General features: G+C 39.3%; 5 protein-coding genes across 7 annotated transcripts; 3 read left to right on the forward strand and 2 right to left on the reverse strand.

Annotated features, from left to right (window-relative positions):
* Positions 1-2,082: 2,082 nt before the first annotated feature.
* Positions 2,083-134,261, forward strand: syngap1b (synaptic Ras GTPase activating protein 1b). The gene is made up of 22 exons (XM_067600700.1): positions 2,083-2,487; positions 34,211-34,521; positions 51,979-52,084; positions 92,806-93,287; positions 97,189-97,310; positions 101,765-101,918; positions 102,290-102,388; positions 104,337-104,576; positions 105,547-105,882; positions 106,034-106,178; positions 107,106-107,250; positions 107,375-107,611; positions 108,606-108,807; positions 109,576-109,778; positions 110,018-110,219; positions 110,597-111,190; positions 112,053-112,493; positions 112,855-113,028; positions 113,445-113,656; positions 119,116-119,188; positions 123,014-123,075; positions 131,460-134,261. Exons 1-22 carry the CDS (start codon positions 2,466-2,468, stop codon positions 131,575-131,577), a joined length of 4,680 nt encoding a protein of 1,559 aa, XP_067456801.1. The 5' UTR covers positions 2,083-2,465; the 3' UTR covers positions 131,578-134,261.
* Positions 134,262-140,375: 6,114 nt separating this feature from the next.
* On the forward strand, positions 140,376-161,908 carry smg5 (SMG5 nonsense mediated mRNA decay factor). Its single transcript, XM_067600701.1, has 22 exons — positions 140,376-140,808; positions 142,238-142,336; positions 144,931-145,054; positions 145,809-145,965; positions 149,139-149,228; positions 149,685-149,774; positions 151,110-151,188; positions 151,279-151,404; positions 152,483-152,551; positions 152,890-153,122; positions 153,584-153,721; positions 154,111-155,028; positions 155,172-155,341; positions 155,426-155,501; positions 155,921-156,096; positions 156,475-156,633; positions 156,829-156,888; positions 157,222-157,381; positions 158,395-158,485; positions 158,574-158,648; positions 158,740-158,878; positions 160,426-161,908. Exons 1-22 carry the CDS (start codon positions 140,744-140,746, stop codon positions 160,507-160,509), a joined length of 3,378 nt encoding a protein of 1,125 aa, XP_067456802.1. The 5' UTR covers positions 140,376-140,743; the 3' UTR covers positions 160,510-161,908.
* A 985-nt stretch (positions 161,909-162,893) lies between these two features.
* On the forward strand, positions 162,894-194,555 carry paqr6 (progestin and adipoQ receptor family member VI). Of its 3 annotated transcripts, none has more exons than XM_067600704.1 (8): positions 162,894-163,114; positions 177,356-177,627; positions 180,791-180,918; positions 181,912-182,117; positions 184,816-184,942; positions 185,881-185,977; positions 186,476-186,620; positions 190,788-194,555. In XM_067600704.1, exons 1-8 carry the CDS (start codon positions 163,054-163,056, stop codon positions 191,051-191,053), a joined length of 1,302 nt encoding a protein of 433 aa, XP_067456805.1. In that variant the 5' UTR covers positions 162,894-163,053; the 3' UTR covers positions 191,054-194,555. The 3 variants fall into 3 exon arrangements, with proteins under 3 accessions (XP_067456805.1, XP_067456807.1, XP_067456806.1); XM_067600706.1 differs by lacking the exon at positions 162,894-163,114 and adding an exon at positions 163,194-163,609; XM_067600705.1 differs by lacking the exon at positions 162,894-163,114 and adding an exon at positions 167,213-167,536.
* Positions 194,556-196,380: 1,825 nt separating this feature from the next.
* ntrk1 (neurotrophic tyrosine kinase, receptor, type 1) lies at positions 196,381-235,696 on the reverse strand. The gene is made up of 17 exons (XM_067600702.1): positions 234,972-235,696; positions 226,238-226,312; positions 224,570-224,641; positions 221,493-221,561; positions 219,534-219,688; positions 218,221-218,363; positions 216,775-216,913; positions 214,378-214,710; positions 213,515-213,532; positions 213,336-213,394; positions 213,131-213,233; positions 211,356-211,511; positions 211,029-211,159; positions 210,014-210,186; positions 206,267-206,507; positions 203,989-204,147; positions 196,381-197,945 (listed from the first exon to the last, which is right to left on the reverse strand). The coding sequence occupies exons 1-17, from the start codon at positions 235,178-235,180 to the stop codon at positions 197,760-197,762; spliced, it is 2,421 nt and encodes an 806-aa protein (XP_067456803.1). The 5' UTR covers positions 235,181-235,696; the 3' UTR covers positions 196,381-197,759.
* A 33,542-nt stretch (positions 235,697-269,238) lies between these two features.
* On the reverse strand, positions 269,239-271,379 carry LOC137190565 (type-4 ice-structuring protein LS-12-like). The gene is made up of 4 exons (XM_067600112.1): positions 271,292-271,379; positions 271,015-271,089; positions 270,386-270,536; positions 269,239-269,648 (listed from the first exon to the last, which is right to left on the reverse strand). Exons 2-4 carry the CDS (start codon positions 271,064-271,066, stop codon positions 269,387-269,389), a joined length of 465 nt encoding a protein of 154 aa, XP_067456213.1. The 5' UTR covers positions 271,067-271,089; positions 271,292-271,379; the 3' UTR covers positions 269,239-269,386.
* Between the last annotated feature and the right edge of the window lie 16,979 nt (positions 271,380-288,358).

The following is a 288,358-nucleotide window of genomic DNA, read 5'->3' on the forward strand; positions in this document are numbered from 1 at the left end:
ATCATTGTATCATTTTGGCACCTGACTATTGTTTTAAGACAAACTTGAAAAATTGTGAACCCGACCTTTAAGGTCAATTTGTATTTAACAGCGAATTTGTGAATACAGTTAGACATCAAACAGGGAGAAAAAACAACTACAGATAATAGTTGCTTATATATTCTCAACAACCTAAACATTGTATAGCTTTCACCAGACGTGTTAATGATGGTTAATTACTGTAGGTGAGACTGAGTGGTTCAGGTGTAATAACTGTTCACCAAGGTGTGTTGAACAAACAGAGGAGGCAGAACTTTGCTTTACCAGTTTATTGTCAGGTAGGTGAGTGTGTGGTCTACAGGAAACAAACATATGCAATATCCACACAGAACAATCAGGTTACACATTGTACGCAATCATAATGCTACATAATGTAACTGACCATGAAAATAAGCCAGCAAATTCAAGGTAAGTAATAGACTACACATGCTCTGTTAAAGCAGGACTGATATAAACAAAATTAATAAAATAATTAATAACTAACCTTCAACATTCAATGTCATAGTCTCCATTGAAATATATTACATATTTTAGCTGTAAAGAAATACCACTCTAAGGTTGGAAAGTTTCTCATTCAAGTTCCATATTGAAAAAACACAAAATAACACTAACTTGGAAGCATTATTATTATTTTATTGTTTGATTTCATACATAATAATATAGAAATAATTATGCCAGCAAAAAGCTACTTTAGGCAGTATTTAGCTTGCAGAGAAATAAGTTCAAATGTCACAATAACATTTATGTTTGATCTTTATGGCAATGTGGATTAATTGTGACACAAAGCAACTAAACAGGTTTCTTCAAAGGCAGAATGTAACCTCCAGACAAACTTAAGCTGCTTCTAAATAATCGACTAGCATGGCGATATAATTACTCATGAAACACAAAGGCAGGCAAAATATGCATTTTCTTCTGATCCAAAGGGGAATTAACTGCTCAATGAACTGGTAAATTTAGCTGTTAGAACTGTTTCCTGCTATAGTTTTCTTTTCACCTTCCGGGTTTTTCTTCACCTGCTGGTGTACAGCAGGACTAACACTAATTGGCTGCGGCCACTCAACGAGCACCTGAGGGGGAGGTGACACGCCCATGCACATCATCCAATCACACAAATCCACTCTCACCTCCAGAGTCTCTTGAACAATAACCTTTGGTAAGTTTAACTTTTATTAGTGGTTATTTCTCCCACGTTGCAGAAACGCAGCATTCGCCAGTTAATGGCGCCATTTTGGCTCCACAGCTTCTCTTCTTTGATGCAGTTCCTGTGTTTGGTCATGTGCCGACATCCAGCATCGCATCCTTTTTAGACATCTGCTGGGGACCAAAGTGCATCATGGTACTTGTAGTGATTGAGTCCAACTTTAATGTCAGTATTTATTGTCACCTGCCCGGTAGCTACTGTAAAAGAAGCTAATAATAAGCTTTGTTTTCAACAGGTCTGCAAGTAAAAGAGTTTTAAGAACCAAAACACCAGGTATTACATATGGAAACTAACCTGTAGGCCTAATCACCTGTAGTAATTAAAACACAGTACACTGTTGCCACGGATACATACAGTCTGTCTGTGTTAACCTGAGACTTAATGTAAGAAATTCTGTATTTTAATTAGTAGTTTGCATTAAAATGAGAAGCAATGTAAGCTATAAAAGCTTTTTTCACTATAATGAGTAAATTACGATATGTAAAAGTCATAAGCTACCTTTGGGGCATTATTACATACACACATAACACACACACACACACTCACACACACTCACACACACACTGTAGCCTGAAGCAATACAGTGAATTTACACTCACTGCAATATTATTATAATATTTTTTTTCTCCAAGAGGCAAGCGCAAAATGTAAAATACATAGACTAAAGGTAGGTTATAGATAGGCTATTGGGAAATGTGCGCGCCCACACACACACACACACACACACACACACACACACACATGCGCGCGCGTGCTCAGTCCTCCACCCCCTTCTCTCTCTCTCTCTCTCTCTCTCTCTCTCTCTCTCTCTCTCTCTCTCTCTCTCTTACTCACTCACTCACACACACTCACTCGTGTTTCACCCTCACACCTCAACAGCAGCGTGCAAATAAACACACACACATACACGCACGCATACACTCACACACACACTCACACACTCACACACAAACACACACACACTCACATTTCTGCATCCTGTATTTTTTTATGCACCGGGAACCGGGCGCTTTATAAGCGGTCGTGGATTATGATGCCAGTTTTTATATCAGCGGAATATTGGCCTCTTCCTCGGCTCCAGCTGTGAATAGCAGTGTGTCGCGTGTTTTTATTTTTTTTTTATTTTTTAATGTTTTAGATTAATTTCTTATTTGGTTCCTCGTTACTTCTGAGCGCCGAGAGACCGCCGAGACGCAAAGCCTACGTTCAATGCCGTTGGAACATGTCCTATGTTCCCTTTCAAGGTAAGACAGAGCAGATATTTCATATTTTTCTGTCATCGACTGCATGTTTCTTTTCTGTCCTCTTCCCCCGTTCCTCACCATCCTCTCTCTCTCTCTCTCTCTCTCTCGCTCTCTCTCTCAGTCTCTCTCTCTCAGTCTCTCTCTCTCTCTCTCTCTGTCAGTCTCTCTCTCTCTCTATCTCTCAGGCACTATCATATGCAATAGGCATATCTAAAAGCACCATAGCCGACAGGTGCATAGAGATAGCCCTAGAGTGCCTTCTAGATAGATGCCCACACACGCACACGAGCAATGCAAGCACAAAACACACACGGATCCATCCGGCTCAGCGTGTGTCCGTATCGACCTGTGCATGCGGCAATTATAGTATCGTAATAAGGTATGCATGTGTACTGGTGTAACAGTCTACTCCTGCAAGTGTATTCCTGCGTTTGAGAGCAGCTGCACAGCCCTGTTGGAAAACGTCATAATATTCCTAAAATATTCTTATAATAATCCTGTGGTGTCATAGAGTACATATAGTACTCACAAGGAGTTTACAGCTACAAGATAGTAGTTGTTTGATGTGTTATCTCTGCTGCTCATATATTATGGAGTTTATACTGCCCTTATATGGTTTTACTATATTTGTTGGTGTAATATGCCTATAATAGTATTATAGCCACTCTCAGCGTAGTATAGGGAGTTTAGAGTGTCCTTTTAATATTCAATTATATTTTTATAGCCTATGCTATTCATGAAATACTCCTTCAGGGACTTTTTCCTGACAGAGACGTTTTCTGTGGTGTAGTATCTTATGAAATATGTTTGGGATTCTGTCAATAGCTTGAATGGACTGTATCCTGCCTCCTGTATGCAAAAACTTTGGCCCACTAAAATATGTAGATGACCAGAATGAGAGGCTACTTCATTCTTGCTGGTCTTTTATTCCCCCCATACTCGAGTGTGAGTGGGTGAAAGGCGCTTCAGTGTACGGGAAAGGCAGATTTCCCTTGGTATCATTGCACTGCAACTGTGACTAATGCTATATGTGAGCAGGCGTGCTGCAGTGAGCTGCCTCACATCTATCCAGTCGAAACGTTCAATTTGCAATGTGTGTGCGTGTATGTGTTTGTGTGTGTGTGTGTGTGTGTGTGTGTGTGTGTGTGTTTGATTTGAGGGTCTAATTTGGAAAAAAAAAAAAAAAAAAGCGAGGTCCTCAAACATGATGGCCGGAGTCAGACCGGAGTGAGACAGAGTGAGATGAAACGCCCAGCGCAAAGTTTGGAGGCATCGTGAAGGATTTGAGGGTGTCGTGGTTTGTGTGAGTATCTGTTATCAGGGGAGGGTAGACGTAAAAAATTTGGGGATGGGGAGGAACTGGATGTGTGTGAGTAGATGTATGAACAGAGAGATAAGGAGAGCGGTGTGTGTAGCCAGTGTGTGGGTTCAGGAGAGAGTGGAGGTGTGCTGCATGTGACTGCTAGGGTGAGAAAGAGGGATGGTGTATGTGTGGCTACAAGCACACACTCACAGACCTGTAAGCCCTTGTAGAACAATATGTATGCCTCCAAAATGGAGACTAATCTCGACCTGAAAAACTCAACTCTCAGCTCTTGGACTTCACCATGACCCCGGAGTCATCATCTGAGCTGCACATGAAAAGAAAGACCAAATTTAACTGTGGCATCGTGCTCGGCTCCTTTTCAATCTGTTTTTTTTTTTTTTTTTTTTTTTTTTTATCACCTCTGAGCAAAGCAGATAATGACCAAAATGCCCTCTTGTGCAAGTGTAGCTGTAGAAGTTGGTTGCATAATGATGGTGAGATGCTTTACCACTGTGTTTGTGTGTGTGTGTATGTGTGTGTGTGTGTGTGTGTGTGTGTGTGTGTGTGTGTGTGTGTGCAAGCCTACTCTGGGAATCATTGCCAGGAAATTGTGAGCACAGTGCTGCACCTTCCAACCTGCCAGCGATGGCACTGAGTACTCCTTTTCTGTGATCATACAGTGGCGTTTCATTTTAGACATTGTTTTCAGAGCTAAGCAGTGTTTAGTCTTATCCAATTTGGTACAACTGCTGAAGGTTTAGCCGTAGCTGGATTGTGAGGCGTATCAGTATTAAAATACACTAACATGTGGTGAGGTTATACAGTTTTAACTACCTTATGCAGCAGTTTTATAAAAAATTATACCCTAAATGGAGATTTTACTCATATACTTGTGTATTTTCTTGCATTATGTATTGTATATTCTTATTTATATCAGAATTTCCAAAAGTCCCCAGCTATTTATATATGTACATGTTTAAAATCAGATAAGCAAAATGCATTAATATGTATCAGTACCAAACCTATTGCTATTGGTGTCACTTAACAGAAAATGTATAAATTGAGGAAAATCATTTATCAAGTTGTAGCAGTTCTGCTTTTCTCTGTTTTATATCATTGTTAATTGAATATCTTTTAGTTTAACATTGTTCGTTGGGCAAAATAAGCAATCTCAAGACAACACCTAGGCTTTCAGAAATTTTGATGTGCACTTTTCACTCTTTACTGTTATTTTATCGACCAAATAATTAATATGAAAAATAATCAATAATGAAAATAACCATTAGTTAAAGACCCTTTTATGTTTTTGGCCAACCAGCTCAGTGCACTCTGAGATATACTCTTTCCATCTCCTCTGTCTACCTATACATTAGAAGCTCCATGGTTACTCAAAGTGATTATGTAACACTGTGTGATATTTATTGCTGCACAGTGACTCAACATCTAGAGATAAAATATGTGGTAAGACGGCTGATATTAGTGTGACATTGATTTGTGATGAGATATAGATCTACATAACGGGATTGGGGGGGGGGGGACCCTTAAACGATCTTGCAGATGTATTGGAGCCCACGTTGACGAGTGTGTTAAGCTAATGTACCAGGCAAGCCATTTGCAGTCATGCCAAGTACTGGCTCACATGAACAGGCAGTTAGTGGGAGGCAGGCAGCAGCAACAGCAGCAGCAGAGATGGGCCTTCCTATCTTGGCTAAATCTTTTTCCTCCCTCATTCGCTCTCTTAAACTCACACCTCCTTTCAGTCTATCTCTTTTCTCCTTCTTTCTCTTGCTCTCTCCTCCACTGTGGTCGACCCCCCCTCATGTTGAACCACCCACCCACACACACACGTATACTACACACACACATGCTCTTCTACCCCCTCACCGTCTCCTCTTTCTCCCTGTTTTCCCTCTCCTACAATGGCAGTATCCATGAGTACAGATGGACACTATGGAGGCAAGCAGCCGGCTGGCTGAGCTATCCCTGGCCTTGTCGATTTTACAGTAGTTTGATACAGCAGCTCCTGTCAAGCATGGCCATAGTTAAAGAGACAGCACACCACCAATGCACTGCAGCACTCCTCCTCTCCCTCCTTCTCTTTCCCTCTCTTTCTCCCATGTGACATAAGGGACTGTCTTACACCCCTCCACTACTCAGGCTGTGCCAAGAACCATCATCTGTTAGGCTATTACTGTACTGTATGCGCGAGATTCATCTAGCCCTGTGCACTAGATGATCTGTCAAAAGAGAGAGCCCATTCATTCTCCAGTGGGGCGCTGAGTGTGTTGGAGATGCATTTGCGGCGGCTTTTTCAAGTGTTGTTTCGAATTAGCGGCAGAGTCGACCAGTGATGAGCATTCAGGAGAAGTGATTTGCTTTTAATCACACATGTAGGGCTGAATTCTCCAGCTGGAGAGCTTCTCGGTTGGTGTTGACAGATCTTTAGAGATCTGATGTTTCACGAATCAAAGAACCCCCTGTCCAAGTTCAGGGACGTTTTAAATTTGCTGGCCGAATCCCCTCTAGATGTGGGAAGTCAGCACTTTTAAATGTCAACCCAGACTGTGCCTTCAGCTTTTTCAAGTATCCCCAAAGCTTTCCAGTCAAAGGGAGGCAATGATGTCAAGATATTGAGGAAATATCATTCATGTCATTATTCTGGCCCGCAGGTAAGAAGTCAATCATAGTTCAACAGGTCGTCATTTGAATGCAGTCACATAATATTTTACATATTCATCAGCGTGTACAGAGATCTAATCAATTAGCACACAGAGTAGTGCAGTCGCTTACTAAACTTGTTTAAATGCGTATTATCTGGCAGACACTTCAGGGTCTTTGATACTCTGGGGGTCAATCAATAGCAGACCTCAGCAGCATAAAATAGGGACTGTGACCATGTAGACCCATTGATAATCAACCAAGTGGAAGTACTGGTGCCATAAGTCAGATCTGCACATGATGTGACATTTTATGGGAGGTGTATCTTCGATCACCTTTGGGACCTTTTGTATTCTGGGACCCAAAAATATATTACGTCATCTGCATATTGTGTGAGGCAGGCAGATTTTATGGTCTTGCAAAGGCAAGAATTTCTTACTTCGTGGAGTATATGTGGATGGCTCCACATGGTTTATTTTTGGCAAAGAATAAATTAGCCTTCAGTCCAGATGTGTCGTCACTCTCTCTGTCTTTTTGTTCAGTATCAATAGATTAAGTCTTCCGCTGATCCTCTTTTCTCATTTTTCCTATCTGTCACCCAACACTAAACTAGCTTTAGTAAAGAATGCCCAGACCCTTTTCCTCTAAGAGCTTTCAGTGCTTTAGTGATACTGGGGGAATCTACACGGGGGCTGCTGAACCGAGTCGCTGGGAGGAGTGGCTTTTTAGATTCAGCTACACTTTGGGTGGGTGGGTAATTCAATTCTACTGCAAAGCCAGAGTAGAATGACTCAATGGGTTTGTGTGGCGAGAATACCTCGGCTTTTGATTGATCTTGTCAGGATTCACTCACAGCAAAAAGGTCAGGATGAGCTGCCTCCTCTCTCCTGAGCCAATCAGAGTTCTGCCAATCTGGGATAATGATCTCCCTCTGGAAATGGTTGGCTCATAAGGTTTGCAGGCATGATGTCATCCAATCCCATGGATGCCTGTGATTCAGAACTGTGAATTTAGCCAAATACCCTAGGCAGTGTGAGAAGTTACTGTACATATGTCAGTAGTATGAGTCATGGGGTGACCAATGGAAGGAATATTTGTTTAAAGATGAATTTATGGCGTGAAGGGATCTTATTAAGTCCTTCATATACGTTGAGGTTTACTTAAGATTATACCTGCAGTTTCCTTTTCAAATGATTTAATTGTAAGATTTTGAGCTTTTGAGTCTCTTTTTTTCTACATTTGTATTGCCCACATTTTCACTTAAACCAATTCAGAGCTACAACGATTAGCTAATGGATTTGTCGATAGACAGAAAATTAATTGGTAACTATTTTAATAATTGATTCATTCTTTCTGTCATTTTTCAAGCAAAATGCCCAATATCTTTTGGTTCCGGCTTCTCATATGTGACAATTTGCTGTTTTTCTTCATCATACCATATGACAGTGAATGTAATTTGACTGAAATTTGGACTGTAAAGGTGGTTGTATACTCCTTCAGACATGCTTGTTGGACACTGGAAATGCCCATTAAACTTCTTCCCCCCGCACCATTTCAACGACAGATAAGGGGGAGCTGTGCGCGGCTATTCTTGTAACTTTCTGAAACGGACAAGCTGACTTTCACCCCCCACAGTGATTGGCTGGCAGTGTGGAGGTGAGAAAGGAGCCAGGGTTTGACCTTCTCCCTCTTGCTCTCCTTTTTCATTCTTGACGCAAGTATTTATGACACCTGAAAGGCGACGCTTCCAGGAGACGCTGTCTGAAAAAATGCACCATTATTCCCGTATTTAAATGATATTGCGCGTCCACAGTCCACCTCCCCTCTCTGTGACGGTTGGCTTTTCTCCGCCTTTGAGTGCGGCCGTTCGGAACAACTATAAACGCATTTGATTTCCGACGAGGTCAGTCAACATGTGGCAAGAACCGGCACTGAGCAATCATATAGCAACCTCAGGGCTTCTGAATGTGAATTCCATTGTGAACGACATTTTTTTTTAAACATTTCATAGACTAAGTGATTAATTGAGAAAATAATCAGCAGATTAATCACCAATTTCTCACATGAAAGTTTTCAAAGTGAAATGATTTCACAGAGTGTGCTTTTTGCTAAGTAATAAGTAATGTAATTAAGGTAACTTACTTCAGTGGAATATATACAGCAATACACAACTGACAAAGCCCATATCAATAACATAGTGCATAATTAATATGTACAGTACACGGGGCGGTCATTTCCTTTGACATGCATGCTCATGCTTCTCCTAGTAGCTCGAGGGCCAGTAAAATAAAGGCTGCTACCACAGGCTGTAAAATAATGGCCTCTGAAATTAATAGAAAAAAAAACATCTCTGTGCACTGAAGCCTGAAGCTGGATTAAACATCAGTGTCAGGCTATCAATCTCTGAATGAGGAATTGAGTGCTTTCTGCTCAGTCTAGTATTCAGCATGCTACACCACACTGAACAAGACTATACTGCACTTTTGGGGTGTTTAATCAGGCACCTGTAGAGCAATTCCTTTCAGACATTTTTCTATTTTTACCTCATCGTGTTTGTGTGTGTGTGTTTGTCTGTATATACTTTTCTGAATTTTGTATTTTTGTGTTTTTACAATGCATGTTTGGTTGTGTGTCTGATGCTGAGATGCTGCTTCTCTCCGCTGAACTGAGAGAAACAGCCATATCAGTTCATGGAAATTATTGTACCAGCTCAATTGAACCAAGCCTCCATTCAACTCTGGAATAAGTGTGAAACATATGACCATCAACAATGGGCATGTCCATGGAACAGTACATTTTATGCCTCAAATTAGGACATTTTTGTATTTGCTCATGTTACGGCAAGTAAATAATTTCATACATCATGTTGTAAAAACACAATTAAAGTTATCAGCTCTCTGCAACATTTTCATTTTTTGTAATCAAATACATCAATGTGAAGAGCTCTGTTCTAAAATTACAGTATTTTTTTTTTAGAGAAGAGGCAATTTTGGGCACACTGCCATGGCAACACGTAAAAATTGTGGTGTGACTGGTAAAATATCAATGAATATTTTATTTGTACTCAATAATTACACAGGATGTTAGAATGAAAGCATTTCCATGACAAAACTGTCAAATATATCTGAGAATAACTTGAAAATAAAGGGATTGCCATTTTCAGGAAATGTCACTGTTGTGTGTGCTAGCAGTTCCTGTTTAGTTTCAACTTCTTGTGAGATGCTGTAGATCTGTATGGCTCGCAAGACAAAATTCATACTTGAGAGTGCACACAACAGGGAGTTCAATTAGACAATTAATCGATTGGTCGAGTGAGACAAAATCATTAAAATCTGCAATGATTTTGATAATAAATTGATGAATATGCCATCTTTTAAGCAAAAATGCCAAATAAGTCTCTTCAATGTGAGGCTTTGCTGCTTCTCTTTTAATCCATTGTAAATTGAGGTTTGGTAAATTTGGATTTTAGATTATCCAACACATTGGACATTGGACTTTTGAAGATGTCACCTTGGGTTCTTGGATATTGTGGAGGGGATTTTTCACTATTTCACTTTTTTTTATTAAACGATTAATTAAGAAAAAAGAAAATTGATAAAAATCTGTTAGTTGCAGCTTTATTCACCGCACAGAATTACTTTTACAGAGTTACTATGTGCATTTTCTGCATCCAAGTCTGTCCTGAGCCAACACATCCATAAATTTAAGTGGTGACTGTAAAGGTCTACTCATTTCCAAAAACAGTATTCCACAGCATTTGATGTGGTCATGGAAAGAACCACAACAGGTTTGGTAGTTTAGTGGTTTACACTATCGCCTCACAGCAAGAAGACCCAGGTTTGATCCCTGGCTCTTCCTGTGCAGAGTTTGCACGTTTGTGTGGGTTTTCTGTGGTTTCCTCCCACATTGCAAAGATGTGCAAGTCAGGCAGGATGGAGACTCCAAATTGCCTGTAGGTATGAATGTGAGTGTGAGTGGATGTCTGCCTATCTGTGTTCAACCTGTGAAGGACTGGCGACCTGCCCAGTGTCCTGCCATCCGCCCAGTGCATGCTGGGATAGGCTGTAGCCCCAGGTATGCCAGAAAAGGATTAGGTGGGAAGAGAAATGGAATGAATAAATGATTAACCTGATGCATCTTTATTTGCATTAAAATATCCAGTGAAGAAATAAAAAACCATTATGTGGATTTTTGAGATTATCAGCGTCCATGCTAAAGTCCTTTGCCTGAAATTGACTTTAAAGACCAGTAAACCATGTCAGTGTGTGTTATAAGAGGCAGCCAGCAGTAATCTGTGCATGCGATAAACAAAGTGCAGCAAAGCTAAAGGTGCACCTGATAAAAAAATGTAAACTAACTGCTTCTCTTCATCATCATTGCAGCTTTATGGATGCCAGTTGCTTCAGCATTAGACTAGATTCACTTTTATAGTACATTCAGGTCAATAAAATAACTGAAAAGTGTTGGGGTGAGAGCACTGATAGGAAGAAGGGGTCACCAACAGTACGGCTGCTCTGTAAAGGCAAAGCTGCATATTTTAGCTTTATTTGTAGCCGTATTCTACAGCGATTAAGTTGTTTCCCTCTGATATCCAGTATAATTATTGAAAAGTGGCGTGATTGCTAAATGAGACAAATTAATGCTATACTTGTTTTTTCTTTGGTAAAAGAAAGACATGACTATTTAAATATCATCAACATGAACAGAGAGTAACTATTATGTGTCAAACACGAACTTCAGTGACTCCCCGTCCTTTATAAAGTAACATACTTTGATTTATTTTCATCATTAATCATTTTCTAACTGAGATGTCATTTTGTCCAGCTTGTTGGATATCTGATTTGGGTATGAAACTCTTTTTATGCTTATGTTGTGCAGACCCCAACATTTCAAAGCACTGTATTACCATTTGAAAGGTTTTACAACCAGATGAGTTTTTTTCTCAAAGATTATGTAGGTTGTACCTCGATTTCAGATGTAGATTAGACCAATTTGTTATGTGAGTTTCACAAAACCGGTTGTGTTCACTATATTTGTGTGCATGCCCATGTGTGTGCCTGTGTGTTTGTGTCTGTGTGTGTGTGTATTCATGTGATTGTGTGTAATATTTGTGTAGTAGTGTTTTACCTCCACTCAAAGGACCTCATGAAGGTTAGCAGGCTCACTCAACAGCTGATGATAAATTTAGCCTCCTTTTCACACAGTCCCACACACACAATTTGAGTATTTTTCTACTGTATCAGACCACATCCAGGCATGTTACTGCATTGGAGAGATGTGCCATTATTTGAAGGTATTAATTATCAGAATGAGGGGTGTTTGTAATGACATTATTTTTGTGAAATAATTCCAATTTTGTGTGCAAGGAAGAAATGTTAATTTTAATATTTGATGTCTTGTGTAGTGGTGAGTTTTCCTGGATGGTACTGAACAACAGAATAAAAAAGACTCTGTTGCTTTTGATTAACAGCGCTGTCAAACAGGTAGGAATGGATGGTGATGAGAAGAGCTTGCAGGATGCCAAAACCACACTTTTAATTTTGTGTTCTCACTTCACTCTCACGTTTAAATTTGGAAGTTGCAAGCCCCAACTCAAGACCATCAAATATGTACGAGTGCCATTTAAGAACAGAAGAAAACAAACATTATCATCCCAAAGAGCTCTGCGTGAAAGAGGCCATTTTTGGCAAAAGTAATGATTTTTATAATCTGGAGGAGAATGTTCTGAGCTGTTAAAATTGCTATTTTTATGGCCAGAAGTGATTCTCTCACAGATAGAAATGCAGCACCTCCTGCACCTCTTTTGCAAGAGGTCTGAAGTTACATCAAAATGAGCTCCTCTGATCATTTTTTTTTTTTCTTGCAGCATTTGCACATACAGCGAATGTGCAAACCACATTACTGAAATGTTCTAACTGCTCTCAGCTCTGACACATGCTGACATTATTTGTGGGTGAGAGGTTGCCCTACAGATGTTACAATCCGAGGAGTTTGCCACCACATCATGACCCCCAGGTCCTGGAGCCTGGCTTTATGTAACATGGGCAATGGGATGGAAAATCAACATATGACAGAACTGTGTGCTACTATGGGTTGTTTTCTTTCACAGGGTATAATGTGTTTGTACTCAAGATGGTCAAAGAATACTTGAAGTGGCAGATTTTGCACATCTGCTAGTATAAAGGTGGAAAATATAATTCTGGTATAAATAAAATATAGATGGTGTACAGTGTCAAATGGTGGTAATTTCCAAACGATGTACTGCAGCGCTAACATATTGTTCAGTCAGCATTTTACAGCTGGTGTAACATTGCTACAGCTGTGTTGTCGTGTGAAGTTTAATTAATTTACTTTTAGGTCTGGGAGAAACACATAAAGGTAGTCATTTATCAGACTATGCAAAATTATGGCTGTAGTAGCCCTGTGGGAATTTAAAAAGGAATAATTTCAGAAAGAACTATGACAAAATATGGCTGTATGAGATTCTGGGTTTTGACCACAGACACCATAAAGAATGAAAAACAAAAGTTTGCATTGATCTGAGACAGAAAGTATTCTCGGGATGTCAGTTTGTGTCTAGCTCTTGTTCGCTTGTCTGTTTTCATCAGCAGTGTCTGCAGGCCACTGTCACTTTAGCTAGCCGAATATATCAGTAAAAAAAATCAGTGAAAAAAAATCATCTGATATGATAACAGGACTCTATTATCTGACTGGTTTGTGAGGAATGGGTTTGTGTCTGATCTTTCAAGTGATGTCATCACCTCACCTCTTGAGTAAAGTCACAGAGGCGAGAAGAAAGAGTTAATGGAGGATGGAGTTAATACACTGAAGGGAGACAAGAAGAGCTGACTTGCATAAACTGAATGCCAAGCTGTCCCCCAAAGACAGAGCATGCACTTTGTACAAATTCAGTAATCTTCCAGCATATGCTCATTCTTGGACTGTATTTCTGTTGTAATGCAAAAGAAAGCAGGAAATCACAAAACAATGTAAGCCAATGAATACATTTATGGAGTTCCTGATTATGCTGGGGTTTGGCTCGATAGTTTATATCTTGCAATTTATGAGTGAATTTTTTAAACCTTTATTTATCCAGGGAAAGTTTGCTGAGTGTGCCCCGCCTGCTCCTTTTAAGCAACCTCCTGCTTCTCATTCATATAGTTACACATTCAGGCATTCCTCAGGTGATTACTGAGCAGCTCTGCTGGAACTGCTCGGGTTTAGTTGCTTTGCCCAGTGGCACCTTGATGATTGTTGTGGAGGGACAGGAGAACATCTGTTATTTACGGTACTCACCAAGAATTTTCCCAGCAGGCTCACAGATTTGAACCGGAAAAACTTTTAGTCATAAGCTGACCCTCCAGGGAGGGGACACTGTTATATATTTACTTAACGTACAATGAATTTGGTGTAAAGATATGAACTGATGGCATCTGGCAGGAATGGCTGCCGCGCACTGGGAGCCTGCTGCTTATGTCTTGTTTATAGCGAAGGCGATCGTGCTTCCATTGGAGGTATATGTCCGTTCACATTAACGGCAGAGCAAAACGGTTGGAGAAGCCTGAGGTGAGCTCTCGGGGAGCTGGCGGTGACATAACTTCATAGTGTCTGACATCATCGGTAACAGTAATGGGACTGAGTGAATGGGTTCACGGTGACATGAGTCAACAACCAGGGGTAACTGATGTCTCACACTCCTGTATGCTATATATTGCTGAATTAACAGTTATTTTATTCACAGTTTATTCAAGTTCACTTTAAAGAAATGTGTATCAACTTTAAATGAATTGTGTTGTATATTATTATGATAATATGGATCACTGATTAACCATTTAAGTAATTTTATTAAGCTAAAGGAAAGCAATAAACAAAAGAAGCAACATGAAGATGTCATCTTGGAACTTGTAAATGCTGACGGTCATTTTCACCCGTTTCTTACATTTTATTGACCGAACAATTAATTGATTAATTGTGAAAACGGTGGACTCAATCAATAATGAATAATAAAAACAGTCATTAGTCACAGCCCTACAGTAGATGATATCAATCTATCAAATCAATTAAACTGTATTTGTATAGCACCTTTAGTACACGTCAATGCAGTTTAAAGTGCTTTACAAGTGACTGACAAACTAATATGACTGCAGAGTGATAAATAAATAAATAAATAGTCCAGTAATGAAGATACTAATAAAAATATATAGATATAACATTAAAATGTGAAAAAATGATGAGCTAAATAAATAAAAGCAATAAAATGGATAATAGACTATGAAAAACTATTGAAGATAAAAGCAATAAAAGATGAAACCCAAATATTGTGTCACACCCTGTCGTACAAATTGATATTATGGAGCAATTTTTTATTTTGCCGAACAGATTTGCCATATTATGATAAACTGATATTGGAAGAGTATTAACATCAATTTATTGATTTTTAACCGTATTTTATCTACTTTAACCTGGTATCAACTGAACACAAATACACAGATACACACACAAATACAAGAAACTCCTTAATCCTGGGGCTGCACACAAAAAGGCTGCTGAGAGCAACAACCGGAAATAAATAATTTGTGAGTGTGATGAAACAAACATGGGGCTCTTTTTGCATTTCATATTTCCTGAGATGATTCAAATACCCTCACACTGTTTCTCTAATTAAAAATGAAAGGTCATGAATTACAGTACTTATGTGAAGGTGGCTGCAGAGGACCTTCTTTTTTTTTCCAGCTTCAGCATTTGTTGTTAAGCTCAACATTGTGTTCTGGCAACTGATCTGCTGCTCTTTACCCATTCATGTAATTGGTAGGTGTGTGTGTGTGTGTGTGTGAGAGAGAGAGAGAGAGAGAGAGACAGAAAGAGAGAGAGAGAGAGTCTACCTGAATATCTGTGTGTTTGTAAATGTCAGAGTATCTCATATAGTTTTTTGATTGTGCGCCTGTCAATGTGTGCTCATGTGTCTACTCCCCTGGGTGTACGTGAGTGAATGTTCATTTTGTGTAGAAAATGGGAACACCTGCTCTTTCCGTGAAGTAGACAGATGAATCATTAAACCTTATTAATTTCATCTGCTACAACAAATAATCTTCAACCATGACAGAGCGTAGATGTCAACTGAAGCAGAGGAGATAGGTTAAAGAGGTTGAGGCTCAGCATCAGCAAGAGGCTCCTGATAGTTTACATCTGTGTGTGTGTGTGTGTGTGCTTCATGCACCATGTACTTGCTGAAAAGTGAGCTGTGAAGAATGAACAAATGTGTTATCCCCGCTAGGAGATGTGTGCGAGAAAACATACTCCGACGGGTCTGAAGGCCCTGTAGTTAATGAGTGAAAGTACAGTGATGGTATGCCATGTAGTCATGAATATCTAAGAACTTTGGAGTGGAAGCTGTCTAAACAGTCTGGTTAATGTCTTAGAAGACATTAAAGTTCTCCAGGTCTGAGTAGACACGGATGCCTTTTGTTGTGGATGTGCACTCAACCTCTGCTGCACCTTAAACGTGCCTCTAGGGTCTTTTCAGATTACAACGAAAGCGGGAACACCAGAAGGATCCTAAATGGACAACCCAGATGGTTCCTCCATGAATGTCTTAACATATCCAAAATATTCAAAGAACCATATATGCATTTTTTTTTTTGTTAGGAAACTCTGATCTCAAAATGACCTTTGATGAATCCTTTGATTTATAGCCTACAAAATTACCATGATGGCTGGCTGATATTGACAAAATAATAAAATTTAACTATATCCTTGATTTTTGGTGATAAATCAAAATAAATAAAAGCTCTCTGGAGTGGCTGGCCAACATCCTTAAAGAGCAATTTTAACAGCAGCTAAAAATCTTGTTTTTGCTGACCTCCAGTGGTTTAACATCTCACCTTGCTGCAGTGATGTATAAGTGTACTTCAGGGTGTGTCGGTACACTGTGACATCCCTGTAGGGTGTGGTTACAGGTGCAACTGAGCCACAACCATCAGTGATGCTGAGTGTGGTGAGAGATGCAACACACTTTCAACTGCACTTCACAATCAACAAACAAGCGATCATCAGTTCTTTATTATTTAAGTGAAATCAGTCTAACAAAAATAATATTTATGTCCAGTTTGGGTTTATAGTCACGTCTGACTTGAGCACCATTCATGTTCAATGTACATCTCACAATAATGTATTTGAATCTTCAAGAGACTACGGAATTGACATTATTACCATTTTAACAGTGGAAAGCTGGTCAAATTGATAAAAAAAAAGCACTCAGCAAGCACTCAGCACAGAAAGCCAGTCCACACATAATAATAAGTCCTGGCACACTTTATTCAGAATGCTCCCAATAGGTGAATTAAATCAAGTCCATCGACGTTTCAGCTCATGGGATCAAAATGTTAGCAGAATTAATGCAATGTACACTATCTGTCTATGAGGTGCATGCTGAACACAGTGTGCAGCTCTTATCTAAAGCATCCTGCCAGTGAAGAAATGCTGGCTGCTCACTCAGCTGAGAGAGGGGCCAGGTGGAACGAACGATGTTGGTCCTATGGTCTCTTCATCTCGCTGCTGCCAAACAAACGAGGGTTTGATAGAAATGGGCTTCTGAAAGATAATACTCATATTTTTATACTGAAGCTGCAGCAGATAGGTGATAGTTTGTAGCTGCAACAGATAGGTGATAGTTTGTACCGACATTCAGGGTTGTAACATTAGATTTTTATGCCAAACAAAAAAAGATAAGTTCTTAGAGCCAGATTTTCCTTTCATTCAATTTTTTTTTGCTCACAAGCCTGCGTCGATTTTATGTCTGATTTACTAAGACAGCAGCTAATTATGTAATCAGAGATTCAGACCGACTTATAGGCAGACTGTCAGAGTGAAGGAGAGCTTACAAAGTGCAGTTCAGACTAGATTCGAAATGTACTTTTGTTGTAATAAAAATACTTATCATTGATGAAGTGCATTTCAAAACACTGATTCAGGTTATATATAATTAAACTGAAAAGAGTATAGCACACTATGATTATAATAATTAAGTAAAATATATTTTTTAAAGCTTTGTAAAATTAATTTAATTCTCAAGGAATTACCAACAAATTCCCTGCACAGCCACAACTCTGTCTGCACTTTGTTCAGGTTTATAAAATGTAGTCAGATTTTGGTTAGAAGGTCAGATCTTGTGTCCATTTAGACATTTATTTCTGCCCTCTTTTTTTTTTATTTTTAACAAGCTGTTATTTTTTTGCTTTCGAACTAATCCAGTGCAGCCCTACTGAACACTTTTTGTATGTTCACCATTTGTGTGTGCTGTTACTGAGATTTCTACAGAGGTACAGGTTAAACTTCCAGACTGGTGCACCTGTTAAATAAATCACACGTATTTTTAGTTGCAGAATGTGTTATAAAGGAGATGCAAAAGATTTTGTAAATCAGGTCATCAGTGCAATTCTATTCTCGTCAGGTTTTTAACAGTATTTAGATTTGGGGTTAGTTAACTGTTGAATCCAGACTAATGATTTTTTTTTTTTTTTTTTTTTAGGTTGGCAGTTCCTTCAGGCAAAGTGACCCACCTAAATTTTTCAGTGAAAGTAAATACTTTGCTTACATATAATATCAGCTATGCAGAATTAAAATGAATTGAGTCATTTTACAAGACATACTGGTGAGTTAAATCAACAATTAAGATAAAAAATGTAATGTCTGTATTACACAATCTTTGGGTTGCTATAGTAAGGGAGGATCCTCAATCATAGAGGTTACTGTTATTACTTGTTGATGTTTCAGCAGAACAATTTATTGTTGTGACCCTGAAAGGCACCCAATTAAATGAATGGAAGGTGGGTCAAGATACACAGCGGCACAACTGGTTCGCTAATAAATGTGACATGGACTTATGTTGACTTTAAATGAAAGTGGATGATGTATGTATTATCTTCTTTCCCTGGAGAGCTTAATCAGTGACAATCTAAGTCTGTTTTGATAACAAAATCTTTTTGGCCTCTTTAAACTTAATGAAACATGTAATAATGTACATTCATTCTTTAATAGGAAGTTTCACAAACAACTCCTATTATTATGAGTTTATTTGAACGCCCCCAGTTTCTCTGTCTGCCAGTCAGCTGTTTGTCAGACGGTGCTGAGACAACATGAGTTAAGGTGTGTTATGAGTGAGAAGTTTCAGCGACAACCCTTTGGGTAATAAGACAATGACACAGTTCCTAGTCTATCTCTGGATTGAGGACAGATGACTATAATTGTTCTTTATCTCTTAGGGACAGCTTGGCTCGACCCGCTTTCAATCACTGTGGTGACACCAAAGAGAGAAACAAAAACACACAGGGGTCAGGGCACAAAGAGCATGACTTGCAAGTGCAATAACAGTGTTATAATTCAGACTGCCTCATTGCTTGAACTGCAGAAGAAAATATAGTATCACACATGCAGAACAGAGATTGAACATCCAATATATACAATATAGTGTGTGGATAAAGGGGTCCAACAGGTGTGAAGCAGTACCACTCGTAGCATTTGAACACACAGGTACAATACAAAAAGATAAATGAGTGTGAGGGGTAACCTAGCTAAGTAGCAAAAAAAGTTTATTCTTTTATTAAATGAAAACACTAAAAATGTGAGATTGATTTTGAATTAATCCACCATCCTAACATTTATCCGGTGAGGTCAGCGGGATAGCTATTCAGCTTCTGTTGATACCTTAAGTAGATACCATTGACTATGGCTTTGAATTTAGAAGTTCAGCTACAATAACGGCCAACTAGAGCACATCAGTATAAATAAATGGGGTCTGTTTTTCATGAATTAATGACACAAAGCATGTTGAGTGCATCAAAGTGCAGGGACACATGGCAACTTTTGTTGTTGCTACATCTGCACTGCAGTCAGTAAAACAGTGGGATTAGAAGGAAAATGTCATCACCAGTTGTGATAGGAGCTCAGTGCACCACAGCACTCTGACAATGTCATGATAGGAGGTTTAGAATATCTGGCACCATAAATTCAATTACCACGGGAGGAGATAACATATTGGCTTACTGCACCATGTTGGTCTTGTCCAAGGCGAACCCAGTGTATATAATGGCTCAATGATATTGGGTGAGAAGCCAAACAGAACCAGCGGCAGTTTGACTAGAGGACAGGGGCATCTATAAACCTCTCCCTGACATCAATAGTTATGCTCTCTCTATCTCTTCTCTGTGCTTTATGGCTCCTGCCGATTTCAGCAACAAGAAAATTGCTGCAAGTTATTTTGTCTTGCTTTAGGGACTTCTATCAAGTCAATTTATTATTTGTTGCAAACAAATCATGCATAGAAAGAGTTTGTAAGAGAGTTGGCAACCCTGGATTCGAAACAATATTTAACAGTTATATTGCCATAATAATGGCATTTCAAGGTTGGAATACGTTATGTGGTGAGTTAATGAGGTTTGGGAATGTGTCTTTGTTTCAGCACATAGTCTTCAATATGCAAATACACAAAAACACACATACCCAAGCACACACTGTCAAAAATTGTGGGTTCCCACAGGCAGAGTCCTGCCCAGGTCCAATTTATGGAACCGGCACGTTACCCGGGATTATATCTAAATCAAATCCGGAGCAGACCCAAGTACCCCGTAAGTAAAAAGATAAGCAACATAATCGTTCATTTAAGAGTGCTTTATTTTAACTTGTGCAATTTGTCAGCAGCGTAAGGTTTAATGTCTGATGGCATTGCTTAAATTAGAATATAAAAACACACACATCAGCAAATTTCACTGGTGGAGATTTGTGTTCTTGGAAAGTATCTATCGATTGACGGAGCACCTGTGCTCCTGCAGCTGCTGAAGTGCTCCCTTAGCGACGATGTGCCTAGTTTGCGGCTATCAATAGCTAATACTTTTTGGCACTTGTTACAAGCAGCAAAACCACTCACCATGTTATTCTCACAGTGTCTGATCACACCAAATTTCTCCCATACGTCCGACTTGACCTCTGATGATGTGTTGTCCGCAATTTTATATTTCAATACTGGCGTTTTGTTTTCAGCTTCTCCTTCTCTGATGTGCTAGCTGCTAGCCTACATCGCTGTTTCATCAGTGACTTTCTGTTACTTGACTGGATGTGAATTAATGGGTGAAAGGTTGTGTTTTGCGCTTTCAAAAGAAAACAATTCATGCCAACTAATTGGGCTTGATAAGATTCAGCTGGTTTAGATTTTAAAAAACAACCTGCTGCCTTATTTTCAATTCTGTTTTATTTGATTTTTTTCATTCTCCTGTCAGTTTCACATTTTGTTCATTTTTACCTGTAAGCGTGAATTAATATAAATATTATTTTTACCTGTTACACATACTTTTTGAGGGTTACCTGTCGTGCAGGACTCCGCTCGCAGGTATTTTTCCCAAGAAATGGGAGCAGATTTTGGTGAGAAATTCAGGGATCTCAATTCCCAGCATTCAACACTAATGCATGTTGGCAAGGAAAAAAACTCAAGCATAACAGATCGTATTTTTTCTGTTAGCAGCAGCTATCCCGGGCTTCATAGTACAGTAGCTCTACTGGGTGTTGTGGCCTCCAGTGCAGCTCTGCCTCTTAGAAAAGCTAATATTACTAAAACGCATAATCGTGTGTATTTCTGAACTTTGGGGTGCCAAAAAGTAGCTTTATAATATGTGTATTGTCTTTACAGTAGAAGCAGCAGCAGTATACAACTAGTTTAAATGAGCCATCAGACATTAGTACTCTTCAGTGGTTGCCGCTGAACATAAAATTGAAGAGAATTTAAAACATTATGCGGTGTTACTTGATATATTTCCATGTGAGCAGGCACACACACACACGCACACACACTCCAAGCTCACTTTGTCCCCATTCATCTCTTTTTCCCCCCTCTCAGCACATTGAATATCACCTTCACAGCCAGGTGGAGAGGCAGTACTACACTTCTGAATGAAGCAGGTGCATGGAGAGATGTCCAGCATCTCATTTCCCCCCACAGTGTTTATTTATTCACACTCTGAGTGAAGAGGGCCTTAAAGAGCAACCTGGAGAGTTTCTTTTGTAGCCCGTTAGACTGTTTAGAGCAAAATGCAAGAGAGATCGAAAGTCGGAGAGAGATAAAAAGATGGTGGACTGGGGAGTTATGGGAGTGAGGGGGCGTAAGAGTAAAAATCACAGCTACTACTACTACTATGACATGCACAAATTAATCTCGGAAAAAAATGTTTTTACTTCTTCTTGAAGACTTTTTCATGAGGAAGTTATGCGATAAAAAGTGAATAATGACTTGATTACGACATGGACTTGGCATGAACAACCCACAATGTGTTGTTCGGCGTAGGCGTGTAACGGCACAAAAGCAGCCTGGACACTGAAGTCTTTACATACCTGCTCACCATGACCTCACAGAAATATCTCATGAATGGTTGCTTATTCTGTTTTTTATGACCATTAGCTTTTATATTATAGTGTTGTATGTCATGTTGTTTTTGTCCTTTAGATGAATGCATTATATATATAGGCAACATTGGCAGAGACAAACTTTTTTTTCCTCATGGATGTGTTTATCGACAGGCAGGAAACGCTTCAACCTACATGCCTGATGGGAAATTCAAGGCTTTACTTTTGTCAAGATTTACGTGACATTTTGATGGAGACGTATCTAGAATAGGAGAGTTATAGTTAAAAGACGTCGGGTAAGTGAAAGAGAGATGCGAACAGAGAATGAGGGAGAGAGTGTGAGCGAAAGAGAGAAGCAAAGAGAGTTGTGGGAGTGAGTGTAAGCGAGTGGGAGACTGAGAGCGAGAGAGCGGTAGAGAGGGAGATTGTGTGAGAAGGCTACTGTGCAGCTAAAACAGGCAAACCCAACTTTGCTATTGGCCAAAGCCTGAATGGCCTCAAGCTGTTCCTGTCATTCATCTGTATTTATTTGCAACTTGAGTGTGACTCCGACCCATTCAGAATCTTAGGGGAAATCCTCTCCACATTGAAATGTAAAAGACAAACTCTCTTTTAACATAAGAGTTTTCAGTTCCTAAAACATTTTCATTGATTTTTACAATGAAATCCAACATTTTTGCCTTGTTTTTTTTTTTTTGCATAGTTTCAATTTAAGCCTTTGGCATGTTTTTGCCGCATGGAATATTGTCAAGGTTTGCTCAAAGGTTTTTCTTAGTTGCATTCAGATTCATTCAAGTATATGCAAATGAATGACTGGGACATCTTGAGGTCACAGTTGTCTTTCCACACAAGTGATGAACATGGATGAACAGCAATGTACCAAAGTTGAACAGATGGAGCCGTTTATATTTATTGTTTATTGTGTAGTTATTATTAGATTATTAGTTAATCCTTACATGTGTGCCTACATGTGTTTGTCTTTGTTAATGCCAAATCGAGTTTGTCTGCTTATTTAAAGAGTTTGAATATGTATTTGGCATCGAGATCAAGGCGTGTTTAGAGAAAGAAGGTAAAGGCCACATAGAAGACGAGAGAGATTAAAAATCAGGTGGATGATTTTGAATTCGGAGAGACAGAGAAAACATCACAGAGATCTAGAAGTAAAAATAGAATAAGCGAGTGTGAGAGAAGATGGAGGAGTGAGAGGGGAACAGGAGAGAGGTGAATGGTAAAAATGTGATTGTAGAACAGATAAATTTGTGTTTTAATCCCAGATAGGGGAATATCGAGGATGAAAGGATTGAAGAGTGACAGTTTGCAATGCAAAGAGGAGGGGGGTGAAAGGCACAGAGGTAGAGATAAAAGGTTTTTTTTGGGGGGGGTAAGAGGAGTATGAATGAGAAGGCTACATCTAGGAAGAAGCAGAGAGAGGGAGCCAGAGAGCGAAGGGGTGGAGGGCAGAGAAACAGATGGGCAGAAGGAGGAGGGGAGAGATAGATGGGAAAGGGGAGGGGGGGGTTGAGAAGAGGCTGCCAGGAGTTAGTGCAGAAAGTTGGACTTCATTGGGATTCATGGCGGGATGATGGCCACATCGATCCCTCCCTCCCGCTTTAGACATATTGCATTTTGGTTTTTTATCTCCGAAGTCAGCTCATGTACAGAGCTGACACCTACAGTATATCTGTAGACCCCAGGTTTCCCATTATGATAGGTCCAGATTTTTTTCCCAGTCCATCATAATACAATGTGCACATGCCATGTACATTGAATGAGTTATTGGCTGCTGTCCATACTGGCCATGAAGCAATCCTTTCGTAGTGCAATTCTAAAAGATTGGGCCCGAAACCCACTGTCCTTGTTCTGTGAAAAAAAGTTCACCTGACGCTGAAATGAGGGTTCAGCAGTCTGTGTTAGCCCAATGAATTTGGTATCCTCCGAAACAATCAAAAAGGTTTTTTTTGTGCCAAATCCCCTTTTTGTGTTTCCTCAGACAGTATTTCACATGTCCTGGTTGTTGCATATAGGATTGTTGCCTGGACAAAATACTAGACTGGCTATCTGAGACAGCTGAAATTACATATTAGCCTTGGTTGAACTTAGAGATCCCTTTGAGACGTGTACCCCCTCGAGACAAGGTTTTTCCACACACACAAAAACATCCAATTATCTAATTTAAATCCTGAAAATTACATCTCCTCCTTCTCCCTCACTGAAAAATGCAAATATGCAATTATTGTTTATTTCAAAAGATTAACTGCTAGACATGTCTCTTACTTTACTGAAAGTCCATTCTCATTGTGCGTACACTGCAGGCTTCAGGTTTCCACATCGCGCTTGTGTAAGTCGCATACTGGAACATAATAAGCTTCCAAACTAGTGGTGTGATGTCACAAATAATGCTCAAAGTCCCACCCCTTAAACTCAGATTTTTGATGAGCACAGACAAACTTTCCAACCTTCAGAAGATTAATATTTCTAGTGTCAAAGTCTGCACATACATCATTCTGCACAGTGAGGCTCAAACATCCAACTGATGTAACAATAAGCAAAACACATTTTTGAGTAGAGGGGGACTTTAGGACTTCATTTTTGCACAGAATGTGAACCGTGGATTTTGTTCCCCATTTTGTAAGGTGTCGCTATGCTTGTTAGATTATTGAATGACACCTGAAACCCCCTCATCCCACACCTTCCTGTTGTCGTAATTGAAAGGGCTGTGTCTTATAATTTCTGTTACTTTCTGAAACTGACGATACATCGATCCGTGCCCACGTCACACAGCGATTAGCCAGGTGTGTGGAGGTGAGGAAGCCTGTCGGAATCAAACTTCTCTCTCAAGCTCTCTTTTTTCCATTCTTCCCAAAGATACTGTACTATTTGGACCAGGTGTAAGCACTCCTGCTTTTAGATGTGTTTGGACTACACATTATATGAAGTAGTTGTTAACCCTTTCCAGCATACCCAGGACTTTACAGTGTAGTTGCGTTTGGGAGGCTTCATGGCCAATATGGAAGGAAGAATGATTACAGCAATCAGTGGCCTTGTCAATGTACATATGGCACGTGAATATTGTATTAAAACAGACTTGAAAAAATCTGAACCTATCCAAGATATGGCTATTGTGAATGTAAAAACACAGATTAATTCCTGTGGCACGATACATTGACGGTATATTTGGTACCTTTTGATGTGTTTGACAATGTTGCAGAGCTTGGATTACTGCATACATACTCAGTGCCAACTTACGCTCACGGTATGTGTGTATATATAGTTAGAGATGGAAAGAGAAAAGGAGAGGGGGAGGGATGGAGAGACAGAAACAGAGAGAGTAAGAGAGTGAGAGGGAGGTTCAAGTCAGTATTTCATGGATGGCTGTGTTGCTATGGGAACAAGATGTGGGCTCCCTATTCCCAAAAAAGTGTCCTCCTTCCTTCCTCCCTTCCTTCCCTTTTTCCCTCTCTCTGTCTCTCATCACTTCATTTCTCTCTCTTCTTCTATCTCGGCATCCACAGCATCTACACCTCTCTCTCCTCTTCCCTTTCCCCCCCGATCACATCCCAACACATGCCTCCTCTCTCAATCTCTCGTCCTCCCCTCAGTCATCCATCCTTTCCCCGCCCACTCATTCACCTTTCTCTCTGTCCATACCCTTCCTCTCCTCCTCCTTACTCTTCCCCCCATTTTTCTTCTCTCTCTGTCTCTCTGTCCTCCCCTCTCTGTCTCTCTTTCCATCCCTGTTTTTCCCTGTCTCTCTGATCCCTCTGTCTCTTTAACACTCACTTATATTCTATTCTTTTCTCGGTTGTCATGGCAATAGGCTGGGGGCGTGAGGGAGCGAGCGCGAGCAAGCGAGCGGGAGTGGGTGTTTCGGAAGTGACATCTCTTGGGCAGTAACCTTGTTTCCTGTGTGGTGGAGTTGGGGGCGGATTCAAGGCGCTAGCAGTGCAGCAACAGTGACGCCGTGTGGACGCTTTGGGTGAGCAATGGGGAACCCGGGACGCGCTGTGCGAGGGCTGGGTGAATGATCTGATAGGTGAGAATACTCTCTCTCCATCTCTCCCACTCGCTCTGTCACACACACATACACACATGTACCTACACGCACACACACACACACACCTTTATCCCCATCCTCCCCCCTTCTCATCTAACATTTCTCCTTCATGAGTGAAGAGGATTCATTATAGTAGGTGAAATTAAAAAGGGATCAAAGCTTTTGCCGGGATTCACACAGCAGGTTGAGTGTATGAGAAGAGCAGCTTTTTACATATCTTTTTGTCTTAGTCTAAACGGAGAACCACACACATTTCCTTACATTATAGTGGCAGCTGGTGAGTGTGCAAGACCTTTTTTGCTTAAAAGGTCATGACTAAAGTGATAAGGAACAACATTTTTATTACAGAAGCCTGATGTTTTAGCTCTGCTGTAACCTAAAGAGAATTTAAAATACCTGGAAAAGTGGTATAGTATGGAGAGGAAGTACAGTTCTGCCTGCATCCAGCAGACATGAAGGAACACTATCATCAATTTTAAATTGTGTTTCTGTATACCTGACATATTTAAGTCTCATAAATCTCTCCTTTTAGCTCTATTTTGGTTTCCACCAACTCATGGGAAAAATATCTGGTTCTTTAGCTCACTACGTGTTTGACTGTCTTTACCTGCTATTGTAGTCACTAACTTTGTCTGTCTGCCATTTGGTGCTGGGCAGGTAACATACAGACTGCTTATTTGAGATTTTCTGCCACCTGCTGCTGCTGGAAATGGGGTTAAGGAGATCAGAATTTGCAAACCGTAAACAAAAATAATGAGGCTAAAACTCGCGGAGCTGCAGAATGATCATTCTCAGTGGGTTTGTCACTACAAGCATCCACTCTCGCATTACTCATTTGATCTATTGTTTATGTAAAAAACTATTGATTGGTGGTGCATTTAACTGAAATACTTTGGTACATCTTTGATTTTGTGACTGCCCTTCAACTTGAAGTTGACAAATACACACATACAGGCACATTCAGAGTGAGTATCGTGCAGGAAATTTTTAGCTCACACAAAACTGTTTCATACATGTACATGGTAAGACAATAGTTTGTATTTTTGCCATTGTGCAGTTGCTTTGGTCTTGTGGTCATCAAAAGGCGAATTCAAGTCAGAACCAAATTCCGATAAGTTACTTGAGGTGACCAAAAGTTAATAAAAAATCTGCATATTAAGTACATTCTAATTTGTAGATGGGTCAGACCGCCTATTTGAGTGCATTATTGCTTTCTGTCCCAACTTTGGAAAAGATGTGAGGAAATTATCCTTTGTTGCAAAAATGGCAAATAGCGGTGTATTTCTGTTTCTGCATAGTATCATTCTAATGTATAGCTTGGAGGGCAATGGTCAGCTGTTGGGGACGTGTACAATCTGAAGATGGACATCCACTGAGCATTACACACTATAGTAAATTACAGATGCTAAATACAGATAAACCAAACTAAAAATAAATGTGGAACAACTCAAACAACTCAAAGTGTGTTTTAATGTGTCCTTTTAATTTAGTTCACGGTGGTATTTTTGCTGCTGTGTCAGCTAAGCAGAATGCAAACTAGAAACTTCAAATACTTAAGCGAAAATTTGTAGAAACAGGTGTTTAAACATCAACCGAATGTGTCAAAGTCCACATTATACCCAGTCTAATTACAAAAAACAAACTACCCTTTATAATGTGATCATTAAAATGACATTAAGTAGTCAGCTGTAACTGCAGCAACACAGATACAACTTATCTCCTACTCAAGTCTGACACCGCCTCCGACTCCACCAGTACCCTTGAGTGATGGTATCCTGTAATTGGCACAAATAAAGTCACATTTTCACAACAGAGGTACCTAATTAAAGCGGAGATCCAACAGAAATGTCTGGTGCAGAGGTATTTTCATGATGCAAAATGCTGTAATAGCACTGTTGCTGTCATTTTCATAGCTGAAAAATTGGTTGCTGGTTGATTGCTCGTAACACCATATAGTACTTCATCTTTGAGCTATTTGGGGAGAAGATGTGGTGGGGGGACGTGGTGAGATTGGAAGCGCCTTAAATTGCACAGGCTGGACAGTACATTTTTAAAGCCAGAGGTCTCGCCACCCTGTAAGGTAATCATTGAGTAATAGGTATTGATCAGCAGTCCTATCAAACTCCCACATATATTTTTGGGTAATTTTCTGCCATGAAGCAGAAAAATTATACTGAGTACATTTTAATGAAGTAAAGCCTGATTTCTGAATGCAGACTATCATTATTTATTGTGCCGCATGTTCAAGCCAGCCCGCTACCATAGCCAAAACTGATGTAAGTCTAATGAAGTAGAGTTTCTCCTTCGCAGCATATAGAAGAAGTTGAGGGCATGACCAATGTGCTTGTTCAGCTAGAAGACTCGTTCTTCTGGGCCTCTGTGACCCCTCTGCTGACACTTGACAGCCCTCCTTGACTCAGCACTGACAGCTGCCTACTGTACTGCACATATGCACCACTCTGACTCACGGCTTGTCAAAGTGCAGTGTTGCATCTATTCTAACTACCATCCATATATTAATTCTTGGCATCTGTATTCCATTGGTATATTTTCCAGTGATTTTTTTTTTTTGGAAGGCAGTAATATGTGACAGTGGTGCAGCTGAGGTCACAGTAACGACATGTGCACTGTGTGATGCTCTCTTGCCTAGAAAGTAAGATGCTTTGGTTTGCCATGCTTGCAGGAGTACATTATCTGCCCCGGGCGGCCCAGGGATATTGCAAGCTTTATTTTTAGCGCTGTTTTGGAGCTCAGCGATGTGTATAAATCAACATTAGGCCTGTCGGGTTCCAGTAATGACAACGTTGACTAAGGCTGACCAGTCATCCGATTGGTGCATGGCACTCTTCTTTGTAAACTGCTAAGGTTGGCAGAAAATGGAAAAGAGCCCACAGAGAGGGAAGGAGAGAGAGGAACAGAAGGCAGAGTAAGGAAAATACAGAGATCAGACCGTAGAGAGCGAATGAAAGACAGAGTGAGATAGAGGAAGATGAGCGGAGAAAAGAGGCATCTCAGCATTTCTGCTTGTGCCAAATCATTACAGTATATTCATGCAACGTAGAGCTGTGCCTGTGCACTCTGTACGTACGAATGGACAGACAGAAGAATGAGTCTGCTCATTGAAATTCTGTCCACTGCGCTTCACAGGCCCTTAATAGGCAGCCTCGGGGGTGGAGAGGTAGGCCTACAGTAGAGTAGCGCAGATTGGGCTGTGGATGATTCATGCTGCTATCCCCCAGTGAATATCTCAGCATCATGACTTTGCTCTGCACAGTTGCAAAGTTTGGATTCAAGGGGCTTAGGTGCTTTTCTGGAGAAAGAGAAAGCATGCCACAAAGTGCAGTGTTTCTGTAGATTCATATTGCACTCGCTCTGCATCTATCACATCTGCTTTTACAGTCGATCTGTTGACACTCCCATCCAGAATCAAGAACAATTCATAAAAAGAGTGGAATAAGTCAACAGTGACAGATCACCATATTTGCCTTTCCCCTCGTTATGTTAAAATATATGGGAGGTGCCAACAGCTAGAAAATGATAGTTTTGTTTGATGCAAGTCATAACATTTCATTGTTTCCCTTTGCAACAGAAATATTTTGCTATGAAGCCTTTGAAGATAAAATTTCCAGACAGCCCACTGTGCAACATAACAGCTCAGAGCATATTAATCAAATATAAAACCTTGGAATACTTTTTTCAGCTGTTAATCCAATCCATGGTTTCGGAGATGTATTGATGACACATCCATTCCAGTCATAATCTTGTCAATATTTCACACAATATTTCATAGAAATAGTATTCTGAGTATTCTGGATTGCTGTCAACAACTAGATGTAACCAACTTCGGAGAGCCACAATGGAATTGAGCCACTAAGCTTGTGTGTTTTAAACATCGAATACAATATCAATCAAATAGCTGCCAAAACCCCCTAAATTAATGGTGTTATTTGGTGCCATAAAGACTGTTGTTTTACAACACTGTACAGTCTTTCTCACTCACCCACCTCCTCCCTTTATTTCTTCTCCTCATGTCGCTTGCATTTTTGAATATGAAACAGACACAAAAGTTCATCTGAAGCTATCTTACCCTTTAATGCAGCCCAATCACAGTGGCCCATTCATGGCTTTGAGTTTCTGTTTATATTCCACGCCGTCCATATTAATTAGCTGTGGTTGTTTAGGAGCTCATCTATATTTCAGCAGCTTGATTCATAATTCAAAAAGGAACCTGAAAGATCAACTGAGTTGTTATTTTGCAACAATGAGACGGTTGCCTGTTGTGCTTTTCCACTCCGGCTTGGTAGAGAAGCATCAAGAGAGGGGGAGAATCTGAGAAGTGATGATGCAGTAAAATAATCAGATATGACATGCTGTAGTGTTGCACTTCAGGCTGCAGGTGACTGTTTCTGGCTTACTTTTCAAGAGGAGAGAGTTCAGAGCTTCAGTCTATCACCTACATGATCTATTTCCTGTGTCAAATACTTGTATGTTTAAAAAAAAAATTAAGCAAAGGGTCAGTTGTCATTGGATTTTCAGTCAACTTTGTGTATTGGGTCAAACTAACAGCAGTTTTCTCTCTCCTTGTCTGTGAGTGTGTGTGATTGTGTGAAAATGTGTGTGTGTGTGTGTGTGTGTGTTCTGGTCTTGTAGTACAGCCTGCAGATGTTGGAAGTGTGAATTTGGCTTTTCCTTGGTGAAAGAGGTGTGAGCCACTGGGGGGATGTTACTTTGACTGACTCACAGACTGCTTTCTCTCTTTTTTCTACTGCTTTCTCAACTTGTTTACCTGAAGATTTTGATTAAAATCATATTTCGCCAATTCTTTAACTTGTTTTAAGTGCAAATTAGTTTACATCTCCCTGTCTGGTCCAGCACTGTAGATATAATTTTGATGCTAGTGGAGTGGTGATCTGCCTCTGGGAGATATTGACACCTTTTCTTTTTAGCTTGGAATATCAAGCAAAGTTTTAAAACAAGTACAATTATCTCAGCCTGTTGGCAATATTTTTCCCGTTTGAAGATGGCCTATTGTAACTAACTTGTTCCCAGCGATGTTCCACTGGACCGTTTCTAAAAGAGAGGAGAGTCTTTGAATTCCAACATGAGGCGAGATAAAGTGAGAGAACTGCCTCGAGATGTTTGCTTTTGTATCCGTAGCTGAAAACTATAAAATACTCTGTGGCATAATCTCAAGCATGTGAGAGATGATGCTGTTGCCTTTTGCTTCATGGAAAAGAAATAAACACGTCCAAAGCTTAAACAGAGATAATAAATAAAGAGTCTAAGGAGGGAGAGGAAATGTAAGGTTAATATTAGAACAACAGATGCATCAAGAGAGGCCCTTCACATGCAGAAGAGAGAGTACGATGCATTGAGTGAGAAAGAGAAGGGACAAAAGTATAAAAATGGAAATAAACATCAAAAAGTGTTTGAAGACCACAAAATACAGTGAATATAAATTAAATTTGTTGGAAAAATGTAAAAAAAAAACACAGTATTATGCTGTGTCCATGGTGTATTTCCTTAAAGGGAATCTATTATGCTTATCGTGATTTTCAGTCATATATAGACTGTTACAATGTCACATGTTCATATTAAAAGTGGCCAAAGTGTCAAATAATGAGTTAAACGTATGTTAGAAGTAATCCCTGTGAGCAAAAAGCACCAGCTTCAGACTGTTCTGAACACTTGGTTTCCAACGTTTTTTTTTACTTTCAGCCCAAGCTGATGTCAGTTCATGACGGATTTCTTTATATGGTCATCTGCTCCACACACAGTGCATGAGTTTACTGCTCTGCTCCACTAACATTATGGCATTTCTCTATTGTTTTGGTGGGTAGTCACGCTGAGCCATGACTTGAGTCGAGCTGGCACGCTGTGAGTGTTTTTCCATTACACAACAGGCAAGTAAAAACTAGTTTACCTGTTGGAGGTTGTTGGTAATCTGCAGCGCTTCATCAAATATCATCACCACTGCGGCTGTTTCAGCTTGTACTATTCCTCCCTGCATTATCTCTAACTGATCCACTGAACAAAGAGCTCCAAATATTTCCATATGCTGTTGTTGTGTCGACCGGTTTTTAGCACCACTAACGAAGCTCTGCTAATTCGGTGAGGAACACATTTCATTCCCTGTAAACTTTTCACAATAAAAGTCTCTGGTTATTTAGTCATTTAGAAGCTTTTAATATGAAGCAGCAAAAGTAGAAAATGTTGGGTTTTCATCAGCAGTAACTTAACATGACTCTGAGCTTCTGGAAAGCTGGCCAATCAGAACAGGGTGGGCTCATTGGGGCTCTTTATGCAGCCTCCTATGACTGGCTGCATAAAGAGCCAGTATAAGATAAATAAGAAGTTTTCTGAACTGTGAATCATGCAAAGCTACTCTAGTGGAGTCCCAGAATAATGCTAGAAATGAGCATAATAGGCCCCCTTTAAGTTAAAGCATAAGTTAAAACACTGTAATAAGGCCAGAACATTTAGACAGCAGCAAAAGAAAATATAAAGCAAAAGAAAATACAAAGTGCCTCATTAACCAAAGGTCCTTAGCCACACATTTTTCACTGGTGATGAGGTCAAACAGCTACCTGGAAAAGATCCATTTTAATGTCTCCAATATCGTGTGATCAATTCCTTTAATTATCTGAGGCACAGAGCCTTCGGATATCATTTTAATTTTTTTCTATATCTTCATAAATGATCTTTGGAATCGAGGATAACATCAAAGATAATTCGTACCCCTGCCAAGGAGATTCTAGTTTAATTTTTCTGTCTGTCTGTCAGCAGGATATCTCAGAAACCTCAGAACAGATTTATGTTAATGTTGGTGGACAGGGCAGCCTCAGGCTAAGGAAGAGCTTATTAGATTTTGGTTGTGAGCTAGATCTAGGACTTCTTCAATTAGACAATTATCATTTTTAACAGTTTTAACAGTGATAGAGAATTTCCAATCCGAAGGGTGTGTTTGCAGAGTCACTATCGAGTGCCTTATAAATGAAACTCAATCAGTGAAGATTTTGTGTGATGGAAGCTGTACACTCTGTTTTATTTGCTTCCATACATGATTTTCTCATCCTAATACAGCTTTACATTTGTCTAAGGACTGAAATTCTTCCGATTTGTGTGAATGGGGTTGAGGTCAGGACGATTATTTCTGGATGAAGTATTTTGATGAAGTATTTTGAGGTGTTTAAGCATTATAGCTGTAGGTGATGGAAAAAATCATAATGGCTTTGAGTAGCATGAGAGCATGGCTGTAGGTCCAACCATACGTGACTCATGTCCAGTCCTTTTTGACTTGAACTGCTCCAACCGGTGTTTTTTGTTTGTTTGTTTGTTTTTGAGCCGTCCATAATCAGCTGTGTAGAAATTTTATATTCTGTGAGCCTTAAGGTCCTCTCATCTGTGCCATATGTGTGTGTGGAACAAGCAAATATTGGTCAGTTTTGTCAATGCAAGACCTATTTGTATTATTGTTTAATCATTTTTATTGTGATTTTGTTTTAAAGGAATAGTTTTCTCACTTGTAATAGTGATACTAATCTCATATGTATCCATTAAATAGAAAGTTATAGTCAGGGGATGGTTAGTTTAGCTTACCATAAAGACTAGAAATAGCTAATTTGCTCTATCCAAAGGTAAAAAAGTTAAAGCTTATAGCAAGTTTGTTACAAAAACAGAAGTGTTAAAACAACAAGTTGTGGTTTTATGGGGGCTCAAGTGAGTGGACTACTACTACATTTGGAAAGAGCAAGGCTCACTGTTTCCCCTTGATGTCAGTGTTTATGCTAAACTAAGCTAACCATTTCCTTGCTGTAGCTTCATACTGAATGGACATAGAGTGTTATTAATCTTTTCATCTAATTTTCGGAAATGAGCGTATTTCCCAAAATGTCAAACTATTCCTGTAAACCAGAGAGCCTGTTCTTTTTAAATATCTTGTGTCATTACCAGTGCTCATTGTTTTATTTATTTCATGCTGTAGTTTTTAAGGCCTCTAATATACTTTCATTGTGGTTGCCTGTGCATCTTGTTTGACAAGTGGTCTATAAATAAATGTATATTATTATCTAACACGCCAGAAGCAGGTTCTGTTTCTAGCATTCTCTGCTCGTTGTTTAAGTAACGTGTGATGACCTCATTAAGCAGACCTATCAAACACACTCTAATGACACCTGACACTGATGTTATGAGGACAGACATGTCACAGCATCACAGCCCTCCTACCGATGATCCTAACTGACCTTCTCTTTCCTCCCTCTCTCTCCTCTCCTCCCCTCCTCCCCCCGACCCGTCTCTCCTCCTCCTCTGCTGTCCAGATGCAAGGTGTGCCGTCCCCCCCTCCTATCATCATCACCATCATCGCTCTCACGCCCACTCCTTCCACGCTCCCTCCTACGACCGCCCTGCTCCCGAACGTCCCTCCTACGACCGTCCTTCCTACGACCGTCCCTCCTACGACCGTCCTTCCTACGACCGTCCTTCCTACGACCGCCCTTCCTTCGACCATCCCTTGCACGAGCGCCCCATCTACGACCGCCCCTCACACGATCGCCCACCCCGTGACCACTGGAACCCCCGTCTTCGCGTGAGCACCGGAAATCAGCTCTACATGTTGGACCAGGAAGAGGTATTGTACTCCACACACCAGGAATACACAGATACTGGTTTCACACAGAGGGGATGGAACCCAAATTTGCTAAACTTTAAAACCAAGACACATCAGTCAAATACAAATCACTACCAGTGAGCTGTGAGCTGGTAAATTTAAGATTCGATATTTTTTATTAAAGGGAGTTAGTTTCCGCCAAGTTGCCGATTGCCAGATGCCTTCTTTGTCTGAGTTTACTGGGAAAATAAAGGTTAAATACCTTTATTTAAGCCTCCCATTATGCAGTGTAGTTTAGATTGTTAAAAAGTACACCATATTATATTGTACATACTTACAGTACACATGCTAGCACATTTACACATTACATTTAATTACATATTGCAGGAGGGTTTACTCTCGTTGCAATATGTCTTGCTTTTGTAAGTAATATTCATAGTAAAAAGAAAAGAAATGTAACATGTTACTGTAAAAGTAAATCACTTTGAGCTGCATTTCATGTATGTAATAATTTATATAAATAAAGTGTATTAATAATATTATTATAACTAGGGTTGGGTTTTGATAGCTGATTTGATTTTGTATCCGGTTCCAAGTTTGTAAGAAACCCACATTTATTTATTTAAAGGTCTCCTCCAGACATTTTTAAAGATAAAATGCTATAAAATGCTCTGTTTGGAATAATAATTTGTGTTTGATATGGCTTTTCTCAAAAAAAATGTTCCTTAAAATGACATCTATTGCTTCTCACTCATTGAAAAATCCAGTGATATTTTTTAAAATTTCAAATTGATAAAAATTTCACCCACTTCACTGAAAAGTCCATTCTCAGTATATGTGAAATGGAGGCATCAAGTTTCCACATCATATTTCTGTAAGTTGCATACCAGATCACTAGTTGTAATGTCACAAATAATGCTTGTACAGTAAAGTACCGTGCTTGTCTTATACTGAGATTTTCAATGAGCACAGAGAAACTTTCCACTTTCAGTAGATGAATATGAAAACAGCCCATACATCATTCTGCACAGTGAAGCTCAAGTAACAAGTAGCAATAAGAAAAGCACATTTTTGAATGGAAGGGGGTCTTAAAGTTCTGAGTCTATAAAATCACTTAATTGATTTTTTTGGCCACTTGAGGGCAGCATAATAAGCTGTAAACACAACATTGACAGAGCATCTATCACCTTATAAACTTGGCAAACATTTTATCAAACAGTTTCTTTTTTCATCCAGCAGACACAAAGCAACATTATCATTCATTTTGAGTCAGGTCACCTGGCAAATGTAAGTTCCATTTTCAATTTCCTCCACCAAGTCCTGAGGGAAATATGTGGCTGCTTAGCTTCTAAATGCTCAGTACTGTTCACCAGCTAGTTGCTAACTTTGCCTGTCTGCTGTGTGGTGCTGGGCAGGTAGTGTACCTATTATTCATATAAAAATATTGATTAGTTCAGCTTTAATTAATATTTGTTCTCTTTGGTCTTTTTTATTACCAGTGAACATGATACAAAACATTCACAGTCATTCAACTAAACAGCTAATATGTAATCTACCCGGCAAAACCAGAGGTTTAGTTCTTTGAATAAATTTCCTTGTTCATAAGTATCAAGTAATTTGTGACGTAATTCCTGGAAGGCAAACCTAAAGAGTTTGGAAGAGGGCTTTAAAGACTGTGATTTAATAAACAGATTAAATTAAAATTTTAACTCTAGTTTCAAATATTACAGTAATTCTGAGACAGTTCTGTCTTGATCAGTATGTGATGTGAGAGAAATAATCCACAAAAAAATACTTCACTCAGACTCCTGTCTTTCTGGGTAAAACATAGGTTGACGTCATTGTCAGGATGGCCTATTAGCAGATAGTTTCACAGTCTTTGTGCTACTTAAAGAACCCTACTTTTCAGCTAATATCTGTTAAAAAGGAGGTCAGAAAGATAATATATCCAGAGTTTATCCCAGAAGCTTGAACTTCCTCGGATCGCTGTCGCCTCAGGCTCACTTTTGGGGGTTCAGTTTCAAGGGCAGTTGTTAATTCTGTGGGAATCTGACTATGACTGGAAACTTTTGGCCAGTGTTTGCATTGTTCAATTGGATCATAATTGTGTAACCAGTAACCTAAAACAAAACAAAACAAAACAAAAACATACCCTTCAACTGTGATGTGGAGTTATTTTGGACTTTTTTTGTGTTCTCACTTTATCAACCTGCCTGACCTAAAGTGACATGAACTTGGTTTTACACACAGATGATGTCATAACTTTACTAGAATAGTAAATGCAAGGCAAAAGTGGAGAAACAAGAGTTGTGCCCATATATAAAGTTTTAAATGCATACTACATTAACTGTTCTTTAAAGAATAAGAGTAGTGATATTCTATATTTTTTTATTATTTTCAACAAATCCCACAAGTATTCTGTTTGTAGCTAAAGCCTGATATATCTTATTCCTACGTGTCATGTTTCAAAACACATCAGTGAGCCACACAGATACACTGGCTTCCATTATTGCCATGAACACGGGTACTGTAGTTTATTTTTAATCAATCCCACTTACACCATCCTGCTGCCATAAGTACTCACTTCAGCACCAAATGTGTATTAATCTGAAGCCAAAAATAGAAATGTGCTATTTACTCCTGTTTGAGTAATATTTGATAAAGACTACAGCGCCCAGCATTTTAAGGAAATTACTTTTTATTTAAAAAATAAATCAATTATGTATTTGTGACCAATTTTTAAAAAGTTACATTTTCAATAGGAGTCAATAGGCTTGGGAGGCACAGACAGGTTATGGAAAAAAGTATTGACAGAAGGACTTGGTTTTGTTCATTAAATGGGATTTGTTACAATTAGACAAACACAGAATAATGCCAAACTTATCCTTTAATGGTTATTTGGATTCCTACTGTTTATTTGTTGAATCAGCCATTGCAACACTTGGTCCGTCTATAAAGTGTGATACTACAGGGTAGGAATGCCTAGTAAAGTCTGCTTAAAAAGACGTCATTGGCATTGTCAGCCAGAACCAGTGCGGCCCACTTCTTAATAGCAGTGTACAGAAAGCATCTCCAAACAGGGTAAATATGTTGTTTCAATGCTTTATGATGACGGATATGTTAATTAATTTAAAAAACAACCTTATGGATAACAAGTTTAAAGTGCTTAAGGATATATTTTTCCCTCAATAGTTTTATTTAAATATAACTTACTGCTTACTTGTTTACTTACTGGAAAGAAAATTAAAGTGCCAGTTTAAATCTGACATATGCAGTAAGTAGCTGGAAATATTTTTAATGAAAGCTCTACTCTTTGGGGGAATGATTTAGCAGGCCTTCTGTTTTCAGCTGTTTTAACACATGCACAGCTGGGAAGCTTCATAGTGACACTGCTATCTTCTGCTGTTAAACCAGCATTATATTCTGTAACCTCAGCTGACTTCCAGATTACTTAAAAAGGACACGGCAGTATATTAGTGTCGATGGACGTGACTGTTTTTGCTCCAAAGTTTGCATATTGATGTACCAAACACAGATGCACAGTGCATGACTGAACCTGCTGCTGATTGTGAGTAAAATCTCATCTTGCTCTTCAGGCCAGTAGAGGGTGCTGTCCCCCAGCTTTTTCTACCTCGGCTTTGCAACAAAACTATTTTTACACACAAATAACACAGTTTTGTCAAAGACAGAATGACACCATTATAATTATAACACCATCATCAAATCTATAGGTCACCTCCCCAAATTTAGAAAGTCTGTTAATAGACCACAATATATGCTGACATAATTTTTAAATTAAGCTTTCAACTCTGACAAGTCAGCACTTTATAGGAGTTCATCTGAGTAGCTGCATGCCTGGACATGTGACAATACAGTTGCTCTGGTGTTTTGGTATTTTTATTGTGTTTTAACTTACTTTTATTGTATTTTTATTGATATCTGCCTCGCTTTTTGTTATGATGTGTTCTACAGTATGTATTTGTGTATGGCGTTTGGCACTGAGGCGAATTCCTATGTTCAGCTATGTTGGCAAGGCGATAAAGTAATGAATCTTCATGTGGCCAGTCAAAGCGTACGGGTGGCGACTCTTGCTGTAGTGTGAGTGCACGGCTGCCAATAGTATTTCAAATTGTCATCACTCAGAGGAATAGAGCGCGCTGTGATCCCGATAAGAGATCTGTGCTGCTCTGGAGGGATTGAAAGGAGAGCCCAGTTCAATTAATCAGAGCCCTATCCCTGTCTAATTGTGCCAATAAGGCAGCAGCTGTGAATGGATCGGAGGCAGGACTGACGTGCTGATAGCCGTCACCTCGGCGACAACGAGAGGCGTTAAATATTCATGCCTGTCACTCACCTCATGCCGAGCTGGTGTCTCTCTCTTCCTCTCTTTTTTGGACACACATACACACACACACACTCACCCTTCAATTTATTTCTATTCGTTTTAGATGGCTTCAGTGGCTCGGCAAAAAAGCAATCATACTGTACGTTTCCATAGCAGAGATATGGAGGATCAGTGGACAACTTTGCTCTTTTTTTTTTTTTTTTTTTTTCCTTACCAGTGTTGCTGTTTCCTGCACATTTTGATATCAGCCCATCTTAAATATACAGCTTTCACCTCTCTGATTTTCTGTTTGCTTATATGCTTAGCATCTCAGCTCAGCATCACCCGTCCAATCCCCTGCTCTCTCTCTTCTATCTCTGCCGCCTTCAGGCTCAATTCTCGTTTTAATGCCATCCATCGATCCATCACTCTTACCTTTTCTCCTCTTCTCTCCATCTGTTCCCTCCTATCTCTCTCCTTACTTCATCTAATCCTTCTGTTGTTCCATCTCTTCTCTCTCCCCTCCTACTCTGCCCGATCTCTCACTCTCTGCTTTTCTCCCTCCCCCCTCCTTCTGTCTCCATATTCATTGGTACCATACTTTCTCTCCCTCTCCATCTTTCCTCCCCTCCATCTCTCCCTCTCTCTGGGGTGACTGGCAGGAGTCTTTGGCTCTCCCACAGGCCACCTGTCTCTGTGCTCCTTGTAGCGCCATTCAGTTGCCGCACTGTTTTTTTTATTTTTTTTTATTGTTGTTTGTTTTGTGAATGACGGCCATCAGAAAGACGCAGGAGGGGCGTCCTCCCGGAGAGCTGAGGTGTCGCTTCGGGGAACAAGACTGCTCTGTTGTGTCTAAAATGTGTCACTTTGGAAATTTGTGTTAATCGTGTGCCTGTGTGTCTCCTGACACCTGGTGTGTTGAGTTCATTGAATTGTTTCCTCATGATGGAGTGCAGACACTTCATAGGGCTTGAATGGGATTACACCCTCGCTGAGATGTCAACACCCTTGGCTCATTTTAATTGCCAAAGATAATAGATATGCTGACAACATGTGTTGTCTGAGTGGCACATTTTGACACTGAGCATGAGGGTAGAATACCAACCAAAGTTTAAAGAAGACTAAGTCAAAACCTAGTAGACCTAAACTGCCTAACCTAGAGGGCTATTAATTCGTACATCATCTGGTTACCATCTCACATGGACATTGTCAGCATTTTTAAGATGTTTGCTTTTGTGTTAAGTTTAAGTTTATTTGTATAGCAGTTTTCATACAGTAGTTGTAACTCAAGGTGCTGTACATATAAGAAAAAAAAAATACTGAAAATACATTGCTCCAGATCTTTGTGTAGATTATATGGTGCTGTTGTAAGAAGGGTTGAGTTAAGATTTAGGCTATTTTTTTAATATGTTTTATATATTATATCACTTACCCACAACCCGAAAATAGTTTTAATGCAGAAACTATCAAGTTGATCATAAATGCTGAGTGTAAATGACCCCAATACAGTGTGTTTCATGAGTGTAAAGTTTGCATTTGTAAATGTAATGTTGTTATATTGCTTTTTATTTTATTTACCATGAACACAGAAGTGCTTGGTTGGTACAAAATGCATCATGGGATACTTAGTTTCGGTTGACCGATTGTGTAACTTCATTACTCAGTCAGTGACAGACATTCGCGGCTGTAGGGCTGGCTCTGCTGTTGCAGTCTAGCCAAAAACTCTTGTGAAATAAAAAATAACATAAAACATGCTGCGTATAATTACAGTTCCCTCTTTTGCTATTTTTTTTTTAAACTGTCATTCAGTTGTCGCAACCAAATGGGACTTCTATGCTGTCTCCCTTGGACTACTGTGTGTGATCGGTAGAAATTATTTCCAGTGCAGTCTGAGCAAGAAACATGGAGCTGTATTACCTAGAAAATAAGTGAGCATGGAGCCTGAAGCACCAAAAAATGACACTTAGTGTATTGAATAGTCAACCAATTCTCTTCTGGATTAATCATAATGGTCCACAAAATGTCAGCAAGCTGTGGAAAATGCCCATCACAGCTTCCCAAACCCGAAGAAGTTTACTGTCATAAAAAAGTAAGAAAAACAGAAAGTATTTGTATTTCAGAAGCTGAAACCAGTGATTTATTCGCCATGTTTGCTTAAAAACTACCACCATTAATTGATTATCACAGTTGTTGCCGATTCATAGCTCGACTAATTGATTAATCGACCAATCGTCGCAGCTCTCATATGATTGCATATTTACATTTTGCAGTTAGCACTCTTTTGCTTTATGTGTTTGAGCACTAATGCATGCATTGTGGTTGCAGCAGAAACAAGACAGAGAAGATTTAAGCATTGTGTGAGCAGCTGTGCGTTAACCCAGTCATCATGTGAATTTTAAACAGATTCATAGACTGATTGATGATTGATAATAGTTTGACTTTGGACCTCTAATGTAGTAACTGGATCATATTCCACTTCTTTTGATACTGAACACATTTAAAGACATTTGCAGTTGTTTAAGAATTAGAATTTTGTTAATGAAGTAGACAGTTATAGAGCACTTGGGAAAAACTGGGCTGGAAATTTCTATGCAGGCAATGATGAAAAAATGAATTTCTTTGACTTTTTTGATAATCTGTGAGATCTTGATCTGTGAGTTTTCATTCCCCTAACTCCCATTTTCCTCCATCTCTTGGTAGGCTGCTCTGCCTCTTTCTGTCCTGTAGGGGGAGTGAGAGGGCTGGCAGCGATGGCTGCTTGCCATCCTCCCCTCTTCCTCCTCCTCTCATCTAACATTAATCTGAGATGACAGAGTTTCATACTCCGCCGCCACGCACCAGTGCCCTGTCCCCCAAGTCATGTGTCCGGGCTGCACTCCCCCAACTGTGCCAGTGTCACGCAAGAAAAGATTACGGGCGGCACAAGCCTTGTTTAGCCTGCAAATGTTAGAAGGAGCTGTGAAATAACAGAGAAGTAGATGTTGTACTTCAGCAATTTGAGATAACTATGATTGTTGAGTACATTTTCCTCTCTGTTAAAAGTGTTCCTTTGTACTACGTTGGGGGTCCCATTTGCAGCTTTGATACTGAATTTGAAAGCATTAGTGCATGAGCCGGTCTGCAAACAAGCCAAAGCACCTTGGTGGCTTTAGCCTGTAGCTGTTGTCACAGTGCATGAAGAGTGGCTCGGAGGTGGATAGTGTGTTTGCTTATGACCCTGGAGAGCACATTTCGGTGGCTTTTGTGTGGGAGTTGGAAGGATTAATTATGTAATAAATGCAGGTGGGCAGTGACACTCAGAAGAAAAGGTTGATTGTTTTAGTAAAATGGCTGACCTGAACCCTTCAGGTGATTTTAACAAAAGAAGTCTTAGTATTTGAGTAACTATTACATGCCATATAGGTAAAAATTGTCACTCATTCAGAAATAAACCCTTTTTCAAAAGGTCATCCTGTACATACAAGGGTTGAAATGGCTTTTATCTCAGCATTCTGATTAATTCGCCTCTCCCTGTGGATAGTGTACCGTTTTTTTTTCTTTAATACCTTGGAGGCACCGAGAGAAAGAGGAAAACTAGGCCTACAGTAATTTGTCTCCTGCCAACTTACCAAGAGCAACTGCCAGATCTCAATGACCTTAAAAGCAATCCTCTGCCATTTATCATTTTTATTAAGAAGAATTGTACTTTGCCAGGTCTGTCTCTCTGGGATGTGGACACTTAGGGGTAATATGAACTTTTCTATGAACTTAACATGTACGAGTTAAGGCAATGAACCACTGTAACTATAATTTACATCCAAAGTATTATTAATTTTCACTACATTTACAATTGTAGAAAAGCAAAAATACTTTACTTTGCAAGCAACTAGCTAGGCGGTTGTTTCTGTCGTTTTCCTCTCAGCCCTCACTATTATACTTTTTTCAAGCTGTAACTGTAAGTGACACTTAATATTGCTCACTACGCATTTTGTGCACACTGAGGCAGGTCACAGTTTATAATGTGAGTTCCCTGCTTATTTACATCAAATTATGGTGTTTGCATGTTACCTTTTACTCTGTTTTTTAGCATTTTTACGTTTTCACATCAGTTGAAGACAATACAGTATTCCATGAGTTAAAAAAAAAAAAAGATTAAATTCCTTTGGGGTTACATGGAACATTAAGTCAAATTTCCCTGCACTATAGCCAACATCCTACAGTATATATAGTAGCCTACATCTGCAGTACTGTATATCACACCAACAATGAACAGATCTACTTACAAGTATTGTGTGTGTATCCAAAACCTGATATATCTTATTCCTCTGTGCCGTAGACCTCTGTTGTTGTCAAAGTACTATTAAAAATATGTCAGTGAGCCACACTGTTGCACTGAGTGACATGTTCTTTCATCACAAAGATAATGGGCATGGTAGTTTGTTTAAAAATGGCTCCAAAGACTAATAACAGCAATCACATTTTTAGTCTCCAGAGAGTAGTTCCATGTAGATGACAGATGCTACTGTGCTTACGTGGTTCACAATGTACAATGTAGTGCATTGTAAATAACTTTAATACAAAGTCAAGAGGTTGTGATATGTAGCACAACAAGCCAGTGAAGCTCTGTAAATAGGCAGTCAGGCTTTGGATACACACACAATCCTTGTAAGTACATTAATTTATTGTTGGTTTTGCTCTGCACATAAGATTAGTTCTGTGTCTGAAAGGCCGAACATGCTCAAAATGTCAGCCCTATTGGCTTTAGCATTGTATATTTGTTTGTGTATATATGTATTTCTGAGAGTAGGATCACTGTGTGTTTTATGAACTCTGTAGCCAGTGCCTGAGGTCAGGAGGAGGAGGAACATCTGTCCGTGAAAGGATGTTACCAATGCCTGAAGGACAAATCGTGCTTTTGGCTAGCTCAGCTGCCTATCATTATGCACGGAGCTGTGTGTGCGTGTGTGATCTGCTGAGGTGAAATTTATTTCTGTCTGTGCAGGTGTGTGGCCAAATTTTTGTTATTGCCTGCATGCGTGTCCTAATGCAGGTTCATGTGTTTGTTTGTGTGTTTGTGTATGTGTGTGTATATGTGTGTTTTTTTGTGTTTGAGCCAGAGTTAGACAGCCAGCGGTGTTTGATTACTGCCCCGTTAAGAAATAATGGATTGCACAGTTTTCACACATTACACACTCTATTTCTTGCAGTCTCACACACACATACACACTCCCACACTTTTGTGTCTTTCTTGCAGAGACATGTAATCTCTCTCTCTCTCTCTTTCTCACATCCACACAACCATACACAGAGTCCCACCATATTCCCCTGCTCCTCACAGCTGGGCCTGAGGAAGCAGTAGTGACATATGGGCTAGCCAGCCTGCAGCATTGCTCAACTCAACCTGCCAAGCTGAACAAAAACACCCTCCTCCCTCTTCAGATCAATGGCAGTCCCTTCCCTCCTTCTCCTTTCTCCCTTTCTTCCTCCACCACCATCTCAGCCTCCCTCATCCAACACTACCATCCTTTTATCCATCCCTTTTTCTCCATGTAAGGCAGATATCTGTTTTATACAATGTGGTACAGTGTTTGCAGCTCCTGACTGAAATTTAATGAGTGTGTTCATTTTTAATTGTCTCATTGTTAAAATTCTAATAAAAAATGGATCGATTTCAATTCTGCCCATTACAATAGTCGTCACGGATGCTTAAGTCCATCAGGCATACAATTTACAATTCAAATTGGATGAAATTGATTGCTGCACCACTAGTGTCAACAGAACCCAAACATGGCCCAGCACCTTAAATGAAATATTAAAATATTCTTACATTTTAGTTTGATTCATTACAAGACTTATTTTGTGATGAAGCATTGTAATGTACTTTTATTGGGTGTACACACTCATCTACAGGTTACTTTAATTAGAGACAAACCCCAGATAAGTTATGAGAACTGGTACAGTACTTGTACAATGTACTTTTGTACAGTGTGTTACAAAAGTGTGATCATTTACGTAAAGAGAATGATAGTGTATGGACAGTGAGTAAACAAGATATTTTACCCATTTGCGATACAGTAAAGTGTCTCTCTGCAGCTTTGTGTTTGGCTGAAATCCAAACACGTCATTTCTGGTCTGTTTCACTTGGTTTTTCTGCTCCTTTATGTTATAGTTTTTATAATGTAGATTAATTGAAGCCTTTACTCTTTGTTAACTGTTTCAGATTATGGCAACATCTTCTGCTGTCAAATTTTTGCTTTTAATGGGTAGCTGATAATAGATAAGCAGACAGGAAGCAAGGGAAGGGCATGACATGCAACAAGGGTCCCTAGCTGCAGTTGAACCACGGACTCTGCAGTCATGTGGCATGCACAGTAACCACTCAGCTACCAGGGTGCTCCGAGATTAACGTTTTTTTGCCTTGTGAAGAGTCTAGCCCATCCAGAACAAGATACCCTAATACTGGCCACACTTGGTGGGGATTCTTGACTGTATAAAGATGGATATTGCAAGGTGTAACGTTACGCATTGGTTTGCATTGGAGCCAGTAGAAGCCCAGAGTTGCTACATATGGTTGGTGGCATCTTCTCCAGGACCTTCCAAATAAGGAGTGCAGTGTGTTGCCGTTCACGCTCTGGAAACGCACATACCGACGCACACTTGGGCTAAGGTTAGCTACTTTATTTAGATTGTGCTAACAGGGCAGGTATTATAATCTAGTAACATATTGCAATAAGTAGTCCTACTCAGTATGAGTCCTGGAGCCAGGGAGAGCAGCAGATGAGTGAACTGTCATTCACAGCTGGCAATCAACGCCCACATCAAAACTGACATCAAAGCTACTATAAGTCTTCAAATCTTATTAACGGAGCAATCATTTCTAAAATGACCACAAGCAAACTTATTAGAGGGCCAAATTTATCAATTGAAACAGTAGTCAATTGTAGCCAGGGATTTTTTGGAACCAGCATCCAGCATCCATCAGTGGTATTGAACTTTGAAGTACTTAACGCATTTGCTTTAGCCTCAAGCTGCTGCTTGGTAGGGATATTTATGGCTCCCAGATAATGATTCCTGATTTAGTAAGCCCCTGACCTTCCGTCGAACCTTGTTCAACACATTAGTGCCTTTCAAGGTATCTTTAAAGCTATATTTCTGTATCTCTATGAAATTTGTTGGCGATATTAATGGTCCGCAGATGGTTTTCTAGAGGTGTTTCTAGTAACACTATGACCTTTCTTCTAGTGCCAACATCAGGCACAAGAATTATTCAAATCTAAAGGGCAGATTGCCATGAGATTTGCTGATTAGATGCATGCTTTTACAGAGAGTCATTTTTGATTTTAATGACCGCATGGCTGTTCCTCCAGCACCTGTCTCAGGATAAACTTGACATTGTTAGTCCCACTACTGGTAAGGCTCTAAAGGCTTCAAAAATGAAAGGCTTCATCGCATAGTGCTGCAACCCCCTCCCCACCCTCACCTTTTTGATGTCAGAATGTCAGACAGATGCTTGGCAGGTGTGCAGAGGTGAGAAAGTATGCAGGATTTTAACTTCATCCTTCTCGCAACTACTTCCATCACTTTCCAGCAAGTGAAAGACCATGAAAGACCATAACTTTGAGAAGATACTGTCCAAAAGTGTGAGTCATTATTCCAGTTGTACCAATTATTGCATCTCACGTAGCTATCACAGCTGACTTTTTGTGCCACCTTCAAGTTTGGCAGTGGAATAAGTAAAAACTCCAGTTCATTTCATGTGTGCACTGGCTTTAAGAATTGTTAGTATGTCGTTTATTCTTTCTAGTAGAGTGTTATGGATATTGCGGCCTGTAGGTGACACCATACCAGGTCTTTCAACAGTAATTATTTTAGCAGTGGCATATTGTGTTTTAAATTAAATTGTTCCATTAGGTTTGTTTTTAAGGTGTACTATCTGATATGGTTAAAAGTCAGTGAGGTAGTCTAATGCTGCCTCTCTGTTCTCTGTTGATGCTGAGTGCAGGTCTGCCAGCTTCCTGTGCCCACTCATGGCAACCCCAGAGAGCCAGTGTTATGTCTTCAGCTGCAAACTCTGCGACATCTGACCAATCAAATTCTGCCACATGCAGAGTAAAAATAGTTTCCAGGTGTCCCCCCCACTCTAAGTGGAGATGGGATGCTTACTGGTGGGCTGATGTGTCAGGGTGGGGGGTAAAAAGGTATTCTGGGTCTTTTCTGTGAGTCAAGTTGTCAGTGATGAATTGCACTGAGCAGGGCAACAGTAGGGGAGAGAATGAGTGGGCTTGTTCTTGTTCAAGCAGATGTGATTGAGGAAAATTACCATATTTAGCTCCTTGTAATTGGGTAGTGTTGACATCAAGATGGCTAGTCAAGAATTTAACTTTTTTAACAGTCATGGATTTAATTTAGCTCATGGATCATTCTAGACATTTGTGTACAGCTCATGTTGTGAAATACATGTTTGCACCCTCTTATTTAGATTCCAGTATGTAGAGAGACAGAGCTGATTTTGTTGATCTGTATGGAAAAAAGCAAAAAAGCTAAGCCTTAGCTTACCAAACATGTATTTTGTAACCCTCTCACAACTCATACAGTAGATAAAAGTAAATGCAGCCCATTTGTCTCCTCTGGATTCCATGGCAACAGCTGAAAATCTGGACAGAGAGAAACATCACTTTAACCCTGCTGAAAATCACTACTATCCCTTCAATAGCTGCAAAACCATTCAGCGAGATTACCTGGGATCTAAGTTTGCAACTCCTCCATACTCTCCTCCTGATTTCTCTGTCATGGAGTCAGGGCTGGCACAGTGCTCAGTCAGGCATTATGAAACTACTTTGTCGATTATATTATGTTTAGAAAGACTATAAAGCAACATGGTCGCAATAAAGCTACAGTATGCAACTGTGGCTTTCTTATTGCTCCTGATCAATGAAGAGCTGGTAGAATGTGAGGTTAATTCAGGTTTACTGTTATTCATTGGCACTAAAACATATTCAATTAGTCGAACAGAGTGCTCGGCCACTCTCTGCTGCGGTTTCCTACATTAATCTTGCAGAGAGAATTAAAAGAGGGTTAGAGAGAAGCTGTGTGCACTGACGAGACTTGGTTTCAAATTGAAGCAGGATGCACTAAGAAGACTTGGATTTAGATGGAAGCTGAGTGTCTTAGTTTTCTTTCTTGTCTAATAATGTCACCCTGGTAAGAGGGATATTCTTAATAGGGCTTGACAGTATGGTGATAGAAATAATGCGAGACCATGTCAATTTACTATACTGTTTTTACCCTGGTAGCTATTAATCTTATATCTCTTGGGGTATTATGCTATTGTAAACTGTGATAAATATGATTTTATCCATATTGCCCACTTCTAATTCTTACTAAATGATCAATAACACTACATCCAAGTGGTGGTAATTTGTAATAGGAAAATAGGCAACTAAAGATTTTGGTTATTAGTTGTAGGTGTCTTGCATTGGACCAGTACTGATGGAGTGGCAGAGCGCTAGTGAGACAAAAAAAAACAAAAAACCCTGACAAATACCAAAACCTCTCAACACAGAACTGCCTGAACAAAAGGGAGACTCAAGGCAAGGCAAGTTTATTTATAAAGCACAATTCATACACTTAAGGCAATGCCAAAGTGCTTTATGTTCATTTAAAAAATAAAAAAAGACTTTAAAATAGTGAAGAAAGAAAATGTAAAAGAAAATTTAAACGTGTACAGAATAAGAGGCAATCATGTGATTGCCTCTTATTCTTATTAAGATAAATACTATATATAAATAAGTGAATATAGGTGATAAACGCAACATTAGAAGGCAGCAGAGAATAAAAGGGTTTAAAGCCTGCTCTTAAAGGCAGTCGAAGTTGGGGCTATTCGTAGATCATCTGGTAATTTGTTCCATAAGCGTGTCCCACGGTAAATTCTCCGAGTAAATTAACATACATGCTCTCTGCAGTCTCATACTGGACTCATAAAGAATGGATGCTGCTTAATATATTTTTCATCAGGGAGGTTGTCCTGTAATTTCATCATAACAAGCAATATGTTGGTACCAAGAAAAGACTGCATTAAAATGTAGTTTTGTGCACTTTGCACAACCAGCTACATAGAGTAATCACATAAGCAGTTGATTTATGATGTTTGTCTGTGATTAAGTTGGATAAAGAGACTCATATAAACAAGATTTTTGATGCTGTGATGTGAAGCATCTTCTGCTTTGCTGGTCTAACTAGATTATTGCAGTAGAGATATGTGCATTTATGTGCGTTTGTGAGTGTGCGTTCATGTGTCCAATGTGCTACAGCTGTAGCGTGGTAGTGGAGAATATTAGTAGCTTGAAGTGGAGCAGTGTCTGCATTAAATTTTTATGTGCCCTCGCTTTGATGGACACACATCTGTAACTACCATATAGTAGTTTTTGTGCATACTCAGATGCAGGGGAGCACAAACACAAATCACTCAAAAGCATGCAAAAACACACACGAACACACACACACACACACACACACACTCTTTCATCTTAACAGCACTCCTTTAGAGTGAGTGGCACTCTGCTGTCTTGTGGGACATATGGCTCAGTGTGACCTGCTAGTGTCCTTCACTGTTGTTGGCTTCTCCCCAAAACCCCCTAGGCTGCACTATCCTGCACTACTCTCTGCAGTTAGTACCACCTTCTGACACTAGCTCTCTGTGTTCACACCAGCTCTTTTATGTCCCGACGTTGCATTTCTGTTAGTCAGTAGTTTCAAAAGGACACAGTCAAAAGCACAGCAGTATCGTATGAGAACAAACAAGGCTGCTATCGTTTCCAGAGACTCCTTGACTTTATGTCAGTAAGGACAAACAGAGGACAGTGACTGCAGTTCACTTTTAAAGGGGACATATTATACACATTTACAGGTCTATATTTTATTCTGGGGCTCTACTGGAATATCTTTGCTTGATTTAGAGTTGGAAAAAAAAGATCCTTATTAATCTTATACCTGCTCAGCCCCTCGGTTCAGCCTCTGTCTGAAACAGGCAGTTTTAGCTCCTGTCTCTTTAAGGCCCCTCTTCTAAGGAGCCTACTCTGTTCTGATTGGCCAGCTCTTGGACGCTGCTCCTCAGCAAACGAATCAACGAGTTATAGTAGTAGGATTTCACTACTTTTTCTCGTTCTTTACTTGAAATGTCCACTCACATACATTTGTACATGTTCAAGCCGAAATCCAATCTGAAAATATGAGAGTCATATAAACAAGATTTTTGATGCTGTATGTGAAGCATCTTCTGCTTTGCTGGTCTAACTAGATTATTGCAGTAGAGATATGTGCATTTATGTGCGTTTGTGAGTGTGCGTTCATATGTCCAATGTGCTACAGCTGTAGCACTAAACAACGAATTATAGTAGTAGGATTTCACTACTTTTTCTCGTTCTTTACTGGAAATGTCCACTCAGATACATTTGTACATGTTCAAGCCGAAATCCAATCTGAAAATATGAGAGTGGACAACGCAAACAAGACATGGAACAACCTTAATACCAACCTTCGCAACCAAGGCTTTGGAACAGACAGCAGTTTATAGGCAACGATCTGACGTCAGGTAGAAAACAGGTAGAAAAATACGTTGCAAAGGGAGCATTTCTATATACCGTAACCTCAAGTTTTGGAACTTTGACCATGTTTAGCATGGATATCCAACCTTATAAATAACAGAAAATCACAAAAAGCTAACATGCCCCCATTTAAAGGGCTATACTTATATCCATGTTTGAAATCACTTTAAATTCATCATTTATTCAGCATTTATTAAAGCTGCAGTAATGGTTTTTTTGGTCGCTTGGGTGCACAACACAACAAGCTCAAATACACATCCATTACATACTGTATATTATCACTCTAGAAATATGTTGCAGCCAATATATCAACACGCAACACCTTAATAATTTACTGTTTACACATCTGGCAGATGTGTGCAACATTTTCACACACTTGGAGTTGTGTTTATGTTCACATTAGGAATTTAAATCCGATATTAACTCTTCTTGTCTTCACCTGCTCCTGAGAAAAATCTCAGTCTACTGCAGTCGAAAATGGGATTGACTGCAGAGTTGAGTGATAATTCTCTGTGGGTTTGTCACATTTGATCCATTGTTTATTTATTCTTGATTAATAGCGCTGTAAATGTGCAGGAAGCTGTGGGAAATTTACAAATGTTGATATCTATGCATCACAGTATCATATTTCGAAATGAATTTCAGACATCGTGTTTTATTATTATTTTGTGTATTTCTTGGTGTACTAGGGCTCAACACCAACAACGTACTAGCATTGGTGTTGAGACAAGATTTATGGTTGTGTATTTTGTCTTGCACACTGTATATTCTGAGTGTAACTGATGTTTCAAAAGGACTAGTGTTTCTGATTAGTGTGGCACATTCTCCCATTTATTTTCCCTCAAGTCTCACTTTTATGAATTCAGGGACTGTGGGGCCAAAGTTGACAGAGCTGTGAAGTGTGGTTTATTTTTTCTTTATATTTTTAGTTTTCTTTTTTGCTTTCAGCTTTCAGCTCTTCCAGATCAGACATAATGTATCATGCTATGAACTGCTGTGGTGGATGATATCTTTAAAACGCATCTCAGCTTTGTCTATTTGCAGATAAGCCATTCTCTCAACTTTTACTTTTGTTGAATGATAACAATGTGCTAATACGTTTGAAAAACATGACGCAACTGGTGGCATGTGGATTGCATCTGTTCTTATGTTCATTATCTTTGGATGATTTTTTTTTTTTTTTCGGTTTCATTGCTGTTGAAAGTTGCTTTCACAGAAGTTTATCAGTTCATTCATCATTTTTGAAATATTATATGTGCTTATCATACATCTATTTTTCATGTGTTTTGTAATCTGTTTACTCTCGATCATTTTCATAATTCTCAGATAATCATTTCCTGTCCATAATTAATATCTAACATAATTTTTTGCCAAAGCTGTCCTCCACAGCTCTAACTCTAACTGTATTGCAGTAATTTTTTTTAAGCATAATGTGACACAGAATGATTTATCTCATGCAACAAAGAGAAGGACAGAGGGTGCACTTGTGTATTGATATTCTGTACAGTACTTCAGGATGCAGTTCTTGAGGAGGGTGTGTTTGTGTTTTGACCTTGTGCTCTCTCTGTGCAGGTACACCCTTTGCTGATGCGCGAGAGGCGCTCAGAGTCTCACAGGAACAAGCTACTGCGGCGGACAGTCAGCGTTCCTGTTGAGGGAAGGCACCATCCCGAGATGGGTGAGCTGACAAACATTTAACATCAGGCTTTCATTTGAAAATATTCTTACCGAGATCTTAATGAAGGTACTTCCAGCGGTTGTTTTTTTGTCATTTGTCTCACAGGATCAAATCCAGTTAAATTTTTTGGTAGCATTTTTGTACATTCCAGCCCACTCAGTATGTGCCCAACTATGTGGAACATTTTGTGACAATGCCATGGATTCTTCTCAACTGTAATTCAGCTTCTCTTCCTCTTGTTCATTATGATTTTCACAAACATTATCACCTGCATTACTTTAGGTTAACTTGCCTATAATAATAGGATAGTTGCATAGCAACAACAATGATGTAAAGCTCTTTGCATCCTTTGAGCCATTACTCTCTCTGTTACTAGCACTGTCACAGCAGAGATAAAAGCATCCCATCTGATGAGGGCTTAAGGCAGCTGTTTTCTGTCTGCCACAATTCGACTTGCTATTCTTTTGTCAGGCCTGGTGATTCATCAGTTATCTTGCTTTGGAATGAAATTCATGTATTGATAACTTCATAATCATGTACATCATTTGAGCTCTTTGTCTCTTTCTGTCTTTTCTGTTGATAAGTCTTTATTTCCTCCTCAATCTATCTAGAGATTTAACTTCTTATTATATTTTTGCTGACATTTTTTCTTTCACATCTTTCTTTGTGCTTTTAATCACGTCATCTTTCCTCCTATCTGCTCTTAAGTTTAAGTTTATTCATCTGTATAGCACTTTTAATACAGTGGTTGTAACTCAAGGTGCTGTACACATAAGAGAAACATTAAAAATAACAAAACATTAAGATACATTAAGAATAAGAGGACATTCAAAATGAGACATTAAAGTGCAATAAACATACATAAGTAGTCAATTGAAGGCAAGTTTGTATAGGTAAGTTTTTACTCAGCTAAAAGTTACTCAAACTTAAAAGTTTTATCTCTCTGTATTGTCTTCTCAATCTCTCCTTGGGCTCTGTGAAACTGACCATCTGATAGCTGTCTTCCTCTGTTTGTTTTTGCCTGACTCAGTCTCTCTGGGCCCTCTACAAATGTCCTGCTCAGTTTCTCCCTCTTCCTTCACCTTCCACCTCTCTGTCTCACTCAGCTATTTTAAGGGCCTCCCTTGCGTCTCCCTCCGTCTATGATTCTACCGTTGCTGCTGCCTCTTTCCTCCCAAACAGTTGTGCTGATTCAACTGGATAAATATTTCCCTCAGTTTTCATGGTGGCTGGCTGTCTGACCTCGAAGCGGTCAAGCACTGACACATCAGTTGACATGGTCACGACACGTTTTGACATATGCTGACATAGCAATGCCAGTTCATATTGCCCATGTGTACGCATATTGTTAACACATTCACATATTTTATTATACTATGCTGCAGGCCATAATGCACTGACACCATTATGGACCATCTGTGGTGCCCATGCCCAAAAAGCCAAAAGACATTAATGGACCGCAAGCAATTAATTATTTAATTATTAGATTAATAAAAAAAAGCAAATGGAGGTTGACGTAAGTAAGTCTACAGGGAACCACGTGACCTTTTTTATAAAGTCTCTGAGCTGATGAAGTCATGTAAAGTCAGTTTTATTTGTACAGCGCCAAATCACAACACAAGTTATCTCAGGGCACTTTTCACATAGAGCAGATCTAGACCGTACTCTTTAATTTACAGAGACCCAACATTCCCCCATGAGCAAGTACTTGGCAAGAGCAGCAAGGAAAAACTCCCCTTAATGGGAAGAAACCTTGAGCAGAACCAGGCTCTAGGTGGGCGGCCATCTGCCTTGACCGGTTGAGTTGAGAGAGAAAGAGGGAGGGGGAGAGAGGATAGAGAGACACAGAGAGAAGCACAGCAACAACAATAATAACAATAACGACAGTAAAAATAACAGAAATATGACTAATATAATAGTGGTGGCAGTGGGCAAATATGACTAATAATAATAGTACTAGCAGTGGGTGTCAAGCTGGACCAAAGGGACAGCTAGTGGTCCACAATCGAAGGTTACCTGCAAGATAAGAAAGCACAAAACTGAGGGTTTTGTAGATTCAGTGACAATACTAAATCAATGAGTTAATGATGATTGAACACCAAGATTGTTTAATGAGTCCCTGTGTGAAAATATGTTGTATATTGTGTTTATTTTGAACTGTAATGGTGTAAATGTTGTACTTTGTCATAGATTTAATGTGTAATCAGATAGAAGGTGTGTGCCATACTGGTGCTTCTAAGTGGTCAACAGATCAGACTGTGGTCTTACTGGGCAGTTTCTCTGAATCTTAGGAACCATATGAGTGTGGAGGTTTCCTGAAAAAGATCATTTGTTCTCATCAAACTTACCTTCAATAAATAAAGGTACAATACTGTCAGTAAAGCTCACAATCTTTATGGCTTGTACAAGAGTAAAGTTCAGGCTAAAATATGTAGATCAGCATGCTTGCACCCAAAAGTCGAGCTTTTAATGAATATATAACATCTCAGCACTAATAACGTTAATCTAACAATGAGGAGGCATACATTACAGTATCATCCACTATCCATATCAATAGTAGCAGCAATATTTTATTGTCTCTAAGAAAAGCTTTTCAGGTGTAACCTCTGACTGTTGAAGCACATAATATGGTCTTATCTAAAGAACCCTACAATAGCAAAATTCTATACATTTCCTTCATGGATGGCCCTCTTTTGAAATAAACTCTGAATAATGTCAGCGATGGCAATTAGTATCAGAGCTATGTTCTCTCTACTGAGCAACACAGGACCACATTAGCTATTTATATCAGTTAAGGGGGTGTAACCAGGACCCAAACAATACCAAGGTCAAGTGAGTTGGAAGGGACAGTGTGAGTCTCAGGGTCATGCTGCTTTTTTGTCTGTCCATAAAGATAATTTATGCATTTCAAGGTTGTGTAAATATACCTCTAAACGAGGCTTACATTTAGCACACTTCAGAAACATTTAAGACCATTAATTCTCCTCCAAAATGATGAATGAAATGAAATTGAAAAAGCCATCATCAATGGATTCAAAAAGGACAGAATATTTCCATATGCTGAGAGAAGAAAAAAACTGGAGATACTGCAGCTGCTGCACCTGCTAAACTCCCATCCATGTGTTTGTGACAACACTAATACGTCAACTGTGATTCATTATTCATCACAGGGGTAAAAACCTGCATTTTTCACATGAAATTGATGAATGGAGACATTTGACAACAATCCCAGCTGGATGCCTTATGTAGTGACACTCTCAGATGGAAGATATTGGGCTCTACAGTCGATGTGCGATTAGTCAAACGTACAACGCCTCGATAGGTTTTTTTTTGATACCTCTACCACTGTCACAACAAATCAACTGATGCAGATGTTTTCATTTTCCCTTTTTCATTCACTTCCGCGTACCTTTAATGTTCCAGAAAACATTTTAAAGTTGAGGAGGTAATTAACGTATAATGAAGACATTAATTTTGCTGGATAATTATAGTGCAGCACAAGCATTTTATGCAAATATGGGGCTTAGTTAACATTTCATGATGGTGACAGGGGAAATTGACTTTTCTTAACTAGACAAAAAATGTTTCTTCCTCTTCTGTTTGTTTTATGTTTAGTTGCAAACTACTAATGAGCAAATCTATTATGAAACAAGTGTATGATGTGATTATGACTGATCATTTTGTTGCACTGAATATTATAGAATTAAGATTTGACTCTAACCAATACAGATTTTTGAGGCTGACACCAAATTTAATATTACTCTGAGAATGATGAATGATATTTACATGCATTTTGTAGCATAAACACATAATATAAACAAAGCTTTTGGTAAGGATCTCTCAAATTTAGTTATTAAAGAGTTGTGCTAAAGACGTAATGTGCAGGATATTTTACAGTTCAGCAATAAATATTATAATAAAAGTTCACAGTAATACTCTCTCCTTTCCCTTAATGGGTAACATGGCCACCAGTATTGTAATGTAAGAGTCAGGACAGTAAGTTAGTTGAGGACACTTTGTATAATTTCTGGCTAATTTCCTTAACATTATAAGGTGATCAATTCTCCATGCTTCATTTCAAATGATGTTGTTGTAGTTAATACACAGTGGGCAAACAAAAAGAAAACATTCACTTTCTCCTCCTCTCTCCCTCATTAACCTCTGGAGAATGCGATATAATAATCCACATTAATGAATTTGGCCTTTAATGCTTTGTGTTCAAATTGTACATTGACTCCATCTAAGGCTGCTCGGTTATTGAGAGAATCCTTATTATCTGAATGATTTAACCACAGGGAGAAAAAAAAAATTGTAGCACTACAAAGCTGATTGGTTGTGAACTTCGGTTGAATAATTTTTCAGCCACAGCGGCTTAAACATACAGCGCCTTCTCCTCAGTTTGTCCTTGCAGATCTCTCTTATTCCTGTAGCCATCCCAGCTTAGCAGACAATTGTAATAAAGCAGGCTCAGCTGAGCAGTTGTTCTGCTGCCCTTTTCAACGTATGACCTTCACACAATATTTGAACAGTGAATTTCAACTCTGATGCGGCATTCTAGGCTCTTTTTTTTATGTCTGTTGATAGAATTTTTTCAAGATATAGATATAAATAATACAGCATCAACATCAGCAAGGATACCAGATATTGAACCTCTACCACATGGCCTTTGCCCAGTTCCGTCTGTTCTCTACAGTCCTGACACCATCCTACTCCACTCACCCACTCAACAAAGCCCCGTAGGCTATGTACGCCTTCCCCAAAAAGAGTAGAATACAAAGATGACACAATAAATTAAAGACAATAAGGAAAAATATGAAAAGAAAAAAAAGTGTTCCTGTGACTTTCCACTGTTGTTAGAGTTGAGACAAGCATCATGAGTCATCTCAAGAAGATTAAGACAAAAAGATATGGATGAATTCCCTGCATTACTGAATTACTGCATTACTTTTTAGCTTCTGCGTTTGAGGGCAAACACATCTTTATACATCTCTTTGAAATAAACATAACATCTGCATGCTTTTCAGACACAGTTTTTGAGTGATTCCACTGAGAGATAATGAGATAGTTTGCAAGTTACAAGAAAAAGCTACCAAATAGTACTTGTAACATAACTGTATTCTCTGGGTTTACACGATTTTGCTTTTCTGCTTAGAATTAGCATACATGTAGACACGAGTTTGATCGCAACATGTGAACACACTGTACAGGGTTTGGGATTGATAAGATATTACATGTAGAGATGGCAGGTACCACTTCATGAGTTGCATCTTAAATCTGGTCATTGTTTTGCCAAAATACACCTAAAAGCACCATTTCTGTCTTCGTCTTATGGCTCAAGGAGTGCAGTAAAGTTACACAAAACTAGTGTTATTTAGCTGTATTTTGCAGAGCCGCCTGTCTGTTTGGAATAATAAGCATACGGATGGACATTGGAAAAGTAGATTATGCTGCAGGAATGGGTCGAGAAGGTTACACGGCTGCATCTATTGACATTTTGATTCATTTTTTGAAAATAAATTACGATCCTGTTGCAGCCACTTGTGATGCTGAATGTACGTGAATGTTTGAAACTCTAGTCACTAGTCACAAACTCAGTCACTTTAAGGAGATGCATGCATGTGGGAGGGGTGTGGAGAAAAAAAAATCATAATGAAGGGGTGCCACAATTTTTGATCTATGTTACTGTATATCTGTAACAAGCTACCCTCATGGGTACTGCTTCTTTTGTCATTTAAGTTAATGGCAAATATTAGCCTATAAAATCTAGATACTGGTGAATTTTGGCATTTTAACTTGACAATGGATACAAGAAGAGAGTTGTTCATCAATTTTATGCTGATCAAGTATTCCATTATCTTGACACATTACATTATATTGACTTATCGTTGCAGTTCTACTCAAATACTGCATCCCATCTCTCAGTACACCCAACTCCAGGCTGCTACCCTTGCAGAAGTCACAATGCTGAATTACTTTCATATCTCTGCTTTTATATGATTACAGCACACCAATGAGCCTTACATACATGTACACTCAATGTTGATTCGGAGCACTTTGCTGCAGTTGAAATATCGTACCTTAATGTACAGTAAAGTTACCCCAACCAGTAGCAATATGTCCCTTGATCCACTGACCTGCCAAGCTCACCTTAACCTGCTGCTGTGGTGTGTGAGGGTCTTAGAGGGCTGACAAGCTGTCAGGCTGTAAGTGCAGTTATTACATTTTCACTCAGATTTCAAACAGTCAAGGCAGATGGCCGCCCACCTAGAGCCCGGTTCCACTTGAGGTTTCTTTCCTTGCCGCTGTCGCCAAGTGCTTGCTCATGGGGGGAATGTTGGGTCTCTGTAAATTAAAGAGTACGGTCTAGACCTGCTCTATGTGAAAAGTGCCTTGAGATGACTTCTGTTGTGCTTTGGTGCTAAATAAATAAAAAAAAATCTGACTTAATTTGAAGAGTCTGAAAAACCTGATTGGTTCATTAAGTGGGCCCAGGAAGAGTCACAGAAGTGCATTTTAAAAGATGTTTAAGTGCTTAAATTGTCATTTTCAGTGTAGAAAAATCCAAGAATGAATTTAAAATCTAATGCAGTGATATATAGACCAGCATAATTAGCTGCTTCAGTGTTTTGGGATCAGTGACAAGAGTTCATTTAGAGGGTTATGACAATAGAAGCATTTTACATCAATGTGAGCTAGAGTAGCAGTGTTGTGCAGGGGTGACAGTTTATAAACCCTGTGATTCAGTCTCTGAGCCCCCCCCCCCAAAAAAAAAAACCAGGCTAGTGTTTGGAGAGATTTGCTGAATCATCTGGCTGTCTTGCCTTTGGAACTGCGAATGAATACAAATGGTTTTGCTACACGGCTTTTGATGGACGTTGGCACAGAAGCCTCCTGAAAACGAGTGCACCACTTTATGAAGCTGCATTTCTGCCGGGTTGGATCAATAGACTGTCTGATTAATGCTGCACTTTTGTAAAGTGTTTTGAATGCATTGAATATTTTACTGAATTGTATATTTGAGCGTATGCAAACAATTACTCATTATCATACTGGAAATCATACTTAGTTGGTTCTTGGAAGTTGGTGGAATTTATGTGTTTAACCAGGGTTAAACCAAAATAAAGGCTTGATGTAACTCGACTTAAATGAAAATGAGTTATCTGATAACTATGTCAAACAATGACATCTGCGTACTTTTTTATTGTACCGTTTTTGGTCTTTCTCAGTTCTCAAACTCTCAAACTTTTCCCATCTTCGTCACCACAGACTTTCAAAGACAGTCAAACCAGAGTAAAAGTACCAAGCAGGCTGTTTTATAGAGGATGAGTCTATACAAACAGTTAGCATCTATATTTCTTATATCTGTGTGTGTGCAGTGGAGCCCTTGAAAATTAAGCCAAATAGACCCCGGTTATAGCATATTATGCATGTAATAAGTCTCTTTTGGCATCATTTTTAAACAAACTTAAAACTGTCTAAAGGTTTAATTTTGGTACCGCAATAGAGCATGTTCAGGTGCTTTTGATTATGGCTTAAATTAGGTTTTTGGTCGCCTGATTAGCCAAAAATCTTATCCTAGAATATCACTTTTCTGTGATGACTTTTGTGTGATTGTAACTGCTCCATAGGGTGCCAGATGAAGCACCACACTGATTATTATGGAAAAGAATTTCTCAGGATTGATTACACAAATGAAAAATAAGACCTGAGCTGACACTCAATCTCAACTGGTGCTAACTACAGCCGCTACAGCAGCTTTTTGAAAGATCTGTCTAACTAACTAAATGTAACCAGGAGTGACTTGTGTGTCTGTGATGCCACAGTTAGGAGAGTTGAAGTGAAAATTAAGCCGTGGATAACCTTTTCCAAGTCTGCAGAGATTAAAAACGATTTACTTTAGATATATTTCTTAGTTGTAGAGCATGACAGAACAATTTTATTTACTGGAGCATCAAAGCCTAAAACTCAGAATTGAAAAGAACTGAAAAGGATTAAAAGAGGGCAGGGCTTTAAATTCAAACGTCCAAGGTCTCTCCGAGTTTAGACGAGAGAGTCGAGTGGACAAGAGATCAGCCCTCCTCTGATGTTTGGGTGGGTGGTCACAGTCAGTCAGATATCAAGCCAGTCTGACATTATTAGAAAACAGCTAAAGAATACTGATGTTTCAGACTAAAACGGCTCACCACCTGGCTGACAATCAGATCTCCTTCACCCCTCTCTTGAATGTGTGTGCTCACAGCTGGCATTTTGCGATAATATGCCGTGGCACCCTTGACAACACCATGCATTAAGATTTCTATGCAAAACAATATGTAAATTGAATGATTATATAACATGAAATGTCTTTCTGAGTGATATACCCCGTGGGCTGGTGTGATATAACGGACAGCTATATTATCATACCTTAACAACATGAATAAAAGGGGAAAAAAAGCAAGAAAAAGCAAGCAAGCTCGGCCTCAGTTTGAGTGACAGCTGGTCACAAGCTCGGCGCACACAAGGGTCTTCAGCTCTCCAGCGCTGCAGTTCTTAGTCGGCTTCAGGTGCAATAGTGAGCTTACACACACACACACACACACACACACAAGTATCCTGTTGGCTCGCCTGTCCATGGGGACTGCTTCTATCTGCCATGAGATGATGAGAAGATTTTTAAGCCTCTATGAAAGGTTCACTCGCCAAGCACTACTTCTCCTTAAGGTGTTTAAAACTGATGATTTCAAGCCAGTCAACTTGTCTTCTCTAAGTGTTTGATATGATGCATACACCATTAGTGTCAAGTATCTATATATTCATATAGTTCCCTATATAGTACGTGCATTCATTAGTATTCTAAAATGTTCCAGGAGTGTGTCTTGGTGGCTTTGGTGCAGAATGATGCTGTCAATTTTATCGCAAGACTTCACTCATTAATCCTTACAGTATATATCTGACCTGAAAGCTCAGTGATCAATGAAATCCTGATAATCTACACTATCTATGGTACGCTGATAGATATATATCTGAAAATGCCCCTTCTGCTACACTCACCTACGCACACTATGCAGTTCATTCTTGCGGAACAGATCAACAAAGCTGTTTTGTGCAGCGCCACATACTTGTGTTGCTGTTTAAGACATTTCACTCAGTGATGCAGCTCACACTTTGTATCTGTGTGTTTTATCCCTTACTGCTGCTGTGCGCCTCCACGGTATATTGGCACCCCTACCATGTGCGTATACAGTATTATCTGCTAGCAGCTGGCTCTGCAGTAAGTGCGCATATAAATACAGTAACAGGTGTAGTGGGAAGAAAATGTGTAAGACATTAACGTGGTGATAAATATAGATTTATATTGTGTTCATTTAACATTTTATTTGATTCAGCATTACAGTAGCATTGTAGTCTTGCATTAGTAGCATATTTAGGATTAGTAGCATATGTAGCATTTTGTCTGCAGGTCTTGAAAAGGTCTGGAAATATTTTAATTGACAATTCAATGTACAGATACATTTTACCTTCTCACCTTTCACCTGTCAGGTAAACCCAGCTGTCTTAAAGGTGCAGTATGCAGAATTTGGTGGCATTTAGCGGAACAGACTTGGCAGAAATGGAATATAATATTGATAAGGATGTTTTAATTAGTGTATAATCACCTGAAAATAAAAAATGTTGTGTTTTCATTACCGTGGAATGAGCCCTTTACATCTATGGAGCAGGTACGCAGCTACCATAGGTTCTCCTATATGCTTGGAAGGAGAGGAGAGGGGTATTCAGTTGGTTGTAGTCTTCACCCTCACTGTTAGATGCCACTAAATCCTACACACTGGTCCTTTAAACCTCTTATTATAAGTAATGAGGTCCAATATGAAAACACAATTTCCTGCCAAAGTTGAAACAGTTTTGGTTATTTCATATGAGAGATTTTGTGTATGTACTTCAGCGCACAAATCAGGAAATTGTGAAATTCAGTAATTTCAAATTAAGTAATAAAATTATTAATCCCAGTGACGCTCTGTTACTTTTACACTTCGGGGTCGGCATGCTCTCTTACCAAGATTAATGTTGTTTTCTCCTGATTAGATCCTTGCTTGTGTTGTATCAGCTCTCAGATGTATGTCGCTTTGGATAAAAGTGTCTACTAAATAAAATTGTAAATTGTAAATTGTAATTATAAATTAATGGAGGGTTGATATCAGTTTGGTCTCTGTGTATGGCTCACAGACTGTTCTGGAGGAGAAATGCGTCTCGTGGTAATTCCAAAGTTGTCTTATCACATGTTGTGTGTTCCTAGCTGGCTTGCTAACTTCAGCCACGTGTACGCCTACACTGAGGAGTCACCTGACGCTAGTTTTGCTCAGAATTCAAGAAAGACTGCCAATGATGCATTGTTATTACAGACATTTCTGTGCATACATTTCGATTTTACCTACAAAGCAGCAATTTCACCATTTGGTTGGATAATTCTTTCCAGTTAACATTAAAAATGTCTCAATGTCTCAATGACACTTGCTGTCATGTTGATGTAGACATACACACACCACATCAACTCCTTTGACATTTTCCCCTGGGGTGGTATTAGGCAGATTTGACACATGGACATATATCCTTCTGGGAAATAAACTGCTTCATACAGCTGTTTAATACATTTAAACTCCCTCAGGACTCAGCATCACTCACCAGTCTCCACACAAGATGGCAGTAATTTCCTCACTGCAGTTTCCTTCGTTTTAGGCTTTTAGTTTTCGCTGAGTATATGTGCTCAGTGACACCCTGCTTCACACTCAGTTACACACATTCACACCTGGCAGATGCCCAGTACAACCACAATCTTTTACTATTGGGTGCTTCACAGCTCTTCAGGCAGAGTTTTGGGGTGAAGTGTTATGTTCAAGCTTATCTCAACAGTAGCTGCAGGTGGGAGTGTTTCACATCTATTGTCCTACATTTTAACCTATGTTTTCTAGTTTTTTCACACGTTAAAACCTACAGCATGAACTCGTGTCATTTGTGAGCATGAGGGATCTGAGTGCATTGCATAAAAAGTATGTGAAGAGGTCTGAAATGTGTACAAGCAAAATTGTAAAGCTTTGACTGACACCAAGTCACTCCAGCCTTTGTATTACCAACATTAGAAACCATTAGTATTCAATACATTTTTTTCTGTTGTACTGTAACATTTTGTATATCAACCGCTGTCAACTTGCAACTTGTTTGCATCATTTTTAATCAGAATATCTCTTTAATGTCCCATATCAAAAGCTTCATTCAACTCTCGTCTTCTTTCAGAATATAAGAACATTATTGAGAGTTTGAGAAATCAATTTGAAACTTGCTGAAGCAGCTAAAGGAATCACAATTTTAAAAATGTGCACATTTTACTAATGTGTGGGAAAGGTGTTAACTGATTTGTTCACACAAGATATAAAATGTTTGCACCAAATGAAAATGGGAGCTTAAATTAAATATTGTACTACTTAACAAGGCCAAAGGGAATATTTATCAAGCCTGTAACAAATTTCCATTGGGGGTGTAAAAATTTGCATCACCACAATTTTTCAATTCAGCAGACTAGGACTGAAGATGTTGATTAGCCCGACTGCAGTTTGATTTGGCTAAATTGAAGCAAAATAAGATTTGATGCCGGTCCGGTGATGCATATTGCACATCTGGAAAGCCATGGAGCGCCAAAGAAAGTGCTGACCGTGAAATATTGATTGAAGAGAAGAAACTTTTGGAGCTGTAAGCATATTTTCATGAGTTTTGAAATAGCTAGCTGGGAACCATACATGTAAATTTCTTTTGCTAATCCGTGTAGTAGAAGCCTAGATATTTCACTGGATAAGTGAAAAACCTGACCTGTTGGTGGCGCTAGATGAAGAGGATCATCAGACTAAGGTTCATCCTCTGGACACCATGAATGCTTGTACAAAATTTCATGTCAATCCATTCAATAACTGTTGAGATATTTCAGTCTGAATCAAAGTGGTGAATCAACTGGCTGACAGACCAACATTGCCATCCCTAGAGCCATTGCTAGCATGGCTAACAATCAGGAAAGTCTGCCTTCTTGAGTGAGAAAAACCACCTCTATTTTTGCTGTAGTTAGGGAGACACGCATTAACACACATCAGTTTAGTCCCACTTTCAGTCTACAATAGATCCATGTTGTCCAGCATGAGCACAGTTCAAACAGAAAAGCACTGGAGACTCATCAAGAATGGATTGTTGGATAACTTTAATGTATGTATCTCTGTCCTGTAGTCTCTCTGTACAAACCACCATCCCTGCAGATACAAGTCCAAAGCACTGTAACCTCTGGCTTGCCGGCACTTCTCATCATCAACCACCCAGGTGTGGATCATGAATAGCTTGCTAACAGCTGCTGTGGTGGTCTAATGAAGTAGATGTAGAGATGCACAAGCAAACCAAGGTGCTACAACCTTGACATCGCTGCTGGCGAGATGGCAATACGTCCGCCTTGACAAAAGAGTAAAAATAGACTAGAGGAAGTGGTGGAGAAATGGCAAGGACAAGGTGGTTGGCATGACGACAGTAGTTACAGTACCACTCACTTTAGAGACGTTGTGAACTGAGACGTCAGTGCCAACTCGGTGACAGAAAGATACTGTGCAGATATTAATTTACTAGAGCATTTTTGAAGAAAATCTACTTTTTGTGCTTTTTATGTCAAAATCTTTGAGAGCTTTGTGCAAGATATAAAGACATCAAAATAGAAAACACTCTTAAGTTTGGAAGAATAATTACCTAAATGTCATAGTTAAACATCCCTGAAGTATAGAACATTACTAATATTTATGATCTAATATATCTAATACACATTGTAGTGTAGAACATCTGCAACATTTTTTTATACTGAAAAGCTAACTTTATTTTTGGTTGATGCTGAAATTGGGTATGTCTGTGTCACCAAATGTTATTACAATGTAATGAAGTGATGTAGATTAAATAATTGCACAGCTCAAAGCTTCACTGATGAATTCTGATGTGGGAGTGTTTTAAATTTAGTAAGCTGTTGTTCAAAAGACAGACAATGATGGGGGAGGTTACTGGAATTCAGAGTAAAAGTACTTTCTCTCTCTCACACACACACAAGACTTATCTGCAGATACTGTAGGTTACTTTAGTTTACTGTATTTTGGAGTAAATGTTGTGGCTGAAGCAGTCGGGTCATACTAAATCTTAATTGTTTTTGTAAGTCAAACTAAATGATAGTTTGACTCTGTAAAATATCCTCTTTTGTAACTGTCATACCAGTTTTACACTGAAGCATATTATCAACTGTCAGAGTAAAACACTAATCAGTAGCATCACAAATCATGCCCTACGGTGTTAGTAAATTTGGAAGTAATAATTTATCAATGAAAAAAGCGAAACAGGAAAAGATAGAGGAATTAAGGCATAAGTTGTTTTATGTACCAGCTCAACTTCATTTTATATTTTCCTTCCAGGCAAATCAACTTCCCAAATGAATTATTCTTTATCAAAGCAGATGATTGAAGCCTGCAGAGACAAAGATGAACAGCTGGACATAGTAAAGAAAAATGTACTCCTTTCAGAAAAGAGTTGTCTCCCTGATGATTAGCCATATATGACTACACATTCAAAAAGACGATTAGCAAAATTCTGGTGGCTCGGTAGTCTGCTATACAAACTGTGTTGCAAAACCCTTCTTCATTATGCTCCCATTAGTTCTTCTCCCTTATCCCTCAATTTAGCTGAAAATATTTTGAGGACTAAAAATATACATAAGAGAGAAGAGCCTGAATTTGATCTATTTCAATGGACTTACTCAATGGACTTTTATGTATTCGCGCAGGTCTGCACCTCACTGTGAGTGTGCACTTTGAATTTAAAATGTATTGATCAGTTATCTCATCAAACCCCAGCAGGTGAATCATGATCATTCTGGGTCTGAAAAAGTGTCGCTTATTGCGCTTTTCGTTTTAGAATACACAAAAGGCTGCTGGTAGCACCTTCATGCTATTCACATAGGGCTTTTGTTAGCTAAATAACCCAGAGAAGTACTCTACCAAAGTTCTTGAGATCAGAAAAGAGACATCCTATAGACAGCTGCCTAACTCTGCATTATGAACTGACTGTTTGTGGGTCAATACCAGGGCAGTCTGCCAGAGAAATAAGTGAACTACTGACTCCAAAGCAAAGAAATGCATCTCCAGGACGGTAGTTAATGGGAGGCTGTAGGCTGTCCTGGAAAATAGGTCCTTAGACTTTTATGCTCTCATATCGTTTCAGCAAGCTTGTTTAGAGGAGTAGGCACTACTGCAAGGATCTGCATTTGCTGCTTTCTTCAAATTGTTGGGGGGAAAAAAATTCATGCATCCTAACAAGAGAAAAATCAGTAGGTTTTGCAAGATTACAGTAAATTCAATCAGTGATATTACACTTGCAAGCTCTCCTCCACATTTTTGAAAGAAGACAAATCGTCCCTGATTCCAGTTTATCTCAAAGAATATAATAAACACCAAATTACAATAACAGTATATCAATGCTGTTTATTCTTTGATCGATTTAAAAATAGATTTAAGCCTTTTGCTTTATTACAGACAATTCATCAGAGAGAAGTCAAAGTGAGAAAAAATAAAACAGACCTTTTGCAAGAAGCACTCTTTGTGTTCACCCCTGAACAAATTAAAAATGAGAAAACTCTGTGGGATGAGCTTGAGTACAGTTCTCCCATAAATCCAAATGTATCTCAATGACAAATATCTCAAGATCTGCCCATCTCTATGCACCTACTGGTATGTGATATTACTTGCATTTCCCTTTCACTCTCCTCCCTGGTGATCTGTGTGTTTGTACATGTGTGGTACCATTAGGCTTTTCGGTTTGTACTCAACAGCTCTTTAATTGAATATCTGCGCATAGCAATGTAATGCAGCCTGGGAAGAGACAGACAGGGGGGCTGGGAAAGGGAGGGAGGGAGGGGCCACAGGAAGAAGAAAAGGAAAAATTAAAAGAGAATGAGACGGGGAGGGAGATAGAAAAAGAGGAATGAGGATTGTGAGACAGAAAGTGAGAGAGGCAAAGAGGAGGTTGGTGTTGTCAGGCCAACACTAGCTCTGTCTCTCGCTGTCACCTGAAGGCTCTCTGCTGTTCTATGCTGATGCACAGTCTTCTTCACCCTGGAGTAAGATGTGGCTCTTTGTGTGTGTGTGTGTGTGTATGTGTGTGCTCAGCCTGACTCCTCAACACAGAAACCCAAGTGTAGTGCCTATTTCTGCAAGCATCTTTGCTTCTAGTATGTGAGCCGTATGCACCTGCCTGATATGAAACCTTTCCACATGCATCACCTGTTTATAAAAGAGGCATGTCTGAGCCATGTCTTGTGCGGTATATACAGCACAATACTCCTACAAGTGTGTCTAATGCCTATACTTGTGTAGGTGGATGTGACAAAGCCAGCAATATGTTCATGTTGTTGTGCAAGTTTAACATATGTTAGTGCTCAGACAGTTTATTTGGTGCCTCACACCTTGCAATGAACGTTCTTTGAAAGTTCTCTTGGAGAGAACAAACTTCATAAGGATCTTAGCTTCCTTAGACTTAAAAATTGATCAGTTAAGATGTGCAGGTCCTCATTTTGGCATCTGTTTGCTTAAAGAACAACAGACTTTAATGAAATTTAGATGTGATCCATTGAAGCCATAATGAATCTCTGGCTTTCCTATTAATTCTTGGTTTGGCTTAGTGCCTTGAAGTGATAGTTTGGTTGCACTCAGTCTAGTTTTTACTGCTTACTTTGAGTTTTTTTTGTCAAAAAACATTCTTGTGTCCTCCATGACCTCCTTGACTTACTATCTAACAACCAAAATGACTCTAGAAAAAAAGGAAAATCAGTCAGACAAGTCATAGTTATTGTGAAAGCAGCACATAATGTCCCAACTGCTCTGCTGTGTATCTGAGTTGATTGCATCCATGATCTCTGCCCAACAATCCATTTCAGACTATAGAGTTGCATCACTTCCTTGAGGAAATCGCTCTCTCCAAGACAATTCAGGAAGATTGCTTCCCACAAGGACGAAACTAAGCATCGACTTGGCATTGTTGGATTTGATAGTCACCTCTTCAAATCCTTACACAACCCCCAGCAGCAGTTGGCGAGGTATTGATGATTCACAGATGACTTTGCAATAACTGGATAGCAGAAAACAAGAGCTGCAAAGATGTGGTTGTGTGGGTGGTTGGTGCACTGTTGGCAGGTGGCAGTATTTTAAAGGTTAAAAATGTAGGCTTTTATTTGGTTCTGATTTGAATCTACAGAAAAGCAAGGGAAAACATTTAAAATGATTTAAAAAAAAACAATGGCTACTGTTGATGTGATCCTGAGGATGACATCTAAACCTAAAACAGTTTAAAAAGTGCAGAAATTTGAAGCAGTGTGTTGCTAGAAAAGGCACATGACGTTCCCCTGGATAGTAGGAGGCCATTAACTGGAAGCAGCAATTCATTACATCATATATTTCATTATTCCTTTAAAAGTCAGCAAATGTGTCCTGGGCACCAATATTCTGGATGAGTTTCTTTCCCTTGCATGTCTGTCTGAATGATGACAGCAGCTCGAAAGATTGAAAGGTTCAATAATATTAAAAACAGCCATTTTAATATAAAGTGGAAAAACTTGAAATGATATTGCAGTTTCTGGTGACACCACTGGACTTTCTGGCCTTGAGACAGTAACGTATCCCCACACTTGTTGAGTCTTTAGTTTTTTTTGGCATTTTAGCCTGTATTAAATAGTTGATAGTGTAGAAGTAGAGATGAAATAATGGGAGAAAGAGAGAGAGAACATAACATGCAACAAAGGTCTCCGGCATGAATCGAATTTTGGAAGTTAAATGATGTGCTCCTTAATCATTTGGCCAAAGAGTCGCATGTGTTGAATCTTGAATCCCACTGCAGTGTCTTGCTTTTGCAGCCACAAAACTGAATAAGAAACTGAAGCCAACAATGAAAAAAGAATCTACTGCCATGCCGTAGTATTTCATCCGTGTGGCAACATGGATATCTGTTGAGATATTTCAGTCTGGACCAAAGTGGTGGATCCATGCCACTACCATTACTACAGACAGTTCTTCAGTAGCTAGTCTTCATTTTGAAAAAGCACTAAAAATCTCTCTTAATGCCAAATATCATACACAAACTCCCGGTTTTAGCTTGGCAATTTAAACTCTAAAAATAAAGCCTCCATGACTACATCACGGGTCCCACTGTAGCCAGCAGCACCATCTGGAGTCCTGGTGAGGACAGCAAAAAGAAGTGCCCTTGACTTCAAAATGTTGGAGTTTGGGGCGACCATGATGGATTGCACAGTAAAACACTGCTGTTTGAATGATGTAGCTATTTTATGATCTTTTTTTCCTGATCAAATTTAAAACCATCTGAAATGAATTCCATCCATTTCTGATGTGCACATCCCCACTGGCCAGATAGAGGTTAAAAAGAAGAAGAAATACCCATGTGCACATGCAGCCCATCCCACTCTGGCATCCTCTGCCTCATCATCATCCTGCCTTGGCATGAGGCCCAGCCAGGTGGCAGTGTGCACATGTCCTGTCCTCCTTGTTCAGCCATCCATCATCCTGTCACAAAATACTAAAAGACTTTTTGAGTGGCACTTCCTACAATGCACCATACCACTCCCATCTTTCCATTTTCTCCTCCAGCTCTTCAGGGGTCTGGCTGTCACAGTGTGTTTCCTGTTACAACTCTTCTGGTTCCTTCCTCTCCTGTCAGCCTTAACCTGCCGTTATCTATCGGGCTGAAACATGGAGGCTGACACAAGCTGGTGTCTGCTGTGCAGTGGTTCCACTGGAATTGGAGTTAATGGCACTTTGTCAAGTTTGGACTAACGGGGAACGAGGTGGGGGAGGTCTGGTAGACATGACAGTGTGAGTTTATGTCCATCACAAGCCATATGACCTGTGATGAAAGCACCGGTTCCCTGAGATTTATGAAAGGCTTGTGGTTGTTAATAAATTACTGAAATAAAGACTGTTTGCAGCCATAGTTTCTATAATAATCAAATGAGCCCAACAGGGAGAAGTAAAAATCAGCCTTTGGTATCATGGTAGTCATATGTGCATCAGAGATTCATGACATGAGTTAGCATTACGTTGTTCTTTAGGAGTAGAAAGCAAAAACTGATTGCATAAGAGCAGGAGACCTCAGCAATCTCTCACCAACACAAAATGACCATCTATTATAATGCAATACTTTTCTGCTATTTCCATTTAAATACACAAGAGACCACATGGTTTAAAAAAATGCTGATTTTGAGGCATTTATTAGTCTTCTATTGTCTCCTCTGGGTTTTAGACTGTTGCTCTGCATTTGACGACATCACTTTGGGCTCTACTAAGTTGTGAATTAAAGTTTTCACTATTCTCTTGAATTTCATAGACCAAATGAATAATCAATTAATCGATAAAATAATTGATGATTTCATGATGACTATAGTTGTTAAACCCATAACAATACTATAGGTTTTTAATGTCTCACTCCCAGGGAGTCGTCTGACTTTTATCCTTAAAGGAATGGCTCAACATTTTGAGAAAACATATTTGCTTTCTTGCCGAGAGTTGGGTGAGAAGGACTCTTGTGTGTGCGCTAAACATGAAAGTACACGCCAGTGCCAGGTTACCTTAGCGTAGCATAAATACTGGAAACAGGATAACAGGCTAACCTTGCTCTGTCTGAGGGTAGTGTAGTCTGGCACATAACCTCCCATAGGACCATAACTTGTCATTTTCACACATAGATTTTTGTACGGATTAAGCAAATTAGATGTAATGTGTTAATTAGTGAGCTTTAGAGGTGCTAAGTGAATTTATTTTACCATTGGACAGAGCCAGGCTAGCTGTTTCCACTTGTGTCCAGTCTTTGTGCTAAGTTAAAATAACCAGCTTCTATCTGTAGCCTCATATTTACCATAAAGACATTAGGGAGGTATGAATTTTCTTATCTAATTCTCAGCAAGAAAGCGAATAGGCATATTTCATAAAATGTCAGACTATTGTTTAAAGTTGTTTTTATGTACAGTGTAGTTCCTTTGACTTTTAGTAATTTTCTGACACAGTTATTCATCATTTGATGATTCATACTCTTGAAGTTCTCCAACTGCCAGTCCCCTCACATTGTCTATATGCAAAAAATGACTTATTTAGAGAATCCTGGATGTCTTGCTCAAGAACACTTCAGCAGGGTTTGAGAAACAGCCTTCCTACTTAATACTAAGTAATGAAATACAGCAGTGTGAGCAAAATTTGAAGCCAGACCTTTACACTTACATGACATGTATATTTGGCTGCTGAGCTACAAGCTTCTTGCGGTGTCTTACCATGCAAATTGAGAACTAGAGCAGTACAACATGACACGATTAATGCCTATAGGACAGGTTGACTGCCTGACTTGCTTACATATGGATTACATTGGTAGGAATTTGTGCATGTACTGGAGCTGTATAAGCTTCCAAATTAAATGTTGGTTTTAAGCAGACTGCACATGTAGCGACTGAAAAAGTGCTAGAAAGCAGTATATGAGAGAAGGCTGCAGAGACTCACATAGCAACGCAGCATAAGAAGAAGAAGAAGGAGCGACGGATGAGAGGAGAGGACAGAGGGAACAGGCGGAGGAGAGGAAAAGATTACTACCATAGTACATCAGGCTTAGCTTCACATCCTTAATGGTAACCATGGAAATAATTATAGAGCAGACAGACAGACTGTGTAAGAGAGTGAGAGCCACAGAAAAAGGGAGGGAGAGAGAGAGAGAAAAAGACAACAGGAGTTGGGGAGAGAAAGAAATCAGTGGGGGGTAAAGTAGCTGAAATGTTTGCTGGAATCCTTAAACCCTGTCTCTGCAGTCTCTGGTGATTGGGAACTATTTGAAGATGGCATGAGCAGAGGATATGGTGGAGGTTAAATCCATGTAAAGTCAGTTTAACCACCTCCTCAGCTGCGGAATAGAGTTTGGCATCTTTTTTGCCTGATAGGTGTAGTTTCACATATTTCCTTTGATGTGAAACACAAAAAGACAGGGTAAGCATTAATATCCACCACCTGCATGGAGGTCATATTATTTTTATCCACCTTTATATCTCACTGCGGATAAGGGACCCTGGTGCGGTGAGTACAGCAACAAAACAGTGTCATACAACGATGGTTAAAAAAGTTGCTTCAAACCCACAGTTGTCATGGAAACAGATCTGAGATACCCTTTACCCCTCTGTAAGTGCTGATTGCTTATCATTGCTGAAAGCCCAATCAATGGTGATGTCTTTAAGGCTGAAATTAAAAACTACTTGATGTTGCTTACATCACTTGTAAAGTCAGATACAGCCTACACTGAGATGCAGAATTAAGTGTTTGGTTAATTTACATAATTGGATGTATTGGCTGGCTGCTTGTTGTATGGATTTCTGAGCAATATTTATGCATTTGTTACTATGGAGCAGCATGTGATGTCATGGGACATTAGCAGGGGTCGTGCAAGGCTTGGGTACAGAAATTGACGTTGTAATATTTAATTTTGATTGGTCATGATTTTATTTTGCCTGTGGGTGTGTGACAGTACGGATGGGCAGGTGCCACACTGGGCTTTGTGGATGTCTTGTGTGAGTAATAACATGCTTGCATGCTTCCCACACATTTGCCCCTGGCTCTGAACTTCACACAGCACTGTGCGTGCATGTGTGCGTGTCAGCAGAAGGTGAAAGGGAAATAGAAAAGAGTGAGAGGCAAAGGGGAAAGGAAGAGAGGAATAAATAAATGAGGATGGAAGAGGAAAGAAAGTGAAGAGGGGTTCTTGCAGGGTTTAAAATCACTCCAGGTCCCATAAGGATCCATCCAGCCCCACCCCTTCTAAACATCTCTCCCGCTCTCTCTCTCTCTCTCTCTCTCTTACACACTACTGGAAATACAGAGAGAGAGAGAGAGAGAGAGAGAGAGAGAGAGAGAGAGATTGAAAAACAAGGCATCAGTGCACTGCTGCGCCCTCCCTAAACTGTACTGCCGTCCACCTGTGCGGGATAATCTCCGTCCAGGCAGCAGACAGGAGACACTACAACGTACATCGCTTTCCAGGCGGATTACTTGAGGATGAGCCGCATTTTGGTGGGAAGGAAGACGAGGGACTAAGTTGCCATTACCGCCTCGTTTTTTTCTGTGCTGCCTGACAGCTACTGGCACACGTTCAGTTTTTAGGCATTGCAGTTTTTAGACTACTTTATTCAGTGGCGACTGCTTGTTTCTTAGCCACTCACTTCATTTCCCCCCCCTCCATCTATCCACAACGATCTGTGTTTGGTGTTAGTCTATATTTTCTGGCTGCATTGGAAATTAAACCTTCCTTTTTTAATTTTCTACTTGCTCGCTGGCTGCTCTGTTGGAGGGGTCCGATGGGAAAATAGGCGCAGAGCGGAGCGCGTCTTCTCAGCCTGGCGCAGGCGGACCGACCTTATTGCGCACCGCACCGCTCCTTCACGCACTCATGGCCACGGACACGCACGCTCACACGCACGTGCACACACATGAATGCACATCCAGACACGCAGCTTCATTTTCTCTCTGCGTGCATACCTAGCTTTTGATTGCAATTGAACAGCAGAGTTTTCCCCCTGAGCCCAAAGCAGAAACGCGTTCACTTTTCACCCATTTGGCAAGTTCATTTTTGACATGCACAAGGCGGAGACCCACTAAGAAAACCATCGCAGAAACATTCCCATCTAAAAGATGAGAGAAATTGGCCTCAGCGGATCTTCCGTCGGTTACCGGAATTGCGAGTGCAGGCTCGGGGCGGAGGGCACCGGGGAGAGAGGACAGGGAGAGGCCGGGGAGGAGGAGCTCTCAGCCGGACTGCCCGCCGCGGAACAGCCGCTGCTGCCGGTGATAGAGAAGCAGGCTGCTGCTGCCGGGGGGAGGCGGGGGGAGGATGAACAGTGCCTCAGTGTGAAATTATAACACTCAGCTGGCTTTGGGAGTGTTTGTTTTTCTGTCATTTTACCTCTCACTAATTAGTCTGAAGATGCGACATAACGAACAGTGGCCTACTTAATAACTGCCATCCTGTACTCTTATCAATGTGGCACTTTTGGGTCAGCTTAAAGGTAAATTCAGCACTTTGAAGAAGTAAAGGCCTGCAGTTGCGAATTTACCTGTGCAGTATCCTCTGAAATGACATCCTCTCACCTACAGGTCAAACTTTATGTAATGATTGTTATTTCTTAAGAACCTAACGTGTTTGTAGTTGAAGAGTCAGATCTACCCAAAAGAAAAATCATAACAGTATTCCTATAATCTTATAATAGAGGGACTTTACGTGTGTCTGTGGTGCTAAGTAGTGAGTTTATGGTCACCATATTGCACTTGATGGTATTTTTATCTCTTAAATATTAGGCTACTAGGCTATAATATTTCTTTAGAATATTCTATATAAATATATAGTTTTCTGTGATATTTGTATAGTATTGTACGTACATTTATTATAAGACCACTGTAGTTCTTTTTCTATTATACCTTAAGAGTTAGAGGATATATTCAGATACCTTGAAAAAGCCCTGTTTCCAGGTGCCTTGGTGGTGGAGGCGGGCAATTTATCATTTATTCATATACCTATTTGTCTATAAAATATTTAAGGGTCACAGATTGCTTTAAGATCCGCACTCATCCATTTGCAACATGGAAGCGATTTGCTGTATTGGGCTTTTCTAGTGGAATCGATTTCACTGGTTTTGCTTTGCGTTGTCATTTCAGTTGGAGTCCTCTTGAATCCTGTTTTTTTTTTTTTCCAGGCTAATTGAGCGCTGACTATTTAAGCAATATTTCTCTGTCTGGAACTTTAATCACAGCCTTAAAACCCACCAGAGGATGGTCACCTGCTTATTAGACAGTCAGACAAAAGCACGTGTGTCATGACACTTGTTGGCAGGTGCCGTTTGCAGATACATGAACACACTCGGTTATTTATAGACGTTAATATCACTGTGTGCTTTTGGAGTATTGATTCAGAACAAGTGTCGGGGCTCAGCGGAATGTAACACAAACTTCGGAGCTGCTGCAGTTTCAAACAGACACCAAGACTCAGTGGAATACAGGCTGAAGTCAGTGAACGCATCACCAGTCGTAGCTGGCATCAGCTTACTGTGGGGCCACAAAGACTGGAAACCCAGAGACACTGTCTTTACAAGTCTGGACACAAAGTACAACAAGCCCCACCTGATCTAGGTAGGACATGTTTGTCTTCTTATTTGACTTCTGTTCCCCTAAAATCCATGTGAATCCAAATCATTACATCATCTGATGCAGGTATATGTTTTATTCCAAAAAAAAAATCTAACAGATGTTGCTTTTCGTTAGGAAAGTATATGACTATGTCCTCTGAAACTACTGTTTCAAGACTGAAAATAGGTGAGACTGATGTAATTTTTAACAGTAAGTGTGACTTTAATACCAGCAGTCATTTGGTAGTCAGTGGGCGTATCCATTTTACCAAAGCCTGATATCTACTTTTGTGATAAAAATTGAATTAAAACTTTAAATGACATATAAAACAGATGTAAAGAGCAGCGTCCTCGTAAATGTATGCTGTAAATTGTACCACCAATCTTCACCTCACATGAACCCATCTCTTGTACAATGACATCACTCATCTGTATGTGTCTGTGGGTTTGTCATCAAGCTTAAGAGCACAGATAGTCCGCCGCCTCCCACCTGCTGTTTCCTCACATGCGGTGTGATATTCAAGCAAAAACTCTGCTTTAAACTGTTTTCACGTTGCTCTTTTAATGCCGGACAGTGCAGTCAATACGTCTGAGTGTAAACAACTCTTTTCCACAACTAAAAGCCCAATAAAATACTAAAAGACTCCATAAATTCCACACCTATTATGTGACACCTGGTGAGAGAGCACTGTTTTGTTATCGGGATTGGTGACTTCTGATGTCCTTGTGTTGCACTGTCGGGAAAAGCACGTGTGCTGTACAATAAATAATGTGCTATGACAAGCATTAGCCTGGTGAATCAGATCAGACTGTACTCTCTTCTCTTTGCTCTAAATATCAAATAATTCCCACCCAGAAACACAAGCTCGTTCCAAAATTAGACCTTTCATTTCTTTGCGTTAAAGCTGCAGTAGGTGTATATTTGCAGAGAAGCAGACAGACACTCACTCACCCCCTGCCCCCCCTTCCTGCATTCCTCACTGAGGCAAAAGCAATCATCAGGCAGTTGATTGACAGCTCAGAATGAAGCTCTCCTGCTCAAAAGTTTGCCTCAGATGCCCAAGACACAACTTTAAAAATGACAGCAAATAGCAGAGAAACGGCATTATCAATATTACCAAGAGTCTGATATTATCTTCTTACTCATTCCGCATGAGAATTTGCTTCAAACAAAATGTCAAGTTAAAAAAAATCTAACATAGGAGCATCTCAGTAATGTAATATGTTGAGTTGCAGCTTCATACAAATACTCCAAAGACACAGTAAAGGCAGAAAAAAACAACTGAAATTCAAATACCATTTTGCCAGGCAGATCGACTCTGAGAATACAAAGGATTGTCCAGAATTTTGGTTGTCAGCCAACTTGGCTCATACCGTTCATGTAGAGTAGAGAAACTTGTGATCAGAAGTCAAAATGTATCATGATTGGACTGGTGGCTTGTGCTTCTTTCCCACTCTGTTTAATTTTCAGTTCTCAGTTACATTTACTGATGTTTGCAAGATCCCATCATTTAACTTTACATTTATATATTATGTTTTGAAATTTCAACTGTTGCGTAACAATCATACTGAAGATTATTTGACTGATTTTGTTTATGTGACACGGAGTTTATCTCTATTTTAATGTTTATTTCATAGCATTTTGCATATTTACATTTACTGCTTAAATGCTTGGTTGATCAACAGACAGTTAATCATTAGTAACACCTGATGAATTATTTAAAGCGATACTCAAGCAGTTTAGTATTACACTTCCATAAAGTTGGAAAGCTTATGAGAAACAAATTTTCAAAAGGCAAAATCAAAGCAGCAGAGCCAGAGATATTATGACTTTTAGTCCTTAGCATGACTCACACTTCCCTTGGATCCTACATCTCCCATAATCCAACAGTTACGCAGCTTTCATGTCATGTCAGTGGGAATAAACGTTCACGTCAGCTTACCACATGTAACTCTAGGATGGAGATATTGGGAATTTCAGATAGCTACAGAAGAACTACAGATTAGTCAACAAACTGATGGCAACAAGGCTACAACGTCACTGTCGCTGGCAGTTATATCTAAATAAAATCCAAAATTAACACTGATCAAACCAATTCAGTTTGTTTAAACGGAGTGATACACTGTTTGTACCTGGTTTCACTTGTTAAGGGATTGTTACAAATAAGTAATACAACAAAATAAGCTAATTTAGGATATTTATCTGGTGTGACTACAAGGTTAGCAGTGGGGTAACAATCTTAGAATAATGCGTGAAGACTACCGGGTCAGAATAACAAGCAGTTTTCCTGTTATGCCCAATTTGTTGATATTACATTACTGCAGCATTAGTCTCACATAGTCAGATTTATCTCCACAGCGCTGGAAAAAAGTCTTGCTGCACCCACTATCAATTCTGCTATAGAGGAAAAAAGACGCTTTGGCTTGTTTGTACATCTTTAAACCAGTCATAATCGTCTTGGACAGTGCTAAGCCCAGGATGCAGTGACGATGCCCTTGTTTGAGCGCTGGCATTAAAATGGCTAAATCCCTGCAAAAGAAAACACCACATAAAAGAGTAAAAGACGTATGTCGACTATTTGATAAGACTTTTACTGATAAAAAAGGCAAACATAACTTGCTATTTCCAGCTTGTAGGTTGCTGGCTCGGAGGTTGTTGTTGTTGTTGTTGTTTCCCGTAGCAACGGGGACTTTGAAAACAGTAACACGCACATAGCGGAAGGGGAGGAGAATTGCGCTTGAAATAGCCGGCCAATGGCAGGCTTATACCCACAGTGTACATCCGGTGAGTCAGACTACTGCAGCATTAGACCCTCCCTACCTGATAAATTCCTGCATCTTTCAAACTCCACATCTCCAGTTTATAACACAGGCTCTCCGTTTTGACTCTCAAGCCAAACCTGTGGACTTAGATTCATTCACACTGGTGCACCCAATTAAATGTTCAAAACTACACTTTCTTCCATAGATGCAAGAAAAAAATGCTCACACTGTAGAGTCTGGTTGTTGTAAAGGAGATGAGCTTTGCAACACTTGCAGGCTCGGCATCTCAAATGATTGTCACTTGCACCTGTATTTATAAGCATCACCATGAATATCTGCTTATGTACTGTGGCAGTTCAGCAAATGGATCATGGCACAGCTAACTTGTAAACTGTATGAATCACATGTATCATTCATGGAAACATGCTGCAACTGTTTGCGCTCTGTCCATTAGTAATTTGTTCAGAAAGCAGAACGGACTTTGACAGAGAGGTCAAGCTTTAAAGAGAAACGCTGCAGCACTACTGCTGCTATTTGAAGGACTTACATGTCTGTGTTTCTCAAACACTCCCATACACATTCACTGTAACTCTTTTAGATTGGTTTGAACAGCCACTGCAGAGCTTTATCTGCTCAGCAAGGGACCAATACTTGTCCAGATAAATGTTACCAAAAAATGTTCACTGAAAAATGTTCTATGCATGTTGGAAATGAAACCTAAAACCCCCGAGAGCGCCGGTGCCTTGCGTTACCTGCTGAGCTGTAGATGACAGCATTTATACATTAAATTATGTAATGAGAGTCCCAGATGTATCGTAGCCGCTGCATTGTACTTCAAACACAGGAGAGACTGCCTTGCATTTGTAGTCACAGTTCATGGATCAAAAGCAAACAGGGAGCCAACCAGCATTCTATCATAACAAAGGCAAACATACAAAAAGCCCTGAGCGTTTCAGCGCTATTAAGACACCCACTCCCTCTCCAGCCTCCATCTCTGCCTCTTGTGTTCCCTCCCTCTCTCCATCCAACTCCCCCTTCCTCTGTGCAACTCCCCCCCCCTCCCTCCCTCTCTTGTTAACGCTCTCTCAGATGCATTTCCTTCATTTCACTCTCTTCCTTTTTTTTTCATTTTTTCTGTCTTCCTGTCTTCACTCCATATAGTCTACCTCATGCGCTGTCCCTGCTACTCCTACACGAACCACGAACAACCCCCCCCACCATCCATACTCACACACACACACACACCATGTTCCTTTTCTGTTTTTTTTTTTTTTTTTTTTTTTTTTTTACCAACCTCTTACTCATGTGTGTCTACATCCCTCCCTCCCACTCTTTTAACTCTGTCTCTCTCTCAGTTCTCTCAGAGGGTCTAAGCTGGAAGCGATTGCCACCCACACATTCCCTCTTCAGCTTTCAGCTTGACATCAGATTTACATTCACAATGAACAAGCGCAGCATTTCACATGTTGCCTAGCACACGGCTATACACACAAACATGTGAACGCATGAACTGGTTGTTAGCACACGTGAGCACACATGCTTGTCTGTACTGTCTGTCTGTACTGTACGAGAGATGTAAGATTTTGTTCTCTGTATACAGACTGATCCAGTGCTGAAATGATTAGCCAGTAAACTGATAATCAATCATTTATCAAACAAAAATGCAAAACATTCACTGTTTTCTACCTCTCAATTGGTAAAATTTGTTGCTTTTTTCTGTTTTTTATGATTGGAAATGCAATAATTTTGATTTTTGGACTGCTGGTTGAACAAAACAGACAGTTAAAGGATGGCATCTAATGCTCTGCAAAAAATATGACTGACATTTTAGTTAAAACAATATGTCAATATATAATGTATAGTATAGTATATAAGTAATAATTGAAAAAAAATATTAAGAGGTTAATCAAAAATGAATAAATAATTGTCAGTTGCAGCCCCACATTGATGCTGTGGGTATTTCTGATCTGACTGTAAGACCCCATTTATACCTGGTATTAAAGAATTAGTTTGAGCATTTCACTCAATCACTTAATCTCTTTCTTGCAGAAAGTTACATGAAGAGATACCACTCTCATGTCTGTCCGTTAAGTATGGAGTTTTAGCTAGAAGGAAATTAGCCAAGCTTAGCGTAAAGAATGAAAGCAGGGAGAAACAGCTAGCCTGGCTCTGTGTAAAGTTCAGTAATAAATGTACTTGTTTGTTCTGTGCACAAACAGAAATGTCTGAAAAATTGTGGTCTTTGAAAGATATTACATGCTGTAACTATGTCTTGATGAACCACAGATAATCTATCTGCCCTTAACTTCTGTGCAGCCCTTTTGCTGTTTGCCCCTAACCTCGAAGTGACGAGAAGACTCCAGAAAGTCACTGTGTTCCCAAGAAATAACTGCAGCACATAAAAACCACAAATTGTCCTCTTTATGTTTCTGTTTGTGTGTGGATTAAAGAAATGATGTACAAAATGTTATAAGTATTAGTTGATAATATTTTTGAAATAGAAGTCTCCTACTGCTTGCATTGTTTATGCGAAGCTAAGCTAATCGCTACATCACTGTAGCTCCATAGATAACACACAGCCACAAGGGTGGTATCAATCATCTCAGCTATCTCTCAGCAGAAAAGCAAAGAAGTGCATTTCCCAAAATGTACTATTCTTTTAAACGTAATCTGGTTCCGGATCAAGGTTCAGTGCACCCAGAACACATTGCAATCAGATGGCTCATCTACAGGTGGTCTGGTTTTCATTGTGATTGGATTTCACCCATTTCAGCCTCCTCCTGCTATTTTGAAACCATTGCTTTGACCTGGAATGTTCCATGTTTATTGACAAGTCCTCCAGCTCCATCAACCAAATTTGCATATTGATATCCACCAACAATGAGGAGGCCAGAAACAAAATGACAAGAACCCTTTGTAAAATTATGTGCAAATGCAAAAGCCCATTATTAACTGTGTCTGAAATCACTCCCTCCCCTATGTAATAGACATTCAGTAGCTCATTCTATGGTGAGCAGTTCATTGAGATTTGCGACCCTCGTGGAACATCATTTTGCATCGTCTCTGACAGGTTTGGTGTCACATATATAAAATGTGACACTTCATTGTGCCACTGTTAGCAGAAAGACATGTATATGCCAGGGACATTCTTACAGTACTTTCCCATGCACTTTGTGCTTTGTGCTTTGTACTGGATCCCCTGCATATTTTGAGTGGTCCTAAGTCTCCCTCCTCTCACCCCACCAATGATCTAGATACACATCACACATAGACACATCACATCACGTCTCATTTGTGATGATCATCTCAGTGTAGTCTCAGTGATCTGACCAGAGTGGTTTATTCCACAAGATTTGCCAAGACATTTTCTTTTTTATTAATCGTGGATAAAATCTTCATTGGCATGCACCTGGCCATCCTTCCAAAAGTCAAGATGTCAAATATTTCAACACAGTGACAGTAAGAATGAGCAACTTGAACAATGTTATTTCAGCACATGGATGATTTATTAAACAGCTAAATAAAAGAGACAAGCACATCTACCTTCAGTGTGACCCCGGCAAGGCTGAATCACAACCTCCCATGACATGATGATGCCTCAGCCACACTGTCTGCTTTTCATGCCTTTACATCATCTCTAAACAATAGTTACATAATCGCATTTTAAAATAGGTACAACAGGCGAATCAAAGCAGGTCTCCAGATGTCCTCACACCTTCCGTTTCAATGCTGCTCATAATCAAACTCATTAGCACATCGTGTCAGTCATCAGCAGTGATCCCAGGACTAATGACGCTTTTAAATGATTTACTGTGATCTATCAAGTGTCTCTGTGGCTGCTTAACACATTCCACCACTGTGTGTGTGTTTGTGTGTTTGCGAGGAAGCCTATACGGATGCGTGACTGTCCATACAATAGACCAATGTGTCCGTACATGCCTGAGCACCTTCTCTATTCAGAGCTTTGTTGTATAGTATGTTTGAAACTAAAATGTAAAGTACTTCAGGAAAAAAAAAAAAAAAAAATGTTGCCATGGCAACGAAACACAGAGCCTGGTTTGGGATCAAAAAAAAGAGTGAGTGAGAAATAGCTTTAAATGGACCTATTCAGACTTTTTTTCTTCTTTTTTGTTCCAGACTGATGCTTTTGTTGGCGTTTTAATAGAAGGAACGCTTAATGGCTCCGATTAATTTAAGACAATCATTAAAGTGAGAATGCAGGTGTTAAAAAAAAAAAAAGACAAAAAAGGGAATGACCACGCCACCTCTTTCGTTTTAATTTGTCTTTGCTCAGTACGCACGCTAACCGCACCCATCTCACATCCTTCCAGTTCCATAAAGACCGTGGATCAGATGATTTATACACTGATTCTGAATGAGTCTTTGCACACACTGCCGCCCACATTTCTCCACTCTGTGCATGTTAAATGTGAAAAAGGGGCAGGTACAGAGTATCATGTTTGAGAAGTGAATTTTGGTCTGTATTCAAGTTGAAGAGTGCCTTTTTTCCAAAATCTGCTCTTGGCGCCTACTCTTACCAAATGATAGATAATGCAGCCTGCGGAGGAAATCGAGGTGCATGTTTAAAGCAAAGGAGGTATCCAAACCGTGTAGCTGCTGCATTCTTGGTTCAAATCTTATCGAAGGGCTTTATTGCACGTAATTGTTTCGTCTGCTTCCAACAATCTTATAAGAGCAAAAGGTGCCAGAGTTCTTTAAAATGAACAGGAGAAAACTTAACGGCTGGGTCCTAGACACTTTGTTGGATATAACCTAAAGCAATACCCTTAATGATGTTGTTGTGATTGAAGCCATTTTCTTTTCTTGTCGTTGAAGAGGAGAAAATGTCAGCGAGTGTAGCCATCAGGCGTTGGTAGCTGGTCCACCTGTGAAGAAAAGAGTGATGATAGTGTTGTGGCTAATGGCTACATAGCCATGTAAATACAGCACATAGCATGACATTGACATAAATACAGGGTGAAAGTAACAGAAGCTTAATTGCAAGCAGAAAGCTGGCTTTTTCTCAGACTGTATTTGCTGTATTTTAATCATTAAAAGGAACAAAATTCACAGTTAAAGCAGTGGAATATGCATATACTGTTTTACGTGTGAAGCCACATTCTTATTGGAATACAGAAGGTCTGTCTCAGGTTTCTAGATCATCATCCACCAGCTACAGGTAGATTGGCGGTCAAGGTAATTCAGCTGTTAGGTAAAGTGGCATTTTGAGAGCTATGTGCTTCCTTAAAGTCTTAATTTGATGTATTTCTTTCTGAACCTGTAGGTTTATTTTGGAGAAAATGTAGGGGGACATCAATCACAAATGTGAACAAACAGGATATCAGTTTGTTAAAGTTTTATTGGGCAAGAGAAGCAGAGGGAAAGGTTTTCAGAAATCTATAGGTGGGTTTCCATTCACCCTTTTTTAGGAGTTTTTCCAATTTTCGCGTAAAAAATGTGACTGGACAATAGTGAAAATATCGCAAAAAAACTTTTTATTACGCTCGGATGAGGTGGAAAAGTTGATGTATTGATAAAAGCAAAATATAATAAAGTGTGAAGGAAAACAGATTTAGTGAATAAATGATGACGTACAGGAGACATGTGACTTGAACGTCCCTGAAGCTTCCATCCCACCGGGTAGCATCCAGTACATCTCTATATACAATAACTGACGTAAGGCTGTTATTGAAATGCTCCTGAAAGCAAGAAGCTGTGATGTTTGCTGTTCAAGATTCTCCATTTCCACTGTCCGTTATGCTCTCCATCAACAGTATTTGTATCACGGTTTCCATTGCTTCAGCTTTGACTGTTGCTCTATTAATTACATCATCGCGTCGCGCCATCTTCTTCTTTTTTGTGGTTTACTGCACTTGATAGGAGAATCAGCAACACCAACTGTTTATTTTAATGCACTCAACTACACAGTAAAACACACAGTACTTCGCATTTTCTTTTATTGACTTTATAAAATTTTGGTTAAATATCTAATATCGCTAATATCACGTAGACTGCATACCGCGCTGTTGAGCCACCCTGAATCACTGCAGGGGAAATTCCTTCACTGCAACAGCCCTAGTTGTCACTTGACAAGTGAAATACTGAATTTTTTATTTTGTCAAAAGAATTTTAACTCAAGGTACACTTTCTAGCTTTCAGCCACATCTCACTGTCTTCATTAGCAGAATAATCCTTTCTAGTTTAATGAATGTGAATCAACTGCATATACTGATAGATTATTTTGCAAACTGAATAGTTATTCGCAATCATCAATCATATTAAATTCATGTATATCTTTACTAACAGTAATATCCTCTTTTTATTATTGTTCTGAATGCTTATGAACAGTTTCAACAACTGCTCTCATTTTAATCTTTATATTTAATTATAGATTTGACTTCTGTATGTAACATCTGTTGAGGAACTACAGATGAAAAATGAAAAACCTATTGGCTAATTGTGGCACACTTACCGCAATGGTAATTATCATGTTTTTTTTCCCTATTAAATAAACAAACAAATAAATAAAGAATATACAGATTACTTTAATTCATTATGAATAGCAAGCACAGCTACAGATGGAGTCACTGCCGGTTGTGACAGCAGGCAGTCAAACATGCATGTTGTTATTGCATTTTTGCACTTCAAGCAAATAATTACCTGCAGTATTAGATCAGTATGATTGCATGATGGAGCAGGAATTTTACACTGGATACTGCTGCAGCTGTGCATAACACATAAGAGCATCTTTTGCTCTCAGTAAGGCATTGTTTTGCAGACAATGTGCTTTATGTATGTGCTGTATACTGTAAATCAACATTAATCTGCCCTTTGTGACCAAAGAGAAATTATTATTATTCTCCATTCAGATTTTTCCCATGTAGAAGAAGAAGAATCAGAACAAAAGCAGGCAATGTGTCTGAACTGGGGAAGTTTAGAGATATGATATTTTGGAGGTCAAACTGCATTTAAATTCCACCTCTGCTTCAGAGTCTCTTCGGAGATTAAGAAAGTAAATGCTTACATGGCGCATGGGATTCTTGCTCAGCAATTTCTAAATGAAATATAATGTGAACACAAACCGCTGCAAGTGTTGGCTTTGTATAAACATAATGCTTAGTAAGACAGTTTATCATTTGTGAATAATTATCATTATCGTTTTGTTTTGCTGGTTACAGATCACTTAAGAACGTACTGCAACTTTTTCTCCACAAAAAGGCTCAAATTAATTGATCTATCTTTCATTTCTCTGATGCAAAAATATGCTGTAGTTAGTCATATTACAATCATAAACTTCCAAACATAGACAAGTAGATGTTTTTGTACACACTTTGTGTACTTTTTAGAGGAAAACAATAACAGCTGCAACTACCTAAAGCAGACAAAGACTTGGTTGGTCTCCCACCCCAATGAAACCCTCCACTGGAGGATGTAATAAAGCACGTGCTCTCTCTGAATCTTAAAACTCCAAATTGGCACCAAAGGGAAGTGTTTTTTTTTCATTGTTGTTGTTTTTTTTAATATCACCCTAAGGGTTAGGATAGTACACCAACTCACAGACAGCTTGTTTTTTTTTCTGATCTCACTGTCTATAGCTAAACCCACAAAAACTGCCTCAACTTTGGTTTTGTTACCATAAGACTGATGCCAGTTGAATCTTAAATCACTTTTCTCTCCTTGGCACAATCTGCTCCTCCAGGGGAAACTAATTAGGTTGGGAAACAATAAATTCTGAAGAGGATCTCAGTATTACTGTTATGAGGCCTTTTAATTGAGATGGTTGCAGTTATGATGCATACATAATGATCGCATAACCTCCATCGGTAGAGGGCATCACCCTTGGTAATTGCTGTTAATTAACATTGCTTGCAGAGTAACAAACACCTAAGAAGCTATGAGTACTACTGTGAGCGAGTAAGGCAGCTACATGAGATGAATATTTAAAGAAAGTTCATGAACCAGAACTCTTTCAATATCTCCAAAGTAAAGAGAATCAATTCCTAGAACGTTTTAGTCTATCAATTACGTAAAATGTACCAGGTACCAAACTGTATAATTTTGTGTCAGTCATCCTGTAAGTGTAGGTTTAAATTCATTCTAAAGAAAAGGTTTCCTATTATGCAACCGTGTTATAAAACACAGTTTTGACAAGATCAAAATTAACTTTTCATACAATTACAGTCAGCCGTCAAAAGCGCTCTTGACACCTTTTAAATGGTGCTAGATGTTGAGTTTTCCCCCCTTTTCCTGTGATTTTACAGTAACCTTTTAATATCTGCTTTCTCAGATATGATTTAGAAGACTCCTTCGACAGTCAGTCATCCAGCCTACAGAGTTTCATCTGGTAGTTTTGAAGCTGTTGATTTGGGCAAAGAGACATTGGCATAGTTTGATGTCTTGGTTGGGTGACAAACACCTTTGTGGTCATGTTTTTCCCTCCTCGCGTGGGTTGGAGAAAATGTTAGGATTGCAGACAGAAAGATGGGCAGGCTCGAAGTGAAAAGATTGCCATTTGGACAGGTAAATGGAAGAGAGCGAAAGGAGAGGGACGATGAGGATAAAAGAGGAATAGAGATAAATACAGATAGAGGTGAGTATGGAGAAAATGGAGGGTTCTAGATGCCACACATACAAGGGGAGGGAAGGAGAGGAAAACAAGAAGAAGGTGCAAGGAGGAGAAAGAAAATGAGAGAGAGAGAGAGAGGAGAGAGATCAGGGGCTGAAGAGAGGTAGAGGGATAAATGCACTATTTGAATTATGTAAAATAGCTGCGTGGGAGAGAGGAGGTGTGTGTCTGTGTGCGTGTGTGTCTGAATAGTGTGACTGTGTGACAGAAGAGGCTGAGAGAGGGAGAGCACAAGGAAAGAGCACAGATATACAACATGATCAACATGAAGAGGCTGAAATGCAGGAAAAATATCAAGAGATCAGAACAAACAGAAATGTAACCACCTTATATTTGAATCAGCTGGGTTATCATGCTGTAGTTGTTTCTTTGAGAGGGCCATAAAGCGGAAGAAAGGGAATAAACTAAGAAAGGAAGACCGTGCAGAGATGTAAAGTAGCCTTTGATATGATCCTGCTGTAGTTTGGAGACAATAAAAAAATATTGTCTAAGCAGGGCTTCTACATAGGTGGTCACCCTGGCTTTATTAGACAAGGGGTTGTTTCGTTCTCATCCAGTGGAAATGTGCAACACGCTGCTGGCTTTTTAGAATTTTACATACATTCACTGTGGGTGAGGAAGTGAAAAGCCTAAATTATGTTTTTAGAGTTTATTTTCAGCTGTTTTTGCTGTGCACACATACTCTCCCTCATGAGATCCCAGCTCATAGCCAACATCCTCTGCTGATAATCAATACCTTTATATCTGGCTGTTGTTGTGGTGAAAGGTTACAATGTTTCTGTATTTCTCACAGAACTTGGGAAGAAAAAGGAAAGAAAAGCAGAAGCTACAGTCTTTAGACCATGATGTGATGTGAAATTTTACACCCCCTCCCTGCTAACATTCAATGACATATTGCTGTTAAGGTGAAGAATAGATTGACGAAACATATTTGAGAAATTAAACAAATAAATAAAATGTGTGAAGACAATTTGATTGGTTAACAAAGGTTACGATAGTGTAACCCTAGTTCTATAAGCACAAGCGGAGCCCTCTACTGGACTCTATGGGTAATACTCTGTCAATCGCACACACGCAGTTGCCCACTGAAATATGCATGTACGTAGCCGGCCTATCAGGACGTGCCTACCGATTACATGTGTCTCGCACACTATAAAAGCAGCGTCTCACTGATGCTCACTATCTGAAACCACTTAAGTGGATGGCGTATGAGCAGCAGGGTCCATAGGTAGAGGGCTCTGCCTTTGCTTATAGAACTAGGGTTACAATATCTTACTCAGCCCTCTACTGGACTCTATGGGTCAATCACCCTGCTGCAACAAGTCGTCAGACTTCCTCACTGAGCCCAACCAGCTATAGGTTAGTCGCTGCGGCCCTCCTATTACTTTATAATACCAGCCGCTTAAGTAGAGAAGTAGAGGGCCCAACCAAGTCCAGTGGACCTGAGCTGGGTGAAAACATGGCCTAACCAGGCAGGGGTCATAGGTCATACACCAAACACCCCATTTCCCAAGTTATCTTGGATCATAGGGGAAATGCAGCCATATGATTGCCCAGGGGGGGTCAGGTGTACCACAGCTGACACTAACGTCGCCCTTTCCACAAGTCCTGAGTCACACCTGCTAGCGCGGATCTTGACCAACAGCCGCTCTTGTCTCACCCTCTCCAGCAGTGAGGGAATGAGATGAAGAGGGGGAAAGGCATAAAGCAGCCTCCTTGGCCAAGGCACGTGCATAAATGCGTCCACCCCCAAGGGTGGATCATCTTGTGGTGTCAGGGAAAACCAGAGCAGGCAGTGGGTGTTGATTCAAATTGATGAACAGGTCCACTTCTGCTCTCTTGAACCAGTTCCATATCTGCTGCACCACCTTGGGGTGCAGCACCCACTTGTCTGGCAGAGGGCTGCCTCTCAACATGAGGTCGGCCTGTTCTCCAGACCCGGAATGTGGAAGGCCTTAAGAGACAGGAGGTGTTCTGAAGCTCACACAAACAGGTTCTCCGCCATCTTCAGCAGGGCTGCGGATTAGACTCCACCCTGCCTGTTGATGTAGGCAACCATGGTGTGGTTGTCTGTTCTTACCAACATGTGTGTCCCCTGAACCAGAGTGAGGAAGTGTTGGAGAACCAGGAGCACCGCCTTAAGTTTGTGGAGGTTAATGTGTTAGTTTTCCCCTGAAGGCCACACACCACCTATCGCTTTCCCCAGACAGGTGTCCCCCCACCCCATTGGACACGCATCTGTGAACATCGCTATATAGGAGGTCAATCGACCCTGCAGTGTTCCTGCCAACAGATGCTGTGGGGATGTTGGGGGAACATTTACCAAGCAGTGCTTGTGCCTCTTGGGATCCTAGCACAGGCTGGCGAACCAGCGTTGTAGGCGGCACGTGTGCAGGAGCCCCAGTGGAACGACTGGAAGGCCCCAATGCCTGCCTGACAGTCAAAACTGCCACTGCCACTCCCTGCAGCAGTCTAAGGACTACCTGCTGCCGGGCCGTCCATCTGGGTTCCAACAGAACAGCCCGCAGTCTGACTGAGTCGAGCATGACTCCCAGATGCTCCACCTGCTGGCGTGGCTTGGGGGGCACTCCTCTTCCGGTTGATGGGAAAACATAACCAGGTTAGATGCAGCACCAACCTGGCTGTGTGGAAAATGACCCATTCTCTGGACATGGCCATGACACTGAGGTTGTCTAAGTAGAAGAACACCCTCATACCCCGGTGGTACAGCGGTTGCAGCACCATGTCCACACATCTGCTGAACATGCGGGGAGCCAGGGAGTAGCCAAATGGTAGCCTGTTGTATTCGTAGGCTACCCCTACGTGTTCCTCCTGTGTTTCTGCACCACCTCAACATGAAAATAAGCACCTTTCAGGTCAATGGTGGTGAACCAGTCACTTGGTTGAACCAAGTTGCAGACAAAATGGGTCTGAAATCTCCTGTCCTTTTGGGAACCAGGAAATACGTGGAGTAAAACCCCTTCTGTCTGTCGTGAGCGGGAACAATCAAGACAGCCTGTTTCAATAACAGGTCCTGGATCTCTTCGGAGAGAAAATTGATCTCCATCCATGGAGAAGTAAGATCAGTGATCTGATTTTGCCGTCGCTGAAGAAAAGAGGATAGTGTGCAGCAGTGAGACGCTGCTTACATAGGGTGTGAGACACACATAATTGGTGGGCGCGTTCTGATTGGCTGGCTCCATACATGCAAACTTCTGGGGCAATTGCATGCGTGTGATTGGAAGAGAGTATTACCCATAGAGTCCAGTAGAGTCCAGTAGAGGGCGGAGCCTGTGTGAAATAGAACATCTGTCATCAGATGTGGCAGAAAGTCAATATCTATCCAATACACAATATTCCCACAAGAAACACTAAATAATTTGTCTTGAAGGCAGTGATGCAGAAACAATGATAACGTCAGTTTTATACATACTAACACACACTACAAACAAGAAACAAGACTTAATGTCAGAGCACTCAAGACATTGTGCAACATTGTCAGCTAGATTAAAGATCACATATTTTGCAAAATTCACTTTCAAATATGTTCTAAATATGTGTCCCAGTGGGTCTACAGACCCACAAGTATAAGGAAAGACCCTCCCCTCCCTTTTTCTCTTTCTCCATGTATCAGGAAGAGACTGTCCTCCCAAGAAATTCGTCATTCGCCCAAAAATGACATATAGTTATGTTTGAGTGACAGATGCCATCTAGTGGCTGTAGTAATTACGACCCAGAGCAGAGCTGCAGGTGAGATAACGTATATTTATATTGTATTTGGAAGTGGCGGGTGGATGGAGGTTATAATCCAACAGTGAAATTTGCCACAACTGTGTCATAACTATGATCGTCTTCCAACCTTAACCCCTGGTTATTATTGTAGCCATGATGACATGGGTTGCCTTACTGTAAGGAAGTAATAACTTAAATTCACACCACATGTTTCTCTAACATTGACAAAGTGATCCTTTTAACCCAAACTATGATCTTTCCCCAAATCTAACCAAGTGGTTTTTGTGCCTAAACCTAACTGGACCTTAACCACAGTGTTATCACATCATAAAACATCATTATTTTTTAACAGTGATTTGTAACATTTTTGGAAAGCGCAGACAAATTATGTTGAAAACGCTCCTATGTGTCGTTCTGGTGTGCATGGTCAAACAATGTATTTGGTCATTTAATGTGGAAGATTTGCTACATGATCAGGAAGTAGGTTTTTCTTTCTTTTTTTTTCAACATAAAAGACCTCCCATCGTCCCAGCATTTGAATATGTGATGGACTGGTTAAAATTTAATTTTAGGAAAGCTGCAACAGTTGGCAAAAACTTTTGCTTCACGTTGGACTGCTTCACCATCCAGGGCGATTCACTAGTAGACCCCAAAATACAATTGGAAAATGTGCATGTCACCTTTAAAACAAAACTGTGAAGCAGTTTCAAAGTGCTCTGAATACTAGAAATTAAAGTACTAAAGATTTAGTGTAGGAAAATACAGTCGAAACTATAAGTATTTGGACAGGTACACATGTTTTGTTCTCCAGGCTCTTTGCTTCAGCACATTAAATTTGAAATAAAATAATGGATACTGCATTAAAGTGCCAAGTCTCAGCTTTAATTTGAGTAGGTTTATGTCAATATAGAAAGAACTGTGTGTTATGTATAGCCCTTTTAACACATAGTGCCCACATTGCAAGGGTTAAAAAGTATTTGGACACTTGGCTACTAAGTACTAAACTACTATGTTTCTCGGGCAGCTGTGTGTTGTTTCAACGTTAGTTCACACACAAAAGAGTTCACACATGGCTCAGAGTTGATTGAGAGTTGCCATTTAGATAGAGGTGGAGTTGTCTGTCAATATGAGGAGTACAGAGTTGACCATGCAAGTGAAGATGATAGTGATGAGGCCGAAGAGATATCAAAGGTAGTTGGTTGGCAGATACTTACGGTCTGGACTGTAATTTCAAAGTGCTTCACATAAAAGAAATGATTGATCAAAATATACTGTATATACAAATTCTTTCAATTAAAACACATAAAACAACTTTAATTTAATAGGCTGCTTCACAAATGAGTCGCATAGTAACTTAATAAATGACATGAGTAAAAATAAATGAAGCCTCAGTAATCTATGGTTTTAGTCTAGGAACCTCACACAAGCAGAGAGATTTGTAATTCTGTTCTGTGAAATACAAAGGACTTTTTCTGGTCTTTTTTTTTTACTGGCTGTCTCAGAAGTCACTGTCATCATACAGTGGCATGTATAGGAATTTGCCTTGACAACACTGGTGCAGAGACAGACATTGATATTTATTGAGTTTGGTGGAAGGACAATAGGGACGAGGAAGTAGAAGACATACTGACAGACAGCAGGCAATACTTTTATGTACACATTCACTCTGGTTTCTGATGTAATTTGTTGGTGCTTTGTTTGGGTAAACAGGCCGAGCAGGTCAACTGGGCCTCCTGTGATTTGTTTCCTGTGTTCTCTAACTGTACATTCACACTCTTTCCATCATCCATCAAGCGTAGGACAGGAGTTTATTCGCTCACTGACCAATTCAGTGCATTAGGCACCGACTCGCAGACGGAAGTCAATAAGTGCTTTGTTTGTTTAATGCTCGCTCCTCTCTATCCGTGCATCTCCCGGCTCCTCCCCTCAACATGCAGACTGTTAACATTCGCCTCATCTGATGTCCAGACAGAAAATCTATCTCTCCAATAGTCTGTCGCTCACTTTATCAACCCCTTTCCCTTCACAGATGAAAGTGTGTTTGTGTGCAACAGTAGAGGCAGCGGCGGCTTCGGTGGATGGGTGTGACCCCGCATGGATTTATTTCTGCCTCTCCCACCTTTGACCTCTATCTGTATTCTTTCACTCTCCGCTTTCATTCCTTTAGGCAGACTGTCAATAAAAGGTTTCCCGTAGCTGTTTATTTCAGCAATGCCCCATCTTTCTCTCTCCATATCCTCTCACTCTACCTGTGTGTCGGCACCACAAGTTTTGTCCTGTCCTCATTTTGCCTTTGATGTCTCCTATCCGCTGATGTGTATTACTGTCTCACCTGTCGACCTCTCTTTCTCTCTCTCTCAGATCATCGTGCCCGGCGGAAGAGCATAGCCACAGGGAAGCAGCCCAGCATGGAGGTCCCTCCCACTGCCCCCCTTCAACCCTTCCGACAATCCGTGAGTAACTTCCCCTGTTCCCGGCCTCGCTCGCTGCCTCCGTCCCTCTCGCTCTCCCTTCTTCCTCCTCCCGCCCTGGGCCCGCCGCACACCTGCGGCCGCCGGGCCAGCGGCACCCCGCCTCACCCTTTCCCCCTCTCCCTGGCCGTCTCCCCTTCCCTCACCTTTTGCCAGCAGCAGCAGCTCCAAAAGGGCTCCAAGAAGGGGCCCGGCACACCCCCTTTGCCCCGCTCGCTGCCCCTCTCCCCCACCCTGTCCTTCACCCTGCCTCACTCGCCTGCCGCCTACTCCTCCTCCCCCCCCTTATCGTACTGGGGCGGAGACTGGAGGGCTGCCGGTACGAGTCCAGTGGCGGGAGGACCGTTAATTGCATCACTGCCCCCTGTTGAGGTATGTGACACAAACATGGCTGGCGCAGAGACACTGGCGACATTTACATACAGTATTTTGTGTAAATGCGGGTTTTGGTCTGACTGCTTTGATTTTTTGGTTTCTTAAGTCTGAGTGAACTCACAGCACTATCAGCACATCTTAACTGAGCAGTGTGTTTGCAAGTTTTAGTTCCCTTAGTACAAACTGACTATGAATTTGTAGATTTTTTTTTTTTTTTGTACCGTTCCAAGCAGCCATTGGTTTCCATTCATTTCTCAACGATGTGAGAATCAATTACCATACTCTTGAAACGTACTTAAGTTGTGTAATGGAACAAACATTAATCTGCGTTCATGCTTATCAAAGTGACTTCATCATTCTGTTGTAATGCAGTTTAAGTGCAGATGGATTTAAACGGTCTGCACAATGAAAACATAATAATGATGGACATAAAATACAAAATTTATACTGGAGGGCGGAAAGCCAAGCCTCCTCGATACAGAGAACTGTTTTTCAATTCGTAAACATGAAGCAGACAAGACGAAATGAGAAGCAAGAGCAGGTAAAAGAAACATGAGCAAAGAACATACAATCAAAGACAAACATAAAAAAAAATAATGAATTAATTGAATGTGAAATGAAAGGTCAAAAATGACTAATGTTGCCTATTATGGAATGTAAAATAACTTGACGTTCACTGTGATGAAATGCACAATCAGTTTCAAGAGTCTGTTAATGGATTTCCATATTATACAGAAATGAGAGCAAAACCACTGGATGCCTGGAATGGAGGGAAAAAAAATATGTCCAGGTTTGTAAAACCCAGCAGCCCAGTTTACAGTGATGTAAAGTCACTTGTGGTAAATGGGCTAAAACACGCAAAATGACTTATATGATTTTTTAATGACTACAAAAGACAAGCAATATAAAAAAAAATTGTGCTGTCACTGTTTCTCCTGGGATCATCATTTCTCTCTTTTATACTAGAGGCAACCTCAGTCAAAAAGGGAGAGAAGAGCCGGCAGCGAAATACATTCTGTCTATGGACAGAAATACTGTAATCTGTTTATTGTTTTATTCATGGTGAGAGAAACTCAATCACAAGGTATTAAACGTGCACATAAAAGGGCTTAAAAGATAGATTGGTGTCTTATTACATTTTTGCCAACCATCAATGTTGCCCGTCTCCATTATTTCTGCTAGTGTTTGCACACTGTCACTGGTAGCTGGAAATAGCAGGACTTATTTACCTCCCTTCAGAGATCTGCTGTCCATTCACTGTTAGCAGTACATTAAAACAACTTCCACAGATTTAAAAATTGCAGGAGCCAGATAATCCATTAGACTAATGTGAAACTTCAATTTGGCTCGGTCAAAGTTTGTGTGTTTTCATCATTATTTCATTGTGGCTGAGATGAGTGTTTTCATATCAATATTTCAGGTTCTCTGATTGGATGAGCGAGCCTGAAGGGCGGGAGGAGAGCCACAGTGTAAACTTAGGATGCAGACTAAACTTTTCTGCCTTTGCTATTATCTTTCTCTCTGCATACTGTCGATAATTTTATGCTCACAGGAGGAAAACAAATATTGGCTTATAAATAATCTCTTTAAAAAACACATTGTCTTGCAGTATTTTGAGCATCTTTGTTAGACCAGACAGCAGTTCATTTGAAGCCATGTTTGACAATTAAAAAAATCACATTACATACAGCTGCTGAATGTGGATAGAGGCAAATGGGCTGAAATACTTAATCTCCTTCAACCTAAAATGAACCCTAAACCGACTAGTACCAGAGCAAATTTGTGCATGCAAACGTAGCCTGTGAAAATGTTGCTTCACTTTATTGTGGCTTATTGTGATTCAGGTTTTTCTTTCTCTCCATTGAATACTTTGACTTTTTGAGACTTAAAGTGTCAGACGGAGCGGCTAATAAAATCAGATTTAGTCATGCAGGCTATTAGCTTGGAACCAGCAGATGGAGCCAAGTCTTTAGTCATATCCTCAAGACAGGCTTCAAAGCCATTTGACTCTTGCCAGATGACGAGGTGTCATTTCCCTCCAGTCATTCTCCCACTGAATAATGCTGCCATGCTATAGGTATATAAATGATATTATTGTGAATCCTCAGAAGGCACCTGAAAGCTGAATGGTTGAAGCTTCTTTACGGCACAGAGGCAGATAAAGAAAAAGTGATATTTCATGCATGTTTTGAGACATTTGAGCTTCTAAGTTATTTTCACGGTGAACAGTTTAATGATTAAAGTGTGAAAACAGCTTTGATTTTTTTTTTTTGTACCGTTCCAAGCAGCCATTGGTTTCCATTCATTTCTCAACGGTGTGAAAATCTGTTAGCATACTCTTGAAACATACTTCAGTTGTGTAATGGAACAAATATTAATCTTCATTCATATTTATCAAAGTTACTTCATCATTGTGTGGTAAGGCAGTTTAAGTGCAGATGGATTTAAAAGGTCTGCACATTGAAAACATAATAATAATGGACATAAAATACAAAATTTATACAGGACGGATGAAAGCAAGGGCAGGAAAAAGACGGATAAAAAAAGAACATACAACCAAAGACATAAAGTGGTGCAGAAAATAATTAAATAATTAATTGAATAAATGGTCAAAAATGAATAATGTTGCCTAGAGAATGTAAAATAACTTGATGTTCACTGCGATGACAAAATGCACAACTGTTTTTAACATTCTGTTAATGGCTTTCCATATTATACAGAAATTAGTGCAAACCATTTTTGACATTTATGGTCAACAAACATAAATTGTAACAATCTAGTTTTAAAATGTTATTAGCGAGCTGAAAACCTGTTTATTTGGGTGGGAAATGTCACATCTTTTTTTATGTAGTTCCACTTTTTTCAAAGAACTGACACAGTATATTGAAATATTAATGACAGATCATGACACAAAGTCGAGGTTATTTATTTTAACAAGTGAACAAGTGATCCACAGACTTTAAAATTTTGTGACCATCGGCTGTTTGTGCACATTTAATACAAATGTCTTGTTTCACTTGGTCCCATTCGAATGGTTTGTAGGACACTATAATAACAAATGGTTCTCTTTCAAACCTTACTCAGTATCTCACTAATGGGATGTGCCTTCTGGTGTGACCAATCATGGTTAATTTCATCTTTTAAGTCTGTCCATTCAGCTTCTTATTAGCAGAACGGTCCTGCAAATCAATCAATCAATCAGACTTTATTTGTATAACGCTTTTCATACAAACAAAATGTAACACAAAGTGCTTCACAAGACAAAACAATAACTCCCCCACATCCGCACACAAAGCAATAAATGGCTTTGTAATTAATAAAGCACTCCATAATAACAGGAACAAACACCTCCGTCGTAAGGACAAACATTTTCACTCACTGTTTTTCCTTATGAATCGATAAATTCCTATCACTGTATCTCAGATTGTGCGATTGTGTAAGGAAGCTCATGTAGGACAAAACGGCGCCCCTGTATGAGACATGTTGTTGGATTGTATGGCACACCACTGCCCACCACAGGTTCTGTTACAACACTACAGCTCTCTGTAGCAAGTGGACATGTGTGGGTGTATGATTTCATGTTGATAATAAATGTACCTTGTGCTCTCCCCCATCACGCATCCTGTGTTTCATTCGTGTGCGTCTCCATCTGATTTCGGTGTTACTTACATACATCTGACACAAACCGCACTGACTTCATACAAATCATATTTTATTTCATCGATCTTTCTCCTCCAAACCATACCCGACTCTTCTATCCTCCTCTTCACCACTCAACCGCTCACATTTGCCGACTCACCAACCACTTAACCGTCTCCGTCGCTCCACGCCATGCACTCCGTCCCTCTCCTTCTCCATCTGTTTGCCCCTTGTTGTTGCTCTCCTCCACCCGCACCAGAGTTTCCTCAGTAGAAGGTTGAAGGGCTCCATCAAGAGGGCTAAAAGTCAGCCCAAACTGGACCGAACCAGCAGTTTCCGCCACATGATCCTCCCCCGCTTCCGCAGTGCCGACCAAGACAGGTCAGTGAGTGAGTGTGTGTGTGTGTGTGTGTGTAGGCATGAGTGTATGTGTGTGTGTGTGAGGAATTTTGAGCGTTCACATGTGCATTCATCTGCTGTGTCTGGCTGTGTTTGGCAATGTCGGTCTGTGATCAGTGTGTGGCTGCATTTATGTATGAAATCTGTTTTTTGTCTGCTTCTCCCAGCCCAGTTGGTATAAATGTTATGACATCACAAACAACTTCCTTTTTCATCCATCCCAAAGTATCTTTCTGTTGGAAAGAGGATGTTGGGATGAAGCGTGACATAGTTAGTAGTCATTCAAAGTGTAAAGCAATCAGGAGTCAGTATCAGTTAGGGGAAAAAGGTGATTTTTATTCCATGAATAATGTTGTAGTCTGCTCAGACATTTGCTATTTTATTATATAAATTATATTATATATTATATTATAAAAATTATTATTTCACTGTGTGGACCAGTATGTATACTGGCACATGAAAGTGTGCTGTATTCCAGTGAAATTTTGACCTATAAATGCAAAAATATAGCATCTATCAATCTATAAAAATGTCTATATATATATATATATTGCTGTTTATTTTACTCCTCCATGTCCCGGTGCAGTGTCACTTACAATTAAAACACTCAACACTGTCGCTGTTTCTCTGCCGGGGCGATGAAAAAACATCTCTCTCTCTCCATGGCAACCAGCAGACAGCCATATGGTGGCTGCACAGAAGATAATGAGTCATTGGGAGATTTGCTTAATTATACCTCCTCTGTATCATGTAGATAGTTGTAGCAGTACTGGCATTCTTCAGCCACAGCAGCACAAGAGGTACATGGCTACATTTTGAGGGAAATATTCTTCAGAGGCAGCAGATTTTGGCTTGGCAGAAGTACATAGAGGAGAGTTTCTATTTTGGAGTTGTTCTACTTTGGTTTTTGTTTCCAGAGGAAGTGGAATTATTTGGACTGTATAAAATTTGAAGTTTGCAGTTTGCAAATAATATTGTCAAGCTGTGTTTGTGATTTGTGTGTGTGAACATTTTGCATTGAGTTTCAGCCTCTTAGGTGCAAACATACAGTACATCTTAGTCATCTTAAAAGCAAAAACCCCAAAATCTACAGCTCCACTCTGATGAATGGTATAGGTTTTATGAGGAAAATTAATGAGGGATCATGTTTTTCACATAACTTTGCATAATTAGTAGTACATCATTAAAAAAAAGAGGTGTCCTTAGTATTTTTCCCCTTCAGTTTATCTAAAATCTCCTACTTAACAACTACAGCAAAGACAAACTTGAACTTCAAATGTGAACAAGGTCATCTTGATAATATAAACACAGGGCAAAAGTACGCTAAGGAGAGGGCTATGCCAAGGTGCATTTCCCCATGATTTATTCACTCGGGAAGGTTGTGGATGTCTATTATGCACGGTTGGTCCAAAGAGACACAGAACGGACAAAAAAGTCAAGAGCCTTGTGGAGTCCAGGTTGTTTGCCAAGGCTCTCGTGGCTGATATCCATTTTCACAGCTCCTGGTTTACTCAGGATGTTTTCTGTCAGGGATGTTGGCGAACATCTGCAACTTTGTTTATTTATATTCGGCTTTTTTATCTTTATTTATCCAGGGAGGATTTGCAGAGAACACATGCCCTTTCTCACCAAGGATTGAAAGTCATGCAGCCATGAATATTTTTCTAAGCTCCCAAACAAGCTGTAAAATCCTTGGTGATATACATGTATTTTTGCACGTGGTTATTTTTTCAATAATTACTTTTAATTGATTGATAGTACAAATGTTGAACAGATCTGTAGGTGCCCTGTCATATAGCTGCTACCCCTTACATAAATATATTAAGGGTTTGTGCCCTGTGATGACCTACATGTACTTTTAGCATTTTCTGTCCTGCAAAGTATAACATTTATCAATTAATCTGTTGGTTATGTTTTCAATTAACAAATGAATTGTTTAGCCTGTAAAATGCCACAGGACATGCAATTTAAGATATAAAACAAAGAGAAACAGAGAAGGTCGAACCGACAAATGTTTGGTATTTTTGCTCTATAAATGACTAAAATTAATAGTCAACTATTGAAATTGTTGCAATTAATTTTAGCCTTTAGCCCTCTCGTTAATATCAGTCGAACCTTATTGAATAAGAAAGCTTTTGTTATCCTTTTTTGCTCTGCTCAGGTTTGACTCTTGCATGTACAGTAGATGCTTCAACTAACTATTTTTAATCTGAGTTACTTTTTCAATGCAATGAATTGTGTGGTCTATAAAATGTCAGAAAATAGTGAAAAATGCCAATGACAGTTTCCCAGAGCCCAACGTGTATGTTGAGTTGTACAAAGATATTCAGTTTACAATGATATAAAACAAAGAAAAGCAGGAAATCTTCACATTGGAGGAGCTGGAACCAGAAAATGTTTGACATTTCTGCTTGAAAAATGACTTTAGCAATGAAACAATTATCATTATAGTTGCAGATTATTTGTTGATTGACCCAACAGTAGATTTACTGTACTTATTAAATGTATTTATGTAGTGTTTTGAGGTGAGATAGTTTACTGCAAAGAAGCACAACATATTTTCAACTGATTGAATGCTCGTTAGTCTGTCAACACTGGCGGTGAGGTTATTTTCTTTGATTTGTTGTGACTTGTTAAGATTAATCAGATTTCCAAAGTGTGTGTGTTTGTGTGTTGTCTTTTCATGTCTCCCCACTGAGACCTTGCATAGACCTTCTTCTACCCCCAGGCACTCTTGCTCTCTTCCCCAATCTCTTTATCCATTCTGACCTTCTCACATCCTCTCTTCCCTCTTATCCATGCTCTCACTTTCTTCATCTCCGAAGAATCCACTGTTTACATAATCAACGCGATGAGAGGTCTTCTCCCTCACCTCTTCCTCTCAGCCTTCTCTCACATCCTCTTATGACCTCCCCCACTCCTTCTCTTTTCTCTTCTGTATTCCCTACAATCTGACTCATTCCTTTGGGTCTATTTTTATCTCTCTCTCTCTCTCTGTCTCTCTCTCTCCCTCTCTCTGTTTCTCTCCCCCCCTCTCAGTCCTGTACATGTAATCAGTGCTCTGTTGATGAACGTTATGATTGAACGTAGGCAAAAGCAATGCAAGCGCAGGGGAGAAGCTGAGAGTCAGACGCAGCACGGGGGATATACAATCTCTTTTTTTTAATCTTTTTCCTCGTTTCCATCGCCCCTTCTTCTTCTTCTTTGAGTGCGTCTTCACACCTGAGCGTCCTTCCTCGTTGTCTGGTTAGACTCACTGTGTCATCATACATCCGTCTAACTGACTTGGTGGTTGTCTGCTGAGCTGGTCTTCTGCTTCTGTGCATGCGTGGGAGGGAGTGTATAGGTGAGCATGATGGATGGGCTTTAGAGGAAACCTTGTTCACTTGTTAGTGTGAGCCACGTGCATATGTCTGTCAGGATTAATGACATTATTAAGAATCACTGATATGAAAGGTTTTACCATGCTGTGTGATGAGTTTACTGTTTTCCTGGAGGAATAGACTGGATATATCTGTAAGAACAGCTTCTTAAATATGAGTTAGACTTAACTAAAAACAAAAATTAAGACATCAGATAAATATGTGCTGTTTTTCGTCCTTTAGATTACCAGTCCTCTTACTTTTTCTTTCTTTTATCGAACCGCTAAAAATAGACAAATCTTTAACACATGGTGAAAAGTATTTCCTTTTAATTGTGTGTAATTGCTGTCAGGATACAAGCAGTCATTGAGATTTTTTTTTAGGTTATAATGAGCATTTCAGAATAAGTGTCCAGGATCAGAGCCACTTTGCTGTCTGCATGGTCTGCTGGATTTTCTTTAAAAGTCAACTAATGAACCTTGTAACATTAGATCAGTCTGTCCACTTCACAGCTGCCCGTTGAATAATTTAGGGTGCAGATTTTCAAAATGTTCATTATTTTTTATCATGTTAAGTGTTGGGTCTACTCTCTCTTTCTCTTTGCCTCTTAGCAATACAAGGTTAATAGCTTGGACGCATTAATACGTACTTGCTGTTGTTGGCGAATACAGCTAAAATGTTGAAAAGTCAGAAAGTAGTCAGTGTGGGCAGCATCTTAGCAGGACCAAATGAAATATATGTTAGGATTTATCTTAAAATATGTTTCCTCCCTGGCTAAAGAATATGTTGTTTCCATATTTTGTGTAATTTACCGATACTGAACTTCATAAACGTCTTGAAAGACACAAACCAGTGTGTTACAAGTTGAATGTCTTTGTCTTGGCACTAGATACTCATAACATAGATATTAGCATTGTTAATAGCCCCTTTATTATGGCAGTTCAACATATTTTGCAGCACTTATATGGATGTTTGTCAAGACACAAATATACAGAAATGAAGCGCAATGCCACCTTCAATAAGAGAGCGCCTTCTGCCCTCTCCACATCTAACCACAACTATCACTCCTCCCAGGACCCGTTTGATGCAGAGCTTCAAAGAGTCCCACTCCCATGAGTCCTTGCTGTCTCCCAGCAGTGCTGCCGAGGCGCTGGACCTCACTCTGGATGAGGACGCCATCATCAAACCTGTCCACTCGAGCATCCTGGGACAGGAGTACTGCTTTGAGGTGAGAACTGGGCTGCACAATAGGGACAAACAAAGAGTACACACACACACAAAGTACAGTGTACAGAACATATAGCACCAAAAATGTTCCATCCTGACAAGTGACAGTGATATGAAATGGACTGTCAATTGAAAATATATATATATATTTCTTTTTACATGTGACAAAATGAAAGAAACAAGGACACTGAAATGAACCCCAGTCCCTACATAACTTGCTGCAGGATTCTGTCAGCTTTTCATCACATTTCCATTAGTGGAACATGACAGAGGTTGAGAGTGAATACAAGACATTGTTTTTGCGCCTTAGTTGCAGTCTCCATAGTTACTAATGGCTGTGGTTGTTGAATTTACCATTGGCTATAACCTCAGGTGACTACGGCATCAGGAACCAAGTGCTTTGCGTGTCGCTCAGCTGCAGAGAGAGACAAATGGATCGAGAACCTGCAGAGAGCTGTCAAGCCCAACAAGGTGAGGGGAGAGAAAGGGATGCGGTAGAGGAAAAAAAAAAGAAAAAAGAATGATCCCTCTGTCTGTGTGTCTCTCTCTCTCCTCCCCGTCTCCCGTTGTTGTCTGTTGTCAACAGAAGCGCACCACTTCATTTCTCTGTGTGAACTCCATCCTCGTGTCTGTGTGTGTCTGTGTTGAACAATTTAGTCGCTTCTCCAAGCAAATATTAAAGCTGCACGAGGTAATGTTGCAGGGCGGAGGAACCAAATTGTTGTTTTGAAAAACTTTGATATCCATAAATCAGGTGATGTGATGTCAGTAAATGGCACAAAGCAAGGTCATGGTTACTAACCCAGCATGTCTGTGATACTTGATACTGAAGGGACAAAAGATCAAACACTGGTGAGTCCAGGTCCTTTCTCACTGCTCTTTAGGAGACAGTCTTAATGTGTCCACCTGACATCAAATTATAGTTAATTAGAGCAGATGGGATTTCTGTTTGATTTAAGCAGAGAAGATGGTGTATTTCCACGTAAAAATTTTTCCTAGTGCAGCTTTAAAGCACTGTGATTTTTCCATCCTCACAGCTTAAAAAAACAACAAATCTCAGCTCTTCATATTAGCTCCGAGTAAAACCAATATCCTAATTTTCACCCAGATTTCATAGTTCTGTAAAATTGTCCCACATCTCCCTTCTCTGTTATTAAAAAGTGAACAGGCATGCAAGATACGCAGCTTTGATGACAACCAGGGTTTAGGAGTTATTAAGCCAGACTGAGATGAAACATCACCCGAGCTGAATGCCTCGTCCAGATGCTCAGGCCGCAGGGGTCCTGGCTGAGTCATGGAGCTCCAAGGACTCCACACGGGGGCTCTCTCCAAAATCCCATCCCCACACCCCCCCACTCCTAAACAACACACACATCCCAGACCAGATGCATCGACAGAGATAAGACTCACTGCAGAGACAAAGATTATCATTACATTTCTTAACTTTCTGCAGCCTTTTAATTCCTGCTTTGAACTATGATTGTTTTTTTTTAAACAGAGAGGAGCCACTTCACCCTGCTTTAGTATAGTTTTTTGATAATAAGCAAGATATCACAGAAACTAGGGAAGATGTAACATGATACAAAGATGGAGGACTCGAGCACATGCTGGTGCTGCTACACTGTATGTGCACTAGCAAACTGAGCCACCAGATGCCCAGCGCATTCAAACTCAGAGGTGTAGAATTAATTATGCCTTGTGCTCGGCACTGGTTATCAAAGAGCATGCAAATGGAGAGCTTAAGAATGTTGGATCTCGCTGATGCTCATGTATTGAGCTGTCTAAATTAGGACCTAAATGATCTGAACCAAACAGGGGGCTCAAAACAATGGCATTTCAGCCCAACTGAAATGACTCAGCCCTCATTCTCTGAAACATCACTCTGCAATCAACACGGCTCTCTCTCCTCCCATGGGGGATGTCAAATATAGCTTGTGCTTTGTGATCATGATTAGGAAGTGTAGCTGTCTACAGAAACATTACCACCATTGTTTGTCCCTCGTCTTTGCAGCATACGTGCATTGTGTCATTTGTCTCTTTTTTTCAGCCAGTTAGACTACTCTGCTACTCTTATCCTTCATAGTTTCTGTTGTTATTCTTCTTTTGTGTGTCTCTGTCATGCTGTCTTATGTCTGTGTATTCAAATCCAGAGCTGACAGCACAGCCTACAATGCACCGTAGCTCATGCGCCATGTCACCAGCCATTCCTTTCTTGTCATTTACTCTGTTCTCCTGCAGGCTGACCTGCTGTCGCCTGTTATTCACACACACCGTCTCTGCTTCCGTATCTTGGAACTGTTTTCTTTGCTGTTTGTCATGTTTTTCCCCTGCATTGTATCATCTTCTTTTGCAAAGCTTTTTAGTTGCTCTATTATTAGATGCACTTGACCTTATTTGACCTGATTTCATCTACACGCAGGACAACAGCCGAAGGGTGGATAATGTGCTCAAACTGTGGATCATCGAGGCCCGCGAGCTTCCAGCCAAGAAGCGCTACTACTGCGAACTTTGTCTGGACGACATGTTGTATGCACGCACCACCAGCAAGCCCCGCACTGACACCGTTTTCTGGGGCGAGCACTTTGAATTCAACAACCTGCCAGCCGTCCGCAACCTACGCCTTCATCTATACAAGGAAACCGACAAGAAAAGACGCAAGGTGAAAAAGAGATCTGTAAGATAACGTGGAGGTCTGAGAATTGCTAGTTTGTTACAGCAAAATGAAGACAGAAGAACTGGTTTATTTTAAATATACCTAAAAGTGAATTATAAAGTTGGAGGCTAGTAGAAAACTGTTATCAAATCTTGGCACAACTCCCCCTGGTCCTCTTACGCTTTTACAACAGAAATTAGCAATTTGGTATATTGGAACATCAGTTCAACAGAAACAATGAAGAGATGAAGAAATAACTTACTGTTTTTTTTATTATTACTATTTAGGTCATTGGCTTTATAATACAGTAGCCAATGAAGCAAATAATAAAATGGCATTTCAAAGTGGTGGCACTGCTTTTGTCTTTGTCATTTGCTTTACTGGCTTAATAACAAACCATTTTGTAACACTGTCTGTGTTTGTAGCACAGTTATGCAATGACCATAGTTTAGGTTGGAGGAAAAAACCTGTAGTGTGTCTGCCCCAAAACAGAGTGGAGGCTCAAAGAGAGAAAAGACAGAAACAATCGGAATAATTGATTAAGTAATCATTGAGTCATTGCCATGGATCAACAACCCTATCAACCCCCTGCAGATACAGTACACAGTGTTATGGCCATTTTGTGTAATCTTTCAGTAAAAATGTTATTCTTTGCCTCTTTAGTTTTTTCCAGTTTTGAAAAATAATACATTTTTTGAACACAAGAATGAATATTCAGTCACAAATATGATCATTTTTTATTCTCAATTTAATGCAAGAGTAGCACCACCATAGTAAAACAACTCATTTCTAGCTTCAAATGACACTCCAGGGATCCAGTGTTAGTCTTGCTGCTCATTATTTATTCAGTGGTAAAGCTTTAAATTATTATTTTTTTGACATTTCAAACTTTCAAATCATTTTTACACAGTAAAATACATATCATTTTCACCATCGAATGCTTATCACAACTAATACCTACTTTTTGTCCTTGAAGGAAAAGAGCACATACTTAGGACTTGTAAGCATCCCCATCTCAAGCATCACTGGACGTCAGTTTGTGGAGCAGTGGTACCCGGTCATCCAGCCCAGTGTCCTCACCAAGGGAGCTGGTGTCGGAGGGGGGAAGATCATCAATGCATCCCTACGTCTCAAATCCCGCTTCCAGACCATGAACATACTGCCAATGGAGCTGTACAAGGAGTTTGCAGAGTATGTCACCAATAACTACCGCACCCTGTGCGCTGTGCTGGAGCCTGTGCTAAGTGTCAAGAGCAAAGAGGAAGTTGCCTGTGCACTGGTGCATATACTGCAGAGCACTGGGAAAGCTAAGGTACTTCTATTTGATTTATTGGTATGTGTAAATATGTGAAACAGATCTGAAGCTTTTTCAGTCCTTTTGAACAGACAGTCGAGCTTTTGTTTCTGCTGTAATCTTAATGTATATAATAGAAGAGCAATCATTTTGTCCCCTCTTTCTCCAGGACTTCCTGTCAGACATGGCAATGTGTGAGGTAGACAGATTCATCGACCGAGAACACCTTATCTTCAGAGAGAACACTCTGGCCACCAAAGCCATAGAAGAGTACCTCAAATTGATTGGACATAAGTACCTCAAGGATGCTATAGGTGAGCCAGAACTTTGGGGTTCTTGAGTTTGTCACTGTATAAATTTAAGCAACTTTGCAATATTCAAATTCTTACTAATTTTAAATTTATTTTAAATCCAAGGGAAGAAGTTTTGAAATGACAAAACTTTTAATTAAAGGAAAAATCCTCCCCAAGATATTCTCTCTCAGCCTGCTTCATTGTTATTGCTCGAAGAGATAGTTTAATTTGTGTTGGAATTTATTATTAAATTTATTAAAATTATTATTTTCCAACTTGTGTCAAGCTTCTGGTCTTTTTCTATATTTCTGTGTGGAGTTTGATGATATATCGAATTACGTGATTATCCTAGCTCAGCAAAAGTGCGTTTATGGAATCAAGAAGCAGCTCTCAAAACTAGAGAAATACAGTTTCATTAATGAATGTTTTCACAAGTACGTACAAAACCCTAAAAAATACATTGTAATTTAGAGCCACTATGTTAAACACAAGCATATTCACCCACCATTACTGTGGATACTTGTAAACAGGAAGTGGAAAGGAAGCTCATTCTGCAGTATGATTGAAATAATTGACCAAATACAGAAACTATTCTTTTATTTCTGAGAATGAGTGAGGTGAGAGGTGTTGAGAGGTGTTTTGGCTATGAATAAAGCTAACTACAGTTGTTAGAAGGTTTGTGTTCTAGCTAGTTAGCTTATAAGTAACATGCCACCATGATTTGTCTTGGTTTTGCTGCCATACCTATTTATTTGAAGCTGCAGCTTGTCTTGTGGCAACACTGCATGTGGGTTGTTGTATAATTTGCTGTTGACGGCGAAATCTATTCTACCATAATGGATTTCTTTTTTTAAGACCATTGGTTGCTACATTCTGCATTAACAGCACTGAGCTGATCTTATGATACTTTCTACACTTTTGCTGTTACTAATGAAATGTCATTTGTAGGGGAGTTCATAAGGGCCTTGTATGAGTCAGAGGAAAATTGCGAAGTGGACCCCATGAGAACACCACCCTCTGTACTCCCAGACCACCAAGCCAATCTCCGAATGTGCTGTGAACTGGCACTCTGCAAGATCGTTAACTCTCATTGGTGAGTAGTTAACAAAGGTATTGAGTGACTTTATTCCTGTATTTTAAAGATACATGAGACTTCAGTTTCTTTCATAGGGAACTAAAGAAACTGATCCTGACATGTAGTATATATCCCTTCACAGTGTGTTCCCACGAGAGCTTAAAGAAGTATTTGCCTCCTGGAGAGTGCGTTGTGCTGAGAGGGGTCGGGAAGACATTGCTGACCGTCTCATCAGTGGTTCCCTCTTCCTGCGCTTCCTGTGTCCTGCCATCATGTCCCCATCGCTCTTCAACCTCACCCAGGAGTATCCCGACGAGCAAACGTCACGCACGCTCACCCTCATCGCAAAAGTAGTGCAAAACCTGGCTAACTTCTCCAAGTCAGTTTTATTCTATTCAATATACAGCCCTTACACTAACCAGTCACTATCCAGTGCATGACAGTAGGCAGTCAATCCCAATAACCAATCAAAAATATAAACAGAAGCAACTGATCTCTTCTGGGATTCACAAGAAAACAGAACTCATTTCTTAATTAAAATGTTTATTGGTGTTCCGTTATGAAGTGAAAAAAGTAAAGCTGGCCTTCAATCACATTATATAGCCAAATATTTTTACATCTGAATATATTCAGTTGTCTTATCCTTCAGTCAAAATATATATAGTAATATATGGAGTCATCTAGGAATATCATCACAACATAAGCTTAGTTTATCTGCATTCAAGAGGGGCACAATAGTAAATGACAGTGTCATCAGCATAGAGGCGGAATTAAACATCTGGATCATTTTTATCCAGATATATTGGTGAAAATGGTAGATATTAGTGGATGAAGAACTCAATTCTAGGTTACACTTCTAGACACGTTCTTAACTTTGTAACAGCCCTCTGAAAAGGTTCAGAATGAAAGATTTGTTGGCTTTGAATCAAACATTTTTCTATTTTTTCTCCATATTGTGCTAGAAACACAAACATGCTTAGTACTCTGTCGACAAAAAAATAGAAGTTTACCAATAAGTTCAATAATGCTAAAACAACACAGTGTCATCAAACCACAAATACTTTTTTTCTTTAGAAAACGCTGTGCTAAAATTCAAGTTTGTCTCAGTTTGTTTATATTTATGGATTCACACCAAAATGTATTAGAATTTTTTTAGCTCTTGACAACATGGCAGTGGAAATGAAGGACATTTATGTTGAAGAAACAGAACTTCCCTTTAAGAGTTAAACACAGTGACTGTAGGTGACATTTAGTATCACTGTCAGGTATTGCTCACTTGTATTCTTTACTTTTTCTGTGTCACTTTCTCTTTCTCTCTTCTCTTTCTCTCCTGTGCATCTTCTTCTTGGTCTTCCTTCCTCTCCAACTTCTAGGTTTGGCAGTAAAGAGGAGTACATGTGTTTCATGAATGAGTTTTTAGAAATGGAGTGGGGCTCCATGCAGCAATTCCTGTATGAGATCTCCAACCTGGACAGTGTCAGCAATGCAGGCGGCTTTGAGGGATACATCGACCTGGGCAGGGAGCTGTCTATACTGCACAGTCTCCTTTGGGAGGTCATGGCTCAGCTCAGCAAGGTGAACCCAAACATGATACATAATTTATTATAAACTGCAATTTTATCAGAAAACCAAATATTAGATATATTGTACACTGCAGTTCTTTCTGAAATAAGATATTTTACCGGGAAATTTTTTTAAGATAATAGTACTTTTAACAGCTATTATATAACATTACAGAATATCTCTTGTGTTTTTATCACAACTGTTCAATCATTAATTTTTCTTATTTGGTAATACTGCTGTATTTTAGTCACTTCATTATACAAGGACACCTACATTTGTACCCTCTCATGTATAGGGAGAATACATTAGCTACACCTGATAATATAATGTATTACAGTTAAAAAAACACCAATAATTATGGCTTAAATTAAATTTTCCAGGGTTGAGTCAACACCTCTCTGACAACAAAAGTCATATTTATTTCAGAGCTGTTGCACTGAATAGCATTGTGCAGGTTTTCGTGTTATTGTGTCCACCCTTTGTACATCTCTTTGGGGTTTTATTACTATGCAGCCAAACTAAATCAAACTCAGACTGGATATGTCATTTCAGGACTGAATTTCAACAATTTGGTCTCAAAAATGTTGCACTGATCTCTCACCTGACAGTTTTTGCTAAATGTGGCTATAAGTCATTAATCAAGTTTAAGCTGTCATTAACTTACAAGCGCCAGGTGAGTGGAGGTAGATATATGGCATTTTAATGAAACCTTTAAATTATATATATATAATATTTTATAAATCTGCAGCAAAGCTCAGTTTCTTTTTCCTCTAATTGCAGGATGCCATCATCAAACTGGGTCCTTTGCCTCGCCTCCTGAATGACATTAGTATGGCCTTGCGTAACCCACACCTCCAGAGGCAGCCCAGCCATCAGACAGACAGGGTCCAGGAGAGGCAGACAGACAGGTTGCTGTCACGGCCGAGCTTCAACAGGGGCATTTCATCCGAGTTCCAAAATCTCATGATGAGGGATCTTAATAGGTAAGCAACATGCTGTGATCATAACAGCTCAACTCAGCATTTTACTATCATTTTATCATCAGCTTTCTTCTGCTTCAAATAACTTATGCTGCATTTATGTTTTGTTGTTTATTATGTATTTTGGAACTGCTGTCATTTGAAATATTATGAAACTGTTCTTGTGAAGAACAATCCTATGGGGCACTGATGTAGGAACACATTACTTCAAATGGTTGTTCTTACTCACTGCTGTTCTCCAGCTCTATAGATATCACTCGCTTGCCTTCCCCTACCTCCACCGGTGGGGTCATGCCATCCCGCACCCAGATGAGTTTTCAGGACCGTGACCACCCCCATCGAGCGTCCTCCAAAGACATGTTTTACGTATCCCGCCCTCCCCTGGCCAGATCCAGCCCGGCCTACTGCACAAGCAGCTCGGACATCACAGAACCTGACCCTAAGGTGAGTTTTATCACACTGACTAGGGGAATTATCATCCCATCCGCTAGGTTTACCTTTATCAAAGTGAGGTTAGTATGGCGTGCATGTTAGTCATACTTAATAGAATCTGCCATCGTATGATCGAGGCTGTAGTTTATCATGACATCTGCTTTTTTTCCACTGATTCACCACGCAACTCATCCTAGCGGTATTTCCTGGGAAATACTTTGAGGCATTCCGATATCCAGGCCTCGCGGTAAAAACACCCGCACCACCCTCACCCATATCATCCGTGGCCACCTAACATATCAAAATAACAGGGGGCACACTAGCCTCTCATATCCCTTATTACTTAGGTGCTCAGTGTCAATAAAAGCGTATCTATGATGGACCTCCAGGATTCCCGAATGAACAGCGTGTCTAACCTGCAGTCGGTGGACATGCTCAACTCCTCCCAGGCCTCCATCGCCGGCATGGGCAGCTTCGGAGGGCTGAGCAGCGGAGGCGGTGGCGGCCTGGGGTCGGGCCTGAGCAGCCAGCTGCGGGCCGGTGGGAGGTTGTCAGCTGGCTCTGGCGGCTCCAGCATGTCCGGCGGCCTTCGGCTGAGCCAGCTGAGCCAGATGGGCACCACCACCGACTCGCTATCCCAGCAGCAGCAACAGCAGGCCGCCGCCATGCGCTACCCGCTTTCCTTCCAGAATCCCCTCTTTCATCTGGCGACTGCTGATGGGCCTCAACAGCAACAGCTCCACCACCAGCACAGCCGGGCTCAACCCCCAGCACCCCTGCTCCTGGCTCCAGAGCCTGAGCCCTCACACCAGACCTACATCCCACAGTTCGCCCATGGGGGGTTCTCTCGCAGTGAGGACCTGTCTACCCTCAGGACCAGGGACGGTCACCTGGGCCAACCCAGCATCATCCACTCACACAGCTACAGTGACGACTACAGCAGGGCTGACTATGGACGCAGGCAGATGTCCATGCATATGCAGGTACTTGTGTGTTCATTGTGTTCTCATGTCATCTTAATGCCATTTTGTGTATGTTTTTATGTGATTATTACATCTTTTATATTATTCTAACTGCATGAGTTAGACGTTCCTGGTGAAAATAGGTGCAATGTATATGTTGCTTTGAGCCCAATTATCTCATTGTTCCCATGCTGGATCTGTTTGGTGAGGTGGAGCAATGCTTACCTTTCTGATACTGAGGGGAGCAAAAGTCAAATATTTTCTCTTTTTTGGCATTTTGACTTAATTGACAGTCAACAGACAGGAAACATGCAGTTAAAATGAGGGAGTAGACATGCAACGGAGATCCCCAGCCTGAACCAAACCAAGGCCATTGTGGTTACATGGTATGTGTTTTAGACTGCTCTGCCACAAGGATGCAATAGTCGAGAAAATTTCAGATCCCAAGCATAGTGAGAACTTGTTTTCATACAACCAATCAAATATCTTGACTTTAGAGCATATAGACATACCTGCAAATGTCACTTTGGCTTGAAAAGGCTGGTGTGGTCCTTACTCCTTACTTCAACACCACCACTACCAAAACACTGTCTTCCGATGAAATGTAGGCTGCAAGTTTGTTTACTTTTTCCTGTTCCCCTGCTGGGACTCAATCAAACACAGACAGCGACACAGTGGCTGAGAAGAGCATTTGTGATATTTCCCCACAGACCTTTTTTTCTTCATTTCAATAATAAAAAAACTATTGACAATAAATAAATAAAACTCTTCCAAAAGGGATAATCACTAAATGTGATTTCAGTCAGGCTTAAAAGTTGTCTCAAAAAGAATTGAATCAAGGAATGAAAATGCTTATTTATTATTTACTTGTGTCCTTTTTAAGGATAACCTTCAACAGCAACAAATGATGGGCATGACCTCCCAGACAGGAACATCCCACTCCTCCCTGGCCACCACACCTCCTACCACAGTCCAACCCGTGCGCCAGAGTTCTGTTGCCCCGCCTCCCACCCAGCGTGTCAAATCCCAGACCTCCCATCAGTTGTCGGTCAGTGCAGCTGCTGCACCTGCTGCTCCGGCTAAAACACGACCACAAAGTGGGAATCTCCTCCAGTCACCAGAGTCAGGCTACGGTGGCAGGCAGCACGGGTCCCGGCAGCTGTCCGTCAAAGACAACACTGCCCCGGGCCTGCCCCACCAGCAGAGCTCTGTCAGGGAAAGCCAGAGTCCACAGGGAACCACCAGTCAGAGCACTCAACAGTCACCACAGCAACAGTCTCAGCAACAGCAACAGCACCTGCTCAAACCCACCATGAGCAAACAGGTAATATCTGCACGCTCTGAATTCATTTTCTTCTCTTTCTTCTCTTTTCTTCTCTTTGGCGCTCTAGTTCTTCAATCACCACCTGTATCCAAGGCTATTTCTCAACAATGGCTTTTAATTGAGTGTGTGTCTGTGCGTGTTTTTGCATGTGTGTAGCTCAATGAGCAGAGCATGGCACTAACACTATTAGGATTAAGGGCTTGAGTCCCACCAGGGGCCAGCCATGCTCAAAATGTATGAACTTATGCAATTCTGAGGCACTTTGGATAAAAGCCTGCACAGAATTGCTTGTTATGAAACTTACTTTCATCCACTTAAGAACTCATGTTCTCATATTCAGTGTGATGGCCTTTCTTCCTAGGGCTCCCAGTCTCCATCCACCCTCAATCCCCCAACCCCAGCCAATGAGCGAACGGTGGCCTGGGTCTCCAACATGCCCCACCTGTCGGCTGACATTGAAAGTTCGCGGATTGACCGTGAAGATTTCAAACTGAAGGAGTACTCAAAGAGCATGGATGAGTCACGCATGGACAGGGTAGGTTTCACTTATAAGCTCCATTATTTCTTTTTAAATGAAAAACCTTGAATTCATGCACAGTATAGCTAAGGAACATTGAGTCATGACTATCATTGCTGAGCAGATGAGCCTCAGATCTGGTCTTATCACACATGTCCAGAGGTCTCAAACAATGTGGGAAACAACAGCCATCTGCCAAATGTTCATAAATCTGTAGCAGTGTGTGGTAAATGCACTGTACCTCAGCCTTCATAGAAGGCAGTCACCCTAATTTGGAATATTTGGAGGTGGTTTTCTGCTTTCCAGTATGTCTGGCAAATTCATGAATGTGCATAATGAACTCTCCAATCCACCAGCCACTGTAGCTGCAAATCCCACTGAGAAATTATGGCTTGTAAACACTAACCACATATAAACCTCTCTAATTTTTTCAGGTACGGGAGTACGAGGAGGAGATCAACTCCCTGAAGGACCGTCTGATGATGTCCCACAAAAAGCTGGAGGAGTACGAGAGGAGGCTCCTCACACAGGAGCAGCAGACCAATAAGATCCTCCTACAGTACCAGAATCGACTCGAGGACAGTGAGCGGAGGCTACGGCAACAGCAAGTGGAGAAAGACTCCCAAATTAAAGGAATAATTAGCAGGTAAATGGAGGCTGTTGTTGGGATTGAGGGCAAAAGACAGCTAAGACATCATGTGGTCTTTTATAGGGAGGCCATGGGCGGGCCACATTGACTTTATTTTTGTTTATTATGACGCCTTGGTGAATAGACTATATGTGTTTTCTTCCAAAACATGTGGAAAAAGTGACATATTCTCACAGATAAAGATTGCTAGTAATTAAAATGAATTATAGTAATTTTGAGGAGTAAGTCCTGGTTGACACAGTGCAACTTTAGCGTATTGGATTCTGCTTAACAAGCTTGAAACATGAACTTGAAGCAGTGATGTTCTTTCCTAAAATACATATATTGCATGTTGGAATAGGACTCTATTTACCAAGGGTTGTTATCTTGCAAAGAATATTGGAGGGTAGGAGGCTGGTTTCAGTTTCATTAAGCACTACAGCCCTGGGAGCAAGACAGGGAGCTGTATATTGAAAGCCAAAGCTGCAGTCATGTAATGAGTGGCAAATTAAATGAGAGAATATAATAAGGAGGACAGAGATCTATATCTTTCTTTGATAAGCGTATAGGGCATGCTCCCTTGGCGGTTGGTTCTTTTCAACTGAGTTAAGCTGGACAAAGGAGACTGTGATTGTCCTCTAAGCTCTTCTTGTAGAAAATCTGCCGTCATAATTTCACAACATGGTTTACTTGCTATTCAAGAGCATCATATTCGGGTGACTGTGGAGAGCTGAGTCCTAACTTATTGAGTGCTTGTGTGAAAATGTAATGGAGCAGTTTTAGAGTGCAGTCATTAGTTTTTATCGATCGACCAAAAAATTAAGTAGTTGATGGGAAAAGAGTGAAATATTAATCATATCTCAGTTGTATTCAGGCATGAAAACCAAATATTTGCTGTGTTTTTAAGGATTCCTTGGACATTTTAAGTGTGACTACACATTAGCAATGCTGCCCAAATTTATTCATTTACTTTTTTTTTATTTTGGGGAGAGTTGAGTTAAAAAGCTTTGCAAGGAAAAGAATACAATATTTTCTTGTTCACATCTTATAATAATAGTCTGTGGTCTGCAACTGAAGGGTGGATAACTGTGACAGAGAATATTGCCACTTCTAATCCACTCCAGGAAAGAAGACATGGAATGAAGACAGAGACAGTCCTGCTCATCCTTAATGGGAGAACATCTTTAACGCCCTATCCTTGTATATAAAACCATCATTAAAACACCCTCCCATATCCTTGAGCTGTTGCACTTATCATCAGCCATTTTTTTATGAACACAGTGCTTGCTTCTAACTGGATCTTGGGATCATTTGATATGATTCCACATAACTTAATTTTCATGACTCTCCCAAGAGATTGCATTGTAAAAGCACAAGAGGATTGAAAATTTGATACAACGTAACTTCTGAAACATGTCTGCACTTTTTAAAGCAACGCGACACATTGTTCTGGACCTTCAGGCACAGGACTTTGGAAGGCTATGGTTTAATATTAGCTCTTCCATTTTAAATCAAGGTGAACCATGTTCACTGAAGGACTGCTGATGTATCTTTCTACAGAGTGAACATGGGGATCGATACCTCTCTCCTTTTTTTTTTGCATTGATACAATGCTATGGTGAAACATGACGAGGGGAGACCATCACAGACAAAACTTGAATCAGTCAGTGAACGATGAAGATTCAAGCATAAAGGCATAAAGGAAATATGCCACATAAGAGAAAAACAGAGCACTTAATGAAAAACCATTGATTATTGCTCCCCTGGAGTACACGTTTAAAGTGAACACAGCAAATCTGCTGCAAGAGACTGATATTTCGAAGGCTAACTCTTGTAACTCGTGTGACTTTTATCATCTGACCACACAAGGATGAATTAAGTAGCAGATCTGGATGCTTCCGAGTCAGATTTTTACTCACAGTTCGGTGAGCCAGACGATGTCATGCAATGCATCGCAACACTTGAGCATCGTCTGGACACATTTGAATTTTAATGCACATATGAGCAAGGCAAAGAGCGCAGAGAGTGTGGATGCCAAGAAATATGGTCTCAGGCCATTCTATTGGATTGATTAGATATACAAAATTTTGTGTAAACATAGCCTTATGTTGTGTTTTTTATCTTAAATTGACTTTCAACTTTATGTTAAACTTTAACATTCAAATACACTACGTTGATGCAAATGCAAGCTCAGGTTCTGCAAAAGGAGCGTATGTGATCTTGAGTTCACGACTCCTACGTAGGCTTGAAAAAATCTCTCTTATAAGCAGAACTAAAACACTTAGCGTTGTGTTTGGAGTTTCAGAGATTTTCTTTCAGAGAAGCCTTAATGTTCTGTGCAAAAACTTTTCTTTAAGCTCAGAGCAAATCCAATATCTGTCATGAGACCAGGTACACTTTTTGTTCTCAACAATCTAATTTAAACCAAAGCCAAATGTTGAGTTTTAGGTCATGCTAGGTTAAATCCACTGAAACACTGAATCCACTTTACCTGTAGCACTCATATCTATATATTTTTTCTTTAGGGTAATGATCCCATTAGTTGGCTACAGGCTCTCTTATTTTTTTTGTCAAAATATTTTCATGCATTTTGGTGAATATGAATGAAACTATTTATCTTCCCCAAGCTGTTTGCTGTGAGCTGAACAATAGATTTACTTTGGTTTCTGGAGAGATGCAGTAGGGGGAAAAAAATCAATGGTCTTAATTGTACCTGTCATAGTAATAATCTATTTTTAACTATAATCCATAGCATATTAAAGTCTGTGATGCAAGAGCCATAATAATAATAATATATAAAATATATATATGAATTCTATTGAGAGTGAGATTATAAAATGTAACTATTTTAACCTTGCGCAATAATAGATACAATATGTCTACATGTGCTGTTTGTGCAAATGCACATGCAGGATCCTGATGAGGTATATTGTATGCATTTTGTGTACATACATAAAGAAACGGTAACTTCCTTCCAAAATCTTTGACCAGGTGCCATCCACAGTATCTAAACATAAAAAAATAAAGACCTGGAATACTGTAAAGTGCAAAATACCACAGAGACGATATGACAACATGACGTGACTCTTTGACAACAGTATGTTCTGCAAAGTGTGTTCTTCAGTTCTCAACTTGTTTTTGGCTTATCTGTAAGGTGTTTGTGAATTTCTCTGCATTTTAAATGAAAGACTGCAATGGATATTATTTATTAAAGCGCAAAATATTTCTTATATCTGTATGATTTTTGCTGTATATGCTTGGTATGACTTTTGACCTGCAGTCCGTCATTGGTGGTGTCCAGTGACATGGTGATCAGAATAGTTGTTTAAGAAAGTTAGACAGTACTGTCATTTAACTTATGCAGTTACAGTATGAATTAAATATTATTATTAAAAGGGCAACCATATTATTATTTTTTCCCTCTCCAGAGATATAGATAATATTCTGGTGTCAGTATATCCGCCTCTCTTTTGTAGCAAGAATATATTGATAGGCTGTATAGATTGTACTACAGCAAAACTTATGTTTAAATCTTGCAAATGAAATCATAGTGGTGATGAGTTTTGGCTTGATGTGTGTGTGATCAATATTGGTCTGATTGACATGGCTTGTAGCAACAGCCAAGGGTTTATATTCACTTTTTTTACAGACCTGTGTCAAATGGTTGCAAATAATTCTTGGGTTTGTTTCAACCAGATGGGTTGGGGTCTGCTGCATCAACACCAATCAGATGTTGAGAGGTAAGTTTTCAATCAATGATATGTTGCACTTGCTGGCAAAAATAAATAAATAAATAAATAAATAAATAAATAAAAAATAAAGTATTTGCAGCTGCTTTTTGATTCAGGTCTGTTGTTTATTTCAGTTGACTTTACATTAACATTAACATCCTATTTGACACCTTTGTCTCTTGCCTTTTTTCTCTGTAGCAAAATATTCAGACATTGTGACCTCATGTTGGTAGATTCACACATTGTTTTTGACTACATGTACGACTTGACCTCAAAAGCACACTACTTGAAGTACAACTGGATATAAAAGCTTAACTTTTTTTTTTTTTTTTTTTTGTAACATATCACCCCACATGAATCATTGTCTGCCTTTTGAAGTCATGTCAAAATCTTAATGCTGTATCCCCATGTTACATTCCATTGTTTTTTGAGACAGTGCTAATATTTCTGTCTGTGCTTATGATTGATTCTTTTCTTTTCCTATTCTCTTCTTTTGTAAAATAACTCTCAACACTGTACATTATTTATGGAATAAAACATCCAAACACTTATGTTTGAAACTTCACCTGTGGATTTTCGTTCTTTATTGTCAAACATGTGCCTCTCTGTGTTCTGAATAAAATGATATGAATGTGCAAAAAAAAAAAAAACAGCCTTTAATAACACAATATGCCAAAGAGCCCACTGGTTGATTGGTGATATATTTACACTGCATTGATTCATGGTGGCAATTAAATGTTCCTGTCAACAATTTAACTGGCTTAGCGCCATAATGAACACACATCTTTCTGGTTATTTTACGCAGTCAATTAGATATTATAAATGGATCATATTCTAGTAAGCATATTTCATGTCAACAAATTGCAAGGATGTTTATTCTGCTTGTTTTGAACCATACAGTGTCTGTAAGATGTCAACTAAAACCTTGTAAAACAAATGGGAAGTCATGAATCAGATGCAATGATATCTATGACGGCCAAGACAGTGGGGGTCTTTTTCTATTCACAGCAACTTCTATTTGGCATTGATCACCACCATAACAATATTCACAGCTTAGCCAGTTGGCTGTGTGACTGCGAGATAACCCTGTGTGAGAAATATCCTTGAATGACCCTATCTGGAGTAAATCCCTGGCACTTGGATAATCATGAGAGCTGGGAAACCTGCACTGTCCGCTGGCTCATGAAAACTGCAGCAGTAAGCTCGCTCGTATCTGCGAGCGGAGTCTTTGAAATGATTAGTCAAAGGATTTTCCACCAGTGCCTTGGTCAGTCCATGTTACATAACATGGGCAATTCCCTGGGGATGATTGGGATCTGTTACTGAACTACTCAGTTCACAAGCATAATTGTCCACAGTTGGCCGTAATTATACTTTGAAAACACCTTAAATCAGGCAAAAATGCTTTGATGAATCCCAAGGGTGTGAGAAGAAAAAAAGGCTCCACCAGTGAAAATTGGCAGTGCCTGAGAAAGCATGGCTTGGGTTACTGCTGCTCAACATTTGCAAGGGCTTAAAAGATTGATCCGCCCATCAAATTTGGGATTGAGATTTGAGATACAGGTAAACAGCATCTTATCACTGTGCTGTGGTTGAGACAGATGTTGGAGTTGCTGCTCAATTTCTTATTAAGTATCATCTTGAATTCACAACGCTCCCTTTCTTTCTGTCCCCCACCCCCCCCTTCCCATCCCCCCACCCCCCACCCCCTCTTTCTCTCTATCTCTCTCTTTCTCTGCTTCCAAGACTCATGGCTGTGGAGGATGAGTTAAGGGGAGGACCCATGATTGAGCCAAAAACCAGGATTTTCGCTGATCAGGTCTGTGAGACTGCTTCTTCTCTCGTCGAGTCGGTGGCCCGTGCTATCTTCTATCCCCCCTCTAGCTCTCTTTTTTCCCCCGCTACTCTTTATTATTTTGTCTGCTGTGTGTATGTGGTCCCTCTGATTGTCTTGCCCTGTCCCTGACCCGTCCCCGTGTTTGGGTTTGATTGCCATCTGTCTGCCAGTATACCTGGGAGCCTTGATGATCAAAGAGTTTTGCTGTTTGCATTCCTCAGCTCAAGCTATCAAGAAGTCTGACTCTAGCTGGGTTTTGTGAGCATATCTGGGTCTGTGATGCTGTTGATGGTTTTGTAGTTGTTTCTGTCAATTGTCTCTGCCGAGCATGTCGGGGGTCACACACATGATGTAGAACCAGACTCACACTCATGTTATTGAATAACTGAACCCCAAAGCTATATAGTTCAGTATGCTGCGTGGTGGTGGTGCTGTGTGTTCAGGAGCTTCCTTCCCTCAGTGCTTTTCATTTCATGCTCTCTACCCGCCCCCTTTCTTATCCTGTCAAAGTGAACTAGCCCACCTTCAAGCATGAGTCATGATATAGTGACTGCGTGCAAACACACATGTGTATATATATATATATATGCATTTGTGTTTGAGGAAAAATGGAAGAGATAATGAGAGAAAAGAAATATAGAAACCTCTAACTACTCTGTACACTCATACACAGCCGCAGGACTTTTGTTCAGATCAGAAATTCTCAAATCAAATGCGTCATCTAATTTAGGCTGAATTAATAAGATTAACCTTATTTTGGTTTTTGTTTTGTTGTTGTGTTTTTTTCTTAATGATAGTCACATTTTTGCATGAGAGTGATCTATTTGCATTTGTTTTAGGACAAATGCAGCACAAACATCATAAAAATGTTGCCTGTGCTAATACTACATAAATAGAACTAAGCCATACGTTGCATTTTCAGCTTCTCCGCAGATTAATTAAAGTCAAATCTATTCTGAGTACTGAATGAAACATACAGACCTCTGATGCCATGTGTGGGGTTTTATCATAAATTCAAACAGTTGCCCCACTTACAGTATATGTTCCTTACTTCATTTGGCCATGTTTGTGAGTTTTTCCTCAGTTAATTGCAAGAAAAAATCAAAGGAATGCCTCACAGTAGATTTCTAGTTTCCCATAAAAAGCAGCATAGAGGGAAAAATAATGAAACACGCCAATACAGAACAGCTGACAGAAGCTTCAGAGCAGCACATTGATGGTCATTATTACTACTAATGTGACAATGATGTCTTTTGAGAAATCCCACAAGGCCATACATTTAGAAATATATATATATTTAGCATTAATAATACGAACACAAGTCTTCACTATAACATAAAGCAGTTTAATGCAATGCCTCTCAATGTTCCAGGTTAAAAAAGAATAGTAAACGGTTTTGCGCTCTTGAATCCAGGCTTTTCAAAAGATCATGTTAGGTGCGTGTGGCCAAAATCAACGGTCCCATTTTATAAAAAGATCACCCGAACACTGACAAAAAAGTGAAAGAGGCTCTTAAGATGCAAAAGGAATCATTTATTTCATGTGCCCAAAGTGAACATCTTAGTCAAAGGACCATCATCAGCACAACTTACAGCACAAATGATTCTAGAGAATCAAATTAACAGCAATAACCAGACAAGAGAGGAGTGGCCAGAGGCAAAAGGTGTTTCACATGAGCTAATCAGCTACCAAGGTGTGAATGTTCATTTTTGTTTCATGAAATAAATTGATTCTGTCTGCATCATTAGAGCCTCTTCTACTTTTCAGGCGAGATTGCCCATGTAACCTGCGACCCATCTTACTTTATGTAAACTTTGTGTGGCAGAACTTTGTTTCTTCTTTCCTATACCTGGCTGATTTAATGTGCCTGTCACAGGGACAGATTTTCTGCAAAATTAGTACTTTTTCTTTTAATACTTTAAGTAAATTTAGCTTATAATACTTCTATACTTTTATTTAAGCATGATCTTAAATGCAGGAATTTTACTTGTAATGGAGTAATTTCACATTGCGGTAATGCTACTTTTATGTAAGTAAAGGATCTGAGTACTTCTTCCACCACTGCCGACTGACTGATCAACATGCTGACGTTGCCACGCCACCAGTGTGGCTAAAAAACTACTGCCTCTCTCTGACTCAGCCTGGAAAATTAAACATTGTAAACTTCACAGTATACAGTACAAGTATTTGATTGGATTCTATTGTACTGTACAGGTGTTTGTTTTAATTCCATACAGTATAAATGGGTATAAACAGTACTAGTTGATACACAGGAACAAAAACAATGAAATAGGGAAAATTCTGTGCTGAAATGCTCTTTTAATCTACAAGCAGCTCATGGTGATTGTTGCCAAATTAGGAAGTGCCTTCAGTGAGAATTATGTGAGGCAGTTTTGACAGAAATTACTGGTTAGTTTTGTGTTTCTGCTTTAGGGCCTTAAGACAAGCCGACAGTTAAGTCCAGTGTGATGACACTCTACTCTAATAGGTGAGACGGGTGCACACACCACTACTGAGAGGGGGAGAAGTAAATTAATAGGGAGTGAGAGGGGAGAGGCATGATGCCATTGTTTCCTCAGGTCACTGCTACCAACTTCCAAAACAACACTCCACACTTAATTAGACTTCACACAATAACACAGGTGCAGGATGCCATAATCCTTCACACCACAGTAGGTTGATGCGCACAAAATGAGAATACACTGCAAAAAGTTGACTTCTATCCAGACATTTTGAGATTTTAGCTGAGTTATTAGGAGGACGTGAAAGGATGAGTGTCTACTAAACTATATAAGTGAATAAAATCACGCTTAAGCAACTGATAATGTAATAACTGCCGGTTTTTAATGTAAAAATTGGGTTGCAAAACTGTCCTGCAAAATTGGATGAAGCGCCATTTTTAGGAATCAATTTATAAAAACATATTAATGTAGTATCTGGCAGTTACTGCTCATTATCAATTATCAGTTCCAGTATAAACTGAAACGTTTATCAGTTTATTACCATTTAACTATTAAATTGATCATTTGTAGGGCTTTTTGTTTGGCCAGCAGTTATCAGTGAGATGTATTTAAAAAGCTCGCATAGCTTTGTAGTTACATTAATCATATCAATGTTTCATTCATATAAGATTCTTTGAATGTTTTTGAGTGTGTGCGGCAGGGTGTCTGTTACAGTGAAATACAAAAATTCTGTGTACTTTGTGTATTGTGGATATAGTGTGAAGTGTATATATGATTCTGGGTCCTCCAAGTGTGTATATATTACATTTTATAGAGTAGATAACTGCATGTTTGATATAAGCATGTCCTTTTACTGTCGTTTTACCTTCCTGAACCAGGAAACACATAAGATTCAGCTTTCCAAAAATGTATTGGATTAATCAGCTACTTTCAGGTGCAGATGTCGTTTGGAGTGCATGATTTAACGCCTTTTTTCTTTCTTGTATTAAGCATGATTTATGTTCTTGATACACTGCATGGCACGCTGCTCTAACGCTATCAGGCTGTTGGGTTGTCTGATAATGTTGTGCGTGTATGGTTGTCATTATGTATGTGCGTTAGTACGCATTTTCATGTATATTCATGTTTTTGTTTTCGGTTCATTTTGTGTTGTGCATTGTGTATGTATCTTTTTTTTGGGTGGCTGTTGTTTTCCTCAACCCTCACTGCCCTTCTGAATCCTCCCTGGTGCACACAAGCCCTCCCTCCCTCTTTTGATGTCAGCTTCCTCCTCCTGCATCCTGTTGTCAACCCTCCTCTCCTCTCCTCTCCTCCTTTGTTGATGAGATACGGTGATTTCTCTTAGGGGAGGCGTCAGTCCATCCTAGTGCAGCCCCGTCTCGCACCTGTCCCACCCCGAGTAACCAGGTAATAAACAAACCGGCAAACTCTCACTCTCCATCCATAACCTCTCTCCACTTCTGCTGTTCTCTATGTGCGTCCCTGTCCATACACAGCACCTTGTGAACTCACTGCAAGCCAACACACTGACAGCCCCACTTTACTCTTCCATTTACCTTTCAGAAAAAAAAAGAGGCCGGTCACTGAATGTTTGGACAGAGGTTATTGATGGTTCCAAGGGGTACGCCTCTCTGTTGAAAGAGTGACAACAAAACCAAATATCACAAGATTTAAAGCTGCACTATCTAAACAACTTGGCAGTGAGAGGTGTTTTGTGTGAAATATGTCTCAACTATGGTACCTTTTTACCCAAGATACCAAAGGCAGCTTACTAGAGAGACAGAAAATGTAATGTTGGTTGCTGCAATTTAGAATAAACTGTTCCAAACAGAGGGCATCATTACCTCCCAGAAAAAAGATTTTTCAACACACTGTTGTCTTACAAACTGAGAGACAGATTTGTTTTACGCAGTCTCTCCTTGACATACTGTAGCTAGAATGGTGTCCTTTAAGCAGACAGAGTAGATGGCTAGCTACTGTAACTCAGTTAGCTTTGTTTATCTGGTTCTTTGATAGTTGATAGGTACATGCTTGTGAACATAAAAATTTCAAGGGTGAAGTCAGTAGTGGCTTCCAAGGTGCATTTAGGCAAAGATCACTGAGCTTAAAATTCAGTTACGTACACCGCTAACAGTTGGTTTAAGCTAAAAATTACACTGAACACTGACAATACAATCTGCGGCTTAAATTAATTTAGTTTTGAATTTTGAATTGAATTCAGCAACTATGGCAATGTGTTCACAAATTCAACTATGAAGTGTTTTGAATGCACTACAGCTACAGCTCTGATTTGCACCTCTGACTTCTCCATAGCAACGGCAGCAGTTCTTTGTAAAGAAGACACCACTGCACTTGTGGGAATGTGATTCCATTTACAGAGCTTCGTTAGCTTGTTGTGCCACATATCACAACCTCTTGACTTTGTACAACATTGTAAATTTCTCAAAGAACTCAGTGCAAAGTTAAGAGATTGTGATATGTAGCACAACAAGCTAAGCTCTGTAAACAGAACCGCAGTCCTGCACATGCACAGTGGCGTCTGCTGTACAAGGAACTACTCTCCTGAGACTGAAGATGTGATCACTGTTAATAGTCTTTGGAGACGTTTCTGAACAAACTACAGTAACCATTGTCTTTGGGGTGAAGGAACATGTCACCCAGTGCAACGGTGTGGTTCATTGACATGTTTTTAATAGTTTTTGGACAGTGCTCTATGGCACAGAGGAATGAGATATATCAGACTTTGGATACACACACAATACTTATAAGTAGATCTATTCATTGTTGGTTTGACTCAGCATTTGAGATTTGCTGACAATAAGAAAAAGAGAAAATCACCAGCCATATCTTTTAAAGTTTCATTCTCTCTAACAAATGATAAAAATGCAGGAAGAGGTGGTAACCTGCTGGTTTTATTGTCACCCTCTCAACATAATAGCATGTCTTCTTGAAATATTCTGTGGCAGACCTCGAATAGGGAGTTTATTTGAATTATTTCAGATGAATTAGACTGCTTTTTCACTTTCTGTTGACCGATGGCCTTATTACATTCCTTGGCAAAAACATATAAAAGTACTTAGAATAGCTTATGCTAATTCAAAATTTCAAACATCAAATGTTTTTTGTGTGACTGTTTCAGCCTGCTACAAATGAAAATGCCATTGCTTGTTCACACACAGTTCAGTCATAACCAGCAATCCACAGACATATATGCCAACATTATTATTTGCAAATGATTTTCAAGTCATATACGGAGACATTCCTGTAACTCTTTGCATTGGATAATCGTTAAAATGCAGAGAAATACAAAAAAATAATCAATGAATACCATTGATTCTTAAGCTCCGATATTTTCAGATGTTGGCATTGGCAAAATTCTACCCAACTTTTCATTGCATTTAATCGTCACTTCATCTTTTCACTTGCTCTTGATTAACTTTTAATATGCAAAACATAATTGTGATAAACAATAGTGAACTATATGTCAATTTAAATGAAAAATATACGGCATTAATGTTACATGTACAGTAAACTGATTACAGTTACATTAATTACACAGTTTTCTACACTCACACAGTCATTATAATCTCATGATTTCCTTCTTTTGTCGATGTTTATATAGTAATTCAAGAAAAGTCAGGAATTTGCAAATTAATAAGCAGATACTAGAAATATTTTTTAAAGAATTTTGAGAGCAAAGCAACTATGGAAAGAAGTCCACATTAAAAAACAAGAATAGACAGAATCACATTTTATGTTTCCATAGACTTCAGTCCAGATTTTTGAACACAAAATAAGACATGAAATGCTGCAATATGGGCTTGTACTGGTTGAAAACAGGCCCAAACATGGATGTTTTTAGATTACCGTTCTTGGTGATAAATTGGACTGTCCAAAAGTCACAAAAGTCACTGTCCAAAGGAATATTGTGTGAATATTGATTGTTTTTCCACCACTGTGTTTTCCTACACACATAAACATACATTTCCATTCAGTTTTTCATCCCTCCCAGCTCACCCTCACATAAACAACGGGAATTATGGGAAATCTCCGTATCTGACCCAATCCTTCCCTGAAGAACACTGATGAATGTTTTTTGTATATTTTTGTGTGTTTTCTTGTGTCTCTCAGTGAGTCCGTGTTTCTGATATTTATGTGTTTGTGTATGTGTTTGGAACCTGGGCACATTATTTGGTTGAATGGTGGTGGAGGCCAGTTGTTTATGTGCGTCTGATGATGTGTGACATGCATACTATTTTTATTTATTTATTTATTTTATTTTATTTTTATTTTGCTTCAGAGGTAGAGATATTCACCAGTCATCTTAAATCTTACAGGAGTTAAAGTTAATTTCACATTGCCATATATATATATATGTATGTATATATATATGTATATATATACTGATTAAGCCAACACTTACAGCAGGTTTTTATTTCAAATGTGGAGGTGAGAAAGATTTTACAGTTTGCTCTAGACATCCACGATTCAAATTGATTGGAGATTGGAGGAGATGGGTAAGAACTTGTGTGTACGATACTCTGCATCATTTACGAACACCTAACATTTCAATACTCCACTAAGTGTTTTGTGTTTCTGTGTCCAGTACTGCAGTTTTCATTAGCGTAAAAAAACACTCTCACACTAAGCTGTAATTGAATGCACGAAATAATCATAAACTACAGCCTACAGAGAGTGAAGCAAGTTTGGTAAGTTAAAAAGGATGTCAGTAAACATCTTGCCATTTTGTCTTTGTTCAGCTGATTGAATTTCTGAGTTTAATAGACATGTGTATTGGTCTACACATGGATATTAAATGATACTGTTGGTTGTGTTTCAGAGTAAAGAAAAAAGTGTCAGTGGATTCATGTTACTGGCATCCTGTAACTGTCTGTGCCATAGTTTGATAGCTGTTCATAGCACCAGTTAGCAACTGAAAATGTTTTCATTCATTTTGGTTCTGATTGAGAAGAGAAAAGGCCTGCTAATTCACATCAAACTTTGGGGTAATTTTTGTCTTTTCACTTTTTTTTTTTTTTTTAAGTGGAAACACCTTCCACTCACAACGGACACACTCATCAGATACAGTTTATCCAGGGATAATTTGCTTTTTATCCTTTTCATTTTCTCTACTGTATGCAGACCAAACTATCCCTCCTCCTTCCTGTCTTTCCCCTCTACAGCACTTCATCCCATACATGTTACAGTATTTCATACTTCTTGTATGTAAGCATTACAGTGATATTTGATATCATATTTTCCAATGTTTGATAAGGATGTTAAATTCCTGCACATATTTCCAAGTTATTTTCGAAGGCTCTGCACTTGTTTTACATTTTCAGTGAAACAGAGTCTCTGTAATTATGTCTAGACACCACACAGAAAATGTGCCAGGCAAGATAAATCAAGTGCAATTATTTCAAGAGGTTTCCACCCAGATCATCATGGTAAAACTGTGAATTCCAGCTTTCAAAATGCTGCAGTATTCAAATCATCTTTTGGTAGCTCTTGGTAACATTAAGCACCATTATGAATAGAGTCCTCATAGTTGTCTATTTGGCACAATAACCCAATTGTTTTCTCTTCCCACTGCTCCCACACAGACTCCAGTGAACAAGACTGGGAGTGAAGGCTCGCAAACAGACCTTGATAAAAACTAATAATGACACTAACATTTGCATTGCTGTTATTCTGCGCCAATGTAGGTAAGAAAAAATGGCAAAACCAAACTTTGACTTAATCACTAATCAAAAAGCTTAAACCCAGGATGAGCACCCATGCAGCAAGTCATTGCTATGTGATCAATGGGTTTGGGTTAGACATTTTGGTTGGTGAATTTGACAGAGGTTTGGATTTCCTGCCAGGCAAATAGGATGCACCTTTATCTTGCTTTTTTAAATTTGGCGCTGAGCTCTTGTGTGGCTTGACGTTTTTTTGCATGTGTTAAGCAACAGCTAAGTTGCTACAATGTGTGCTTTTAAGATGTTTTTGGAAGCCATAATCGTAGAGTTTTATAACCTTTAAGACATTTTTCAGCTACTCAAGCACACACATTTACATAGAGAATTATTGAACTTGAATTGTACTCATTGGCAAAGAATAACTCACTTGACTTCCTTGCACCCGACAAACACCCCATGCTACTCCCGAGAGGATCAGGACCCTTTGACCTCAAGTTTTAATCCCCCTTCATCCCTTCTTTTCCTGTGTCCCCTTTCTTGTGCTGCCATTTCTATTGGTGTACGTCATGCATCAACTTCGTAACTCATTTGGCTCTTTCTCTCCTCTCTCTGTCTCTCTCTTTCTTTCTTTCTGTGTGGTTCTTTCAATCCCTTATCACTTGTCTTTTGTTTTCGACTTCCTCCTTACTTTGCTTCTGCCATGGCTTTTACATGTCCTCATTCCAACCTGTTCTTTCTATTTTTCCAATGTTGATGTTTTCCACTTCCACACAATTCAATCACACCCCTTTTCCGGTGCTTTTTTTCCCCTCCTCCTTGCCCTCTTCTCATCTTTATCTTCACTATTCTTACTTCCTCCCACACTCTCACACTCTTCAACATGCGATTGTTTCCCTTCTACATGTCACATTATCTGCCTTGATTGAACATCTCCTTTACAACTCTCACATCCCTCATCGTTCATTGAATGGCCTCTCTCCCTACGACCATCTTCTCCCTGCTCCCACTCCTCTTTCCCCTCCCCTCTCTCTCTATCTCGCTAGGAGGACCAGCTTTCCTCCCTGGGTTCTGCAGACCCCGGTGTGAAAACTGAAGGTGGAGGGGGAGGTGGTGGAGGCGGAGGAGGAGGAGGAGGAGGAGGAGGAGGAGAAGCAGGAGGAGGAGGAGGAGGAGGAGGAGGAGGAGGAGCGGTAACCAACGATCAAGTCCTCAGAGTCTCTTCCTCGGGCATTTCCTCTGACAGCTCTCCCCACAATGGAGTCCTCCCCCAAACCGTAGACCCTCCCTCTCTACCCACTCCTCATCAACATCCTAGTCAGAATGGAGAGCTCCGTGGCAACCAAACATCCTCCCCCATGACAACCTCACAGGCAACCGGAACCACGGCAACAGCAACTACAGGCATAGCAGAAGAAGGGGGAGTAGGTCAAACACAACACTGAGCCAAATCAGAGAGAGATGACACAAACGAAAAAGAAAAACACTGTCCCTGTCTTTTTCCATTCAGCAAGGCGATGCTTTGAAAAGAATTCGCCATAGATATTCGTGTTCCCCCCCGGCAAGAGAGAGAGAAGAAGAGTGTGCAGGAGACAAGTAGTGATCATTCAGCTACTGTACAGTGCATAACACAAAAACACACAACACAAAGGGCTCTTCAACGGATACTTGTTCTCTTGATGCTCACATGGAGCTTCAGTCAGTATCAGTCTTGCAGGACAAGATAATGATACACTATCACACACTGTAAGCTGTTTGAACCAGTCAAACAAAGCATTTGACGTACATACCAATCCAATATGTGAACATCTGCTCTGTGTACTCATTGCCTGTCATGAGAAACAATAAATACACGTAAGCACTATTGAATGTCTTGCACCCCAAAGACTTCATAGTAGCCATTAGCAAAGACTCCCATGGATGTAGGTGCATTAATTATACCTATCCAGAACACGCCAGGCTGCAAATTGTTGAGGTAGAGATGTGGCGATGTAGTCTGGCTTTTTTAGTGCCTTTGAGAGTTTTTCAACAGGGTTTTCCAATAGAGATCTGATACAGAGGTAACAGGTGGAGATCCAAGTTAGCTTTGCTAGTAAGAGAAACGATCTGTTGGCTGAAAAAAATAGAGGTTCAAAGACACAAGATCAAGCGTCGTAGAGGTTTGAGTGACGAATCAATGGAAGATGAGCTTTGGGAACTTTTTTTTTTCAATCCAAGGGACCTCTTGTTTTTGGACTGAGCTTGTGCAATTTTTCTCTTCTCAATCTCAGAACCGATATGTGATAAACTGGTGCTAAACAGAAACAAATGGTGCCATTTTCCAAGTCAAAATGTCTGTGTCTGCCATAGCACTGCCTCTTTCATGATTCACCCACTGTCTTTTCTCTCTCTCTTCTGCAATGTGCCCCCCCCCACCCCCCCACCCTTCCCAATATGTTTTGTGTCTTTGTCTTTGTTATTTGTGCATCCTGTTGTGTTCTTATGTCTGATGGGGTTGTTGGGGTTCCATATATGTGTTTCAGAAGCGCCCTCCTCCAATCTCTGGTTTTATTTACAGTTAATAAACGGCAGCTCCCTGGCTCGAAATTGATGGGTTATTTCAAATTTATGGAAAACAAACTCCAAAGTGCTGTTTTCAATGATCACTACAATTTTAAAGATAGAATGAAGCAACTTTGAATGAAGAATTAATTCCTAGTTTCAAGTTGTTGTTTTTTTTTTTCATTTAAAAAGTGTTTGTTCATTGTTTTCAGATACAGAGGATGAATGATCCCATTACTAATATTTCTTTTTTATTCAGAAAAAACATTTTCAATCTGTTGTCACCTACAAACTGCAGGTATAACTATGAGTACATATAAATAATAATGACAGATTATTGATTTTCCTCTTGTGTTTTCAGTTTTGGGCACTTACTACCTAATTAAAATTGTATTAACTATTTATTAACATATTATTAACTTGTTCTCTCTCAAATATGAGTGAAAAGACCATTATAACCATTTAGGTTTGCTAAGCCCACCACCAAGTGCCTGGGATAAACATATTGAGCATCCTTTGGCCAGTAGACTAGCTAGTCATCAACTAATTGCACCTTACACAGCCTTGCTTAAGACAATATGAATTTATTACACCCCTGATGCTTATAAAAAAAAGAATTATAATGACATGACACGTCTGTGTGTATTTACCATTATTTGAAGTTTCATTTCAAAACGAAATATTCACGACGTGAAAAAAAGTTCTATTCCTGAAAACATTTGATAACAGCATTAAACCAAATTAAAAGATAAAACCACTTAATGTACAGTAAACTTCAGGAATCTATGATGTATTTTTGAAATGAATTCTTCAGTTTCTCATGTGTCAAATGCTGAAAACACGAGTCTTTGAAATGTTTGTAATGCGTATCCATATTCCTTCATTTTGTGTATAAACTGTCTGTTGTAAGGTTTGTCTGGGTGTGAATTTGTTTCTGTCTCTGTAGCCTCACACACTGGTGTCGCTCCACAAGAACTCAGCTTGTTTAATCGCGCAGGAGGAACCAAGAGGAGTTGAAGAGTTTCACATCAGTTTTGTGTCAGCCATTTAAATCTCTTACTTTGCAGTGTCAAAGGTCAACATGGCCAGTGCTAGTACCTTGTAGGCCAGTGCTAGCGGATTAGTTTAGATTATATTCATCATTACAGTGAATGTTTAACTGTTGAACCACCAAATGTTAATAATGCTCGCAGTCTTACGCAGGGAAAGATTGTCTTCTACTTAGACAGCTTGTAGGGCTACTTTTTTCTTGTGAAATTACTTGTATGTGATGAATGTTGGAATCAAAGTGGGCTAGGCTTGAACATCAGTGTCTTTTCAGAGATGTGAAATGATCCGTGACTGAGAAATTAACATTGCTGTGAAAATACCTCAGTGACTCAGGTAAACAAGCAGTTGCCTCAGAGCTGAACACAAAAAAAAAAAAAAAAAAAAAACTATAGAAGAGATGAGTCCAGCTTTGGAAAGACTGCCACCCGATACTCGGTCTCTAGCTATGCTTCAATAGCACCTGATCAAGCACCCTCCCCCGTTTCTTCTCTCTCTCTGTCTTCCCTTTTTTTCTCCCCTTAGCCACTCTCAAAGCTTCATGGAGGACAATGTGGAACCTAATTGGCTGATGCACCATCGGCAGTCCACAGGGTGGCATGGCCAAATGTCCAGAGCCCTCTCTCGTGACGCGATTGGCTGACAAAGGGAGAACTTGGGGCATTGGTCCCATTCTCTTTGCTCAAAGGATGGTGCAGAGCCCCAGCGGACCATGTAAGGAAATGCTGGCTTTTTTTTTACCATACTTTACTTGGGCCCTCTCTCTCTGATTTGATGACAGGATTTTTTTTTTTAAAAATGTGTTTGACGCCTCATGGTTTGGAGCTACATTTTACTTTTAAAAGGAAGGCTGGACATGCGTTGTTGGCCTGCAGAGCATGCAAAGAACAGCTATGCAGTCTGATCAATCAGCAGAACGGAGGAACACAAAGGCCAAGGGAGGCAATGATGCTCAAAATGAGAGAGAGGGGAGATGTATTGTGGGGTAAGATGTATTTCAAAGGTGCTTGACTTCTCTTAAAATTTCAGTCAAAGCTGAGTTTCTTTCAAAGCATTTATTTCCCTCTCTTTCTCTCTATCTCTTCTCTTCTCTTCTCTCTCTTATAGTCTTTTCAAATTACCCTTTGATTCCTCCTCATCTATTCATTCTTTGTCTATCTAGGATTCTCCAAGCATTATTTAACCGCTTCATTTTTACTCCATTTTAGACACTTGATCTCTGCAACATTTTCAACATTAGTTTTTAGCTCTTCCGTTTGAATCTCTTTCTCAGACTTTGATTTAAAGGAAACTAAATATGCACAGCCTAATACGACTAAGTGAAACTGCTCAGAGCAAACAACTCTTGCTTCAATGAAGACTTTGAAAAACCGGACTGAATGTTATTATTTATATTTCTATGACACTGCTTATTCTTACAATAGTACGAAAGAAAAAAAAAACTCTTCATCAGAAATCTTCCGGAGCAGATATTTATTTCTTGATATAGATAGATGCCTCTCTATCTAATGGAAGTTCATAAATAATCCATTTTATAAGCTTTCTTATACTAAGACAATCTTGTGGAGAGAATAATTGCCCTGCAGGACTGTGATGACTGTGAAAGGGCCAAACTTGTGTTTTACCTACTCCCCTTACAATAGTTTGCACGTTGCTGAGACCTGTGCCCTCCTTCCTCTTGGTTATAATCATTCAAAAAAAGAAAAAAAAAAAAAAAAAAAGAAAGTGGACGGATGTTTCTCTCACCCAACAATCGCCATGGAGCTCTCCATTTACGGACGATGTGAAAGCCGTTGGATAAGGACATTCTTACAGCTGTTGTTTTGTACTCCACTTCGACTATCTGTCTGTAGAGTTTGAACCGAGCAGAGGATGAACTCTTGGTGTCAGTGTGACCACATTTTTTCTGCAGTCAGATTGCTGTAAAACTCCCCTATTTCTTTCTATGGATGGACTCCACTGATACCAATCTGAGTTGAAATCCTTGCCTTTTCCACCTGTGACTGAAACGAGGACAGAGAGAGATATGTTAGAGGTCCCGCTGAAACGAGTGAATGTGTTTGTATATAAGTGTGTGTACTGGGTAAATCTTTGTGTATATACTGGATAAATGTGTATATATGGTATGTCTATGTGTATATACAGTTTGTTTGTATATGCAGAGTGTACAGTTATTTTTTCCTCTAATGTTTCTCTCTCTTTCTATGAATAGGTCTTCTCAAGTTACCAATACTGAGGCATGGAAAGGTTTTTACTGACAGCTATCAGAAGCACTTTCTGTGCAGACTTAGAATATCAGCGAGGTCTGTCACTTAGCTGCATTCTTGAAGCTCTCATACAAGAAGTAATTCACATAATCTTAAGCTTGCACTCATTTTCTGACCAACTAAAAAGCTTTTCTAAGTAGATTTGGGTGACCAAGCAATGTTTGTACATATATAGACTAAGACAATTTTTTTTTTTTTTCCAGAAACCTCCATCTGCATTTCTTTGAAACTCTCAACCTGTTTTGAGTTCTTGCTTATCTGACTTTCACTTTAGGTTCCTATGGTATATGTTTGCAACGGTTGTCATTCAGAGTTATATATTTATTCAGACAACCCTTATATATTTCTTGAAATTTTGTTCCCCAAACTCTGCCTTTCATGGAGCCTTCTAACCTTTTATTAAGATTCAGGTTAGACTGGCAGATCCTTCCATGAAAGTATACTGTCATTACTTAACATTGCTTGTTTTTGTATAGGTCCTTACTAAATAAGTGTGCCTCCCCCCCTTATACTCTTACTAACCTTAGATCCATTAACTCCGCTGGTCACTCATCTTCATCCCCCTTGACAAGCCATAGCCCCCCAACCCCCACCCCTACCCCCCTAAACTCCTCTATTGTTGTTTTGACAGGACAGACATTTGGGGATTTTGTGTATATTAATGGAAGAGTGGTGTTGAAGAGTGTATTGCAGTTGTATATGGATTTGTTATGAATGTGGATATTCTGATCATTTAATTATTATTGTAATAATGATAATAATTATTGCCACTTTGAATTTTTTGTTGATTAATTCCTTTGATGCGGTTGATGAAGATGCCATTGTCCCTTCCTTTTTTTTTGTTTGTTTCTCTTTTTTTTTTTTTTTTGGAATACACCGGAATTTATATTTTTCGGGTGGGTGAATCTGGAGATAGAAATACGTAAATAAATTACTAAATAAACAAATAATTAAATTCTTAACTTAGTGTGGAAATGTGTGTTCTCTCTTTTAAAGGACCAGTGTGTAAGATTTAGGGGGATCTATTGGCAGAAATGGAATATAATATTCATAAGTATGTTTTCATTATGTTTGTATATATATATATATATATATATATATATATATATATATATATATATATATATAATATTATGTATAATCACCTGAAAATAAGGATTGTTGTGTTTTTGTTACCTTAGATGGAGCCCTTTTTACCTACATGGGGAGTGGGTCCCATGGATGTATAAAGGGAACTGGATACAGCATTGGAGGCAGGGTTCCTTTCATTCCTATGAAAGTTGCTCCGTGGTGCATAAAGCCAAAATATTTCAACTACTTCCACATAGCTTCCGCATCTGTGGGGCCCATAGTGCACTAGCGACTTCCGTGGGCTGAATGGGGAGAAAACAACTCAATCTAGACTTTCCAAATGTTATCGAACTGAATGGATCAAATTCTGATAGTGAAACCTATCATTTTGTGACGCTCAAAAAAATGTATCCACTGATTTACAGACGTCTCTTTCACAATGTAAGTCTATGGGGAAAAGTGTTTTTGGGCCCAACAGCATCACATGACGTTTTAATTACACGGTTTGGCCACTATGTCAAATTGGCTTCAAAGCCCACTGCTGTTCCTGGGGGCTTGGTGGATCCTCTTTCAAGGAACATGCCATGTTGCACTGCCCCATGTTTCCACAGCAGCCCAGAACAGACAAACCAAACACTGGCTCTAGATGGAGCTTTTCGCATTTTTCACGAGTTTCGCGGCCACCGCAGATTCTCCGTAGGAGGGGGAGGGAGGTGGGGGTATTCAGTTTGTTGCAATCTGCAACCTCACTGCTAGATGCCGCTAAATCCTACACACTGGACCTTTAAAGCACTAACATGGGCTTTTCTCAATCTCTCAAAGTATCCATTCATTTCAGATTAAAGGATAAGTCTAGTGATTGTCTTATGTTTTTCTTATTGTCCACAAATCTCATGAAAACTCCAAAGAAGCAACAATTAATGGATCATACTATCAAGTACTGCCTATTCTGCCAGACCTCATATACCGTAAGTATTCACTAGAGCACTAAATATGTATTAATCCGCATGTGGAAATAATACAAATGCACTATTTACCCCCGTGTAGGGTAACACACATTTGCTAAAAACTACAGTGCTCAGCTGCTTTAGGAAATTACTCAGTCTTTTTATATTCATAATCATTGTTGGTTTTGGCCCTGTCATGGGATTTATTGACAATAACAAAAATAATACTGCCAGCCTTATTTTTTAAAGTGTAGGAAATATAGCTTATTTTTTTCTCTGGAAGCAGTGTTTGGTCACTTCCACCAGAAAAGTGACATCTTCAAATTGCTGGTTTTGTGCAACAGTCCAAAACTCAAGAGATTCAATTAACGATCAAATAAAACGGAGAGAAACAGAAAATACTCACATCTTAGAAGCTGGTAGCAGCAAATTTTTGCCATTTTTGCTTGATAAATGACTCAAATGACTGATTGACTAACTAAATTGTTGCGGATTAGTTTTCTGTCAACCAAGTAATTACTTAATCAACTATGTGCTTCAGCATATCCTACATGTATAGGCTTAAATCCTCTTACAGGATTATGAATTGTAAAGAAACAAAATCATCTATCAAGTCAAAAATCCCTAAACGTAACTGAAAATGAATGCAGTATCCTATATGGATGGAAAATTATTATGGTTATTGATCTGCTTTGATGGTTGCTCCTTTCTTCCGCCATTTGCACAAGAAGGACTCTACATGCTCATTTATTTTGTTCTGGATCACAGGTAAGTTTTCGCGGCTTGTGGTTGCTTGCCCATTGAGGTCATCTACACATTTCTTCTGCATCTCAGGACTGTGATTCCTCTCTTGGTGAGCAGTGCAGATCATTTCCTCACTCTCTTTCCAGCTGAGGTGCTGAAAGCAATGATGGCAGGCAGGATCTGGGAACCAGGGACTCTACTGAATATAGCAAGCTTGTAATTATCCTCATCCTCCTACACTTAATCGCCTGCAGTTCCTTAGTGGGTTGGCAACTTCTGAGTTTGGACAGAGCAGAAAAAAAAAAATTGCACAGTGGAGGAGCAATAGATGGTTCATGCTGTGTACACAGAACAGCCAGACCTGCTCCAGACCCGAGCATCAAATACACACAGATTTTTATTCTGCCAGGTTACAGTGGGCAGAATATTTATGTCAAAAGGAGATTAACAATAATGTTTTTGTCTTCCATATCAAAGTACGTATCAAACGATTTAATTATATATATAAAAACATGCATTTTCTTGTGTATTTATGTAAAAATTCTCACCACTTTTACTTCCTGGAAAACATCATCACAGGCTTACATAATTCCAACCAATAAAACCATTACAGATTTAATAATCGTGCACCTTCCATCAAATAAAACTGATTTTCTCTTTCAGCGATACTCTCCATAACTATCTGTCATACCAATATCCTGTTTCCACAGTCAGGAATATTCATTAAATTAAGGAAGGAAGGTTCTTTCAAAATGCAATTTCACTGTTACTTTAACTTTGCATTTAAATGGACCTTAAGTAATCTGTGATCTCCATGGACATCTAATGGCAACCAGGGGGAATTACAACAACAGAGTCCATTGGCTATGGAGAAAATAAGAATTACTGTATTAGTAAATTATGGTATAATTTAAAGCAGAGGTTTAACAATTAGGTCCAACAATGGGTCCGTTTTTCTCTGCACTGATTGTCATATTTACCATAAGTGAGTGACTGCAACTTATGTTAATATTCATCTGGCAAAAAATTATTCATAAACATGTGTTACACTATGAGAAAAGAAATATAATTGATAACTTATCCACACAATAAACCGTGAGCCGCTTCATCACTTCAAAGTGCTGTTACTGACACAAATCTGTTCTGCTCAGATCAGCCAAATTAGTCACACTATTGTTCTTCAGAGCTTTATTAGTGCGAATTCTGACAAGCATTCACACTATTGTTCTTCAAAGCTTTATTGTTCTTCAAATCTTTATTAATGTAAATTCTGACAAGCATTCACACTATTGTTCTTCAAAGTTTTATTTATTCTTCTATGGTAGATTTTTCGATCGCTAATTACTTCTGCATACTTTCAGCTGCAAAAAACCATCAAAATGTCCAGCTCTTTAAGAACATTTATGCTTTAACTTTTCTTCTCTCTAGCATATTCCAGTGATTTTAAATATATACTTTTTCAGTATATTAATATTTATAATGCAAAGTCTATGGGAGGAATGGTTGAAAGTTGATATCTCAATGACTAAAAGTGCTGAAGTATTCACAGTATGTGCTTCATGGACAGGTGTCCCATGTGGAAATGCTTAACATATTAAACATGATACCATGATAATGGTAATAACTGACCACAATTCTGTTGTCTTTGTCTTTTGTCTTTAATAAATTAGACTTAGTATGCAAGTTCTCCATGACTGACCACCATGTGGTCAGTTATTATGATTACAATTATTTCTGTTTGGCTAATAACTCATGAATTGTGATGTGTAGCAAAACAATATCTGCACAGTGTTCCTTGTTTGACTGATATAGGCCATGCCCATTTGCGCCTTGAAAAATTTTCGCCATTTTGGATGTTTTTTTGCTTCTGTTGGTAAATATTTCATATAATCTTCACCAAACTTGGTACCTACCATATTTAGATGACCCTGAATAAGACTTATGACTTCGTTTTGGGGTATAACTTACCATTTGTCTGCAATTGGTTACCAAACTTTTGAAGATGTGGCCTCATGCACTTAACAGGCCATAACTCTTCAATGTTAAATTCAACTGCAACCAAATTTGGGAATGTTGTACATACAGCCACACTGCTTAAGTGTGTAACGTTTGATACAACTCTAGCCACAGGGAGCGCCACTGTAATGTTATAACGTGATATTTCTCCAATTCTGTTATCTTTGATAAACTGAAATTTGGTACACAAGTTCCTCATGAGTGCATAACATATTGAAGCATGGCTCCAATAGACCCACCTTGTGGCTGTTAGTGAAACACCACCATACTACTTATTAACTGCCTTATCTCTTAAAAGTGCTATTTCATGATAACAAAATTCAGCAAAGTTGACAGATGGGGATGTTGATCAAGTCTTCAGCATTAGATACAATTTAACCTGTAGATGGCACTACAAGATTTTAAGCAACTGCTGCAGATTTCTGTTTTCAGTAATGCTTTGTGATTTATTTCAGCCATCAGTATTCACACACATTTTCCACAGGAAATTAATTTTCTAGTTACCTTTGTTACTCGTCTGGTAAGTTTATAAGGTGTTACAAGGTCAAATCTATGGGGATTTACATGAGCCTTATGTTTATGTTGTTATCTACTTTAGGTTTATGAAGAGTCATGTAAAAGATTTGATTACCTAAAAGAGGGAAAACTTCAGCTTGCGTTACAGGGCCAAATATTTTTGTTGGAGGGCCAGATTTGGCCCACAGGCCACTATTTGTCTACCACTGATTTAAAGCAAAGCTAGGGTGTGTGTGCGTGGGGGTAAACAAGCAGGCAATGTGATGAATGAACACTTGTGTGCACATGCAAACATGAGAGTAGGAAAAAGGTGTTGCACCTTCTGTCTCCATATGCATTTCTCTTTTATTCAGACAACATTTCGGCCCTCAGGCCTTCTTCAAGATGAACAATCATAGTAGAACACAAGCGCTGGTATGTTACATAGGCCGCACCCTAGTAACACATCTGATGGTGATTAGATAATCATGTTCCACCATTAGGGTGAGAAAAAAAAAAAAAAAAAAAACGATCAAGAGGCCTTCAGCAAATTAAAACTCTTAACAGTGACAGGAACTACAGCCAATCAAAAAAAAAAGAGGAAAATTTAAATCTCTATGTGATATGAAACATATTGGTTTTTGTCACTTTATCTGAAGATAATTGATTGGCTGTCATCTGTAAAAATTTCCCTCATTTGATTTATAACAGTTTGTGGGATGAGAAGCAAATCCAGATTACATGCTACAATACATAGTTATTCATGAACTGAAACAGATATACATTGTTTAAATGGACATTAACTGATGCATAAAGATTTATTTCATTAAGATTTTGTTTTTGTTTTGGGTTATGTTGGTTTTAATTAGTATATTATGTTTACACTTATGAGGCTGTCTGTTTATATATATATTTAATTTCCATTTTTGGCCATTTTTGGATATTTCCTGGGGCAGGCTATGTAGGCTGTTTGTATGAGGTCAATATATTGTGCTGTTAGATACTGACAAACAGTTACATGCACAAAGTAAAAGCCCAAGGCTTATCTCACTGTGATGAGCTACAGAGACTGTTTGTTTGTTTTAGAGCAATTGATTAGTCGATCGACAGAAAATTAAAGGCCAACTATTTTGATAATTGACTAATCATTTTGAGTTGTTTTTTTTAGAAAAAAAAAAAAAAATTCTCAGATTCCAGCTTCTAAAATGTGAATATTTTCTGGTTTCTTTCATCTTCTATGACAGTAAACTGAATATCTTTGAATTATGAACTGTTAGTCGGGATAGAAGAAGACATTTTAGGACCTCACCTCGGGCTTTGGGAAACAGTGATAGACATTTTCCATCATTTTATGGATCAAACAAGTAATTGATTAATCGAGAAAATATTCAACAGATTAATCAACAATGAAAATAATCGTTAGTTGCGACCCTACTTTGTTATATTAATGTGTCTGAATAATTCCATAAGGGATGGGTCATGTAAATTACCAGACAGAAAAATGAAACTAGTAATTTATATTCATTCAAATGTACAGTTAGTGGTAAAAGATCATAATATTCGGAGGGAACATAATATGCATAGACTACTGAAAGTACATGATTGAAGATTTTACAGAAACAAATCCACATTTGACTGATTTCTCCTGGTATGAATGAGCTAAAAGTGCTTTTAAAGGTACAGTGGCTCTGAGGTGCAAAACACAACAACATTTCAGAAAACACATTTCAAAACACACAATGACATTTCAGCATGTGGTGTTTGTGTATAGTTTATTTCTACATTGCACATTATTTTGTCCCAATAGTATTTTTTGCAAATTACGGATTTTGCAGACTACCTGGCAACCCTCCGATGTAATCTCAAGAGTGTGCTCCGTAATCTCGCGTTATTCAGGCGGTCACTGCCTGATAGGAATAATGGCCGCCTTCGTAGCAATGGCTGGAACAGGGAACAACACAAGGAGCATATCAGAGCGTTTTAGCTGACCGGGAAAAGCGTAAATTTCCGGGCAGCCCCTCCTACCCGGTGTTCAGAGCGAATGGGTAGAGGGGGTCTCGCCAAAGGACACAAGAAACGAAAGAGACTCGGGAGGGAAGGGGAGGAAAGCTAACGTTACCTCGACAGCTAGCGCTAGCTGCCTATCAACACGGGTGTCACTGCCGGGGAACAAACCCGAGTATCCGTGACAACTGCGGGGCGAGTGGTGTGGAGGAAACGGCGAGAAGACGCTGGAGCGTGACATCAGACAACCGGCGAGTCGCTAAACATGAGTGGACCGGGGCAGGACAGCGAGCCAGAGGCAAAAGTCCTTCTCATCAAGCGGCTTTACAGGTAAGTTGGCGAGGCCGTTTAACCGAGCTAACCGTGGTGCTAATTGAACGTTATTGTGCTGGCTAGTTCAGCGCTAACCCAGTGGTTCTCAATGTGGGTGCCGTGAGATTAATCATATCATTGTTCATTTATTCTCTCTCCACCTCAACAGCTTACATGTTCACATTAAGCAGCCTTTTTTGGGGAGGGGACGCGGGGGGTTGTTTCTTTGTTTGTTTTTCCTTGTACATCTTAAGTATTGTTTTAGCAAAATTATTTATCAGTAAATCTGTACAGCACCTGTTGGCTTTTATTCTAAATGATTTAGAATGAGCCTATATTATTCAACTTTACATTGATATAATATAGCATAGTAATATACTTCACATTTATATAATATAGCAAAATAATATAATATGGTGTAAAAATGATAAGCTATGCAAGTTATATCGGGGGTTGGGTGGCTCAGGGTGCTATGACAAAAAATTTCCTTTGAAGGGGAGCCATGGTCTAAAATAACTTTGGGAACCACTTCTTCCCTTCAGCAACCTGTCACGAGAATGGGTTAACCCAACATGCCAGTGTAACATTAGCTAAATTGTCTCGTCACTCATCATCATGCTCTGGGTGAGGTAGCTTCCTTCGTGACAGAGAAGTGAAACAGAAAGGATTTTGGTTGCTAACATAATGGCGTGCAGCATTTTTCTGTGTCAGCCTGACATCTATTGTTAAATGTTTCGTTAAAAGCATTAAAGGAAGGGTTCACACTATTTCATGTATTTGTTAAAACAACAGTTAGGAGCCCAACTGAACATTGAAATATCTTTTTTTTTTTTTTTTTTTTTTTTTTTTTGCCATAATTATTTCTGCTGTTTATACTGGCCATTAGAAGATCCCTTATAATGTAAGTGATGGGGGCCAAACTCACACAAAATGTATTTAAAAGATTATTTGAAGCTAATATGAAACTTAAACCATCAAACTGAGTCAAATCAAGTAGATGTCTTTTGATGTCACACTCTATTTACTGCAAAGTCCCTCTTTTTGTGAATATATTTCCACTGCAGCTGAACAGGAAAACACCTTCTGAGGAAACACAAAGAGGTAATTTGATGCTAAAAAGACTAAGTGTGGCAGATATCTACATGATATGAATAACTCAGACTGCTGAAGCCTCATATAAGCTTCAGATAAGCTTTTAAATACATTTTAGCACAAAGTGACTGTGTGGACACATTGATTTTGGCCCTCATCGCTTATATTAAAACTCTACTTGAAGGGGATCTTTTAACAGCCAGTATGAAGAGGAGGAACGACTACAGCGAGGAAAACCTCTTTCTGTGTTCATATGGGCACCTGACTGTTGCTTTAAAACACATTTGAAACATTGTGAACCTATCCTTTAACCTTGTCAATATTCTAATGCTTTCTATTGCCCAATGTTACCCAGGGCTGTGGTGGAATCTGTGCACAAGCTGGATGTCATCATCGGCAGCAAAGCTTCCTACAGAGAGGTCTTCAAGCCGGAGAATATCAGCCTTCGCAACAAGTACGTCCAGCTGTCTCAGAACAACTGTGTGTGAAAGGAATCAGGGGCCTGTTTCACCTCATTTGCAACATGAAAGCTGCGACATGAGAGAATTTCCTCTAGTGTTAATTTCGACTAATCAAAAGAAACACCATACTTATCACTCATGCATGTGTAAGCAGTGCTTGCAAATCTCTTTTGTAATACAGGCCCCAGTAGTATAACATGCAGATCAAAGGCTACATGCAGTCGAAGCATCATCTATACAGCTGTCATGAACATAATTATGACTTCACATGTGTAGACATATCAACAAGTCGCCATTGCTTTCACCTCCTGTCCATTCAGTTGAAATGACGGCTCTTTATTAAGCTGTCTGATATGCCCTGGAGCATCTCCGTGAGCTTATACTCCCTGGTCAGACTCGTCCAGATCGTATCAACATCCAGGGCTTTCCACAAGGATATGGAGTAGCCAGCCAGGGTGGAAAAGTAGGCAGCTAGGGGGGTCATAAAAGCCCAAATTTGGTGGCTTCTGGCACATTTTAATGCCACTATTCTGTCATATACACTGATCTTAATTATTGCTTATTTTAATGAGCTTGCCTACCTGATTGTAAACATGTAGTGAATTATTGTAAAGGAGAATTAGGCTTTTTGTGTGTTTTAGCCCACACAGTCTATCACAGTCTTTTATTTACTTAATGACACCTTCACTTTAATGTTTATCAAGACATGCCACAATGATGGTTAATCTATGGTTTTATTAGAAATAAACAATTGCACACTTATTCACTGAAAATAAACAAGATTATTCTAAGGGGGGGGCATATTTTTTAATGCCATGTCTTATCTAGCCTATGTATTGGTTTTAAATTCAATTATTTCTAAAATAAACCTATGCCAAAAATAACCCTAAAATAACAAACATGTGAATCACTTGACTCAAATCATGTGAATCTACTGAATCAACTCAACTTCTAGTCATCTTCATCCTCATCTTCACCGTCATCCTGAGTGTGATGCTGAGGCATAGCCTACATTTTCCTCATATGACTGTTACTTTGCCAACATTGCCTGTTTTACATGTGTTTGCAATGCGGCTTAGAGATGGCTCTGTTGTAAAAAAGGGCAATATAAATAAAGATCATTCATTCATTCATTCATTCACTCATTAAGCCCATAAACGTCTATGTGGCGTTTATGGAAAACGTAGCGCTTCCAGTGGACTTTAATACTTACTGTGCAATCGTCAAGTTGCTGCCACCGGTGTTTTCCAGTGTTTTCTGAAGTATCTAGTCTAATCAGGATGTCCCCTGTCAAACATTCATATAGAACATGTGGGGGCAGGACTAATACAAACAGATGTGCATGTTTCTCTTATCATCATGCTTGCATTGTTTTGAAGCAGAGGCTAGTGGTTGTAAATGTACATACATAGCGAATTGCAACTTGTTAATCAAAACTGTTTTATTAGAATCAAAAATGAACATTATAAAGTGGCCAGCTGGACTACTGATGAGTAGTCGGCTGTTTGGCCTGGAGCCAGCGCTTATGGAAAGCTCTGAAGATCCAGTTCATATTTAGCTGTAGAAGAAGCATGTCAGATTAGAGTCCACACCTGTGATTGATATCACCATTTGATTTTACGTGTGAGAAACTGTAACCTCTGTCGGATTAAACAAAACAAAAACTAACTAATCTGTCTGCTCTCAGTCGTACAGCTAGAGAACAGGATCGCAGTGCTTATTTGCATACTGGACACAGTGAACAAAAAGCTCAAAATGAGAAAAGGGAAGTTGGAAATAACTGTGAGAGAGAGGCATGACACATGCCTACAGAGCCAGAGAGAAAGAGGAGGTGGTATCTCGTCCTGGTGGTCTCGTCAGTGACTAGTTTTGGAGTTTTATCAGCCTTTATGCAGACTGAAAAGTTGACTAAACATGCCTTCGGTGTGGTCAGGCTGCATGTGTGTTCAAACTACAATACAAAAGTGGGCTTTCCTGACCACCTCTGAGAACAGCGACCAGATTCCACCGCAACCTCCGTGCATTTCAGGAGGATTTCACTCCTGTATTTTGAGGTTTCACTAATGATCAGATCCCCCCAAGACATAATTTAGTGTCAGCAGAGCAAATGGGATAATTTGGCACCTCAGCGCAAGATGAGGCTGATAATATTGTTGGCTATGACATTATCCTCTCTGGCACTGAAGCATTGAGAAGCATCTCTTCAAAGGAGAGACGATGAGATATGCTGCATGTAAAGGATTGCAGTGTTTATTTGCTTACTGGATACACCAAACAAATGGCTCAAAATGAGAAAGAGGAAGTTGGAAGACGCACATCTGACAGAATATACTGGCCCCATTTCCAAAGCTGTAGATATTTAGTCTACTGTCGCAAAGGAAGGTAGCAAATCTTCACACTTGAGAGGCTGAAACCAGAGAATATGTTCATCTGGAAGGGCCGTCTGACTAGACAAAATAATCTGTTTGTGTTCCTGTGTGGCCCACCTTTTCATGTGAAACTTGACTCATTCGTCCACTTGTCAAATCTAATCTAATCTTGTCAAAGCTACCTCCTGAATGTCTGTTGTCTTTCTGCGTGTTTCCAGGTTGAGGGAACTTTGCGTGAAACTGATGTTTCTGCATCCCGTCGACTATGGCCGTAAGGCTGAGGAGCTGCTCTGGAGGAAAGTTTACTACGAGGTCATCCAGGTTATCAAGACCAACAAGAAGGTAACTGGCCTTGTAGCAGTGGAAAACCAGCCTCTCTACATGTATTAGCCAACCCGTTCTTCTGTTGTTGGCTAGCTTTGACATCCTGGCTGCCACATAAAGGTTAACTCTGCTCTGACATCTAGCATTTCATGGTCACTTGCACGCAACATGCTTCATAGAGTACCGAGAGTGTGTTTATATTATGCACAGCTAAAAATGGCACTTGGCACTTTTCTCTGCCACTGGACCAGCACAGAAAAACCACCAAACATCATTGCTGTTATCAAATGTAGCCAGATCATTTCTGGGCTGAACTGGTTTATAAAAATGTACACAGCTTGAGTTGCACACATCAAACTGTGATTCAGATACTTGTGAATTTTAAATCAGTGAAATTGTGAATGGTGTTAGAACTTTTTTTTAAGCATTTGTTGCTTATTTGTTGTCTTAATCATGTGTGTAATTTAAGAAGTCTCTTCTTGAAACTCAACTTCTTAGATTCCCACATAATATTCACAAGTTTGCCAGTTTTAATCTTATATATTTTTTTAATGGTTCTATTTGCGAGCCACTTTTCTTTTGCTTTAAATGTCTCTGAATTGCCATTTTTATGCATGTTGGGTATATTTTAGTATTCCATGCTTTTGTGCCTTTTTTGGTGCACATTGTAGACTAAAATATATATATGCCTAAGTGCTACATAGATCATGTTTATCATTGTTGTTTTGGTAATATCTTTAATGTCTTGGTTCCTCTCTTTCCTTCACTGTAGCACATCCACAGTCGCAGCGCTTTGGAGTGTGCCTACCGAACACACCTGATTGCCGGTGTGGGTTTCTACCAGCACTTGCTGCTCTACATCCAGTCACACTACCAGCTGGAGCTGCAGGACTGCATCGACTGGACCCACGTCACAGACCCGCTGATCGGTCAGATGCAAAAAAAAAAAAAAAAAACACAAATTCACACACATGCACAGAACATTCAAACACACCAGCACAGTCAAATGTTTGTGACGAGGATGCGTAACGTTCACACATAAAAACAGGTTGTCTGCTCGTCCAAAGGCTTCATTTGAATGTCTAAGATTAAAACGGTTGTGGAATATGGCGGTTAAATATCATACAGGGATTTTAGAGGTCTTGAAAATCATGACGTCGCTTATTTAGAATTACAGTATGGATTGTTTTAGTTTCTAATGCACGCTATTCTAGTGAGAAATTAACTTCAATCCACAGACCCGTGTAGAGTAAACATTTTTTCCCCATTTTAGTGTGAAATGAAAAGGGTTATACATTCCATTCAGCATGGTATTATGAGTGTTTAGAAACTTGTGGTCTTGATACAGTTGCACAAAATCTAAAATTATCCAATGAATGGTTTGACCTCATTTACAGCTGGTATTGAAATGCATAGAGTTGGGTACTGAACTTGGTGCTTTTGAGGGTACAGACTGAATTACATCAGTACTATCGAGTACCTAGTAACTTTAGATCAGTCGGTGCCAAATTTCAGTACTCTGAGAGCGGGTTGTGTTGTGAATTCAAATAAATAATGATGTGATTCCTTATGGGCCTTTTGAAAAATCCCTTCTAGTTTACAAACACGCGCACTTGAAATTTCTCTCCTGTGTTCGTGTTTGTATTTTCGAATATCAGCCATATTTTACTGTTTGTTGACTTTCAGTCATATCAGAGCAGTGTTAAGTTACTGCTGATGAAAACATTTCCTGCTGTTGCTGCTTCATATTAAAAGCCTTCCACTGACAAACAAGCAGAAGGCTTTTATTGTGAAGAACTTATAGGAAATTAAATGTATTTATCGCAGTTAGTGGAGCTTCATTAGAGATCTGGAGATATTTGTTCAACGGATCAGTTAGACATATTGCAGAAAGGAACAGTACAAGTAGAAACAGCCACAGTGAGATGTTTGATGAAGAGTTGCAGACTTTTCGTGCATTTTTGGCAAACAGCACATGTCCAACAGGAAGCCTAAACACCTTTTTTACCTTGTTTATTTTTGTTTTATTATTTGTTATTGTTTATTTTACCTTATGCAACAAAACTTTCTAAGTAAATAACAATGTTGAAATTGAGAAGCTTGAACTTATTTTTTACAACTGAAATTACATTTTTGTTACAGAGAGAGGAAAGTACTGAAAAAAGGAACCATTGGGTACTGATATCAGTTCAGATGTGAACAGTACCCCACCTAGAAATGCACTCCCGCTCTCCGGATGATGAACAATGCGATCACACATTTGCATATACACTCACTGGCCACTTCATTATGTACACCTGTTCAGCTGCTCGTTAATGCAAATGTCTAATCAGCCAATCACGTGGCAGCAACTCAATGTATTTAGGCATATAGACATGGGCAAGACTATCTGCTGAAGTTCAAACAAAGCATCAGAATGGGGATGAAAGGTGATCTAAGTGACTTTGAACATGGCATGGTGGTTGGTGCCAGACGGGCTGATCTGGGTATTTCAGAAACTGCTGATCGACTGGGATTTTCACGCTCAACCATTGCTAGGCTTTACAGAGAATTGTCTGAAAAAGAGAAAATATCCAGTGAGCTGCAGTTCTCTGGGTGAAAATGCCTTGTTGATGGCAGAGGTCAGAGGAGAGTGGACAGACTGGTTCAAGCTGATAGAAAGGCAACACTAACTGAAATATTCACTTGTTACAACCAAGGTATGCAGAAGAGCATCTCTGAATGCAAAACACGTTGAAGCAGATGGACAACAGCAACAGAAAACCACACCAGGCGGCACTCCTGTCGGCTAAGAACAGGGAACTGAGTCTATAATTCGCACAGGCTCACCAAAATTGGACAATAGAAGATTGGAAAAACGTTGCCTGGTCTGATGAGTCTAGATAATTGCTGCGACATACAGATGGTAGGGTCAGAGTTTGGCATAAACAACATGAAAGCACGGATCCATCCTGCTTTATAACAACAGTTCAAGCTGGTGATGGTGTAATGGTGTCTGGGATATTTTCTTGACACACTTAGGGGCCCCTTAGTACCAATGAGCATTGTTTAAATGCTACAGCCTACCTGAGTATTGTTGCTGACCATGTCCACCCCTTTATGACCACAGTGTACCCATCTTCTAATGGCTACTTCCAGCTAGGATAACGTACCATGTCACAAAGCTCAAATCATCTCAAACTGGTTTCTTGAACATAACAACAAGTTCACTGTACTCAAATGGCCTCAACAGTCACCAGATCTCAATCAAATACAGCACCTTTGGGATGTGGTGGAACAGGAGATTCTCATCATTGTTGTGCAGCTGACAAATCTGTAGCAAGTGCGTGACGCTATCATGTCAATATGGACCAAAATCCCTGAGGAAAGTTTCCAGAATTAAGGCAGTTCTGAAGTCAAAAGAAGGTCCAACCTGGTGCTAGGAAGGTGTACCTAATAAAGTGGCCGGTGAGTGTACACAGGGCGTGCATGTGTCCATTGTCTGAATTCAGTCCGTATCAGATGTCAGTGTTCCCCTTTACTATGTAAAGCAGACAAATAGGTGGAGAGATGCCAAATCCGTCTAGTGTTGGCAAAGGCAAACAGGCAGGTGCAGGGTCACATTGTGGTTGTGGTACTGTACAGTCTGTACTCACTCTTTACCTCAGAGCTTGTCTTCCACTATGTGGTCCATTACTTACTCATTTTTGAAAAAAAAACACTGTACAGATTTTATTTGCACAGACGTTAGATTGTATCGGAGCCACAACACCACTTGATACCCAGATACATATAACAATATCAGGGATAAATGGGGTCTGTAATCCTGCATAATCCTATCTTCCTGCATGAAGTGACGATTTATCATCTCAAGAAATGTAAGAAATGCATAGTTCTTGGCCAACTAAAACAAAAACACTTTTGCACATTAAGACCTTAGAGACAGAGAAATGGTGTTTCACATGATCTAGGTGCTGTCTCACATTTTGACACTCTGTTGCTTTGCTGGAATTTAAGCTCGTTCTTTCGTTATATAACTCCCAAGTCATTTTGAAGAAGTACATCAGCTAAATGCCTGAATTTAAATGAAAAAAAAAAAAGCATCGTGTGATGTTCCCGACAGGCCGAAAGAAACCAGTGTCAGCCACCCCCAAGGAGATGGAGTGGGCACAGATGGCCTGTCATCGCTGTCTGGTCTACCTTGGAGATCTAGGTAATAACAGGATAATAGAGTATGCAATTAATTCATCTTTCTGCCTAGCCTGTAGAGGTGTGAGACAGAATGTGTGTGTCATTCAGCGTGGGAAATTTTGGCATTAGCAGTAGACTTTAATTGGCTGCGAGCTGTTTGGTTGGTTTGGACTTACGTGATAAAGAGATATTGGTATTTTGATTGATCTGACATTATTTAACTGAACATTGCAAGCAAATGAAATTATGTCTGTGCCATTTTAGGTTTTTGCCTTTGATAGATAAACAAAAATTTGAATTAATTAGTGAAAATGTCACTACTTTAGCCTGAGGCATTTGTGTCCCAGAACATTTCATAAATAATTGAGTCTCTGTGGGTATATTGATTTTTTGTAAGCAAAGGAAGTGTTTTTGCCTGTTGTGAACATTTTTATTTTAACTTTTTACTGTTTTTTAATGTTGTTTGTTTCCTCTGCAGCCCGTTATCAGAATGAACTGGCCGGAGTGGAGGCTGAGCAGCTAGCAGAAAGGTTTTACCATCAGGCCCTGTCTGTCATGCCACACGTAGGTGAGTGACTGTCATATAAAGCTACTTAACACGTCACTCTGCTTTTCCTGTGGTCACGGAGGTAAAGTTTGTGTTTTCTGGACTGGGAGATTAGGGGGAAATAATGTTTGTTTCTAAAAAAAAAAGTTGCGGAAAGGCTTTTATTCAGATGTGATTGTTTTAGTAGCCAGAACAAAAATGTTAAATTCAATTGTCATTAGATAAAGCTAACAAATATTGATAAAGTGATGTTTAGATTGCAAACACAGTCTGTGTCCAAATACGACTTAAGGAATAGCTCGGCTTTTGGAAAATAGCGCTTATTTGCTCTTTGGTCAAGAGTTAGATCAGAAGACTTACCACTTATTTGTATGGTAAATATGTAGTTGGAGCCAGCAGCAGTTCAGCTTAGCTCAGCATAAAGACTTGAAACAGGGCACAACAGCCAGTTTGGCTCTGTCCAAAGGTAACAAAATCTACCTATCAGCACCTCCTAAAGCATATTAATTAACATGTTATATTACTTGTTTGTTTAATCCATTCAAACAGTTTATGAGGTTATGCGCCTGTCTATGTTTTGACCAGGAGCAGTAACTTGTAACCAGAGTGACTGCTGGTTGCCTGGCAACTGCTCCTGGCTAAGAAATAGTTCAGCACATAACCTCTTGTAAAACGGCAAATTGTCATTTTTACACTTGGGATTTTGTACACATGAAGCAAACAAGATGTAACTTGTTAATTAGTGAGATTTTGAGGTGCTGACAGTAATTACAAATAGATATTTGTGTGTTTGTGTGGCTTTAGTGGGTTTACTACTTTTTTGGTTTCTTACTCCTTGCTGCTATTATCCTTGAAAGAACACACAAGGTCAACAAAATATCAGATATCATTACAGGTTTTTCCTGTTAGTTATAAAATGTCTCTGTTGTGTAAATGCAAAAAAGCTGACCCAACCAGGAGCTGAGGTCACATATTTGATATGAGTAGTTTATGTATGATAGTTTCTTGCCTCTAAATACTGTGAACATGTACCTCCACACCCTCTTATTATTATTATTATAATAAGCCTGCACAAAGGTCATACATGCAAACGTGCAGATTAATTCCAACAGGATTATTGCTCCCTACTGTTCCAGAGACTTGCAATATAATCTGAAATATTGATTTGAAATTTTAAAAGAAGGGATCATTACTACAGATCTACTGAAGTTATTTGTGGTCTCAGTATCTTCTCAGGCATCATCTGTATGTTTTCAGTTTAAGCAGTGCACATTACATAATGACTGAGTCCAAATGAGGTTAATCTGAAAATGAACGTTAACCTGTTCGTTCAATTTTTCACCCGCCTGTCTACAGGAATGCCTTTTAACCAACTGGGAACACTGGCAGGGAGCAAGTTCTACAATGTTGAAGCAACCTACTACTACCTGCGCTGGTGAGTAATACTTGTGTTAATTGTCTTGTTAGAAATTGAACCAGATCTGGATAATTTACAGGTCTTAACATAGTATTTCATCTGTGCTAGCATCCAGTCAGAGACCCCCTTTGAGGGTGCCTACGGCAACCTGAAGCGCCTGTTTGACAAAGCCGCCAAGATGTACCACCAAGTGAAGAAGCAGGAAATGAAGAAGCTGTCTCCATCTCGACAAAGGTGAGGAGGATTCTCAGAAATTCTGTGGATACTATAAATAATAAATAACCAGATTGAGTCCAAAGAAAAGCTGTGAAAAGGTGTTTACAGGTCATCTAGTCACTGGAGTTTACTCTTAATGTTATGCTTTGCAGTTTTTCTTCTGGACTTTATTATTTGTAGAAGAACTTGGTATAAATTTGCATAATTTAGTTCACAGTAGACCAGAGCAGCCAAAGTCTTTTTGATGTGTATTTCCTCTTAGATCATTAACCCTCTCAGGACGGCAATGGTACCAGTGTTACCAGTGTTTTTACTGGCTATCCAGTCTGAAGTATTATTTTGACTTCACTTTGCTGACGTCCAAGAGTGATTTTAATCTAGTCCCAATTGACATCTGGGGCTTCATGTAATTACCAACTTGCATGCTCTCCATTTGAATCACAAAGGCAATCTCTCCAGCAGTGGGATAAAGCAGCATCTCCCTGCAGATGGGATTAGATAATTGATGATCCTTGTGGGGGAAATGAGATTGTTGAAGCAACAAAACTAACAGGATTCAGTAGGAAAAAGACAAATATGCACACAAATGATAGCAGCATCTTAGTAGATGCAGATATTGCCCGGGGCTTAGAAGAAAAGAATAACTTTTGGAACAAAGTATTGATGAATTACATGTTATTTGGCATGTCCATGATGGTGTCCAAAACATTCAAAAGACACATGATTAGCTTCATCTGTTAAGCTGCACTCTGATTAGTATTTGATGGCTCTTTTGCACAATTTATTTACCATCATCACTATTTGAATTACAACTCGGCACGGAGCAAATAAGATTACAGAATGCTTTGCCACCGGGACACAGAACAATGCTGCTTTTGTTTCATTTGCACAAATAACACAATAGCTGTGGTGTGTTCAATGTAAAAACATTTTTACCTTTGTTTGCTCCCGCTTCCTGTCTTTATACTAAGCTAACTGTCTGTTGGCTCCACTTTAAGAGCAAAGCTAAATTTGATTCAAATAACTTTAATACAGAATCATAATCTCTGTAATCTATCATGTTCATGATTTTCCTTTGCCTTTTTTTTTCCTGCAGATCAAAAGACATAAAGCGTCTCCTGGTGAGCTTCATGTACCTCCAGAGCTTGTTGCAGCCCAAGAACAGGTGAGCGCTTGTGCTGTCTTACATTAAACTGTCCCTACACTTATGTAGAACCACGGTGAAAATAAACATCTAATCCTCAATGATTTTATTGGTATGTCAAGACTGAATGAACAGCCTTTTATGTATATTTTATTTATCATCAATTAAATCTGTCAAGTCAAATATTCTGTTTTGTAAAGTGTTAAAAGAGGTTAACTTAACAATATCCAGGGGACACAACAATGTGAACGCAGGCAAAGTCTTATGCCTCCTTTTTTATACACTACAGTGTTGTTGTTGTATTATTCATTGTGAAATTATACGTATTTTGTCCCCTCTCTCTCTCTCTATGTATGAAGCCTGATGGAGACGGAGCTGACTTCACTCTGCCAATCGGTGCTGGAGGACTTCAACCTGGTGCTGTTCTATCTGCCGCCGCCAACACATGGCGGTGCTCACCACTCCCCTAGCGAGGAAGAAGAGGAGCAGCAGCAGCAGCTTGCCGACAGCTCCTGCCCTGTGTTGCCTGACACCCTGGTCTTCAAGATGGTGGTCACATGTCTGATGGTGGTGCACAGCCTGAAGAGGGGAGGTCGGTGTTTGTGTGATGTTATGTGAAAATTATAGTTGTTGTGTTCTTAGGTTTTACATTCTTTTTGTGTTTATTTGAATAACTAATTTATATCTTTATGATGTTGTGAATGATTGATGAAAAGGTTACTGATTAGATGAGAATCTGAATAGAAGAAGAAGAAGACTTCAAATTTTGAGGTTGAGGCTTTGCAGTAAACTAGCTAAAGGGGCTTAAATTGTCCATGTTTCCTGCCATAATAGAGGAGAGATTGACTCCCAAGTTGAAATTTGGACACAAACTTGAAATTTAAAAATAGAATCTGATAATTAAACTAGGTATTTCTATCCGCTATGGGAGAAATTTGTTTACCCTAGGAAGTGCTATCTTGTGAAAATGGTTATCATCAGGACCTTTGTTGGTATAAAACAGTCGTATGCATTTCAAATTGTAACAGTTTTTGTGCTACATTTTGGCCTTAGGATCCAAGCAGTACAGCGCATCCATAGCTTTTACTCTGGCCCTGTTCTCCCATCTGGTGAACCACGTGAACATCCGGCTGCAGGCTGAACTGGAGGAAGCGGAGAGCCAGGTGCCTCCACTAAACACTGACGCCACAGGTGAGAGGAAATTCCTGTCTCCGTATATCGAGACGAAAAGGCACTTAAATGCAACCAGAAGTAATTTTATGCCTCATAAGTCAATATAGTACAGGAAGTCAGTCCCAATTTATCCTTATCAGCAACACCTCTTAGCTTTTAAAGTGCCGGTCTTTGTGCTTTAAAATGAACATCTTGTGTGAGAACTACAGCGGAAGTTTCTACCTTATACAATGTGTTTCTACACTTAGAACTTGGCTTACTGTCAAGAGAAATTTAAAGATAAACACTTACTCTTTCTGACATGGTAGTAATAGCGTAGTATGTAGTTAGTTCCTTTGCAAGTAAAAGATTTCAGGGAAACGTCTTGAAAACATAAAAGGCAGTGAATTATTTTTCCTCTCATCTAGATGACCTAGAGATGAGGGATTTGTCCGCTCCGCCCGCAGATCGCACCGATGAGAAACCTCTTCAGAATGGCTCCCTGGAGCAAGAAGATGAGGAGGAAGAGAAGGATGAAGACGGCTGCGAGAGGGTTGGCGCTAAAAAGCATGTCAGCGTGGACGAACAGTGCAAGTTGGAAATTGACAAACAGAGGCAGAAGAAGAAGTATACCCGCCTCTCTAGACTCCGCAGACGCCGCTGTGCTCGCAAGGACGGTCGAGGAGAGGACGAAAGCGACCTGAGCGAAGGCTTTGAGAGCGAAGACGATGAAGATGACGATGACCACAGAAGGGGCCACACCGATTCGACGGGTGGCACCTCGACCGGATCTCTTCCCAATCCTTCCTCTCTCCGGAAGGAGACAAAGAGAGACCACTTGGGGGAGGAGGGCAGCTGGGGGAGTGGCTCCGAAGAAGAGGAGGAGGAAGGAGGAACGGCGTTTGATGTAGAGACTGACTCAGACATGAACAGCCAGGAGTCTCGCTCAGACCTGGAAGACATGGAGGACACAGAAAACTCAGACAACTTGGAGGGTCAGGCCCGGGAGCACCAGGACGAAGAGGAAGACGAAGACCAACCTAAGGAAGAAGGAGGGTACAGAGACGGTGACACGCCTCCAACCACCAACGGGCCCCTGACACCCAGTGACCCCAGCATCAGCAGTAACCTTCAGGCCATGTCCTCACAACTCTTCCAGGCAAAGCGCTGCTTCCGCCTGGCGCCAACCTTCAGCAACATGCTGCTGAGGCCTCAAGCCTCATCTTCCTCGGGGATTCCCACCCCTACTGACACTTCTGCTCCCCCTTCCCAAGAGACACCCCCTCCCCCCGGGGATTCTCCCTGCGACATAAACCCCGGTACTGCCAACGGAACCAATGAAAATGGTAACGTGCTATTTGCCTCACTGTTTTCTATTTTTGTGTGCATTTTTAGTACCTTATTTAGGATTTCTTGTTCTCCTGTTAAGGGATTCACAAATAACTTTAACTCTTTTTGCTTTATTGTTGTCACCTCCTACTCCTAATAGAATTGGACTCTGACTCAGAAGGCAGCCAACACAGTACTCAATCAGTCCACAGCGAGAAAACGCTCTTAGAGAAGCTCGAGATCTTGACCAATCAAGGGTTGATCCAGGTGGTGAAGGTCTTTGTGGACTGGCTAAGGACAAACACTGACATTATCCTCATGTGTGCGCAGGTAAAGTGACATAATCTCCCGCTTCGTGAAACATTGACCTCGTAGGAGTATGTTTAACAAATTATTATCTTCTCTTCCGTCCAGAGTTCTCAAAGCCTGTGGAACCGACTGTCTGTGCTGCTCAACCTGCTACCAGATGGCAGCAAAATGCTTGAGGCTGGTGAGTTACTTATTGACTGCGTTGTATAGAGGTTTCTATTTGTCACTGGCCTGTATAGCTCAATGGTTACATGATGCCACTACGGCTTTCAGAGGTTTTTATTCCTCACTGGGTTCACTTCTAATCCCACAGACACTGGAAGAAAGCATGGCCTAAACGGCAAATGTGAAAATAAAGCATAGCAATTAAACAAGTAGTCAATTTCCTATATTTATCATTTGGTCTATTTCAGTGGTACCATAGCTGTATTAAAACATGATACACATTTGCGTATAATAATGATAAAAAGCAAGTTATAATCTGTTATTTGAGGGTTTTTTTTGTTCATGCAGTTGAATTTCTCTCCTTGTTTTTACCCGTTTATGACTGTTTCTCTGAGTCAGCAGCTTATTTTATGAATCCATGTGTGTGTATTGCAGAGCTTGGTCTTAACACAGAGGTGACAGAGCTGTTAAATGAGTGTGAGCAGCCCGGTTTGGTCCAGAGTCTGCTGCTGCCCGAGGATTTGGCTCTGCGACATCTGCCTGCTCTCAACGTAGCTCACCGCCGCCTTGACTTCACTCGTCGCAACCCGTCCCTCAGCCCCCTGCAGGAGGTACACAGATACACACACACACACAGGAGTCAGATTTTAAAGATGTTCAGTGTGGATTAAGAACACTGTAATACACAAAAAAAGTATTAGCTCCACCATGAGACTTAGACTTTTGCTAGTTGTGTGACGTTTTTTAATGGTCCAGCTTTTTCCAAACCCATAAAACACAATGGAATAGACTCCATCTTTGTGCTAAAATAAAACAGTGCCAATAACTGTCGGATCAGACAAAACAAGAAACACCATAGGCATCGTTAAAATGTGTACTAACCAACATGTCACCACATCCAGTCCATGTAAAAGTCCCGTGAAGTTGATTTATCCACCACAGTGTAAAACAGGCGTAATTATATAAGTCTTCTTTCTCTTTTCTTTCAGTGTGTGGTGCGAGTGTGTTGTATTCGCAGTTTTGGGCACTTCCTAACTAATCTCCAGGGCAACGTGCTGCACTTCAACCCGGAGGCGGGCATCTTCACCAGCATCAGCCAATCCGAACAGGATAATCTGGTGCAGCAGGCCAAGGCCCAGTTCCGAATGGTGAGAAACATCTGAACAGAACGACCAGAAGAATTGCAGGAGACCTGAATTCAAGTGTCCCTCTTTGGCGTTGTGTAACCGTTGACCTCAACGAATGGGACAAATGTTTAATGAAAGATATGGAATCAAAATATTTGTATACAAAGCAGCTGCCTTAGATGTTAACTTCTCTTTCTTTTATCTTTTCATGTCCAGGCTGAAGAGGAGGCTCGTCGAAATCGCTTAATGAGAGACATGGCCCAGCTTCGACTACAGGTTTGAAGATAACCACTCTGTCTACTGACTGTTTGCCCTCACTGTGTTTACCATTCAACACTGCAAAAACACCAACTTTCTAGCATCCATTTTATGGAGTTTTAGATACAGTTTCATGTAATTTACTGTGAGGAATAATGTTTGCTAGGAGTGATATGGTTTAGTTAACATTAACATGAAGGAGCCAGTCTAACTCACTGAATACTCACCACATTCCTTCGATGGAGGCAGTGAGTTTACCCTAAGGTAGTTATAATATATTCCTGTGACCATAAAACCATATACATTCTACATTAATTGCACATCATCAGCTGTTGGGTCTCTTCTTTGCAGTTGGAGGTATCGCAGCTAGAGGGCAGCCTTCAGCAGCCTAAGGCCCAGTCATCCATGTCTCCCTACCTGGTGCCAGACACAGCTGCTCTCTGCCAGCATCTGAACCTCATCCGGCAGCTGGCAGGCAGCGGCTGCTTCATCATCATCATCCCACGAACAGGTCGGTGCTCTGCCTCTTCTTCTATCTGTCCCGAGCAGCGAGATGGTGAGGTGTGTTGGGTTCAGGCCCCTGGAGAACAGGAGTAATGAAGAGGATTCAGTGACTTGCAGGGTGGTTTTTCTGACTTAACTGTAGAGAGGGATGATTATATTATAGATTATTTCTTTATTTCATGACTAAAACTTTGGTTCAGTGATTTCACATAATATTACCTATCAGGCAATACAGTGTTATTAACATTATCCAAAACAATATATACACATTGTTATTCTCAAGTTTAAGGGTAGTTTTCAAACCCAATGTTTACTCTCACCTTTTTTAAGATATTTTGTCTTTCCATGTCTTGTTGTTGATTTCAATGCATGAAATTACAAAAATGTTAATGTATGTATGGTGAAACAGTCAGTTAATTAAGTGACAGCTTAACTCAACTGACAGAACATTCATCATCGATCATTTTGAACATCAATTAATTGTTTAAATAGTTCAATCTAGCAAAGCAAAATATCAAAAATTTGTTGGTTTCAGCTTCTCCGATGTGAGGATTTGCTGATTTATGCCATTTTCATCTTTTTTTTTTTTTAGCAGTTGGTCAGATATAACAAGCATTTGATGTCAGTTTGGGCTCTTACAATTTTTTATAGACTTAATTATTTAATTAATAAGGGAAAAAGTAGATTAACTGATAATTAATTAGTTGCAGCCCTAAACTTGTCACTAGTGGTGCGACAGCTCTGGTTTGAACAATACTTGATTTACATTATCACACAGAAATGTAGCGAGCTGCTACCCAGACTGAATAGCAGCATATAGACATTGTGCCAGTGTGAACACTAGCCCATGGCAGTGACATGATATTTTAGCCAAAATAAGTTTGATTTCAGCTTTAATAGTGATGTTTTCTCAGTTAACAAATTGGGTCTCTGATTCAGATTCATACTCAATCTGAGTCAGCCTATTTCCTGAAATAACTTTTGCTCAGGTACTTAATCCGGACTGCTTCTGTGTTGTAGTGATTGATGGTCTTGACAGACTGAAGAAGGAAAATGCTGGTGCGAGAGATGGCATCCGCTTTCTGGAGTCTGAATTTCGCAAAGGCAACAGGTGGGTGTTTGTAGTAAAGGTGTGGTTATTGATGATCGTGAGCGATTTCTTAAATGTTCTTAGCGTTTTTTATCACATCCTTCTACAGGTACATACGCTGCCAGAAGGAGTCGGGTCGAAGTTTTGAAAGAGATAAACTGAAAAGGCAGGACATAGAAGCCTGGTAAGCCTTGCTGCCCTTCTATTGTTACCTCTATTTGTTCTCTAACATGCTCACTGGATGAAAGTGACCTCTGTTTTCATCGCTCTTCTAGGCATTTATACAGGATGGTGGATAGCTGTCGTCAGCTAACGGTCTCCCAGAGCAACGGAGATGAAGATACAGCCGGCATGGTGACCATTCTTACTGGCCATCAGGTGGAAGAGCTTTGCACTCGGTCAGCAGCGATGAAGGTCAGTCACTCACTTGTTACATTACAGGCCTGAACACTCAAGTTGACATTTCCTTTCAAGACTAGCAAAGCTTAATGGACTTCAGATTCTGCTGTTTTTTACTACAGATCTGTCTTAACGGGACTCTTTTCATCACTGCTCTGTTCCTGTTCAGAATCAACTTTTGTTGTGTTTATTGTGCAGCAAGAAATCTTCTTAAATTTTTTAAAATTACTTTCAGAGTGTTTGTTGACATTAAAATAAGCGACACTAGAGCTGAAACAATTAGGCGATCTATAAGTCGATCGACAGAAAATTACTTTGTTTTCATTTCATTTACACTTGTTGGTTCCAGCTTCTCAAATGTGAGAATCACTTGCTTTTCTTTCTCTTAAATTATAGTAAGTGAAATATATTTGGGGTTTGGAGTGTTGGTCTGACAAAACAGAGCAGTTAAACTCATTACTTTGGGCTCTGAGAAATTGTGATGGGTACTTTTTTCCAAAAAATTTTTACACTTCATAGACTACAAGATCAATTGCTTAATTGAGAAAACAATTGTACAATAACTTTCACATTTTCACATCAATTAATTACATGTTTAAAAATCATGTAACTAGAGCTGCAAGGATTAATCGTTCAGATGATCAACATAAAATTAATTGTAAGCTGTTTTGATAAAAGAAAAAATCATTTGTCATTTTTCAAGCAAAAATACCAAACATTTTCTGGTTCCCACTTTTCGTATGTGACAATTTGCTGTCTTTCTTTGTCATAAATGATTGTCAATTGAATATGAGAGTCGGACAAAACAAGCAAACTGAAGACATCAACGTGAATTTTTGAATTTTCACTATTTTTTTTTTTTTAACGAATAGATTAAACTATTCATCAATAATGTAAATAGTTGCTTCTTTTAAGTTTGTTTCTCAACTCTTAAGTATCCCGCTCAGTACATATTTTTCTCATAATTCTTTATAACAAAATTCAAAGTATCCTTATCAAATACGTTTTATGTAGTAACAGTGAGGCAATAGCAGAAATACAACCATTAAAGTGCTCGAGGGTTCTGAGAACCATTAAGGTTTCAGCACAATTCAAACAACCTAGTTAGTGTCATTCATACAAGTCTAAAAGGTGTTTACACCACACATGAAAGCAGGATGAAAAGCCTGCTGTCAAAGAGGGAGGCGAGACGTGCCGAACAGTACAAACGGGGATAACGGCGCACGCTTGGTGGACACACTCTCCTTGAAAGCATTCATAGTGTTGCGCTTGGTTGTACACATGAAAAGTGACAGAAAGAGAGAAAAAAGAGGGTTTAAGAGAAGTTCACACACCTGGCCAGTTACTGCATACAGGAGGTGAGCTAGTTGGACCATCTGTTTCACAAATTTACAGGTTTCAGACGCTGTTCAATGACCCAGCAAGCACCTCATTTGAAGTATACTGACCCCCTTTATGGTTCGTAGGTTGTAACCATTAGGTATTACAGGTGTTCTTAATCCTCCTCCTCTCTTGTGTTGGGAAAATGTTGTTTTTAATGGGTTTTTTTCCCCCCCTGCCAGTCGGCAATCCAGGTGGCGGGCTCAGCGGGAATGGAGCTGAAGAACATCGTGGAGTTCTACCGGCAGTGGAAGGAGATTGGCTGAGAGGTCAAAGGGGGGCAGCTGTTGGTGCTGCGAAACAGCTGATCGATCACAACACTCGCTCCCTCTCTCTCTCTCCCACTCTTTTGCTCTGTGTGTATCTGCGTCTTCAAAAGGCAAAAAAACAACTCAAAAGAAAGATGGATCAAAGGAAAGAGTTAAAGCTTAGAGGGATGGAAAAGTAAATACAGTGGAGGAAAAAAAAAAAAGAGAAAAGTGGGCGAAAAAACGGCGCTATAAGAAACAGCAGATCTCCCACCTCCCACTCCCAAACCTAAACATAAAGAGTGACCCATAGCGGTCGGGGGGGTGAGGAAACGGTGGGGGAACGCAACACAACTTTTTAAGTGCCCCTGGTTCACACCCTAACCAGGAATACACTGTATATGTTAGCAAATGAGTACAATACATGTCGAGAGAGAAAAACCGCACACACACACACACACACGCATATAAACACATTCACGCGCTCAGATGAATCCATATAGATATTTAGAGCAGTGGTTTGGATTTCCGTTCCCTCCTCCCCTTTCCCTTCAGTCTGTATTTGAGAAACAGGGTCAAGGATGTGTGAGTCTGGTAGGGGCTGCATTTTTTATAAAGTCGAGGGTGTATGAAGACAACTTTGAGATAGAGAAAACGCACTCTGTCTACCTGACACCCAAAGCTTTCCAGCCTTCCAAAAACAACCAGGGTCTCGTAGCTCTTAGCCCTCTAGGAAGGGTTGAGGAAGACAGATGTACACTTCTCCGGGATTGGTTTCTTTCCTATGTGGCTTTTTTTTATTTTATTTGGTTTTGTTTTTTTTGTTTGTTTGTTTGTTTTTTGTTTTTTTTGCGGTGTACTTTTGTGACCAGTGACTTATGTATTGTGCTATCTCTGTTATGAGAAGAGAAAAGGAAAAAAAACACACAACAGGTGTAACCCTGTTAAAGGTTTTAATTTGGATTTTATTTTTGTACCCAAATGATGTTGTTTATTTTGCTTTTTGTAAGCTCAAGCTGAATGAAATATGCAAGAATGTTTAAGGGAAAGGGTTGTTGTCGTGCGTTGATCCACTGAACAAGTCCTTCAGTTCTGAAAAAGGAAAAAAAAAAAACAACAAAAAACAAACTATAATCCAGAATTTATTTATCAAGGTGTTATGTTAGAGGGAGGAGGGAGTTAGGAGCCGATTAGCTTCATGTTGTAGCTAGTCATCAAGGAGACTCAGAAGAGAGGGGGCCGCCTGACTTTCCCTGAGGAATGTGGATCGTGTTTGGACCCCTTTAAAACTCCTAAAATGTATCCCATCTACATCACCATTTCCATAGTGACTGTCCCATCATGCACAGTGCAAAAGAAATCCAGTATATGTGTGTGGTCATGCATTGAACAATAAAAAGAGACTCATTTAAGATTATGACTTCTGTTTTATCATTCTTGTGTGACCTCTCTAGTTGTGTGTGTGTGTGTGTACTATTTTAGTACTGAAATTAAAGGAGCAAGCCACCAATTTTACACATGAAGTTGAGTTTGAAAGATGTGTGTGTCCACCTGGCAGGGAAAGATGCAGCGTTTTTACAGTTCAGCCCATGATGAGGATTAAAAGTCAGGGTGTTTTGACCTTTTTTGACCTTTTGACTTGTCTCTCACAAGTCTCCCTACTTAGTTGGAAGTTCAATAATACAGTAAATTACTTAAGTACCCCTCAGGTCTGGTTTCAGCATCTCTAATGTTTGAAAAAAAAAAAAGTCCCTGCCAACTCAATATGTGACAGGTGCGTGGGAGGAAAGCACAACTGGAATAAAAATGAGGGAAAACTCCTGCACGTTGTCTCGCTTACTGCTGGAATCTTCTCTCAGTGAGTTTTTCAAATTTTTATTCAAACAAATCAAATGTGTAGATCTGCTTTTCTCTGTTGTATGATTGTAAATTGAATATCTTTGAGTATCAGGACTGTTGATTGGACAAAACAAACTAATTGGACACCTCAGCTTAGAGAAACCGTGGAGGGAATTCTTCACTATCCTCTGACAGACGAAACAACTAATTGAAAGAATAATTGATAACGGAAATAGTTGTCAGATGCAGCCTTGGTACAAATCTAAACTTACAGTTAAGCTGTCTGACCTGAACCCTCACAAGTCTAGATGTTAAAGTCTTTCCAGGGACCCCGGCTTCTAGCTCTTCTCTAGAACTAGGCCTCCATGTGCCATTCTTTGTCTTTTTTTTGCTTCAGTCTCTTGTTTCTCTCTCTGTCCCGGGCCCCATGCCCACCACTGACCGAGCACACAGAATAACCAATCCCCTGGCAGCAGGGTCAGTGCCACCCCAATAGAAGATGGCTGGCACTGGTGTTGGCCCATTTTTTGCTGGGTAAGGGGGTTGGGAAACCTCACTGACCCAACGCAATCCTCTTTCTGTGAGCTCATGAAGCTGTGTGACTGCGGGGATTCAGAGTGGACGCACTGGGCTGCAGGGACAGGATGAAGAGTTTAAACAAGCAAAAAACCCATTACTTAGATTTATAACTTAGTTAAAAGCGCTTGTGATCTTGTCTGAGAAATGTCCATGCAGGGGTCTGTACTTGCAGTGGGGAAATGTCTTGCCTGCCTGGAATTTATGTGTAAGTAACTTCTTATTTGTCTTTGGGGATAGTTTGGACTTTTGTTCACCTTATTAATAATTTTCTTGCATACAATTAAGTAGAAATGGCAATGTATTTAGTTCTTAATCAATGCTATCCATGTTTGCTGATATGTTAATGATGCCTGAGCTCTTGTCCTCTCTGCCTTGTCTCCTGATCGTGAAACACAAGGTTTCTTTCTTTGGCACATCCAATGGAAAAAGAGTCTCTGCCCTGAAGGTGGGATTTCGACATTGGGGGATCCAGTAGTGTTTTTATTCGGTTACTGCAGGAATGTGCAGAGGGAGAGGAAGAGAGAGGGGGGTTGGTTGGTGCGATAGGGACGGGCTGGATTGGGGAACCACGATGGAATTATGATTTTTCAGTTCCCCCCAAACAATAATTTATTCATTTATTTTTCCCCTCTCCACGCTCCGGAATCCCTCCCCTTCATCTGAGACTGCAATGATCCCATCGGAGACACAAAGCTGAAAGGTCAGACCGGGTTTATGTGTCCTGTTGTAACCTGCGTTAGTTTGGCAGCAGTTTTTCCATCATACCAGCGCAGTTACACACGCCGATACTGGGTGTTTCTCTCTCAAAGAAGCGCCAGTACACTTACTAACCGTCCCCATTTAAAGACACCCTCGGGGTATTTTATTTGTAAGTTACTCCCATTTATGGGAACTGAACATTTTTGGCAAAAAAATCACTTACGAAATAGCTCATATGTGGAATTTACTGCCAAGTTTTACTTACTACAGGCTAGTAAACACCTTCACATAACAGGATATTTAACTCCTCATGTGGTATGGCGCAGTTTATTTGCGCATGCTCGATGTTTTCGGAGTATCTCACTTTGTTTATGATCGATTCCTGCGTGTCCATAACAATTTAAATATAATAATACATTTATATGATTTTTATCCCCGAAATTTATTTTTTCTTGCTTGAATTATTTTTGCTTAGTTGGCTCCATATTCATTATAATGACCTTCAAAAATGTTAATTCATGTGATGATAATCTAATAACAGTCTGAAAGGGGAACACTCCGCATTATACACAGGCTACTGTTGATACTTTGATACTTAAAGTACATTTTGCTGATAATATTTCTGTACATTTGCTGAACTTTAATTTTAAGTGCAGGACTTTTACTTGTGATATATATTTTGTGGTATTTACATGAGTGAGGTATCTGACTTCTTCCACCAATGATTACTGATATTAGTAAGTGCTTCATAAGATTATTATCATTATTATTAACTTTATTTTTATAGTCCTTTTCAAAACACAGTAATGGTAAAAGGCAAGTTATTCCAGTGTCTAGGAGCTCTAACAGAAAATGCTCAGTCATGTTGTGTGTTTTAATCTTAATCTTGGAACAATTAGATGACAAACATGATGATCTCAAGGAGGGAAGGGGGAACATGTGCAGTAGGAGGTCCAATAACGGAGAGCAAAAACTCTTCCTGGCTTCAAAAATAATCACTTAAACTTGAACATTAAGACGAGTGAAATATCGTCTTGTTTCTTAATTCTAGGAAGGCAGTGGAATTTTTCACAAGCTGTGAACAAGAGAGTTTTTTTTTGTTTGTTTGTTTTTTTTTTGAGGGTTTTTTGTTTTTTTTCTTCATTTTTTACTGATGTCACACAAACGGAGGGCGGTACCAATCCCCTGGAATTTTCCCACTGAGACAATAAAGTTTTTTTTCTATTGTGATACTCCCAGCTATTTTAAGAATCCAGAGTAATATACTGTTGTGAGAGATATGATCTGGATGTTATTAGGGTGTGTTAGTTGTTTTTGACACACATACACTTTTCCACACAATATGCAAATGTTTTCAATTGCTTTTTTTTGAAATGTGACACTTAAAATCAATAAAAGTCCAGTTTTGATCTCACAATTTTGATCTTCATGGCAAATTACGATCAACTAAATATTCTGAAAATGTATTAAGTAAGAGGGGGGGGGTCACATAGCTGAGTTTGAATAATTTTTTGTGATACTCACTTGTTTAGTTTCACACTCATCTGGGTTTGTTGAACTCAAACAAGACAATATGATGAGATAGAAATATGTGTGCAGACACAAACTGGATGTTTATCCTGTGCAGAATGAAAACAGGATGTCCTCCCTGGTCAGAGTTTGGACAGAGGAGACTCCCAGACTCCCACAGGTTCTTGTGTTAAGGATCTCATTTATCATCAGTATCATGTGATAGAGAAGAAGTAAAAGTCAAAACTTCCTGTAGCCTGCAGTGCTGAGGACATTTTATCATCCAGTAGGCTTCATCAGTTCTGCTGAGTGATGTGGAGAAACTTCCTCATTTATTAACCGTTGGGTGTGGGTAACTGACATCAGCGAGTCTGGATCACAGGTCATCACTGTCATGAGACAGGACAGTCATTCATTGTAGTACAGATGTTTTTCATAGATTTAATGCGGAGAGTGGTACAGATAGACAAGCACTACATCATTCTCAGCTTTTGTAACCAAGAGGACTCATAGTGCAGATAATATCCTTACAATCACTCCTAATTTTCTACATTTTAGTGACACTAAGGGCTATTTAAGACATGGGAGTTTGAATTAGATGCAGCTGGGCTAGCAGCTCTGTGAGGCTGTAACACTCATAAAATTAAACCAAGCAAATAGGCAGATAAAAGCTGAGTTCCAAATTTTGTTTTTGATGTTTACCAGTAATGGTGAAGTAAGTGTAAGAATTGGCCAGAAGGTGGTGTTGCAGTAAAGATCTTTGGCAACCTATTGAAGGGTTTATCATGTTGTGAGCATGAAAATGTTAAGATGTGTGTGCATAGTGTGAGTTGATTGTGTAAAAGTTGACATGTTAAGTTAGTTGTGAGATTTTACAGTATTATATGTAATGTTGGTTGAGCAATGGTTTGAGAAATAAGCTAGAAAGATGTAAGAAATACAAACTACACATTTCTGTTTAAAAACATCATCAGTGTTGATCATTTATTATAAATGTTTGTAGTCATAAATCAAAGTATTGGACACATTTAAATGTTGACTTGATAATTGTGTTAAATTGTAAAGTCAGTATGAGTCATCCTCTGGGACACATAAATATCTGTAAGAAAGTTCATGGCAATCAATGCAATAGCTAGTTACACCAAAACACAGCCTATTACATATTTAGTAAAATTTTTTGTTTTTCTATATGACATATTATTTTTCCATAGAAATGTATAATTTCAGACAGTAAGGTAGTAAAACTATAACGGAAAGCTAGAAACTACACTTTTAATATGCTAGCTTGTGAGATAGCTACAGTTAGCCTTAATTAAAGCTATTTTCCCACGCTTCCCTCTGTGTCTCTGAAAAATACATTGTTATAATCAACATTTTAGAGCTTTGGTTTGGCTCGGTGACAGTATTGTAGTTACGGATCAACTGGTTTTCCTGTTAGCTGGTTACCTTTGTCTTTAAAGGTAAATGCGAGGTTGGATCAACTGGAGGGACAAACTCTCGTGAGTGTAGTTAGGGTTAGGTTAAAGTAAAGGTTAGGGTTAGGTGCAAGGTTAGAGTTAGTTTAAGGTAAAGGTTAGGGTTAGTTTAAGGTAAAGGTTAAGTTTAGGGTTACATGCACAGTGAAGAAATACAACACGTACAAATCTTGCAAGTTTTGCATATCAACCCTCTGGATGATCCAATCTAGCAGCCCAACCACATGGGGGTTTCTCTTGGCGACGGTAGAAGTTCCAACCACAGAGAGGAAACGTGGCCGACCTTGCAAATGCCTTAATGATTATAATTCTATATCACCCATAATTTCATAGAGTAGGATATCCACCTGATTTATTTTAACATATTGATGTTTTATGCAGTTTAGTGAAACAGAGTAGAAATATTCTAAACCATATGATGTTTATGATGTCTTCAACAGTTTCACTAAACTCCATAAACCATCAACAAGCTAAATTAATTAGATGAATTACCTGATCTACGAAATTATGAGTGACATAGAATTATAATCATTAAGACATTCGCGAGGTCAGTGGTTGGAACTTCTGTCGCCATGAGAAACCCCCGACGTTTACAAACAACAAGGTAACCAGTTAACACGAAAACCAGTTGATTAGTGTCCACATCTTGTTTCCATCCATCTAGGTCTACTCCCTCCTATCACAGTAGCGCGCGCGCAGTCTTAGGACACACATGGCTCGTGTTGTTGTTTCTCCAGCGATCCACGTGAGCACCGAGCAGCGCTTCTTACTGGCTCGCGCGGGACAAGAGAAAGAGACTGCAGACCTGAAACACAATTACAAAACCGATAGGGGAGGAAGAGAAGCTGCTCAACAGAGGTTGTGAAATACCTTTCACGTTACAGCGTTTTCCTGAAGACAGGACGGGAGGAATCCTTGTAACCCCCGAATGCCCGAGAGTCGCGGTAAGACGACAAACTATAAATCTTTTTGTGACAAAGACGCGAAGATGTTTTTCTTCAGGCTTACAGTTCCGTAGTTGTTGCATTGTCCAGGCAAAGTTTTGCTGCTTTGACTCCTTTTTACTTTAAGCTGGTTTCTTTTCTATCTTGTGCGGTTGTATCATGATTTTTTTAAGCTGGCGTTGATGCAGTTATTCCTAGAAAGTTGTGTTTAATGAGTGAAGGGGTGAAAGGAAAGAAGAGGACATTGAAAAAAAAAACACAACACACACACACATGGGCTTGGAGGACTGAAGTCACTCTGAGAATTAGCTGCATGTGACTAGCGTGTTTTCCTAAATGGTTGCTCTGGAGATGTGTCCAGGCGAGATTCTCTTGCAGGGTTTAGCTGTTTTTTCCAGCCTGGAGATGTTTGGATTTTCCATATTTTAAGCAGCTGCCACATGGATTTGAACTCCTCTTTACCAGCTTACAGCACTTTTTTTTTTTTTTTTTTTGACGCTTTCCAGGGTTGCACCCTTAAAGTTCATCTTTAAACTATTAGGCTATATGTAGTATATATCTCGTTTTCAGAAGTGTAATTATTTAGAAAATTAATGATTTAAGTGATTTCTCAAGCAAAAATGCCCCCAAAACTCCTGAGTACCAGCTTCTCCAATGTGAGGATTTGTTGCTTTTCTGTTTGATATAATCATAACAGAATATCTTTGGGTTTTGGACTGTTGGTCGGGTAAAACAAGACATTTGATGATGTTACCTTGGGAAACTTGGATTGACATCTTTCACAGTTTTCTGATGTTTTAAAGACTTAACGATTAATTGAGAAATTGATCAGCAGGTCAGTTGATAATGAAAATAATCATAGTTGCTGCCCTAGACTAGTCGAATGACAGAAAATTACTACAATTTTACGACTACTACTTTGACGTTTGATATTCCTAGCCCAATGTCAGTCTGGAGCCAAACCTCTCATATGTTGTTGTTTCATCCCACTGCAGGTGAAAGAGTATAATACTGAGCTTACAGAAAGAGAGGAAAAACAGGAAATTCATGTGTATGTACTGTATTAACTATGTTGATACTGATATAGGTTTAGGTACAAACGTAGAGGAATGATGGAGGTTGAAGAGAACAAGCATAGGGGGGGAGGGCCGACATGCCTCTGCAACACACCCAACTGGTTGAGGCTTGTGTCTCGTGTTAAAATATATGACCTCATACTCAATTACCAGTGACTTGAAACTGGTTTCTATCTGACAGCATGTTCCCTTTATTCTTCACACGGTACTAAAAGTCACATGCAAGCCAAAGAACATGCTGATTCTGCAACCGGACTCCAGTTTTGAGACTTGGGTTTTTCTTAAAACATACTTAGATCCAGGTCTTAATTGATGACCAAGCTGAATGGTAGAATAAACAATTAAGATACTGGCAAAGTAATGAACCTTCTTGATCTCACAGGGGAAGTTACTGTGAATACGTTTTTCTCTGAGGTGTCCTTTTTGGTCTGTAAGAACACATAGGCACATGTTACATAACCCTGTGCAGAGATTTCATGTGAGATGGAGACATTTACCAGAAATGAGGTGACCCAAGGAGGAACACTTTTTTAGAAAAACGCTCCAGTATGACATCAGAGTTTAACCAAAAAGAGAGAAGTTAAACGTGTCTCATGACAAGGTTTAGCATATGTATGCAGAGATGCTCTGCAAAACACTTGGTCAGAAGGCAGTAGTTCATTTATGCTGTAAGAGAGAACAGGAAAGATGCAGATGCAAGGATTATTTTTCTTACTAAGTGATGGATAATTTAGTTCAGAGCTGCAGTGATTAGGTGATTAGTTGATAAGCAGAAAATTAATCAGCAAGATGTTTTATTATTTCATTTGATTATTCATTTTTCAAGCCAAACACCCAATATTCCAGTTTCTCAGATCTGCACATGGGGATATTTTAATGAACTGGCCACAAACGTCAGGTTTTTTTACATGAATTTGAAGATCATGAGTTTCTTTCTAGACTCAACATCCAGCACTAATGTTCAAGGATAAGGAAAGATGCCTTGTAGATACAAGTTTCCCCACTAACAGAAACCTCAATGGACCATAATGCAGTGCAGCCAGAGGCATCTTGAGCAATACTTGTGTTTTTTTAAGTTGAAAAACTGGCTCTCTCTTTATTGCATTATTCTTATTCCTTTGTTCGCCAATATGAAATGCAAACAGGTGGATGCAGTACGTTGGAGCATGTTTTCTGTGTGGTTGCTGAGGGATTCTGAGAAAAAAGCAGATGAAAGTTGGTATAGCTATATAGAGGCTAATCACAACCTGTTGCAGAATGACGCCCAGATTCACCAAATATTGTATTGTAAAAGTACTGGAGGAAGATTAGGTGCATCAACTAAAGCAGCTTCATTATGCAGTGAACCCACCGGTCAAAATTGCATGTGTGAGTGTTTTTTGTTTTTTTGGGGGCTGTCATCTGCTAGGCTGAGCATGTTTCAGCAGGACAGTGGTATGCTCTATGGCTTGAGCTGCAGAAAGAGACAAGGCTGTTGTACATGTACAGACGATGCGTGTCCATCTGTGTGGGTAACATGCTCTGCATAGCCTTCTTATTGTCAGGCTCCGGCCAATAAAGACGTCCATTGAGAAGGGTCATGTGACGACATCACGCGCAAGGGGAAAGAATTTCAGATGTAGAATAAATAAGGAGGAATGAAGTGTTGTTTTGGGTAAATTCAGAATCGCTGCAGGATTTACAGGTAATGATGGTAGTCTGGAGGTGAAAGGGAGGCACAGATGTTTTTATGCTATCTGTTGACTACTTATGCAGCTAGAAAAAAACATCTTGCAAGTCATTAGACTCTTGTTTCTTCCCACGTTTGCTGAGTAAACACCCTTTCGTTGATCAGTGCCTTTACCTGTGTACACAATGAAACTCATCTCAGTCAGAAAGACAATATGTTTTTTGGCTCTACTCCAGCACATTGGATTTAAAATGAAAGATGAGGTTTAATTGCCTATTTTTAGCTTTAAGAGTGTTAGTTTGAGGGTGTTCAATGTAGGACACATTGCATTACCTAGTCCCCCAACTTTAAGCAAGTGTAGGGCTGCAACCAACAATTACTTTCATTATCGAGTAATCTGTTGATTATTTTCTCAAGTAATCAATTAGTTGTTTGGTCTGTAAAATGCCAGAAAATGCTAAAAAATGTCCATCACTTTTTTTTGCCAAAGTCCTAGGTGACGTCCTCAAATGTCATGTTTTGCCCCGACTAACAGTCCACAACTGAAAGATAATTAGTTTATTATCATAGAAAACTTAAGAAACCACAAAATACTTACATTTGAGAAGCCTGAACCAGATTTTTTTTTAATTAAAAAATGACTCAAAATGATTAATTGATTATCAGAATAGTTGTCGATTAATTTCCAGTCAAAACACTACTTGTTTCGGTTACAACAATGATCTGTAACATACAGAAAAGGCAACTTTGGAGGTTTTTTAAAGGGCTGTTGGTTTCTTTATAAGCCAAGTCTGTCACTTGACCTCAAGCCAGTGTAGCATGTGGTTGGCCTGCTGCAGACCAGACTGATGGCAAAAAGCCCCTGAAACAAGGAAAAAAAGTGCAAATGGCTGCAGTACATCCCAGTATCACCAGATTGGTGAGAAATAAAATAAACATAAATAAATAAATAAACTAATGAATAAATAAACTGTCTTAGTAAGGCCACCGTGAGTGTCCAGAATAGCTTCAGCTTCAGTTTCTGTAACTTTAAAGTTAGGGACGAACGCCATTCTTCCAAAAGACACTCTCTCATGTGGTGTTCTGACGGTGGCGGTGGTGGGGAGCGCTGTTTACCATGTGGTCCAAAATCTCTCACAGATGTTCAGTATGGTTGAGATCTGATGAGTGAAAGCCATATGATTCCTATTACTTTTTCATACTCATTAAACCATTCAGTGTCCCCCCGTGCCCTGTATGGGAAGCATCTACAGTTATAATATGTCACCTGTCTGTAGCTGATGTCTGTGGATCAAATACTTCAACTGGTCATTGACTGCAAAGGACTGGCAACCAAATATGAAGGACAACAGTCATATGTGGATTTTTTTTAAGGTTGTGTTTTCCAAAAATGGTCTGTCTCCTGGAATTTGGGGAATATGTTTTTAACGAGTTACAGTTCCTACAGTGTTCATGATGTTGATGAAAACACTGCCAAATAAAATGAAGAGAGTCAGCTTACAACTCATAGTCGTTGTTTCCTTTCAAGTCGGTCTTCCTCAGGGTCGGTCAGACGATTACAGGATAATTTTCACAGCCACATCCGGCTCCCTCATTACACCTGTACTCAACGGATAAATACTGAATCACATGTTTTGTGTCACATCACCGACACATCCAAGAAACACATCCGCATTTATTTTTTACAATAAAAGATGATATCATTATTTTAGAGCTGTAACGAAGAGTCAATCGATAGAAAATTAATCTGCAATTTTATTTTCAAGCCAGAATGTCAAAAATTCACTGGTTCCAAGTTCTTAAATCTGAGACTTTGCTGCTTCTTCTTGACTGTATGTGATTGAAAACTGAATATCTTTTGGTTTTGGACTGTTGGTTGGACAGTAAGATATTTATTGATGTCACTTTGGTCATTAGTTGCAGCCCTACATTAGTTGTGAGCGGTGAGGTTGCAGATTGCAACCAATTGAATACCCCCCGCCTCACCCTCCCCTTCCAAGCCTGTAGTAGCACCTATGGTGGCCACAAAACTCGAATGCAAGAGGCCCTCTCTAGAGCCAGTGTTTGGTTTGTCCGTTCTGGGCTACTGTAGAGACATGGTGGTGCAACATGGCAGGCTCCATGGAAGGGGACCCGCTCCCTATGTAGATCATGGATGTATTATCAGCCTTGCAGCCAAATTTTCCCAGTGGTCACTCACAGTATTGCAGTGAAAAATCCTCCCTGCGGCCCAAGAAACATAGACCACCATTGTAAAAGAGATGTCTGTAAAAGTCTGTCAATTATGTCTCTTTCTATTATGACATATCTATTATTTGTAAAACTTCCCTCAAGCCAAGAAAAGGGACTTTAAAAATCCATGATGTCATCACAATGTTCAGTCTATGGGAACTTGCGGGCGAGGCCAGCAAGGGAAACACTATTGCTACCAGCCAAGCGATTCTTATTGGACTGAATGGGCACCATTTTTAGTCTGGTATCCAGCTCCTATGATACATCCATGATGTAGAAATAAAGGGCTCATTCTAAGGTAACAAATACACAGCGATTCTTATTTTCAGGTGCTTATACTCTAATTAAAACATACTTATGGATATTATATTTAATTTCTGCCAAGTCCGTTTTGCTAGATGCTACTAATTCTACACACTGGACACTGGTTTCTTTAGTCCTCTATGGTGGTAAACTGAATATCTTTGGGTCATGGACTGTTGGTTAAGGCAAAACAAGACATTTATGGTTGCATCTCAGGCTTTGGGAAACAGCATTTTCTGACAATTTATAGACTAAACGACTAATCAAGAAAATAATCAACAGATGAATCGATAATGAAAATCCTCATTAGTTGCAGCTCTACACTGTTTCAATACTTTCTGACTGCACCGCATTAACTCCTGTGTCCTGACTGTGGCTTAGTTATTGTGGGAGAAATAAGTGTCAAAGAGAGTATGTTGAAATTGATGATGAACCATGTCAGTTTTGGGTGCACTTGGAATGTTCTTATCTTATCTGAGAGCTGACAAGCTGCTTGGCAAAGCCACAGATTATAGAAAACTTGGAATAATGTCAAGAGTCAACAATGCCTGTCTGGTGTATCTGTGTTGCGTGACTGCTTTTTTCAAAAAGGAATTATTTGCAAAAATGTTACTGCGAGCTAAACTTCTCTGACAAACAGTTAATCATCTCTGCAAACATTCTCAGAAGTGTTGGACGGGAGGCCAATGTTTTTTTTTTCAACATCTCCAGGAAACCACAGTCAGCTTCTAATGGTGGATGTTATCTTTAGAGGGAGGATGCATCGAGATTTAATAAACAACTTACACAAGCAGAGGGCTCGCTGGCTATCTCAGTTATTCCAGCAAAAGAGCAGAGTGACCTTAGACAGTAGGATGAGTTGAAGATGTTTTTGGCCTATGTGTGCATCTCTTACGCTACACATCACCACTGTTTACATCTCGGTTTTTCGTGAATTTCTTGGGAACTGATTTGGAAAAGGCGAAAGTGTTTATTACATTACATTATGTGTGACTCGTCTTGTGATCTTGTACAGTTGAGAATGTAAATGTAAATTAACTGAGTGTGAGTGTTTGTCCTTTCATTTGGTTTCATGCTCTGGTTCAGAGCTGTAAAGTAAACAGCACTCACTCATCGGTTCTTCAGTCTCTTCTTGTTTATTGAAGGATCGGCTTCAGACCTGAAACCATTGGTTGATCAACAGAAAAAGATCGGCAGCTGTTTTGATATTTGATTAATTGTTTAATAGTCATTGCAGCCACAAAAATACAAAACATTTGAGCTTCCAGCACCTCGGTTGTGAGGATTTGCTGCCTTTTCTCTGTGTTATGAGATAACATTTAGAATATTGGTCAGACAAAACAAGATGATGTCACTTTGGGCTTTTAAATTCTGGATGGCATTTTTAATCCACATGTTGTGCTGATGTTTCAGGACTGGCCCTTAGCTTTAAGCTCTGAGTGAGTGCTGTTTCTGCCTTGCATCTTGTGTTTGTTGTTGTTGTTGAGCACACCATTTTCATCCTCTCAGTCTTCTGCTGTGCTGTAAACACGTCTGTTTGTGTGTTTGTGCATGTGGGGAAACAGGATTGCATTTGAATGTGTTATCATGTGATTCTTACATATGTCGGGCAGCATGACGGGACACACTGACGCACTCGGGTCAACAAGCTCTCTGTAGCAACAGGACATTGATGTATTAAGGGGAACAGAAGTGTCTCCTGATGTCATTGCTTAGAACAGTCCTTGTCCTCAAGAGTATGTTTTTCATGTCCACAAACAAGTCAACTGTCCAAATTTATTGACTGTAACAATAACATCTTGAGTTGTTTGGCTCCTCGAAGGCTGCGTGCAGCTTCCTGAAGCCCTCTTTCATATACTATCTCTCATAGCCAGTTATAATCTAATCAGTATAGATTTTACATGCATAGACTTTACCTTTCAAATCAGCCACACAAAAAGGCCATCTACATGTCAGACTGACTATTCAAATCATGAGCGCCACATGATGCTAATGATCTGAATTCAAATGAGTTTTTTATTTTTTCACTCTGTCGTGAACCCAGTGACTTTCAGTAGCCATTGTCATCAACACAAGCAGTGGGCTTGTGTGTGTTGTTGTTTGTGTGCTGCCATGTTTTCCAGGCGTGATGAATGCAGGTTTTATACCAGTGTGCATGCTTGTTGTGCATGTTTGACTATTTGCGCCTGTGCTCCACGGCAGGATACTGTGTGTGTGTGTGTGTGTGTGTGTGTGCATGTGTGTGTGTGACTGAGAGAGAGAGAGAGAGAGTGTGAGATGCCTCATTTCCATCCAGTGCAGAGTGTAACAGTCATCCTTTGGGCCCTGTACTCTCAAGGCTTAGCCGCCACAAAGCTCACTTTGTCACAGTTAACAGGCGGGGGCCTGCAGCTGGGTAGAAGTGAGCAGCGATCCCCTCTCGTTGCTTCCACACTGCTAGAGAGGAGCCCCTCTAGGTATGAGCTGTAATGACAGGAGAGATGCCAGGAAACGCTCTATCCTGTCAGGTCTGGGTAGAGATGCCCAAACTCCGATGAGACACAGGTCAATAAAATGGCCCCAGTTATGGTTTGAACACTGCTTTGGCATTTCATTTGAAATATTTATTTAAATAAGGAAGGTAAAAGTATGTGTATTTGTATGTATGTGTGTGTGTATATATATATATATATATATATATTGGCCTAGTTTCCATCACAACCGTATCAGCAGAACAGTTTATGCTGATATTCATGGTGTGTTAATGACATGAAGGCAGAGCGTGTGTGTGTGTGTGTGTGTGTGTGTGTGTGTGCGCGCGTGTGTGTGTGTGTGTGTGTGTGTGTGTGTGTGTGTGTGGGGAGCCTGACCTCATAGGACATTTTTAAAAGACAGGTGGGGTGAGTATATGAATTTAAAAAATAATAAATAAATTAAATAAAATTATTACACCAATTAGAGCTGATGCTGATATCAATATTTGAGAGTTAAAAAAATGGTTTTAAAATATATCGGCCAATATTTGTTTTTAAACATAAAGGATCCTTTTAAATCTGGTCATTTAAGAACTGTGATCAAAATATGTACTGAAACAGTTGATGCATAAGTTTGGCAGTGATCTCTAGTGGACGAACTACATCCACCATCTAAATTACCTATGGCGTTTCTTCTTCTTCTTTTCTTTTTTTAGTTTCATGCTTTATTTCCGCCACATTCTTCCCGGTACACTGTCTTTGTTATTTAAGAATTTATAATATAAGAAAGACTGATACAGACGATATAAAGAGATCAATACATAGCAAATAAGATGACATTGACATTAATAATAAAGCTGGTATAGCTTGAGTTCTGTCATATCATGTAAACAAACATCTGCTTCATATCTTTGACATTTCTGTGCTGCAATTTCTTTCTTTTTTTTTTTATATCTTTCTTTATACCGATATCTGTGACAAACTAAAATCAGCTGTCAGGCCTCAGTGCAGAGCTTTATCTCACTGTCACAAGTTTTGTGTATTTAAATTATATTTAAAGCAATACCAAAGAAGTAATTAATTGAAACCCCAGTGTGAGCTGACAGCTTGCTACTTGAGTCCGTCAGAAAATAAATTTAGTACTATTTGGTGGCTAAAATATTGTCAAGTTAAAGCTTGTCTGTAAAGTCAAAAAGATGTTGTGGTATAAGAAACGGGTTATCTTACTGATGTTCCCCTCCTGTTTACAGAGAAGGAATGCTCTGTGTTATATTGGCTCTCACGAACATGTTTTTATTACATGCTTGCTTTCCGTCACAGGCTGCTGCAATGTGACAATGCCGGGCATTCTTTAAATCGATGTCTGGGAACGTCTCGAGAGCAGCTACAATAGGAGATTGTTCTTAATGTCGGCTGCAGTCAAGACATTACTCGCGAGGACTCCGTCAAACGAGCTTGAAGGGTGATTTAACATTTGTTATGATCATCCCGGAGATTAAGCTGGAATGCAATATCCAGAAATTCAGTATGTTGCAACAGTGTCAGTGGACTTATTCGAGGACTCAAATGTGTTTTTTAAAGCATTTTCTGAAAAATAAAGAACACAGATGGTGTTCAGTTCCAAGAGAGCAGGCTTATTAGTGTGTGGCTTTCATCAGTGTAAATAAGGGGGTATTTCTACTACACCAGTAAATTCTTCTAATTACACGCTCTATAAATTGATTTTATTCAACCAACATCGTAAAAGTCAATTGTAAACAGTCAAAGAATTGCAGAATACTGTATATGGAGCATAAAACTGGTTATTGTTATACAAATGCAGGATGCTGTTTTCTTTTATCTCATTACTCAAACCTCCTCCAGGAAAAAATCCCTTTAACAATTTTGAAATTATACTTTTCTTCAAACAATTGCACAGTGTGTAAAAATGCAAAGCAAATACAAACAGGAGATTGCATTTTAACGTTGTGTTCAGTAAACTGTTCTGGCCAAACAAAGAGTGAATAAATATTGGCTTTTAGTAAACATTATGTACTTTCTGTTATTTCGGTGTCTGATTGTTTGTGTTTGTTGTGTGTCCCTGCAGTGTTTCCCGTGTGGCGGGGGATTGGGGCCAGTGGTGGCGTCGGAGGTGGGTGGAGCGAGGGCTGGGGACGGTGCTTACGATGGGAGTCAGCCGGCCCAGGAGAAGGGGCCCGGATCCCTGTATTTGACTACCCTGTCTGGTTAGTCCTCTGTCGTGGGGGACGTGCCAGACTCAGGGAGGTTTGCCAGAGAGGGAGAGGTGCCATCAGACTGCCCACAGACATGCTCAGCATCAAGCTTCCTCAGCTTTTTGACATCCACCAGGTCCCCAAGGTAAGAAAGGACAGAGACCTTGTCTGAAAGGATTACAAGATATCTGGAAGTTTGTTTTACAGTTTGTTTTTTCTTGCTGTAAAGACCAAATGCCCTGTGGTGATTCTCAGTTTAGGAAGTTCCCACCTGTCACTACTTTGGAAGGTTAAACAACTTCTGTATGGGACAGATTCTCCTCTCAGGCTGGGTGATACGGACAAGATCAAATATCATAGTATTTTTGACCACTATCGATGTTGCGACAATATTGTAGGGAATAGGGATTACTATTGCTGCTTTCACAAAATATTTACACAATGAGATTTATCAGTAATGTGGATATAATGACTAAGTGGTCAAATGATATATGACTATATTCTCCAGCTTGTAGCTAACTTTGTCTGTTGTTATATGTGCTGAGCAGGTAATGTACAGTGGATTTATCGGAGGTTTGGTGTGGCTGAAAACAAGGTTGACAAGATCAGTGAAAGGGAAACAAAATGTTTAAGTTTTGGGCTGTTAAACAGAAACAGTGAACTAAAAAACATGAAAATGTTCCATAGTGCTGAAGGGCAATGCAGGGTGATTTTGCTCTGTGGAGTCATTATGAGCGACATCCTTCACATTAAACATCATTATTTTTTCCATTGTTAATATAAGAATAACAGTTTGTGCAGCTTTAATTGAAGAAAGTCTACATGTGCACTGAATGAGTGTAGTCAGTGTGTAAATCTTGCGTACATTACAATCATTCATTCTACAATAACTTGATTCTGCGCAGCTGCTATGAAGTTACTTCCCTTCTTCTTTGTTTTTTATTTTAATTGTTGTCATTATCTTATGTAATGCGTGTCTTTAAAATACCTGAATTCCTTTCAGAGTATTCTTACATAATGCCAGGAATCTAGCAGATTTATCTGTCAGCACAAGAGCAGGTGTGAGGTTTGACGCAATGCTGAAAACATGTGAACATGTACAGTAGACAGAGCAACTTATTAATGGTATGCTATTTATTGTCAATAACACACATTTCATTTAACAAAAGTAGTTTTTGTTGCTTTAGTTTTGCAAAATCAAACTAACCTCATGTTAAAAATAACTAAATGACAAAGCAGCAGGCTATAGGTGCTATGAGAGATATTTTAATCCAGGTAACCTTTTGTGTCGTCATTAGTGGTTTTTCATGTAAATGAACTAAAGTTAGTCGTCTGAAGCTGGCAGTCGCTCCTGCCAATGAGTTTATGACATACATTAGATCACTTTGCAGCCTATTTTGTTCTCATCATATTTTGTTTGAGCTATTACCTCGACAACTTGTTTTGCCTCATTTTTTAAATTGCACAAATAACAACACATTTATACACTGGTGGCCCAGGTGCCTTGTAGAGGGGCTGCACCCCCAGCAGCAGAATACAGTTAGAGTTTGAATATCTCTTGGATTAAATGCGCTATTTTCTGGAATATAAATATAGAAACAACATATAGATTAAAATATTGAGACAGCAATGTGTCTTTTTGGCAAATTCAGTGAATTACATACCTGATAATGATTTTTAAAAATCACATAAATTCTATAAAAATCCAAAATTGCCATAAAGCAGTCCTGCTCATGATTTGCATCATTTTTTGTTCTATGGCTTAATGCAACTAGAGATATTAAAGGGACTGTTACCACTGTATAAATTGTAAGGTAAAATCACTGATGGTGGACACAATATATATCCCAACCCGCCCAACTCCATAGTAGCTTTGTTTTTTAAATCTTGAGGCCTCTATGAACTTTGCTAAGTCCATTAGTAATGCATTGGTACACTTACAACTTTGATGCAAATAAAGATAAGGCCAGCATTTTTACACAACATATTTTTGGCAGGATATATCTTTATATCATCACACTCAATTAATTACTTCTTGAAACTGAGATACTGTAAATAATGTCCTGTTCCTGAAAGCCCAACCCGTATATATGTACACAACAGACATTCATGCTTCCATAGGAAAGATAAGTAGCAACATAGCCCTGTAGTTCAAGCATCTGCTGTAGGGACATTATTTTAGGTGTTTTACCTCAGAACTTCTAGTCAACACTTTCTGAATCAAGTTAAACAATATTTGCCCTTCATTCTCTGTTAGTAGAGTTTAAAGGGTTGACTTTGTGTAGATTAGTTAGCTTTTTGTCTTTGCGTCCTTGTTCCTGTTAATGATCCAGCTCTCCATCTGTTTATTTCAAACAAACTGCTGTCGCTGCTGTCAGAAATGAAAAACACAGAGTTAGTTGGTTTTTTTTTTCCCCCGAAGAGACCGATTGTACCATCAGGTTTTTAAAACAGCAAAAGTGGAAGCTTGTCTAAAGTCAGTGCAGGTTGAATAACACATTGTGGGTATCAGTCAGTGATTAAGTAGGAACACCTATATATTTTAGGACGCTTCAAGGAGCATGTGGTTAAAACTTGATTTATCCCTATTTTTGATACATGGTGCATGATCTCAGGGTAATGCACTTAAATCATGTAGAAAAACTTACTGAAATGTTCGACTACAGCCTATTCAAACTGGCAAGTTGATGTAAGACGTCTACCGTTTGAGAGAAGATTTACATAGTTGTCATCTTTGTTTGTCTTCGTGTCTTCTTCTTAGCACATCCAATTAGATCCAGCTGGAAACATTTTGGCTCAAGGAAACAGGATTTCACCACTTCAACCAAAATAAATGTCAGTATATGACATTTATCAAGGAAGACTGAAATCCACTGAAGCAGTTGATCCCACTCTGGGTGTTGGGATCCTTCCAAAGGGTCAACAAATAAATTTCAGTGGTTACAAGTTGATTAATGGGACAGGAGAGGAGAAAAAATTCAAAGTTCTGCTGCACAATTTATTTCGTGTGGGTTAGTTTTGTCTCTTCTGGCCTCTTAGAATTATTCATATGAAACGACAAACATACATACATACAGCTCTCACAAGTAGACATTGTTTCATTTTAACACTAGACTTACACAACATTTGTTTTAGACAGGTACAATCTCAAGGTCACAATTCCAAATGTAGTGTCCCGAGCACTCTTCAGGCTCCAGGGGTTCGGACCTCTGACCTCTCTTTAGGAGCAGGTGAAAAGTGAATTTCTCTGCAGGGATTTTTTGTACACAGTGTCATCGCTCACCTGGACTGTTTTTTTTGTTCCTCAGGTGTTCAGGGAGGATAGTATCATCTCCGGATATCGTCACCCGCGGAGCTCCGCGCTAGACTGCGTCCTCAGCAGCTTCCAGATGAACAACGAGACCATCAACATCTGGACACACTTCCTGCCAACATGGTGTGTGCATCATCATGGAAATTATTGAAATTTTCCACATGTTCGGTTAATGTGTCTACTTTTGTTTGGTGCACTTTCACAATGTGTTACCATTGCTTCGTTGCACCAAAACATCTAATATGAGGCAACGACCACGAGATCAACATTTATTCAGCTTTCGTTCAGCTGAGTTCCAATATAATTTTTTAATTAAATTAGTAGTTTAAAAAATGCAAAATTACGTACAAAAGTTTAGGGCTGCATCATCGATTTAATCTTCAGATTATTTTTTCTTTTATTCAATTAATCATTTTGTCTATAAAAAGGTGACATGTTTAACTGTCTTGTTTTATCTGATCATCCGTCCAAAATCTCAAAGATATTCAGTTAACTATGATGTATGATACAGAGAAGAAGCTGCAATTAGCAAATTTTTATCATTTCTGCTGATTAATTTTCTGTTGATCGACTAAGTGATTAATCAACTAATCATTGCAGCTCTACAAACATTACATACACATACATAGGAGACGTTCAACCACTGTTTGAATGATTTTTAACAAAGCACAGGTTATGACTGAGACCAGAGTTAATCTATCTGTAATCAACACCAAGACCAAAACAAACAGCAAAATGAACATACACATGATCTTTCCAGCTGTAAAAACAGGATAGAGTTTCAAAGGATCACTGGATGTCGGAGGAACTTTGTTTAGTATCTAAGATGTAATGCCATAAATCCTTTGTAGAGCTGCGGAGAAAATACACAAGAGGATGAAACATATTTTTAAGATTTTTAGATAAAAGAGTTGAGGCAGGATCCAGTAAGATAAGCCTGAATTAAAACAGACACAAGACGAGCCCAGGATGTCAGAAAAGTCCAAGTACAACATCTTTTGGAGACCAATGGACAGTAGAAGTCAGAGAGAAGCGGGTTAAATTCTGAACAGAGTTGATATTTTAAATGCAATAAGTTACTCTGGAATAAGAGACCGAGCTGTTTGTTTGTTCCAGGTACTTCCTGTGGCATTTAGGCGTTCTCTGCTCCAATATGAACTTCCTGACCGACAGCTACACCTGGCCCCTGCTGGTGTACATGCTGCTCATCTGTATTTACCCCTTCACCTCCAGCTGTGCACATACCTTCAGCACCATGTCCCCAGAGTCCCGCCACATCTGCTACTTCTTTGACTACGGAGCGCTTAGCCTCTACAGCCTGGGTAAGACTTCAGACACGGTGGTAGAATCCTAAATATATGAGGTTCGGTGCAGAAACTTTTGTTTCCCTGCTGGGAACAGGAACATCTTGAAGCTACAGAGGTGAATGAGGGAGTGTCTTGGCTCCCTCAACCGTAAAAATAATAATAATAAACTTACTAAAGTTACAAAGTGCTTTACATGGTTAAACCAGGAAACATTTCAGGACTACAATGAGACAAATAAAAACAAAACAATTAAAACAAAATAAAATGGAATACAATACAACTGTTGTGGACTGTGCAAGGCACATAATACAACAAAAGCTTCATGTTACTTGGTGCATATTTTAATTCAGCAGTATATATATTATACTGCTGCTACAATATTAGAATTTTAAAATGATATTTTTCAGGTGATATACTCTGCAGTTTAATCATTTCCTATTTTTTTATTGTTACTTTTGAGTGAGTTGGAGCATGATAAGCAGCTAATTTGAATTTTCTCCCCATTTTTCTTTTCACATTGTAATCCCAGGAGATTTTTTACTGTCGTGGTCAGCTTCTGCTTGTAGCAAGAGCGTGGAACATGTGTTTAATGCAGTCTCTTTACTGCGGTGTAAAGGAGGGGATGTTTTCTTTTTTGTTATGTTTTGTGACATTAAAACACCACATAATTATGGATTTTACCCAAATGTTAAAAAAGAGAAAAGGGTTTATCAATGAAAGTCTTGTCCCTCATTGGTCAGACTACGAAGGTGGGAAAATAAACATCAAGATCAGCCGTCCTTACTGTTTGTGGGTAGATTGTTGCAAATCAGAGTCAGATTACCTTTTTTCTACAAATGAAGGGTTTAAATCCAAATGCTTAGAGACCTCAGTCAGTCTTCTGTGTTTATTTTGTTCCACACCTAACAGTGAGTTTGTGGTACTCAGTTTGCCGAACGATGTAAACTAAAGAAACAATGATTTAAAATAACCTCCATATATAGAATTACCACACTGCACCAACCACTGTATGATGTGGAGAGTGTTGTTGTTCTCAGTCAGCGGACCCCACGTAGGTCCTGTTTACTGCTGCGTCTTGTTTAACCTGACAAGTGAAAAGCTCCAAACACATCTGGATTTCATAATGTTTGTTAAATCACAAGATGTCTGTATAGTAAAACATCTCAAGAATGGAAGTTTTTATCACAATAAAAGCACCTTACATCATAGGATAATTAACACATGTAAGAGAGGAGCCTTAAAACACTTGTAAACCATAGTGAAGTGGTGCTGGTAGTACATCAAATGTGGTCATACAGTTGAAACTTTGAATCCATGTTTTACATGAAACACTACTGACATGTTGACCAGCAAATCCAGTGTCTTATTTACATTTTCATCACTACTATGTTTACTTTGTAGTAATGATCAATTTCCAAGAATGCTGAGGCTGTGATGAGAACCCAAGAGACAAAATCTTTGTTTTTCTTCCCCTTATACTATGTTGTTTGCCTAGCAAATGACATAGCAGAACATTCAAAGCATTGTTGCATCTATTTGCCTTTTTATCACAGCTGTGAGTGTGAGCTGGATGTGATCAGGGCATGTCTGATTTCCATATCTCAAACCACATGTAATAACATCTCTCTTGTTCTGCCTCTCTCCTGAGAAATTAGTTGTTTCATGACTTATCTGCACCCCAGACACTGTTTGTTTGGCCTCACAACCATTTTTCCAGTGAATAATATTTCTCTTCTACTGTGAACCAGCCTTTTTCAGAGGAATTTCAACAAAGACCGAACAAAAAAAAAACTGTCTTGTAAGAATTCAGGACTTGTTGCACAAGTGGTCCTTTGAAAGTTTGTTCTCTCGCAGCATCTGCTGTCACTGTCTGCCTATTTGCAGGCTTGTTCATACATGTACGACATATTCTATCTTTCCACAGATGTGTGTGCATTTTAGATGAAAATTATGGGACAAATTTTTGCAGTGAAAGGCTAAGCTTTGATGGTTTCTTTTTGAGACATACAGTACAGGAGATGCTCTTTTAAGAAAAAGATAACATCTACACTGTTCTTTTGATGGCAAGTCCTCAAATTGTTCCAGTGCACTGTATGTACCATACATACTGCATGTAAACGTTGTTTTACATTATTTAAATTTGACTTGACTTGATTTTTAATGTTGTTGATTGCTTTAGTCTATTTTAAAAGAGCTTTCAGGTGAGCAGCTCCATCTGCTTCGAATAAAAAAGATGTTTTAAACAATAATGCATGGGGATTGAAAAGTAACAATGTATAGAACTACAATTTTTCTCCTACTTTGGCGACACCTAGTGGTAAAATCAGAGAAGACAGACTGCACCATGTTTCATGTCACTACCATCAGAATAATTTTAAAGATTCTATAATAACAAAAACTCTATACAACATGGCTTTAAATACTGAAATTGGCAAGTGCAGTCATTTTAATGCATAACTTAATGTAAGAAAATCAGTCAGTTTGTATGTGCTTTGATACTTTCTCTTATTCCTTCAGTCATTGTTTGCTCTGTGTTGCTTTTTGTAACATATTTAGATTTTTAGATGTCAAGACGATACTCTAGTTAAATGAAACAAATAAAACAAAATCTAAATAACACCAAACAAATAAAATTTTGAATGGATTTAAACAGCTATTAGTTACCTCTCAAGTCAAACCACTAACCTTTTTTTAATGTTCTGTTTGTGTTCAGGATGTGCTATAAGCTATGGATACTACGTCATGCCCGACTGCTGGGTGAACACTTGGCTCCATCGTCATTTTGTCCCCATTGCCATCGGAAACACATTGTTCTGTACCAGCCTGTCCTGCTATTCCAGGTAAGAGGCTGCTCCCTCAACCCCTCTGCCATGGGGCTGGCATAGAAATTGCATTTTGGACTTGTTGACTTCTTAGTTAAAGTCAAGTTAAAATCAAGTAAATCGTTTTGAGTATAAATAAATTTTCTTTGGAACATAAAGTCTATTGCAGGTACAAAAGTTTTACCTTTTTCAGATGTCAGGATAAGTATGTTTTGCTTGAAATGAGGATAAGCTTGCTGCAACAATATTTCATTTATATAAATTTGACTGTGCCAGGAACATACATACAGGTTTTAGTACTAACCAGAGAGTTGTGTTCTCGCCAGGACGGTAAAACCTCTGAAACAGCATTTACGCATATTGTCATGTGACTCTTAAACTCTGCATTGAAACCGAGACAAAAGAAATTCTTTTAGGCTCAGCAGCTCTTAAAGACACGGTGACCTACTGTAACTATTCAGCGGAAAGAGAGAAACTGGAGTTTGTTACTGACTTTAAATGAAGGCAATATTGACTGATATGCCGCCAAATCGATTTATCAGTCTGACTACAGTTGGTGCACTTGAAAGTATCTAATTTATACTTTTTATAACATCCTTACAGTAGATATATCTGTGAAAAAATATTGTGTTGCCCTTAAAACAATATATATTTGAAGGTAAATCAATTATGTATACAAGTAGTGTTGCTCAATACTGTGATCTACTCTTGTTTTGTGATGGTGAGGAGTCAGTGGACGTATGTATTTCTTTTGTATCAGGATAAATGCTGGTTTTGCTAATGTGCAGTTCTGCCAATATTCACTGAAATGTCCAACACCAAGGTCAAAGACTAATATGATTAAAGGGTCTTAAGTGATTACATAATATCCACTGCAGGTTGCACTGAGACAGAGAAACTGGAGAGGTTTGAGAAGAAAAAGAAAAGTTAGTGAACACTGCTCTCTGTCTCCACAGGTTTCTGGAGGTACAGTTCCCACAGAGAAGTAAAGCTCTACGGACGGGAGCGTTTGTCCTCCCGTTTATATTTGACACTGTCCCTCTGTTTTACAGGGTGAGTGCCTGTTTAGTACATTATTTGTGCTTCAGGTTTGCTAATATCCATATATTAAAACAGCATGCATATATACTCTCCACAATGAACTGTTTTGCAAAATCCACAAAATATGTTTTATGTGTTTATGTAAGAGCTCGGGAGCTGATTAGTGCAAGGCTTTAATACTTTGAGCTTTGAGACTTTGGCTCCCTAACCCAGAAGCTGATTTCCTCTTTTGATCTGATAAAAATGTATTGCTGCCATTAATTAATTCCTCTAATTACTGTGATGATTAGTTTGTGCAATACTCAAGTCATTTGTCTGTTTTTTTCCCCCCCTGAACTAGGTCAGCAATTACAACAATGATGTTAACAATGTTGTAGAAATCAATGCTGATACGTCTCATATCTTAAATTTGTGACATTTTGTATCTTCTCTGTTACTTTTAAGGGCTTCAAGATAAATCTGTTGGTCTGTCTTGTTTTTTTTTTTTTTTTTTTTTTTTTTTTTGTGTAGATCCTTCTGTGCTGTGGGGGAAACTGCAGCCCAAGTGAGGCATTGTCTAGTCACTGTTACCACCTCCTCTTCGCCTTCCTCACCTGTTTCCTGTTTACCGCCCACCTCCCGGAGAGGTTGGCCCCAGGGCGCTTCGACTACTTCGGTACGTCCTCCACGGTTGTCGTTATACTTTAAGTTGTAACTGGCTTGTTTGGCTCTGTGCAGCATACACTGATTACTGCTTCAAATCTTAATGCTATCAAGGAAAATAAACACATTGTGACTATGAATGTCACACTTTCCTCTCACTGAGGAAACGATAATGGAGATACATGAAAGAAAGATACTTCATACCCAAGTTGAACTATCTTTCTTACGTTGGGCAGCTCCCAGATGTGATCGATTGTAACTTTAGAAATAAGAAGTTTTAAAAAGTGAACACATGTACAGCTTTTTAGCAATTAAAGTTGCAAGGTTTTACCCAGATCCAAGTCTGTAACTTTTATATTTAGAGTCTTTTGTTGTCGCCAGTTCTTCATTGTTTTCCTCGCTGGAACTATTGGAACATAACAATGCCTCTGGAACAAACAGGCTTTTATTTCACTATCTCTACAAAATGAAATGACGTGTAAACTTGTGTAAACTTTTCTGCCTGTTTCTTTGCTCAATGGATTGCTTTGTTTACTCTGTAGACAATTAACAAGCCCTGTGTGAAACCTCACCGCCACAGGTTCACCTCACACACTTCTAAATTCAGAGGAAGAGCTGCTGTTTGATAATTGTGCGAAAGATGAGGAAAAAAAGAGATGGTTTGCCAATGACCTTAAAAACTGTTTTAGTCGTGTCAATAGACAGCCAACGCAGTTCCTCTTAAAGGTTTTGAAGAATGCTGCTGTCTCCAGATTTAATTTTTCTCCCACAGATCTGTCTCATACACAAACACAAGTATTCACTGTTTGATTGTTCTTGTGGCTTTTTGAGAAGAATCAATGTCTGTCTATGTTTGTGGTCTTCAATGATAAGTTAAAAAACAAGTCGTGTGGCTGTGTATAGGAGTATGTGTGTGATATGTGCTTAATTGTGAATTAAAAAAAAAACAGAAACAAGTCACATTCAAATTTACGAACAAAACCTTACATTAACAAATAAAGTAATTATGAATTAAATGTATTTTAAATGATCTTTCACATTATTAAATGGATTAACCAGTGAATTATATTTTAATGCTGTTCGTGTTCTGGCTACTCTTTGTTCCTGCTGTTCCCTTATTAAAGCTCTAATAATTTGTCATACTTTATCAGCTTATCATGCATTTTGCAAGTAAAACATCATTGTGTAAATTTACAAATAGCCCCAGTCATCAGATAAATATCCTGGAGTAAAGTACAATATTTGAAATGAGCAAATAATAGTCCAAGGTGTCTTAAAATTGCCTGTTTTGTCCGACCAACAAATAGTTACATTTGAGAAGCAGGAACTAGAGAGTATCCGGCTATGTTGCAGAATTAATCTCTCTAACAATTAATCAATAATCAAAATTGTTGCCACTTGATTTTCTGTCTGTGAACCTATTGATTAATCAAGTAATCATTTCAGCTCTAGAAAACACTGCTCTCTAGTTTTGTGCGTAACAATCAAAAAATAGAAGGTAAGAGAAAAAAGACAATATACAAAGGGAGAAAAATACAACTACCACAAAAGACAGGTGGTATAAATATATAAATAAAATTTTACAATAAAGAATAAGTAGAAATATATTCTATGTGAAGAGAGCTGTTGAGTTTTAAAAATAATGTACAGGATATTGATTGGGAATGTACAAATGTTCACAGTATAAATAGTATATATGTAATAATACAAAGAATACAAATAGTTTCATTAATGTAACGTGCCATGTTGGATGTGATGAGTTCACAGATGTGCAATATGAGATTATAGATTTCACATTAATATAACGTGTAGTGTCTATGAGTGGGGTAGAGTCTGTGTCAGTGGGGGTCCCAGGCCTTGTTGATGAGGCCGGCTGCAGTTGGGAAGAAACTGTTCTTGTGGCATGAGGATTTGGTCAAGATAGACTGCGGCTTCTTGTCGGAGGGGAGTGTTTGAAAAAGTTTATGTCTGGGGTGAGAGGCTGTGGCCATCATCTTTCCCAAGCGTGCAGATCTGGAGGGACAGCAGGTTGTAGCCAATCACCCTCTCAGCAGAGCGAATGATACGCTGCAGTCTGCCCTTGTCCTTGGCAGTGTCACCAAATGGTGATGGTGGAGGTGAAGATGGACTCAGTGATCATGGTGTAGAAGTGCACCATCATTGACTTTGGTGGGGTAAATTTCTTCAGTTGCTGCAGGAAGTACTTCTCTGCTGAGCCTTTTTTGGTGAAGGAGCTGATGTTCAGCTAACACTTGAGGTCCTGGGTGATAATGGTGCCCAGGAAGTAGAAGGACTCCACCCACCCCCATCACACAGGGTGAAGGGGGTGGGTGGGGCTGGGTTCTTTCTGAAGTCCACAACCATCTCCACTGACTTTAGAGCATTGAGCTCCAACTTGTTTGGCGGCACCAGGACACCAGATCTCAGTCAATCTCCCACCTGTAGGCGGACACATCCCCACCAGAGATGAGCCTAATGAGGGTGGTGTTGTCTGCAAACTTCAGGAGCTTGACAGACTGATGATTGGAAGTACAGATACAGGGAGAAGAGCAGAGGGGAAAGGACAAACTCTTGAGGGGAACCAGTGCTGATGGTCCAGGAGTCAGAGACGTGTTTCCCCAGCTTCACGTGCTGCTTCCTATCAGACAGGAAATCAGTGATCCACCTGCAGGTGGAGTCAGGCATATACAGCTGGGAGAGCCTGTTCTGCAGAAGAGCTGGGATGATGGTGTTGAAGGTGGAGCTGAAATCCACAAACAGGATGCTCGTGTACATTCCTGCAGAGTCTAGGTGCTGGAGGATGAAGTGGAGGGCAAAGTTTACTGCATCGTCCACAGACCTGTTGGCTCTGTAAGCGAACTGCAGGGGGTCCAGGAGTGGGTCTGTGATGGTTTTAAAGTGGGACAGTAGGTGCTCAAAAGACTTCATTACCTCAGAGGTCAGGGCAATGGGTCTATAGTCATTGAGTCTTGTGGTCTTTGTTTTTTAGGAGACAGGGATGATGGTGGAGGTCTTGAAGCAGGCTGGTATGTGGCACGTCTCCAGTGAGGTGTGAAAATGTCTGTGAACACCAGAGACAGCTGATCGGCACAGTGCTTCAGGGTGGAGAGAGAGACAGAGTCTGGTCCAGCTGCTTTGCAGGGGTTCTGTCTCTTGTTAACATCCCGCTCTAGGATGGGACGTTGTGGTAGGAGAGGAGGGGGCCTGTCGGGACTGTCCCATTGTCTGTCAAATTGACAGTAGAACTCATTTAGGTCGTTGGCCAGGCGCAAGTCATTAGTGGAGTGGGGGGCTTTCAGTTTATAGTTGGTGATCTGTCTGAGGCCCTCCCAGACAGAGGCCGAGTTGTTTTCTGAGAAATGCTGTTGAAGTTTCTCAGAGTACAGTCAGTGCTAAACCTGTATTTAGACTCTTTAAACCGGTCCTTGACCCCGCTAAATACTTCCTCCTTTTCCAACCTTAGCTGTCTGAGTTTAGCTGTAAACCAGGGTTTGTTGTTGTTGTTGTATCTAACCCTGGTGCGTGATGGTACACAGCTGTCCTCACAGAAGCTGATGTGTGACGTAACAGCATCTGTGTACTCATCCAGACTGTTGGTAGCAGTCCTGAAAACATCCCAGTCAGTACATGTGCAAAAATCCTCCGTAGCTTCACTGGTCCACTTCTTACATGTCCTCACACTTTTGAGAGTTTCTGCTCGTATGCAGGAATCAGGTGGTCTATGACGTGGTCGGAGTTTCCTAGTGCAGCAAAGGGGACAGTGTGATAAGCACTGTTGATTGTAGTACAACAGAGTGATCTAAACGTCTTCCTCTCTGGTCAGGCATTTAATCAGCTGACGGTATTTAGAACAATAATGAAAGAGTCCGGGTTTGTCCACTCTTCACACATGAGGGCTTCATGCTTGAGGGCCTGCAGTAGAATGTAAACACCGACCAGAATGAATGAAGTGAACTCAAGGGGGGAGTAGAAGGGTTTACAATTGACTTAAAAAAAAAAAAAGTTTCCAGAACAGGAGAACAGCGCTGCAGAAACACTGTCACATCTTTAGACCAGCCACTGTTAGTATAAAAACAAATATGTGGTGAATGATTCAGCCATGTGCAGATTCTGAAAATAATTTGAAATCCCTGTCTTTATGCTTCCTTAACTGAATCTTGTCATGTCTTCCCTCACACAGGCCACAGCCACCAGCTCTTCCACGTCAGCGCTGTGGTGGGAACCCACTTCCAGATGGAGGGGGTGTTAGCAGACATGGTATCACGGAGGGCATGGCTTGTGGACCACGGAGCAATGCCATCCCTCCTAGGGACCATCGGGGCGCTGGTCGTCAGCCTCGTCCTCAACCTGGGCATCATTGGCATTTTCAGCGCTCCACTGTTGTGGAAATCCTGCCACAGCTCCAACCAGCCACACACATTGCCATGCGAGCGAAAGGAGCAGTGAGGCAGCGTTTTCCACCAACAGCCACAAAACGGCTGATTCACTTTCCAAAGGAAAGGTTTGGGCTGTGTGTCTGTCTCAGCAGTGTCTGTTTGAGCTGACTATTAACAGTTCATGGTAGTTCTTGTTTAACACCAACAGTTTTATCATTCAGAGATAAACATTCTGTTTAGTGCTAAAGCATTTTTCTAACAGCGTTACACACCTGAAGTATTTGCTCATGTGTTTACTCAGAAGCTGAGGACCCAGTTGCATTTATTGAAGCCTTTTTCTGATGTTACATTAAGCAGGAGTATCGGAGAAGCTGAAAACATGTCTACCATGTACAAATGTCTGTTTAATTTATTTTTAATGTTCCTCAGTGAGCATTTTAAAAAGGCTCTGGGTTGAAGGAAGCATGCTGTTGTAACACGACACGAGTGCCTTATTGTAGACCTACACTTCATTAACAGTGTTTACAGTAGATCACTACGAGTGCAAATCTCCAACTGGAAACATTTAATGTTGCTGTTTGCAGGCATTTTTTTTATGGTTAATGCTTTTTGCATATACAAGGCCAGAATCTCCTTTACGTAAGGATTTATTGAAAATATTCTTTCAAACTGGACTACTTGGTTAGTGTGGTTGTTCTATGAAGCAGTCCTCCGCGTAGACAACCCTCATTCAACTCTACATAATATAATGCAGATTGGATTGCCAGCTCTTATATATCCACCTATTGATTCCACTCTGCACTGACTGGAATTGATTTGCAGGCCAGTGTGGTTCTTTTCTGATTGCCTGCCTTATTATGAACCCCACAATTTGCCCTCAACAGAAAAAAAAAAAAAAGTTACAGCGCACCAGTGATTAAAAGAAAGGTACCATTTTTATAACTATGTTTCCACGGCAACGCTATAGTGGTCTCATGCCCCCTGAAGGTCTTCAGCAATTTTTATGTTCCGAGCAAATTGCACCATTTTCTCTTATTCCGTCATGCATCATAAGATCTATTTTGAACATCAATCATGTACGGCAGCACCTATAATCACAGCCAGTTTTGGGCCCCAGGGCCTCTTCCCAACCCAAAAAAAAAAAAATCGATGGTTGTAATTTGACTTAATAAGCGTTTTGAATATTCCAGTACAGTAAAATTTCCAACACTTGTGGTTTATAAGAACTATCAGTGGAATTAAGAGAAGTGGAGAGAGAAAAAGTGCATTTAGTCATAGTCTGGGGTCATAATAATGTGGGAGTCTCGGCTTTGTGGTGTTTCATTATTTTGGTGCAGTTGATATAACAAAGCAGTACACTCCTTATATATACTGTGGTTACTTTGTCCCATGAGACTGTTGTTTACATTTACCACTGAAATAATACTGTATTTATAGAATGTCATGGTATTTATTGCTAGTTTTGGTGCATAAAAAGGAATGAAGAGGATGTTTTTCTTTTACTACTACAGAGAGGTAACTAGAATTCTTGACAAATTAAAAAATTACCCTCTTTTCTGGTCATTTTTAACCATTTCTAAGCCTTTTGTTAAAACAAGTGATGAATGTGCAGATAGCTAATCGTAATTGGTTTCAAACACTTCAAACAATTAGTTTGAATTTATTGCAACTATTTTGATATTTGATTGATAGAGTCACTTTTCAGGCAAAAATGTCAAACATGCCTCTTCAAAGTGCAGATTTTTATATGACTGCAAATGGATTATCTTTTGGTTTTGGCATGTTGGTTGGACAAATTTAGCAATTTGAAAAAGTCATCTTGGACTCTTAGAAATTTTTGAGATTTTATAGACTAAATGATAAATTGATTGACAAATTAATTGATAATGAAAATATTAGTTAGCTGCAGCTACAGTTTGTAATCTGAATGAAGACAGATTGCTGCACTAGAATAAAAAAATATGACACTTTATTCCAGAAAATTCTGTCAGTGCCAAATTTGACACTTGTTTTAAGAAAATAACTCTCTAAGTGCTTTAATAATGGACAAAAATGACTGAATAAGATGGAGATTTTTGCAGTGTTTAAATGAGATAATTCATTAACATTGTCATATCAGCCATAGCAATTCTGTATATACAACCTATGGTTGAGAGACTGACAGAGAAGTATTGTTTGATGGGGAACTGGGTCACACATTACTTAACATCTCTGTTGTAGTGCTAACGTGCAGTACTGTAGATACAGATTTCAACAATGCTCATTTTACTTGACAAACAGCTTGGAAGGCTCGTCTGTATAAAACAATGTTTTAAAGCATTTAAGGCACAAATTCACACTTCACTACACCAGTAACACAAGTAGCTTGTACACACAACCCACAGAAAACATGTGGATAACACTCACACTCACACAAACAAATGTCTTTTAACTCAGAATTTGGAGGGTTTTAATAAGAGGGGAAATGTATGTGATATTATGGCCATGAGGTGTGTTACAGATCATGTTGGATGCTGAGGTGGAAATGTCAGTGTAGAATCACAAAGAGCACACACACACACACACACAGGCGCACACACTTTTGTATTAGAACAGTGTAATTGTTTAAGATGTTTTCAAGGCTAGTGTGCAGAGTATAAAAGTCACATCGCCTTTTATGCCACAGACAAAACGGAGCAGTATTTGCCCTCAGTGTGGATTCTGTTTTATCTCCACCCCTGCTGAGCGTTGATCGATTTTTATTTTCTCTACAGTCATCATCTTACAGCATTCCTCTGTTTGACCCTGTTGATTCTTGGAATTGCATCATTACTGGCTTCTGATGTGGTTCTTTGCTATCGACCCAAACTAGTTTGGAACTCATTTATTTCTAAGCTGCTGGTGTGTTTTGTTTATTTTTTTTTGTCATCTCACTCATTCTCAGTCGTTTGGTGCCTACTGTTTTCTGCAAAGCCTCAGTTTGACAGTTATAAAACTCACAGATGCTGAGTGTCGAGGCTTTTCAACATTAAATATATTGATGCTGATATTGCCTTTCTGAATTGCAGTTTTATATTATTTTGACCAAATTATCAAAACTGACTTCATAATTCCAAATGGACTCATTTTCCAGAGCAGATCACTGTTACTTCAAAGGGTATTTGTTGTGTAAACCTTGTTGGTTTACTCCTCAGTGGACAAGCTGATGCAGGTTGTAATTATCAGGATAACTGGGCACTCTTTTTGTGACGAATTTTTAAAAAAATACAGTATATTGAAGGATGTTTGATAACGTGAAACAGAGAGAAAATGCGAGGGTAGGATAAACCTTTGATACAACCAGAATTTTTCTGTCAAAAAAAAGAAAAAAAACTTGGTTTGAAAGAGTTATTGGTGCCTTTTTAAAACGTTTTATACAACTTTTCTTTTGATATAATGCTCCGTTTGTTCCTTGTCCATAAAAAAAGAAATGACAACAAACTACTCTTTAAATGTATAAATACTTATTTGTTATTTGCTGTGTATACTTTGTAATTTGATACTTTGTTCCACTAGATTTGTGTAATAAATTAAGCCTTTTATAAATGTAATAATTGTCAATGGAGTTATTTAAAGTGTCATTTATACATCACAAATTCAACACCTTAAGGGTAACCGGGTATATATCATGAAAAGAGGGCTGGAAATTAAGCACTGATTTATAAAGATACAGATTAAGATTACAGTCAGCCTAATTTTAGATCAAATACTAGTCCAAATCATTAGAAGTATGAGCAACAGTATACTGTATAAAACATGAAGATATTTATGACTGTGCACAATACTCCAATATATCTTCTTTGAATAAGGAAATTTGAAATGTGAACAAAAAATCTGAGCAGTGTGTGTGAGTGACCAGCAGAGGGCAGAGCAGTACAACAAGAACATGCCCTGGGGCTAAGCAGCAGCCTGTATATCTTTTTTTTTTTTTTTTTTTGTGAAAAATTGGCTGCGGTACGGTGTTGCAACAGTGTGTGAGTCCCCAGAGATTGATCTATGGGAAAACTAACTCTTGGTTGACTTCAGGTGAAAAAGCACACTGCAATAATTAGATAAATAACACAATTGTAATCTAACAAATAATTCAATCCAATATTGAAGATAATTTTTTCACCGCTGGTGTGAGATTATTCCACTTGTTTGCCCAGTTTCAGGCAGCCTTGAAATTAGGTTTAAATGTAATAAATACACCGCATCACTGCAGATAAATAAAAAAGTTTTTTCTTGAAACAAACTGATGTGTAATTATCTTATCTTCTTTTGGTCACTTAAAAATTTTGGAAGCAGGAAACCTGTAGATGAAATAGCTTGTAAAATGTGGATTTTTTCCAGTGCTGTTAATAAGAATGAGCTATTTTAAATGTTAATTATGAAAACATATTTTGATTGGAAAGCTACAGGCTGCACACAGTCTAAAAGTTTTGCCAAACTAGATTAGATAACAGTGACCTCCAATTTAATCTGAATCACTCCTCTATTCTCTATCAGGTTTTTGTCTTCTTTGGTTTGACTCAGTTTCAACATTTTGTGCAAGAGTTGTTCTACTCCTACTCATTCATCATCTTAATGCCTTACAGGATGGATAATAAAGCATATAGAGCGGCTCATTACTATTAGCAGTGGACAGTAGACACACACCAAAATGATGATTACCATGAGAAATCAATATCCTGTAGCGTTATATGACGAAATGGAAGATTAAAAAGGAAAGTTTCCCGCTGCACTGCTCTAATAGGAGTTCCATTTAAAAAATCTGCCTTTATTATAGTCATATTCCATATATGACTGGAGGCTCGAGTGCATATTAAAAAGGTTCATTCTACAACCAAAAATGGGAACCCTTAAGGATAACAAGGACAAACACTACAGTGTACTAATCCTATCTGGCTAGAATCTGCTTGTAGACACTAGAAGAAACAATAAGCCAGACACGAGTCCTCCAAGTGTTTTCATCCCCCAGCACACCAGAGGAGGTAGACAGAGAGAGAAAGAGAAAGGGATGATAGCATTAATCACAATCCATTACCACTCCCTGGAGACGCTCTGCATTCAGAGTGGTGGACGGGTGAGGATGAGGAGGGGGTTGGTAGTGTGAGGTATAGAGAGAGAGGGGTTTGGTTTTGGAGGGTGTTTGTTTGCTGGAGGACCTGGCAGTAAGGCAATATGAAACTTGATTATTCCTTTTCAATAACCGTCTGCTGAGCATCCCGTGGAGACGTTGCAGGTTGCTGATTAGTTCGTCAAAATAATAGAAGGCTCTTGAATAGCCTTGTTAAGATGTCTAACTTTAAGAACAGACGGCAGCCCAAATCATTGTTCACTCTGAAGCATACGATAATGATGGATTGACTGATGCAGAGGGATGTTCCTGCGGAGGCTGCAACAATTTTTTTAATCAAGTTTGTTTATTTTTTCAGGGCAGACAATATACAAAGTGCTGGAGCAACAATACTTGAAGATATATATTTGTAGACATTAATACAGAGTATTAATGTATGTACATACAGTATTTACACTTAAAGGCATCACAGTGGTTTGTACACTCAGTCTTTCACCCCCTTTGGTTGAATTTAAACATTTTGACATCTTTTTTTTTTCCATGGTGGTCGCCTCACCTCCAGTCTCTGTTTCAGTGCCATCTGTCCCTCTCCTCCTGGAGTTTCACTCACTTTAATCCATCTGTTACCTCTAAACCCATCTCAGTGTGTCACCAACCCACCATCTTGCCCCTTACCGAATTTCACTGCAGTGCTTTGAATTTTGAAGGTCGTTACAGTAGCACGTTAAACATCACTAATTTGTACAAAAGCCACTCCTGAGTCTTGCAGGCAGACCACAGGTCAAACCTTAAGTCTTTGAAGGTTTTTTTTTTTCATATATGACAGCAAAACTGACAGAATTAAACGTAAACACAGTCGTTAATGGACCAGGTAACACATTCACTGCTAATATATGACCATTTTAGTTCTTGTTTTTGAAAAATATTCATATCATACACTGGATTTGACACATGAAGAACAAGAACAATTGTTAGCTTTCACAGGTTTCGATTGTACAACTTGGATATCTTATTTAAAGGTTCACTAAAAACCTTTAAATGACACTCCATATCAAAACTTATCCAAAATCAGTGACTATACAAATGACTGTCTGCTGTGCCCAAATCTGTAAAATTGGTTCTCACTTTTGACTCATGAAGTGAAGTGCCCTCTCTTGTAATCATCTGTGTCATTTTCTAATTGCCTTTCCACACAAGTGTCGGTTGTAGAGTCATATAAAATGCACCACAGCTCAGCTCACGAGCCTCTCATGATAACACTGCGGAGCAAAACTCCCTGACAAGCCATCACATTCCTAGCAACGTAAAGGCCCATATACTGTTATTTCCAACACCTATCCATGCATGTCTGTCCATCAGGCTGATCCCACTTCAGATAAACATTTAACACTTTAGTAAACATTTGACAGGTTTCCAGAGAATGACAGGGCAGTAAACAGGGTTCAGGGTCGAGCCGGGATGAGGCAAAACTGAAGCAGAAAAGTCACTGCAGACTTTTCAAAAGGTCCATCAAGCATCTTGGGAGCAAAACTGGGAAATAACCTTCATACTGGTCTTTTAAGTGGTAAAAGAAAAAGTGGGAACCTCTTTAAGCAATTACCCCTGATTAGAGTGAAATAATTAAACAAGTTTTCGGTCCCAAATCAAAACCAACCTCCCCAGCCTCTGAACTTCACTCTCTGCTGGCCTCTTGGCCCCTCTAACCCAGGATATCCAGGTAAACTGGTGGGTTCTTGACCAGGGCCAGCAGGCGGCTGTGGATGTCCTTGATGACCATCCTCTGCTGGGGCTCTCTCTGCCAGCAGCCCTGCATCAGCAGGTACACCTCCTTGGGACAGGTGCGTGGCCTTTCCAGTTCCCGTCCCTGCGTGATGCATTCGATGGCCTGTTGGGGTGGGAATTTCAAATAACAGTATATTAACAGCCAGGATACATTATGAAGCATAGCAGTCTGTCCTCAATGCTTCAGTGGGGAAAGGACAGAGTCAGCTGATAAAGACCAACAGACGTCTCTGTATTTAAAGGGCCAGGTCATCCAAATTTAAAGAAAAATTATGTCTCACTTACTATGCGGATAAAGTATTCTATTCATTACATGTTTTGGGGAGGAGGGGAAGGGGTGGCAATTCTGGCACACAGGTTAGTAAACTTCACAGCTACCTCGAAGCATAGAGATACAGAGAGAGGAGATATCTTAGTAAATGGGACCATAGAAGGAGTAGATATATCGCTGCTAAATGTGTACGCCTTAAATGGGGATGACCCGGAAAGTGTGGGGCTTCTGCTAATGGGGGGAGATTTTAATTGCAAAAAGGAAAAAAATCAACATCTAAGCAATGGTGATTAAATGCATCCCTCCTCAATGATAGTGAATTAAGTATTGAATTAAGTATTATTATAATATTAGAGCCAAATTAAAAATGTATCTTGAATTAAATGCAACTGCAGAGGTGTCACCACTCATTGTATGTGAGGGTTTTATGTCTCAGGAGTTGTATTATTTCATTTGCAAGTGCAAAAAAAAAAAAAAAAGAAAGAGAAATAAAAACGACTAGAATTGGAAAATACAATAACCAATCAGGAGCAACAATATAAACACAATTCATGCCCCAGTCTCATGACTGCTTCAAGTGGAGCGCATATACTTTGATAGATTATTGACAGAAAAGCTGAGGGACAATAGAGATTTGCTGAACAAAAGTATTACGAACAGAGCAAGTAGACTATTGGCATTCCAAATAAGAAAACAACAAATGACTCACTCTTTCCTTACAAAACCAAACAAGACTGCTTAATCTTTTGCACATTTTTATAAAACCTTATACAAGAATTCAGGCACATGCACTGATGATAAAGAGTTGAAATCTGTCTTACAATAAATAAAACTAACAGACGTAACGGATAGAATGTCTGAAGAATTAGACAACCCAATCGAAATAAGGGGAATTGAAGAATGATATTGACACTTAATAATAAAAGATATTGAACTATTCACAGATAACAGGAGAGGACGCTATGCTCTTACCTCTAGACACCCAGAAAGTGTTTGATCGCATATCTTGGCAATTTTTATTTGAGACACTACTATGTTTAAATTGTGGGCCCAGCTTTCACAAATGGATTAAAACACTTTATTCAAACCCACAGCTCTCAGTTAGACTTAATATGTCTAGATCAGAAGCCTTTACTCTGGAAAGGGGCTGTAGACAGGGGTGCCTACTATCACCCCTATTGTTTGCAATTTGCATCAAACCTTTAGCTCAGCTAATCAGAGATGATAAAATATATCGTGATCGGAGAAGAGCATAAATTATCTTTATATGCAGATGATGTCCTGCTATATTTGTCTGATCCCATGACAACAGTACCTCATCTAAAAAAGATTATAGATCAGTTTGGCTTTTATTTGGGGTATTCAATAAATGTAGACAAAATGGAAGCCACGGACATAGGTTGTGGAAGTTCCCACTCAGTCAAATTATTTAGTGCTAAGTATGAAAAATAATAAAATGTACTAAGAACGACCTGGAGTGCTCAGCTAAAACCAATGATGACATGGATTAGTGTACAGAGATGCAATGGCTGAACATTGAGAAATATGTATGCCAAGAGACACAAAATCTCAAATTTCAAATCTCAAAATTACCATTCTTATATATAGCCAGGTTTTTTAGAGCACCACATACAGTATAACAGCTAAGATAAACCCCTCAGCTTCCAGCAATTGCTGGAGGAATTGAGGGGCACAGGTGGGCAACTATATGCATACATTCTGGCTAAAAATTATTGGAATGAAATATTCCAAACTGTTGGGGAAATGAACATTGCACATTGACATCCCACAAGACCCAAGATTCTCCCTGTTGGGAATGACACCTGAAGGGATAGAAGGAAGGAGTATTTACTCCAAATTCGATTTATAGCAGCGGTGAAATGTATTATGCTTAATTAGTTAAAGCCCAACACCCCCACCTAGAGTTTATGGATACAAAAATTATGGGACATATATGAGATGGAACAAATAACACACTCATTGAGGCTTTAAAACCCAAATTCATTAAGAGATGGAGTCCAGTCATGATGTTACCAATGCAATAAAATTAGCTTTTATCTTTATAACTTCACCTGTTTTTCTGATTTGTCTGTTTGTTTTTTTGTTTTTTTGTTTTTTTTGCTTATTCTCCATACTATCTTAATAAAACTGAATGGAGTACCTTGGTCTATAATGAGTACTCTGATAATATGGTCTGTAATGAGTACTTTTATAATATAATCTGTACCACAGTACCAAAGATGGAGGTTTTATTATTATTTCATTTTATTTCTATAGCCTGTACTGTGCCAAAAAATTGAAATTAAAAAAGGATAACATAAATCTGTTGATTAAATAATTAAATAAATAAAGATATATTGTGAGTGGGACATTTTACAATAGAACAATAAACACTGTTAAACTACCACAAGCATATCTTTAAGTTTATCTGTCTAGCCCTTATATCAGACCATATCATGCCAATAGTTTTGTTTTCATTTGTCAATGTTTTGAGATCTCTGTTGCTGAGATTCCTGCCTCCACCCTAATATAAAGGAGGTGGCCAGAATTTACTTTGCGGTGCTCACAGCATTGAAAATTGACATTTAAAAATTCAACAGCTATGTGTCTTTACAGTAACAATGCTCCTGTTGCTCTTGATAATCCACAGATTTTGGAAAAGCTTTAAACCAAAGAAATAGTAAAAACTGTGGATGGTGTGTTTTGTGCATTATCTAGAGCAGTTGTTTCCAGCCTGAGGTCGAGATCCACCCAAGGGGTTCCAAGATTAGTCTGACAGGTCATAAGATGAATAAAAGGCAAAGTAAGAAAAACGTGTGCGTATATTTTTGTGACACGAAATTAGCTTTTTTTCTTGTGAAATACTGGTGACACTCAAAACCTTAGGGCCTCCAAAAGTCCTTCAAATTAAAGAATCTGAGAAGGGAAAATCACTGTTTGGTTGAACTGCTCACAGCTCATGTCCACATGAGCCACAACCAGTAAAAAAGGTTGGGAACTCATCAACCAGTTACCCCTAAAAATGAAGTGTTTCGGCACAGGTTATGGCTAGGGTGGGATTGATTTGAAACTCAACGTTATTTAACACTGTTATTTATATAAAAGTGGATATTGTTACAATTATTATGTCATGCAGACATAGTGATGCTATAATAGTTGATGTTTAAGTTTAGTCTCCTTTTTCAGTGTGTTTGTTCAACTTTTCATCCACACCACTACTACTTGCAGTTGCAGAAGTTCCGCCTGAAGTTGAAAGAGATGCATCTGGTATTTTTTTTCCCATTTTTCCATTCACTTAAATTGTAATAAGGTGGCGGCAGAAGTGGCAAAGACAGATTAAAACCTGATTAAGTAAAACCAAAACTATCTGCATGGCTAGATACCATTAAATTCTCACATTGTGCTAAAATTCAGTTCAAATCAGTTCACTTCAGAGAGACTTTGTGAATCAATGGATGCTACACCAAGGACACACATTTTTTAATTTGTTTTTTTTTAAAAGATGGTTTTTTGGCACAACAACCTTAGTGTCTACAGATTTACAGACGTGTCCATTAGCTGAGACCTCAGGGACAAATGAGAGCAGCCAAAATATGAATAACCTCCAGCACAGACACTAATGGCTTGAATGACTGATTGAGTTCACACGCTCTTGCTGCTCAGTGAATAAATCACTGTCGAGGATGTGAGAGAGGATTTCACTACGCCCTGCATTTGAAGGGTTACTGACTCAATCTCTTGCCCATTGTTAACCTTGGTCCTGATCCGATGAACAGAAGAGGCCTGTCAGTGCTCAGCCACTTCATACCAAAATGGCCTGTCAGTCAGCCTCACAGCTGAACAAAAAGACTCATAACGGTCGCCCAAAATGGCCGCTGTCGGTCAGTATTTTGGGATGATTTATCTCAGCCACTGCGTGTTTAGGCAACATGATAATTGCACCTGTCCCTCATTGGCCGAGACAGATTAGGTTAACGAAGTTAAAGCTCATTGGCCCTGGGCAAAAATGAAAGCCAATGAGATTAGAATTGAGTGCAAAGGAAAAGTGATCTACCCTTCTCTTGAAAGGAGAGAGGGTTTCGGCCTGTAATAGCACCGCTGTGGTCGCAATGGAGTCCCACTTCTTACTGCTCAAGCTGGAAAGGCTAGACTGGACTGCCCTTAATTACTATGAGCTTATTGATTAGTTTAAGAGTACTGAGCACCATAAAACTTAAGCAACATATGCTCTGAGATATACATGACTACAATGAAAACAATTTATGCTTTTAAATGCGTTTTGGCACAAAATGTGTGGACACACTGTGGATTTTGGCCCTTGTCACTTACATCGAAAGCACATTTGAAGGGGATCTTTTAACAGCCAGTATGAACAGGAGGAATGTTTACAGCGTTTAATCTTTCACTGTTCATATGGATACCTGACTGTTGTTTTAAGACAGACTTGAAAAAGTGTGAACCGATCCTTTAAAGGGACAGTTCATCCACTTATCCACTAGCCACTCAGATGGTTTTAGTTTCATTTGTTGAGGTTTTGAGATCAAATTCAGTTACTTCATGCCAAAATAAATTCTGATGTCTGACAGGAAATCTGAGCACACAGTGTCAGGTTAAAACATAAGAGTGAAATACTAAACTCTGTCGACCACAGCAGAGAGCACTCTGTCAAGAGAAATTTGGACTTACTCTAGCACCTTTCTCTGGCTGGAGCCTTTTCCATCCCTACCAGCCACACAATTATGAAATGTTTACTAATGTCCTGTTGTTTATGCTCTGGATTTTAGTGCCATGAGGGGGCCACCAACTGCATACAAAAGTGCCCTGCTGAGTTTTCTTCTTAACAAATATGTTACTGTTCCTCACCAAAACGCCTTCTGTGTATCCTTCCTACATTTCTTGGCATGTTACTGCTGCCAACTGCAGATCAGTGAATTAATGTGAAACCATTGGCAGGACTGTGTATTATGTCACCCAATAATAAAATCAGGGACCCGCGCTTAAAAACATGGCACCACTAGTGGTCAAAAACTCCAGAGGGTACGTTCAATGTGGCTAAAAGTAATACTTAAACATTTTGGGAAATACGCTTATTTGTTTTCTTGCCAAAAATTAGATGAGAAGATTAATATCATATGGCTGCACCGTGTATGAAACGCTGGAGGACTTTTAATTTGGCTGACCAATGGTGTAACTTCATCACTCAGTCATGCAACATTCAGCTGACCAATGTTTGTTTGTTTGTTTGTTTAATCCCTACAAAAACCACAGTGTAAAAATGACATGACATGACATAGTATGCCAGACTATTTCTTTGTGGTTGCTGGGCAACCAGCAGAGCTAAGCTTATAGGCTGCTGGATTTAGCTTCATACAGTATTTAGCATACAGATGTGAGAGTGGTATCATCAATCTTCTCATCTAACTCTGGTCAAGAATGCGAACAAGCTCTAGTTCAAGTTCAATTGACAAAATAGAAATCCCAATGAAAAAAGTTAACAGTTCATGTCCCTGTATGTCATCTAGAGTAAATATTTTTCACTGTTTTGAGCAGTGCAGATGAAGTTTCATCCACCTTCACTGCATTGGGTTGACAGCAGCAATCTCAGACGTAGATATCTCAAAGCCTGGTCATATCAAACCAAAACTATCTGCATACCTACATACCATTATTAAGTGAGAAAATATGTCTTTTTGTAATTTGCATGAACTGACCCTTTAAATGGAGAGATGGAGGCTACAAATACATGTGACAGGTGTTTCCTCTGACTAGTGATAAAAAAATGAGTAGCAATACCTCTACTAAAATGAATTATGAGCCAACAACCAATAACATCTTGGCCATCAAAGTTGTCCATTAACTTGCCATCTCAACCCACCTCACTGTTGGACAGCTGATACCAGGGTTGCTTGCCATAGGTGAAAATCTCCCAGAGGACCACGCCGAAGCTCCAGATGTCGCTCTCTGTAGTGAACTTCCTGTACATGATGCTCTCTGGAGGCATCCAGCGGATTGGCAGCATTGTGCGTCCACCCACCTGAGCAGGAAAACAAGGTAATGTACGCTAACATTACATCCAATATATCTAAATATGTAAGGGAATGTAAAGCATTTTATGTGTCAGGGTGAATATCTAAGCATTGTCTTTGTTGATAGAATTAAGCATAAATACCACAATTTAGTAACAAAGACATTTCTTAACTACATTTTTTAACCTCGAATTTTCTATAATAAAGTAGGAAAGCGTCTTGAAACCAATGTGAAGCAAATATTCTGGACAAAAAAAAGAGAAAAAAAGAGCTTTAACATTTAAAAGACCTTTATTTCATAGTCATTTAATTCAGTTTGAAATAGAAAATTGACTCTGCCACCAAAATCAACTCAGGGAATCTTTTTGGCTTGTAATTTTGGCTAAATTTTTGATTCTCAAGGCTGTGCAAACTCAACAAGTGTGTGAATTAAAGGATGCTGTAACAGAGATGACCTCTGCAAAATAGAATTAGGCGATTAGGCCTCTTCAATGACTCAAATCCCACAAAGGCTTTTCAAACTGAAACATATGAGCAACCACAGTACTATTCATCAGTTTGGAACATAGACACATACTGTAGTACACCACAGTCTCATAGGTTACTGCAGTAGTTACAGTTCAGACATTACTGATCTACTCATTCTGATTTCCATTAAACGATAGATTCACATTTTTTCTCATGCCCATTGTTGTAATCATTCCTCATGTTCATACTGGACAATAAAAAAAATCCCTTCCAAACATTCTTCCAGTGGAAGTGACTCCAAAGTTTATCTGCAGATAATGTTAGGCTTTAGCAGTCTGAATTAATCAAATTAAGTAGGTATCTTCCAATATGATAGTCTATTCTCTCTTTTTGTTCCCGCAGACATTGTTTAATTTTTAATGTAATGATAAAATTGTTTTAATTTTGTCTGTTACAATTACTTTTCTATTTATTTTTGTTTCAGTTATTTAACTGTATTTAAATGCACACAGATGATTTGTAGAAATTCCAGAAATTTCCATTTCTATAAATAAATTTGACTTGACTTGTTTCCATGCTTAGCTGGGGTGGAGGGATGGTAACACAAACAGGGAATTTGGAATTTCAGATAAACTTTGGGCTGTATTTTTGCACAGAACGAGGACAGTGGATTTTGTCCCCCATCACTTACATTGGAAGCGCATTATGAAGGGATCTCTTTACAGCCAATATAGACATGATGTATGATGACAACAAGCAAAAACTGACTATTGTTTTAAGGCAGACTTGAAAAAATTGAGAATATCTCCTTTAAGTTCGTAAAAAGTGAACAACTGCTTTTATATATCAGAATTAGCTGATAGCTTTAACTCAAAACTAAACTGGGTGTTTTGTAAATTAAGGTCATCTTAGGGTTTGACTCTGGTTGACAGTTTGATACAACTTGAACATAAAACAACTACAATTGCAAATCCTGGTCCTCCCAGAAGCGAGAACATAATCCACAAATTAAAGGAAAAAGACCTAAAACACAAGGTTTATTGGGGATAATAATAATAATAATAATAATAGTTAGATGGTTGAAAAGCTTGGCTTTGAATGAATGAATGAAGGGTAAACTGCAGTTTCTCACACTTCCCAGCTTTTTCTTTGTATGATCTTTACTGATACTGCATGACCACCAAACAAGATGAATTACAGTAAGAGAGCAGTTACAGGTAAGGGAATCAAATCATTATCATTAAAATACCCTTAATTCCAGCTGACTTTTGTTCATCATTCCTGTAATTAGGCATTATGAGCCAAAACCAACCAAACACTTTCAACGGGACTAATGTTTCAGTAGAGAGTAATCCTCAAAGAAAACTGTTCACAGCAACGTCTGTGGAACATCCAGACAGCTTTTTGGAAAAACATGTGTTTTTCAGTGTTTTGAGCACCACCTCCACTGTATTAGGATGGAAGCAGAAATTTCAGAGAACAATGTTTTAAAGTCTAGGCAAATAGGACCAAAACTATCAACAAATTGAAAAATGTGTCCTTTGTAATTTGGGTGAAACCGCCTTTCAAACCACAATCAAGTTTTCCTCTCAAATCCAAAGAAAACAAAACACTTAACCCTTAACCCTTTTCATTCTTTACTCCTCTCAAACTACTTACCCGATAGTAATCTGTACTGTAGATGTCTCTCGACATGCCAAAATCTCCGATTTTGACCACCAGGCCCTCTCCAACCAAACAGTTGCGGGTCGCCAGGTCACGGTGGACAAAGTGCAGTGATGCCAGGTAGACCATACCCGAAGCGATCTGGGCAGCGATGTGCAGCATCTGGGGCAGAGTGAGCTCACCCAGCGGGGGCATCTTCGACTCCTCCAGGATACGAGCATCAGGGCCGTGAGCCCTACAGGTAACACACAGGAACGTGTGAGTGTTTCTGGATTAAGGCTTCTATTTCTGCTTTATTAGACAGTTGATAGTGAAGAAATAAGAGATGAGAAGAAGACAACTGAACCCCAGTCATTGCAGTTACACCCTGGCGGTTTTATTTTCGCCACTAAACTGCCATCAAGGTGGTGAGCTCTGCAGGTGAGACACAGGGAACATGTCAGTGTTTCTGGATTAAGGTAGCTTGATTCTACATCTATATTTTACTGGTATTTGTATTTCTGTGAAGTGAAGAAAGGCATAATTGGTTTTATTTCCACCAATAAACTGTCATCAGGGCAGTGAGTGGCACTTTTGGGTGACACAGGATGTCATAGTTGTGTCAGAGCTGCTAAGGTTGAAATAATAAAACACACAGCAAAAAGGGCAAGTCAAGTCATCATCTTTTTTTTAATTATCCAAGTGAAATAATCTCATCAAGGACTATTTGCATTAGATTATTAAACTTGTTTCAAAGTAACTGGTTTGGATTTTCCTAAGTATATTATTAAGTCTATTTTTCAGCTTGTGCACAAAAACAACAATGGCAATATTTTTGTTTTCTTTTTTATTTAGTTGAATTGGTTGTGGGCACAATCTTTGCTGCAAAAAATGTATATCCAAGTAAGCAGAATAATCTTAAATTTAGATTTAAAATTAAGGTGGACCCACAGAAAGGCAGGTCACTGCAGAAGTACTTCAAACACTTTAGTGGGAAATTGTTGAAAACAAGTTGAGTGAGGCTTTTTTTTAAAGAAGGCTCAGCTTGTATATAATCATATAGACTGAATTGGTTTGTCCTCTGTAGGAGCTAAATTCCTAACCACTATGATGTGTAAAGGGGGTTATATGAAAAGAAATATTTCCATTTGTAAAGAACAGAACATGCTGGCCTCTGCTATTCTTCTCTGTTTCTATTGGCTGTTCAGATGAATCAAACACTGGGATTGGTCTCCCAGTATGTTGGTAACTATGGCATCAACCTTGGGTAACCTGAAGGACAATGACCTCAGCATGCAATCTGCAGATTGAACATTTCTAAATCATATGAGATCTTGAGAGCATTACAGACATGGTCAGTGTGACCACGCCATAATAAAGCCATTTAACAATGATGGTTAATAGAAAACATAAGGCTTGTAATACGCCTACAATTGATTTGCAATAATGCAATTCAGAGATGCAGAGCACACTGACTCCCCTAACGTTCCACAGTTGTTCTTGTGGATCATAAACACCCACTCTCACGTCTAACTCTAGCCTAAATGAGCAGATCACTGATGATGTGTCTTCATCCATCCTAATATCTCTCCTCTCCACTTTGTCCCCTCCTTACAAAGGAAGTTGTCTATACAATCACTATTAGTTTAAAAGGCAGGTGGCAGGGTGGGAAAGCAGCTGCATTGTGGGGGCTCTCAGACATTTCACCCTTTCTGTCTGCTGGAAATGCGATTTCCATCCATTCGTGAACATATATCCCAGGCAAAGTCTGTGCACATGGATACCCAATCTGTCTCCTGCAGAGGACACCTGGCAGACAGCATCCACTGTGTCTGCTCTAATAGTTTTTTTTTTCAGATGGTTTCCCAGGTGCCAAGTGATCTCTAATGGGTCAACACTGTCTCAGTCCTCAGTGACTCCTCTAGCTCCCCGATGATGTTTTTAAATTACAATTTAAACAATCAAAAGAACATATTTTAAATCTATTCCGCCACCATTTTACACAACTATTCATGATTTATTATGGACTAATTTGCACCATTACACTCTTGAGAAATCGCATCAGTTCATTATACAGTTCATGGAAATGTCTGCTCAAGTGCTGGATCTGATTTTTTACTGTGTTCCTCAGTATTCAAAATCTTGTCACATTTGAAATTCACTGCTTGCTATTATTTTATAAGGACATCCTGTGAATAATATATCTGCCCTGTGCCTTGACATGCTTTAAATCACATTTGCACAGAATATGAAACCTGCTACAAGACTTTTTTTTCATTTCTAGCTTAGCAAGCAGAGTTTTCTTCCATACACATACTAGGATGATGCAAAATGTAGAAAAGGCAAGATAAATTATGGGGTAAAAACAAATAATTGCTGACATTTTAGTGAGAGACAGTGGGCAATTTATCCTGGAATTTTGACTTGAAATCAGACATAAATAATTTTCCTGAATTACTGACTATCTCTAGGTCACCAGATCATTTAAACTCTATGCAAAAAGGACCTAAGAGACCTTAAAGTGCAGAGACGGTGGAAGAGCTGCAGCATCAGAAATGAGTTTATTACTGTCAAGAACAAACACTTCCATCGTTGCTCTCAAACAAATACTGCTTGCATGACTCCCTCATGCATTTCTACTTAAACACACAGCTATACTAAGTAACCACTGGAACCACATGGTCCAGTAAGGTTAGCTGAGTGGGTTTAACTTTTAAGCACACATGAGACATTGACTGATGGTACCACTGCGGCTCAATCTGGCTTCAAGTCACTTATCCATGTGTCCAGGATTATTTTTCTGTTGAAGTATTAGCAGTTAAAAAGAAAGGAAAGCCACAGTGTCTCACTGCTGGTCACTGAACAAATTCACACTGTTAACTGTTGGTGGTTTAGTGCCTTGCTCAAAGACACTGATGGCTTTGAAGGATTGTTGATGGAAAGGTGGAAGATGTGGAGGGTATAGTAGCCCTGAGAGCTTTGTGGCAATAAAACATTGCTACAAATATAGAAAACAAGACAAAATACAGAAACCCACTTAATATAGAAATGCTTCAAGAGACATGAAGTTTCCGTGGGACACTAACACACTACAGATATTTGTTTCACACTACAGTAGGCGTATAACATATGTCTGCAATCTCACAATGTCTGAATCATTGAATCACACTGTTAAAACTCAGATAAACACAAATTGTTTGGTTAATTTCTAACACATTTATCTGGAAGTCAACTTCAGTTCTTTTCTGTATTTAGTTGTGTTTGTCTGTATTTGCAGCATGTTTCGTGTTGCATATGTGTTATCAGATTGGTGACTGTGTTACTCAATTTTGTCATGTTTTCTTTCTAATAAAATAAAACAATATGCTGATTATGTGTTGTTGAGTTTGTTGTCAGTTGCTATGTGAATGTGTTTTCTGAAATTGCAGTGTGTTGAACTCTCCACCGTACAAAGGGCCTAACTGAGATGACTGGAAGGGCAAAAAGAGTGAATTCAGACAATGAAGCCATAATTGTTTGGGATGTTGTGATACTGGGGCTTAAAAATAATAATGATAGAAGATGCTCCTTTTGATGCACAGTTAGGAATCCTCTACATCTTTTACTGAGTTATTGAGATGAGGAACAAATTCAAAGGCTAATATCTGCAGCATGTAATGAAGTTGGTTATGGACAGGCACAACATTGATGACACTGGGGTGGACGGTTTGGCTGAATTGAACTTGTGACCCTCAGTTGATCATGAGCAGGTCTGCTACATACCGAAGAAAGCGGTTGAGGTCTCCGTGTCTCATGTATTCAAACACCATGGCCAGAGGCTCTCCGTCCGTACAGACGCCGTAGAATCGCACAATGTGCTGGTGTTGAAGCACCGTCAGCAGCTCCGCCTCCCTCTGGAAGTCCAGCCGAGTCGACTCGTTGGCATCCTTCAGAGTCTGTGCCACACAAGGAGCGTACATTTACATGACCACTATGGTTACTGGCCTTACAGTTAAAGCAAACACCTTTAATTAACAGCATTACAAGTAACTAACAGTGAGGAGTGTAATAATAAGCAATTCTGTGATTTCCGTGAATAAAAAACAGTGAAGATGCTGTCATAGAGGCCCACAATGCCTTGCAATGCTCCTGCTTATGAGTAAGGATATTTTGCAATCAAAGCATATGTATGCTTGTTTTCATTCACTGTGGTTTGCATTAAACTGTTGTAACGTGAGCCCTGTATTAAATAACCTGACTGACCTAAACAGAGACATCTTACTCTGAAACCGCAGGATGTAATTTCAGTATATGAAATATTTAAGTTCAGTCTAATTCCTTTTACTCTTAACACCGTGATACTGCGATATGTTTTTTGTAGTCCGTAGTTTTGATTGTCTTTATTAAAGTACTGAAAATGCATTTTTTTAAGTCAAATATCATTTTGTAGGCATTCAATTAAAGAAGCTTTAGGTTGACCTTCTGTGCTCACCTGTTTATAGAATTTCATACAAAATGAAATGTAAATTTGTTTTTTAAAAGCTAACCGTAACTTTCTCTCCGTGCATTTTTAATAATAAAGTTGTTCTTCTATTTCATTTAGAATTTCACAGTGGTATTTTTACCCCTACTTGAGCAAAACTCAGCACCATTCATTTATTATTCCAGCACTCTTTCCCCCCCTGCATAGACCTCACACTGACAGCTGACATGGTCTCACTAATGAAGCCTAAAAGGAATAAAAAGAACACATTAACAGTGAAAGTGCTTTGGACAGGAACTGCGAAAATCCACTCACCTTGATGGCGACAAGCATCTTGTCGCTGTCGGGGCTGAGGTTGGCACACTCTGCCAGGTAGACTTTCCCAAACGCTCCTTCACCCAGCTCCCACTTCAACACAATATCCTGCCGTTTGATATGCTGGACACCTATTGACAAGAAAAGGAACATATGGATATTGAATATTGATCACCTGATGTCTTGTTGCACCAAAGTTAATTGGATTTGTTCATCACTTAAATTTTTACGTATGAATTAATAACCAACAATGACTACAACAAGAAAGGCAAAAGAATGTGGATGGTAACAAACCATCAAACATCAGCAGAGAGGAAACAAACTCACACATGTCTTTGTCCTTGATGATGCCGCAGAAGTACTGTGGATTCTCTACAAAGCTGGATAAACCAGAATCTTCATCTGAGGAAGGCGGGCTGTTTCCAAAGTTCATGAAACGAAGCGATACAGCCAGGTCGTCCTCAGTGCCCAAAACTGATGAACCTTATGAAATGTGGAGGGGCATAAACAAGCAAAACTGAGAAATATGTAACATCTAATCAGTCTCCAACTATTTGTAATTGCACTGGAGAAAGAAGCAATTTAGGATCCATTTCTCCCCTTCGAGGAATCGACATTCTCCACTACCAACTTGGTTGCACATTTGTTGGTACCATGGTGACAGATGATGACAAGCTCTAATAATCACCATCATCAACCATGCAGCAATCAGGCCACATTGAACTAAAAAAATGACCATATAGGAAGCCTGAATGGTTAGCAACCCTGACTACAGTGTGTATTAAAAGCCAAACAAGTGGGGCCCAAATTGTAAAAACCCACTCAGCAAGGCAAACCACAGAACCCCCAGAGTCCAACACGGTAGAAAATGGAACAACAAAGAGAGAGCACAGAGGCGATGGAGGGAAGGAAAGAGGGAGCAGGGTCCACTTAGGCAATCAGGCCCACTTAGGCACTTTGAGAGTGAGAAGGGTAGATGTGTGTATGTATATGTGTGTGTGTGTTGGGGGGTGGGGTCCGAGTGGAGCTATATCACGTCTAGCTGTTCCTCCATCCATCCATTCATCCATTCATCCATTCACCCATCCATCCATCCATCCATCCATCTTCTTTAATGGCCCAAACCACGTGGCGGTGGCCAAGGGAGGTTTCTGCCGCCATTCTCTTGCAATAATTAAGGCACTTTAGCCTGGCCGACACAGCGGCTGCCTGTGTCCAAAGTTACAGCTCAGTGGAAATACTATGTTCTCTCCTGTGCATTACCTTCTGAGAGCCTGACAGAACCATCTGTGATTTGAAACAATAATTTGGCAGAACATTTGATTCCAGTTTGCATATGTTTTCAGATGTGGTTCTGGGCTGAGTTAATGTCATCTAATGGGTTAGAAGTCTTTTATCAGACTAACACTGCAAGGATATAACAGACAGATATGGAAATTTAATTATAATATAGGAGCGGAAAGCCACGTCACATCAATCGTTTGCTGCAATAATATCTTTCTCAAAAAAATCATTTTAACTCCAAACCAGTTGTTGTTTAAAAATTGTTTCAGTGCTAACTCCCCAGAAAAGCACAACTTCTTATTTCCACATTCATATCCTTTTAAACATGAACATCCTTTGTATAATATATGTTTACTGGCTTTGTTATAGATACGAAAACATTGATACCACTGCCATACAGGTATCTGTCTAATAAATAAAATGATAGACAGAAGCTGGTTAGCTTAGCTTAGCATAAAGACTGGAAATGGGGAAAAAGCTAATCTGGTTCTATCCAAAGTTCGAAAGTTTTAAAAAAAAATCAAAAATTGTTTCAGCACAGAAAAACCATGGAAAACCACAACTATTTTACATTTCTGTTTGTTTAGAAATAAAACAAATTAGATATAAAGTCTTAATTAGTGAGCTTTAGACTTGCAAGTAGGCTGATTTTTAAAGTTTTGACAGAGCCAGACTAGCTGTTTACCCCTGTTTCCAGCTAAGCTAAACACCTCCTAGCTCTGGCTTCACATTTACACACAGAAAGTGGTATCAATCTCCTCATCTATCCCTTTTATCAATTAGCAGCTATATGCATGCAGTAAACTGTGAAAACTTACGGTGAATACCAAACTTGGAATGCTGGCCGCACTTGTTAATAACCAAAACCATGATGAGAAGAAAAGTGCAGGCAAACAGAGCAAGACCCACGGCCACAGACACCTGTTCAAACAAAGACACAGCGGTTTGCACCTACAGTACAGTGTTCACACTGACATTTTCGATAGCCATTACTGTACTGGGAATGATGACGCACAGACGTACCACAAACACTCGACTCTCCAGGTTCTCTGTGACGTCCATGTCTGATTTGTCTGTAGGAACTGAGGGGCATGAATGAGATTTGTTAAAGGAAACTCAAGAAAGGTGTCACATCAAGTTCATGCAGTGCTGACAAGACATGCTGAGATTTTTAGGAAAGGGAATATCGATCAAAGACTTACTTGGATCCGGGTCAGGGACTGGCACGTGGGAAGAGAAAGCACAAACATATTTCTGAATACACAGTAAATAGATCAAAAGACTGCAATTCAAGGGCGTGCTTGCTGAGATATTTAGCAACTTATCAAACATCTACACAGCTGTTTCAATATGAAACCAAGTCTGTTGATCTTCTGCATGATGCAGATAAACATTTTTGTATCCATAATGTAAATTTTCTTAACTGCACTTACTTTTAGTATTTCTTATTGTTTTATGCTACCTTACAGAACATACAGTACATCTGTGTACAATGTAGAGTTGATTCAGGTTAAAATTCAAGGACAATAATGCTCTTTGTACAGCCAATAGCAATATTTACCGTATGTACAGTACATCACTGGGCACACTGGAACTTTAGTTCTGTATAATCTGTTTTATTTTTAGTTTGATTTTTAGTTAGTCTACTTCAATAATTGTATATAATTTGGCTTGAAAATTGCATTTGTTTCTTACCTACATCATTTCTTCAAAAACTTATAGTTTTTGAACTGTAAATCATGCAAAGATATACCAGCAGAGCCCCAGAATATAACTATAGACCTGGAAAAGTGCATAATACATGGCCTTTAAAGAACAAATGGTGTTGTTGTTAACTTGAATATGAATGATGCCTCATATTACTTAAGTGGGCACAAATATAGTAACTAAAGTTATTTTGTGTTACTTATTGTGAAGTGTCTCATTAGGAAAATCCAAGCAAAATGATAAGATATTCAAATTCTCATTTAAGTTCTCCACGCTGCCCAAATGGCCTCCTATGATCACTATGGCATACTGCTTGGAAAAAACATACAGCAGCTACAAAACAATTTCAGGAACTGACCTGGGATTATCCCCTCAGGATCGAATGGGTCGAAGGGATTATCCATAAACATCCCAGTGGCAGTGGCCTCATCCTTTCCGAGTTTGTTCTGCACAATCAGAGTGTAGTGGCCATTGTTGATGTGGGTGGGTTTGTTGAGGAAGAGACAGCCATGCTTCTCCGATCCATCAGCTGAGTCAGGAATGAGCTGGGTGTACGTGTAACGGTTCTCCTTGAGCTCCTGACGATTGTACAGCCAGGTGATGCTCGGTTCAGGATTGCCGTCCACAGCAAAGGGGAAACACCAGTGGTGCTGCGGCACTGCGTTTCTCAGGAACAGGATTTTGGCTGGAACTGTTGGGAGATGACAGATTTGTTCAGTTCACAGGTGGTCAGAAGAGAGATGTAGTAGTTAGGGAAAGTGAATGAGCCCCAACAAGTGCTTAGACGCAAGCTGGTAAACTGGTCCTGACTTGGTATATTAAAACAAGAAAGTCAGCTAAGAAAATGAAGGAAGACCTGTAGACAAGGAGAAACAGTTAGCCTGGTTCTGTCCAAAGGTAACTAGGTTCCTACATCTCCACAGCCCCTCTTGAGTTTTTTTTAACTCTCAGCAAGAAAGCAATCGAGTGGATTTCCCAAAATGTCAAACTATTGCTTTAAAAGTGAGACATCATATTTTGCCAATGAGTAAAATAATGATTATGGAGAAATATTTGAATGCACAGGTCTGTATGCCATGATTTATGTTGAATGTGCATCTTGATCGTGTATTGAATAAAATCAATGGTTGGTCAAATGCCCTATAGGTTCTTGTGGAGTTTCCATGAATCAATGTTCTCCATCCGCACTGCAAACCTGTGCTGACCTACTATGAATAATGAATCCTGGTCGTCGTGTGCCCCTGACCACAAAAGCTACTTGGAAGCTCCACTGGACATGAAGTTACAGGAAATGGCATCGTTTAGATCGAACATGACTCGCAAGTGCAAAGGCCCTTCATTTTGCATGGGCCATTCTGCTGCTCTTAACCCATGACCCAGCCTCAGAAAGTGCTGTGCTAAGGGGATACTGAGGCATTTTGTCTCTTCAGTTGGAGGATCTTGACTCAGGGCTCGTTGAAGTCTGTTACACTAAGTGAAAATTAGCGCTCTTTATCACATCTAAGTAATCTTCTATTAGTGACCTCTACTAATCTTACATGAGCTATTTCACTGCAGCGGTTAAAAAGGAAGGCTAGAATTATGTTTAATGAACCTGCCAGTTCTCAGACCTTATTGCAGAATTAGACAACAGACAATGTGGCAAATACATAAAATGATTTCTGGTATTAGTCCAGGCAGATTTGCATCCAAAATATGCATTTTACTCCCTGTGGATATTGATAAAAAAAAAAATTATTTTCTGAATTCACCTTTTAACTTGAAAAATAACATTCGCAAAAAACGTGAATTAGAAAAGCATGTTGTTACTCTTTTATGAAAGGAAAGCTACACAAGTACTATGAATCAATGGCACGGAGGGCCACTCAGCAGTAAACACCCACTGTTCTGGGAGGTAATTAAAAGTAATTAAAGGACTAGTGGTTAACGAGTGTCCGTCCACCAAGGGGGCTGATGTTGATAGATTAGCTGCACTAACGCATTTACAGACTGCCAATCACTGCGGATGAAGCGGTTTTCCGGAGTAGGAGGGAAAAGTCCATTAGCACAGGCCTAAATCAGATCTTAGCACGGTTATCAGCCCCATTTTCCTGATGCTCATTATCTGTCCCTTGATGCTTGTGCATTTGGCCTCAGCTGATTGGCGCCCCCGCTCTTTTTTGCTTTATTTTCTAATGAGTGTCACTGAGTTGGTGATATATGATATTGTTTGGGCAGTATTTTCAGTAATGTATCACTAATGCATCTGACTCTGCTTTCTGTGGAACCACTGGGTGCTGTCATTCCTTGGCGTTCTTCAACTTTTAGATGCACTAATGTGTGTGAAAGAGAAAACAACAGTAAGCCTCCTGGGTCAAACTGCAACTGTAATTTAAAAGTACAGTGTATATGAGGTGAAGGAGTGCTTTAAGAGCGAGGCGAGGTAAGTTCACTTTCCTTTGTCCTCTCATTTCTCATTGTATCCCTGCATTAAATGGCAAGCCATACCAGCTGCACTTCACTTCTCACCAGTTGCCAGAGTGAGTGGCAGATGACAGAGAGCTCCATTAGAAGCATAGTGGGAACATACTCGTATTTGTAGAAGGGGCATTTAGAAAGAATCAGCGCAGTGCATTTTTCTTTTCTGTGGCTGTCCACCCTGCCTGCACTAGAAAAATGGCCTCAGTGTGCTCTGGCCCTAACTTCCATTAAGCTCGACGACTTGCATTGAGCCTGTGAGCATTCAAGAGTGTGGTTTTATTGTGCAGGCACTTACACTCAATGTCCAATTGCACCATCTCCTCCCCGGGCCCAGCTTGGTTCTCGGCCTCACACGTCAGGTTGTGCAGGTTGTCACTGGAGGAAACGTTGGTGAGGTAAAGGACCACCTCTAATGTGGAGCCCCACATTCTCTCCTGCAGCAGCCGACAGCGCACGCAAAGAGCAGAGGAGGTTAATGCAGCCTGTCCAGAACCATGTATGGATCACTTAGAGGTATAATGGTTAGAGGGATGAAATGGGAACCAATTTACTCTACTCTTGATCAATAGATTACTGAACCCAACTGAACTTTATTTATGTCACTTTAAGCACTGCACAGTTGATCTAAAGAGCTTTACAGCACAGAAAAGAGAGAAAAGTGGAAGAAAACAGAGAGAAAATGGTAAATTGAAAAAAAGTTAAAAGTCAGCGAGTGAAAGTGCATTTTTAAGTTGAATCTTGAAAGCATCAATAAAGTGAGACCACTAAGAAAACCAAGACCACTTGTAGACAAACAAGAATTACCACTAAATCTACAATCAACAAGAAGCATGAAGAGGGAGGTAAGAATAAGACAAATAATATGGTCTCTCTTTTTTTAAAATCTCATTAGCCTTGCTACATCATTCTTGACTGCAGTAGTTGGAGACAGGATAAGGAAGTCTTAAAGGATATTCTATTTTTTTTACTGTTGTCAACAAATTCCATGAAAAGACAAAAAACAATAACGTGTATTGTGTTACTTTCAGACTTCTCTATCACTCTCAGCCCAAACACGTTCCTACTGAAGATGTCAATCTTTAAAAAAAAAGGTTACAGTAGTAGTTTATTAGCAAACCTTAAACAAACAGGAGTAAATATTGCATTTTTGGGGACTATTTTCAGCTACAGATTTGGTTCGCAGTATTAAGAGCGCAAGGACGTGTAAATGGGACTGAATCAGAATAAGCGTCAGTGGCCGTGATTATGGAAATGAAGGAACATGTCACCCAGTGCAACGGTGTGACTCACTTGGTTACACATGCAATAATTGATGATACAGAAGGATGAAGAGGTTTTGGTATTTTCATTGGATTTTTTGATAATAAGAAAAATATAGAATATCACCACACAAACCCTTTATTAATACCAAAATATGTAGGATATGAGGGTGTAGAGAAACAGAATAGTCCTGAGTTGGTTGAAGATGGATTTCACTAGCTAGCTTATCATTGGACAAATTTCTGAATTAAATATGACCATTATTTTTTGCATTTGCTTTGACACAAGGAGAACAAGTGAAGAAATATTTGAAAACGGGTTAAGTGATGTGGCAATTTGATGAAGCTTCAATGACATGATTACATGGATATTTTTTTGCTTCCCTATATGTCATGCTGCCCTATATACCTACATATCATTATTTTGAAATTTAAGTTTATATCTGAATGTTTTGTACATAATACTAAACAGTCTCCACTACCTTGGTGAAGAAGTGAGAGTAGAGCTTATCCGTTCGCCATCTCACATCAGGTTTGGGATTTCCTGTCACATGACACTCAAAAGTCAGATTGCCTCCTTCTTGAATCTTGTTGTTGGAAGGGAGAATAGTCACCTCAGGCAGGCCTGTGCAAAGCAGAGGAGACAGCTTGAGCACATAGCAATAAGCACAGGTCGCCAATGTGATGGTGATGATGGTGATGAGTGAAGAAGCCAAGCTTTTTTTTTTTTAGCAGCTCAGAGAAAAAGCACAGAGCCAAAAACTCTCTCATATGTTTCCTGGCAACAAGATGTTCCCAGTGCATGAAATTAAAGCAACAATTCTGACCCAATTTCTTTGGCTCATCATAGTCGCCTGGAAAAATTACCTGCATTCAACAATGACCATTTATTTTAGCAACATCCCAGTGATGGTTCATTAGCGATAGTTGACCTACTCAGCTCATTGCACCTGCTTGTTCCAGCATTTATATGCAGACAAGGAGCAACAAATGTTTTTTTTATTTTTCTATTTCAGGCCAATTTTCCACAAAATGCATTCATTTATCTAGTTCTTAAAACTACATCTACTCTCTCTACCTCATTGAAAAATCCAGAATCTATAAAAGATGTCTCCTACTTGACTGGAAAAAGTCTGTTTTCAGATTATGTGTGCTAGAGGTTTCAAGTTTCCACATCACACTTGTGTAGGCTCCAAACTATTTGTAAGGTACTACTATTACACTTCACACTATGAACTTTTGACAATATTTTGCTCAAACTGAACAGCATCATTATTTTTCAAAAACAGACTTATTCTCATAACACTTTTTCATATCCTCTATTTTTAATCTGTCGCTTATGTTTCTTGTATTTTAGTTTTTTTGTCCTTGCACTATGTTTATTGTTATGCATCATCAGACCAAAGCCAATTCCCTGTAAACCTACTTCGCAATAAACCTGTTTCCGATTCTGATTCTGATTCGTGATGTCACAAATCATGCTCGTAGGTACACGCATTTAACTCAGATTTAAGGTGAGCACTGAGAAACTTTCCCCCTTCAGCAGATGCACTTGAAAAGAGCCCTCTAGTGTCAAACTCTGCCCCTAAATCATTCAGCACATTGAATAAGTAATAATAAGAAAAACATATTTTTTACTGGAGGGGGGCTTTTAACACATTTAAAAATATATTTTCATCAGATTTGACAAATCATCTTTTGATCCCTAATGACAAGTTTTGCAGATCTTTCTGTAAACATACATGACCAATAACAATATATAAATTCACAATATCAAAATGAAAGTCAAACTCACTGCAGTTATCAATCACCAAAGAGTTGAGGGGTACTTCCTGGTCATTGGAAATACAAAACAACATTTGGTTGTCCAGGTCACCACGCTCATTACGCTGCCACTGCTGCAGCCAGTGGAGGTCACATGAGCAAGCAAGAGGGTTGTCCCGCAAAACCCTGAAGAAAAAGAGTAAAAGGAGTAAAATAAGACAAAAGACAAGAGCTGCAATTATCAAACATCATAAATACGATTTCACAGAAAAACAAATTAATTTTCTTCATCTTTAAAAACCCAAATGAGCTGCAACCAGTGAAAACGTGATGCAAATTGATTGTGTTGTCAATCAATTTGCAAAATGCAGCAGTACTTTCTTTTACAATACCTTACTAAGTATGTTCACCTGTGAGTTAACCTCTGCAAGAGTAGAAAGCACAAGGATATAAAACAACGAGAACACAGAAAGGCCTACAAATACATAGTTAAATATACTTAGACTTTTATTTAGTGTCTTTGTTATTTTTTTTAACCTGCTATCTTTATACTTTGAAGTAGGTGCATATAATAACGTCAGTTTAGAGCACAAAAGCTTCTTTCTCTCTGCAAAAATCTGCCAGGTTTGTCTTAAATTAAATTAAAAACACCTTTGCCCTCAGTGAAAAAAACAGTGTATATGGATATCAAAGTGTGTTTTCTATCTTCAGTTCAGCTATAATGTAATTTAGCTTAGATATTAGACCTAGATTCAAACCAACCATATGTCTCTATAGCTTTATAGGTACAGGCTAGCACGCTAAGCCTGCAGGAACAGTGCTGGGCTGTGGGGAAATTCGCTTTGCCATTTAAATCCGAACCTGACAACAAACAAAACTTAATCCCTAAACACTGGTGTCTGTAAGGTGGTTTGTCTTGAACCTCGGTGTGTTCGCATGGCTTGCACAACAAGCTGCAGACCTACTTGTTAAAGTTTGTCACTGACAGTATTTTAAAACCTATAGTTTATTTGCTCTGATCTGAGTCAGTGAATGAGTGAATGGTAAACTTGTGTTTTCCCACTGTTGCAATTTCTTTTCACACAGAAAAAAACTTAAGTGAACCAAAATATATCACTAAAAGCCACATGAGAACATTCACTCCGCTTATTGGTTAGATGTGTCTGGAGCAGGAGAGAGAACGTAAACACTGGAAGAAGGTTCTGAAGAAGATCCTCTGATCAAATATCAAGGCAATATATATATAATATATCATTGTTAATCCAGGTTGGACCTCAATTCACTCTCTAGCTAGCTGCTAGCAACTGTTTGATTTTACTCATCCATATCCCAGTATGCAAAACGAAAATGGCTACAAGAATCATCCAGCTCAAACTTGTACAGTACGCCTAGTAGTTGGGTCAGATCAAGGTCGGGTCACCTTCCCACCACAAACTAAATCCACTAACTGACCAGACCGAGAAAACTTCCTCAAAAGGGTTTTGATGCGGTTGTTTTCGTCCGCACCCGAGTATGACTGCTGTGTTCAGATCTGCCTAAATCTAATCGTACGGAAAACGAACAAGAGACCGATTCAACCCTTAGATTAACTTAATAATATATTAATGTCGAACAGGTACAACTTCTTTAACCTTTATGTTTCTCATTTTAATATTTAATATTTTAATAAAACATTAATTTTCATAATGTGTGTGGTCAACGTATGTTAGAAGTAAAATTAGCAATAGCTAAAACTGGCAAACAAATGACGCTGTAGAGCCATATGGCTACACTTTTCATGGGGCCCTACCAATGTATATTACCAAATGAAGAGAGGATCGAGTAATTCAGTGACATGTTAGGACTACAATGATTTTTTTGGCTCCTTCTGTTGATGTGCAGCCAAATCAGTAAGTAATTATTTATTCCCTTACAGCCAGCCTGACCTCATGGAAATTTATGCTTTTTGAATGAATGAGGTTAACATCATTCTGAATTTAGAAGAACTCACAGGTTCAGCAGAGGCAGAAAATGAAACACCCTCCAGGAGATGTGTTCCAGATAGTTTGATGCCAGGTTCCTATGACACAAAGAGAGAAAACACAAGATATCATCAACAAGGTTTGCTTTGCAATATGCAACACAATAGTAACGTAACCTGTGTTGTACCTAGCCCAGGAAAGCTTTTACATGTGGTACCTTTGCTTTGCCAATATTTTACTTTTCTAGTGGCACAAACAGCAGTTTTTTAGAGGAAGGAACCACTTGAACAGACAAAGAGATTTGTAGAAACTTGTTGATTTACCACCTTACATACACAATAAGGCTACGGTGCCCTGGCAGTGTATTTGAAGTCTTGCCATCCAGCCATCTGCTCAAGTGTTGATTTGATAAAAAAACTACCACACTTTCAGAGAAAATTCAACTATTTTCAGCCTAAATACATAAAAGATTCAAGTAAAAATGTTCTTTTCATTGTTCCAATCTAGTCCTGTTCTGTAGTTGAGTCACGCTGTGATTTGATTGCTCACTTTCAGAATAATGCGTACCTGCTTTGAATCACTCTCTGTGGAAAACGTTAATGCATCCAAATGGGTTCTGATCAATTACCTTGGCAAGTATTTCACACAGCTAGGAGCCACATTCACAAACACCTTCAGCACACCTCTCAGTGTTTACTTAGTGTTCAGTACATTAGGTGATTAGTCCAGAGTGACAAACACTTCTTGGAGGAAGGACACTACAAAGACGACCACACAAACTAAAATACTCCACAGAATTGCATTCGGAAGAAAAGTTTGTCATTTACCATATAAACTTTTACAATTTTTATATAGTGTACTGGTCAAACCTAATAAACTATATATAATAATCCATTAAAAATAGCTTAATTTATTTCAATCCATTAATTAATTGATTAATTAATTAAGATGAGCATAATAGGTCCCCTTTAATTCCATCTTTATTAATGGGTAAATTATTGGATGGATTGCCATGAAATCCCATCAGCCTCATTTGAACTTTGTGGGTTTTTTTTTTTTTTTTACCATTCTAACATCCTCAATTAAGATGACTCAACTACATTACATTACACTTGCTTATTATCAGCATGTTAGCATTGTCACTGTGAGTGTGTTAGTATGCTCGTGTTGCTCAAAGCAACCTCAAATAAGATTTTACAAAAATTGAAATGCAAACATGTGAATAATGTTATCCTACTTACAAATTATGTATGTCAGGCTATCATAATAATCCTGTGCCAGATAAATTCTACATATCCTATTGTTAATCCTCTCGAGCCACTAAAATATCATCACAGTCGTTCTTAAACGATCCTCGGACAGCCAAGGAACCAGGCTGTAAATAAAACTCCCTCAGAAGATGACATAAAGCCACACAGGGGAGCGCACACATGGAAGCCAATACATATTCACTCTGCTAGGGCCAAGGGTTCAAATATTTGTTTTCCTTGCTCCCAAAAGTTCATGTCAGATGGGTTAGTCATTGGGGCTTATCCATTACCAGCTCGATTCCTCCTCGGGCCCACAGGGGGGAGAGCAGAGCCGAGAATAGTATCTCATTCGTCTTTAGCTGTTCTTAAGACCTGAATGTATTTTTTTACATATAAGGCAGTTGAGCTCCAGGTTTGTGGATGAAGGCGAGAGCAGAAGGAGAGAAAGGAAAGCTGTCTTAGCCTTCCTGTTCACTGCTTAGTTTGGTTATAGTCAGTCCTTCTTAATCTCAGAAATACATCTGTCACATAGAAGCCCCTATACTCCACCCAACCCCAGCCCAACCTCTCCCTCCACAGTGAAATATTGATTAAGTGATAATGGACCCTTAGTGGAGTGTATTTATTATGCATCAGTTGTCGATAATCCGCCAAAGTGAGCGAGTAAAAGGTGACTGGTGGATGTCTTCTCCAATTTCTCGAGCTCACAGTGCCTACCTCTTCACCCACCCACCCACGCCCCCCCCCCCATCTCTGATCCACGAGACCTGCCTGTCTTTCAGATAAACAACATCGGACATGTGGCACACGCTCAGTAAAACGATGAGGACAAGATGGTGGCGATAAGGGTCAGCTGCTGATGAATAGACTGATTTGATGGTTCCAGTCGATAAGTCTTCATAGTATTATTTATTTTCGGGCCTGGACTGTAAGACCAAACTGTTCATAAATGTTTAGACTGCAGAGAAGACATGATGTAACTTTCAAAAACAGAAAATAGTGAAAAGGTTGAAATTTGAGGCTCCCTTGAATTTTGCTACCTGTTTTGTAGATGACTATTTAAAAAAGGAGGTGTTTACTACTGGATATTTTTTTTACTATTATAAAAATATGTTTCTATGATACAATATGTTGCAGACTTACAAAAACTAGCAAAAAAACTGTGATTTTTTGTCAGTGACCACAGAATTAATTGATTCAAGCCTGCAACTAAAGAGTATTTTCACAAGTTAGTTTTTGTATTAAACAAGGATTGTTTAGTCTTTGTCAAAAAAGTGAAAAATGGCTACTACAATTTCCCCAGAGCCCAAGGTGATGTCTTCAAATTGCCTGTTTTATCTGACTAGCAACCTAAAACCCAAAGATATTCAATTTATAGTGATATAAAATAGAGAAAAGCTGCAAATCCTCATATAAGAAAAGCTGTAACCAATTACTGTAGATTCATTTTCTAATTGAAACTAATTGTTTTTATCACAAACTGACTTAAAGTATATTAATTTGTCCAAACTTGCTTGCATTTATTATGGCTGGACAACTAGATATAAGAATGTTTATTATAAATGAAAAACTATAACATGATCACAAGTGACACTCAAAACCCTTTGACAGCTAACCCATCTAGGAAGAGTACTTGTAGTTTTAATAGTGTAAGTGACAAATGTATGATATCTGTGGATGACTAATACATCTACTTGAACAAGCGACTGAGTCACTGTGATTTTGAGAAACGAAGCTCTCGTCTCATGTGACGTGCAATACGAGCACTGAGTGACAGCGACAGATAAGTTGACCCGCACGCAGCTCAAAACACGACATGGAGACGACAATCCTTATGTAACCACAAAGACACTTACACATACTGCAGCTTGAGGTTGTATTTGAAGGCGTTGGTAGAGATCAGCCTCAGTTTACACGATGTGACGGTGCTGGAGAGAGAGAGGAGAAAGCACAATAAAACACTGTTTGTGTTGTGAGAAATAATGCCTTAAAACATTTTGCTGGTTTAAAGTTTGAACATATAAATAAAACAGTTGTAACTTTTCTCCAATGGAATATAACAGATGTCATGAGAAATTAGTAAAATCTCTAATCTCTTGGTGCTTTTGTTCTGAGGCTGTTTTTCATGGTTTCGGCCAGGCTCCTCAGTTCCAGTTAAAGGAACTCTTAATGCTCGACATGCAATGATGTTTTAGACAATAGCATTCCTCCAACTTTGTGGCAACAGTTTGGAGAAGGCCCTGTGCCATTTAAACTTGTTGCTCCCCAATTTAAGTGAGTTAGGATGACGGGTTGGGATAATCTAGACTCCTTGATGCCTTTTCTCCTTTTCCTTCTCTCCCTTATTTCCTTCTCAGTTTATTTTAGTGTTGTTACTGTTCAATTCTTCCTTTTTAAATGTTTCATTTAGTTATTTGTACTGATTGAATATCAAATAGATACCTGTATGACACATCCTTTGACTTTATAGTTGTCAAACTGAGCAAAAACTGACTCATTGTCATCTGTACATGAACCAAACTGCTCAATAAAAGTATCTTTGACACGGACACATTAGGGTTCACGTTATTTCAAGTCTGTCCTAAAACACATGTTTTTCTTGCTGTAATCATTCCTCTTGTTCATACTAGCCATTAAGAGATCCCTTCATAATCCATATCCCTTCTTCTGTGCAAAAATGTATTTAAAAGTTTATTTGAAGCTAATATGAAGCTTCAGCCGACCAAATTATTCTAATAGATATCTTTCAAAGTTACTGTCTTTTTACTGCCAAATCCCCCCCCAGCTGAACAGGAAAACAAAAAGACAAAAATAGGATTGTTTGTTTGTTTTTGCTAAAAAGACTGTAACTGTGGAAGATCTCCACTTTATTTGACTTACTCAGACGGATGAGGCCTCACATTTTCTTCAGATAAACTTTTAAATACATTTTTGCTAAATACAAGGACTGTGGATTTTGTCCCCCAACACTCAGACTGAAAAGACATTTGTAAGGGATCTTCTAATGGTCATGCTCTTGTGGCTGAATGGGAGTAAATCCCTGAACTCAGGTTCTATAATGTTATGTCAAGCCTTCCCAGAAGAGTGGAGGCTGTTGTAACAGCATAATAATGTTGGGATGAATGGGATATTCAGCAATCATATATGGGTGTCAGGCGTTAAAAAACATTTGGCCATGTATGAATAGTTTGAATAATGAAAAAATACGTACGATAGAACTATGTTCAAATGTACATCTAAAATTGAGAGAACCATAAAGTTAACTGAATGTAGTGTTCATGAGTGGGAGACAGTATGGACAACTCCGACAAGGCTGTATAGAGCAATAGTACATTATGAAGCAGAAGGCCGCAGTGCTGTTTAGAATTACATATTGTATCGAGAATTGCACTTACAGAACAACTAGTACAGTACATTACAGTACAAGGAAACTAGTGTATATGCCAGACGCATGAACTGTTGAACATATGCAGTGTCTTTGTCTTACTGTAAGTTGTCCAAGTTGTTAGAAAACCATTACTTACAGGTTCTTCAGCTCTCTGTAGTGAACCAGATCAATTTCTGTTATGTTTTCCAGGCCTGCTTGGTTTTCTATGTAACTGGTTAGAAAAAAAAGGGGAGTGAGAGAGAGAAAGAGACATAGAGATACAAGGTAAATACATACATTGTGTTGTGACCTTCAGCATTTTGTTGTGTTGATGTTCAGTCAGCCCATGCTGAATGAAAATAATAGAAAACAAACTTCAGAAAATTACACACACACACACACACACACACAAAAAAAAGTGAATGACATTGACCAGGGACATACAAAGTAAAGGAGGTATGTGTTTAGCATCTAGGGCATTCCAACTTTGGACAGTTAAAGGGAATGAAAATACCAAAGTGCCATTTTAAAAAAGGACAATACCACACCAATGAAGAAAAAACAGAAGAGAAAAGGTTCTCCAGTTTTTGCTCAAAATATAGCAGAGTAGTCAGAATCAGAAACAAGATCAACAATCAAAATGTATAAAAAATAAGAGAAAATACAAGTACCACAAAAGTCAAGTATTCATAAATTATATAGAATTAAAATAAAAAGATAACATTTGTAAAGTATATTCTAAAGTGCAAAGAGTTGTTACAAAATATTGAAGGGAATGTCCAAGTTTTCATAGTATAAAGAGTGTAAATATGCAAATGTTTAATTAATAATAAAACTGAATTTGTGTTATGTAAAGCAAATGCCAGTCTATCGACAACGGCGTTCCACATCCACACTAAACACTGAAAGCAACAGAAGAGACTTGAGTTACAGTCACCTGTGTAACCTTTGTGTCAATATTCAGCAGGTAATTACTCAAACCATTAACCCCTTTTTTTAACGGGTGTCTTTATTCAGTCTCAGGAGAAATGACAGGAGAGAGGACAGGAAGAAACGCACGCAACTGTGGGAGTGAATGGGATTCGAAACCATAGTGGTGTGAGTTGAATTACAAAATAAGAAACAAAAAGGAATGGGATAAAAAAAAAAGGAGGGCAGCATCAAAATTCAACCCCAAATCTGTGTCTGACCTCCCTGACATCCACCGAACAAACTAACAACTGATAACAAAAACCGGCCAAGATGTCCAGAGACCATCAAACCGCAAAGCTCATATCAAGACTTAATCTACTGCTCGTGGAAAAAAAAGAATGCCTCAAGAGATGCCGGGCAGATGAGGCTGATGGGAAATTCTTCTCAATGAGTAATTTTCCACTTTTCCAGATACAGGCTACCTCCGAATAAGTAGCGAGTTATCAATTCAGCACTCAGTGCAAGGACAGCTAGGTCTTTTTATGTGAATAGATGGCTGGATCAGACCAACCAAGGATCTCGCTGGAGCGAACTGTCCACCCCATTCTCTGCACTCCTCCAACTCCATTCCACCCCTTTCAGTTCTATATATGAATGTTGTCCATTTATCTCAGAGGACACTTCTTTGATGAGCTTTTCTGAAAAGACAACTAGATTAAGAAAGGTTTTTATTTATGTGATTGTCTTCAGCCCTCTCCTGAATGCATTGTAATATCCTTGGGAGAGCTTTTCTATCCACTAAAATGAACAAAATAATAATAATAATGATAATAAATAGAAATTATGAAGATAACATTTTCAGTAGATCGCCTTGAAGCAACCACAATGGAAGGAAGATGGAAAAATAGATATGAAATGTGTACGTGCATCAACTAAGAACTTTGTCTTCAGCAAGAGAGCATGAAGCACTTTCAGGTTAGTTTGTTAGTTTGTTTGGTAGTTTCAGTTGCTGACTGCAGTTAACAAGTAAATTAACCCTAATACATATAACATATAATATAATAGCAAGTTCAAAATCCACCTTAATAGATCTAGTTCGAAGTTTATTGTTTTTTTAGGCTTATCTCAAAATTTTTTAGTCTTTAAATTCTGGAAGGTCTCAGTGTATCTGCACTGGAGGCTTCAAGTTTTCACATCACACTTGTTTAAGTCGCATACTGGACCACGATTGACTCTAAACTGGTTGTGATGTCACAAAATCATGCTCGTACTAACATGTTTTAAACTCACAATTCTTTACAATTTTTCAAGTCTGTCATAAAACAACAGTCAGGTGCTCGTATGAACAGTGAAAGAGATTTTCCTCGCTGTAATCATTCCTCCTGTTCATACTGGCTATTAAAAGATCCCCTTCAATGTAAGTGATGGAGGCCAAAATCCACAGTGTGTCCACACGATGCATTTAAAATTTTATCTGAAGCTTATATGAGGCATCAGCAGTCTGAGTTAGTCATATCAACTGGATATCTGCCACATTTGTCTTTTTACCATCAAATTCCTCAGACAGCGTTTCCCGTCTTCATGTTACAAACTTTCAAATACATTTTTGCACAGAAGAAGGACTGTTTTTCCTTGATCACTTACATTGTAAGTGCATCATGAAGGGATCTTCTAATGGCCAGTATGAACAGGAGGGATGACTGTTTCAATGTACATTTGGACACCTGACTGTTGTTTTAAGACAGACTTGAAAAATTGTGAACCCATCCTTTAAAGGTATACTATGCAGGATTTGTCAGTTGGTGTTTCTAAACACACAGCGTTCAAAGGTGGCCCCTCCTCCTCGGCTAAATGAGTGAACTGAGAGAGAGAGAGAGAGAGAGAGAGAGAGAGAGAGAGAGAGAGCAGTGGTGGTCAAGTGATCTTGAGAGTGAATGAAAAGGTTGAGCAGCACTGGCAAGAACAAAGCCATGAATCAGATAAATAAAAGGTCATTTTCTGATTGTTTCATGGCGGTTACATTCTAAAGCACAAATAAACACACCCACACCCTCACACACCTCCACACAACCCTGCAGGAAGGTGCCGCATCGCCAGATTTTGTGTGAATGCAGCTCAGTCCCACCCTCGGTCACAGGCACACAGACCCGCAGCTCTTTATACATCCATGACACAGAGACAGAGAGCAGAGCGGAGCAGAGGAGAGAGATGGAGACAGCAATGTAAATCGGTCGCTATGCTACGAGTCCGGACCTTATACCTGCATGCTGTTATTAACTGAGGGCTACACACCCACTGCCCAAAGGTTGATGCCCAGAAACTTCCCAAAAACAGCAAAATAATAAGAAAATACAGGCAGAGGGCAGAGTCTCTGCAGATAAATACACTGCCACACACACTCATAAGTGATGATTTAGAGGGATGACTTTTGCATGAGTCTACATATTGTTTGTTTTTTTAGGGAAATCTTGCATAGTATGCCTTTAAGATCAGCTTCTTACTCTGAGCAACGGGACTTACATGACCATAAAATGGTACAGTACAGTAACAGTTTGGGGTTTCCAAATGAGACATTTCTATATTTGTGTTTTGTTCTCTTCTCACTGGTTTAAAGTGGTTGGGAAATATGTAATCTCATGTATTTTCAGGCACCAATCAGGATTTAGCAACATTTGAATAAAAATTGGACGACAGCTGGTGGGTTGTTTGGTAACAGTCAATAACTTATCGAGAATAAAGATATCTTCCAGGAAATTTACTGTTGTGGATTTGAAAACTGAAGAACGAGGGAATAATTCAGATAACTTCAAGTCCCCCTTCACTCAAAAATGTGTTTTTCTTTTTGTTTCTAAAGTTAGATGTTTGACTTTCACTGTGCAGAATGATGTAATGCAACGATGTGCAGAGTTTCACACTGTGGCACACAGGCTGTTTCCATATTCATCTGCTTAAGGGGGGAAAGTTCCTTTGTGTTCACCTCAAATCTGAGTTTAAGGCACATACCTACATGCATGATTTGTGATATCACAACTAGTTTGGAGCAAACCATGCTCCACTATGCAACTTAAACAAGTGTTTATTAATCAGCAAATGAATAATGATTAAAATAACCGTTAGTTGCAGCCCTAGTGTAATGTTAGCAGTTAATGTTGCAGCTGCTCAAGCTGGAGCTCATTTTAACTACATATATACTGTTGGGTAGTTTAATCTGTAAGAATATATCATGTTTTATAAATGCATCACAGGAATTCTGTGTAAAATCTCAATCAAAAAGTAACTTGTAGAGGAGTAAAAATCTTGAAATTAAATGTAAATATTTAAGGACAAGTACCTCAAAACTGTACATCACCACTTCTTCAGTGGTGTGTTGAGCATATGCCAAAAAATACCTGCAGTAATTTCTCGTTGATGACAGCCAATTTCAGCATGTGGCATTGTTTCAACCTTCCACTTCTCTGTTTGTCAACTGCAACACACAAACCTTTTTTATTCATGTCTGATTGACCCACGCAGCAATAATGTGATTACAGGGCAGGTGGGCCCAGGATCACCCATCGCCCTTACTTATTGGATTGAGCCAAGTGGGTTGTATATCATCTATTGTTCCCGACTGGGGGCATTGACTGGCAATTCACAAAATTGAATTTATAACTCAGCGTATGATGAATCTCGGCCGCTGTTCCACAGTTAATGGCCCCTTGTTTGTTCTGTGTATCGGCTGTATTCCCTTGCACTGCCAATACAGTGAAGTGTTGTTGTTTGCTGGCATGTAGAGCACCGCGGTAAACAGAAGCCAAGAAAGGCCTGCTCACTTATTGATTGAACGGTTCAGAGAATGTCAAGCCTCACCCTGAGCTCTACGAAACATGTTTAGCTGCAGGTACAAGGAAATACCTATAAGGTATGAGAGAGAGAGAGAGAGGGAGGGGGGGAAAGAGAGAAAAAAGAGAGAGAAGAGAGAGTGGGGTATAGGTGAATAGAGGCAGAAAGTGGCAGTAAATTGACTTGCTCCACCGAAACAGCTTTCACAAATGTAGTTCCCTCTTAACAAGTGCTAATTGCTCAGATCCGTGGACAGGAACAAAGAGAGAACAGCGTGATGGTGCAGAGAGTGACATTTAGTTTTCCATGCTGGAGTTGATGGTGGGTTGTATAATAATACAGCAGACTGCTTTCAATCACAGGTGGTCAGTTTCTACTTCTTTTTCCATGCAAAGTTTTAAAAAGCCAATGTAAATACCAGTCAGCTACTGCAGGCGAGCTGTAGCTGACTGAAAGTCTTGATTCATTTGAACAATAACTTAGATGAGTGCTATTCAGACACATTCCTCCTCCTCCTGTTGATTTCTCTCCACAAGCCATGTGATGATAAAAAAAAAAATTTGATGTGTATGGCTGTAAAGAGCGACCTACATCAAACTAAACCAGCCTCTAAACCGCAGCACCAAGTGAACATCAGCCATCTATTTCATCTTTTGAGCTCCAGTTGAACCACATCGAAGAATCATAAATTAGGTCAGAACAACCTCAGTGTTACAGGCAGGTCAACAGATCGTTCATCAGGAATGGAATTTACATTTGAGTCTCAAAAATGAAAAATACCTTTTACAGCCTTGTGTATCGCAGATCACAGCATGTGGGTCTCAATCAGCAATAAAAGCATGATACACAAAGTAATGATTTGTTAACTAAAAGAGCAGAGTATACATATATCTTGTCATTTTACCTGCAGTAAATATCTTAGACATACTAAAAGCTTATTGGTTTATTGAAGTGGCACCAGATAGAAAGTCACACCTTGAGAGTGCGTCATCTTTGCCACAGTTGCCATAAGTAGTGGACCTTTAAGTCTCAGAGTTTATGGAACTGTTCCTTGATGATAATGTTGTATCTCCAGACAAAAAAAAAAAAGATATTTTCCAAAATTTCAGGACACATTATTTCCATCTCAATGGACAACACCAGTGTTATTATGTTTTTTGAGTTTCAATTGGTTTTAATTAAAAGATGAGTCAGATTTTGCACTTAGCAAAATGCGAACAGATAAACTTTAATAGATTAAAAAATGTTTTTAGAAAAAGAAACAACAAAACTGTTTTCTTTGAGAGGTTCAGAGCTTTTGAAGACACTAAGTGTCATAGTCTGGCTTCAGACTAAATGGAGAAGTTAAGAAGTTGGGTTTCATCATACATGATACGTGATACATTATCATCATACATGATGATAAATAAATGACACACTGCTCATCTTTTTCTGCTTGACTATGATTGTTTGTTGTTTGAGGTTTATTCATGTTACAGCAATATGTTCTTCCTGGGGTCCTAGGTGTGTACTGACAGTTGCAGGTTACTTTACACACAAGTGCTGTTGCTTGTGTGATTTGGGTTTAATCAGTTTTATGTTTTGAAAGGGAGCGTATGTTTAAAGGTATAGTTAACAGAAAAATGAAACCTGAGACATCACTGCATTTACTTAGTCTCATGTCAGCTGTAACTATATTTATTTTTTTAGGATAATCATCTGTCTCATTGTGTTTTCGGAGTTTTTTCTGTTTGCTCTTTTCCCCTCTTGTGTTCTCCTCAACCTGCAGTTTCCCTCCACACCTGCCCTGCATCCAGCCTCATTAGTCCTGCCCTTCTCTCAGGCTACATCCTAAAAAAAACGGTATTTTAAAACAAAAACGATATCCGTCCACACGAATGTTTTAGCACCGTTTCATAATTAATCTCCATCAATACGAACACACCTGAAAGCGCATATCACTTGACCATTCACGCACACTGGGCATGTGCGTGCTGGTATAAACATCGCAGGTCAGTAAGTCGGTCTGCATTGATCTATAAATGAATGTGGGTGATTCTTAGAGTATCTGCTGTCCACAACTGCTTTATACTGTGTTAAGAGCTTCTCCTTCAGTTCATTAAATCCCTGCAGCATGAAGGCAGCAGGACTGATATGTAGATAAATTCGCAGCCTCTGAGAAGGGCCGCGACAGAGCGCAGCGCCGTTACGCACGGCCGCTCGCTGTATTGACCTTTATTAAATCACCTGATGACACCAGATACAGTATGACCACACACACCTCTACACACATCAGACTGATCGGTATTCTGCTTTTTATGAAAAATGTCGGGTTAGCAGGGCTCATCAGCCTCTTTTCCAACTTTCTTTTTAGCAAAAGCTGCGCTTACAGTTTTATCCTTGAAACAGATTGCAGTGCAAACACTGTTGTGTAACAATAATTATTAAACTATGTGACTGTGTACGAGGTGAGATATTAGAGTTATTGCTGAAATAGCGTCGGTCCGATATAATCATATAAATGGCTTCACCAAATCAATTTCTTTATTTTTTTTTTTATTTCTATCGTTATTATAGTAACTAACTACTCCATCGGTCTTTGGGTGCAGATTTGTGGTGATGTGTGTTCATGTCGTGACAGTTTGAGTCATCCAGACATTTTCTGAAGAAAAGCTTTCCGTTTGTTGAGCTGTCGTTATCACATTTGACTGTGATTGGCACAGCTGTTTCAGAGCTATGAGAGCAGTGATGTGACTGGCTGAGAGACTATTTAATAATCACCACACCCACTCATCAATATTCACCTTCATCCAGCCCTTTGGCACGTTGCGCTGCTGCACATACATGAACCAGAATAGCAGGTGCGCATTGAGACCTGCGCCAGACCTACCACGCTGCCCTTGGCATTTATTATTGAAATTTCATATTCAATATTCAATATTCAATATTAAACTGAGGGTGCAGTGCATGCTTTTGCACCCTAGCAGAACCGGGCCTGCATCATCGTTTTCAAGTCTCCATTTCCGCCCGTCCAGACTAAAACACAATCCTGGAGTTTTCAAACTAAAACAGGGTCAGCAGTGTTTTCAAAACTCTCCTGTGTACACACCTCAGTGTAAATGTAGCAAAAAATATGTGTTCTAAAAGGAAAACGTATTAGTGTGTACAGGGCCTCAGTGTTTCCTCCAGCCAATCAGCTCCTCACTTCACTCCCCTCACCTGAGCTTCTACACCCATCTCCCCACCTGCACTTCATCTACTCCTTTTCACATCAGTCTTTATCTAGTCGTCTGCTCAGTTTGCCTGTTCCTGTGTTACAGTTTCTGTCGATTTTCAAAAATTCTTTTGATCCTGTCACTTGTCGTCTCCTGAATCTGGGTCCACCTGTTCTACTCTCTGTGACACAGAGGCCACACTGAGACACGCTGCATGATAAGATTTGGTTGCCATCACTCTATGCCAGTTATTTTCAGTGTCATTCTATAGTTGATTTCCAATAACCAAAGTGACTGAATTACTGCCAAGCTAATGTATCTCAAATAGCGGTGGATACAGTTTACATCAAAACAAATAAAGGCTATAAAGCAGCACCTTGATTTGGCTAACGCACAAACGCTCTACGTGCTATGAAAACAGATCACAGATTTCATTATAACAGGAATCTGACCGTACTAAATAATAATAAACAAATGCATGGCTGCAATCCAATTTCAGACAAAAAGAAAAGGAAACTTGGAATACAAAGAAGCACGCAATGGAAAGCAACTTTGTAGTAGCACAATTTTGGACTATATGGTCAATGTATCTGCTCCATCTTTGTCCATCAGAGACTTCTACTTTTACTCACTTAATCACTCATTCAGGAAACCTTACCAATGATTGTAGAGTAATTTCTATGATTGTTGCTTCAACAATTGGACTAGATAAACATACTCTCCTCAACAACTGGACCAAACCCCAAATCATCAGAAAATATTTTCCTAAGATGAATCTCCAGATCAGATATGAAACCAGTTGCAAAACTCTGCCACTGAGACATTTTTAACATATTCAACACAAACCCAGCGTGATAAGCTGAACACAAAGATTCAAGCGTGACAAACAACAAGGCATCTGACACACTCATGCTCATTTAGAGGCACATGCAGAGCAGGTAACACAGAGGGAATCATACTCACATCTCTGTCACATTCTCGCTCTCTTGTTGCGCCAATGCTGGGATGCTAGTGATACCATCAAGCTCCAGGCACTGCAGCATGGCAAAAGAGCACCGGCAAGCTGACGGGCATCCTCCCAAGGCGGGTGCCGGTGCCAGGCTGAACAGGGTGAGCACAAGGGGCAGTGCCAGGGTCAGGGGTGCCGCCAACGAAGCTGTGCCCTCTGCCATGCTCAAAAGAGGATCTTCTCAGCACCAGCAGAGAGGTTTGGCAGCTTTAGTTGGAGTTAGTGTCTCTATGGTTCACCTAATGAAGAGCAAGTGAAAAGAGGTGAGGAGCTTTCTCACACAGTGGCTCTTCTCTTGGCTCTCTGGCAGGCTTGAGATCCCAGCTGGCCAGGGTCTGGTGCTGAGCCACAGCTGTACTGAGCAGCAGGAGGGGCAGGCAGGCAGGCAGGCAGGCAGGCAAGGGGCCTCTGGGGACATGATGGTGGTAGGCTGCAGCCTCTCTCTTTCTCCCTCTCTCTTCCTCTCTTCTACGATAAAGGGAGGGGCAAGATAACAGGGGCCAGAGTCACCAGACACCTCAGAAAGCGAGAGGGGGAAGAGGGAGGGGTTGGGGTGAAGGGTGTGTGCTGATGATGATGAGAGGAGGAGATGGGATATGGTGATGGAGATCTCATCTGCCCCCCGGGTGAGAGGTCTGTTGTCCCGCTAGCAGCTCGAGGTGCAAGCAGAGCCAAGAAGTCAGGACTCTTGGGTCCCTGGATGCATGCAGTAGCGCTCTCACACTCATACTAACACATACTGCTGCATGGAGATATAGATGGATCTTTCTGGTCCTGGGAGAATTGATTGTTGGAAGGTTCATGATTGTTGAGACTTAGGAGGTTAGTGATGAATTTAATGGTGGTGGGGAGGAGGAGGGAGGGGGTACACTATTGGTAATAAGCTTTTTTTTCAACAGTGTGAACTCCCAACAGGATTTAATGATAGGAAATGAAAGCAAGACTATAGGTCCCTGAGTTTGTTGTGTTTCACCACTGGAACATAAATAATGTTGTTAGTCTCGCAAAGCTAACTTTGACTTTTGACTTTGACCAGACAAGCACAATCTGCTAGCATCAGACCTCTGATTTACCCTCTGATTTAAATAAACATGAAAAACTTGACAGGATATGACACCTAAATGTTTTACTGAAATTTGTCTGAGTGAATTTGATTTACAACATAGAGTATGCAGTAGCAGAGTCATGGTTCACTTAGTTAAAAGTTTGTTGATTTTGTTCAAGAATTTTGTTTAAGAGGCAGAGATGTAATCACCTCTGAGACTCTTGAGGGACCGATATGACCCGCAAGGCAAGGGCCATATGACGTGCCAAAAGTCTAAGTAAGTGTAGTTGTTGGTAACCAACTGTCCCAGAAAAATTAGTAAAATTCTCGACAACAAAGTTGAAAACTTAATCAATCTGCAGTGTTTCTTTATTGTTTCATCTCTATTTAAAATGTGACATTATACCCATCATGAAAATATAGGCAAACATTACTTTGTGTTAATCAGGCTTTGAAAACTATTACAGTTCAATCACAGAAATTTCCCTTAAATAAAAAAAACGTGTGGGTGTATCACCCAGCTCTGTTCAAAATGTCCAAATGGAGAAATATCAGATAATGAAGAGGGCACAGCTCAATGCTATTGTAGTAGAAAGGCAAAAAACATCATCTTAATATCAATTTCTACTTAAAAATACGATTAAGATTGTAATAATAGCTTGTGGTGGCAGGTTAGCTTGCTAGCAATAGTGCTACCTCGGCTCTCCCATCAGTCACCTTGCAGGTCAGAGCCATCCCTTGACTCTTCCATCACCACCCCCATCTCGACATGGAGGCGGTAGGTACAATCCCAGATACTACAGCTAAAGTCTGTACTGTTTGTACATTGGCTGTTAATAAACACAAACCCCTCTCACCTTGTTGTTGTATTTTCTCCTTTATGAGTCCACCAAACCCTTTCTTATCGAGTCTGAACGGTTGTCATCCCCTACACATTGTGAAATTCTCAATAAAAGGTGAGTCCAAAGTTCACAAGTCACAAGACAAACACAGAACAGAGTCGCAGAGTCATTATATCTGCTTGACATAGAACTACTAAACTTTCCCCAGATCAAAAATGCTGAAAACTGTGAATGTTTGGCATTTTTCCTTTTTGTTTCAGTATAAACTGAAACATTTCCAAGCCATCTACCACTTCATAGAACAATATGAGCTTATAAGCAAAGTGAAACCATGCTAGCAGGTGAACTCTACTAACGGAGCCTCTAATCCTATAACTGTTAGCATTAACCTGCTGCAGAGACCTGGGGCTGTCCATTACACACATGTTCTTTACATGAGTGGAGCCGTTTTTTTTACCCATGGGACAAATACTGTGCCCCACCCCCATTCCTCTCAGTCATTCTGCACATGAGTAAGGTCATAGAGCAGAATGACTGACCGCAATTACTGGCCATAAGCTGAATAGCCATTTTTGCTGCTGTCGTCAGGATTATCTGGTGGCTTAATTACTCTTCCTTTTACGCCCCTTTTTCTTGGTCTTAGCTCAGCACATTGTGTGGGGGGACAAGGCGCTTATTCACAGGAAAAGTGTTCGAGAGCTCAGGCAGCAGTTAAGAGATGAAACACTAAATGAGGGGGTGCATTTCCTGGGTGGGGTAATTGACAGCATACAGCATAATCATGCAAAACAAACATATGCAAATGAGATCATGTAAACAGGTTGCAATGTACGTTATCTGAACAAATTTATGTACAACCGCTTCCTTGAATTTCCCAGCTGTATTTGGCAGTTTACTGTACATACCTACAGATCACGTGAAGTGGTTTCATTTCAAATTTCAAGTTTCTGTGAGATTCTCCCCACACTCTGTATTTGGAAGGAAAAGAAAAGATGTCCCCAACCATAGGCAGCAGCTGTGGCCTTCAAACAGACTCCAGCGCAAACCAGTGGGTGATGTCACACCCCGCTGTGACCATGTACAGTCTATGAAAGTGACAAGATAGTGTTGCGCACTTGCTCATACAGTATAAGCATAATGTGGAGAGTCAACAATTTCACAGTCCATCAGTATATCCTGTAAAATTCAACTGCTATAACCTGCTAAAAGCTCAACAAGGATGCTTCTTTCTCTAAATTATTAACTGACCAATTGTTGCAGCTCTACTAATTAGCAAATGTTAGCATGCTGGTGACCATAGTAAACATTATACCTGCCAAACATTAGCATTGTCACAGTACACATGCAAGCAGTAGAGCTTGATCGGCTTCCCCCCATCAGTCAGGTGACCCTCACCAACCACGTTGTAGCGTTCCGTCAAGTGTCCCCCATCCGAGTACAGCCTCGCAGAGCTGCTAGCATGGCCGTAGTCTTCTTCATGTTTTCAAATTGTTTTGCTAGTGGTTAAATTTTCATCGAGAGATAAATCACAACAAGAAAGAATTAATTACTTTCTGTTCATGTTTCATTCATTTATAATCGTTTTGTTGAAAACTTTGAAAACTGCAGTTCAGTCATTTGTTTTAAGGAGTCTCCATAAATCATCAGTTAGCTGGGACACAATGAGTCTTGATAAAACAATAATCAATCAAGTAATTTACATTTACCACCCACACATATCATCAGCTTCCTCCACAGGTCCTTGTTAACTTTATAAAGTTGACGAGTAGAATAAAAGATCCATTGAAATATGCTTGTTCTTTAAACAATAGATGAATATGAGACACAATATGAAGAGTTTTATTCAATGAGATATCCACCAGCTGAAAAATATGTTACATATTCTTACATGATTATAAATAACATTTCACTAAAATGCTTTTCACAACATACCATGGCTGGTATTCTTCCATCCTTTTATTTGTTTTAGCTATATCTTCATGCGAAGACTATTGTATGTAGCATGATTGCATCCTGTCTTTTGTCTCCTGATTTCCAAAGATGCAGCCTATTGTAACGTGACTGCCATTTAACCAAATAATGCTCATTTCTGTCTCTCCTTGTCCTTATTTGAATTCACACAATTCATTTACAGACAATGTAATTTCCTACGAGCCATATGACAGTTTTCTACCTCACATCATTTGGAAATAGTGGGCATTTGACAGATAATAATAGCCTCATTTCTCTCTGGGTATTTAATTAGATTACTGTTTTTATGCATTATGTTGATTGATGGTCATAGAAGGGGTTAATTGCAACACTTGGCTTTTGAATCAATCTCCCGCTGTCACGTCACAGATACATACACTGGTCAGGATTCCACTGACAGGGAACAGACACAGTCACTGTTGCATCCTGTTTTATACACTTGACCATATTACCAGCCGTATCTCCCCCACGTGTCCGTAACTTCCTCTCTTTATCTCTCTGGCCCGCAAATACAAACATGCAAGTGCACGGAGCATAGCCTCATTAAATCAATCCATACACTAAGATTAAATGAGAAGGCTGGCCCATGAAAAGACCAAAACTGACATTATATTGATTCTATTAAGTATTGCCTGTGTAGCCAAAGTCTGATACATCTTATTCCTCTCTGCCATATTTGCCATTTGTTGTCCAAAGATATATTGAAAACAAATCTATCAGCCACACCGTTGTTACACTGTTATTTTGAGTCAAACTCACATTGTCTGAGACTGTCCTGCCAAGAAAAATGCCAGGATCAGTCATTAATGCAAGCGCCCCAAAACAACATATTTATGTTCACGTGACAGACGCCCTCTAGTGGCTGTAGTAAATATGACCGCAGGCAAAGGGGGAAATCACATGATGTAGATATTTAGCGTCAAAGTACGAAGAAGGTTGGAGTGGATGGTTGGGTCAAAAAACAACAGATTTTCACATAGGAGACCGCTGTTCGTTTCCCATTTACAACCATGAGTCAACACTAATTTTTTTCGTTATGACATCAATCGCACATATGCACTGGTACTTTCAGTATAGATTCCATATAAGGGGGTGAGTCAGCATCATTTCTTAGGCTGACTACAGTGTGAGGCCAGCACTAACTAAAACACCGTGCACATGGTATAGCCATAACAACGAAGTTCGCGTAACCTTAAGGAAGTAGTCATTTTAACCCAAACCACGATGTTTACCTAACCTTAACAAAGTGCTTATCTTAACCAAAACCATGACCTTTTCCTGAACCTACATCACAAAACATTTATTTTTCAATAGTGATTTGTAACAGTTTAGGAAAGCACAGACAAATGATCGTCCTGCTGGTTACTGCCGATAGAGGCGTCAGATCAGAAAACACTTCTATGTGTTGCCCTGGAGTGCTTGAAATAACAATGTATTTTGTCATTTAATTTGGAGGGCTTGTTGACTGTCCTGCTGCCATAAATACTGACTGGAGCACACAAAATGTATATTAGTCCACAACTAAAAATAGTCCCCAACAAACACCCTATTTCCTCCTGTTTGAATAACACTTATTCAATAAAACGAAATATCTGTGACCTGATTTACATCTTCAGTGGGAAGGAATGGGCTTGCACACATTGGTGCACACAAGGTAGGGAAGCTGGAAAAGTATAAGAGACACACTAATAAATAGTTGGTGTTTTAATGATTTGTTGACAGTAAGAAAGATATAGAATAAGGAAATATAGAATAATGTCAGCCCTGTCTTTTAAGTCTGACTGAGGCATGAAAACGTATGTTGCATTTAATATTTGTTATTACCCTGGGGCACTCCTTTTTTAAAATTGTTTTTGTTTGTTTGTTTGTTTGTTTTTTGCACCAGTGTTAATACAGTGTTGAAGCCGCTTTGCCCTGATTGTGTTATGCTTTTAAACCAAAACACTGCACAGAAGCTTAAATCGAATTTAATACTTGAATTTAAACTGAATAAATGTATTTAAACCTGATCGGATCAAGGAGGAGCTCACAAAAGATGAGTTCTTTGGATAAGGTAATTAAAAATATTTTTAAATGAGTATCTTTTGTTACAGTTATGTTACAAAAGTATAAAAAGAAAAGATCAATTGTATATTTGTTGTTGGGAATGCCAGCCTTTCATCCTGTCATGATAAAAAAAAATTGAAAAGATTTTCAAGGTTATCAAAACCAATGGGTGCATTTGTGCTAGTTAGTATGGAATATTCCATAAGTATAGTATATCTGTGCAGAAATGGCTCACATAGGGATTAAGCACATGCTGAGAGGAAGAGTCTGCACTTGTCAGACCCTTAAACAATAATCAATCAATTTCATATTTATGCCCAGCATCAGAGAGAGAGAGAGAAATAGTGGGGGACAGAGAGAACGCGTAACAAGAGAATGAGCGGGTGAGTAAAAGCTCTTTTGGACCAAGTACAAGGAAAGGCTTTTACACTTTAAGTGGTAAATGCACGTAGCTGCCATGTTTGTATGTAGGCTGTGTTGATTCTGGCTGCCATTCACCTCCATTTGCTGTACGTTGCTCATGTGTACAGAACACTGATATGATGGATTATGTTACATATGTATGTCAATCTAGTACAGTCTTTTAAAATGATTTCAATATCTTTGTGGGAAATTAAACTAAGCAGTTTGTGTCACTGGATATATAAGCCTCTATACTTATGAGAAATTATTAAAGATAATAGAAAATAATGTCAGTTGAAGATGCAAAATTTATGCTCAACCTTTGAGAGCAGTTGAGAAAACATCTCATCCAAAAGGTCCGTTTCGTAGCTGTTCTGGAGCTTTCACTCATATCACATGACCTACATCAGCAGATGAAGTTTGTCCAGTTGTCCAATCGATATTCAAATTTGCATTTTTTTCCCCTGAGTATTTTATTTACAATTTTTCAAGTGGTCCTTAAAGTGCTCAGACAAATATGGAAATCTGAAAACAGTTCCATGACAACTTGGAAAACTCCATCCTCTGATGAAGACCATTCATGTTATTGAAATCTCTACAACAACTATTAAGTGGACCTTGAGATGAGATTGTTTGTTAAATGATAGAAGAAATTTGGAAATAAATATTTCACTGTACTTTGCAGTTTAAACAACATCTATTAAAGTTGTATCTCACAACGTGACATGCAATAAACTTACACAATCATTGTTGTCACACAGTCTAAAGGCGCTCATACAAGTCAGGATAGTTTGACCTTTGCTGCTACAATTTTAATCATTCTTTTTTTTTAATTTGTCTCTTGTGAGTCCACAAACTTTATGGATGTACCATACTCAATGACTGGAGTACCTCTGTTCTCATTCAGCCGGTTTTAAAGCCTGTCCACTCTGTTTTTCTTATGTGCAGTGGAAACCTTGGTTGGATCAACAGGAGGTTGAGGAGTTTGCTAGTTCTAAAAATTCATAAGAACATTTTTCCAAAGTAATGACCCTGTTGTTAGTTGGACTAGAAGTTTTCTTTATTGTAGCTGCACTGAAAAGGCCTGTGGCCCTGCTAAAAATGTGCACCTACATCTTGAGTATGATGAATTGTCCTAAGAGTTCTTTTGTAAAACAGTTTTACCATCACAAAAGTACTCACCATACTCAAGTTTCATTTGGAATTATAATGCTATGGGTCGATAACCTCCTAAACCTATTTGCACCAGGGATAAGGCATCTCATGCTAAATTAACTCATTGAAATATGAAAAAGAAAAAATCCTCTGTTCATACTGCATTTTATGAAAATGTGTATAAAGATTGAATTGTATGTGTGTGTGTTGTATGTGTTTTGATAAAAAAGGAAAGTTTTCTGTCAGTCAATTTTATAGAGTGACATAAGCATTTCTTGCAATCGTATGACATCTTGGCTAAGGCCCTTGCACTTTTTACTTCATGTTGATTGTTAGGTATGTAATCAATGAACTGAGCTTATTCAGCAGAAGAGCAAGTGTGTCTGTAATGAAGTGCTTTGTGCCTGAAACTCTTTAACTTCCTACAAATAATATTTACCTAAGTTTTGACATATTATACTTAACTTGTTATTATGCGTCAATAGTTTTTAATAACGTAGTTCTGTTTTTCCATGTTGTAATTCTGCTACTGCTACATATTATCATCAGTAATGTGACGGCTATTACATGTATGTATTACATGTATGTCTTTTATGAAAAGGAATTCCTGTTTGTTTCTGACTTTTCAGTGGAGTTTTTCCTCATCCGAACCAAACCTAAGTGTGTTGTATGTTGCACAGATTGTAAAGCCCCAGGGGACTGCCAAGGATCATCTATGCCTAAAAATACCAACATCAACATGCCAATGTGCTCACTATGATATATTATGATATAACGTTTACCATGTTCACCATCTTAGTTTAGCATGTTAGCATGCTAACATTTGCTATTTAGCACTATATACATTGTACAGTTGAAAATTCCTATTTATTAGTTTTGTAGGTATTTGTAGAAATGCTGCGAGATGGAAACTTAAGGAATCACAAACATGAACGTCTGTACCAAATGGGCAATCCATCCAATAGTTATATAGGCAATTTATTTACGTTACCACAACCTCAAGGCACTACAGGAAAAAAGTCAGCTGATTAAACGTGTGCCTCACCAAAATAGTACATTAGCGGCACTTAAAACGGGTTGACACAACAACATATGGAGATATTTGGAGCTTTGTTCAGCGGATCAGTTAGAAATAATGCAGGCAGGATGATGATGATGATGTTTGATGAAGAGCTGCAGAAAACCAGCACACCTCCAACAGGTAAACATCTTATTTTACTTTGCCGTGCTGTGTAATGGAAAAACACTCACAGCGTGCCAGCTCGACTCGAGTCATGGCTAGACGTGACAACCCCCAAAAAATGGAAAAACGGTATAATGTTAGCTGAGTGGAGCAATGAACTTGCACACTGTGCGTGGAGCAGATGACCATATAAAGAAATCACGTCACGAGTTGACATCTGCTCAGTTTGACAGTTAAAAAAAATCTTGGAAACTGAGGTTTCAGAGCAGTCTGCAGCCAGTGCTTTTTACTCACAGGGATTACTTCTACATAATTTTACCTCATTATTTGACACTTTGGCCACGTTTAATATGATCATCAGACATTGTAACATTATATATAGAAAATAAGGAAAGGCATACTAGATCCCCTTTAAAACCACTCAGACTTTCTTTCATTGTAGATGTCCCACAAATACAGGAAAAGTACAGAGGTGACTAATGGTACCTGAGCATCTTCACACAATAAACAAGCCATTGGGTCCATTTATTCCTGAATAGCTGAGCAACTGGGAGTACTGGCAATGATGTGTGGACACTCAACATGCTTGTGAACCAAAAAAACATGTTTGAAAGACCACACGGATAAACATCTTTCCAACCTGTGCATGAAGAACAGTCTCATCTACCACTATTGTCACTGGTAAGTAATGTTATTGATTTTTTCACATTAATGTAACCTAATTACTGCTTTCTATCTTTTAACTTAAAATCAAAACAAGGTAATACCAAAACAACACAAAATACATTGTGTAATAGTTAATAATAATTATAATAATAAATAATTTAGTAATAATTGTTTAGTTTGAGAACATTGCCTCTAAAAAAATCTGTCATAAAGAGTGTCAAGATGTTCGGATGGCCTGAAAAAAAAGGGGAAATCAGAGCTCTAGCCCAGGTCATGTTAACGCCATATGCTATCCGATGAGCTCTACAAGAGCACATGTCAGCTGTCTCTTATCAGATGAGGTGCAGTTCGGTACAAGCTGATGGAACAAGATACAGAGAAGGGACTCTGTGTAGGCCGTCACATGCTACACTGTCTTTATCTACAGATCTGGACTCGAAGTCCCCAACCCCTCAACAAAATCCTCTCCTCCCTGATCGATACACCACCAAGCAAAACATCGGTGTTGGGTGTAGCTGTCTCAAATCCTTCATCACATCTCCACTCGTCTTTTTTACATCATTACCTACCCATATCTTATTTTCCATTTGCATCTGTGGCTGGATCAACACCCAGCCAGTAATGCCCAGACCAGTGTGTGTGTGTGTGTGTGTGTGTGTGTGTGTGTGTGGTCCCTGGGTGTGTGTGTTTGTGGATTTGTTTTTGGGTAAGCACGCACATATTCAGCCCTGTCTGTGTGTGTAGATGTATTATTATGTATATTTTCAGGCAATAACGTGCAAGTGTTTATGTGTCTGTATGCGTGCATGTGTGTGTACATGAACGTGTGTGTGTGTGTGTGAGCAGATCACAGGGGTAAACCTAGAATCAATGGGCTGAAGTAAGCTAGAGGAGAAGTTTTATGTGTGTGTGTGTAACCAGATCAGCCCATCTCAGCCCCTCATTAGTAGCCCAGGCTGTGGACACCAGAGTCCTCCGAGAGGCTCATGCAGATGAGCAGAAACCTGAGGAGCTGTGGTGGGAGCTGGGGGGCGAGACAACAGCAGTTAGTTCAGGAGCTAATGAACGACAAAGTCTCTGCTGTCTTTCTCCCTGTCCTCATGCCATCTACTGTCTCTGTTACAGTTGTCCCTCTTTGCTTGGTGTCTCGTGCCCTCCTCTCTTCATCTGCCTCTACTTTTGTCTTTTGTCCACGTTCAGTTGAGTGAGGACACAATTATTTAATCATGCAGTTATTTTAAGAATTTCCAAATGTTATTAGATAATAAATGGATCTGATAATAAAATGAGTCATTCCGGGGGGGTGTGATTCTCAGAAAAATGTATTCACTGTTTTACAGCCCAACCTTTTCCAGTGATTGTGAATGGAAAAAAATGCTTTTTGGGCCAGTGCGCATCACGTGACAGACCCAGAAGTTGTAATTACACGGTTTGGCCACTATGTCAAATTGGCCTCAGAGCCTGGAGCTGTTCCTGGGGGTTTGTGTAGAACACATGGAAAAACATGTTCCTGTATTGCACGGCACAGAGTTATATCTCGTACTAGCTAAGGTACAGTCCTATGAATAGTTTATCTGTTCTAGTATAACCTTGTTTGGATGCCTATTACAGAAGTCCACATACTTGGACAAGCAACACAAATTAGATGTCTGCTTTATTGTTTGTATTTACAAACTGTTTCACCTTTACAAGAGAATAGTATAATAAAAAGATATGAGACAACAACAAACAGATGAATTTGGCAAACGTATGCTATCTTGGGTGATGAGTTTGCGTGGAGTAGCTGAAATGTAAATCCAGAGACAGAGCCACTAATGTTACCCTAAACTCTGATAGTGAAGCACACAGGAATGGCTCCCATGCAGTGAATGTTCCTCTTCAACTGAGATTTTTCTAATTTAACCTGTAATCCCACAAAGTAATGTAGTTAGCTGATGATATGCTCCTCGGCTTTGGAAGCGACACTAGGTTACTAGTGCAGGTAATAATCTAGATATCCAGGCATGCTAATGACTGCAGTTTGTTTTAAAGCAGAAACACTGTTATTTCATTCCTGATGCTTCTGGTCTTGTGTTTTTGGTTTTAGAACGGTATTAAAAAAAGATGCCACCCTCCAATCTCTTTCTATAATTGATCGCTCCTCCTAAAGTGCAGGTACAACACTTCAATATGTGGAGAGATCCAAAGGTTGCTAAGCTGAGACAGGACATTGGCTGTATCCTTCAGAAAATTAAATTTTGCTCCTTCATAAAAGAAAACAATTGGGAGAAAAAATAAAGAAAATAAGCACCAGTTGTGTTGCCGTGTTGAAAACCATCTCCGTTTCCTTGGGTGGAGGGTTAGTTAATGAACATTTCGATGACAGGAAAAGGGAGAGAGGAGGTTGCAGTTCATGTTTGGTGCTTTAACCCCTAAGCCACAGAGGCCGTGATCACAAACCATGATCTTTCCTTTACCCGTACCAAGTCATTTTTGTGCCTGGAGCTAACCAAACTTTAACCATAGCTGTGTAAGATCAGAAAACTGTTTTATTTTTGCAACAGTGATTTGTAAAGTAATGATTTTGCAAATTATGCATGATAAGGGCATCAGATCCGAAAACATGCAGTTACAAATTACGTATTTTTTTAATTTAATTTGCAGGACTTATTAAAAGGATATAACTCTTTTCATTTTTCTCTTTTGCCACCCTTTCTCTTTGTCTCTCTATCAGCCTCTCTGACTCCATTAGTGTTTCCAAAGCACTTGAACACGTTCAGCATTAGGTGCATGCCAAGGTTGAGTGACAGCAGTTCATAAGCTACGACTTCCTTATAATAGGAAATGGGCAGAAAAAAGAATGACACCCTGTCTGTGTCTATACCTTTCCTCAGCAACACCCTGCTTTCTTCCTTTTCTTGCTTTCATACTTGATACAGTAGGTTTACATTCACTACAGTCAGCCTTCACTGTCATTTTTTCCTCTCTAACCACAGTGTCAGAAATAGTCTCCATAACAGTTCAAGAGTAGGAGACCTGGCAGGCAATGATACATCAACTCAATGGATGGATAGTAAAAGAGAATTCAATGAGCATATAGTGTGTTTTCTCTGAATTAAAAAACAATATCTTGCACTCTGTGTCTCTGTGATGCAGATATTAAACATAAAGCTCAGTATTGTCTGTTTTCACTGATTTTTACCTTAAAAGAACTTTTGTTTTTTAATAGCAAATAATTATCACCAAGATTTTATGTCCCCATGCATCCAGAAGTTATGTTACCTGCTGCAAGATGATGTTGATCACAATAGTTTACAGTAAACAAGGTCTTCTTGTAATGTTAACAGCTACAAAAATGCCTCTGGTAATAGAAAGTGAAGAGAAAAATAGGAAAAAAGCACAAATGTGCAGCAACATATTGCTGCCATCATGACAAAAAAAACATATTTGCTCCTTTTCTTGATATAACTAGAAATTACGTTACAACTAAAAGGTTTTGTCATTATAATGAGAGTCTACTTCTTATGAGTTAATTATTCTCATTATAAAACAAAAACAGCTCATTATAATGATGCTTATTCATATTAAATCAAGTATGTTTTCTTGTTATAATGAGAATAGTTGCTCTTTATAACAAAGAAGGTGTTCAAAACATTAGACTGTATCTGTATCTCATAAAAACAGCAGTGTTGCTGCTGCTGAAATGGTGAGTGAAAACATAAAATAGTTTCTTATAATAAAAAAAGAAAAAGCTGTACAAATGAAACTGTTATAAAAGTTTTTTGAAAAAGAAAGATTTACCAATACTGACCATAACTAAATTAAATTAACACAACTCAAGGAGGGCTGGGACATTTTTCTCTGTTGCTGCCCCAAGGTTGGTTTATTCCCAGACAAAAATCTTGTCTAACAGTAGAAACCTAATATGTTAGAATAAAAGATAACAGATTGTAGAAGTTCTTCCTTTTTCTTCTCTCTCTTTGTTTGACTGTCTCGCTCTGTCTCCCTCCCTCCCTCCTAGCAGCCACATCTCCAGCTCATATCCATGTTTATAAAGCTGCTCTCCATTATCCTAATTGAAAAATGAGAGCAAAGTGCCACTTTATTCACAATACACAGCCATAACCCCTCTATTCATCTCGTGTACTACAGTTCAACCTGAGGTGACAGAGCTTCAGTATCACTGCAAAGAGATGACAAAGTAATACAGAGAACTCTTCAAGTGTTTTACTTAGTATTTTACATTGATTACTATATGTTGTGATATTTTTTCTCAGTTTTATTTTAAAATTGAGCCAGAATCTGACACTCACACACACATGCAAAACGCACCAGAAAACACATGCAGAGCAACAAAAAGTGAGGTCGTCGAGATGATTCATGTGGTTACAATCATTTTTATGACCACCCTCTCAATACACACACACACACACACACACACACAAACTTCCCAGAACTGTCTTTGTCTGTAATGTTAACATTGGAGGCATTTTGTCACTGATGCATCATCTACATCTAGGTCCACTAATGATAAAGAGGTTTATGGAATATGCTTTCTGCAGCTCTGGGAAAAGTCAATAATGCAATGAAATACACAGCGGGAACATTATAATTGTGTACCACTCTCATTCTGTGATAAAGTACAAATACAGCATAACATCAAGCACAGCGGATCTAACTGATGGAGAAAAACAACAGCCAACAGAGATGATTGAGAATATCTGAGTTATCATTGAAACGTCCACATTATATATGCAATGTTACCGTTAAAATACGTCTCTTCGGAGTTACCGTATGTTCCTTCAAAAATAAGTGATTTGTCGGGCTGTAAGTGTAATGTGTATTTCTGAGAAACAATGTGCAGCATTTTCATCTCAACGTTATCAAAGTTTTCACTGTTTACACAATGTTCACAAATTACAACCACACACAAAAAGCCTCTGCTGTTGACTCCAGTTAGACTTTCCTTGTGTACAGGAAGTGATGCACCAGGAAAACCAATAATCATTAACCACAGTGCTATGATCACAGGCTTTTCCAGTCAGGCTGTGTGAACCGGAAAAGCAGTTACTTTTGCACAGAAGAATTGGGTAGTTAGGAGGGATGTCCGGAGCTGACCCTGTCTCCGAGAAATTTGTTTTTTTATATACTACAAACCCATTAAACCCAATTATGTTGTGTTGACAAACGTAATCGCTGCCTGGATTATGTTCACAGGCAATGTTTCTTTCAAATGAATCACATTTAAATATCTCGCTGAGGTCACAGGGAGGTGGTCGGGGTAGACAGCAGGCGTAAAAGATGCATCTACAGTTTGGTTTTAGGAAACAAAATCACTTTGGTTAAGGTTAGGGAAAGATTGTGGTTTCAGTTAGTTATCATCACTGAACATTTCACTCACACTTTCAGTATCATTTCAGTAACGTTTGCAACTTGTTTAGATGGTAACAGATGCTTTCTGGCTGTACTTGAATATAACAGCCCTTTTTTTATATATACTTTATTTTATACAGCCCTTTTCTTGCCGCTACCTTTCTCTGTAATCCCTCATTTTAAATGTCAGTATAGCCGACCTCACAGCACACCTGCAGTCATTGACCTGTGTTTTTGGTAATTTTGATCAAATTTCACGCTACTTCTGATCTCTGACAAAGAAAATATGTACATGAGAACAACTATATCATAGATTCAGAAACTATTTTTGCTGTATATGTGTTATACAAATTTATTTTTAGTCAGCTGTCAATAAATTCATATACATTCATGAGTGAATTTCACAACACAGAGATGTGAGTCGGTCAGAAAAGAATGGACCATAACCATACCACTGGTGCGTAAATGTAGCAGAAAGGAGAAGAGCTCCACTAAGAATAAGTAAGATCCAGTGTGGAGTTACTTTAAGAGTTCATATCAGCTACATAACGTCTATTTCCAATCCTCTGTTAGCTTCAAAGGCTCCATCTGTCAAAAAGGCTCCATTTAGGTTCGTTTAAAATATTGGAACATCTCTTAATGTACAGCATCGAGAGTGAATGAAACGGGAGTGCACAGCAGCCAGCAGTTTTAGTTAGCAAAGCAACAGGAGCCGCATTGAGTTAAAAAAAGAAATATTGTCAGTTTGCCTCTATTTCAGCAACATTTCTCAAGTGCACTCAAGTGCACTTTGCCTCCAAAGTCTTAGTTTGCAGCTCTTAGTTGAAAAGCTGCATTTGAACTTAAGTATTTTGTTCATACTGAAGAAACTTTATCTTCGAACCTTTTTACAACAACAGATCCACACCAATCCTCTCTCCAGACATACAGAACACTATAGGAAACTATAAAATGAAAGCTGTGATCCAGGCAGTTTTTTTCTTAATGCAGCTGTCGCTCTAATTTCCGTCTGCATGGTCTATTTTTGGAGAAGTTGAAAAATAATAAACACTCTCATTAAAACAGCCTTTCAGTATGTTTTAAAGGTATTGTCATTTTTTTAATAAAAACACACAATAAGTCCAATAGAATCACATTTGAAAATTAAGTTATTTAGCCTGGTAGTAAATAAAATATAGTAAAAAAGTAAGGTGTTCTTTTATTTTGTTTTTCAGTATATTGAAACGTTTGTGTAATGTTTCACAATAAAAGTCGGGAAATGAAGGCTTTTGAAAACAAAGAGGCTTCGTACTAAAATATGAGCAAATATACTTATCATACAGAGGGAATTAGGAATAAAGGCCTCTTTCTAATATAAGCCTGCTTCCAATAAAGGCCTGGTGCCCTCTGCAGTTGAGGTAAATAAAGGCCCCGGCCACTATTAGAGAAATTACGGTAATAACCTAACATTTCTTCCAAAGTCACATTATCTGCCTTGTCATACTGTGGACTGGGGATGACTACTTATGACTCCATTGCATCAACCATCCACCCGGCAAATGTTTTAATGATTGCTGGCTTGGAAAAACAACACTGTGGTCTCATTGATGCTCAGACCTGTCTGATTGTCTGTCTGATGTGTTTACATATGCTAACATATACTCAGACACAAAAGATGTGCACATACAGATATGCAGGTATGCTTTTTCACACACAGACACATGTGGGTTGCTGGTCCCTGGAGATTCACTCTGCAGGGTTTTGCGTGACTTGGAAAGAGCTGCACTGACTCCTCCTGGTGCCACTAACAGCTGATCTGTCATTCTGATCACAGAGCATAGATTCAACACTCAGTGGTCTCCCAGCAGCTTCTTGTTCACATGGCAGCTCAACCAATAAGTGAAATGAATGAAATGCAGGAAGTCTGCTTAGACACATTAGTTATTTAATTCAGTACAAATGAACAGGCTTTGATTGTAAATTGCTGTTAGTCACAAAATGATGACTTGCACAAATGCAAATCATCATTTGATTCATGGAATTCTTCTAAGTGATAGCAGCTCTGCCATTGCCATCACAATAATGATACAGCATTTTTATATCCTATGATCTATCACACAGGACATGCATTTATTGGTTAATGAATTAACTACAGCTTTTTGTCATTTCCCTCAGCTACAGTCGCATGCTTTCATCCACAGGTGAGGCAGAAAGGACACCCCCAAATAGCAATTATCCAATCGTAGCTTAGCAACTGTAACCAGGCACAGCAGGCCTGTCAAGCTTTGGATTTCTCCACATGTTGAAGTGGTGTGCTTGGAGCACTCAGGGGAGCAATGCTTGATATACAAGAGTTGGAGGTTTGTGTCTTTTATCACCTCTCCTAAAATACAAAATCAGAGGTGTAGAGAAACTGCTTGTTTATCTGCTCTGATGTCAGCTGTAAATGTTAACCAGCTAACTAACCTACCAACAGTAGTAACCTAGCATTTCCTCTGAAGGCAAGAGGCATGTCATTAGGTAACTACATTAGTTTATGGTGTTGCAGATTACACCAAGTTGCTACTTTATCAGAGTTAAAGATAGCAGCTCTGCTCTTACTCTCCAGCAAATCCAGCCAAACTTGTGTTAGATAGTGTTACATTTGCCAAACTCATTGTTATTCCTCAACTTCAAATCATTTTCTTTTGTATAAGTAGAGCATACTATTAAAATAGCAACATTAAGGCGTAAATCTAACCCATGTGTTGCCTGTCCTAAGTATATTTTTCAGTGAGTGGAGCTTAGTGAATGGTCGACTAAGCACTTCAGAAGCTTGGTTGTTGTTGTTTAATGTCACCTTCCAGTCAAAAATGTCTTTCTCCTCTTGTTCGTACAGTTGGGTGTTTGAGGTTCACTGTGCAGAGTGATGTATGTGCAGAGTTTGACAATAGAAACCCGTTTTCATATTCATCTTCTGAAAGTTGAAAGTTTCTCTGTGCTCACCTTAAATCTGAGTTTACAATTTGTATGCCTGAGCATGATTTGTGACATCACAACTAGTTTGGAGCCATTTTTGGTGAGGAAACTTGAAGCCTCCAGTGCACATAGATTGAGAATGGACTTTTCAGTGAGAGACATCTTGTGTCCAGCTTTTAAAATGATCTGCATATTTATATATTCTGGTTTGTCAATGAGGGAGAAGAAGAATATGTAATTTTAAGAATTTCCAACAATGTAATTGAACTTTTTTTGGGGGGGGGGGGGGCATATAAGACACAAATTATTATTCAAAGCAGGGTATTTTTATATATCTTAAAACATATCTGGAGGGGATCTTTAAACTTTCCTGGCTGAATCATCAGTACACAAAACTTAAATGATCTGAAGTCTTTTAAACAAAACTCAATTTTTACAAATCCTTATCATCACAGTAATTAGCAATATCCTGACCAGGGTAAGAGGGGAGAGACAGACCCTGAGCAGCATAAATAACTGCTGGATAATGATTTAATTGGTGAGTGTGCTGACCAAGAACACAACCAACAACCCTTGGGCAACATCTCAATTTATGGACCAGATGAATCCCGCTGTTTAGGTGAACACTTGCCCCATCCCATTGGCCGACTGAGGATAGTCCTGGAAGGAGGCTATAAAGCTGCCATTTTGGCAGGATGGATGGGGATTGTACACCGTGCTGGGAGAGGTGGCCCACCAGAGGCCTGGCAGTAATTACAGTAAATTGATGGTGGATGGTTTGTGTGTGGTGTGTCCACATCGACCTTGTAACATGGGTATGGGTTAAAGAGCACACACACAGAACGAAGATAAATATACAAGCCCACACTCACAAACTTGGCACGAATAGCAGTGTGAAATGTAAGGATCAGCGGATGTCAGGCTGTGTCATGTGACTAGAGATACTGAAGATATAGGCTCACCTCCAAACCAGCTGGACATTGATCATCAGAGTCTTCCAAGGTGCTGTTGAGTGGTTTGGACCAAGACCAATCACAAGATCCTGCTCATAACCTGGAGAGTCACTGTCCCCTGTCTGTCACACATCATATCTCAGTTTCTTATAGTTCATTCTGTGTATTTTGCATCGTGTATTCATGTTTGAAAACACCAGACATTATATCATTTTCACAAAACATTTTGAAAACAATGATTTTTACATACTGTATGAACAGTATTTACATCACAGACAAGATCTTGGATGCCACAAACCAGATTCACATGTCTCGTTACTATATTCTAGCTCTTTTCAAAAATGCCCTGGCTGGTTTATGGAGGTTATGGTTAATTTACTTATTGGTTGGTGCAAAAGGGCCTGACTATAATAATAGGAATCACATGTTTACTTGCTTTACAATGCCTCTACAAATGTGAAGACTTTTTGAGGCCACATGTTGGACTACTGGTGTGATATTAGTGAAATTTGGAGGGATTATACGTACATTTTTGCACTTAGTTCTGGTACTATAAAAATTACACTGATTGGAAATTAGTGTTAGTAGTATTATTTTACAAAACAAGTGAATTTCTTCCTGCTGTTTGCTCTGAATGGGTTAAAATAGAGGCAGATGCACATGACCTGTCAAAACACCTTAATGATTTTTTTCTCTTTTTTAAACATTTTAAAAAAGAACAGGAAATTCATTTAATGAACACCTTAATGACTGATAATTGTGATGCTCAATGAGAGTTTTCACGGCTCTATTTACCACATCCCTCTCCATTGTGGTTCTCAGCCTTTTTGTTTGTGACTCCTTAAAGGAATAGGTCAACTGTGGGAAATATGCTAATTTGCTTTCCAACAACACTCTTTTTATTCTCAAATTGTTTCATTTGGAAAATTGTGTAGAAAAAAAATATCCAAGCAAAAAGCTACTATTCATTCAGAGCATTCATAAAAGATAAAAATGTGCAACATAAATATATATAAATATAAATATACTTTTCATCCCTTGTATTATCTTGTGACCCCTCAGAGGTTGATTATATAAATTAGAAGTCAAGATTTTCAAGACTTTTAAAGCTCAAATCAACCATTTGTCCACTTATGATCATACTTGAAGAGACATTGCATCATGTTAATGTTTGGCCTGGTGCTGCCTGCATCTTTTTACTGTGAAATGATCATACAAATCATATTGGGATGACATGTTGAGGGCAAATTTTATGACCAAATCTGTAAATGAAAATTACATTTCTCTGATTCCACGGATAATTTTATTGGTATTCATTTCTCATAAACCACAACTTTTAGTTAAAAAAAATTGGATGTAAGTATGTATGTATAGCTGATGCTTTGGCTTCCTATCCTTCATTTTTCCAGACCGTCACTATCTAATCCACCTGGCAGCTTGATATCTAAGTGGGCACTCAGGATCACACTTGAGGAACAGAGATGAGATTTAGTTACACACCCAGGAAGTGGAGCAAGGAGAAATTACGCTCTGCACGAGGATGAAATTATTACCTATTGGCAGGAGCTCACTAGTGTAAACATATCCTTCAGCTTATTGATCAAGACAACAAAATCACTTGATTGATGCTGATCGTGTTTGTATAAAAATCTGAATTCTGCCATTTTGCAGACATTACAAGGAAAAAAATCCAGTAGTTGAGAAATGATTTGATATTATAATAAACATTTTTTGCTGTATCTGATTAGTTTTCAATCAAGTGACAGAAGAAATATTTGCAAAATGACCGAAACGACAGTGAGAAAACCCTCCAACTCAACATGCCCAACATTATCTCTCCTGGTGTCATATATTCATGTTTACATGGTACATATTAACCTTTGGTGGTATGAGTCCAAACTGTGGCCATGACCTGCGTGACCTGGTTAGCCTCTGTGGGTCAGAACAGAACAGGCCGAGTCCCAGAGCTTCAGCCAGACGGATCAATGACAGACTCAGGCCATCATTGATCAAGAGACGAAGATAGCATTTTCACTCAACATGGAGCAGCTACAGTAAAGATGTTATTTGTGTGAAGGCTAGAATAAGATGGCATCCACATCAAGATGGCACCCACCTCCATCACCTATAAGTCTTCATAATGCTTAAATGTACAGCAAGTAAGACTTTCAGTGCCCTAATTGATGATAAGATGTGTACACAGGGTTTGTAAGGTTGTCAATCAATACCAGTGACTCACTGGCTTCTTTTTCAAAACCTCTTCACCCTCACCTACATGTACTATTTCAGCTCAGCCTGAAGTTTTTCAAAAGAGCATGCTGTCAAATGCATTTCGCCAAAGAGTAGTGTGGGGTAAACAGCACAACACAAACAGTTGTGGTCTGTTGAGCTGATGGATGATCAAATAAATTTTCTTTCTATTGAAATGTGACTCAGACTGTACATGTACTTGTCATCTACATTTACAGCAATTTAGAAATTATCGTTTTGGGGCGAAAGACTGTTAATTTTTTTTGCCTTAATGAAAGTCTGCAGATCAAAAGCATAACTTTATGATTAAAGACTTTAGGGCTGTACCTGAATCAGAATTTATCGGATTTGACTGTTCAATATGAAGATTAGACTATTTGTTCCATTTTCATATAGACTATCTGGCAATCAGAAAATTAATTGTGATGATTTCGACCACATTAACAAAGTCTAATGCAACAGAGTCATGGGAACATATATTTGAACACTTAAAATCATTAAAAGACACCTGCATATGATGCAAGACTTGAGCCTATTTGAATTGCTGACATATAATGTTGGTCTACCATATAGATTTGTTGGAATAATAAGACAGGCAGCCCACATGTATTTCTGTTTAAATCAAGCTCTCATAGGCTAACTTTTTATTTATTTCACTTTAAACATTAAAAACAATGTGTAAATGAATAAACAAATGAAACACTTTAAAATATATTCATGACATTGCCTACTATGAAATAATCTCTATTTCAACAAGATAGGCCTTCTTATTTATGTTCTTTTTAAACATAAAAACTAATAAATAAATCTAAACAAGAATAAATGAACAAATTAAATTATTTAAGATTGGAATTATTTTTGGATAAAAATAAAAACAGTAGGCTTAAAAATTTTAAATAAACGGCATTATCCGCTTTGAAATAACTTCTCATCTTCAACAGGATAAGCTTATTAGGCTACTGTATTTCTCTTTAAACACAAAATAAATCAATCTTAAGTGTAAACAAATAATTAAACAAATTAAACACTTGCAATTTAAGATTTGGAGTGACAATTAAACATCTTAAATCTTCTTGAATCATGATTTGACGGACACAAAAACCCAACCTTCAATCTAAATCTGCACAGCCTTGTTTTCAATTTTTTGTTTCTTTTGCAACTTTACATTTGGTCATGAAAGTGATGATCATCTTTAATTGGGACGTATCACGCACATTTCCCGGTCTCTATTTATATTCTGGGGCTCTACTGGAATATCTTTGCATGATTGACAGTTAAAAAAAACTACTTATTTATCTTGTACTGGCCCTTTTTGCAGTCCCTCAGTTCAGCCTCTGTCTGAAACAGGTATTATAGCTCCTGTCTCTTTAAGGCCCTCCTTCCTGATGAGCCCACTCTTTTCTGATTGGCCAACTTCAGGAAGCTTCCACCAGCTCCGGAGACTACATAAACAAACAGTAGTAGTAGGATTTCTCATTTTTTCTCATTCTTTTCTCAAAATGGAAACATGAGAGTGGAAATATGAGAGTGGATGATGTTAACAAACTTAGCAACACCAAAAGTCATGGAACGATGCAAAGACTCTGATGTCATCATGAGGAGGAAGTAGAGGTAACATTGCAAACAGAGTGTTCAGAGCAGACTGAAGCCCTGACTTTTGACTTTCAGGGAGTATTTTTATATATAGGTTCACCTCAAGTTTTGGAGCTCTGTCCATGCTTAACATAGACATTCAACATCAAATATCAATCATAAAAACAACAGCATAATGATAATAATATGTCCCCTTTAAAGGACCATACCTTGCAAGTTTTAGTCCCTTAACAACAAATCTTGTATCCTATACTTAACATTTTTGTCGTCAACACAGAAGGAAGTCTGACACTGACCTTCTCCTTTCCAAAAACAATATATGGTTGCCATCTTTTGTATATCTTTAACCTTAATATATGAATGTTTCCCCAATGCTGTAGCCTCTCTTGCCATAGCAACTCTGAATGAGGCCTCATTGCCTTCAGGTTCTTGCTAACTGTTTTTCCTTGAAACGCCTCCAGTCTCTGAAAATCAAGAGGCTTATTTACTAACTCAACATAAGTGGTGCAGGTTGTATGCTATCATTAGCTAACACTTCTTTACAAAACACAAACTGCGACTACGGTGAGTCACTTGACTCAGTCTCAGCTCAAGGTACTGTTCATCATATTTCCAACATCTGGGTTTAGCCCCTGTTTTAGGTTGTGATGCTCTTGGTGTCAAAAATCACTTTGTTTTTCTATTATAAGCACCTTAATTGTATCAATGAGATGTGCATCACAGCCACTGCTGCAGCTGCTACTGCTGTCAATACTGATGAGCCTGTTGTTTTCAGAGCACCAGCATGATTAATTGATTGAGAGAAAATTAATCAGCAACGATTCCGTTAATCAAATAATCATTTCTGTATTTTTCAAGCAAAAAGGCCAAATACTCTCTGGTTTCAGTTTCTCAAATGTGATGATTTGCTGCTTTTCTTTGTCATATCTAACAGTAAATTAAACCCTTTAGGTTTTAGACTGTTGGTCGGACAAAACTAAACATCACTGAGAAACTGTGAATTTTTTTCACATTTTATAAACTAAACGATCAATCTCTTAATCAAGAAAATAATTGGCAGATTAATCAATGATGACAATAATTGTTAGTTGCAGCCCTAGTTAGTTGTGATGTAAAATATATGTGATTTATTGTAAAAGGGCACAAACATGCAAAGCTTTTAAAACATTAATGTCTATAGTCTTAAAATGTGACTTTAATAATTATGTAATCTACAGCACACTGTATTGCGTGGTACTGACATGTTAGATCATTTGCTGCTACATTCCCATATAACTTTTCCATGTAGCATGTTTTTAATGATTGAATGATTGTTTGGTGTGACGTGTATTACTGTTAACTCATATTCTTTTTTTTTTTGAAGGATTTTTGTGCATTTTATGTCTTTATTATCAAGTGGACAGATAAGCGATGATAGGAAATGAGGGAGAGAGTGAGAATAGGGGAATGACATGCAACAAAGGTCCACTGTCAGACTCAGCAGAAGTATCTTGCTTTTAAAAAAAAAAAGTGTAAAAAAGAAAAAAATGATAGCCCCTGATGTGCTGAAATCACCAAATGCTGAGAGCAAAAGATGAATTGAAGAGGGTGAAATACACAGATGGGTAGAAGAAACCCATTTTGAGCTTGGTGCTCTTTCTAAGGCAGCATTGAAGGCAGTGTAGTTTTGCAAATATAAAATGTTGATATGCAGTTTTCTGACACAGAAGTGATCTTAGAGTGACATAGTGTTTGAGATCTTCATTAATGTAGTAGAAAGCATCACTCTGGTCATTTTATTGTGGCAGGGGCTTCTCTAAAGAGTGTTTGGGATCTGTGAAGAACCAAGAGTAGGAGTGAGAATATATAGACACAGCTGTGGGAGAGCAGAGAGCATGAGGAGGTTATGATGAAGAGTATTAAGAAGAAAAGGAAGGTGCTAAAAAAGAGGGAAGGCTGAGGAGGAAAAAGGAACAGAGGAATGGAGGACAGTGGTGTTTTTGTGTATGTGTGAGTGAAAGAGAGAGATAGATAAAGGGAGGAGAGAAAGAAAGAAAGACCACAGTCCAAGAGGAGGAGGGACACCAGGAGGAGACTTGTGCGACAGAGGGAGGGAGAGCATAGGAGAGATGATGATTTGTGGCTCTCTCCAGTGTGCTAGCGTTACAGGAATGGCCCTCCAGGGCAGCATGAAAAGCCTCTTGATTGTTAGGAGTGGTAACCGGAGCCCTCAGCTCCTTGCCCTGATAGATTTATTTACATTTCAGCGCCTGGACCCCACTCAGAAAAAAATGATACGAGGCAGCCAGGGCATCAATATTTTGTAGTAGTGATGATCCTCCTTTACCCAACCCCCGGCTCTTTGTTTCATGACGATGACTTAATGCTGCTGGTGATGCTGCATGTTGCTCTGGTCAGTCATTGGATTATTCTCGGCCATTATAGTGTATCTGTAGTCTACGTTTGGATACCTAATATAAAACAATGCCTCTGGAGATAATTTTCGATGGCCGAGCAGATTTCATAGGGAGTTGTTCTGTCTGTAATTAACTTTAACTAACATAGACTGACTTTAACTAACACTTAATCAATGGCTATTTAATGAACATGATTGCATTATCACATCTGATTGGGCACACTACAGCACCTCTCAGTTGTTGTACCACTATGATTACTTTCAAGTCACTCCAAATGCCCAGGCTGTCACTTCGTTTTGAAAGGCTTAAAGACATTTGTGCAGAACCCCCGCTGTGCCAAATATTACACCAACTGTGTAATCTAAAATTATAAATGCTCCTCAAAGTTTTAATATGTGCCTACTATGTAATTACTACAAATCAGACGAAGAATGCCACATTCTCTCTCAGCTTTTTAAGTCTGCATCTCTGTCTGTATAGTGTTAACTTACTGCTTATTTTGTATTTAACCTGAGAAGATTTACACATTTTTTTCAGTATTATCTGTTAGATTTCCACCACAACAAAAATTCTCCACTGTTGGCCAGTAACTCTTAAGTGGGAAGAGATCAATTCTCACTCACATTTTCCAGCCAGTCAGAGGAAACACTGCACACAGTCCCACCTCTGAAACCTCCGGGCTCCTGCCCCGTCGGAGGTTAGCGGCAGGCATCGACTGAGTGTTTCTTTGCAAGTGCAGAATAAAAAATGAGAGAAGAGCCTACAGAGTGATGACAGGAAGACGCGCGTTAGCATTAGGTTGTTGATTTTGAATAAAATAAAATTTAAAGATCCCCTCCAGACATATTGTAAGACATATATGAAGAATCCTCTTTGGATTATAATTCGTGTCTACTATTGTTTTACCACAAAAAAGCACACATCCTTAAAATGACATCTGCTCCTTCTACTTTATTAAAAAAAATCCAGAATATATGAATATGCAAATATTTTTCATTTCAAAAGTTTAACTGCCGGATACAAGATGTCTCCTACTTCATTGAAAGTCCGTTCTCAGTGTTTGTGCACTGGAGGTTTCAAGTTTTCACATCACTCATTTGTAAGGTGAGTACTGAACCGCAACTGGCTCCAAACTATTTGTGATATCACAAATCATGTTCCTAGGTACACACCTTTAAATCAGATTATCAGTGAGCACAGAGAAACTTTCCACTTTCATCAGATCAATGTGATGAAACTGCCAAAATCTGCACATACATCTAGAGCTACAACGATTGTCAATCAATTGATTAGTCAATCGACAGAAAATTAATCGCCAAATATTTTGATAATCATTAATCATTGAGAAAAAAAATGCTAAAAATTCTCTTGTTCCAACTTCTTGAAATGTGAATATGTACTTCTATGATAGTAAACTGATTATCTTTGGGTTGTGGACTGTTGGTCCAGACAGATCGACAGATTGATCGATAATGAAAATAATCTGTAGCGGCAGCCCTACATACAACATCCTGCACATTGATGCTCAAACATCCAACTGAAGGAACAAGAAGAAAAACACATTTTTGAACAGAGGAGGACTTTAAAAAAAATGAATAAATGAATAAAAACTTTTTCAGTTGTCTGTGTGGAAAGACTGGTTGAAAAAAAATATCATATAAAACTATGTAAAACTGTGTAGCTATCTGTTAATGAACAAAACTGGAAAAATGTGGACTGTGCAATTTGGTGGGTTGAAAATCAGGAAAACACAGTAATTCAGCTTCTATAGAGATGAATTTGACTGTTAGAGAAAGGTACGAGCAGTGAGGTGGAAAATAAGAGCAAATCATTTTCTTGAAGAGAAAATACAGAAGACGGTAAATGAAGACACACTAAAGTTCAGACTGAGCAGCCGGGCATCCTGCTGAATTATGGTACCAAACAACTACCTGCTAATGTCCTGTTTGTCCATTAGAGCAGCTACTAAATGCCAATGTGATGACTGTTATTATAGTTAGTTGGTCTTGGTAATGCCACATGATAATTGCATTTGATTTTGAGAAAACATAAACAAAAAAAAATCACAGAGTGGTTTTAAAGTAGAGGTCAAAGTTGGTTTCTTTCCCCCTGACTGGTTTTTTGGAACCATTTCTTGAGTGAAACAGCACAATCCTCATAACCGAACTGTCACATTACTTCTCATAATGTGTGATTTTGATGAGAATAAACTTCTTTTATCTTCTGTAAGATAATCCATGCTCAAGCTTCACAGTGACAGTGACATTCACCATCAGCTTGTGCCTTGTTGTTACACACATAGGGTGAGGGTCGGCGGTGGCCGTAACACTTGTGTTGAGTGATTTTTCCAAGAGAACAAACAGAAGGGACCAGCAGCAGTAGCAGAAGCTCTGGACAGCCAGCAGATTTCCACAAGCAGACGGCTCTCAATCTTAAGTGGAAGAGCAGCAGCCTCTCCCATTTAGGATAGTGAGCTATTTAGCCTGACAGCCATTAAATATGAATTAAAAACCACACAGGCCTCTTTGCCTTCGAAAATGTCATTACATATCTTTATGGCAGCCGATTGTTGAATAAGCAGTTTGCAGGGCTCCCCTGAGGGCAAGACTGGGGATGTGGAGTGGAGTGAAGTGGATGGAGGGAGGGGAGGGAGGAAGAAACAGGGGTGGTCAGATGAGTGCTGGAGTGGAGAGATGGTAGGATGGGATAGGGGACAGATGGGTAGAAGAGCGAGGAGGAATGAGAGGATGAGTGAAGGGATGGCAGAACAAAAACACAAAGGGGGGGAAGAGGGAGGTGGGGGTGGATGGCCACGTGTGGAAGAGAGGCATGGAGGATGGAAAGAGCACAGTGGAGGAATAACGAAAAGGCAGGTCTGCTATAACGGATGAGGCCTAATAGCAGCTGAAATGGAATCTACATTACAGGTCCTAACTGAGTGCAGTACTTCAGGGGCCGGGCCCCGAAAGGAGCAAATAATAGCGCTGGCTTGAAGTGGTGCTTCAGGTTCTCTCCAGCAGATGAGGGAGATGTGTAGGGGGTAAATGAGATTGAAGGGGAAGGGGAGTACTTCAGAGAGATACTGTCCTTCTTAATATTTTCAGGGTTGTTAAAAATGTCTCAAAAGGTCAGCGTGTGCCTGGCCACTCGTTTTATTGTGCAGTGTTTATGGCGCGGCCAGGAAGCCCCAACTGCTGGGCTGTAATTATCCAAGCTTCACCTCGAAATCGTGACGGCTATTGTTAAAGAAATAAAGACGTTACAGTTGGTCTTGTTATGTTCTTGAATACACCCTTTGTTGCGCTAATACAGCTAATTTCATTTAAATATATTTGATATACCCTCCCGACAAATGACATTCAATAAGGTTATTTTCACTAATGCACTTAAGTTTATGATACACAATAATGAATCAGGCTGTCAAGAGGACCACCAAATGAGAGAAAAAATACATTTGCTGTAATGTATTCTATTTTATATTATTATTTTCCATCAGTCAAAACCTCCTTGTCTGATGTAGCTGCAACAAAAGAACAGTGCAAAAGTACTTGCCATTGTCATCCCTCAATGACAGAGTACTAATGCTGTTTTCAAGAATCTGTAATTTGGCTTCATTTTGCCGCTGAACCTTGAATGTTTTGACATAAAAAGTCACGGAAGAACATCAGTCAACAAATCTTTCCCTGTATTTTCAGCATCATCATAAGGATTGGTGATTCAGTTGATTGCAAAGACAAAAATTACATACATTTCATATCCAAATGACATTTTTACTGCTATAATTTGCTCTTACCTGCAGACCCTTTTCACTCTCTGAGTACACGCCTGGATATAAAATGCAGACATGTAACATAGCGGTCACACTGTTTACAATGTTGTTTCATTAGCCAGCTGATTGGATGGATTGACAGCTGGATGAATATACGATGAACAGATAGATGGTTACATGTAATAACGGAGGGATGGATGAAGAAATGAACAGACAGATGGAGAGGCAGACAGCCTGCCAGACGTGAGCAGCCAGTGATTGTTGTTCTATTGACCATGTGATTGGTCAATACATTGCTCCGTCTGAAACATTATCTACCACTATCAGGTTGTCCCAAGCTGTCTACAAAAACAGAAAAGGTCTAAAAGTTATTTATTCAATAAAAGCATGCAGCAGCAGTCAACACAGGCATAGCTATCCACATATTCAGGACTAGCCTGCTCACTTTTGCTAGTTTCTTGTATGTGCTGCACCAGATTCACGCCTATTCAGTCCAATTCCTACTCCTGTTCCAAACGACGACGGCAATATTTCGGTCGAGCTTCTACAAACAGAGGTTCACGGCTTCACTTGCACTCTCCTTCTCCCTGCATCGCTCTATTTTGCGAGTGTGTGCGTGTGTGTGTGTGTGTGTGTGTGTATGTGTGTGCTTTCACTCCTGTCAGTCCACTTAAGGGCCTTTGGTTTCAGAGGAGGCCATTGTGTTTCCTCCATCGCCTAGCAACCATCATCAAGGCCAGCACTCCATTGTTGCGGAGGCTGAGCACCTGAATTGCCTGCTGCCTGTTTCTACTTTTCAAAATTGTACTGTAATTTCACAAAGTGGCGTTTCAGCATTAGAGAGAGAGAGATGGCCGTGCTCCAAATTGGAGGGCTATGAAAATTGGGGGAAGCTTCATTTGGTGGTTTCACATCAGGAGCTGCGTGCATTTGCAAAAGCCACACAAACAGAGAAACGAAGACGTTCGGCACATTGTGTGTTCAGCTGGCGACGGCAAAATGAAAACAAACACTGAACGATTTATATTTCAACCTATAATGTATGTGTGTGTGTGTGCGCGTGTGTGTGTGTGTGAGAGAGAGGAAGATGGAGTAGAGAGAGAGTGCTAAAGACAGGAACAGAAACTGAGATAAAGAGATGCCTGCAAGGGTTTTTGTGAATTTACAGCAGATCTGTGTTTATAGATTCATCGTCTGTTGAAATGTACTTTATAAACTGACAGATTGATACAGAGAGATAGAAAGCCACAAACAGAAACAGACAAAGACTGAAGAAAGAGAGAGAGAGGTAGAGAGAGAGGAGAGAGAGAGAGAAGGAGAGAGAGAGGTAGGGAGAGGGAGGGAGAGAGAAGTGGAGATACAGAGAGGGGAAAAAAAAGGGAGAAAATGGGAAAAAATATGAACAGAGCAACATGTAGTGGGCAGGACTTCAGTGCTGAAAAGGTTTGTGGGCTAGATTTTTCTCAGTGACGTCATTTTTACTCAGTTTCCTTGAATAGCACCTGTGTGCATGGGGGCTGTCTGTCTGTCAGTTCTGAGTAAAAACATAACCCATGCCAGCAAAAACATATCTATCAGTGTTCTCCACTGGCCAACAGAGGCCAACATCGACTCTGTCGACTTGAACGCTAGGTGTTAGAGATCGGCCCCCTCAAGCCCTGTATTGTCTTAGCCCCAAAAGCAATTTAGGTTTTAGCATATTTTCTGTGAGCCTACAAACATTTTTTTCCACACATCTTTTTTGTGAATTCAAGTGAGTTTAATTTTTTTTGACAAAGACTGCGCTTTCTCTTTGTGCAGTGAAAATTGCTCTTTTTTTTGTGTGCGTGTGCAATCAACGCCCTTGTGGATGACCCCAGGTGCCTAATTCAGTAATGGTAAGTGCCAATAATTTTACCATCAGATAAATCTGTGTCTCTCATTATAGTTGTTATCTTTGTATTGTTTTGCCTGACACATACCGAGAATATTTGTACCGCCTTTTGAATATTTACTGTCTTTTTTTCTGTTCATTGCGACAGTTTACCAGTGAAATGTTTTTCCCCATTATTTGTGACTGTCTTGCCATTGTCTGTCAATGTCACCCACTTTCTCTTATTGATTTTCAATTGTACAACTGTTCCATTCTGTCTCTGAATCCCTGTATTTAACATCAAACTGCTGCACATTGATGTGACATCCACACAAATCTGGTTGCTCTTAATCATTCCCATAAAAAAGCGATTAAAATACACAAGAACACACACAAACAGGCAGTTACATTCCAACATGCACACATCAGACTGACATACTGTAGTTATATGCACACACAAATACATGCAATGCAAAAGCACACACACATACACACACACACACACACACATGCAGATCAGGTTTCATTGTGTCTGTGCAGTCCACACGCACACACACACACAGGGTTGTCTGTGTAGAGGGTCCGGTGAGATAGCAGCACTGTTGGCCGACGTGCTATCAAGTTTCAGTAAATATTCACATAATTCTGTGCTTTTACGTTCAGTAGGAATCAATTTCACACAATAAAATTGTACACAAAGCATAAGTGCAGAGCGATGAATTCAGAACTAATTAGACACATTTTCTTAGTGAAGATTGAAGAATAGATTTATAAAAAAAATGTTACAAGAAAGATGCGGTTTTATCTGTTCGAAATGAAGAATAAGTTTGCTTATGATGTCAAGACAATCCTACTGCCAATAGCTATATCTTACTCTTAATTCCTTGAATATGAGTTCACTACATAAGTATGTGATAATTTAAATATATAGGATGACGTGGTGGTAAAACACCTAAAATTAAAGTGCTTTTTCTAATATAAATCATGCATCTAGTGTGTTGGTATAAATTGTTCACTGCAATATGTGTCAATCACTGTAAAATGTGTCCATCACTGTAATATGTGTCCACCTAAAGCATTAACAAAATGGCAAAGTGCCAGTGAGAAACGACTGGCTTTAAGTCTTCCCTCAAAGGCTGACTCCAGACGTCGAAAACGTTATTATTAATGTTAAATTATTGATCATTATTGATGACATAAAAACCTTACCTGGAACCTATAAACTTAATTCACTTGAGTACAGTACATGTATGTAGAAGAAATGGTGAATTAATGCAGCAGTTTTCAGCTAGGGGGGGGTTGGGGCAGCAAAGGGATTTCACTGGAGATGATTAGAACTGATGAATTCATAGATAAAAAAATGCTAAACTTAAATACTTTTATATGTAAAATAATTAGTTTTTGCAGCCTCCTGTAGGTTCTGTCAATAAGTAATCAATTAAAACTGCTGGAAAATGAGAGAAAAATCAATATCTGATGAAAAAAATCCACCAATCTGCTTCAAAAATATATGATACAGTTTCAGTAGAGGTTTTAAATTTTTCCCTCATTGCTGCATGAAGTGTAAAAGGGAATTAATGTGCTCACAGCATCTTTTTTCTTCACCGTTCACCTAATTTATTTCAGCAGCATCTCTGATTGACACTGAACTGATTAACACTGACGTCAGCATATAAAAAACACAGTGCAGTGACTGAAAGACAACTCGTCAGTGGCTGCTCTCTCTGTTCAAGCGTGCAGGGTTGTCACCGGTTGTACTGAGCCTTGGATCACATAGTTTGTCCTGGCAGATAACCCTGATGCTGATCCCTGGCCCTGCTTCAAACCTCTCTGCCTGTACTCATCCCTCGGCCTTGGCCCTCCTCAAGAACATCAGGCTCTCAGAAACTGAACCCTCCACAGGTTCACACAACAGTGTTTGTTCCATATTTCAAGTGCAGTACATAGATGACAGTTTATGCTGTTTACACCACGTGGTGGCAAAAGCAAACAAAACATTCAAATGTGATGCACATACACAGATGATAACTTTATGAGTCCTGTTTTCAAATATGAAAAATGGTAGATGACAGATAATGAAGCAGTCACATAGAGATAATTGAGGTATTTAAGTGTGTTTCTTTCGAGCATGTCTTCAAGCGCATTTACAGATTGTTTCTTGACAGGCTGCCAACTCTTGTTTCATTTTATCTGTGAGCACAAACAGAAGGCCGCTCAGGACTGCCAGTTCTGCTATGAAAAACATACTCCGGCCTTTAACTGAGAGGTTTGAGGGTATAAAAGTTTGGTTTGAAGGGGAACTATGGGGGTTTTGTTAGAACGCTCCTTCAGTCCTCCCTCGTCTCCACAGGAGGATTTGTATCATACATTAGCTCAAGGAGGCCACCTTGAGTATGGCTTGTGTGCTTGGCAACAGAGCTGGAAGGAGTATGCAGTGACACATTTTTTTATTTTAGAAAAAGCTCAATTATTTGACAAAAACAGATAAATCTTACATGGCCTTCACTGTCTGGATGAGAGTCCATGGCAGCATGGAAGACTAGTGATTTTGTTGTTTTGTGTTTAAACTGACAACAATTCATTGTCTCCCTCACTGCTTTGAGACACAGCTCTGATTTCCTAGTTGCATATTAAAATGATCCTTTAAAAAAATCCAGTTGCCTTCCAAGAAAAGTAAAACACCCTGATGCCTTACTCCTCTGCACAACAGATGTACTGGACTAAACTGGACCAAATAAAGATGTATCCCCATGGAGACAATTTTGGGTGAAAAACAAATGTTAAAGGCATGGTAACTGTTTTTTGAAATACAAATAATGTATTTTAAATATTTGAACTTGCTTGAAATGCAGTTTCTTAATAGAATGGGTGAAAAAAAATACTTCTATCAATCAATATAGCTGCATTTAGCTGACTTATTGATAGAAAAGTAATTGGGTATTTTTAACTATGTGTATAAAAGTAATTGCGGATTTTCAACTGATCATTTTGTTTGACTTCAGAGTGATTTACTTGTTTTAATTGACTTTTCTTACAGGAATCCAGGCTGATATCTGCAGGGTCTTTGGTAAGTGATGTTTTTTTTTTCTTTCTCTCCTGTCTGGATGAGACGACAGCGTACAGAAAGAAGTCGAATTTGACTGGTAAGAAACACAAATTTGTTGTGAGGTAATTTCTTAAAATTGCAGAGCATTTTGGATCAAATTACTGTTAGAATTCTAAACATTCTGTGTTTGAATAGATATTATAATGATCTATATATAATGATCTGAAACTGTAGCTGCAGTGTCTCAGAGGTATTGATTGATTTAGCAAGCTGTGTCCACATACAAATGCATCTGTTGTTAATCTGCTTATTTTCACACGCTTGTGGAGGTAATTTTCTTTTCTTTTATCTTGTCATTCTCCTGAGCTGAAGGGTGGCTGTGATAAAAAAAAAAACAGATGAAGCAAGACTTGTTCAGCTTTTCCACAGTCAGATCATTCTGATTGTGCATTAGGTTAATTATTGGTTTAAAGTCAATACATCCATGAATTTGGGTTAATCCCATCACCCTGATCGTATCTATACTTAACTGGACTCAACCTATTTAACAGCCTACTTCAGAATATTGAACTATGAATGATGGAAAACCCCTAGGGCCCAGGTTAGAGGTAATGTTTATATTGACTTTCCCTTCAATTTATTTCATTTCAACCTTATTACTTGCCCTTTTGCTTTCCATAAATTAATCCCTGTACTCAGAATGCAAATCAAATATAGAAATACTCATACAAGCCAAAATAAAGAACAAATCAAGTCAAACTGATGACTTTCAACCCCTTTAATGATGGCATTTTAAGCATCACATCACAGATGACTTAAAGACAGAGGAGTATAACAGGCAAACACCAGTGAAGCATCCTGAGCATTAGCCCATGGATGTTATTGCAGCTGGAATGAACCAACAATAAGCTCTACTGGGGGGGGAGCAGGGCCTTGGTCTGGTCCATCACCTGCTTGAAGAACTTCTCCATGATGTCGGTCAGAGGCTTGACCTGGGCGTGGAAGTTGTCAGTCAGTGGCTTGACCTGGGCATTGAAGTTGTCGGTCAGTGGCTTGATCTGATCCTCAATGTTGGCGATGAATGGCTTGACCTGCTCCTGCAGCTTGGCGGCCTCAGCCTGGACCTTCTCAACCAGAGGCTGGATCTGGGCCCTGCTGTCCTCCATGTAAGTCCTATGATTATAGAAGGTGGAAAAGGTGAGAAAAAAAACAAAAAAAAAACAACGACTGCTACTGATTATGACTTGCATTCTAATAAAGAAAAATGAACTAAAACTGTCTGACCATTTATTATTTTGTGTGAAAATTTTCCATTAAAAACTGTTGTGGCTGACAACTGATTACATTTGGTTCTACATCAGATCAATCACGGTATATGCTGTATGGTTTTACAGTACAAAAACAACCTTCTTACTATCCAAAGCTCATAATGGTGACTGTGCTTTAGCCTTATGTTTTACATATAATTTGCATCATAAATACGATTTGTTTATCTTGAAAATTGACTTAAAAGTGACACATTTATTGCTCCTAAAGCCACTTTTTGTCAGTGGTGGGATTTATCAATTACATGAGATTTTCAGTATTTTTTAATTTCAAATAATTATTAAAGTGTATAGCTGGTAAAAGTAAGTAAAAAATAAAGGAATAAAGTCAAATTTTCTGTCACTCTCCGCAGTTCATCTTAACACATTGTCCATTTATGTTTAGAGTTCATGATTGAATAATTTCACAAGTGTCTTATTCAACTTGCAGCTTACATTGGGAGGAGTTTAGATTCAATTACTAGTTCATAAAACAATGATGGAAGACTGAACAGAGTGCAGTTAGTGTAGATTGGAGGTCGAGCAGTAGATAATGAAGACAGAGCAAGAGAGTAAAGGTAGATGTTTCTGTTGGTTGTTACTTACTGGGCAGTGTTGGTCACCTCAAGAGCCTTCACCTTCTCCACCATTTCCTGGGTTGCGCTGGTGATGCTGGTTGACATGTCATTGATGAGCTTAGTAATTTTGTCCACCTCAGCCTGGACATCACGCTTCACCAGTGACACGGACTCAGTGCCTGCAAACACACATTTTAAGCTTTTTATTAAAATTCACTAAGTTAAATTAAAATTTATGCATTGTTTGAAGACAGTGAAGAGGATGTGCAGTAATGCCTTCAGTCACACAGTCTTGAGGCCCAGCAGACTTAAGGGTACAGGCCTGCACATTTACACTATTTGATGAGCACTAGTTTTCTGAATTTGGTTGATTTTTAGGTGTTCATTGAATTCAGAATTTAAATGGTCCTCTGTGGGTTCAGAGAAGTCTTCAAAATGTATAACATATACTTTAAAATGCTTACTGCACAGTGGTGAAGTTAAAATAAAAGCAGTTTTTAGCTATTGAAATGTACGATAGAAAAGGTTTTCATGTGCAGAAAATGTGGCAGATATTCAGGAGTTACGTTTGCATATTTTATATTCTATATGTGATCTTGAAAACACATCACAGACATTAAATACTATTTTTCTGTAATCAGTGAAAACATGTCTTACCATGGGCAACAGCCAGCACAACGACAAGAGCGGCAACAAGGGAGAATTTCATGGCTGCAGCTGAGCAAGATCAACCTAGAAAAAGTTAGGAAAGAGGATTAGTCCGACAATATGCATGTGGTAAAGCAGCAACAGTACATACACATTTACAGTGGTTTCTGATAATGTAAGCAATTTAAGTCATAGTAAAGGTGTTTTTCTCTACGTGAACAGTACATTCCTGTCTACAACCATTCAAAGAATGAGAAACACCAAAGCACAGCAGCAAGAGACATACCTTAACTCCTGGGGTTCTTGGACCTAACGGTGCCTTCTGTCAGGTAGCCAAAGGCTTTTATAGCTCCAGGGGATGAGTAAGTCATGGCTAATCAGAATTTAATCACTTCCAACGTTAAGACGTGACCTCACAAGAGGAGAATAATCATTGTGTTGGCTGAACCTTGATGCTTGATAGCTGTCACAAAGTAGACACAAAGTCCACTCTGTGTGTTTGTGTGTGTGTGTGAGTTGAAGGGAAACAGTGATTAATCAAGAACTGTTGTCTGCTGAGACCTGATGAATCTTTACTTTATTATTAATTCACTGCATTCATTCACACAGATATAACTAAATATACATCATCTGAAAAAAAAGTTTACATTCGTATTTAACTTTGTAATTTTATCTGTTTTGTATTGTATTTTTATCTGATTTTGTATTTCTATTTTTAGCTTGTAAAGTTTTTATACACTGTATATTGTGTTTATAGTTTAAATTCTCATAGTTTTGTATTTTAATCTTGTAAAATTTGTATATACTGTGCTTATAGTTTAAATTCTCATAGTTTTGTGTTTTAATCTAGTAAAATTTGTATATACTGTGCTTATAGTTTACATTTTCATAGTTTTATATTTAATTCTCAACTCTGGTTATCTACAGCAGCCGTAAGTGAGCACAAAGTAAGAATTTCATTGCACAATACAACTGACTGTTCTCTGTGCATATGACAATAAAGATTTCATTTGATCTGAGAAAAAGAAAAACTAAACGGTGTCCTATTGAGGTGCAAAATAACCATGAAAGAGCAGGCAACACACATTCGAAAAACAACTTTATAAAGATTTAATGTTCAACTCATGATTTTCGGTCATTCTGAGCAAAATAATGTTTATGTGTGTGAGTTTTTTTCCTTTTCACTAATATGCATTATACAGTATGTAATGTATGAGAGTTTATTTTTAGGTGATAGCAGCAGTTAATCCTTGATTGTTTGTCTACTTATCACAGGGTCAGCTGATGAAACAGATTTACTCATTTGTGCTGACAGAGCCTTGGACCCATATGTGCTCTGTCCTATCAGCAGTTGCTCCATACTGTATCTACAATCTACAGCAGGCTGTGAGATGAGCATCTGATAAACTCATCACTAACAATAGAGTAGTAGGTACTGTAGTTCCCATGTGTGTCATCATGTATTTTACTGCATGTTGCTTCATATTTTTAAAACCACCACACTTAATGTCACCGAACAATGTTTCTACACATTAAATGGTTAAAATTCTTTTGTATTTATGTGTATTTTATTTATTATCCTTTTAGTTTTTAAGCACATATTGGTTTCTGTAGACAGGCAGTAGACAAGGTTGGACATTTTGTGTCAGCAATGTCACTCTGGCAACCTACTTAGCCATCTGTTTTTGTACCTCTTGATATTGTACTCCTTGCTCTGGAACAACAAGTATAATAAACTGATTACAGGAAATTCTCATATCTTTAGCACATGTCATGTGAAGTTTAAGTGTCATTAACAAAAATGTTCTTGCATGAAATACTTTTCAGTGTTTACATGGCAGACGTGTTGGACCTTCTTGAAGCAGGAGGCGACTTTCCTATGGATGAGGATGGTGATGGTAATAATTATACTTGTGAACTTTAGTGGATGAATTATGTGTAAATATTGAGGTTTGTAGCAAACTGGCCATGGCTGAAAATGCACCAAACGCCAGACTGCGTGGTTCAGGCCTTTGAGATGCTAACATGCTAATGTTAAGCTAACAACACTGGTATTTCATTCAAACGCTCTCGCTCATGGTTATTAAAAACCCTAAAGGTCACTTTTATAAAACATTTCCACCTTTCATCGGTTAAGATGTATTTCTTAAAGGGTGCTGTTATTTTTAGTAGTTATTCCTTTGAACGACATCTTGAATTCTGCCTTTCAAATCATATTTGAACAGTGAAAGTTGTCTGTTCAGTTTCAAATAGCTAAAGTCAGTGGGCTTTGTTTGGGCTTCATTATAGCTCCTGATAAGTCAGGAACAGACTTATTGTAATTTAAAACTGCATGAATACAACTGAGAGTCCATTCAGGATAAATGTTGATTTAGAAAGACTTTAAGAAAAATATTTTGCCGCAACTGAATGAAGTAGAATTAAGTAACAAGTTTTCATTGTTTGGTAGATTCATGTCAGATTATAGATGTGACTATTGACCTTTACGTGACCACATATTGATACAGAGGTGATGTGCACATTTACATGCTTGCATGCTAGTTAAACATCCATAAGATTAAAGTTCAGGTCAACTCTTATCTTTCCTTAGCATGCTGTACACTGACTTTAGGCCTAAATAGCATACTTTTGTGTTAAAGAATGGGGAAAGTCTTCACACATACATCTAAACAAATTAAAGATTTCTGACATTTGGGGGAATTACAAGAAATATTTTTTAATGTTGTCAGATCATCTTCAAGTAATTGTGGTTATCTGTAGTTCACTTGAAGTGAACTTTAATGAACCCACCAGATGACATACCTCGCATACCTCTAGCCTACTGATTCTACTGTGCGTGCCCTACTGTGATATATGCTCAAAGTCAACTCAACTCAAGATTTCTCTCTCTGATGATGGAAACATTTTTCTTTTATTCATATATCAATGTACAGTATTTTTCTGCATATATTGTGGTTTTGGATTGTAATGGGATGAGCAGCCTACAACACCTTCTTCCCTATAAATTCTAAGGGTTCCTCTGCTCAGCCCTGAGATGCTGTCCTACTTGTATCAGCCACTAGGTGCCACATTGTCACACACCATAAAGAGATTCACTGAAATAGCTGAGTGAAAAATGTCCCGCCACCCTGCGGTGAAAAGAAATTTTTCCCATTTAAATATGTGATTTCAAGCTGTTGTTCACTGCCTTGAAGGACAGATTCACAATTTTTCACATTTTTCCTGTTCATACTTGTTCATACTGACCATTAGAAGATGCCCCCAAAATGTGCTTACAATGTAAGTAATGGGGGACAAAGTCCACTGTCCTTGTTTTGAGAAAAAATATATTTAAAAGTTTATCTGAAGATAATATGAGGCTTTTAAGTTAGTCAAATAAAATGGATGAGTGATCCATATCACCACCAGATGGTGATCAAATCACAGTTATTCTCGTCACCTGAGTGTCCAGAACATGCAGCCCCAGGCCTCATGAGTTGGCCAAGAACCTGTGTAGATGCATGAGTGCCCTCTGCTGGACTTGTGATTTATTTTAGCAAACTTTAAACCTTGAGAATCTGTGGTCGGTGTAGAAATTTACAAAAAAACAATTACAGCAACATCAGCACCAAAACATAGTACTTCCTGTTCCCCAACCTTCTGCTGAATGATGTATTCTTAAAACAATGAGCTACACAAATTCAATCATCTTCTCACTTCATGAGAGTTACACACACTCAAACAAGCTAAAATAAAGCAGAATGATGCTTATTGAAGAATGCCTGCAGACATCTCATATTTTGATTTGTACAGGGAACAATTATTCATTCAACCCAAATAATATAGATTATGCACATATAAAATGAGAGGCTATTATTGCTCTGAGAAACTGAATTATACCAGTAGTAATATGTTGTAGCTTGAAGAGGTATTCAGCTTGACTGTTGACTTTGTAGCTTGAACCTTAAAGATTCCACCCAAACAAGTTTTAGGACATATAAAAACACTTTGCTTGGAATAATAATTTGTGTGTGAAATGATTTTTCCACAAGAAAGCTCAGTTAACTAGATGTCTCCTACTGCACTGTAAAGTCCATTCTCAGTGTATGTGCACTGGAGGCTTCAAGTTTCCACATCATACTTGTGTAAGTTGCATACTGTAAGTTACAAACTGGACCACAATTAGCTTCCGAACTCGTGATGTCACAAATCATGCTAACGGGTACACATCTAAAACTCAGATTTTCTACGAGCACTGTCGAACTTTTTTGAGTGGAGGTAGACTTTAAGTACCTAACTGTGTCAGGTAATTGTTATCACCTTACTTAAGTGTCTGTACTGCAATATTATCACGTTAGAATATTGATGGAAGATGAAAATGGGTGCAACATGACAGGTCAGTCAGGTGCCCAGATAAACACAGAAATAGGTTTTCCTCACTGTAATTATTCCTCCTGTTCATAGTGGCCATTAAAAGATCCCCTTCAAATGCACTTTCAATATAAGTGATGAGGGCCAAAATCCACAGTGTTATTTTGTGCAAAAATGCATTTAAAAGTTTATCTGAAGCTTTTATGAGGCTTCAGCAGTGTGAGTTAGTCATATGAAGTGGATATCTGCCACATTTACACATTTACTTTTTTAGCATCAAATTCCCTCTTTGCTTTTCATCGGACAATGTTTCCCTCTCGAGCTGTGGTGGAAGAATAGTTACAAAAAGAGGGACTTTGGCACTAAAAAGATAGAAAGATATCTACTAGATATGACTAATTTGGACAGCTTCATATCAAACTTTTAAATACATTTTTGCACAGAAAGTGCACAGCTTGTGGATTTTGTCCCCCATCATTAACATTGGAAGTGCATTATGAAGGGATCTTCTGATAAGACCTCTCTCTGGCCTTATGAGCCAACATCTTTTTCATAAGACTTTTTCTTCTTGCTAATTGGTGTTTATTGGGTAGCATTTTTTGATTTTTGCTATTAAGTCAAACACCGGACTGGACAGGGTGTACCAAATTTTACCACTAGTTGTCGCGCTTGACTCAGCAGCTGCTCCCAAGCGGAACATGTAGAGTGAAGCAACTCCAGTTCACTTCCTGGTGGTAATGCACCTATAAGCTGGTTTGCCAACCACCAATAAACACTAATTAAGAAGAAGAAGCAGAGCATGAAGGGGCACCACAATCAGCAGGACAACTGAGTGACACATTGTGTTTTTATTTCTCACAACAACCAATCAACTTAACTTTTCTTCTTCTAAACATCAAAATAATAAATAAAACATTTAGATATCATATTTTTCCAATGAGTAAAATAATGATTATGGAGAAATTTCTGAATGCACAGGTCTATATGCCATGATTTTATGTTGAATGTGCACCTTGATCATGTATTACGTAAAGTCAACAGTTGGTCAAGTGCCTTATATATTCTTGTGGAGTTTCCATGAATCAATGTTCTCCATCTGCACTGCAAACCTGTGCTGACCTACTATGAATAATGAATCCTGGTCATCATGTGCCTATGACCACAAAAGCTACCTGGAAGCTCCACTGGACATGAAGTTAAAGGAAATGGCCTCGTTTAGATCAAACATGACTCACAAGTGCAAAGGCCCTTCGTTCTGCATGGGTCACTCTGCTGCTCTTAACCCATGACCCAGCTTCAGAAAGTGCTGTGATAAGGGGATACTGAGGCATTTTGTCTCCTTGGTCAGAGAATTCTTGACTCAGAGCTTGCTGAAGTCTGTTACACTCAGTGAAAATGAGTGCTCTTTATCACATTTAAAAAATCATTTATCAGCTACATCTGCTAATCTTACATGAGCCATTTCACTGCAAGGGTTAAAAGTCAAGTCAATTTTATTTGTATATCCCAATACCACAAATCACAAATTTGCCTCAGGGGGCTTTACAGTCTGTACAGCAGTGCAACATCCCCTGTCCTTAGACCATCGATTCAATTAAGGAAAAACTCCCTAAAATATCCCTTTAATGGGGAAAAAAATGGAAGAAACCTCAGGAAGAGCAACAGAGGAGGGATCCCTCTCCCAGGACAGACAGATGTGCAATACATGTGTATACAGAATAGAGCACAAATTACAGAATACAGCATTGAACAGGACAACAAAATTATAATGGATTTATAATATATACTAAGAATGTGATGAAGAGGATGCCAAGCAGCTTCCAAGTGCCACCAGAACATAATAGGACCTGAGCCACGTGACCTCCATCCAGATCTCCATGGAGACCTGGCACGAGGACAGACTACACATGCACACAGGGGAGACTCACATCGTGCCATGCACATACACGGAAGAAGAGATAAGAAAAGACATTATTCACAGAGGAGAGAGAGAGAAGGATAAAGACATCATTCAGAGAGAGAGACATGAGGTGAGGATGAACTCCTGCAGGATGGAGAACCATCCAAACCTTAGGAAATGGCACTGACAGCCAGGGAAGGAAAGCAATTCCAGGATGGGTGCTGGTCCAGCAAGAGATACCTGAGAGACAAGAGAGGACAGGAGAAGAAAATAGGGAGAGAGAGGGAGAAAAGAGATAGGGGCACACAGCTCGTACACTCATGTGCTTGTGGAACAAACAAACAGAGGGTCAGAGAGATGTAATGCTTATCAGAACAGTTGAAATAATCAATAATCTCATCTGCAGGACAGCGCTTAGTAAATTCAAAGGAAGCCTAGAATTATGTTTATAAGCCTGCCAGTTCTCAGACCTCATTGCAGAATTAGACTACAAACAATGTGGCAAATACACAAAATTATTCCTGGTATTATGCCAGGCAGGTTGTCCTGGATGGGAGGTAATTAAGAGTAATTAAAGGACTAGCAGTTAAAGAGTGTCCGTCCACCAAGGGGGCTGATGTTGATAGATTAGCTGCACTAACACATTTACAGACTGCCAATCACTACGGATGAAGCAGTTTTCCGGAGTAGGAGGGAAAAGTCCATTAGCACAGGCCTAAATCAGATCTTAACACGGTTATCAGCCCCATTTTCCTGATGCTCATTATCTGTCCCTTGATGCTTGTGCATTTGGCCTCAGCTGATTGGCACCACCACTCTTTTTGGCTTTATTTTCTAATGACTGTCACTGAATTGGTGATATGTGATATTGTTTGGGCGGTATTTTCAGTAACGTATCACTAATGCATCTGATTGCTTTCTGTGGGACCACTGGGTGCTGTCATTCCTCAGTGTTCTTCAGCTTTTAGATGGACTAATGTGTGTGAAAGGAGAAAACAACAGTAATCCTCCTGGGTCAAACTGCAACTGTAATTTAAAAGTACAGTGTATATGAGGTGAAGGAGTTCTTTAAGAGCAAGGCGAGGTAAGTTCACTTTCCTTTGTCCTCTCATTTCTCATTGTATCCCTGCATTAAATGGCAAGCCATACCTCCTGCACTTAACTCATATTATTTTAACACTTGTCACCAGTTGCCAGACTGAGTGGCAGATGACAGAGAGCTAGAAGCACAGTGAGAACATACTAATATTTGTAGAAGGGACATTTAGAAGGAATCAGCGCAGTGCATTTTTCCTTTCTGTGGCTGTCCACCCTGCCTGCACTAGAAAAATGCCCCAGTGTGCTTTGGCCCTAATCTCCAGTGACCCCGATGACTTCTATTGAGCCTATGAGCATTCAAAAGTGTGGTTTTATTGTGCAGGAACTTACACTCAATGTCCAATTGCACCATCACCTTCCAGTGCCCAGCTTGGTTCTTGGCTAAACACCAGGTTGTGCAGGTTGTCGTTGGAGGAAACGTTGTTGAGATAAAGGACCAGCTCTAATGTGGAGCCCCAGATTCTCTCCTGCAGCAGCCGACAGTGCACACAAAGAGCAGAGGAGGTTAATGCAGCTTGTTCAGAACCATGTATGGATCACTTAGAGATATAAGGGTTAGAAGGATGAAAAAGGATCCAAGCCACATAGCAGGCTAAACATACTGTAAGGTTGTGTGATTTAGTCTTGATGTCACATCCTGCCTGGACTCTTTGTGTTCTTTGGGGGTTCCTGTGTTACACTTCTGTTGTCCAGTCCTTTTGGTCATATGGTTTCGCTTGTTAATATGATTTGGGTGGTGGGTTTAGAGCACTGCCTTTGTTGGTTAGGGTGTTGTGTACTTGGGTTCGTGATCATGGTTATTTTTGGACAGTTTAGGGTAGGTTGTATTGAGTTTGTGTTTTCTGGGTTTTGGTTTTCAGTTTGCTCTGTGTTTCCCTGCTGTGTTCCAGAGGGGTATTCCATCAATGCAGCTAAAGAAAGCTGCGCTTATTTGAAAAAGCCTGGCTAGAATTAACGTCAACTTTCACTTGAGGCTCAAGCTGTTCCGTTAACGCAGCTTAGCCGTGTCTAGTCAACGCTAAGTCTAGCCAGGCTGGAATAAGCTTGCAGTGTGTGCGTGCACGGAGTACATAAGCAGCCCAGAACAATACAAGCACTTGTCCTTGTTCATAGTTTTATCTTTATTTGTTAATAAATGAGCATTCAGATCAGTGACTGTGGCTATCTTACCACCAGGCTAGATAATATCAGATGTATATTTAAAATGATGGTGTAGGCAACTTAAGAGAACCAACTTACCAACATTTGACACATTTTCCCTTTTGCAGGTTGTCCATTTACAAGCATCAATGAAAGTTAAACATTAGGAAATTACAGTTAGAGATGAAGAAACTGGAGAAGGATATAAGTACAGTGGAAACCACTTATAGTGATCACATCTGTCTGGGTCAAATATCACTATAAGCAGATGATTATTATAACCTTTTCTTTTTCTTTATTTCTCATGCAGAATACCATCTAATTGACATTTGTATACTTATTAGCCAACATGAATATAAAGTAATGAAACGGACAGCTTTGCTATTTACTGAACTTTGACTGTTTCAAACTACGGTACAGCTGTTTCAAATGCACATATTTGAAGCAGCTGGTTCTGACTTTTGCCAATGACAAGTTCCTTCTTTTCCCCGGCGGCAGAACAGGCGAAGATAGCGGTGAAATTTACTTAATTGGAACCGTCTTTTGAGAGTCTGTTTCCGTCCATCGGACAGTCTTTGACATGCAGCTAAATTAAGGTGACCGTTACCCTGCCACAGAGCAGGCTAGTTCTGCTGACTAAGTTACCATGGTTACTAAGCTGGGACTCATAAACTGTAGTGATGGAACGGAACTCTCACTTAAATTAGCGAGGCTTATCGAAATAAGCCAGGCTATCCCGTTAGCCAGCTTGATGGAACACCCCTCTGCACTCCTCCCCGGCCTGTTTTTCTCTCCACACCTGCCCTGCATCTAGACTCGTTAGCCCTGCTTTGCTCCATGTGTTTCCCCAGCCAATCAGCTCTCTGTCTGTTCCCCCGTTTCATCACCTCACTCCCCTCTCCTGAGTTCTCCACCCATCTCCCCACCTGCACCTCATCTCCTCGTTAGTTCAGTTAGTTTTTAAGTCCGGGTTTTCTATTCAGTCTGTTGGATCATTTGTTCTGTTCAGATGTCTACCTGCACTCCTGTTTGCAGTTCTGTCAGCTTTTGTTTATGCTGCTCATGCCAAATAAAGAGTTTTCTTCAGATCTGCTTTGGTCTGCATGGAGCTCTTAGAAAAGTCTTTGAAAAGTTTAACTACATGATACGAGATTACAAAAATACTCACATGGCATGGCTTGTCTGGTGACTTGGGCATCTTTGCAGTCTTTCACTTCTTAGTTGAGTCTCTTTCTGGGGCTTTCAGCCCTCAGAGGAAAAATGAAAGGACAATGCCTGAAATGCAACACAGACCATAATGGCTGGCAAGGCCAAGAGGAAAAAGAAAACACAGACACTGCAGTAGCGGTCAGCAAGCAAGCTAAAAAGCAGAAGAGTTGTACAACTTTTTATAGCCTAGGAGGCATGTCTTGAAAGAAAAAGGATCCTTGGCTATCTCTTGAGGAGCTGCATTGATTACTAATAAATTCCTTTTTGTGTGGGGAGAAAAACTGACCTTCAAATAAAAGGGAGATAATTTTATTCCTATAGAATCTGAAAATTATGTGCTTGCAAATTCAATGCTCACTCATTGCTGTCATCAACACATCATGAACCAGTGAGAAAACATTTATAGAATAAAATCAAACCTTAATTTTTCTAATCTGTAATCAAATCAAAGTCGAGATGAAATGATAAAATGCCTTTTTTAACCCTTTTTTTTTTTTTTTTTAAGATCACATCCCCAGTTATATTGTGCACCTCTTTAACAATATGACAATACAAAAATCAATTTCTTTCAATTCGTATATCAAAATCCAATCGTGTTTTCTTCCTGTAAAACATCACCCATCAATCAATCTTCAACTTTTAGTGACACAGAGCTAAGATTCATTGTCATACCCACTTTTCAATGTTTTAATTCAAATTCCTCCCAACATTATGTCCCGCCTGTCCAACCTGTCTAGGCAGATGGCTGCCCACCTAGAGCCCGGTTCTGCTTTAGGTTTCTTCCTCTTAAAGGAGTTTTTCTGTGCCAGTGTCATTCTGTGCTTGTTCAAGGAGGGAATTGTTGGGTCTCTCTAAATTGGAGTACGGTCTTGACCTGCTCTGTGGGAAAAGTGCCCTGAGATAACTTCTGTTTATGATTTGGCACTATACTAATAAAATTGAATTAAACTGGTTTTATTAAATTCCTTCAAAGCTTTCTACAAATATTATGAGTCTGAACAGACATGGATGTAAACTGCAAGTTGACTGGTTGGAGTCATACAACTGTATTTCTAGTTCTTGTTTCTTTAGTTGGAAGTTTGACTTTACCTAATAGCTGCAGTAATTTCTAGTTGATGGCAGCCGATTTCAGCATGTGGCATTGTTTCAACCTTCCACTTCTGTTTGTCAACTGCAACGCACAAATCTCTTTTATTCATGTTTGATATCATGGCCCCTTCTTTGTCCCTGTATCGGCTATATTCCTTTGCACTGAAAATTAAAGCAAAGTGTTGTTTGCTGGCATGTATGATAAATAGAAGCCGAGTAAGGCCCGCTCACTTATTGATTGATCGGTTCAGAGAATGTCAAGCCTCACCCTGAACTCTACAAAACATGTTTAGCTGCAAGTACCAGGAAATACTTATAAGGTATGAGAGGGAGAGGAGAGAGTGGGGTATAGGTGAATAGAGGCAGAAAGTGGCAGTAAATTGACTTGCTCCGCCGAAACAGCTTTCACAAATGTAGTTCCCTCTTAACAAGTGCTAATTGCTCAGATCCGTGGACAGGAACAAAGAGAGAACAGCGTGGTGGTGCAGAGAGTGACATTTAGTTTTCCATGCTGGAGTTGATGGTGGGTTGTATAATAATACAGCAGACTGCTTTCAATCACAGGTGGTCAGTTTCTACTTCTTTTTCCATGCAAAGTTTTAAAGAGCCAATGTAAATACCAGTCAGCTACTGCAGGCGAGCTGTAGCTGACTGAAAGTCTTAGATGAGTGTTATTCAAATACATACCTCCTGTTGGTTTTCTCTCCACAAGCTGTGGTGATAAACTTTGTATGGCTGCAAAGAGCAACCTACATCAAACCAAACTAGCCTCCAAACCACAGCACCAAGTGAACATCAGCCATCTAATTCATCTTTTGAGCTCCAGTTGAACCACATCGAAGAAACATAAATTAAGTCAGAACAACCTCAGTGTTACAGGTGGGTCAACAGATCATTCATCAGGAATGGAATTTACATTTAAGTCTCAAATGAAAAGTACTTTTTACAGCCACATGTATCACAGGTCTCTATTGGAAATAAAAGCATGGTACACAAAGTAGTGATATGTTAACTAAAAGAGCAAAGTAAACTCATCTTGTCATTTTATCTGCAGTAAATATCTTACACATGCTAAAAGCTTATTGGTTTATTACAGTGGCGCCAGATAGAAAGTCACACCTCATCAGTTGCCACCAGTAGTGGACCTTTAAGTCTCAGAGTTTATGGAACTGGGACATTATATCTCCAGTCAAGGAAAATAAATTCTGAAATTTCAAGCCACTTTTTAAATTTTTTTTTTTTTCCCCTCTCAATGGACAGCAATAGTGTTATGCATTTCAATTCAGAAAGCCTTATCAATGATTGTAGAGTAATTTCTATGATTGTTGCTTCAACAACTGGACCAAACCCCAAATTCTCAGAAAATATTTCCCTTGGATGAAACTTCGGATCAGATATGAAACCAGTTGCAAAACTCTGCAACTGAGACACTTTAAACATATTCAACAAAAACCCAGAGTGATAAGCTGAATACAAAGAATCAAGCGTGACAAACAAGGTATCTGACACTCATGCTCATTTAGAGGCACATGCAGAGCAGGTGACACAGAAGGAATCATACTCACATCTGTCACATTCTCGCTCTCGTGGTGCTAGTGCCGGAATGCTAGTGATACCATCAGTGTCTCTATGGTTCACCTAATGAAGAGCAAGGGAAAAGAGGTGAGGAGCTTTCTCACACAGTGGCTCTTCTCTTGGCTCTCTGGCAGGCTTGAGATCCCAGCTGGCCAGGGTCTGGTGCTGAGCCACAGCTGTACTGAGCAGCAGGAGGGGCCTCTGGGGGCATGGTGGTGGTGGGCTACAGCCTCTTTCTTTCTCTCTCTCTCTTCCACAATGAAGGGAGGAGAAAAATAACAGGGGCTAGAGTCACGAGACACCTCGGAAAGCAAGAGAGGGAAGAAGGAGGGGTTGGGATGAAGTGTGTTAATAATGAGAGTAGAGATGGGATATGGTGATGGAGATTTCATCTGCCCCCCCCCCCCCCCCCCCCGGTGCGATGTCTGCTGCCAGCAGCTCCAGGTGCAAACAGAGCCGGGTAGTTGGGTCCCTTGAAGCATGCATGCTCTCACTCATACTAACACAACTGTAGCAACATCCTGCTGCATGGAGATATAGATGGATCTTTTTGGTCCTGGGAGAATTGATTTGAAGGTTCATGATTATTGAGACTTAGGAGGTTAGTGATGAATTTAATGGTTATAGGGAGGAGGAGGGAGGGGGTACACTATTGGTAATCTTCTTTTTTTCACTCTCAACAGAGTGAACTCCCAGCAGGACTTGATGATAGGAAATGAAAGCAAGACTATAGGTCCCTGAGTTTGTTGTGTTTCACCACTGGAACATAAATAGTGTTAGTCTCACAAAGCTAACTTCACTGACAACATTATCTCTTGCTACAGGTGACCAGACAAACGTACTGGGCTAGCATGAGACCTCTGATTTCACTGCTGATGGTCAGGAACCGGCTTGTTGGGTCGTCCCAATGGACTATAGGGGCATGATTCTGGCCCATGCTCATGACTCCCCCATTGGAGGTCACTGGAGCTATAGGGCCACCCTCAGGACCCTTCAACGGGTCACCTACTGGCCGTCCATGGCCTGTGACATGCAACTAGTCTGTTTGCTGTCAATTTCAGCCATCGGGACCACTGAACTGCATTCTGAGGATATCAGTTGTAGTGGCAAAGATTGGGATGGGTAACTCCCCCTAGTGCTGATGGCCATCTGGTCCACTCTGCACCACTCCACAGGAGTGACTCCCTTAAAGATGACTGGGAGGGAAATGACTGTCGCTGCATTTTCTGTATTGCCCAGAAGATGTGAGCATGGCGACTACCTACACAGCAGCCCATTATGTCGCAGACCTGTGCGACCATCTTCAGGTCACGTTTGCTTGGGCCCAGAAGAACTTGGAAACCAGTATTGAAGAAGCAAAAGCCTACTATGACAGGAAAGTGTCCCATCGCGAGTACCACGTAGGTGACAAAGTACTCTACTTCTGGTTTACCAACCCAGTAGGACAGTCGAAGTTCTTACCCAGCTGGTCTCAACCCTACAAGGTTGACTTCCATTCTGCCCTAAACAATAACACTTTGCATGCCTTAGGGACACTGTTAGAGGTATACAGGGATGACCTCATGTATGTACATGTATTAAGGGATCTGATGCAGGAACTCCTCAGGAAAGAAAGGGAGAACAAGCTCTGATCTGGAACATAGGAAATAGCAGTTTGTTGGTGAGTGTTTTTGTTTTGGAGTTTGATTGGGATTGTGTAGCTGTAGTCAAGCTTCGTTGGAGCAGAGCACTTCCTGCTTTCACTCTCAATAGGTGGGTCGCTGATATATCAGCATGGATGAGAGAGTGCCAACTTCAACTCAACCTCTAAGACCGAGCTCGTCAGTCATAATGTTTGATTTTGAGACTCGTTATCATAACGGCAAGCATGAGGCAAATTGTGTGTGCAATGGACATTCACGGAAACAAGTTCTGTTTCAACACGTCCAAATGTGTAGATGCTCTTGTGAAACATTACAGGCAGCCAAGATACAACGGGTACACATTCATAGCCCCATAATGCATCCAGATTTAATAACTACATTCTGCTAGAATACTTTGTTGAGCAAGTGATCACCCCTATGGTGATGAGGGGTAGCAGGGTAATTTTGATGTATGACAGCTCATACCGGCGATGATGATGATCATCATCCATGCTACGGTAAGCGTATTGTGTCATTTCCGGTTGCCGACTGTGTCTACTGATAGCGTTGTTGTTGTTGCTGCTCTCAACTCAGTTGATTTTGCTATATCACATTACTGTGGATTAATACCTTCTGGATATTTAAACTTTCGCTAGTTCTACACAAGCACTCAGCACTTTTAGCGACTTTTCTCGCCAATCGCACAGTTGTTAGTTATTTTAGCTCTGCAGCTAGCGATGGCTTCTCTCTCCCTCGCGTTCTCCTGCTCTCTCTTGCTCAGTGTGTCAAATGTTTAGTTATTCCTCTGCCTCCTTTAGTGATAGTGGTACGTGTAATAAGTGTAGTTTATTTGCAGTGCTGGAGGCGAGGCTCAGTGAATTGGAAGCGCAGCTCCGCACCATGGAAAAACAATCAGTAGCTAATGTAGTTAGCTAGCCCCCAGTAGCCGGTGCGGGCCGACCTAGCGTAGTTCCTGAGCAGCTGGAAAGCCAGGGTGGCTGGGTGACTGTCCGAAGGCAGCATAGCCCTAAGCAGAAGCCCACGGTTCACCACCAACCAGTTCGCGTTTCAAACAGGTTCTCCCCCCTCAGTAACACACCTGTTGAGAAACCTACTCTGATTATTGGCAGCTCCATAGTCAGAAACGTGAAGTTAGCGACACAAGCAGTCATAGTTAAATGTATTCCTGGGGCCAGAGCAGGCGACAGTCAAATTTAAAACTGCTGGCTAAGGATAAACGTAAATATGGTACAATTGTCATTCATGTCGGCGGCAACGACTCCCGATTATGCCAATCGGAGGTCACCAAAATTAATGTTGAGTCGGTGTGTACATTTGCAAAAACAATGTCGGACTCTGTAATTTTCTCTGGACCGCTGCCTAATCTGACCAGTGATGACATGTATAGCTGCATGTCACAATTCAACCGCTGGCTGTCGAGGTGGTGCCCAGCAAACGATGTGGGCTTCATAGATAATTGGCAGACTTTCTGGGGAAGACCTGGTCTGATTAGGCATACATCCCTCTTTGGATGGAGCTGCTCTCATATCTAGAAATATGGCTGAGTTTATTAGTAGACCAAAACCATGACAACCCAGAGTTGAGACCAGGAAGCAGAGCTGCAGTCCCACATGCTTCTCTGCGCTTCCATTAGAGCAGTTACCCACCCAAAACCACATAAATCAATTAAATCCAAAGTAAATAAAAGAAGAGTCATTCATAAAAATCTAATAAAAATTAAAACCACTACTGCAATAGTACAACAAAATAAGATAATTAAATGTGGACTCTTGAACATTAGATCTGTCATCTAAAGCTGTAATAGTAAACGATTTAATCTCAGATCATCATATTGATTTATTTTGTCTTACTGAAACCTGGCTGTGTCATGAAGAATGTCAGCCTAAATGAATCCACTCCCCCCAGTCATATTAATACTCACATTCCTCGAGACACTGGCCGAGGAGGAGGAGTTGCAGCCATTTTCAACTCAAGCCTAATCATCAACCCTAGACCTAAATTTAATTCTAACTCATTCCAAAGCCTTGTTAGTCTCTCTAAGCCAACCTGGAAAACTTTACAGCCAGTTCTATTTGTTATAGTGTACCGTCCTCCTGGCCCATACTCTGAATTCTCAGTTTTTATCAAACTTAGTCCTTAGTACAGATAGTAATTATAGTAGGTGATTTTAATATTTATGTGGACGTCGATAATAGTCTCAGTACTGCCTTTATCTCATTAGACTCAATTGGCTTCTCTCAGTGTGTAAATAATCCCACTCACTGTCTTAACCACACCCTAGCTCTTGTTCTGATTTATGGGATTGAAATTGAACATTTAATAATTTTTCCACAAAATCCTATTATCAGATAATTTTTTAATAACTTGAATTCCTATTACTGGATTACACACCATTAGACAAAAATGTCCTCACTAGATCTCTGATAGTGTTGTAGATAAATTTAAGGAAGCAATTGCATCAGTACTGAATTCAATGCCATGTCTCAATACTACAGAGGACTCTTATGTTAACTTTAGTCCCTCCCAAATTGATAATCTTGTTGATAGTGGTGCAGGCTCATTACGAATAACACTCGACTCCATTGCCCTCTTAAAAGGAAAATAATAAAACATGAGGTTAGCTCCATGGTATAACTCCCAAACCCGCAAATTAAAGAAAATTGGAAGAGATTTGGCGTTCCACCAAAGTGGAAGAATCTCGCTTAGTCTGGCAATATAGTCAGTCTTAAAACATATAGGAATGCCAGAGCCGCCTATTACTCAGCATTAATAGAAGTGAATAAAAAACAGCCCTAGGTTCCTTTTCAGCACTTTGGCCAGGCTGACAAAGAGTCATAACTCTATTGATCCATGTATTCCTATAGCTCAGTAATGACTTTGAGCTTCTTTAATGATAAAATTCTAACTATTAGAGGCACCGATTTCTCCCCAAACACAGGCACCTTAGAAACAGCTGTAAATCCTGACATATATTTGGACTGTTTTTCTTCAGTCGACTTTTCTGAACTAACTTCAATGATTTGTTCAGCTAAACCATCAACCTGTCTCTTAGACCCCATCCCAAATAGGTTGCTTAAGGAAGCCTTACCCTTAGTTAGCGCTTCTTTGCTAGATATGATCAATCTGTCTTTAGCAACAGGCTATGTACCACAGTCCTTTTTAAAGTAGCTGTAATTGAACCTCTTCTTAAGAAGCCTACTCTTGATTCAGGCATTTTAGCCAATTATAGACCTATATCTAACCTTCCATTTCTCTAAGATCCTTGAGAAAGCAGTCTCTAATCAGTTATGTGACTTTCTACATGACAATTTGAGGATTTTCAGTCAGGATTTAGAGTGCATCATAGCAC

Source organism: Thunnus thynnus, chromosome 10 (assembly GCF_963924715.1).
Source record: "Thunnus thynnus chromosome 10, fThuThy2.1, whole genome shotgun sequence".
Taxonomy (NCBI): Eukaryota; Metazoa; Chordata; class Actinopteri; order Scombriformes; family Scombridae; genus Thunnus; species Thunnus thynnus.

Bases quoted from the DNA above. Each gene is read 5' to 3' on its own strand.
- paqr6 (XM_067600704.1), top strand. From the start codon at position 163,054: ATGTCCATGCAGGGGTCTGTACTTGCAGTGGGGAAATGTCTTGCCTGC. The intron at 177,628-180,790 runs GTAAGAAAGGAC...TTTGTTCCTCAG, and splicing joins ACATCCACCAGGTCCCCAAG to GTGTTCAGGGAGGATAGTAT. The intron at 184,943-185,880 runs GTAAGAGGCTGC...CTGTCTCCACAG, and splicing joins AGCCTGTCCTGCTATTCCAG to GTTTCTGGAGGTACAGTTCC.
- ntrk1 (XM_067600702.1), bottom strand. From the start codon at position 235,180: ATGGCAGAGGGCACAGCTTCGTTGGCGGCACCCCTGACCCTGGCACTG. The intron at 214,711-216,774 runs GTAAGTGCCTGC...ATCTCCCAACAG, and splicing joins GGTGCAATTGGACATTGAGT to TTCCAGCCAAAATCCTGTTC. The intron at 213,234-213,335 runs GTACGTCTGTGC...TTGTTTGAACAG, and splicing joins TGGAGAGTCGAGTGTTTGTG to GTGTCTGTGGCCGTGGGTCT.
- smg5 (XM_067600701.1), top strand. From the start codon at position 140,744: ATGAGTGGACCGGGGCAGGACAGCGAGCCAGAGGCAAAAGTCCTTCTC. The intron at 145,966-149,138 runs GTCAGATGCAAA...TGTTCCCGACAG, and splicing joins CGTCACAGACCCGCTGATCG to GCCGAAAGAAACCAGTGTCA. The intron at 158,486-158,573 runs GTGGGTGTTTGT...ATCCTTCTACAG, and splicing joins GAATTTCGCAAAGGCAACAG to GTACATACGCTGCCAGAAGG.
- LOC137190565 (XM_067600112.1), bottom strand. From the start codon at position 271,066: ATGAAATTCTCCCTTGTTGCCGCTCTTGTCGTTGTGCTGGCTGTTGCC. The intron at 270,537-271,014 runs GTAAGACATGTT...GTGTGTTTGCAG, and splicing joins TGTGCTGGCTGTTGCCCATG to GCACTGAGTCCGTGTCACTG. The intron at 269,649-270,385 runs GTAAGTAACAAC...CTATAATCATAG, and splicing joins GAGGTGACCAACACTGCCCA to GACTTACATGGAGGACAGCA.
- syngap1b (XM_067600700.1), top strand. From the start codon at position 2,466: ATGTCCTATGTTCCCTTTCAAG. The intron at 101,919-102,289 runs GTGAGAACTGGG...CTATAACCTCAG, and splicing joins GACAGGAGTACTGCTTTGAG to GTGACTACGGCATCAGGAAC. The intron at 102,389-104,336 runs GTGAGGGGAGAG...ATCTACACGCAG, and splicing joins GAGCTGTCAAGCCCAACAAG to GACAACAGCCGAAGGGTGGA.